This window comes from Notolabrus celidotus, chromosome 22 (genome assembly GCF_009762535.1).
Source record: "Notolabrus celidotus isolate fNotCel1 chromosome 22, fNotCel1.pri, whole genome shotgun sequence".
NCBI lineage: Eukaryota > Metazoa > Chordata > Actinopteri > Labriformes > Labridae > Notolabrus > Notolabrus celidotus.
In genome coordinates, this window is record NC_048293.1 from 8424572 (window position 1) to 8707810 (window position 283239).

The following is a 283239-nucleotide window of genomic DNA, read 5'->3' on the forward strand; positions in this document are numbered from 1 at the left end:
TTCAGTAATGAAGCTGTGTACTTTGTCCACCACTGCACATCATGCTGTGGCTGGATTTGGTGTTTGAGTACAATGGAGTACTGTAACATCCAAAGACGTGAAGATACAGCAAGTACACCATTTTGATTTGTTTGATGTTAAGTTAAGATTTATTTACAGAGTTCATATGTAAAAAAACAAAAAACAAACCTGCAGTACTTTCCACCATGTGCCCACCTAATTCAAATCTATAATGCCCTAATTATGCAAATCTATGCATAACCTTTAGCCTTGTTATAATCAAAACAATCAAATTCAGTCCCATTACAGTGTGCATGAAATTGGATATTAAGACCATAACTACTTTGTACCAGGCTGTAAACATTAGCAGTAATGGGTGTAAATGGGGATTCTTTGACTTTTGGCTCCAGCCTCTAGTGGACACTACAGGAACTGCACTTCATTGGTAACCTCATTTTTTAGAAGTTGGTGTAAAGCCGTGACCAGAGACAAAAATGTAAGAGAGATGGATTTACATATTTTGTTGGTGATAGATATTTTCAAGTAACTTGAGATTTTAGAAACTTACAGTATGAAACAGGTTGGATTATTTTTATTTCCTTTCATTCATCAATTAACCTCAGTTTTTTATTTCTCTTTGTTGCAAGAAAGAAATCCCATGGCACTTTATTGTGGTGCTTTCATTTTTATTTAACACATTTAATACAGTTCAATAACATTCTAAGAGGATCTAGTCCTTGTCCTGGCACGAGCAACAAAACCTGCGATTCTCCTGAAGATTCTGTAAATCCACTTCGGCCTCTTCTTTTTGCCACCAGAGGGAGCTGTGGTCTCAGCGGGGGAGTCTGTTAGTGCAACTTCATCACCTGGTTTCTCGCTGTTTGAGCAGAGAGGGGAGGTAGACCTCCATCAGAGTTCTAGGTAGCTGCATCCCTGTGAAAGGAGGTTTGTTCTCCGTCAGAGGACCAGTAGTCTTCATAATCCCAGAGGTGAGAGCGTATTTCTCCCTCTGAAAGCAGAGACTCTGTGTCCCCGTCACTGGAGAGAGAGGTCACCTCCGAGCCGTCTACAGCCCAGAGAGGAGGTGGATCTCCACCCGAATGCCAGGAGTCTGGATCTTTATCACAGGGGTCAGTGGCTGCTGCTGGTGTCATCGCCTCCATAAAATGACCCGAGGTTTGGAGCTGTACCTCTGGATTCAATAGGCATGTCTGCACCATAGGACCCAGGATCTTGGCAGATACTCATCATGACTTGTGAGTCTCTCAGGCTAGATGGAGTACAACAATGAACAATCAATCAATCAATCAATCAATCAATCAATCAATCAATCAATCAATCAATCAATCAATCAATCAATCAATCAATCAATCAATCAATCAATCATCAATCAATCATCAATCAATCAAACAATCAATCAAACAATCAAACAATCAAACAATCAGGCTCTCCAGCATCTTGTGTTATCTACCATACCTCATGGAAACTCTCCTGAATCTAAACAGGCGAGGTGCAGGTGTGGGCAGCATGCTCCTGAAGTTAACCGGGCCTGAGTGACCCTAAATGATCTGAGTGCAAGTGTGATAGTGGATTCTCAGTCACTTACTAGTCTGGGTGCTGGGTCAGGTGGGTCATTGTGATGAATTGATGCTGCAGAGCTTGATAGGGTGTGACTCTTTGGGACCTGTTGAGGTGCAGCAGACCTTTCATGAGGTCCAAAAAAGCCCTCCTATCCTCAGATTCTGCAGGGCCTTCATCTGGATAAAACTGGATTTGGGAACAGATTCAGTTGAGTTAGACTTCACAGAGACAGATCATGCTGATTCAGTTGGCACTCAGTGAGCACAGAGAGTACCTACATTCACCAGAGCATCCAGAGAGCTCAGCAGATCAATGCAGCTGTAACGATCTTGTGCTTCAATTCCGCTCACAGCTGTGTATTCCTCATGAGTCTAAATAAAGAAAATACATGAGAGAACTATTCTTAAGAGTTCAACTGAAGTCTTTAACGAACTTGAACAAAGAAGAGCGTGGTTACTCTACCAGAAGTCTCCATTTTGGACCACCAGCAGCCTCCTCCTCAGTGAAAAATAAATGAGTGTACCTGCCAGCACGGAGCTGATTGTCCTCTGGCTGACCCAAAACCTCCACCATGCACCTCATCTGCAGTCGGAACCTACACAGTCACATCACCTGACATCCTGCGCAAGACTCTGAGTTGTTTAAGGAAGCCTACATACCATTTGATTGTCACAATTAACTGGGAAGAGGTTCTCAGCAAGAAAGAGGAAGGCTAGGATGCAGCCTACTCCCCAAACATCTATCGCCTTTGTGATCGGCAGGCCGAGGGCAACCTCTGGAGCCCTGAAGAGGAGGACAAGAACCACAACACGTCATTTAATGGAAAGTCTTTCAGAAACAAGAAGCCAATCAGGATGTTTACATGAAAGACTAAACCTAGCTGTATCCAAGCGGTTGGATTGCCATCCCAGGCTGGACTTTGGAGGCTGGGATGGCCTCGCCAAAGTGTACCAGTTTGATCCTTAAGGCCTGGTCCAGCTCGTTGATAACCACAATGTTATCTGGTTATATATCAGTATGCAAGATGCCAAGACTCTTCAGTGCATCCAAGGCAACAAAGTGCTGCAGAGACCACACAGAAAGGTTCAGTTTTATATTCTGGGCTGTGTACCGTCTGAGTTGATCTGTGGTAGATATATACAGCAGATGATTGGTAGCGTAAAAAAATGTTAACTACCTGCTTTGCAATTGGTCTGATCTCATGGATCAAACCAGGATCCTTTTTCCGGATCTTGAAGGTGACGGCCTCTTTGATTTTGAGGTTCTGGCACCTGGCCACCTTACCAAAGCACCCCTTTAGAACTTTAGAACTTACAGCAGTAAAAAAAAGAATCCGCAGCAGAAACATGTTTTTATTCAAACTGTCTCCTGACTTTAAAACGTTTTTACAGATTATTCAATCTGTGTCCAAAATTACCTGCTAATATAAAGAGGGTTTGCCTTAGTGCTGTCTGAATTACATGTTCATCTCCATAAGTGTGCAACATATGGTCACTAGCCCAAACAATAAATACCCAAATCAAATGTGATTTTCTAGAGTCAAAGAAAGAGAAAAGTGAATATTTGATGACATTTTTACCAAATGTAAAGCTCCTGTGAGGAACTTTTATCTGCTTGTGAAATTTACTGACATTTAAGGGTAACTCTCACTCCCCTTAGTCTCTCTGACTCCTCTGATAAATCAATGAAGAAAGTTTTAATGAGGAAATATCGCCATCTATTGTTCTGTTTGAACCGCCGCAGGGTAATATGTGGCAGGCTAACTAGCTTGTGGGCTAATGAAATGAACACTTGGATTTTAACTTCAGAACCGAATCAGCTGGCATCCACAGGAAGCGGATCAGCGGTGTCAGTAGCCAGTGAACCGGGTACATGATTGGTGTGCTAGGTCACCCGCTATGTACGTCCACTAAGCTTTTATCAGAGCGACGCTGAGAGGCTTGCAATGTAAAATACGGTCAAGTAAGGTTACACATAGTAAAGTTAGCATTAGTTTCAGATGAATAAACAACTTAACATATGCAGGCAGAACTGTTCTTCATTATTTGTAGGGAGGAGAAATTATGTATGTATAAGAATGAGACCAAGTTATTCCATCGCTGATTATTTGTTGTTGTTTTAACGTTGTCCTTAAACAACCTTAATAGATAAATGTATGTGCTTGTATTAAGGTATCTGATGTATTTTCCAAAGACCACTCTAAGTGTGACAATCCTGGAAGCCCTTTACCTTTGGTAAACTAATTAAGTTGCATTATTCACTTTATCTCACCCTTCTCTCTCTGAGTGTAAATGTTCCACAATAGACCAATAGCTTCACTTGAAGTTATTAATCAGGACTAAATACTATAAAATACATTTTTTGAATTAACTGTGTAGTGTTGTGAGTTTTAATTAGCCTGTTAGTGACTAACCAAGCTAAGCTAAGAAGCTAACAAATTTACTGATAGCTGTTAGCCGATAATGCTTTCTCCAACTCCTCTGTAGAAGTCAGCTAGACCTCTAAATTGCACCAGTTGGCAAACACTACAAGAACAGTCACTGCATCACCAAGCCTCTACATGGAAGATTTCAAGAGAAATACTGATAAATTCTGCCGTGTTAACAGACATTACCTCAAAAAACGTGAACTAGCATAAACCAGGGCATGTGTGGGATAGTAGAATAAAAGCCTTTCATAATGACAACTAATGTTTGACCTGAAAACATGTAGCCTGTAGTACAACATTTCTTAAATCATCTTTTACTCAAAGTTCAGGATCCAACCACTGGATAACAAAGCAGACTTCTGCCTAAAGGATAAAGAGGTGTCTTTTTTCCTCTCTAAATGTCCAGCAGGAGAAATCTATGTACAAATCAAAGCCTAGATGAGTTGAACTACAACAGGAGGCCAGCATGCTCTATTGCTGCTGACACCGGGGGTAATTGCCCTGCTCCACTGCTGAAATGTCACGGCTGCTCTTATCCCAGGTGGGCTATTCCATCAACTAATAAATGCCACTGCCTGTCTCTGGGCACCAAAGACCATAGCATAAACGGCACCAAAACTCATGAAAATCAGTGACTGACACCTGACCACAGATGTAATTAGCAGCACTTATCTATAGATCTAAATTGCCTGCCACTAATATGGGGACTACTTTGTTATGTGACTGGTGTTCACGTTTTTTGTGTAATAAGATAACTTTAAAGGGATTAACAGGAGTATTGATAAGGTACTTGCACCATTTTAATCTTTTCATATGCATTTTAAAGCATGTGTTATTGCTCTGGGGTGTCAGGGAATCCCCATTTTTGTTCAGAAATTTCTTGCAATACACAGAAATTCAACCAATTTTAATGCCATCATCCCTTCAAAGAGTAAATTCCCCCCTGTGGAATCTAAGAAAGAAGTATAATAGTCTTCCTAATTCAATAATAAATTCATTCAAAACATGCAAGTCAATCTACTGTAAAACATCACAATTTTCCTTCCACATGTAGTCTAACTGTCTCCAACTCATATTACCATTTGGCTTTAATTCCAGCCAGCAATTACAACAGACCTTATCTCATTTATATGGTAATAACACCTCGGATGTCAGCCCTGGCAGAGCAGATCGCAAGCTAAGCACGGATGGCCTTTTGTGTCCAGGGCTCGTTTACCTCATTCTCCTGCCTGACTGCTCTGACCAGAAAAGACGGGTCAGTGTCTAAGGGGATCAAGCAGCTACTCAAGCCTGTGTGCTGGGGGAAATTTAATTTACTGTGACATATTGTTGGTAGCACTTACAGAGGTTATATGTAGTCTTTTGTTTGGAGAAACAGACACAAGGGTTACCTTGACCTTCAGTTGTGTTTATTAGCAGCAGGGATTTTGTTCATCATGATGTATAAGTTTACCCCTCAACAATAAGACTGTATTTGACATGTTTTGTCATCTGTGTGTCACAAATTCAATCTAGCTTGGCTGCTTGCAAAATCCTTCCCAAACAGCTATTGTAAGTGAACTGTCTTGTAGCACTAAAGGCATAGCCTAACCAACTTGATTTGCTGTAGAAATGGGATAGCAAAAAGGGAATCTTAGTATAAGTTAAGAAATAACATAGCTTTATACTTAATGTAGCCCTGTACAAAATCATTTCGGTTATAGTACATAAAATAAAATGTTAAAAGTATAATAAATAGTTGTATTAAAAGTTCATAATATGTTCAAGAGAAGATTCATAAGATTTAAAACTGTTTAAAATAAGTGTTGTAAAAAGGGAATAAATATAATACTTTCAGTTTAATACATTTGACTATTTACAGTTAAAAGATAAAGTATTTACAAAGGTCTTAAGTTCATTTAAAACATTTGTGATTAGGAAAGAAGGAGAGATGAAGAAGCAGTTTAGTTTCTGTGTGTAATCTAACTTGATACCTGTCTTATGTCAATCATTCCATTCTTGTGTTGTGTTTGGTTGTTATCAACCTCACGAGCCAATCAGAGTACACCATTTACGTAAGGGGCGGGACTAGTGGTGCAGGTTAGTGTGGGGTGAAGGTGAACATGCAGCAGGAGAGACGCAGACGCTATCGATCAGAGAGCTGAGACGGAGATATTCTGAGTGGGGAGCAGTTAAGTTTTATCGTGAAGGTCGACTACTCGTGGTCCTGATTTAAACTTCTGTGACCTGCAAGAGGTGAATATAATGTGTATGCCTGTATTTCGTGTTATATCTAACTGTTAGTGTTAATGAGACTGAATGTGTAACGTGGTTAGCGACATGCTAATTAGCAGTAGCATACAGTGTTAATGTGCCTGTGTATCGTAGCCTTAGCATTTAAGATGCATAAAGCGAGCTAATGCTAAGTCAACAAGAGATAGTGTTTGATACTGTGGCTTAACTGAATGATATGTTTAAAGGACGGACGTTGGAGAGAGAGGTCGAGACGGGTTTTCCAACAGACGGCCCTGCTGTTTTTCTACGTCTTCTTTGAACTTCGCCATTGTGCGCCATTGCCCTCGTGAGACTGCATTGTTTGTCCCCGCCTATCCATACTAATCCAACTGGGAGTTTGTGAGTACTAACTGAACATTGTGCACGTGCTTTTTATTTTAAGCTCAGTTGAGTGAAGCGGCCATCACCGTTTTAGGCCACACCGCACCCAAGCTACATTCAACAGGCCTGCAACGGGTTAAGGTTTTGAATACCAGGTTGTTTTAATGTTGTGTGTTTCATGTGAGTGTGTGTGGGCCCACAGGTAAATGTTTATTGATGTATTAGTGTTTGGAAAGTAACAGAGAACTGTTGAATATAACCCAAGTATTCTATATATTTGTTATTGTTGTTTTTTTACCTTTTATTTCATTTTGTATAAATAAATACCTCTGAAGGTTTTGCATTTAAAGTACAGTTGTGGTGGTCCTTATTAAAGTTACAAACCTTATTAAAGTTACAAATCCTTATTAAAGTTACAAACCTTATTACAGTTGTATTTTTCTAAAAGAACTCAGGCCCTGTCCCATAGTATTAACACTCTAGTTTTAAATTTAATTACATGGGACCTGGGTTACATAAATGGAGGCACCGCTGGGATTTTTATTGACATAAAGTAAATGAGACAATCAAAAGTAACTGGACCCCACAACTTTAGAGCTTTAATGTAAAAGTAACACGTGTGACAGTAATTAAAAGTAACTTAAACCAAGTACAATAATGGAAGTTCAAGCAAGCAGTCCAACACAAATAGAGCTAATTAACTGGTGCAAAGGAGAATCAGTAGATTTAAAGCATGCACTTCTGTTATATGGAGTGCCTGAAGGAGTTCCTACAGAAGACATTGAAGAAACAGCAGGGACTATCAAATCCCTGGGGAGAGTTGCAGTTAGGGGCAAAATGTTTCACCCTCAACAACAATCGCTGATGGTGTTATGCGAGTGTCGTGAAGAGATCCACCCCTCCAGAATTCCCCCAGAGATAATGCCTATAAGTGGCGGAAGTGGTTGGAAAGCTGTTTACTACACTGAGCCTCAACATGATGTGTTTGAAGAGAAATTACTCACCTTTCTGCAGGGCGAAGGGAAAACCTTAGAGGACATCCAAGGTTTAAGTATCCCTTCCAAAGAAGGTAACAGTAACCCAGCAGACATCATCCGTGCGGTCGGTGATGTTATGCAAAGAACCAACAAACAGCCTGACAGCCACACATATCGACGTCTACGGACATTTTCCGGAACCGGTCCCACCCCTGCTGGAGAAGAGTCCTTAGACAACTGGCTTGAGCAAGCCACACTCTTAGTAGATGAAGGTGAATGCTCAGACCAAGAGAAACGACGCCGGATACTGGAAAGTCTCAAAGGGCCCGCCTTTGAAATCATTCAAGCTGTGCGTCTGACTCAACCTGATGCTAGCCCGCGTGAGTACATAGAGGCTATAGAGAGCATTTTTGGTACAGTAGAGTCTGCAGAAGAACTATACCTGTCATTCAGAGCCTTCCACCAGCAGCCTGGTGAACGTTTGTCTGAGTTCCTGCGAAGATTAGAGAGATCCCTTGTCAAAGTAGTACAAGGAGGTGGTTTATCTGTCGGCGCAGCTAACGGTGCTCGTATAGAGCAGCTCATTAGAGGATCCACCTCTGAGCTCACGTTGCTTCAGTTGAAAATTAGGGAGCGGAGAAATGATCCCCCTACATTCCTGAACCTGTTAAGAGAAGTGATGGAAGAGGAAGGCCGTCAATCAGCCAGACTAAGCCAAGTGGCACCCCCGCGTCACCAGCGTGTACGCACCATCCAGGCAGAAAAAGAGAAAGAACCTGACTCAGCTTCTCGGAGTGAGTTACAAGCGCAGATTCAAGAACTGAGAGCGCAGTTGGAAGAGAGAAACAACTCGCCACCTCAATCACTACCTGATGATTCCTTCAAAGGCTTTAAAGAGAAGCAAAACCAGAAGAATGGATCACAGAGCGAACTACTTTCTCTGAAAAAACAAGTGAAGGCGTTGGAAAATAAACTGAGTGTAATGACAGTGAAATACACCCCAGAACCCCAACGAGAACACAAAATGCAGCCCCACCGACACAAAGGAGCTCCAGGTCACAAGCCCACTCCTTCCAAAGTATTCAAAGACGATGAATGTTTTTGTTATCGGTGTGGGGAAAATGGTCACATAGCCACTAGATGTACTGCCCCGGAGAACCCCCGGAAAGTCATTAGCAAGCTCATACGCTTGGTGCGAAGCTCCTCTGACCCTAACAAAGAAAACCCAAAGCCCACGGCTGAAGAGCAGTGTGTAGCTAGAACCAACAAGATTGAAGTCCCAGAGAATAACACGGACTTGCCTGAGGGTCTTGTAGGTCCATCATTTATTCATACCATCAAAGTCAATGATGTGGTCTGCGATGCTCTCATCGACAGTGGGTCCAACGTGACTATTATCTTTGAAAGCTGGTACAACGAACACTTGTCAGATGTCCCAATAAAGCCCCTCTCTTGCCTTGGACTCTGGGGCCTGGCTGACACAGAGTATCCGTACAAAGGGTATGTTGTCGTAGAGATGGAGTTTACTGAGGAGATCACTGGTGTATCAGGGCGTGTAGAAGTGCTCGCCTTGATTTGTCCTGAGCCAAGAAACCAGCAACAAACCCCTGTGCTGGTTGGAACCAATACATCTCTGTTCCGCCGCCTGTGGGAGCTGGTGAAGACAAAGGGAGACCAGAATGCTGTTCACTCCATGAGAATTCAGTCAGTGTACGCCCCAGCTAAAGCACAAGAGCAGTTAACTAAGGATGACGTTTTGGGACAGATTAAGTGGAAAGGCCCCAATCCACTCTCTATTGCTCCAGGTGCAAAGTATTATGCAACCTGCTCAGTAGACAGAAAGAGTGCCCCATCCAAAGATCTTGTGATGATTGATGCACCCACTGCCCAGTGTCTCCCCGCTGGTGTGCTGGTACAGCCAGGTGTGCTCCTAGACACTGATATAGACAGTAACGGTTTCACTGTGCTCATTCAAAATGAGTCCAAAAAAACGACCTCCATACCGGTGGGGGCCGTCATTGCTGAGCTGTATGCTGTGGACACAGTTACCCCAATCCAGCCATCCGACCTCTCATCAGAAACCCTTGATCCAAGTCTCTTCAATTTCGGAGATTCCCCTATCCCTGAAGAGTGGAAGAGTCGACTTCAGCAGAAGTTGGCAGAGAGGCAGAATGTTTTCTCATTGCATGAGTGGGATGTTGGTGTGGCCAAAGGGGTTGAACATAACATTCGCCTGCATGATCCCAGACCTTTCAGAGAGAGATCAAGGAGAATTGCCCCTGCAGACATTGATGATGTGAGGCGACACATACAACAGTTGCTGGCCAATGGGATTATCACAGAGTCCCGCAGTCCCTATGCCTCACCGATCGTTGTAGTCCGCAAAAAGAATGGGACAATAAGAATCTGTATCGACTACAGAACACTCAACAACCGCACCACACCAGACCAGTACACAATGCCACGCATTGACGACGCATTGGACTCTTTGTCAGGCAGCCAATGGTTCTCGGTCCTAGATCTGCGTAGTGGCTACTACCAGATAGAGATGGCACCAGAGGACAAAGAAAAGACAGCATTCATTTGCCCCCTTGGTTTCTACCAATTTGAGCGCATGCCACAGGGAATCACAGGAGCGCCTGCAACGTTCCAGCGTCTAATGGAGAAGGCAGTCGGAGATATGCACCTTCTGGAAGCCATTGTGTACCTAGACGATATTATTATTTTTGGCAAAACACTTGAAGAACACGAGCAACGTCTTCTCAAAGTGCTGGACAGACTAGAGGAGGTCGGACTGAAGGTTTCCATTGACAAATGCCAGTTTTGTCAACCTCAAGTCAAGTATGTGGGTCACCTCATTTCTGTGGATGGAATAGCTTCTGATCCAGACAAGGTGGAAGTAGTAAAACACTGGAAAGTACCCACTCACCTGAAGACTCTCAAGTCTTTCCTCGGATTCTGCAGTTATTATCGGAGATTTATTGCAAATTACTCTGCCATTGTCCGCCCCCTCTCCGAGCTCACCAAGGGTTATGCCCCCACCTGGCAAGATCCCAAGTCCAAAAAGAGTGGTGGCCAAAGCAAAGCCTATTTCAAGCAATCCGAGCCCTTTGGAGAACGGTGGACTCAAGCCTGCCAGGAAGCTTTTGAGCAAATCCGTGCCTGCCTCATCAATGCCCCAGTGTTGGCATTCGCCGACCCAACCAAAAGGTACATATTACATGTAGATGCCAGTATGAATGGGTTAGGCGCTGTCCTGAACCAGGAATACCCTGAGGGCCTCAGACCCGTAGCTTTTGCAAGTCGGAAGCTTAAAGACTCTGAGCACAACTATCCAGTCCACCAATTGGAATTCCTTGCATTAAAATGGGCTGTCGTGGACAAATTTCACGACTACTTGTATGGTGCCAAGTTTACTGTCAGAACGGACAATAACCCATTAACGTATGTGTTGACCTCTGCCAAACTCAGCGCAGTCGGACATCGCTGGTTAGCTGCCCTTGCCACCTATGATTTCACCATCCAGTATCGTCCTGGGAGGCAAAATATCGATGCTGACTTGCTGTCTCGACAGTATGCTCCAGAGGAGGTTAAAGAGTGGATCAGTGTCCCGCCTGCTGGCATCAAAGCCCTCTGCAAACAAGCCTGCAGCAGTGAAGAGGCAGATGTGCCTGACAGATTTGTGGATCAGCTGGGAGCTCCTGCCACATCAGTACCAGAAGCCTACATGTTCCCAGTGAACTTTAGCATCAACACCCTTGACCAGTTGAGCCCGAAAGATATCCAGGTATCACAGGATATAGACCCGGCAATTGGGCCATTAAAGAAAGCCATGGAGAACAACAAAGGGTTCACTCGCTCAAAAAATGACTCACCTGAGATGGTGTTGTTGTTACGAGAAAGCCGCAAGTTGGAACTAAAGGATGGATTGCTCCACAGAGTAAAAGAAAAATTGTCTGGAAAACAGATCAAACAACTTGTCTTGCCAGCGAGATACCGCCCTATGGTGTTAAAATCTCTTCATGATGAGTGTGGACACATGGGAGTGGAACGCACTACCGAACTGATCAAAGACAGATTTTATTGGCCGCGGATGACAGCTGAGGTCGAGCAGTACATTCAAACCTGTGGAAGATGTATCTCCAGGAAGACACTCCCTCAGCATGCCTCGCCATTAAACCAAATAACAAGTAATGGGCCCCTAGATTTGGTTTGTGTTGATTTTTTACAGATAGAGCCCGATTCAAAAGGTGTTGCTAATGTGTTAGTAGTGACAGATCATTATACACGTTATGCACAAGCCTTTGTTACCAAAGATCAAAAGGCAATCACTGTGGCAAAAGTGTTGTGGGATAAGTATTTTGTGCACTACGGATTACCGGCCCGGATACACTCAGATCAAGGTCGAGATTTTGAGAGTCGCCTGATCAAAGAGCTCTTGTCCATGCTTGGCGTCCGGAAGTCAAGAACTTCCCCCTACCACCCTCAAGGGGATGCACAACCAGAAAGATTCAATCGAACGCTCCTCGCGATGCTTGGTACCTTGGACACTGTACAGAAACAATGTTGGAGCCAGCACATCACCTACCTGGTACACGCGTACAACTGTACCAAAAATGATGCTACTGGATACTCACCTTATTATCTCATGTTTGGAAGAGAGGCAAGGCTACCCATTGACATTTGTTTTGGAATCTCACCAAACGGTGAAAGTGAGTCCTCTCACCAACAGTACGTCGCCAGAATGCGGAAGGAGTTGCAAAAAGCCTATCAGTTGGCATCTGATGCTGCTACAAAGAGTCATCTGAAAAACAAAGCACACTATGACCGTCGTGTGAGAGACTTACCGTTGGAGGTTGGTGACAGAATCCTCATTCACAATGTGGGTCTAAAAGGCAAGCATAAACTCAAAGATCGATGGAAATCAACACCGTATGTTGTTGTGGAGAAGTTGCCAAATCTGCCAGTTTACAAGGTCAAACCAGAACATGGCCCAGGTGCAGTCAAAACTCTCCATCGAAACCACCTGTTACCCATCGGATATATGGTCAGGATGTCTAATCCGTCTGAAGATAAAGAACCTGTTCGGAGACCTGTTACGAGAGCTCAACTTACCCGGCAACGTCAACCAAAAGCTGAGTATACAGACCTAGCAAAGGAAAGTGACACAGAGTCATCAGACTCAGAGTTTGAAACTGTCCATAATCAACCTGATTTTGATGTGGATGAAGTCCAAAGACAGTTGGCAGTTGAACATCAAAGCTCTGAAGAGAACGAGAAGTCTGAAGAGGATCAAAGCTCTGAAGAGGACGGGAAGTCTGAAGAGGATGAAAACTGTGAAGTTTCAGAAAGTCCAGAACTTACAGAAGCAGAGTATGAGGGATCGTCTGACGGCGTTGCACCTCCTTTGTCAGACTCTGATGTTCAAGAGACAAATAACGATTCTGTGGAAGAACAAGATTTAGAGGGAGCAAGCTCACTCACGTCCAACAGACCCAGAAATGTCAAAGCTTCTAAAAGTGCAAGACATGACAGTGACAAATCTTCCACAATCCGGAAATCACTGAGGAAAACAAAACCAGCTGTGAGATTAACTTATGAGAAACCTGGTTACCCATCCTGTGAGCCAGTTACCATCATGCACCATGGTATGGTCATTCAACTCAAGTTAAACCCTCCAGACCAGGACAAACGAACCAAAAACAAGGTGCAAAACGTCCAGAAGGTTCGCAGAGGAGGAGACAATGTATCATCCTTCCGAGTTAAAGAGAGACATAAGGTGTGATGAGGACATCTACACGGTCAGAAGGGGGAGGGTGTAGCCCTGTACAAAATCATTTCGGTTATAGTACATAAAATAAAATGTTAAAAGTATAATAAATAGTTGTATTAAAAGTTCATAATATGTTCAAGAGAAGATTCATAAGATTTAAAACTGTTTAAAATAAGTGTTGTAAAAAGGGAATAAATATAATACTTTCAGTTTAATACATTTGACTATTTACAGTTAAAAGATAAAGTATTTACAAAGGTCTTAAGTTCATTTAAAACATTTGTGATTAGGAAAGAAGGAGAGATGAAGAAGCAGTTTAGTTTCTGTGTGTAATCTAACTTGATACCTGTCTTATGTCAATCATTCCATTCTTGTGTTGTGTTTGGTTGTTATCAACCTCACGAGCCAATCAGAGTACACCATTTACGTAAGGGGCGGGACTAGTGGTGCAGGTTAGTGTGGGGTGAAGGTGAACATGCAGCAGGAGAGACGCAGACGCTATCGATCAGAGAGCTGAGACGGAGATATTCTGAGTGGGGAGCAGTTAAGTTTTATCGTGAAGGTCGACTACTCGTGGTCCTGATTTAAACTTCTGTGACCTGCAAGAGGTGAATATAATGTGTATGCCTGTATTTCGTGTTATATCTAACTGTTAGTGTTAATGAGACTGAATGTGTAACGTGGTTAGCGACATGCTAATTAGCAGTAGCATACAGTGTTAATGTGCCTGTGTATCGTAGCCTTAGCATTTAAGATGCATAAAGCGAGCTAATGCTAAGTCAACAAGAGATAGTGTTTGATACTGTGGCTTAACTGAATGATATGTTTAAAGGACGGACGTTGGAGAGAGAGGTCGAGACGGGTTTTCCAACAGACGGCCCTGCTGTTTTTCTACGTCTTCTTTGAACTTCGCCATTGTGCGCCATTGCCCTCGTGAGACTGCATTGTTTGTCCCCGCCTATCCATACTAATCCAACTGGGAGTTTGTGAGTACTAACTGAACATTGTGCACGTGCTTTTTATTTTAAGCTCAGTTGAGTGAAGCGGCCATCACCGTTTTTAGGCCACACCGCACCCAAGCTACATTCAACAGGCCTGCAACGGGTTAAGGTTTTGAATACCAGGTTGTTTTAATGTTGTGTGTTTCATGTGAGTGTGTGTGGGCCCACAGGTAAATGTTTATTGATGTATTAGTGTTTGGAAAGTAACAGAGAACTGTTGAATATAACCCAAGTATTCTATATATTTGTTATTGTTGTTTTTTTACCTTTTATTTCATTTTGTATAAATAAATACCTCTGAAGGTTTTGCATTTAAAGTACAGTTGTGGTGGTCCTTATTAAAGTTACAAACCTTATTAAAGTTACAAATCCTTATTAAAGTTACAAACCTTATTACAGTTGTATTTTTCTAAAAGAACTCAGGCCCTGTCCCATAGTATTAACACTCTAGTTTTAAATTTAATTACATGGGACCTGGGTTACACTTAAGAAGACATTGCGGTGCTTAACTATGGTGTGTTGAAAGGGACAAAGTAGTACACAATTAAAGAAATAATGAGTACATTTTGCGGTTAATGCTTTAACACTGACAGCCGTACAAAAAGTAATTGGTATTCCAAAAGCCGAATACGCTCTAAGTCAGGCAGGAGAGGATACTGGTTACACAGAGACACATGGTTGCTCATTTTTTACTTCTAATCAGTATTCCATTGCAAGATCCAGCAAGTGTTTAATGAAATAGAGTGGGTTCTTTTGGGGAACTGGGGGAAGAATTGTTTTATTTTAGCCCAGTTTGGATTAACAGAAACTTGGCAGGAGAGGCCCCTACGAAAAGCCATATCTTGGATGTGACTGGAATATTCACCTGAAGTTGTGAAATGAATGTCAGACTGCTGTGGCTGTTCAAACGGGACATCAGCCATAGGTCAAAAGAAGATGGGAAAAGTGCGCTGAAAATTAGAAGGGTCATTAGGTTGCCAAAATATCACGTGCTCAGATTTTTAGTCTGGAAATTTAACCCAAGTGAGGAGAAACTCAATGAAAGTTTTAAACAATTCTCCAAACTGTCATGGTTCTATACTACGACGGCGTATTAGGGCCACTATGAAAAAAAAAAAAAAAAGTACATTTTCGAGTTTATAAAGTCGCAAATCTATGAGAAATGAAAGTCGAAATTTTCGAGTTTTTAAAGTCGTAAATTTTCGAGAAAAAACTTGAAATTTTCGAGTTTATAAAGTCATAGATTTTCGAGAAAAAACTTAAAAATTTCGAGTTTATAAAGTCCCAAATCTGTGAGAAATCAAACTCAAGCAGCCCTTTGACCATTTCGCTGCATCATGGACCTACTTGACAGCCTCATCAAATTGTACTTCCTACTTGGACTCAGCAATAAGGAAATACTACTGATTCTAGCCCAGAATCATCACATTATTATAAGCGTCCGGACTTTGAAGAGACATTGCCGTATATTGGGGCTTTTCAGAAGAAAGCAGCACACTGATCTGGAGGAGGTGTTTGCTTTTATCCAACAAGAAATTCACCTCAGCGGGCAGATGCAAGGATATAGATGGTTACATCTCCGGGCTATTCAGATGGGGTATGTGGTACAACAAGACACGATACGTCGAATCATCAATTTAATTGATCCTCAAGGTGTGGCGATTCGAAGAGCACAACGCCTCAGGCGCAGGCAGTACAACAATAAAGGGCCAAATGCTCTTTGGCACATGGACTCATATGACAAACTAAAGCCGTACGGCATAGCAATCAACGGATGCATCGATGGATTCAGTCGTTTTGTTGTATGGATGGAAGCATACACAACAAATAGCGACCCCAGGGTCATAGCAGAGTATTTCATTCAGTGCATCACGCCCATGGGTGGGTGTCCAGAGAGAATCCGCGCAGACCATGGGACTGAAAATGGACATGTTGCCAATATGCAGATGTTTCTCAGGAGAAACCACACGGATGTCTTCGCCGGGGACAAAAGTTTCCTATATGGGCGCAGTACGGGCAATCAGCGCATTGAATCCTGGTGGGGAATACTACGAAAGCAATGCGTTCAGTTTTGGATGAACTTATTTAAAGACCTCCAGGAGAATGGCCACTTCTCTGGAGACTTTTTGGATAAAAATCTCATTCAGTTTTGCTTTCTTGACCTGGTTCAGGTACGGTCATACATTTAAGTATACAAACATCTATAATGATTTTTTAATTAATGAACGACTCATGATTATTTTTTTATTAATGCATGTAGGATATGTACTATTGTTCAACGTTAATTAATGATAGAGTCACTGAGTGTGCTTACAAGGACTTTAGTGTGATCAAAACCGGGATACTGCTCATAACAGGGATAAATCCATATAAACACGTCAGTACTTTATTCAATGTGTTCACCTATAATAGATTGCCAGTTATAGTGCCCTAATCCACGGTTACTTAATAGCATACTTGTCTGTTTTTGGCCATAGGTTTACAATAATATGTTTGATATGAGCATACTGGGATTATTATTATTACTTCATCGGTGAAATTGAGTAATTAACACTTCTTCTTGTCTATTACCTTCTGCAATTCCAGTTTAAATTAGAATTTTGAATACCTGCCAGATAAATGTTGTTGTAGTTTACTTTACTCTATGCTGCTATAACATTAACCCAATAACAATGCTAAACTAATTTCTGTGTAACCAATTGTATACATAAAATGCAGCTCAATGTTTTTTACTGTAAGGATATTACAGTCTAATTATAGCAATATTAAATATTAAAGATATAATGAAAATTTAAACAAAAAAGTAAATAACTGAAAAATGGAATAGGCCTCAAGTTAAAATAACTCCTCGCTTTATCAGTAATTAAAGATTTAACAAAATATACCCTCCAGAATAGAGGTTGAGCAAACACATGGTCCAAAAAATACTTGTCTAGAATTACCTATTAAACGACAACTCATACATCCTTAATTCATGAATACATATTTGTGTCATGCAGTAATAAAGCTTAATTAGCCTACTTGTAAAATGTTTTACCCTTATTGTAAAGTGTTATTCATTGTACGAGTAAAAAAACATTAAATTACTAAACTACATGTATGAGAAAGTATCATTAAGAGATTTGAATTGAATCTTACTTGTAGCTGTTTTTTGTGATGGATATTGTTGCAGGAAGAACTGAATGAAGTGGTGCGAACATGGAATACCCACAAGATCAGACCAAGGCCAGGCCAAGATGTGCACGGAGGACGCCCGGTCCTCATGTACACAGTTCCACAGGCGTACAGTGCTGAAGACAAGCTTAAAACTGTGGAGCTTGAGGAGGTAGCTGTGTGTAAGGAAGAGTGCACACCGAAGAGTCAGTTCCCCTGTGATGAGACTGTTTTTGAACTTTGTCTCTTGTTAATGCAGGAGAATGGATGGGAAATCCCTTCAGATGCGTTTGATGCTGCAGAACTGTACATCTCACTAAGAACAATTATACTGCAAAATATCTAAATGTCAGATGCATCTGTTCCCATTCATCAGCTCAGCTGTTGCATTTGTATTATTAGAATAGGTTACTTGTGACATCACAATTCATACAGGCCTATCTATGAAACTAAAGTCTGCTCACCACAGTCCCTTTTTATTACACTATGTTCTGATAGATTACACTATGTTCTGATAGATTACACTAATGCTCTGATAGATTCACAGACAATAAACTATCATTGGTTTGAAATCATTACATTGTTTTCAATTTCTGGCATAAGATTAGAGATTTAAAAGTTTGATATAAGTCAGTGTTTGGGAGTAGTTCACTAATTATTGTTTTATTATGTTTAACATACATTTTGCAATAGTGGGGTCATTGTTTGAATACATGAAAATGCAACGATGAAGGACCAAAGTTATTTAAGTGTTATTAGCAACACAGATGTACCAAGTAAAAATTCTAAAAGGAAATATAAATGTTCCGTCAAGACAGAATTCTCCACACAAATTGTTAATGCAAATTGAGTAACTCATCAATAAAAAATTAACTGGGTCTATGAGTTAACTTTGTGTATGAACTTATATTCCAGCATCATCCAAATTCCTAGAACTTTTTCAGTTGTCAACAACATATATATTGTAACCTAGTTAGTTAAAACGTATTAATTTAGAAATGTAGCATTTTTTGGGTTCCCCCCTCAACAACTGCTATGTCTTCTCCTTAAAATATTACAAGTAAATCTGATTGAGGTCATATCATGTATTAAAATCAAACAATTTAGATAATAATATATCTCAATGTCATTTATTTCCTTATTCTAACATTTTTTAATATTCAATTAGTTAATTAGTTGAACTGTTTACTCAGTGCACATTTATTTTGACTATGTATGGCTTTTCAAGGAAGTGTGATGCAGTTCATTTGGAAAGAAATGCATTTATTACATATGATCATTTTAGAACATACAGCAAACACAGATCATAAATGTAGAAAAACAGTAAACGATGTGCTGTAAATTGTGCTGTTTGGCCTGCTCTTCAGCAACAAATGTACACATCTACAAAAAAAGGCATACTGTTAACAGTGAACCGACTAACAGTCTTGTTTACAGTACTAAACTGTGCTCAGACCACATTTATACATTCATTACAAAACAAGGTGGTATGAACATCTAACTTCATCTTGGATAACACACACACACACACACGCGCACACACACACACACACACACACACACACACACACACACACACACACACACACATAAACAAACATATGCTTTGAAACGACTTTTGAATATCAATTTACTGGGTAACAAAGTATAACTTTAAACACTGAAGTTCCAGTTTCAACAAGACACAAATCATACTTGGAGAGAGACATTCCTATTAAAGGTTTCTTTTTAATGTTTTGTGCCTTGAGCACTACAAAACAAAACTCATTGGATTAAAGCAAACTAGACTAAAATGTTTTTTTTTGTTAAACTGCTCATTTCAAGAATACATAAAACCTTAACAACAACATTTAAAGGTAGTAAATACAATACAATTCCTTGAGTACAGAAAACAAAGTACCTCAAAGTGCATAGGGAACCTAATGTTTCAAAAACGCTTGAGAAATAACAAGACAGACAGTTTAGTTGTAAAAGAAAGGCCGGCTCTTTGACCCCTACCCCACTTAATGCACACAGACAGAATAAATCCCTTACATAACCTTTTTTTGACTCTAGGATATCTTAAACCTGGTTTGGACCCCTTTTGAAAAAATACTGTTAGATATCTTGTCCTAAAATGAAATCTTCCTGTGAATGTGAATGGGCCAAACATAGCTCAGCAAGAGCTACACAATATCCATGATCCAGATGTTACTGTCAAACACAGCATTAAATTCGGACCGGAAATCAGGGAAATTTTCATAGCACTCAGCAAGCTCTAAAACCCTTCCACATGTATGCCCTATGGGCCTTCTTGTGAATGTTGACATGTTAGTGAACAAAATCTCAATTCTGTTACATGTGATCACATCACTTCCTGTAGTGAATCGTAGAAACTTGCAAAGTTTTTCGTCATCCAACTCCCTGATGTACCTCTTTAGATGGTTCTCTACCTCCCTTTGCTTTGCGGTCATCATCACAGGGAAGTGAAGGAGTCCCTGCACTTTCTTAGGTGTTGGTCTGAGGCTGTTATACATCTTAACAAGCTCAATATGGTCAAGGGTGATATTTGGCTGTATCACATCTTTCCAGCAGTCTATCACATACATTGGCTTTTGCACAAGCTCTTTATGTGCAATCTCCATCAGTATATCCCTGAGTGTCTCAGCAGTGACTCTTTTGCGACATTCATAGTTCTCAAGAACATCCATAAGTTCATCAGTATCAACTGAGCAAAAATCAGTAAGAGCCTTTGAGAGGATGTTGTGATCTTGTAAACTCACAAAGTACTTAAAGGTTTCAAGTAGGTCACTGCACACTGCTCCGTACAAGATCTCCTCCACAAAAGGGAGAGCCAACTTAATTGGAAGGTACTGGCATGTTTGATAACCTTTAAGAAGAATTCTTCCAACTGCCTTCCAGGTGTCACTGTGGAAATCATGCCTTATAAAAGGAACTTTCACTGTTGTTCCTACTGTACAACGATCATAAAATTCATTCCAAAAGGAACTATAAACATCTTTCACAACACCTGAACCAGTGCCGTTTTCCTCTGTATTATCAGGAAGAAGTCGTTTGAAGATCAGTGGTTGTGTCAGCACTGCTGGATCCAAGAATCCACTGATCATGTCATCCAGGCAGCTGCCATGGTGTATCGTTACAACCTTTGGCTGTAGCTGTTGTGGGCCTTCTTCACTGGGTGCACACAACACTGTAGGTGGCTGTTGTTGGGACTCATCAACAGAAAAGGGTGAAGTGGTCGGTGGCGGGTGCTGATGCAGGATTTCAAAATCATATGGCTCTGTGTCATTTAGATCAGTATCATGTTCATGACCTGAGCCAAATGCAACCTCAAAGTCTGTATCATCTGATGTGAAGTCAGTGCTTTGAAAAACATGTGGGGCTTTAGCTGCCAGTGTATGAAGGCCACCAGCAACAAGGTGGGCACCTGTGATACCATGGGAATCAGTGACTGATATCAACTGAGTGTGCTGTGAACTGCCCTCCATCCCAGTGCTCAAAGAGTCATCATCTTGCAAAAATATCACATCTTCCTCAAAATCATCAGGACCCTCATGATGATGACGATCATCATCATCACTCACTTCTACATTTGCATAAGCATCCAGCTTCCGTTTATCGCTAACATTATTTTTCACCATAATTTCTTCAACATCATCATCTGGTTTGTCAGTGATGCTGTCCTTTTGTAACTCTTCATTTGAGCAAGTAGCAACATAGAATCGTAATCTGGCCATGCCAAGGGTATCATACACAAAACCAACGGTCACATCTTCATGGACTGGGTGGTGTTTGTAATCCCACACTTCAAACTTAAAGTCAGATTCATTGCCTTTGGTTGAGGTTCCTTTTGGGAAGAAGAAATTCTTTCCTTTTTCTAGGACAGTATCCATGCCACAGTCTACTCCAATAACTACTGTCCTTGTGCCCCCTCCTTGTTTTGCTCGAATTTGTTTTACTACACCACCCTCAGAGTGCAGCCATCCTATTTCAATCTTTCGATGACTTGCTTTCCCTCTTTTTTTTGCAGGGATTTGAGATTCAGTGTTTGGCCCTTGACCTGTAGTTGTAGAAGTTGGACTTGAAGCAGTTTTTTTTTTCATCTGGAGCTTTGAACGGAGCTTTTCAAAAAGACCCATCTTCCTCTTCTGAAGTGGTGTTTGGTTTCTGCAGAAGTTGACCAATGCTAGTCGATCCCCAAATGATGGAACGAATTTGGCCAGATGCCCATCTTCCATAAGAGGGATGACATCTTTGTCAATCTGTTGAATGAGTACAAGTTTAATACACACTTTGTCCTTCTTCTTATAGTTATCAAAGTTAACTCAGAAACATCGTCTATAGAAAAGATATCATCTATTAGTAGCAGAGCACTGACTGGAGGAGAAGGAGATGGAAAATTATCACAGCCTAAATAGACAGATACACTGGATAGCAAAAGTCTACACACCCCTGTTAATAGGCCAGGTTTTGTAATGTAAAAAAATGAGACCAAGATATATCATGTCAGAACTTTTTCCACCTTTAATGTGACCTATAACATGAACAATTCAACTGAAAAAAAATATCTTAGGGGGGAGAATAAAAAATATAAAAATAAAATAATGTGGTTGCTTAAGTGTACACAACCTTTAATTAACTTATAATTGTTTGAAGCACCTTTTGATTTTATTACAGCACTCTGTTTCTTTTTGTAGGAGTCTATTAGCATGGAACATCTTGATTTGGCAATATTTGCCCATTCTTCTTTACTAAAAGGCTCCAAATCCATCAGATAGTGACACAGCCCTCTTCAGACTACCCCACAGATATTCAACTGGATTCAGGTCTGGACTCTGGCTGGGCCATTCCAAAACTTGAATCTTCTTCTGGTGAAGCCATGTTTTTGTTGATTTAGATGTATGCTTTGGTTTGTTGTCGTATTGAAAGGTGAAATTCCTCTTCATCTTTCTAACGGAGGCCTGGAGGTTTTGTGCCAAAACTGACTGGTGTTTGTAAATGTTCATACTTCCCTCCACCTTGACTAAGGCCCTGGTTCCAGCTGAAGAAAAACAGCCCCACAGCATGATGCTGCCCCCACCATGCTTCTCTGTGGGTCTGGTGTTCTTTATGTGATGTGCAGTGTTGTTTTTATGACAAACATACCTTTTGGAGTTATGGACAAAAAGTTCAACCTTGGTTTCATCAGAACATAAAACATTTGATGTTTTTGGGAGACTTCATGTATGTTTTTGAAACATGTTGCCGGGCTTGGGTGTTTTTCTTCATAAGAAAAGGCTTCCGTCTTGCCACCTTACCCATAGCCAAAATATATGAAGAGTAGGAGAGATGTTGTCACATGAAGTACACAGTCAGTACTAGTCAGAAATCCCTGCAGCTCCTTTAATGTTGCTGAAGGCCTCTTGGAAGCCTCCCTGACCAGTTTTCTTCTGGTCTTTTCATCAGTTTTGGAGGGATGTCCAGTTCTTGGTAATGTCATTATTGTTCCATATTTTCTCCACTTGATGATGACAGTCTTCACTGTGGTCCATGGTATATCTAATGCCTTGGAACATGTTTGTACCCTTCTCCTGACTGATACCTTTCAACAATGAGATCCCTCTGCTGCTTTGGAAGCTCTCTGTGGACCATGGCTTTTGCTGTAAGATGTAACTGAGGAAATGTCAGGAAAATCCTCCTAGAACAGCTGATCTTTATTTGGATTAATCAAAGTCACTTTTAATTATGACAGGTGTATACTGACTACTATTTGTCATGAGTTTGAATGTGATTGTTTATTCTGAACACAGCCACATCCCCAGTTATAAGAGGGTGTGTACACTTATGCAACCACATTATTTTATGTTTTTATTTTCTATTCTTCCCCCTTAAAGATTAAAAAAATAATTCAGTTGAATTGTTCATGTCATAGGTCACATTAAAAGGTGGAAAAAGTTCTGACATGATTTATCTTGGTCTCATTTTTTTACATCACAAAACCTGGCATATTAACAGGGGTGTGTAGACTTTTGCTATCCAGTGTATCTGTCTATTTAGGCTGTGATAATTTTCCATCTCCTTCTCCTCCAGTCAGTGCTCTGCTACCCTGCAATTAGTATTGTGCCTTTTCTTCCAGCAGCATCCACCTTCAGATTCCAGTAATGGCTTGGTCAAGATCTTTATAATCACCTTCTAGTATATCTGTACAACTGCAGGGAGAGACAAGGCCAGGGCCTAGACACCCCTCCAACAATACATTTTTCAAACATGAATCGTCTGACTGAGCTACATGTTGAATATGTGGCCAATGTAGACAATGGTCCTATGAGTGTAGAGAAAAATCAGGGGATAAAACCTGAGCCTACTACTTGGGGAAAGGGCGGTGGGAAGTAATTCCGGAGCAAGACTACAACTTTCACCTGTTCTGCAAAACAGATGAGGCTTCACACTGTTTTACCCTACACTTGGCTTTCACATAGTACCTTTTCCTCCTCCAGGTAGCTGATAGCTTCTTCAGGAACATTTCGATCCCGCAGAAAATCAGAGACTGTGATGATTCTTCCTGTGGACAGTGCTGTGAAGAACACATAACACAATGACTTGTTACTAACTTTTTAAGCAGGTTCTTTGTGCTAAATTTTGCAAAATATCTTGTGGTCTGATTAATTTTCTTGTTGCTGCTAGTATTAACTGGTTCCTTTGAAACAAATAACATCTGGCTCTATTGAGTATAATGAATTCAAAATTAAGTATTGAATGGCAGGATGCTGATTACTTGCAAAGGCTATGATTTCATGTACTACTTTTAAGCTGAGAAACTGTACACTGTGCTATGCACACAGCTCCTCTGGTATTACTTCACGTACTGTCATAAAAATGGCTGCACTATTCAATAAAAGGTACATGACCCTAAATAGGACATTAAAAAGATGAGACTTTAAAATATCAAAGTGTCCCTGTACCTACAAGAGGTGAATTGAAATTTTTTGTCGACTCCCACCTTGTAACATGGATTGCATGGGAACCAATAAGAATGTTGGGGAATAATTAATTCTGAAAGTTTTCACAGTCTAAACTCTGTAATTATGTGTGAATATTGATCAAATATTGATTTATTTTCCGGGCAGCTGTTTTATTTAAGCAATTTACATGAGGGATGTGCTGCATGATTTACACCACAAGGTGGTGCCTGTGAGTATGACGTAGGGTAACTCAAGAGAGTTTCATTGAATAACTTCGTTGTTAATAACACGTCGTTGGCAAAAAGAAGAAGAAAAAGTGGTGATATTTTATATGCAGCAGCCAGGGGAAAGCTAACTGGCAGTGGTTTGAGAAGGTGCCGATTTATCTTGTTAAACACACCCATGTGAAATGTCAAGCCAGCATCCTTCTGCGTAACTGTCATGAACACCTACTAAAAAACCTGACCCAAGTCAATAACATTCGGCCTGGTCAAGCAACCAGCAACATAATGCCCAGGTATAGGCTACTCTTAACCTAGCTGCCACGTTGGTAGTCAAACTGGAATGTTAACGTCGTCTGTTAGCTTCAAACACTCAAAACAGTTGTTAACTGAAGCACGGAGGCTATGGTAAATACGTTAGCAAATGCAAGCAACCAAGGGAGCTGGTTCTATTAACGTATACCAGCCTTACCTTATAAATATCATTAAATGTAAACTTACACGACATAGCCATTTTAACGCCTCTGCATCTCTCAAGCGTGGCGGCCCCTGTGCATCATCATCGTAGCATCCGGGAGATTAGTCGGGCCAACCCCGTTCTATGGTTTCTCTTTTGACTTATTTTTATTTTATTTTTGTCATTTTACGTGTTATTAAACTCGTAAATTTACGACTTGTCAAACTCAAAAATTTCAAGTTTTTTCTCGAAAATTTACGACTTTAAAAACTCGAAAATTTCGACTTTGATTTCTCATAGATTTGCGACTTTATAAACTCGAAAATGTACTTTTTTTTTTTTTTTTCATAGTGGCCCTAATACGCCGTCGTACTATACATATTGTTTAATTGCATGTATTAGTACATGTACAATACAAGAACCCTCTGACATTCAAATGTCTTCACAGACCTCTTATCCTGACACAGACCTGGTCTCTCTTTCATTCAGAGTTTCCTACATGTTGGAAATTCAGATCTGTCTTCTACACAGCAGTATAAGGACATTAATGAGGAGCACTGTATTGATTTTCTATGAAACCACTACACTGCTTTGTTGCATTTCCTTAACCTTGGCTTTTCTGAACCCGAGACTGCCCAATTCAATTTTTGTTTGTTTGTTTTTCATCTCTCTCAAGGGGAAATTTCATTAACTCCTTACTTCAGTGCTTGGCATCTGTTGTTCCACCAATATAGTTCAGCTGAAAAAAAAAGGAAAACATTGGAAAAGTCAACCTTCACTTGGAGGAGAAGATAAATTATGTACATTTAGAAAAAGGTTATGTTCCAAAACACTGATTGTGCGTGACGGATCTGTAGTGTCACCTCTCAACAACCCTTGAATTTGGAGCTTGTGGCGAGCAGACTCCCACACACAGATGGGTGACGACAGCCTGTGTTTCATGCTGCGTTTTAAGCTCATTTGGGCTCACCAACCTTGGCAGGTCAAAGGAGAGCTATGAGCACCATCAGGCCTGTCAATGAGAGCTGAGCTTTTCAAATGTTGGTGGTCTGTTTAACAAGCGTAACATCTCGACTTGTCATCCCAGTCGGTGGTTGAACTAACACTGTGCCTCTGGATGGATCTCAAAGTTAAGTCCTGAAACCTCCGGTCCTGTTTCACCTCTAGGCTTGAGCTGCTGTGAATGTGTGTTGTTGTTTTTTAAATCTACAAATATTTTTTTTTTTTTAGGTAGCCACGGTTTGGTGCAGATATGACACATTCAATTCAATTTAATAATACATTTTGACTTAAGTTTCCAAGCTGTCAAAGGCTGATCTTGTGCACAAAGGATCTGTATCCTGGTGAGGGTTGATAGCTATAAGGCTGCCAGTCTCCAGCCCCCTGCCCAACCTGTAAACTCCTGTTGTAAACTAGGTCGATGCAAACAGAGAGTGAGGAAGAGAGAGAGGTGCTGCTGGGAGCAGTGAATTATTCAGCCCAGTCCGTTGAGCTCTGATAACACAAACATAACATAAGCAGCATAGAGCTCTGTGCAAGACAGGCGGAAAGCTGAATCACTTTGTATGAGCCAGAGTTAGCTTTACAGATTTTTTAGATCAGAAATATGAGAAGAGAAAATGTCTTGAATAGTTAAGGATTTCAAGAGGCAGCATCAGTCTGTCAGGCTCTGACAGACTCTTCTGCTTCAAAAATTTAACTTTTTTGTTATGCAGATTCTTGTAAAATCATACACACATCTTTACTTGTATCCCCATTTCATGATGCTAACAGCATTGTGAGAGAGTCTAAGCTTTCCTCCAGATATTCTAATAAAATGTCATAAAGTAAAGAACTGCTGATATCTAAATTCCTTCCTGCTTGCCCCTCATCTAAACCCCAATGTAAGCCTTTGATCAGCTTAACCTGCCGTATGTCAGAGTATGTTTCCCACTTTCCTTCAATATGCAGAGGTTGTTAACTTTTACAACCTCTTTTGAGTGATGGGGGAAGTGCGGACGTCTTCACAAAAAATCTGTCGAGGAAATCTCCCTTTTTTTCTCTTCATCATGGACATTCTGCCATGTCTGCCAGATCCAAGTGAATTAGATGCAGATGCAGACGTGCTCATAAATCTAACAAACACTGAGGCAACGTGTTTTAGACTTGCTTACCAGGTGTAATTTGTCAAGAATGGGTAACTGTATTCCACACAGCTCGGCCCTCTGCTTCGGTACAGCAGTTAAAAGGTTTGGTGTTCAGTGTGGCAGCACTAAATCAACGCAATGGCAGAGTCGTTAAGTTAGATCGAGACATGACAATGTAGGGTAGCTTCCTCAGAAGCAATATTGCAAAACTAGCTCAGCTTACAGGTGTTGTGTTATAATAATGTGTGAAATATTTACAAATTTAAATCCAATTCCTTATCCTTGACTGTCTTTTCCAAAATGTATACGTAACTGTTATTCATATTACTTTTATAGTAGTTTAATGAAAAAAATATATATTCAGGTACTTGCACTTATCCTACATATTACGATTTTTGCTCCACTCAGAGCTCAATAATAATTAGGGGACACTTTTAGCCAATATTGTATATATGATCACACTAGAGTAGATTCCCCTCCAGAGTCTGTTCTGTAAGTATGGCACGCTGCAGAGGAAACAGAGGATACGTAACTGTAAACAAGGAATTACCTCTATATATCCACATGCTGCTACCTGATAGTAAAGGTTTATGTGTGATGTTACCGTGTCATAAAACTGTGTGGAGATTGCCCTTGTCTTTTTTGTAACAGAGTAGTAATCAAAAGGGTAAATGGGGTTCTCTCTCTGACATCCTTGTTAAAACCATGATAAAGGAAAGGAAATAAGAAGGTAGAAAGTTAGATCTCTCCCATGTTGAAGGGTATTTTCCATTAGTATTTAATAATTGAAACACAAACATTATTTACTGACTGCTTAGTTTCCGATCAATACACTTTTAAGGCCATCAATTAAGACAAAACATGTTGACTTTTGGGGTGATGTAAGAAAAAACTCCATGAAATTTAATAATAGTATTAGTAGTAATAAATGTAATAGTTTAGGCTTATACCAGTTTTAGCTTGCTGGCTAGCTGATTAAAGTGAAACATGTGAGACTATTTACTCCATCTCCAACTTGCATACCTTTTAATGTTTCCTCCTCTTTCATGTAAATAAGATCCATGTCAATGATGTCAATTATATTTTATAATATTATGATAACAGATTGAATGAGCTTGTCTCTTGGCAAAAACTAGCTAACATTTGCTAGTTGAAAAAACTGTGTCCTGAGTTTTTAAGGCTTAACACTTTGAAAATAAAACCTTTTCAAAGGATGGATATTTGTACTTGAAAGATTTATAAATAATATGTCACCTAAATTAAAGTTTACTATGATGTAGAAGGACATGGGTTTTACTGGAAAAAGAAGCAAGCAGCTCTGTAAATAAAGATTGAATGCTTTTCGAATGTTAATGATTGTTTACTATAGAAGCATGCTTGAAAGCAACGTACGTTAGCTTTTTTCTCCTTTTTTAAAGGTAATATGTAAATAATAAACAATTGATCTGATATCATATCTCACATCTTCTTTAAAAGCTAAAAAATGCCACAGCCGACATGCCTGGTTCGGTTTGCTTTTCTTCAATCTGGCAGTCGTTTGGACAAGCAAACAATGAAGAGCTAAACTGTCAAAAATATCAGCTAATCCGCTTCAGGAAGACAGTGTAGCTGTCTCTTATTTATAAGTAGAAGACAGGCTGGGCAAAATGAACAAAAATAATCACAAAAGCATCAAATTTAGCTTCAAGTGTGACTCAATTAGGATTTTGTACAGAAAGAGATGGCAACATTTTATGCCAATGGATCCAACCCACAACAAAACTTTCACCTCAGTTGACAGTACTTTTAATGTGCCTTATACTTTATTGGAATAATACCTTTAAGGGTTATAAAATTAAATGGCAAAAGGTTGTTTATATAACATTACATTTTGTTGCAGAAGACAAACCACAGTTTGAATAAATATGCTGCAGACAAGTAAACCTGTCTTATCAGGTGACCCCTGCAGGGTTATGTAAAATGTACCTGTTAATAGAGCTGAGTTTCCTCCACACCTCTCTCAAGCTCAACACACACAGACTCTCTCTCCCTCTCTCTCTCTCTCACACACACACACACACACACCTACACACACACGCACACACACAGTCTGGTTCTCTCCGTCTCCCCGCCCTCTCTGTCACATTGGCTCTGGACTGTCAAAGAAACAGCTTGTGATCCAAACCCCTCTCCTGTTCTCCTCAGTTAGATAAATGCCACATACTGTTGGAGTCCTGGAGCATATTTTTAGACTGCCATAGACAGGGTCGATAATGATGCCACCTATCAACAGTACCATTATATGACACTTAGAAGGAGGTATGCACATGCTTTGGTACTTTTTCCAACAGCACGCTATATACTTTTTTACCGTACCTGTCAGGCTTGCTTGAGGCCAGTAACAAGTTTTCACATTCACAGAAAACACTGAGTTGTATTTATATGTTGTGTCGTGCATTTGTTCTTGATTTTGTAGAGGGAAAAACACACAGATAAAAAATGATCTTACTACAACCCACCACAGCCTGTGTTGTCTGGCAACTCTGCAACAAACCAAATGTGTGTTATTTGCAGTTCAGTCTCCTGTGAAGGTTGTTTTGTAACAGATAAAAAAAAAGGTTATGTCGCACAAAAACGCTGTGTCGCTGCTGCAGAGGGTTTTTAAGTTTGTCAGTCGTGTAATTGACATCAGTTTCAAAGGATTTTCATTTAGACACTAGATATCTGACATACCTGTTGACTCCGAATTACATTGTCAGGTTTTTAGTGCAACTTTCTACTAACGGCAATCTGTGTCCTGTCAGCACCATGGACAGCATCAAACTGCTTCCTTTTCCCAACCCACTTCTTTCATTTTTCAAAACAGAATTTGGCCAGGAAGGAATCAAATCAAGTGCTACATCCTCTGTGCTGTTTGGTTATAGAGTGAAAAAGAGAGAGTGAGAAATGGCATACAGAAAGTCTGAATTGCTGTTCAGCAGCTGTTTTTGTATTGTGTATTTGTATTCACCTGTGCTCTACAACTTATGCAGCCTCTTTCATGACCAAATATCGTGAAATACCTGCATTCTATTAATTAATTAAACTTAAAGGGCAACTTAGAGTTGAAATTATCCATTTTAGCCATTGTTTACTGTTGTAATAAGCTTGTTTTTAATCGCAAGGCGCCATGCTACCCACTTAGAAAATTCTTCTAAAGTTAGAATATAACTGGTTTTGATATGAGATAAATGTTCAGCAAATTCAAACAGAGTTACCACTCTAGCACAAGAGTCAGCATGAGTAGCACACATACAGAGTCTGAACAGTGTGACACAAAATGAAGATTCAACACATAATATTTATTGCCTGACGAGAAGGATCTTTGAAGAGGAAAGGGGTGTCTTCAGTAGCTGAATGGTTGAGTTCACTTCTGTCCGTTCCTTTCACTCCCTCCCTCCCTAATTATTTGCAGCCATAATTGCAGATGAAATATCAAAGTAATAAAAGTTCAGTGAGTCAAGGTAGCGCAAGCATAACACATCATGCTTATATTGGTATTTTTCCATTACACACAGCATATTTCATTTCTATCCTAAATTAAATTTCCACCACAGACTAGCTGTTAATATATTTCACGGTAAGAATTCAACTCTGCTTACAAGGTGAGCAAAAGCCTTAAAATCATTAATAACAGGTCATGGTGATGTTTTGATGCTTTACTTCTTCATGTCCATCATTTAAGGCTTCATTTCCCAAACAACCAATAAGCCAGGACTTAAATGAGCAAATGTTTCACAGTAACTTTATCCAACTAGTGTGCTGTCTTAAGGGGTTTCTTTATAACCAAGGTAAAACTATAAAAAGAACAGAACTAAAGAAAGGAGAGACATATTAACCCTTATGATCAGAGGGTAGAGCCAGATTAGCACTATCCTGGAGGTGAAGGCGAAGTAAGATTATAAAGATCAAAATCAGAAATCATGATATACTTTCTGTTCACAAGTGTAAAGTGGATTAACAGATTAACAGATCCATTTAGGTAAAGCAGGAGTTGATTAAATAGGATTGAGCTGAACAGGCCGGACACTTCTTATCTGACACATTAGGGTGCTGACAAACAGGCCAAGTATAATGCAAAGATTGATTGCTTTGAGTTCCTCTCCAAATGAAGCTTCTTACCTAGTAGGTAATTAGGAAGTGAGCAGATGCTGGTATTGAGTGCTTTGAGCTCCTGAGAGAGACAGTAATTATTTTCTGGTGATTGCATGGCCTTTTGACAGGAAAATGGGTCACTGCAGTAGTGACCACAGACTGGTTTGAGAAGACCTCCCAGTGAACACTGTCACAGCAAACAGAATCATAGATTGATGTGGGGATATTGTTGGTGGTCCTACCAAAATACCCTGAAATATTTATTAACATTCTATTGACTGTGGCTGTGTCTCAAAACAGAAGGTGTGTTTGTGATGAAAAGGCTTTTTCAGTGATCTCAGCCATAATGCACATTGTGTAGCAAGATCAAGCTCACTCTTCAGCTTTCAAGCCTGCAAATGTACTGTTTTTATCGACCCTAACTTACTTCTCATTGTATAATATTTGGATGAAGCAGGCAAGTCTCTAAAACTACAGAAATGATAGCAACAAGTTAAGTGAGGTGACCAACAATAACAGGGCTAAAAGAAAGATAATATTGGACACACATTCATTTAATTAACAGAAAAACTCCAAGGGCCTGTGTCCATTGGCACTGTTTTTTTTTGTTAGCAAAGACTATTTTCTAAACAAAACCAATGCACTTCAGTGTTTCCAGCATGTATCCTTGGAAGGGCAAAATGCATCACAGCACTCGAAGTTGCAGATTGTTCAACTTTTGGAACATTGCTGAACTTGTCAATGTCACTTCTCAGTTACCGGCCAATCAAAATCAAGTATGGAGGAGAAACTAACCAAACTTTTTTTAAAGGTATTTTTAAGGTAATGTTGAGGTTTAGAGCTGCTGCTGATGCTACTACACAATTTCCATTAATTGTATTTAAGATTTCTTTGAAAAGAATAATTTAATAAAATAACTTTTTAAGCAATGTGAGCAAATGAATACAAATCATTACTAAGAGAAACACAAGTGCCATGGGACATCTTTGTAGGTAAGCTACAGTACACCCCATAGAGAAGCGCTCTGAAATAGTAAATGTTCTGCTGCCAGTGCAAAAAAAAACAAAAAAAACAGTGTCAATGGACACAGGCCCTAATGCTCAATAACTGCAGTATGTTTAACGATAACATATCAATGATCTGTTCATAACTGCTTTCTGCAGCCCATAATAAGTTAAAACAAAAAAAAATGTGATAGCAGATCAAGATTGAAGCTTAAAGGAGACACGTTTCAATAGACACAACTTAGTCACATCACTGACTCTATGATTCTCTACTGTATGACACTTTTAGCAGTAGTGTCTGCCATTCAGAGAAAGTAAAAAGTGCTTAGTCTTTGGTTGCTATTGACATATTTGCTCTTTGTCATGATTCATGATTGCCTGTCCTTTCTGGCTTTGAATGGTTATATTGTGCTTCTGTGAAACTAGGAACATCGTTTTTGTTGTTTTAAATATCCCAGTGAACTACACAGATTCAGCTTTAGGTGTGAAACCTAGACAGTATAGTTAGTGTTGAAGACGCAGAGCAAGCAGCTGCCTTCTCAATGACCCTTCAGTAACTTCCCTGGTGGGACTTAATAGAGGAGATGCTGTTTGGTTTTGTTGATTGCTGGCTCCATCTGCTGGCCATATCCTTAACACCATGTGCTCATCTACTGCAGCAAAATCAACTAAAGTCATCAATTTCTTATCTTTCACTGTGAGCTGTCAGAGAGAAATACGCCAGGTGTGTCAGGTTTGCAGTGAGCAGTGAAAAGGTTTCCCACAAATCTCATCCAGATGTCAAGAGTTCATCTTTGTGACGCACGTTTAACGTCACTCAATAGTAGAGGATTTAATTTACATTTAGTGATCCAACAGATTAAGAGGGATAGCTCAAAGGTAAACATGGCTGCTCCTCGTTCTTTTGACTCCAGTTCAGCTCCTCTGGGCGGCATTGTCTGTCACCATGACAACCTTATGTCACCAAGTCAGAGTTACAATCTCCCTGTGTCTCAGCTTTGCTCATCTCTGCAGTTCATTACGTCGCTGCTATGTCTCAGTGGGTCTCCTGCTGGACTACAAAGAGGGATGCTTGTGTTTCCTTTATAATGCAAAACCTCTTGTACAGTTTTATGTACATGAAAATAGTTTAATGTGCTAGCATAAAAGCTGTAAAGAAAGACATAATTTGGCTTAAAGATGGCTTTTGAGGGAAACTAGGATCTATAAAGGAATACTTTTTTGTTTTAAATTCGGGATGTGAGGGAAGCCTAATGATGTACTAATGAATGCTGACCACCAATGAAGCCTGATTATAACAGTAAAACAGGATTTGGTGTGTACACAAGTCGGTGTGTAGCTCTTCTTCTCCCTGTTATGGTCATGTTTGTGTACCGTACAGGGTAAGAGGCCCCAAAAGTTTTACTGGAATGCCTACCAGCGGGCAGCTGGCTTGTTAAACACTCTCTAGAGTTTGTGTTGTGCCAGACATATGGCACACGTTTCTTTGACACAAACTGGACAACAATAGTTTGTTTGTTGCCCTCCAAATGGAGAAACTGAGTCATGATTATTTAAATTTCTCACACATGCTCTCCTGCTGTTGGGAAGGAACAAAGGTCTTTTGAGTCCAGAGGCAGCTCTCAAAAAGTCAAATCATTTTCCTGACATCATTTCCGTCCACATACTTTCAGACTGTTTGATGCATAAAAACTTGACCAAATGAAGAAGAAGAGTTTCACAGAGACTTCTTCCCAGTCTTGCAAAGTCAGTCCCAGCAAGGAGGAATACTGTTGAATCTGGGAGAAGTCAGAGAAGCCACAGCTATGCAGTGAGCTGGGCCTTGGCCTCCGTCTTGCGGCGGATCCTCCCCCCTCGTCTGGAAGCTGTTGAGTTTTTCTCCAGATGTGGCCGCCTGATCTTTTTAATGATACGCTGCTGCAGGCAGGAGAGAAGCAGAAACTGGGGTTTGACAAGAAACAACACTATCACAACTGAATAAGAAGCAGCGTGCTTGTGTACTTTTTCCTTTGGGTACAACCTAAAACTAGAACTATTTAGAATAAAGATGACTTTAGCGAGGTATTGAACTTTTGTAGATGAAAGAGCTATAGTATATAACTGTTACACAATCAGGAGGATGTTCCAGACTTACTCTGATGCTTTTCCCATAAAAGGCAATCCCTGAGTAAACGTGTTTAGAGAGGAAAGACGGTCACTTCTTCAAACATAGAGACTGATAAGTTAGAGTTATTGAAGTAGTTAAAATAAGGATGCATTACACATTTCATGGTAAAAGCACGTTACTTCTTCACTTCAAGTGAGAGAACAATAGTGTTTACTTTCCACAACACCTCACCCATGTTCTCTAAAACCTAAAAAGTTTAAGGAATTTCCTCCTAGAGACATCTTGTACTTGAGGGCTGACTTTTTTTTCTCTCCTGGAGTCCTGTCACGTTCACAGTTTGGAAAATGCCAGTTGGCTTAAACAGCAGGTGTCTTTGACTTGGTCCTCATCCAGAAAGAGAGCAGGTTGCACAGCTGTCTGGCGCACACACATATGAGTACACACTGAAGAAAGAAAAAAAAGAGATAGACAAGGTTCTTAATGAAAGATAGCAAACAACTTCTTTGCTCGGGTGAACTCAGGGTTCTTGTTAGACAGCGCTGGCAGGGAGATGCTCCTGCTGTGTCTTTTGTATGTGCAAGTGGACCAAACAAAAGCTTAGCGAGGAATCTCTGGGAAGCCCAAGCTGTCGGAAAGGAATGCCCCCTCTCTCTCTCCTCTGGCCCAGAGCTGAGACTTAATCAGTCACTAGGGGGGCCTGCCGAGCCGAGGGCCTCCAGGACCCACCAGGCAGACAGAGAGTCACTCACTCCTGACCTCACTTGCCTCAATAAAATCTATTAGAGGAGTAAAAGGCTGCTAATGTGATCAGATAAATCAAAGTAACTGTCTCCTGCTAGCCTTTCACTGTCCAAGTCCTTATGTAATCATTTGGTCATTCAGGAAAAAGTAAATTAGTAAGTTTATCTTGTTTTTATTAAAGAGTGTTTAAAGTATGTGGAAAAGAAAGTAAAAAGCCTAACTAGAGGTAAAAGTACTAGGAAATAAGTAACAGAATGGGTGTGCTTTCTTTTATAAGAAGGCGGGGTTTTCTCCCGGGGGTCCTGAGCCAAAACTGGTGTTATGTAACGGATATGCTGCTCCTCATCCTGATGTGGAGTCAACCGAAAGTTTACAAGCAGTGAGTCTGACTCAAGTCCAGTCTGTGGTCATAGAATATAGGCTGCGCACATTTTAGCAGTTCGACTGCAGAAGAGAAGCAAGTTGCCCGTGGAGTTGTTTTCTAGTCAAGGAACTGTCCTACATGCGTAAAACTAATTTAAAAGTGACCTTAAAGATTGCCAAGGATAAAGTCTTTGTTGGTTAATGTTCAACTTTGGAAGAATCTCGGGAGGCTGGAGAGGAACTTTGGAAATGGGACTTAACATTTAGACTTTGAAAGCAGTCGGAGAGGATAGACATGGGCAGCGGGACAAGCAGAGGGAAGAGAGTAGCACCTGCGGATGTCAGCGAGGTGAACGTGGCCAAGAAAGCCGCCACTTCACCCAAACAGGACAGCCGTGCGTTTAAGCCGCTAAAAATCCATGCAATTTTACGCAACGCGCGCAACCGTGCGCAACCGGACAGCCACAGTGAAGGACATGACTCTGACTTCTCCAGGGAGGATGAGGATATCGATGCAGAGCTGGACACATTGCTAGCAGAATATGAGGAGCGAGAGAGGGCATCCATGAAGAAAAATCCCCCTAAGAGGACTGTCATCAAGTCCAAAACATACGGACTGTGTCACTTTGGTCAAGAGGATGAAGAGGAGTTCGGCTCAGCTCCTGTCGAGTCAGACGCGGAGACACGTGGCTCACACGGCGGATCAAGAGACATAAACAAGAGGAACAATGATGCTTTTACACACTTTAAAAAACGCACATCTGCGTCCCACAGCCAGAAAAATGTAAGCGCATTAACAGTTTTACACAAGATAATCTGCTTTAATATTCAGGCAGCATGATGATTCTAATAATGAAGGCTGTTCAGCCCTGACATGATAACATATGATGTCCTTTCCTTCCTCTCTGGTTTGTCTGTCCTCCTCACAGGGCTTTCTGACGAGAGGGGCTTTGTTGGAAGCTGTTCCCACACCAGGACAACAATTGTAAGTAGACAACACTCATGAATAATTGATTTTAAAGCTCAGTGAAGTAGTAAAACCCCGAGGAGGGCCAGATCAAATTCTCTTTTAAGATATCGAAATACCAGCCCTTTGTGTTTGGGGCAGATCAGATTAGTCAGACGCCTGCAAGAGGGACAGAAACAAACAAGTGAGTGTTGTTTCTGCCTTGTAGGAGAAGAGCGTGGAAACTGGAAACACAACTTAGAGCATTGAATGGATCTGCATAAAATTTCCTAAGAAAAGCATGACAGAATATATTTCGTGCCACTTATTCCTTAGCCAGGATGACCATCTTTCATTTTCATATGTTTTTTTAAATAGTGAATCGTTAAATGTGGTCAACATTTTCTTTAATTCTTGTCTTGTATTACCATATTCCTCCTCTCCCCAGGACGCTTGGCAGCTGCCACAGCTCCTCTCTCACCATGCCAGTCATCCTGTACGATGGATCAGAAGAAGAGCTGATGGACACTATTGAGAGAGAGTTTAGTTGACCCCCAGCTGGGAATGCTGCAGGAAACTGATGTGCTCTCAAACTATCTTTTATGTGACACAGCAGCTTGCAGAAAACACTTTAAAGTAAAAAGGTAACCAGGGTTTCTTTTGACAATTTCCTGCTTTTAAGGGAGGCTACATTAACTGTATTTAAGCAGGTTTTCCTGGATACATTTTACATTGTTTTACCTCTTGGCCTTTGCATGTATCCAAGTCTTATTTAACAACATGCAGCAGTGTAATTGCAGAGTTATAACAGCAGCTTGAACAGATGCCAGGAGCTTCTCCTTTACAGGGCAGCTCTGTGAACAGACAGAAGCCTCCTTGGCTTGTTATCTGTAGTGGTAAGGTGTCACTGTCACCCCCTCAGTGCTGCCAGGCCTCCCACTAAGCACACAACTACTTATTGGTCAGCTATTACTTATTTTACTTTAACCTGTCTGTAAAAAGGTAAAGGAGGGAACACAGATATTTCTATGGTTGCTCCAACCAGGCGAGGCACATTCTTGAGGCTATAACATATGCAAAGAAAACATTTTCCACCAGCAGTTCTGTGTGTGTAGGTATTTTTAAAGAGGTAACCATGCAAGGTATGAGCTGGGATGTTTATTTAAGGTTTCCTTCCTGACCACAGTGCCTGCATGTACTTCTCCACCCTTATGAAGAAGGAATGTGTGGTAACAGAGACTCCCAGCCAGCTTGACCCAGCAGCTGTTTTAGCCGCATTTAAACTTTGTGGTATGCTGCCACTTAGTGGAGGAACATTGAAGTTGTGCATATGAGCAGAAGCTGGAACATTTATGTAAATATTGTTTGTGTTAATGAGCTGCTCTTGTTACAGTTCAACACAAGAAGATTTTTAACCAGCAAACAGAAGAAGGGTTTTGTTAATAAGTTTTGTATTACAAATAAAATAGTTCCATTGCTTTATGACTCTTAGTCATGTGTGAATTTTTCATAAGAATATGTTTTCGTGGGTGTTTATTTTTTGCCTTATTATAGCATGGCTTGGTTGACTAATGCCCAAAGTGCCTCACTAGTCTGATAACTCACACCACTCAAAAGACTTCAATGTGCCGTTTAATCCTCACAGTCATCAAACGACATTTTTTTTAGCATTTCAGCAGGCAAATAATAAAAATAAAACTTGCATTTCTAAAACCATAAAATAACAGCATTCAATACTTTGTATAATATATTTCAAAACAATAATAATAATAATAATAATACCACAGTGCAGCTGAGATGTTCACACTCAAGGGATTACAGTACTTGAATAAAAAGACAGTCATTTGTTTTTTGGCAATGGAAGAGTTCTTCTCACTAATATTTTTGCTTCTTTGAAGGCCTGTAGAAACACATCCTCCTCTGCACTGTGGTCTGGAGTTTGGGCGGCAGCAAAGGCAGCTGATTTCTGAGCGCGTCAGAGTTCCTCACATTCTTTGCAATGTAATCCACACAGATCCTATCAGAACAAAAAGTCCATGATTATTTTTCATTTCTATTTTTGGGGGGAATGATTACATAATGGAAGTCAATACATGACCTACAAAGAGACGTTTATAAAAGCAGATATTTTTACTCAACAGGAGGAATACAGAGGAAATTCAAATCATTGGGATCTGAATCAGACCATCTTAAAGTCTTCAAGCCATCGTTTATTGAATTTAGTAAAGTTGAAGTATGCAACTGAGCAGCGGTATCAAACAAAAGGTCTCTGCCATTTTTTAGCTTGAGCAGAGTGTGAATGATTGGATGGCTTGCCCCTTTGTAAGCCAGCAATGCAATCATTCACTCAACTTAAATGATGAAGTGAAAAATACAAAATTTGTCACAACATTGCATGTACTGATGGCTTTTCTGTGTATTTTTGACTTGCATTTGAATGTCATGTGTTCACTAATCGGTCATGTAAAAGGTTAAAGACCTTACTTTGTTCTTTTGTAAACATCTTTTGATTACTTACCTAAATAAGGGATATGGCTGCGTCTGGAAAACAAGAGCATCATTGCAGTGACCCTGAAAGAAAATGCAAAGTAAAGATTAATTTTGTTGTCAAGAGTTTCACCAAGTTTATATCAAGTTAATATAATTATTTAACTCCAAAATGTGCATCACTTATTCCCTCATGGCTATGTTTTTGGATTTAAGTGTCACCTGTAGTGGACAAACTGTAGGATGGAGTTTTGAATGCACAATACTTTTTATTTTATTAAAGAGTTATCTTTGAGGACATTGAGATGCTGTCAACATCACAGAGGCTTTTCTCTGAGGTGTTGTGAAGTACACTAAAGTGCAGGAAAGGAAAACTTCACAGCCTCTGAATAAACCATTTTTACTGAGCTGAACATTTTTACTGGTGTCTTCGGAGACAGTTTCAGAGACTGTCTGACTAATGGGAATTCAGGAACCTTTCACTTCTTTATGGGATTTGATCTGCCATGACTGATCTGTAAAAGTTTCACAAATTCACATCTCTATTTTTAGTTTCCTGAGTGTCTCAATGATACTTACAGTGTCGACAAGAAGGATATAGTCACAGCTTCCACCAAACACAATCACATCAGAGTCTTTGCCTGGACACGCCGTGTGCCACAACCTAAAAGAGGGGAAAACTGCTTTTTAAATCTGGCACATATCATAATATGGTAGCATGATGTACAAATATTTATAGGTTCTTACCTTGGCTTAGTCTTAAAAGGATGCTCGAGTTCTCTCCATTTCTTTGTTTCCACATCAAACAACCATCCATCACCTGATTACGAAAAGTATGTTTTTGATAAGAAGACAATAAAAGGATGTGAAATGATCCAAGCTGCAAGCAAATAAAAGAAATAAGAACATTTTTTACTCATTGGTTTGCAGTCTACGCTGAGACCTCCAAACAGGAACAAGCTGCTGTCTGATAATGCTGTGAGTGTGTGCCATGACCTGCCCACCGGAGTGCTGGACACTGGGACTCTGGAAAATGTTTTAAACAATACTGTCACTTTGATTATGCACAGAAGAAGAAGAAGAGGACAAAAGAGAATATTTTCAAGAGATTTTAAGGTTTTGGTTTTCACGTACATTTCTGACCAAGTCCACGATTCCAGGTCAAGACAGTGAATGTCATTTGTCCTGGTTTCCTGCAGTCAAAAGAATTCAAGGACAAGACTTTGATATCTGTTTCTTTCTCAGCTTCTGTTTTCCTGTTGTCTATCTATAAATTCTGTTATTTAAAAAGTACAGAAACGCATGTAGGGTTCTAACCATGACTCGGCCTCCAAAGATGTATCCTCTGCGTCCTAATGTGGCGCTGGCGTGGGCGGCCCTTGGGGCGGGAGCACGGCCCTGCACAAAGAAACCGTCACTATTCGATCATTTGTGGTTTTAAATAAAGTATATTGAAGTTTGAATCGTATTACTACGGACTCACATGAGTCTGTGGTTGACTCCAACTGGAATGTATGGGGTCAAATATATGAACCTCGTTGTTCCATCCCCAGAAGATCCCCTCTACCTGATAATGACAAAACAGCTTAACAGTGGCAACAAAGGAATTTCAGCTTGATTTGAGACACAGATTGTCCTCGTTTATATGGAGGCATTTCAAAGGTCTGTATCAACCATTTACCAGATACACAAACTGGCATAACTTAAAACCAATTATCTTGTAAAAAATGCACCCTGAACTTTAAGTGACCTTCATTTTTCAATAAGTCTCTTTGCGAAATGTTTGAGACCTGAGGCAGGTTTACGGTCATTAAAATTCAATACCGATGATGCCTCATCCACAATGAAGCTTCTGTTCCTGCTATCCACATCAGTCAGTAGTTTGTGACCATATCCTCCAAAGTAGATGAGCCTGAATATCAAACAAAGATTATTATAATAATCATCACAGAGGTTGCAGATGTTTTTTTGTTTTTTTTAAGAATGATCAAACTCCTAAAAAAATCAGCATTTGTGAATGCCTTGGTATTAAAGTGTCAACTAGTAAAAGAACAAAGCAAAGACTGTCATCATTAGGATGAAATAAAAGTATCTGTTGCCAAAATAACATATTTAATGAAGCCATGTTTAGCAGTGTGCATATTAAACTCCCGCTGAGTACAGGTGTCGAATAAGAAACATCATAAAGGGAAAGGAGAAGCTGACTGGAAACTAAATTCTGAAGCGCCAAAGTTTTTACTCGTGAAACTTTTCAACCTGGGAGAGGTTAATTTGGTCTCTACTTTTTCTGTATCTACATAAGACCGAATATGAAAAATATTAATATATATATATATGATAATATAAAAAATGTATTCAAATTAAGAAAAGGAAGAAGAAGGAATAAAATAATCAAATTCGTAGCATGCATAAGTTTCACCCATAAAATCAGTGTCCCCTCTTTTCAATGTGTTCTGATCTGTAATAATGAAGTCGTACTTCATAAAGTTAAAACTTCAACCTGCAGTAACAACGTGCTGGACAAAAAATGCTAGTCAAAAATCTAACTTTCACTCACCTCCCTTTGTAAACCCAGTAGGACAGTTTGTCTCGAGGTGATGGAGCTGAGCCAGTCTCATGTATGATCTTCCTCCATGTGTATTTGCCGTCCGTCAGGTTGACACAATAGATCTGTTGGAGGTCAAACACTGATCAGTGCTTCATGTCAACTTAACTGAACTTTAACTGTGACCTGGGTGTGTTTGCACTGATCCATCATGTCCATCTTTTTTATTTTCTTAGGCTTCTTTTAATGAGGAATGTCCATCTTTGTACCTCGTAGTGTAATTGAGAAGGGGTGGAATGGCTTTGCAACTTGTAAAAATTTGACAGGATTTTTAGCTTCTTGTTACTTTTGTCACAATTCATCCTGCTCTAAAATCTGTTTACACAATATTTTCAAAACAAATCAAGGCCAAAAAGAAAATGAACTCCCCAGAAGTCATCAGCTGTGGATAAGTGAGCCCACACCCTTGCATAAGATTATGCATTTTCTAGTGTAGTAAGGCATATAAAAGTCGATTACAAATGAGCAATTTGTGCATACTCAGCCATAACTAAGTTGTCGTAAACTGTATTGAGTGCTAGTTATTAACTTCACCTGATTGGTCTGCCCATAGTCATCACAACCTCCAAATATGTACATGTGGCCATCCAGGGAGCATCCGCAGGTCCCCGACATCGGGGGAGGAACTTCCCCTGGCATGTGAAACACTTTCCTTTAAAAAAATGTTAAAACATGTGAGCACACAACTCACATTCATTTCTAAGATAATTATTACAAGCCTTAATTAACCATTCAATATAACATGACTAAACTGTGAAAACAATTGTTTAAATCACTGGGAAGCAGGAGTTAATTCAAGATAGAACTGGCATAAAGTAACAGAAAAACATGCAAAGAAGCAAAGAAGCATAAATAAAATGTAGTTTATTTTCTTACCATGAACCTTGTTCCAGGTCATAGACCCAGATTTCATCACTGGGAAGGAAAACTTCGTCATCACCAACTGACTAGAAAAATATGACATGTCAATTACTTTGAACAAATGTGTGTTATGGAAATCATGCGAGTAAATGCCTGAAAGATTTTCTTAGGGCAAAATCTTTCCAATTATACTTCATCTTCTTTTCCCTTTTTTTCAGGCATTGTTTTTAAAACAACAAAATGCATATTTCCCTTGGTGTTTCCTGGGAGACAAGGTGCGATGATACTTAGAGTAAAGTAAAGTAAATAAAGCAGAACAACAAAAGAGGAAAGTTGACAGGATGTGTTACAGAAAAGGCTCAACAAATTAGAAACAACAAAAATCAATTACAGAGCATGATGATTATCTATCCCAAATTTTCACATCTCTAAGTGTCCATAAATCAATTGTACCTTATCTACATGAGCCATTCAAACTGAGCTAAATAGTTATTGACTCAATGTTTTTACTATAAGAGAGACGGTGAAACAGAGGGATTGGTTTGCTTTCATTGATAATGGAAATATAAAACAGTTGATGAATAGATGAGTGATCAAGCTCCTGAACAAAGTACCATTTTTTATTAAACTACTTAATTATTGGAATGTGTTTAATAGTTTGTTAAAAACTTTAAAAATATTCTGTAAAAGTTAAAGTTCAGTACTTAAAACACCACGGCAAGAATAAAAACACTGAAGTAGTGGAGGATTATACTCATAATATCAAGTGTAACAGTTCTTATGGCACCACAGTATTTATTTTTAAGTGATGTAATGATAAACATGATATAATCTATGGCTAATTGAGATGTATTTACTTTTAGAATTTTTCTAATTTAATGTTGTTTTATATGCAACAGTGGATACATTTTAAAACTGATTACATCTTGAGTACCAGAGAACATTTGATTGGAAAATAAAAATCTTAATATGTAGTGAATTTAAAAAATGTGTTAAATCCCTCAAGGGTAGGGCAAGTACCTAATGCACCATACTTGTGTAATTACTGGTTTTCCAACCACCTACGGATGCTGGCACTATTGTTCCGTAAACTGCTCATACGCTGAATAACTCGTTTTCCTCACTGTTTGTTTTCCTCACCATATATCCACCCCACACATACAGGAGGTTGTCCTCCACCACAGCCGTGTGTCCGCTCCTCTCTCGGGCCACCAGCTCCGAGCGGTGCTTCTCAAACGCAGAATCCATGACTGGCTGCTAAAAATAGAAAAAGGAAGTCATGCCTTTGAGCCTAAAATTACACAAATGTGTCTAAATATGTCACCTACCTTCTCTACTACAGGCAGGCGTGTGTTAAGTCATAACTGCCAGTAATGCTGGCACAAAACGGCCTTGTATTTTGATTATACTGTTGTCATAGGCTTAAGATATTAGTGAAATATCTATATTCAACAAAATTGCTTGTTTACGCGACGTTTCTCAATGACGGGTGACGTTACGTAGTAGTCGTCATCGAGTTAACAATTCAAAATCGGTGTCACCAATGACGAAACACGGTAGACAAATGTATTCACAAAACAATTTTAGAAAATACTCACATGCTACAGCGCACTTTTGGATGTTGTACAGTTTTTTCGCATGTTTCGAACCTCAAAACAAATGTCTCGTCCCCATGTCAGTCACCATCCCCGCAACATCAGTTACAAAATAAAATGCAACTTCCGGTCCCTTTCCTGTCAAAATAAAACAGCGCATTGGCGATGAGGGTACTTTTAAAAAAATAAATTAAACAATAATTGATAATAAAAAGGACTATTGGATACATAAAAATAGAATATGAGGTAACTCTTAACATACGTGTTAATACATTGGCCCACTTCGTGTGTTATTATACTACTAGTACCCTAAATATATATTTGTATTCTTATTCTAACAAAAACTGTTTATCCCAGTTTATTCGTGTTGTCTTGACTAACAGACTAAGAGGATGCGATAAAAAAAGTGGCATGAAGAAAGAGCATATATATATCTTGAAAAGGTGAGGATGTAGTTAAACAAAGTTTTTTTTATTTGTTTATTTTATATGTGTGCTTTATGTTCAAATCCTGAATTACAATGACTTGTAGCCTACTAATCTTAATTAGTTAGTTCACAGTTGTTAAGTGTATACACCTTCAAAACGACTCCTACAGAGTGCAGGCACCTACTTGTTCCCAATGACAGACTTACACAACCCTGTTGTGCAAAGCACCAAGGCACATCTAAGAATGTGGCAATGTCACTTTCAGGATTTGAACATTGTACAAACTGTTTTGTAGATAATTACCTGTTTACATTGTCCGCTCTGATACTGCTTTACAAACACATTTTCTCAAGTTGAATTTTAAAAACAACAATTTGGTGCATGCACACATCTGTACCCAACTGTGAAATATTGTTTGTGTTGAAAGTCTTTAGAAGGACTCGATGTATTCCAGAGAAAAAATCAAACAAATAATTGTAATGACAGCACATTAAGTATTATCATAATATTGTAAAAAAGTGTTTCGGGACTAATAATGATGTGTTTGTTTTTGCCACTGAATTATTATTTACAAGATTGATATAGTTACTTTTTAAAATCATAACCAGACAATATCTTTGGCTCTATTCATAGTTTTAAAAAAGTGACATGAGATCAAAAATTATTAAAAAACTGTTGCTTTTCCCTTTGCTATTGTCAAATATTCGAGCGCGTGAATCGTCAGCGGAAGTGATGTATTACATGCGGAAGTTACTATTTAGCGCCAAGTCTTGAGTTGGAAACAAATGACAGCCATGGATATCTCTCGCAAAATAAAGACAAAAGTTTCGTCCGGCTTCAAAATGCGGGGACTTATCCCACGACCGTATGTATTGTATTAATGTTTTTATGTTGGTGGAGTGCGTTTTGACTATATTGTATCGCTACTGCAATCCCTGCATCGTGTTTTTACAATGTGTGTTCTTCACTGACGAGAGGAAGTTCCCTTTGGCAGAAACTCTAACTTTTTACTGTGTGTGAAACTCCGCTCTGTGTTAAACTCCACTGTCTGCTCGGCTGAAATGCTTGAAGTTGGTCAATTTTATACACCAAAAGAAAGTTTTGCACGTTAACATGAAACTGAACCCATGCAGCCACATTATGTCCTGTTAATGCTTGTTTATTTGTGTTAAAGTTCAGACGGTTTTTGTACTTCAATTGACAACCCTAGTATTCAAATATTAGTACAACAGGTACTAGCATTTTTCTGATATTTTGACATTTTGAAAAGGGGAAATCGTCCTGTTTACATTTGATCTTTGTGTTGTGCTGTTGTTTTTTTGCCCCAGTGAAGCCTGTAAATACCTGGTTGAGGTGCTTGAGTCTGTCAATGCCTCTGAACTGGATGACATCATTGAAAGGGTCCTGGATGCAGTGGAGAAGCAACCATGTAAGTACAGTACTATCTGTCCCTCTAGACTACAGGCTGTGTAATCTGCAATGTAATACATGTGTGTCTTGTGTCAGCAGCTTGTGACTAGAGTGTTTTTTTTACAGTGACCTCCAGCATGATAGAGCTGTCTGTGGTGGAAAGTGCTGTGCAGGATTGCACCCAGTCTTGTGATGAGACCATGTAAGTATTTCTTTTAAAACCCCTATTCCATGAGAGTTGGGATGCTGTGTAACAGAACAGAATTGGATGGTTTGCCAAACACATTTTTAAACAGTTGGGACAGGGCCATGAATCATGACAGCTATGATGTTGCATTACCTCTTCTTTTAACAATACTATGTAAACGTTAGGGAACCCAGGAGACCAGTCTCTGGAGTTTTGAAAATGAAAAGTTTTCCCATTCTTGCCTGATATAAGATTTCAGCTCCTCAACAGTTCAATGTCTCTTTTTTCATATTTTTTGTGTCATGATATGCCAAATGTTTCCAATAGGTGACAGTTGGGACTGCAGGCAGGCCAGTTTAGCACCCAAACTCTTCTGTTGAGGAGCCATGCTACTATAATATGTCAAACAATTTAGCTTGGCACCTTCTTGCTGTGATATGCAAGATATTTCTTGAAAAATGAAGTCTGGATGGCAGTATGTGTTGCTCCAAAATCTGTATATATCATTCAGCATTAATGGAAACTTCCCAGATGTGTAAACTAGCCATGCCATGGGCACTTATGCATCCCTATACCATCAGGATATTTGGCTTTTGAAATGTGCGTTGATAACAAGCCAGGTGGACCCTCTATTCTTTGGAGCTGAGGATGTGGCATCCATGATTTCAAAAAAGAATGTCAAATTTGATTTGTCCGACCACAGGGAAATTTTCCTCCTCACCTCAGTCCATCTTAAATTGGCTTGACCCAGAGAAGCTGCCATCATTTGTGGATGCAGGGACAAACCGTGTTCAATGGTTTTTGGATGTGTTTTGGAGCCCATGCAGTGATTGCCACTGCAGAATCATGTCTCTTTTTAATGTAGTGCAACCTGGGGGCTTGAAGATCATGGCCATCCAGTATCAGTTTTTTGCCTTGTCCCTTTTGTACAGAGATTTCTGCATCTGTATCTTTTCATCACATCATGCACTGTAGTCGATGAAATCCTCAATTTTACGCTGAGGAACATTGTGTTGGAATCGCTGAACTATTTCCTTTAACCTATCATCTCTATAGTTTTAATTAAACATCTTACATATAAAATGTGTTTGTCTCTCTTCAAGGGATAATGTTTTCAACATCATTGGAGCCTATGATGTACCTCGATACATTTACAGTGTGGAGCGGAAGAAATTTGTACCGTGAGTAAAGAGACAGAATCTTTCCTTCTTTCTATTTAAAATTTACTCTTAATTATACCTCAGATTGCATCAGTTGACAGTAATATTTCCTTTTTGTGACTGGCATTATATCAACTTAATGTTCTACTGTATTGCTGACTTATAGTAGAGTTTTAAACATGTTTGTATTGGTACTTTCTTTCAGTATTAGTATGACAAACCATCCAGCCTCCAGCCTGTGTGGTTTAGCCAGAGACAAAGCTGAATTCTTCAGGGAGCGCTACACCATCTTACAACAGGTCAGTGCAATGTTTTCATGGTTGAGTTTTCATGCTGGGGAATTAACCCACTTTATGTGATTATTTACAGCCCTGTAGCTGTCCTGTTGTATTTAATCAGTTGCGTCTTTTGTAGCGCACACATCGTCATGAGCTCTTTACACCACCTGCGATAGGAGCTGCTGTTGATGAGGGTCAGAACAAATTTCAGGTATCAAATCTTAATCCACTACAATTTATATCTGTGCACAGCTGTTAAATTGTTGGAGATTAACTTCAACATTGTTTCCTTTTTTTCTAGCTTAAAACAATCGAAGCACTACTGGGGAGCACTGCCAAACTGGGAGAGGTGATTGTATTGGGGATGGTCACACAAATGAAAGAGGTGAGCTCAAGTGATGAAAGATCTGTTTGGTTTTCAAGTATATTTTCATTCAGTGTCTGAACATATCTTGTATTTTTCAAGGGTAAATATTACCTGGAGGACCCGAGTGGAACAGTACAGCTGGATATGTCCAAAGCAATATCCTTTCATGTGTTTGTTGAAACCAAGCTGCAACCTCCAGTCTCAAAATATGAATCCCATGCAGAAGTGTTATAAACTGCAATTCATCAAGCATCCGCTTGAGGCTGGCTGCAGAAACACCGGAAACCGCTTACACACCAATTAAAAAAAGACGATCTTTGCAGCAATAATAAACATGTTTACACCCTGGTTCAAAAAACGGCTTGGCCCTACGTGGCTAATCTCTCTATCGGCACACACTGTACAGGGGGTGAACTTTTTTTCTAACGCAACAGTTCAGAAGAAATTATAATAGTGTTTGCCTATTTAAGGACATGACTGACCTGACTGACAGGAACACTAGATGTTGGCTAGGAGGCTCAAAGTCGCCTCTTTACCTCACACTAAGTTAGGTTGAGTTTATTTTATTTATTTATTTATTTTATTGTTTATTTTTACAGGGACAGCGCACAATTAAAAGAAATTGCACCAGAGTTAGCTAGCAGCTAATTTACATCTGTTGTCCCTGGGCAGGTAGACAAAAAATAAACAACCACAAAACACCAAATACACTACATAACACAATACAGTACATAAAAGTCCATCATTTTGAGATATTAGCTAAAATTAGTACAATAAATACAACAAATACTAACAGTAACGCAATAAATAATAGCATTACGATAAATGCAATAAATACAAGGCAATCATTGGTGATGGCAGTTTTGAGCTGACTTTAGCCAAAGCTTGAGGCTGGTTTTAAATATTGCAAAGCTCCCTGAGTCTCGAATATTTGTGGGTATAGAATTCCACTTTCCCACAGCTTTAACCGTGAAAGCAGATTGACCAAAGGAAGTCTTTCTGAACGGTGGTACCCAGTCACCTCTAGAGGAGGCTCTGGTCCTCCTGACACTGCCACTGCCAGGAGAGACCAGACATCCTCTAAGAGGAGGGGGTGCGAGATTGTGAATAATTTTAAACATCAGGCATGCATCAGAGTAAAATAAGAAGTTGTCAAAATTGAGAAAATTATATTTTAGCAAAATATTACAGTGATGATGGTCCCTTGGCTTTTTATCCAGTACTTTTACCAATATGGCTCTCGCTGACGATTGGCTTCAGAACAGCACTCAGGAACAGATGGGTGCCGTCAGGGATACTACGTCCATTCTTTATAAAGTCTATGGTTGAAAGTTCTAATAAAAAGAAAAAAAGCTAAAAATTTTGATACTTTTTCAAAACATGGCATGTTCCTTATCTGGGTTCTCACCAGTTTCACAATGGCCTGTATACAGAATCCTGCTTCGTACTGGCAGAGGGTAAGAAAACAATCTTTACTTCAATTACATGAAAAAGAAAAACAGACTCATATAAAATATAATTGGAACAAAAATGTATTGTATCATTCATTACTATATTACATATTGTTCCTCTGCAGGTTGGTACGAGGACTCAGTTTTCCATGTCAACGGCTTTGGATTTCCACCAACAGAACCATCATCTGGCACAAGGTGGGTGGGTTGAAAGTAAATTGTTCAGTGAATTATTGAGGTGTCATTATAACTACAATAAATACAGGTGAAGTCTGTTGCATTTCCACGTTGAATTTACAGAAAAGGCAAAGGAGGATATAGCTTCGTGTCTGGACAGTCTTTTTACCTTGTTTTTTTGTCATTCCCATTTATTCTTTCCCTAATTTATTTTACCTCTCACCCATAACCATGTGATCTCCACTCCTTTGCCAGGGCTTACTATGGCGATATCAATTTTTTTGGTGGTCCATCCACAACGTCAGTTAAAGCCTCAGCCAAGCTGAAGCAGTTGGAGGAGGAGAATGAAGACGCCATGTTTATTATTGTTTCTGATGTATGGCTGGACAACGTTGATGTGATGGACAAGCTGAACCTCATGTTCTCAGGTCTGGTATATCATCATAATATTTGTCTTTGCTGATCAAGAAAATGCACTAATGACACTAATCACATTTATTTCACATCGTTTTACTTTCATAGGCTATGCTTCAATGCCTCCCACATGTTTCATTTTCTGTGGTAACTTCTCCTCTGCCCCCTATGGAAAAGCACAAATCAAATCCCTCAAAGGTGAGACTTCTGGGTCCTCATCTCTTGTAACATGCTGGAGATAAATACAGTATGTATAACAGAAACAAACAGGTAGCATTTAAGAATATTTTTATTTTCTTTAGAGTCGTTGAAGGCTCTTGCTGATGCAATATGTGCATACCCAAGCATTCACAGCAGGTAAAATCTGATTGCATTCTTATTGTCAACTCTATTATGAACTTTTAGAGTTTCAATGTGTTTTATTAAAACATGTTCATCCCACACATGCAGTAGTCGCTTTGTGTTTGTTCCTGGCCCTGAAGACCCTGGTCCAGGCACCATCCTACCACGGTAAGCCTTTAAATACCACAATTTAACAGCATTATGTGAGTTGTTTTCAGTGGTTCAGATGTGGACCGATTTTTCCAACAGGCCTCCCTTGGCTGATCACATCACAGAGGAGTTCAGACAGAGGGTCCCGTTTTCTGTGTTCACTACCAACCCATGCAGGTAAAAATGGGGACGTTATACCAGCTAGAAATGCTTGTTATGTAAGGTTGAAAGCCTTTAGGAATTGTTACCTGGTCCTGGCAGTTTGTTGTATTTTGTTATTGGACTTTACTTAAAATGATCCAACAATTTTTCCTGTCAGGATCCAGTACTGCAGCCAGGAGATCATCATTATCAGGGAAGACCTCGTCAACAAGATGTGCAGAAACTGTGTTAGGTTACCCAATAACAATCTCGACATTCCAAACCATGTGAGTTTTATATTCTGTGGGGAAAACACATCCACCATACAAACCGAAGTGTTAGTTTCAGGGTTTTTTCTGATATAAAACAGATGTAAATGCATTGTTTTCCTTGTAAATACATGATACAGTTCTTTGGTGCCTCTTCTCCCCAGTTTGTGAAGACCATCCTGTCTCAGGGTCACCTGACGCCACTGCCTCTCTACGTCAGTCCTGTGTTCTGGGCATACGACTACTCCATGCGTGTCTACCCGGTCCCCGATGTCATTGTCTTTGCGGACAAATATGACCCATTCAGCATCACAAACACAGACTGCCTTTGTGTCAACCCGGTAAGAAATAGAAGAAACCAAAGCAAGTGCTCGTAAAATTACTGACAGAAAATAACAGAATAAGTTTAACAAGTTTTTGTGATTTAAAAAATGTATCATTGACATATCCCTGAGAGGATGGACATATGTATTAATTGTCATTAATTACACCCTACAGGGCTCATTCCCCAAAAGTGGCTTCACATTTAAGGTGTACTACCCATCCAACAGAACAGTTGAGGACAGGTGGGATGAGTTTTTGGTGTTTTTCTTATCTCCACGTCCATCACAACAGATACGTGGAGCTTAAAATATGTTTATGTTCATACTAATCCGTTTCATTCTTTTGTGTTAACAGCAAACTTCAAGGACTCTAAAAGAAATCATGGATGAAGAATGACTAAGTTTTGCCTTTGTATGATAGTGTATACATGAAAAAGGATTTGTAAACCAACAATGCTGAAGTGTTTTATTTTGTATATGTTTTTATCTAAGTTCTGTCTTGAGTAATAAAGTTTTTAATCTTTACATTGAGTATCATGGCATCTTTTTGTGTGAACAATGATAGAGTAGAGTATAACTTTATTTTCCCAGAGGGGCAATTTACTTTGCAGACAGTAGTCCACACAATGCAAAACAAAACAATTCACCATACACAACACCGCACAAGATCCACACATTATCAACACATAGATCACAGTGGTTACAGATCGTTCAAGAAACTAACAGCCGACGGAATAAAGGACAGTTTACATCTGTTGGTGCTGCACCTGAGAAGACTGAACCTTCTCCCTGACGGCTTCATGTGTGTCTTTAAAAGCAAGGAGGCATGCTAAATAACTGTTGATCGGTCAGCTATACATATGATTCTGATCTGCCCTACTTTGACTCTGATTGGCTTCTGTGAGAGGCAAATAATGAACGAGAGACGATTAGAAACGAACACAGTGGTCAGTTATGTTTTGAAATTTAAGGTGGCTTAACTGATACACAATGTGAACTCCTGAAAGACGTGAAAGAAAATACTCCACCTTTAAATATCAGAAACCTGCCAAACAGTGACCATAGGCTGTAAGATAGCAATACAATGAATTTGCTTTAGTCTAACTCAAGCGGCAACCTCTGGTCTCAAAATATGAATCCCATGTGGAAGTTTTATAAACTGCAGTTCATTGTGCATCCACTTGAGGCTGGCTGCAGAAACACCAGAAACCACATACACATCAAATTCAAAAAAGACGATCTTTGAATAAACATGTTTACCGCCTGGTTCAAAAAACGGCTTTGGTCTGAAGAGCTAATTTCTCTATCAGCACACACTGTATGGGGTTGAATTTTTTTTTTAAACGATGGATCAGAAGATATTAAGGTTACGAGCTTTGTCCAAATAAGGACATGACTGACTTGACTGACAGGCTTAGGGTTAGGAGTTGGGGTTAGGGACCTCTGTGTTAGGGTTAGGGTAAGGGATTAGGGTTATGATTAGGGTTAGGGTTATGATTAGGGTTATGAATAGGGTTAGGGTTATGGTTAGGGTTAGGGTTACAATTAGGGTTAGGGTTACAATTAGGGTAAGGGTTAAGTTTTTGATTAGGGCTAGTTAAGGTTATGATCAGGGTTAGGGTTATGATTAGGGTTAGGGTTATGAATAGGGTTGGGGTTACTGTTAGGGTTAGGGTTATGGTTAGGGTTAAAGTTACTGTTAGGGTTATGGTTATGGTTATGGTTAAAGTTACGATTAGGGTTAGGGTTATGAATAGGGTTACTGTTAGGGTTAGGGTTATGGTTAAAGTTATGATTAGGGTTATGAATAGGGTTAAAGTTATGATTAGGGTTATGCTTGTGGTTAAAGTTAGGATTAAGATTAGGGTTATGAATAGGGTTAAAGTTATGATTAGGGTTATGAATAGGGTCAGGGTTAAGGTTATGATAAGGGTTCCTGTTAGGCTTATGAATAGGGTTAGGGTTACTGTTAGGGTTATGGTTAAAGTTATGATAAGGGTTAGGGTTAAAGTTATGATTAGGGTTAGGGTTATGAATAGGGCTAGGGTTAAAGTTATGATTAGGGTTAGGAATAGGGTTATGGTTAGGGCAATGTTTAGGGTTAGGGTTATGATTAGGGTTAGGGTTAGGGCAATGTTTAGGGTTTCTGTTAGGGTTAGGGTTAAGGTAATGATTAGGGTTAGGGTTATAATTAGGGTTAGGGTTATGAATAACCTATGACACACCTTCAAGGGACCAAAATTAGAGAAAATGTATCAACTTTTTCTCATGAGTTCCTCATTTGAAGAGCCAAGCCGTTTTTTGAATCAGGATGTTTATTAATGTTGCAAAAATCGCCTTTTTTGAATTGGTGTGTATGTTGTTTCTGGGGTCTCTGCAGCCAGCCTCAAGCGGATTTGTGATGAATTGCAGTTTATAACACTTTCGCATGGGCTTCATACTTTGAGACCGGAGGTTGCCGCTTGATGCGCACGTGGGCTGTAAAGGGCTCTTCTTCTTCTTTTTCTTTTTCTTCTTCTTGTCTCGAATGTAAAGGGCTCGGCTGTTTCCAAAACCGCCTGCTACATATTACTTATTAATGTAGTAGGCTGTACTAATGTAGTAGGCAGTAGGTACAGCCTACTACATACTGCGTTTGAATTTAGTATGTAGTATGACTGCTCTGTTCGATCTGTCATGCAGTATGCTGGGCCTGACGTCACTAGATTTCCGGTTTCAAACAGCGGAAGTAAACAACGGCAAAGCCGATAGAGAAACTGCTTATTTAGCATTTACTAATGATTCAAAAAGTTGAGAAGTTGTTTGTATGGAATTCTATAACTTTCACATTACCCCAAAACGGATTTCCCCCCGTCAGAAAAGAAGGAAAAAGGAAAAGAGGAACGAGCGCTGTGCATTATGGGAAACAGTATGCGAGGCAGACTGGTCCGATGCATACTGAGAAATTTCCCCGAATCAATACGACATCCGGGGAGTTTTTGCATACTGCAGATTTTGCTCTTTTTCACTTACTACTTACTACATACTGAATTTTGGCCAAATCAGTACGTACTGCCAGTATAGTAGGCGGTTTCGGAAACAGTCGGAGGGCTGTTGCATTCTGACCTTACCAAGATGGCGACTTGAAGAAGTCGACAACTTCCGGTCGTGCCCCCGAATGCTTTGTTGACCTTCCATGCATGGCGTGCTTCTTTAGAAATTTGCAGAAAAACAAACAAAGTAACAAAGGTAAGGTATCGGTAGAGGCAAGTGCGTTTCTTGGGCGCATCACGTGTGAGAGAAACCTACACCAAAGTGGTCCTTATTGTTCTAGAACAGTCAGTCGAACGGTGTTTAACGTTAGCCAGCGGCCATAGGAACACCAACTGACGAACAGCTGGTTGGGGTTCGCTAGCTTGGTGAGGGATTTAATGACCTGCCAAGTAGTTTGGGCTTTTTTAATCAATGCACAAGTAAACACCGTTTATGTCTCATGTTTCTTAGATAGACTTTAAGCCATAACAACGTTTAGTCAGTAATGTAAATAGTTTATCAATTAATGTAGGTCAACAGTAATCGTGCGCCATGCTAACTGATCAGTTTCTCTGAATTATTGCTTTCACTATTCTCGCCTTTGCAGTGATGCATTTAAACTAACTAGCGTTTTGTAGTTGCATCTCTGTATTTTGCCTAATCTCATGTTACTTTCTGGAAAAGCTCATTCAATTTCCTGACATCCGGTGTTTTGATTGTGAGTTGTTTTCCTGTCTATTTTTAGATAATTGGGAAAACAAATCAGTTAACAGACTAATCCAATCAGCTCTAACTCAGTCAGATAATTTCTCTTTCTCTCTCATTGCCTTCACAGAGGACAAGAGGATCGGATAAGGCAGATATGGAGGAAGACATGGGGGATATGCCAGCCAGAGAAGATGACAATGACTCAGATGGAGATGAAGATGACAGACTGTTTGCATGGGTGATACATGACGATATGGATGAGGATGAAGATGATGAAGAGATAGAGGAGGAGGAGGTGGAAGATGAACAGCCTTTGGATACTGAAGCATCAGAGTCGTTTGAGTTGGATTCTCCAGCTGAGCGCAGCGGTCACATAGCAGTTATTGACAGAAATGTCATGTATGTGTGGGGTGGATACAAGGTGATGAGTTTATCAGATGTATCTTAAAAACTTCAAATTGTATTGTATTTTTTTAAAATCTGAAGCCTGCATTTAACTGAATTTACATGTTATCCCCCTGCTGCACAAGAATGCTCAAAACCACGGATTCTTTGACTTGTATCTGCCACGCAATGAGATCTGGACATACAACATGGAGTCAGGAGCATGGTAATAACTGTTGCACACTGTTACAATTTTCAGTACTACCATATTTATGTCTTCTCAAAAAGCAGAACTTAAAAAAAACCTGATTGTTCACAGGACAAAGCATGTTGCTGGAGGAAACCTGCACACATCCATGTCAGGCAGCTGTGGGGTGTGTGTTGATGGAGTCCTCTATCTATTTGGAGGCCACCATGCAAGGGGAAACACAAACAGGGTACAGTTTGTGTTAAATCAAGCCTCACACCTTGTGTGGGTTTTTTTTTTTTTTAAATGATTGCATTATGTTTAGTAATGAGATATTGAGGTGGGTCGGGCAGCTGTTTGCTTTTGATCATTTCTCAGGCCTCTCTTATTCTGTGCTGTGCTCTGCAGATCTACCGCCTGCCTCTGAGAGCTCCCAGCCTTGTTTGGGAGGAGATGAGGGATCTTAAAGGATTGCCTCCATCCTGCAAGGACAAGCTAGGGTGCTGGGTTCAGAAAAACAGGTGAGGGATGACTGCCTTCTTTTTTACCTTGATTAATATTTTAAGTTTGTATATTTATATAATATAAGGTTGTATTATATAAACTCAGGTTAATTTCAGTGCTTTAGAAAGTGGTATTGATTTACTCCCCTCGATCCCCATGATCTGCATGAAGCTTCAAGACTGCAATTCAAAAATCTGTTTTTCAGTGTGATTGCATGGCTAATTGTGACTTCAGTGGCAATAATCTTCTCAAAGGACATATTGATTTAAATTAAATGTATTGTAAGACATACAAATTATGAAATCTCCCTGAAGGTCCTTTAAAACTTTCAGCCACAAGAAAATATATAATATTATCATAAAATGTGCCATGAAGGGTAATTAATGTTGATGGGTTTCTTATGTTGAATGACATTTAATAGTAATCATATCGGAACCCTTTTAATGTGGGATTGATAAAATTAGTTTTAGCCATGTGATCATGCAAATATAATTTTGCTGGTAAAGAAATCCTAAACCCAAAAGAGCACATTATAATCTTAAGTAGGCTATTTTTACTGAGCTGTCTCTGATTCTGTTTCCACAGGCTCATATTCTTTGGAGGCTATGGCTACGCTGCACAGGGTCTTCATCGAGGGACTTTTGAATACGATGAATCATCCTCACTTGTGGTCTGTAAACAAAATTACTCCCAAGGTTTAAAAAAAAAGAAACAATGACATCATGTATTGTAGTTTTATTGTACTATTTAATGTGCTGTTTTAATTAGTTTCATGAACTTCCCTGCCTATAAATAAATGATTTGTTTTCTTTTCCTGCCACTGCAGTGGGACAGCCCTGGGCGAGGCTGGAACAACCACATCCATGTCCTGGACCTTGAAACATCTACATGGAGCCAGCCAATCACAACGGTAAACAAGTGCACAGACAATCACTCATAACCTCACATATATAGTCCACAAAAACACACACACACACTCACAGAAATCTGATGTGCTTTACCAAACAAACAGCTCCTCTCTTTTCTCCTTCCGCTAATTGTCCATTATGCTTTGTTGTGTCTTACACAGGGGAACACACCATCGCCTAGAGCAGCTCATGCCTGTGCCACAGTTGGTAACAGGGGATACGTGTTTGGAGGACGATACAAGGTAAGAAAATACAACTTCAAGATGTGGAGGTGTGATTTCCTGTCAAAAGGTTGATATTCTGCCCTATTTTAAAAGTTTTGTTATAAACTACTACCAATGCAAGAATGCAGCAAACAACTTTTTCACCTCTTCTGTTATGTAATAACTTCTCCCACATCCATATCCATGGGTTCACAGAACTACAGACTTAATGACCTGTACTACATCGACCTGGACACATGGGAGTGGCATGAAATGTAAGTGTTATTTTAATGAAATAAAAAGCCATATAAAATGATTATTTGCTAAAAACTGTAATATTAAATCACTCTTTGTAGTAAGTGAATGAATATGAATATTTGCTATTTGTTAAAGATTCTCTATCAGTCCGTTTATTGGAATATTTCCCCCGATGGGCAATTTCCCTGATGTGTATTTCTTGCTCTATTGATCCCCTCTTACTTATATTTCCTTCTCCTAGGAGCGTTCCTCAGCATGGTCCTGTGGGCCGCTCTTGGCACTCCTTCACCCCTGTGTCACCAGACCACATCTACTTATTCGGAGGTTTCACCACAGAAAGAGAGACACTGAGTAAGTCTGATCCTCGTTCAAGTAATCTTCTCCATCTCAAAAATGATTGCTGTTCTCAAGGAGCTGATTTCTGACTTTTTTTTATTTCAGGTGATGCTTGGCTGTACTATGTGAGCAAAAATGAATGGAAGCCATTCAAACACAGTCACATAGAGAGACCAAGGTTAATGTTTGTTTTTTGGTGTATACACTTAAGTTTGTGTGCCTGTGTTAAGCTTCAGCTGTGAGACTTGACACCTTTCTGTGTATTTCAGGCTGTGGCACACAGCATGCTCCGGTCCTGACGGGGAGGTGTTTGTGTTTGGAGGATGTGCCAACAACCTGTTGTCTCATCAAAGAGCTGTAAGTTACAAATCACATCTTAATACAACACTTCTTCTTAAATGTTCAAAGTTTTCTAATGATTTGACTCCTGGTTCGACTCCACAGGCTCACAGCAATGAGCTACTGGTGTTCAACGTTCAGCCAAAATCACTAGTGAGGTGAGTGTGTTCAGAAGCCTATGCTCTACAGTACAGGTTGAGTTCATGATGTTTTACATTGCCTGTCTGTGCCTTCTAGGTTCTGCATTGAGGCCGTTCTGCAGCACAGGGACCGTTTGTCAGGTTACTGGGACTGCTTACCTAAACACCTTCTGCACAGCCTCAAACAGAGGATGTCACGTGTCAACACACTGGGCTCATAGGCATTAATGAAGGTAAACAATAGAGCGTGTATGTATGGAAGAGATGAATGCCACGTCAAGCAGGTAGTCCATTTAAAGCATTAGCTTTATGTGTGTAGATACTTGCATACATGAAAAAAAAATTTAAGCAATATTGAACGGCAGTGAAACTGCATTAAAGGGTCCTGACTGGCACAGTGAGGACTACAGGTGTCCTTAAAGCTGTTTACTGTTTGTTTTCTGTGTTTATTTTCTTGTACATTACTACTTGCAAAGCCAGTAGGCCCTTTTTAGTGTGGTGGCAGTACAGGTGTCGTACCCATATGAGAGAAATCTCAAGCAACTTCTAGATTCTTATTTATTCCACTCATCAGCCAGATAATGAAGAGAAAAGCCCAGCTTCATATTTCAGGATTAGCACCAAAAGAAATCTTCTGAGAGAAAGCATATTTGTGGGTGTAAAATTAGGGTTTGGTAAGGGGGCAGGACTTAAGTTTCTTTTCCTTTCCTCCTGCTGGCTTATTGAAAACATCTCGTAGGTCACCCCGCTGGTCCAAAATTTGACCAACTTAAAAAGTGTCTTAACACTAAATGCAAAGCTTTTATTTTTTTGCTTTGATAGTGAATATTTTTTTATTTTGGGGAGTCTGTTGCTTTTTGGATTTCCTTCAGCTATTTGGCACATCTAGGAGGGTTTAAATTCTCAGACCTAAAACTAGTGCTTTATCACATAAGACTATCTACTCTGAAGCCACAGAAATGTTGATTTTTACTTTTATTTATGTGTAGTAATTTATATATTTGTGAGGAAATGTGACTGTGTTCCAAAAAAGGCATTCAGAGCCGGAAAAATTCTCATGGGTTGCTCCTGTAGCATTTGAATTTAATTTAATAAATAACTTACAATGCGAGTGTGTTGGATGTTGAGCCACACTGCACTGAAATGCTTAACGTCAGTGGGGCTTTGTTTGTATTTGCCTGGTTTGCACAATGTTCCCTTGGTGTTTTTTATTGTGGAATACAATGTGTGATGTTACTTTGTACTCAAAGAATAAACGCATACAATAAGTGATGGTCTGTTCATCTTTGTTAATTTACATGTGTTCATTTGAAACAAAGTGTTGGTCAACAAATACAATCAATTATTTAGAATAAAATTATCTAGAATCACACAGGGTGACGAATGGGTCTTAATCTGTACTGTCTGAATGTAGATGAGGTCAGGTGAGCTCCACAGCTGCAATGCGCTGTTGATAACAGAGTGAGTCAACACGTCAGCTCTGTGTTCTTAAGTCTCTCATTTCTTCTTGGCAGCCAGAAGGTTTGGAGCGGACACTTTGACTTTGCCCGGCATGTTTCTGGATAGATCAGTGTCCTGCAACATTAGAGGGCACAGATAGAATTTTAACATCAAGACAGCAAACTTGTAAATATTAGAGACGATACTATAGATAAGTCAATCAATCAGTTATTTTTCCTTAAAGTCCTTAAAGTGCCAGAAAGTAGTGACAAATGTCAATATACTTAATACTCAATTTATTTCCTGTATAAAACAGAAGTCAGCATGTCTTCATTTTTGATGGATTAATAACAGTGTCAGAAAACTATTCTTATATGAATTACAAAAGTCAATATATTAATCATAATCAATACTGAAAACAAGTTTAATTATTACAATTTTATACTATAATCACTTAGTACTGAATTAAAAACACTCATTTGAATTAGAAGTGTTTACCTTGACGCTGCGGAACAGGTCTTTTTCTCTGGTTGACGTGTCTTTGGTTTTCATAAAGCTCAGAACTGCAGTGCGAGCAGCTTGTAGGGCAAAATAATCACATCAGAATACAGATTTATTTTTTTACATTAAAAGCATCAAGAAAAAGAAGTAATGATTTAACTCGACTTACCTTTGCCTTTCTTCTGAGCACCAGGTGTCAGCTTCACCTTATGTCTGCAAAACACAAATGATTGTGTTTACAATTTAGCCTGTGAAAGCCAAGCTCTGTCTTTTCTCACAAGCAAGGGTTACGTGTACATACTTGTAGTTGGTGAGGGCGGTGTATGGAGCACAGACAGGGACAGCAAACAGAAGCACATCTTCAGCATGAGGCTGGCCTGTCAGAGAGGTGAGCAGGTTCTCTGCTTCCTGAAAACAGCACACAGGAAACTTAGACTGATGCATCAGTAAACCCCAACAGAAAAGTATTTGAATAATTTATTTTAAAAGGAGCATGTGTCCATATTTCCACATGTAGAACTTACCTCTGCTCCAGGGTTGTCCTGGTCTACTTCATCTTCCTGAAAAAAGTGAAATGCATTGATGATAAACACACAAAACTAATAACTAGTATCATTGTCCTGAAGAAGATGGTCGTGTACCTTGTCCTCCTGTTCGGCAGGTTCTCCCTCCTCAGGTTGTTTCTGCTCTCCACCCTCCCCTCCTTCCGTCTGCTCCGATTTCTTCACCAAGGTCTCCACAGTGCGAGGTTTCGGTGGTTGTTTCTGAGGGGCTGGTTTCCTGAATTGTTCCTCTTTACCTTTTCCCTTCTTCCCTTTCTTCCCTTTATCCTTCTCTTCCTTTTTGGAACCGGCCGACTGAAAAAAGAAAGCGGTTATGTAATTTGCTGTTGCAGTTTGAAAGAGTGTGCACATGATAACTGTGTAAAACTGAACTGCAGTAACTGTACAACGTCATGTCTTACCCCGAGCAGCTGCATCATCAGCTCTCTGTCCTCTTCATCCTGGTCCTTGTACTTTTCTTTGATCTTCTTAATCTTGTTCTATAAAGACAAGACACATATACAACACTGATTGACTTATCAAATTGGACATGTAACACGATACATGTTGTTCACTGGAACTCTACACTTTATCTGTAATGTTATTTATAAGGTGTTTATTCCCCATTATAATTCCAGTGTTTCCCCTCCAATCACTTGCTGTTTGCAATTCTTTCTAGCTTCTTTTCATCATTTATTTCATTCTTACCCTTTAATAACCCTTGAAAAATTATTTTCATTGGTTTAATAGAATGACAGAAAGTGATACATACAAGCCGAACACTGGACAGGTCTAAGAGAAGCAGGGATTTGATTTGGATGTATGTATTTGTAGATGTATGTGAAAGTAAAGCAGCACTGAGAGTAGAACATGTTATCTTCAAACTCCTACCTTTTGACCTCTCTTCAGAGGTGGCTGGGAGGGGCCTCCGCCACCTTTGGATCCCTGATCGACTGCTGATCCTCCTGCTGATCCTCCTGCTGGAGGCTCAGTCTTCTCCTCAATGTCCATGCCTTCCTGCTTCTGCTTCTTCTTCTTATCTTCTCTGGTGGAAACAGACAAGAAGGTCTGAGAGTTAAATCAGATTCATAGTCTAAGTCTTTCCTCGTCAAATTCAAGAATGAGTTCCTCCAGTTTTGTCTCAAAAATGTATGGCCGAAGCTTGAGTATTCACTCACCTCCTCTGCTTAGCAGTCATGTGTTTCCTCCCCTGTGAATCTGCCTCAACCTGAGCAGAAAAACATAACTTAACATCAATATGAACTGCGACAATTTCATGATTTTTATTAAAACGACAAACAAGATGGTAATTCAATTACCTGCGCAGTCACTTCCTGTTTGAAACCAGGAGTCTGAGCGCTTCTAGAAATAAGCAGAAAGGGTTTCACTGAGCACTATGTATTGAAAATCGTTTGTTATAGTCAAATGAGTTTGTCGCAGCTGGTTACCTGCTAGGTTGTAAATGCGAAAGGGAGATGGTCGTGTCTGGAAAGCTGAATTCTTCGCTTTCCTCTTTCTTTATCTCCTCTTCCTCCTCACTTTCGTCCTCTGCTTCAGCTTCCATGTCTCCATCCTCAGGAACAGCGGCCAGATCTCCACTTCCACCATCATCCGATTTTTCATTCTTCTGGTGCTTCTCTGTGTCTCCTGAGGTTCTCTCCTCACTCTGATCTTCATTACTGCTGTCATCACCTGCAACGGCAACAGAATCAATTGAATGTGATAAAAATGACATTATGTTCAGATTCAGATTTATTGTCATTCACCGTGTTAAAAACACGACCGAATGAAAACTGTTTCTCAGGTTCAGCATTAACTAGATAATAAAAAGATAACAAATAACCTAAAAACCAATTTTAAAAAATTCAAAATCATAAAATATAATACATTCATAAATACAAATACATTTGTATCAATGTCTGCTACCTGTCAGCTCCTCTCCCTCTGCTAGCAGCTCAGCAGTAGTGGACGTCACATCCTCCATGTCTTCCTCCACCGTCTTCACCTTCCTCTCCCCTCTGTGCCTGACCACGCTTTCATCATCAACCTGCACAGGAAACAGCATGAACTTTAATGTTTCCTGAAGATGACAAAGAGTTAGACATGTGCTCACAATGGTATTTACCTTGAAGAGGAATCCAAAGCCCATGATCAGGTAAGAAGGTGGCAGAAAGTTTTTCTTTCCTGAAGACAAATGTTCTCATCAACACTTCTCACACTGTCTGTGCCTCGTTATGTGAATAACTTTTATTTGCATGTGTCGTACCTCTGATCATGAAACTTCCAGTAGTCAAGTACTCTCCAGTCGGAGCTGTCTTAGACACCTGGCAAAAAATAACAGATCAATTAATCAATCAATTAATCAATCAATCAATCAATCAATCAATCAATCAATCAATCAATCAATCAATCAATCACCATCAATCATCACCACCATGAGCATTGCACCTAGCAGTATTCAGCTAGTTACGGCGGAGAAGAAAAAAAACTCCTTTTAACAGGCAGAAACCCCGAGCAGAACCAGACTCATGTCAGAGAGAGAGAGAGAGAGAGAGAGAGAGAGAGAGAGAGAGAGAGAGAGAGAGAGAGAGAGAGAGAGAGAGAGAGAGAGAGAGAGAGAGAGAGAGAGAGAGAGAGAGAGAGAGAGAAACGTCACTTTGAAGTCCAGTGTTTTGGAAGTTCTTCTGAAACTTGCTTTGGATTCAGAAAACTTTAAAAATGTGGTTTTCCAATTTGCATGTTGGCAGAAAATGTTACCTTTTGAGTAAATCATTAATTATTGCTAGTATGTGTTCTGAAAAATACATCAGTCCCTTTGTTTTGCTCCATAATATGAACAAAAATGGGAATAACAAGTACTCACAGAATGATTTCTTAATATGGGACAGATACAAAATGTGCATACAAATATTTAATCATGATAAGCTTTGATGTTGATATCTCACCTGATGATGATGAACCCACCAAGCACTGGTGATGATCTTGGCATCCCAAGCAGCACTGTAGCACACAGACATGGTGCCAGCCTCTGTCAGGGTACGAGGAGGGATGGGAACACCTGAAGCAGGAAGACGGAGATGCAGGGGGAGAGCAACATGGCACAAACTGATGAAATGAAGTCAGATAGGTGAGAGAGAAAAAAAAGACACAGGGAAGCCACTTGCTTTACCTGAGGGGTTTTTGATGACACAGCTAGTTGCTCCATGGAGGTCAGCATGGACATAGACATCACCTGACAAAACAAAGGTACACGTGAGAGGACTGATGAGTTCAGTGTTGTTATTTTAATTTGTGTGTGGAAGTTTAGTCCTTACCTGCCCGGAGGTAACGTTTCACAATCATCTCGTTCTGCTGCTGATCTCTTCCAGCGATGATGAGATAATTCTCTGAACTGATGAACCATAAGAACTTCTCAAACCTGCCGAAAGAGGATAAAGGAAAGACTTATCACGAGCGTATTCAAGTGTTGCATAAGATCCGGTACATCATATAATGATTGTCTCACCAGTAGACTTTCCTGGCCTTCTGGATGGTGGTCACAGTCTGGACCTCTTTTAATGTTTTTTGTGTTTTTTTCTCTGCAGACTTCATAGCCTTGAAAATAATGAAAAATTGGAAATATTCAACGTTGGGTTAGCTGAGCTGTTCTTTTTTAATAAGTTGAAACTGGAAGTGCCGAATAAAGCTCATACCTTATCTGCAGCTTCCATTGTTTTGTGTTCTTTCTTTTCAGCGCTGCGTTTGAAGTCATAGTATCTAAAAAGCACAATAAAGATGTCCTTCAATTAAAAAAAAAAACAGTTTGGACTGACTTTCTCGACAGTTGCATGTTTCTTCTCTTGTACCTACTTTTTGGCATTTGCATAAGCCGAGAGAGCTAGGTCCACATCCACCAACATGGGCTTGTTCTTTTGCAACTTCTTGCTCTGTCCTTTGTCTTTATTCTTGTTCTTCTTCCCCTTCTCCTCTACCACCTCTGTTTTCTCTTCCTCTTCCTGGTCTTCCTCAGTGATGTATGGATTCCTTTAAGGGGAAAGGACACACAACCATAAGCTGGGGTGATCTTTAGTGCTTACGTCCCTGTGTCAGTAGAGATGCTCTCACTTTAAAAGCATGGTGATGTGGTTGGTCTGCAGCTTCAGCTCCTTGATGGCGCAGGCCACTGGGTCCCCGGCAGCTTGAGCTTCTTTGACCAGGATGCCGATCTCAGTCCAGTCCACCTGATTGGCCAGTGCACTGCGCACCACCTGCAGCGCCCTCTCAACCACAGGCAGGTTCATCTCCACCAGCTCGCCTTTTATCCTGTCTACCTCCTGCAACATACGAAACAAGACTTATATAGACTTCAGCAGTGTCAAGATGTGTTAGGTTTTAGATTAATCTAAAGTAAAGGAAAGTAGGAGAAGCTACAGCAAACTGAGCAAAAAGTTTTAAGTGATGTGAACCTGTGCTTGGTGCAAGGCCTCCAGTCTCTGCACGTGGTCCCTCTTGACATTTTCCAGCTTCTTCATGGCTTGTTTCTCCTGCTGCAGGGCCTTCATGTCAATCTTCTGACTCTCCATCTTAGAAAAGAACTCATCCACAGCCTGGTTGAGGAGATATATTAGATTCCCATCACAAAAGGAACATTAGTCTTTGCTAGATCATCCAGGAATAAAAGCGGCATGCTAATATTTACCTTGTCAAAAGTATCAAACTCCAGATAAGGGCTCTTAGCATGCTGGGCAAAGAGAAACGGGTGGAATTCATCGTATCTGCAAAGACATCATTGCCTCCCATTAATTAACTTACATTTTTATACTCCACATCCTCATGCATGTTGATTTGTGTATTTTACAGAACAGCATACGTGAGCAGTTCTTCACTGGGTTTGCCAGGAGTTAAGCTTGGTTTCTTCTCACTCTTTTGAATGATGAAGCCCTTGAATTAAAAAGCAAAGTGTGTGAATATATTAGATCTCTTGCAGATATTCAAACAGATTACCAGCAGTACAAGGAGTGCTCATGAAAGACCCCTTACTTTGCCACTGAAGTTCTCAGTTTTTTCCATGTATGTTTCTGCAATCTGCATGGCTTCCAGGATTTTAGGTGCAACTGAAAAATCAACAGTATGAAAACTGTATTTGATAAATTACAAAATATAAACCAAAATATAAATGATTTAAACTCTTAATGCTCTACTTTACCTTGTGCAGCCTCAACTTGGCTGTCGAGTTTGACAGAGCCTGGCAGGCCGGCCTCAATCAAACTGTGTTCTATCAGCACGGCTCCATAAGCTGGAGAGGTGTTTAAAAATTACACAAATATGTTAATCACAAGAATATTTCAGATTTCAGATTTAAGCAGTTACAATTTAAAACTTCAGAATTGGCTGCCTGGATACTTACGAAGGTGAGGATTCAGCACTCGCTTTATCTGATCTCCATTTTGCGCTTTGCTCAGGATTTCAGTGAGTCTACAGGAATAAAGCAATAAAAGGTTGTACATTATAACTTATGTAGGACAATACATGTTAACTGCATTCTGATTGTTGTCCTCTAATTCATGTAAAGATGTGGTTACCGCTCTAAACTGATGAGCGGTTCAGGGGGTCGGGCACTCTCCACAGGGTACCGTTCTCTTACAGCGATTTTAACATCTTCTTCCTCTGCTGTGCGAAACCGCAGCAGGTTGAGGATGGTGTACTCGTGGTCTGCCAGGATGATGTTACCCTGAAGGTGGATACGGACAAACCAACAAATACACACAGAGTTAAGCATGAGAATCATCGTTGGATCAGGGGCTGAGCAGCACAGGCATGACAAATGATCTCACAGTGCTTTCTCACCCGGTCATAGAGTTCAATAATCAAGTGGTAGGCAGCCTCGTCTGACCCGAACTGGATGTCAACAATCCTGTCAATCCCAAGCTGCTTAACCTGGGTTAACCGCCGTGTCTTCAGGTGTTTGCGACACTATGAAAGAACATGGTTTAAACAATGAGTTCATCACAACAAAGACAAATAGAAATACAGACATGATGTAGGATTGTGAAGGACAGGCTAAAGACACAGCTAACAGAAGGCCTTAAAGCTCCAGTCAGGGACTTTTGGTTTTGGTTTAGAACAAAATCAATCTTCTTTAACCAGATTAAAATCTTTCCCAAGTAATCTGTTTGATTGAACAAAAAGTTATTAATAGAAAAAATAGCTTCATTAATGACATTACATTAAAAAAAATAACATTCTTACTTTCATAGCAAAGCCTGAAGGCATCATGTTCTTCGGCCATTCAAAGTCTGTGGAGTGTATCCGAGTTCCAGACTCAACCAGCAGAATAGCTTTACTGTCAGGCCTGAAACAAAAGTATGATAATTAAATACACACAAACTGATCAGGCTGGAATTTAATGTATACAGTAATTGTTAATGAGACCTGTAAAAAAGAAGAGGGTTTGTAATGATTTGTTACATTTTTTCTAGGTCAGAGCCACACTTCACTACAACACCAGCCAATTCCTTCTTATGTGGTATCAGGCTGTTCCTATATGTATAAAATATATTTTTAACAGACTGGACACACATCTGCACAAGACAGTCATACAAAAAACATTTTTTTTTTCTTTTACAACATATGTGTATGTGACTCTTCCTTGATGTTAGCCTATTTTAGAATTGTCCTACAGGTGTGTATGAACACACTGTTAACCTCAATGCTAAATCAGCTTATCTTTTGACCTCTTACTCAATATATTATCTGCACTCAGGGATTTTGACTATATATATATATATATATTTTTTTTTATTCCACAGATATCTAATGGTGTTAAAGTATGACTTTTGCCAAACTTTTCTACACTAATTTTCCCCATATTTGTTTTTCTAAACATTGAAACTCGAATATAAGTTGTTTCCTGATTGTTTATCACCTTAACTCAACGGTTAATCACACCTGCCATCAAAATGCTACTCTGCCCCTATGGCGAGCAAAGTGTAAACATGTTGGTGCAACCTTTTAACAATTATACACAAGATCTAAACAGGTTCACAATGTATTGGTTGTTTTTTGTGGTATGGAGTAAACATTAGGAATTATAGATCTGATTTCCCTCACATCAAAAACTCAATGCAGGTGTGGATATATTTGAACAAAATAACCCAAAGAGATACAAACTATAAGTCAAAGACAAGTTGGAGCAACTGTAAAAAAAATACCAAATATTACCTTGTGTAACATTTCAACACTGACAGAGCAAGACTGCTACATAATGCCTACTTTTCCTTATGATACTTACATTATTTTATTACTAATTCATCCTAACTTCTAGCTTCTTCATGGGAGAATAAATGAAAGGAAAACTCTTATCTGCAACCTTTGTTTTCTCAGAGATAGATCGTCCTGCCATAAAAAAAACCCTTGAAATCTAACAACAGTTAAACTTGAGGGCCAAGTTTCCAAAATGTTCTCACTTTTGTAGCCGGATAAGGTACGTCTTATTGTCGATGTCATACACGTTGTTGACTCTCATGCCAAGGTAGCTGCAAAAGAATAAGACAAAATAAATGAATGGTTGATCCACATCTGCAGATGTCCAAAATTACGAAGGTTAGCATAGCAACGAAACTTAAGGCTGTAGCATTTATCACCTACTTGGCATTTATCTCGGCAATAACTGCCCTGATATCCACAGTGGTAAACCTTGTCTTCATGGTAGCCGCACAGCTGACAACAATCCAAAATAAGAAAAGTAAACACTAGGGCAAAATGTTCACATTGCTAGTGTAACATCAGCAAGCAAAACATGCACTGAAATACTGCACATGCGCACAACTGACAGGCTAGTACGGAAGCCGATGGGGAGCAAAAATGATCAGGTCCACGCCTTTCGACCACACGAGACGTTGTGAACGATTGCATTGATTGTGTATGGGATGCACTTGTGCCTGGAAACCCTCTATGACATGAACGCCGTGGACCGCTGTGCTCTTATAGGGACTGTATGTAGATAGAAGTAAGCACATGGTAGGTTTTGGGGGATTAATTGTGCACTAATGATGCACTATTCAAGCTGGCTTATTGGCGTGAAAAACAGGGCAAGCCTTCGAAATGCATGCAAAACACCCCCTAACATCGACTGGAACAATAGGGGAAATGTTGTGGACATGCAGAATAATAACCCGGTGCCGAATGAAAAGACATCCGAGCAGAATATCGCGCAGCACCTCTGGAAAAAAGGTAACGGATAATTATTCAACTGTAAAGTCATAGTCCCGTTTAATATCTGGGCCTGCAGCCAGCAATTCTGATTGTTTTGTATTTTTTCCAGCATAGCAGGGTGTTTTGATGTGCATTTGTGCCACTTACTGTGAATATCTTCTGCGAAGCGGCCGGAGAGTGTCAAACATCCAGCCGGAGTTTTCAGCTTCCTCCTCGGGTCAGAGTGGAGGGCGAAGGCGTGCTCCGTTACCAAGGCGACGGTCAGCTAACAGGGCATGCTAGCGGGGCTAAGCTAGCACCCGTGATAGGACCTTTGTGTCTTTTTAACATCTCGATGCGCGGAAAAAGATCATATTTGAAACCTTATATTGATATGTTTCGTAAGGTGACGTATGTTATAGACAATCGACTTGCATGCGGCAGCTGAGACTCGGAGGGATGCATTGTAAGTTCATAGTTGACGGCTGAACAGAGGAATGACAGGTCTGCTGTGCGGTCATATATCGCCCTCCTAAGATTTATTTCCGATGTTTGCGAGCTGTTTCAAATTTTTAAAAGTTGTCTTTGTGTAATATAGTTGTCATTGTGACCAGTTGCAAGAATGATAATGTTCTTTCTTTATTTCTTTTTAAGGTAATTCACTGTTTTTCTGGGGGCACTGTCTAACAGTTCTGTGTTTGTTGTTATTTTTGGGAAATTGTGATAGTTTGACCTTACTTTGATTAGATGAACCAGCTGCTCTTGCACTTATACATACATTTATTATAGTGCCTCTGAAGTGTAGATACTTTTAGATGGCCACCTTCTTAAAGTGTTTTGTTAGAATAAGTCTTATGAATATAAAGCTGACAGTATTAATTGACAAATCTTTTAGTCAAACAGGAAATTAAAGTATGTTCATTTAAAATGAAAAATACACTTGCTCAGAGACTGGCTCTGAAACCTGAACTGGATTTTTTTTATTATTTTTGGACATTTTGTTAGGTTATTTGTGTGCTATTAAAGGTGGCCGTTTTTCATTTCATTCTCTCATTTAAAAAACTAGTTTTGGCCGATTAGTTGCTCATGAAAAAAAAACTGATTGCACCCCTTCTAGCTATGAATAAAAAAATCCTAATTCCCAATCCTAATGAAAGTATCATGGGCATTAATGTCCAGTGGGGCTGTTCCAGTTTCCTCTTTCAATGGAACACATAACTTTCTTTTTTCTGATGTTTGGCTACATTTTTATTTGAACTCATTTTCAAAAGTAAATTGAAAGAAATGTATCAGCTCAAAGTGAGCCCTTTTTGATGACTCTTTTTTGATTGTTGTGCAGGCTACAAAGTAATAAAAAAAATCGGAGAGGGCACGTTTTCAGAGGTGGTGAAAACTCAGAGCCTGAAAGATGGAAAGTTCTATGCATGTAAAACCATGAAGCAAACGATAAACAGGTATGTGTTCTACAATGAAATCACAATTAGATGTGCATTTTTATCATACCCAGTGTGAGCAGACCCTTGAAACTTGAGTCAGGAGCTTAACACCCCGTTTGCCTTAAGTGCCTTATTAGATGTCAGGCACTTTGAGATTGTAGTGATGAGGTAACAACAGATCACGGCTTGAAATGTTGTAACAGAACTGTTTCATTTTTAATCTGCGCAGTCATTTCCATATATGATACATAATACATAATACTTTTGTCATATAAGCTGTCATATGTGTTAAACAGCTCTTAAAATTAATTTGCATTTCTTTCAATCTCCTTTTCATCAAGTCTGGAGCAGGCCAACAACCTGCGTGAAGTCCAGGCTATGAAAAGACTAAGTCCACATACAAATATCATCCAGCTTCATGAACTGATTTTGTGAGTACTGGAGTTCAGTCTATTTGAAAATTATTATATTGCTTCAGGCTAGTTTCATGTTGGATGTCATATTAACCTAACAATATTTCAGTGACAAGGAAACTGGAACAGTGTCTCTGATTTGTGAGCTGATGGAGATGAACATCTATGAATTCATACAAGGTAATTCATCAAGTGTTATCAGTGTGAACGTAAACTTAATGCCATAGAGAGTCTTACTGCAACATTGGTTATGGGCTGATGTTAGTTCTTCATTCTTGCAGGAAGAGAAACACCACTGCCTGACTATACAGTAAAGAACTACATGTACCAGCTTTGCAAGTCTCTTGAACATATGCACAGGTATTTATGAAGGTGCCTCAGTTCATATGAAATGATAACATTAAAAAAACATACAAAAAACTTTTTTTTTCTATTTCTTACAGCTGTGGGATCTTTCACAGAGATGTAAAGCCAGAAAACATCCTCATCAAAGTGAGATGAAACATTATCATACATCCCTGCACTGGTGATAATCTGCTTTTGGGTCACATGTATTTTTAAATATTTTGTGCAATCTGCAGCAAAGTGGTCTGAAGCTTGGTGACTTCGGCTCGTGTCGGAGTGTGTACTCAAAGCCACCACACACTGAGTACATCTCCACACGCTGGTACAGGGCCCCTGAGTGCCTCCTCACCGACGGCTACTACAGCTTAAAGATGGACATGTGGAGCGCTGGATGTGTCTTCTTTGAGATCATGAGGTAGCTTAAAAGTTTGAAGGTGCATTGTTATTTATGTGTGCCACAGCACGCATGTGTCAAACAAATGTCATGTAAATAGCTTTGTTGTGGTGGTCAGATTGTTGTGTTCCTGTGTTTCAGTTTGAATCCTCTTTTCCCTGGAACTAATGAGTTGGACCAAGTTGCCAAGATTCATGATGTGTTGGGGACACCAGATCAAAGTGTTCTCAAAAAATTCAAGCAGTAGGTGTTGTTCCTAAGAAATGTTTTTTGAAGAGTATGTGCCTTTGTGCATACAAGTTTTCTCACTGTTTTCTTGAATTCTTTCAGGTCTAGAGCGATGCACTTTAATTTCCCTTATAAAAAAGGCTCTGGTATCTCACGGTTAATTCCTAACTGCCCTGCTCCAGCTCTGTCGCTGCTTTATCAGATGCTCGCCTATGACCCAGATGAGCGCATCAGTGCAGAAACAGCCTTGCGGCATACTTACTTTAGGGAAATCAGGTGAGCAATGCAAATACAAAACAATGCATGTAACTTTTTGATCAATTTTGCATTCTTGGTTTGTTTGTTGGACAAACTGAATAATCATATCCTGTCTTTTGTTATCAAAGTCTTACCTGCTCCTGCTTTTTTCTCCCAGGCTGGCAGAGAAAAAAACAGAAACCCTTCACAGGATTTCTGAGACTATGGATAGAGTAGAAAGTAGTGGGATGCACAACTCCTTAGACCACATCTGGCGCCCCGGCAAACTTGGCAAACAGCTGAGGGGAAGACACACGAGGCAAACACCTTTAATGAGTGTAAGTCTGATCGACTCAATCCTCAAGCTAACAGAAGTATGTATACAGCTGATACTATCTGATCATTTCTCCCTCCACAGCACAACATGAAGCATGTAGCAGAACCCCTCATCAGAAGGAACATCCCCCATTATCCCACAGAGCTGCCAAAGCTCAACATGGTTGTTCCAGGACCGCAGATCTCTTTCCCTGTCTCCACGATGCCTGCATTCACTGTCACCCACCGGGGCACACTGCCAACCATCACATCAAAAAAGTGCCAGTCAAGGTTGACAAAGGTAACACCAAAGGAGAGCTACATAGACATTTAACACTTTAGAAATCTGTCAGTCATTAAGGGCTAGTCAGAGCTGCATTTGAAAAGATGAAATACAACACATATGACATGTTATTTTCTGTTTTGCTCACTATTTTTATGTAAAAACAAACAAAAAAAACCCATCATATTAATAGAAGATAACAAGTGTCTCTGTAGTGTTTACTTAAGGGCTTATTTGGCATTCAGCTTGCGTTTCCTCTCTCCACAGCCCCGGGATGAGTCACACCGTGCAGCTTTTAAGACCTTCTGCATGCCACCACTGGATAGGAAACATGGAGGCTACTAAGAGCCAAAAACAGGTTTTGGTTCAAATTTGCCTTTCTGTAAAAAACAGGAAAGACCAGATAAACAGAATGCTGAGAGGACAATGTCTGGACAGGTCTGGTGCTATACTCTGTAAAGGAACACAAGTATGTTTGAGAAAAAAAAAAGAAGGTATTCCTCATATAATTAAGACCGCCAAGCCTGTTGTGTTTAACTGTTGAACTGTCTCTGTAATGATCTCTGCTCAAACAATAAGTCTGTTATATTATGTTGGATTGGGAGTGTGTAGTTCCATTTTGACCTCAGTTTTGCTTGACCCAGTCAGGTGTTACATGTTTACAGCCATTTAGAAAAATACTTCAGGCTGAGCCGATTACACATGCTAGCAATAAGATGTTTGCCGAGTGATGAGCCGTTTACCTGAGCTGAATTTGACGGTGTCCCTTCTTTGATGAGAAATTCAGTCAGATTCTTGAAAAGCAGTTGAAAAGTGGTCTTTTTCTGTTTGTATTAGTGTTTCTTAGACTGTCAGACAAAAAAATAAATAATATAGACTCTAAGAACTGATCAGAAGCAAGTCAAAATTTAGAATATCTTGCCCTTCTCTGTACATACATTAAATATCAGCAGTATTTGTAAGTTAGCATAATGCCAATACCTGAATGTAATAGTGACAAACAGGGTAACTGGGAAAACACAGCAGCAGGTGAGTTTATGTCCTAGTCAAAATTGTATCATAAACAAATATTCCAACACATTTCCGGTAGGACGATTGAAGGTCATTCATTTTTATAATATAATGGGGTATGTAAATGTCAGGAAAAGGCAAAGTCAGTTGCTAGACTTTGCATGGCTGCTAAAGCAATCTTGACTTGTCACAAAGAAGGCAGAGACACACTCTTGAATGATCTAAAATCACACACAGGAGCTTTAATTAAGCTGGAAATTACAATGGTAGAGTGAGTTTTGAGTGGGTTTGATTTCCTTAGAGAAGCACTGTGTATCTTTTTAATAGCTGTGAAAGGATTCCTCAGGACAAACTGGTCTGAAGGGCAGCGGTCTTGTAGTACAAAAAGGAAACCGACAATTTCAGTGGAGTGAATTGAAAATTATAAGCCACAACAGTCATAGGAAGAATCATTTCAAGGCACATGGTTCATCTAATCTACCAGACTTTACCCCCCTCCACTTGCGTAAGACTACCTTGTATATGACAACTGTTGGTCAAAACTTGCAGACTGGGCCTGAGAATCATTTGTTTGGTATGTTGCTTGGCCAGTACCCTCTCGTCACTACCTTGTACTGTGGCTTTAAAAAAAACACAGTTTCATTTAGAGCTGAGAGCTCTTCAAAGTGGACAGTGACTCAGTCTGAAGACAAAAATAAAGAAATGTTGACAGACACCTAACTTTGATGTTATTGAACCTTCAAAGTAAAAACCTGAATCTCCTCAACCGTGTATGTTTAATGCCCTGACACACAAATGTTAGATCAAATTAATGAGAATTCCTGATGTTTTTTGATGAATAATAAAGGGGAAAATGTAATCTGTTTAAATATGTGCTTCACCAACTAATGTATGGGTCACTGGACTATTTGATGTTTGGTAATCAAACACGAATAAATACATGAATACTGCAGTCAACAGACAAAGACTCTTTTCTTCTCATTCTGTGGGATTTTCTCAAAATATTCTCACAAGACAATTAGAAGATATAAATTCAATGTATATAATTCCAATGTTTTCTTGAAACCATGACATTAAGAGAGTTCGTATTAGTGTTACTACCTTTTTTTTTGCTTGAACTGAGGTAGTTTTATTTTAAAATGTCAGCAATTCTTATGCCCAAGGCTTCACAGCTTTGTTGTGTCAATACAGAACATAAGGGTGAACACAAAAGAAGAGGAGAAAACAGTGTATTCAAGATTATTTTAATATTATTAATATGTATACTTTAGGCTTTAGAAATATAACTATCAATGACAAAACTTCCACTGGAGTAATGGTAGTTTGCTTAGGCCCCCATTAAATCAATTAATTACAATATACACATTATGATACAGAGCAGATTTGAATCTGAAATAATATTAAAATAAATGCTCAATAGATAAAGGTTTTAATAGTTTTTATCATTTTCTTCACCTACTGTATTAGCAATCTGTGAGTTCTGAGCACACCCAAAAATGTAAAGCCATTTTCTTCTAATAAACTAATTTAAGTGCAAACTTTTTTTTTTTCCTTTAAAAGACTATGATTGCAGCATCCAGCTTTATAGATTCAGATTTCAAGACTGAGGATGTCAAAGCCGAGCGCAACAAGGCAGTCCTCAACCCATTTTTTTTGTTCCATTAGAGAGGTTATAAAAACAAACAACATAGTAGCTAACAAAATCAGTGCAAAGTCATTGAGATGGGGAGAGTATACTCAAGAAAAGACAGAGGCGGTGGGTTAATGTGGATGGATGCAAACATTTTCAGATGCTAACGCACTTGGTTATAAAGGGATAGTTCACCCAAAATTCTAATTTTTTTCAGTAACCCTTAGCCACCAACTGGACTACAAATGGATTACGAAAATTGGATGAGCTATCCATTCAATCTCAAGCCACAATTGTCTGGTTTGCATCTAACAAAGCCAAGCTTAATTTCCAGAGGGGACAACAGTCTGATGAGATCTGACATGAAAGATTTTTAAAAAATCTAAAAATGTGTTAAAACTCCAGAGAACATAATAGCACATTAGTCCACAATTGCACCACACCTTTTCTTGCTTCATTCCTCCTCTAGGTCAAGTGAGTGATAAAACGAAAACAGAAAAGCCATCAACAAAAATCCGGGGGGGGGGGGGGGGGGGGGGTGTAAAAGAAAAGGAAAACTTGCAATGCTTGCAGGGTGAAGAGCAGCATCAGACTCTGGGTTGCAGGGTTCTTTAGCAGCAGAAATATTGTGGCTATACTACTGTTCCACTGGGAGAGCTGGCTTGGTTTTGGGATGACAATAAACCCTGGAAAAAGGAAAACAAGGAGATTTGCATTGGGAAAGTTCACAAACTGTGGCAAAAAAAAAATCAGGCAACAAATAGCTCATTAAGAATTAGCCTCTTCTTTCCATGTCGCGGTCCCCTGCATTTAATTAAAAACCTGTCAAAGTGGATGACAAGTGTACAGAGTTTCACTAGTGGCGTCTGTGAGAGGGTTGCTGGATCAAGGCACTGGTAAAGTACATGGCCAAACTGGTTTTCACATAATCTTTGTTAACTGACTTTCTAGGAAATCTTTTCCAAGTAAAACCTTGCAAAGCTGAGCATCACATCAATATAGCACTTAAGCTAAACACTCAATTCCTAACCATACAAGATAAGGTTAGCTTGGAATTATTTTCTTTACTGAATACTAATTGCACGTTTGAGAAGGGTGTCAACCCCAGCATCTTTAAGTGTGTGTTAAGCCATTTGTATTATTATTAAGAATTTATACTCGCTTTCTACAATTTACAGTTTTTCTCATCAACAAGACACAAGTGTGCTGCTAAGTACTGTGGCACTGTTTGGGTGTTTTCTTCCCCACCAAGGAGATAACTGCTGAAAACATAAAGGCTAGTTTTGCTTGTAGAACTGTGAAAGTCCAACCCTGGCAGCACGAAACACTGACTGCCTGCATGTTGAAAGAGTAGACTATCATGTGCCTCATTCTGGGAAAATCTCTCAAAACACACACAGAAGGGAAGTAGACAAGGGTGGATTCACATATTAGGCTGTAAGCACGTGAGACACTGCAGACATTCTTCGGGCAGACAGAGCCATTTTGCATAAAAGCTGAAATATGAGTGTATGCAGATGACTTCTTGGCTGGGCTGCTATGCATTGTGGAATGATAACGATGAACCAGTGAACACACGTCATATGGATTACCGTCTTCTTTCCCCTCACAGGTCTACAAAGGAAATACTCCTTATCAGAAATTATTATTTAACCAGACTGTAATATGTTCATTGCTTATATTTGAAACTTAAGTATTATAGGCATTTTATTGGAAAGCAGGTGTACATAAAACAAAGTCTGATATGTTCCTTGCCTGCAGTGAGTGACAACCTCAACTACAAAATCTAAAAATGCTTTCCCAAGTATCCAGTTTATTTTAGGTTTAAGAATATATCTTTGTTTTTAGTTACACCGCACCAGCTGATTTAAGGACAGCTAAAAAAAATTAGCCGGCGTCATGTTATCACTTTAATTCTCCTCACATTTCCTACATTAAAAAGAACTTACCACTTTGCCTGGCCTCGCCCATGTGCAAATAAATCCCTCCTGACAAGCAGTCACTAAACAGTCCTCTAAAAATATGAGTACAGTCAGTCTCTCGTGTGCTATCTTTTTACAGATGAGGGGCTCAAGGAGGGGCACATCCTCCATGCGAGGGCACAGCAGAGTGCCCAGAGTCTTAGCAGGGTCTGTTTTGGTTTTTGTCAGCAGGTTGAGCTTGTCGCTGCTCTTGCTGCTGATGTGCCCCATGCTGTGGTTGCGTTTGTGGTCCTTCTCGTGGTGGCGCTCCTTCCGGTCATGGAGTGACAGTGTGGCAAACTTACTCACACCTGTAGCGATGGCACTGTCCATAATACCACTGCCAATGCCGCCACCACTGCTAGCCTTATTGGTGTTGTTTGCTGTTGCCGTGGTGGCGGCCGAATGGGGTAGGCTGTTGGAGCGTGGTAATGTGGTAGAGAGGGAGTTTAGGCCGGGAGTATTGGCACCGCTGTTGTTTCCATTAGTAGTGTTACTAGAGGTGTTAGTGATTATTGTAGCACCCGCAGGGGGGCTGGTTGCATTCATCACGTTAGTATGTGTTCGTGTCCGTGAAAGAGGGAGATGGGGGAAAAGGATGTCCTCAGTGAGGTCCCATAGGCACAGCTGAGTGTCCTGACCGACTGAGCCGAACCGGTATGTGACGCTAACAGGTCGGCTGTCTGTGGAGTTGCGCTTGGAAAGTCGAGACTGCGTACTGTTGGCCCGGTCTCGTCCGAAGTGAATCATCTGATCCTGGAAGTCCTCATCGCTGCCGCTGAACTCCATTGGGTCGCTTTCCTCCACGCTGGTGGTGTAGTGGTCGAATGCCACCACACTCACCCACGACTTGTGCCCGTGACCTCGAGCAATGACTCTGCAGTCCAAGAACGACCAAACAGTCACTAGATCGTCCTCTCCGCCTGCAACTATGTACTTTCCATCAGGGCTCCAGCAGACACACAACAAGCCACCAAAGTAGCTCTTCATGGTGCCATGAAGCTCAACCGCGTCAAAGTTGAAGACTCGTAGGAATCCATCTTGGCTAACACAGGCTAGGAACTTTCCATCAGGAGAGAAGGCAAACTCATTCAAAGCACCCTCACCCACTGTCCATTTAAGGAGAGGGTTCCTCGTGGATTTACTCTTACAGGTGTGAACAGAGTAGTTCTCTCCCTGTTTAAGCAGTTGGTAGTGAGGTGCTGTGGTGCCACAAGTATGCTCCACGTTGTACAGGTACATATTGCCACTGGCATGAGAGACCAGAAACAGGCTCTCAGAGCCTGGTACCCACTTTACGCATGTCACTCTGGACTTGTCTATTAGTCTCTGCCAGAAGGATGGGTTGTTGAGGTTTGAGGGGCAGATGGGGTCAGGGGAGGAGGGAGGAAGAGAAGAGGAGAGAAAAAATATGTCAGCAGTTTCATCAGAGAACAAATATTCTGAACATTTTGAAAGTCTCACAATTTAGAGTCTAAAAACTTTTGACATCATTTGTTCATGGTTATTCAAATTCCTCTACACAAGACATTGGTAGAGTTTCCTTCACAGTCACGTCCAAAAAAGAAATTACAGACAAGGAGATTGTTTTTGAAACAGTACTTGAAGCCTCATAAAGTGGGTAACTTGTTTAAATGTTTAGCTGTAGATGAATAATGGTACACATTTGGTTAATCCGGGGAGATGTCATACCTGAAACAAAACTTGGCATAAACAACATTTTTGACATTTTAGTCCTACCTCCTCATTGAAGAGCTTGCTCGTCTCCTTCTTGATTGGGTCAATGAGCTGTACTTGTCCTGCTGAAAAACCCACTAGCAGGGACACACTCTCTGCTGTGGCTGTGAGGTGGTTGAAGTCATGACAGGTCGGCTGCGTTCCCTTGTAGATGCGCTTGTCTATAGGCTTGCTCAGGTCCGCAGCCTTAAAAGAGAAGCCAAGAACAAATATGAAGAGAATGCAGACCAGAACCAAAAATGATATATGTTTTTGTTTGTTTGTTTGCTGCATAAGGCTACTGATGGCCAAACTGTCAGGCATAAACAATCAAAGGAATATTATCTGATTCCACTGATTAGGAACACATTATTGGTCAAGTGTACAAGAAATGAAATTTGACTTCAAGACAGTTCTTTGTGACCTTACATAACTAGAAATAGCCGACATTCCCCAGGTGAAAATGAGGAAGAACACAAGCATAGAGGTATGCCTTTTCCCTACAGATAGATGCTAGCCTTTACATTGTCTGTTATGAAGTGGGACTATTTGGGACTGAAATACATTTTGTTTTTAATGTGAAGGAAACTTTTCTTGTTTTGCTATGACATAGACAAAGGACACCTGGGGCATATACTGCAGATAACCAGCACAACAAGATATCCATTTGTTACTGATTTACAGTTTACACAACTTGTAGAATGGAAAATTCACTGAGTACAAGATGATGACTCAGTTGTTCCTTTGCTACCGTCAGATGCGACATTGAGTGTTTCCATCACACCACAAAGAGACTAAATATCAAACCAGGTCTTAAAAGTAGTCCTACATAAGAATCATGTCATAAACATAGATTTAATGCCATGTATGGTAACAGACTGTACAGTTGTGATTGACATAAGAAGCAATAATGTCACACAAGCATGTTTCTGCATGGAGACATAAAAATAATTGTGTTTGAGAGTGGAAGTTACAAAAAGAAAAAAGTGTTTCTCCCAAGCTGCTGGATTTATTAACTGTTCGTTTAAATATAAAGGACTATCTTTTCTTTCATCAGATATCCATGTATCTGCTGTCAGTTAACACAATAGCAGAGTTATAATAGCCAATTTCTATCAGATGTTACTTACTAAGGTTGAACTTTTGTAAATAGTCTCTTATAGTGTGACTTATCTAAATTAGCTAAAATAACTTGTCATTTCATGTTTTTGGCCCAAATCAAATTGTGAGCTTGACAAGACTAAAATTATTATAAAACACTCTTTGCATTTTTTTTTTTGTTCTATAGATTATGTACTACAATCTGTGGACCTTTGTGTTAACTGTTGTTTCAGCCTATGTTGAGTGATTTGTATTAGAATGATGACATGAATGACAAGCACATGACTGTGTGTAAAGGATAGAAGTCATCTGATTGCTGCTTATCTGTGTTATAATGGCAGCTGTCAGTTGAATCAGCTGTATGTCGCCACACCACTATGTTGACAACATATCGCGATAAAGCCGGATATAGAATCAATCGTTCTCAAAGTTGTGTAGTTGTAATTACACTCTTTACCTGAATAATGTGAACAATTTTTCTTCATGGAGAACAGGTTGGCGTACTTTGATCAGTCATCAATTCTGTTTTGACAAATCCATAGCTAAAACTTGAGTGTTTGCATGAAGAGGGGATATGAGTAGCTAGCTTGTTAGAGGAATAAGTGTCTGTCCGAGTAAGTTGTCATTAACTGAGAATGTTAACAGCTGTCAGTCAAACGCATCGACAGGTGTTATGGTCAGTAGCGTCGGACTGTCACTACCATCACAAACAACAACTATCATTGCAGCAGCAATGTCAACCCTGACATCATAAATTAAATCAAAAGGTCAACAAAACCCCAGAGGTCGTTTTCCAAACCAACGAAGCCTCCCATCGAGAAGAACTTCAGCAGAGTGACGGACTGGAGACGGACTCTCCTGGCCCCGGAGTGGCTACTAGTTTGCTAACATTAGCCACTTTCGTTTGCTAGCGAACTGGTAGGCTACCTTCAACACAGCTCCCAGCTAACTAGCTGTCAGCTAAATTCAAAGTCAAGCACCTTTAACACAGCGAATACAAGCCTGCAGTTTATCAACAGCTCACAGAGCAGTAATGTTCTGTATCTTGCAGTATCACGGATTTCCGTTGACATTAGCCACGTTAGCACGCTACCTTTCTAACGCCTTTGTAGATGTAGAAGTAGAGCTCACGGCCCACATTGAAGCAGATCCTGTCTCCGTTGCCCGACTGGTCGTTGACGTTCACGAAGGAGACCTTGACGGGGTTGGAGCCCTGCGAGTTGAAAGGCACCCTGTTAGGACGGCTGTATTCGGAGTGAGTGAGGAGTTTGTAGACGCCTTCCCGAGTGGTGAACTGAGTTTTAATTTCGTTCATCTCCTTCCCTCCTCCCTCCGCCGCCATCTTTGAAATTAACATTCATCCCTTTCCCCAGGCCGGATCTTACGCACAGAAGGGAGAGGGCCACGGAACGGCCACCCCGACTCTCCCGTTCCCCCCATCGGTTCACCGGGGAACTGGTGGAGGGAGGTACCGCTTGTAGCAGTTTAAGAAGAGCTAATTTGTCACAACTTTGCATCTCTTGTAAATGTTTAAGTATTACACATTTTGTTTGAATGCAATTTACACCATTATATTTAGAATTAGATGAATCCCGTTTGCCTAGTAAATCCAGTTTTGTAAGATGTTACCCAACTTTGGTTATATTCATGTATACTTAAAAGTTATTTTCAGCATCCTTATTAGTCTGCATTGGTTTGAAACACTTCAATAACGCATTCCTAAATATACATTTAAGAAAAGTAAAGCGTGTAAGAGTCTCAGATTGACATTCTAGGCTGTTCATAGAACAAGAAATTAACAAGATCATACATATTGATACCGAAGGTGGACCATTGTCATTACTTCTAGGTAAACCTAATGTTACTGTTACTGATAAATATAAGAGGACACTTTATAAGATGTTAACTTTCTGTGCCAGAAAGTGTATTCTTTTAAACTAGTTTACAGACAGGGTCCCTTCCAAGGTACAATGGCAGAGAGTTATACTTGAATATGTCCCACTGGACTACCTAACATGTAAACTACATTCCAGAGACGATGGTTTCCGTAGAACATGGGAACCCTTCCTGGTATATATTGGGCTAAATGTCTCCACTATACTTACAAGAGGCTTTGTGCTATAGACACAACTTTTAACATCATCACTATTATTATTATTATTATTTTTAATTATTTTCCCCTCTATCTTTGCACCTCTGCAATGTACATTATACATTAGGATATTTTTTGTATGTTTTGCACATTAAGTAGATTGTTCTGTCTGAAGTCTATCTTGTAATTTTGTATCGACCTAACATCTCACTGGCTGCAAACAAGTTTACCTACGGGTACAAATAAAGTAACCTGAACCTGTACATTGTGAATCCTGTGCCTGACGCCTGTATTAACTTAACCTGAATGCTAACCGTGATTTATATATATATATGTGAGCCAAGTGTATATGTTTTGTTTGTTAAAAAAAAATCAAATAAATATATTTATTAAAAAAAAAAAAAAAAAAAATATTTTCAGCATCCCTATAGTCTGCATTGGTTTGAAACACTTAAGCAACGCATTCCTAAATATACATTTTAGAAAAGTAAAGCGTGTAAGAGTCTCAGATTGACATTCTAGGCTGTTGTGCAGAATTGGCCAGGTGACAATGGGTTTTATTTTGAAAAAAAAAAAAAAACACTTTACCGGACGTATTATTTTGTAAAAACCATGAAGGTATCTGGTTTCTGAACTCTCAAAGATGCTGCGTAGTGTGTTTAGTAGAGTGTCACATGCGTCAGCACATGGCTGCCTGATATCAGGAGCACCTGGTGCTCTCCTGATTAATTAATCCACCATCTACTTTCCAACGCGACAACGACATTTTGTAAGTATTACAATGTATCGAGGGGAAAAAGGTAATGACGCTACGCACTAAATATTATGGACAATAGAGGAAGACGACAACTCACACACCCAGGTACTCAATTTGCATTTCAGATTTGACACTTTTTAAAGATGACCCTTCTAATGCTATACTTTGTAAAATGGACGGAAAGGTACTGATTTGATATTTTTCTTGAGCATGCTACCATTGTATTGCTGCCTTTTTAGATTTGAAGTGGCACTTTTACTGTTTGTGTTTTTTATTTGTATTAATTAAATTATTCTTTATCTATTTATGTAATCATGTTTCTTAAATCAGAGCTAAGGAAGAGACATGCACCGAACAACATGGACCAGCTTGCTTTCAAATGCATGGTGAGATTAATGGGTCACGTGGTCAAGATATTGGGGGGAGTTCACTTAGCTCTCTATCAGATTAAAACAATTAAATTCCTTCCATTTACCTGCTTTGCATTATATGAAGACTAGAGTATCCCCTGTTTTCTGTCAGTAGATGTGTAAAATGGAGTCCAGCACTGATTCTGAATCCGAGATCAGTCCAAGATGGTCAGACACCAGCACTATGGTATTGCTTTTCTTCTGAATGTGACCTCTACACACACACACACACACACACACACACACACACACACACACACACACACACACACACACACACACACACACACACACACACACACACACACCAAGCACAAGTGACGTAGACATTAGGTATACATACATTTAAAATTGAGTTTCTTTTCCAGCAATGAACTCATTGTGCCCATTAATTTGGTACCATCCATGAATACTGCACAACTTCCTGCAACCACAGTCTTGTCTGTTCTGGTGTGGGTGACATTGTTTGCTGGTGCACACTTTGATGAGCTCCAGCACTGGTTAAACCTTTTAGTTAAAATGAATTGCTGTCTTACTTGTGTACTTATAATTGGACCCTTCACTGGGCAGGGATGTGCAAGCAGTGCACCGGAGAGTCAGGCTTCTCGGAGAACACTGCCATTAACCCACAAGCCTGCATTAAAGCATGGCTGCTATTCTTTGGTAAGCACTCTTTTTTTTTTTCTCAATCATTTTTGCTACATAAGTACCCTGCAGTGCTGTGCTGTGTTTTCATGAATGAAAACATCTGTGCTTATGGTCATAGTTTTTGGATCCATACGATGGGAGCTCTGAAGATTCTGACGAGTCAAACGCCAATGGGGGTGTCTCTGGCAGGCGAACAAGACAGCAGGGACGAGGTGGAGGAGGTAGTGGAAGTCGCTTTTTGTGCAGGAGCAAGAGGTTCATCCTTCACCACCCTGCCTCTTCTGCCCTCAGAGAAGTAGTGAAGACAAGAATGAGAAATCCTCTGACCGAGCCGCAACATCTTTTGGATGTCCCGATGAAATGTGGGAGTGACTCAGAGCTGTGGTTTTGTGAGCTTGACATAGATGGGGATGAATGCAGAGATCTCAAAGATCCACTATCCAGTGATTCATTAATGCACAACCAAGCTATGGATATAGGGCTTTGTTGTCAATTGTATGATTCAAGTTTACACACTACAAGACCCTGCACGCCTCAAACACTTGGACCTGTAACACCAGTGGGCATGATTTCATCCCATATCCCTGAGAGCTCCTCAGAAAGATCTCCAAGCCCCTGCAACCTCCAATCATTGAACAAGAGAAAGCTGGGATTCCCTGGAGGTGAGGTGGTGGAGCTGGGGCAAAGAAAGAAGCAATGCGTTTACAACATGGAGGACTCTGCATCTGAACCATGTTAGAACCAAATAACCAATAACACTCTGAGATACTTTACTACTTTAAGCAATAATGCCTTTATATCAATGTAGAATTTAATTCTACAGTTACTTAAAATGCACCTTTTCAAATGTTTGGAGAAACTAATGAAGCAACCTGGGTCTAACAGCCAAAGAAAAACCTACTGTTTGCCCATTTTCCTGTTTACAAATATAATAAAAAAATCTTTATTGAAGAAAATTAATGATTTATTTCTGTATATGTCCACTAGTGTATGGGATGGGAAAGTCCAAATCAATCCTGATTGTTAAACCGAATTTGGATGGGTGGGGATTCTGTCTGGGAAATGCATGTTCAAGTTACAGAGAGGAAGTGTGTAACTGATACAGTTTTTAGGACATTATATAAATGCAGCCTAATCTTAAAACTAAATACAGTAAGCTGGTTGTGGGTTTCAAATGTTTGCAACAGGCAAGAATCAAAGCTGTTTCTATCTGTGTGCATATAAGTAGAGTAACAGCTTGAAATGTATCAAATTTCACCTCTTCCTCCAGTGTTGTACTCATACTGTAAGCCAAGTCATACTTTATTCATACAGATCAGCAGGTGGCAGTGATACACAGGAATTTTAACTATTTACATATTTTAACAAACCCTCACTATCTTGTCAGAAAGACATTGAGAAACCAGGAGTGTTAAGTATTTCAGGTCAAACCAAAACAGGTTGTCAGTCTACTGATACATGAGCCAGCCATATTTATTTATTTGTGTTAAATTTCAGTTTTATCTTCCTGTTTCGTAGATTCAATCCATTTTTAATCAACCTTGAGATTTGTATTAAGAAGTCCTGACTACATGGCAATGGAATTTAAGAAATTACCTAGACACCATCAAGGCTAAAAAATGAGTACACAAAGGGCATCCTGAAGTTATTAATGCAGTTTTATTCATCCCAGGTTTTAATCAGTCTAAAAACATACAAGTTCCTACTTAAAATCGTTCAACTTCCTCTTTCCTTCACATTTAATCCTCTCTTAATTTACCATCTGACAACTTTCTCTTGACCTTCCAACACTTTCCAAAATCATTACGAATGGTTACGTTTGTTACTGCTTCACAACGGTTTCTATGTTTAATATATGAACACAACAGGCTACACACTACTTTTAAATGTTGGCTAATAAGCATTGAATAAGTGTAGTTTTATAATGAAGACTGTCTTCATGTTGAGAGTGACTTTTTATCATCTACTCGGTGCACAGGATAGCAACTCCACGCTCGTAGAAGCTGTGTGGGTCTTCCTTGGTGGCGATGTCAAAATCGACAGTGAAGATAAGGTCAGACCTGGTGAAGTTCAGGTACACAGGAAGAGTCACCTGCAACGAGAGGGAAAGTTCAATGTGATGAGTGGGTTCTTAAAATTGAAAACGGAGGCAAAAGCTGAATTTAATAGCAAGATTAGATATTTATCTAAGCTGAGGGTAGATCATTTGACAGAGAAATTAGTTGTTTTGATCATACCATGTGTCTATTCTCGGTGCTGCTCTGCTTGACCCAGCGGAGCTGAGTGAGAGGCAGTTCAGTGGAGATGGCGGTGGACAGAGACAGCTTGTTGTTAGCACAGGTGGCCCCTTGCAGTTTCAGACCTGAGTAACAGAGACAAGACATAAATACATTTGTCACTAATTTTAACAAGTTGATAATACACATTTGCAAGCAAGACTAATTCATGTAATAAAAAAAGGCATCTCAACTAACAGGAGTGTGTATGCACTATTTTTTTTTTATGGCTGAAAAGTTAAAGAAGGTCAAAACAAGCTTCTACTTAAACCCTGATATTCTGTATATCTGGAGGTATATCCTTACTTCAACATTTGTCCCTTGTGTTGTGCCACAATTTATCATACTTGTCTCAATAATTCTCCTGACTAAAGCAGAAGACCTGCTGCCTGTCTGACCTTTAATGCCGAAGCTGCAGGCATCCAGCGCAGCACCCTGGGCGGTGGTGACATTGACCTCCAGGAGCAGCTCCTCCAGAGACCAGCTGTTGGCCTGGGCCACATACTGGCGGGTGGCAGTAATGTAAGCCTCCGGCACAAACAGGCTGCCGAGACACACGTGGATGTTCTGTAGGAAAAGAGAAAATAACAGTAATGTGAGAGGCTCTGTCGGGTTTTACAGCTGTCTTATACAATGGTACTTTACATGATTATTAAATCAACCTGTACCTTGAGTTCCTTTGCACCTCCACTGGCGGCTCCCTGGGAGATCTGCTGCAGCTGTTTGATTCGCTCACTGAAGTCTGCCACCCACTGGATCACAGTCATCGCAGCAGGAACGGTGTAACGACACCAGCTGCGTGGGAGGATGCCTGGGAAGAAGAACAGGTGTGTCTCACTTATTTCCTCCAAGTAAAATCTGTTCAAGGTTGTTTTGTCCAGCTTTAAAAACAGAAAGCTTAACCTTAAAACACACAAGTTAGGGGAAAAACTAAGACCTTACCTTTAACCAGGTCGCTGATGAGTGTGCGCAGGTAGTTAGTCTGCTTCTTCTTGCCCTCACAGACTTGAACAACATCAGACAGATCCTGACGAACCTCCTGCAGCATCTTGCCTCCCATTTTCACCTCACGCTCGAAGAAACGGAAGAGTGGGTCCTGGTGTTTGTGGGTTTGGATAAAGAAAACATTTAGAAAATGTAAAAGTTTGGTGGATGCACCAATGACAGGTAAGTACAGATTCATCAGAATTCAGACCTTTGCTTTTATTTCTCTTCTTTTTTTTTTTACCTTGCTACCTCTTAATGAGCCAAGCACAAGAATGAAAAACACAACCTAAAAACTTAACTGAAGAATGTTGTACAGATTTCTTTAGACAAAGAAAGTCAAGCATGATAAGTCTGTCGCTTGAAGACTGCTCGTCAACCACCTTCCCACCCATCTCTGCCTTTACCTTGATGTTCTCCACTGTGCGTTTGAGTGGATTGACCATTTGTGGCATGAGCTGCAGCCAGTTGCAGGCTGTGGTGTGGAGGGTCCTCATCCAGGCTGGCTGGGTGTCAGATGTCGACGAAGTGCGCTCCTTCTTCTCAGTCTCATAGGCAAGGTCATCCTCATCCTCCAACATCTGCATTTTCAGCATCTTACCCATCATGTCAGTGCCTGTGCAGCCCAGCGGAGGGGAGTGAGCAGGGGGAGGGAGGATGAAGACAAGGCCAATGGTGGGGGATAAGGGGGAGAAGAAATTAACAGTGGAACAAAGAAACGAACAGCTTACCTCGAGGATGTGTTAATAATATATGGTTTGTTTAACCATGAAAAGAAGAGTTGTGCCAGAAAGTGAAACAATAAGGACAACATTGGGTAGAAGGGACGACATAGAAGGCTTCAGGCAACATCTCAATCAAATATAACATTAAACACAGCTCTCAAGTAGAGAAATTAACCGTATTCTTGACTGGATCTGTAAAAGAAATGAGGATAACAAATGTAGGATAACAGAATTGAGGGAGAGGCTAAGAGTTGGGAGTGAGGATGAAGGAGAGGGGAGTGTGGTTGGAGGTCCATGGGGATGGATGCTTTGGCAGCTAGCAATGAGGGACTTAAGAGGAGGTGTGGAAATCATGAACAAAATAGGGAGGTAGGGAAGATGTGATGGGAGGGAATGTGGGATGTGGATAGCTGATTGAGTCCTAATGTAAAGGGTAAGGGTGGTATCTTAGCAAAGCGACATGATGGCTGTGAAATACAGCTGCTGGAGGGTGAGGCCACCCTCACCCATCCTTTGGGCAGAGCACCTTAAAAGCATGATGGCTACAACTACAGTTTAACTAAACTACAACTACACAGCACATATGTAGAACTATGATATACAAGACTACAACTAGGAGCTAGAGTGATATCACAGACGACTAACAAGTGATGTGAACCGATGAGAAGATGAAGATTAGTACAGAGAGCAGAGATAATATTTGCCACCACGCACACTCAGTAGTCTGCCCAAAGCAGACACCAAACTATTCGCCCTGTGGAAATGAAAGTAAAAACACTAGGAAAAGAGAGAGATGGTTAATGATCTGTGCTGTGAAGACATTGAATCTTGTTTAGGAAGACAACTTAGGATGAGTTGAGGCCCAGTTACTGTGACAGAACACCAGAGTGGCATATGATGAAGAGTACAGGTTAAAGCATACCCTGAGTGGTGAGCAAGACCTTCTCAGCATTGCTGGGCAACCCGAGCCAAGATGGAGTCTGAGTGTCGGGGAGCATCTCTACCCAGTGCATGAACTCCTCACGTCTGTAACAAATCAAAATCACAAAATCATTTTGTTTCCACAGGCTGAGGAAATCAGAGATACATTATTTTCATAATAAAACATTGAAGAGTTGGATTGCACTGAATTACTGACCGAATGCCATCTGGCATCTTGATGTCCTTGTGTCCGTCAACTTTGAGAGCCAGTTTGAACTCGCTATCGAAGCTTCTCTTGGTGAAGATTCGGTCGAGGAAGGTGTTGAGCAGACGCTGATCAAACTCATTGTCAATGCGACCACCATAAATGGAGAGAGCCATCAGGGTTTTCAGAGCTGCCCAGGGGATCTTGTCTGGGGCAATGTTTTGACGTCCCTGTTTGTGTAGAAAAATAGTCTCAATAAAACATAATGTCAAACCCATAGACTGTATAAATAATTGACATAGTATCAGTGACGTCACCCATCTGTTCCTGAGCGCTGTTTGGAAGCCAATCGGCGGCCAAACCAAACATAGTGTGAGGTAAAGAGGCGGGCTTTGAGCCTCCTAGCCAAGAGTTACAGTGTTCCTGCCTGTCAATCAAGTCAGTCATGCCCTTAAATGGGCAAAACTCGTAATCTTAATATCTTCTGAACGGTCGTGTTAGAAAAAAATTCAGCCCCGTTCAGTATGTGCAGATAGAGACATGAGCTATGTAGAGCCAAGCTGTTTTTTGAACCCGGCTGTAAACATGTTTATTAATGCTGCAAATATCGTCTTTTTTGAATTGGTGTGTATGTGGTTTCCGGTGTTTCGGCAGCCAGCCTCAAGAGGATGCTCGATGAATTGCAGTTTATAACACTTCTGCATGGGCATCATATCTTGAGACTGGAGGTTGCCGCTCGGTCAAACCACGAAGAATACAGTAATGTCCCTGATGAACTTAGTTTTATCATTTCAGAACTGCATAGATTCATGGGTTGTTTATAGAGGTTGCTATTTGGAACAATTCCAATGCTAACACATTTTCATGATATCTGAAATAATCTCAAACCTTAGCGGTGTCATCCAGCCAGGTGTCAACTGTGTCGCATGCAGAGCGAAGGTCAGACTCTCCAAACTCGTATTTCTTGGACCAGCCCAGTGGTGCATATCGCAGGCGCTCCTGAATGACTGCATGGAACCAAGCCAGCAGGAAGTAGAGACGAGCACGCTCGTTAGGAGCCTGTAAAAGCAAACACAAAAAAAAAGCATCCAAAAAAGTCACGTTGGATGGCATTGATGGTGACAATTAACATTTTGGTTAAAAAGTGGGAGTGATGTAAAGTCAAGTCTAAGTTACCTTGCACATGCGAGCAACAGGGATGCTGCTGAATGTCCTAAGCATGTTGGCCTTGACACCAGGAGGAGGCTCGAACACAAAGATACGACCAGCACGAAGCAGATTCACTGGCACCTGATAGTCAAACGGAACAGTTAGACTTTGAGGAATCAACAAGGAACTTTGGGACTAAAGGATAAAACACTTAATTCCTTGATATATAATATTCTGGACATGTTGTTATACGTAATGCCATTTACCTTGGGGTTGATCTCCATAGTCAGGAAAAGCCTGAAGCTGGCATGAGGCTGCATGGAGTGGAGTTTCTTTTCCAGCTGCATCAGCCAGCCAGGGGCAAGGTGGACATTCTCCAACATCACCCACCTGCAACATGAAGATGGTCAGTATACGGATACAGCCAATGAAGTCTACTTGCTAGGAAATGACACTGTCAATAAAATGACCTACCTTCCAGACTTGACAGCAGTGTTGATGTCTCTGTCTGCCTTGTTGAAGCCCTCAGCTGAACCTGTGGACAGAGTGAAAACAGAATAATTCATCAGTCTTCCGTCTTGAGGGACTTATTTTTGTTTCCTTCAGTAGAAGCTTGGCTTCTCCTTACCAATAGAGATGGAGGTGATTTGTTTGTTCTGCTCAGCAGCCAGATCTCTGACAAGCCCGCTAGCATCATAACCTGGTACAGAGCACATCAGGACTGGAGTGCTTGGCTTCACCTACAGAGATCAGAGCAGAATGTCAGCTGATTCAACAACACTGACGACAGGACAAAACATCACGAGAGAGAAAATAAATAAAGAAATAAACATTGGTTAATACCTCCATATCCACAATGTTCGCCAAGTCAAGAGGTTGCTCGATAATGTTCATGAAGGACTCTCCGAGCACCTTTGAGACAAAGATGTGCGACATGGCAAGTACACGGTCCGGGCGGAAGGCCTGGATCAGCAACAGCTGGTGCACAGCCTGGCCGATGGAAGCTAAACAGGGAGGACACAGAATACAAACAATGTTGAAAGTAATATTTGTACCAATATCTGTTTTGCTTTAATAATCATGCCTGATTTGCAAAATTTGACACATTTTTAGACTCACTAGACTGCTTCTCCTCTGACCACAGATAGGGAACAGCCAACTCTGGAGTGTTGCTCTCAATCCACATGAAGAATTGCTGAGGTGACAAAAAAACACAGATAATCCTCACTGATACAGCTCAAATAAAGTGCTTTACCAAGAAGAGTTCTTAGAAAGTAAACAGTGCTCATATACAACCCTTTACTCATTATAGCAGTACAGTTATACCTGATGAACAGCACCAGTCATTACTCACCTCATCAGCTTCCACATTGGACACCAAGTCACCGAATGCTGGCAGGCGACTGAGCCGAACCATGGCTTCACTTTGCTCAGTGGTCAGACCTTTTACTTTGGGCAGCGACATGCCAGTCAGTACAATTTCTTTCCCACGTAGGTAGTGCTGGAACTCTGTATCATACGAGGGCTCACTGGAAAACAGATTTGGCAACATCAGAAAACATAAGTCATAATCATTCCCATAGAGACCTTTGATTTTCTTGTTATACTACAAAAGGTGTATCAGAGTCATTCTGGCATCTTACCTGGTCATGCCCTTGAGGCTGATCTTAGCCAGCAGCATGCAAAAAGTGATGTGATCCAGGTGCAGCATACCTCTGGCTGCTCTGTTGAAAGCCACCTACATCCAAATTAAGGAGAAAATGAGTGTTTCCTACAGTCAAACAACCAAAGAAAGGGAGTTATCTGAAATGAAAGAAGTGTAGTTCAAACCTGGAAGAGGTCTTTGGTGATGACAGCGAGTCTCTGTGTATGATCAGTGATGCCCTTGAGGTTGGGGTTCTCATAAAGGACAGTGTGGTAGGTATCCAGGAAAAAGTGAAGTGAGTACTGGTACAGGAAGTGCATCTGGAAACCAAAACATAATTGCTCATCACATATTTATTTGGCAGGTTTATACTGGTCAGTAAAATGTAGAGTTATTTGCATAGTATTTTTTTTGTTTGATTAAGCAAGAAGGAGTAGGTAAGATGTTTCCAGACCTGGTTGAGAGCCTCCATGGTGAAGTAGATGCTGCTGCAGGCAGAAGACAGGGACAGGTATTGCTGCGACACTGCCTCCACTTCTGCCATGACAATATCAGTCTCTTCCACCTTCCTGGTCACTTCAGCTGCCTCCTTCTTCAGGTTCTCCAGCGTGGTGATAATGGTGTCATCGTCAAGGATGCGACCTTTGACCTCATTGAGAGCCTGCAGCAGAGACTTTTCCAGCTGACGCAAGCGCAGTTGGAACTCACCTAAAAAAAGAAAAAGAAAGACAGGAGGACATTGTGGAAAAAGAGTTGAGTGAAATTAAAAAGTTAATTCAGTGCTAATCATCCTCATCATCATCATCATCATCATCATCATCATCAACATCGTTCTTTTCTGTCCTACCCTGTAGTTTGAGGAGATCAGAGCGTTTCTCGTCCACATCGGGCCTCTCAGCCTTGAGGACCTCGTTGAGACACTGGCTCTGGAGGCTGCTGCGCGTCACAGTGAAGTTCACGAATGTGACACGAGAGCACAAGTCTGGTGGGAACTCGACCTGCATACAGAAAAAGATATAAAAGATTTACTTTTCATACAAAAATTCTACTTGGTGAAATGCAACATGATCAGGCGTAAGCTCTTTTAAAGATTAGTTAAATAACGTCAAATACTCTTACATCATCTACAGATAACATCTTAGTGACAGTCTACTCACCGTTGGGTCTCGAGTAGAGAGGAAGATGACAAATGATGGTGACAGATCGATGTCCTGGTCTCCAAGGGTGATGAGGACACGTCCTCCAGTTCTGCGGACCTCTCTGTTCAGCACCGGGTTTAGGATGGGATCGTAACTTTCTACATCCTTGAGGGCAAAAAAATGATACATCACTATAAATGAATCCTTGCAGCATACTAAAAACAGAATGTAAGGAGAAAGTTCATATTATAAAGTTCAGTGTGAAGTTGTTTTTTTTTACCTGAACCAACAGTGGGTTTCCAAAACGCAGAGCACTCTCCAGGTTCTTCCTGAAAGCATCATCTAGGAAACTAGTTCTGGTGATCTTGCGTTCCTTGTACTCATTCATTATGAACTCTGTGGCTTGGCCAGATGGATCAATGATAAGCGGGTACCTAGAAAGGACAATGGAATGGATGCTTAGTAAAGTCAACACAATAATTAAATCGAAGCTCATTTCAATTCCTATAACAGTGGGATACTGACCTGTTGAACCTCTTGAGCATGATGGCGTTCTCAGTGCAGAGGTCATCTGCTGGGAGGGAGTTGGCTTGCCAGCGCAGCCTCTCATCAGCGTTAGACAGGTACTCAGTTCTTGCAATATCTGTACGGAACTGAAGGTGGAAAGAATGACAATGGGAGTTTAGAATAAAACATGTCTAACAGTGGTGAGCTCAGAAAACATTTGTTTGATATTTTTGTGCCACTATTTTTTTAATTTTTTTTTTACAATTGTCTAATCCATATTTGACGAACACCACCTCCAAATGAACTATAAAGACTGTCAACACTAGTCATCAGCTATTGAAATATTGCATATTGTCTTTAACCTACCTGAATATTGGCCTGCTGCAGGTGGTGAGACCAAGTGGTGAACAGGTTCTGTCTCATCTGCTGTTCAAAGTAGCCGGCGTAGGTAATGAAGGCTGCAGAGAGTAGACAGTCCCCAGCGATGGTAGACATCTGGTTCTTGAAGGTCTCACTGGTCTTCTCCCAGCGGTCTCTTTCAGCTGACAAACTCTTCAGCAGGGCTGTGCTGCGATTCACCTGTAAGAAGTAAGTAAGAGTTTAGAAAAATGCTGCAAGATGCTGGATGGATCAAAGGCAACAGATCCAGATGAAAATGAAAACGGGTACCTTAGCCTCAACAGCGGCCAGATCGGCCTTGATGGCCTGGGCCTCTGAGATGAGGACGGCGTACTCTTCCTTGTAGCGAGCGATGCTGGCCTCCAGGTCTCTGATCATCTGCTCCACCTCCTCTGCCTTTGTCTTGTTGTCAGTGGCATCATCCTCGAGTTTCTGCAGTTCATTACGCAGAGGCTCCACGCGCTTCAGCATGTCAGCATAATTGAGCTAAGGGGAAGATAGCACATGGGTTAAATTAGGGTATTCACTTACCCTAATCCTATCTTTTGTTTTTTAACTTTGTTTAGGCTTCTTTACCTGAGCAATAGCCCATTTCACCATAGGTCCACAGGCCAGAGATGCCCTGTTGACTTGGTCATAGTTGTAGCTTGGGTTGGACATATAGTTCTTCTTCATCTTCTCACGGATGGAGTCGCTGGATTAAGTAAAATTGTCAAAAAAATTAGAGAATTGAAAAAGTGAAATACTGTGAATGATCATTTAGATTTGGTTTGGGGTGGGGGAGAGGGGGGGGGCAAGTATTTTTTATATATTGACACTGTTAAAAATCCAAAGTAATTACGAACAAGGATCATTGTTACAATCAGCTCAATTTCTGATTCAGTGGAATCAACTTATTGGAGAAAAATTATTCTGATCACAAGAGTCACTTGATCAATACTCTGATTGACGGATATCATTGGCTTCCATCAAGGACTAGACGGACATTGTAACGCTGGTACCTCATTTCCTCTGAGGAAAAGTTGACTATGCTGGTGATGAAATTGTCCCTGATAATAACTTGTCTGATTTTTTTCCAGTCATTGGTCTCCTCGCCAAGCAAAAGGCAGATAGACTCCAGGGCCAGCTTGACTGCAGCTGGGGGATTGGTCATTGCCCGTACTTCTACTAGATGATGTCGCTTTATAGAGCTCACAGCTAGTTTAGGTGAAAGGGGGAATGAGTTTGAAGAAAGAAGTAGCAAGATGAGAGAGAGAAACAGAACAAAAGAAGGCAGAGAGAGAGAGAGAAAGAGAGAGAGAGCTTTACTTTACAGGTGCACAACAATTCTTTTTTATTTCACCTGATCTCTTCAGCAGAGAAGTTTACAATAGTGGGGATGAAGTTCTCTCTCATGATGATGGAGCGGATCTGCTTCCAGTCAGTGGTGCTCTCTCCCAGGAGCAAGCAGATGGACTCGAGGGCCAGCTTCACAGCTGCAGGTGGATTGGCCATGGATCGCACCTCCACCAAGTGCTGCTTCTTAATGGACTTAACAGCTATCAACATCAGGTGGACAAGGATGTAGATTATGACACGGACGGGGCAGTGATGAAGGGAGGGTGCAGATACAAATCAAGCTGTTAATCAGAGGCTACCTCACCTCAAGTAACAATGTGATAAAAATGATAAATGTTGGAGTAAAGTAGGTACAAAGATAAACAATTACTAAGACCTGTTATGTAAACAGGACTGCAACAGTGTTGTATCTTTCATAGAAATAAAAAGGTATTGTTGTATTATAATGATTGACGTTAAAAGATATATTACTGTACCATTCTGAGCTTCAATAACAGCAGGCTCCACTTGGTCCAAGTCCTCTTTGACACTCAGCTGTTTGTCCTTGATCTTCTCCTGCTGCTTGTACACAGATTCCTGGATTTCCTGGCTCATAACCTGGAATTACAAAATATAAAATCATATAATAATAATAATAAATAACAGTTGCATTCATCACTTCATCTAAACTGATTTTTTTTTTAAGTCTCCAAAGTGTTACAATTATCCCTGTGCATACCTTTTTCTTCTCAGCCTCCTGTTGGTCTTTAACCATCTTCTTCAGCTTGTCATTGGCAGCAGCGTTCTTTGCCTCCAACTCCTGGCTCTTGATCCTCAGGTCCCGACGAAGCTCCTCCACCTAAATAAGAAGACATTAGTACAAACAAGCACTGAAAAAATGACATGTCTTGGTTGAGGAAGAAGTCAGCATTAATATTAATGTTGCACCCTTTCTATGCCTACAAGTTATAGTGAGTTAAATACAATCTGATTTTACCTGATCCACAGTCTCCTTGATCTTGCGGAGACCAACGTTGAGGTGCATCTGCTGCTCCTCTAACTCGCTGCGTTTCTCATTGAACAAGTTGGCATACTGGTTGATGAAGTCCAAGTAATGACGAGGGGTGATAGCCATTGTGTGACCACCTCGCTTGGCTAGACGGTTGTTAGCCTGAGCAGAAATCATAATCCAACAAAGAAGAGTACATCTTAGCAAACAGTTTAATGTAATGAGCTACCTCACATGACTTCCAACTGTCCAGTTTCTGTTATAGCGACACCCACTATCACCCCATTAACCCAGACTGTGAAGTGGAGACAACTATACCTGGTGGAGTGTCTGGTGTACAAACACACAGCCATTGACGATGGCTTCACGGTGGGATGGTGGCTGGGGCAGCTTATCGTAGACAATGGGCATGTAGTCTGGCACCTTGTAGTTTGGTTTTTCCAGATCCATCTTGCAGGTGAACTCCTTGCCCACCTGGTAAAGGGCCTCTGTGGACCAGTCTCCAAACCAGTTCAGCACACACCTAACACAAAGAGTTTAAAGTTACCACCATCTTGCATTTTTCATATATTGCACGTATCAAAGTGTCCTCAGTGTGTCTCTGTACCTGTTGAATAGGGCAGGTGAGGTAGCAGCCCTGTCTTTCAGGCCCTCTGATGATGGGTTCATGGTGAAAACCACGTGGAGGTTCCTGATAACCTGGCTGGTGAACCACTTGTACAGCTCCTCATGTGTGTCAAGCATCAGGCCCTCTTTCTGGGCACCCTCCTTACACTGAGTCATCAGGGTGGCATACTCGTCACCCTCAAACAGGCCAGGAACCTAAAAAAGGACAGGATACATCAACATATGTGGGACCAGAAAAATGAAGTGTGCTCACTCCAAATAGACAGAACTCTGAAACTTAAGGCATCATGTCTGCATTGAGTTACACTGACATACGACAGAATGTGATGGAACCGACTTACCTCTCCGTTGGCCAAAAGTGTGTTCATTCTCTCAAGGAAACCAGAATCCAGCACATTGGACTCATCCATGATGAAGGCAATCTTCTCATTCTTACAACCCGAGCGACGCAGCACTGTACGCAGGTCCTCATCAAAGTCCTCTCCAGTGTATTTTCTGTGTACCTGGAAACACACACACACACAAATAGATAAATACATACATATAATGGTGGTGGTATGGCTCTTAAAGTGTTGGATCCTTAATGACTTGTACACACCTTGATCTGGTAAACACTGAGTCCATTCATCCATGCTACGAAGCGAGACAGAGTCGTCTTTCCTGCTCCACTCACACCGATCAACAGGAGATGGCCCTGAGGTTGACGGAAGATTCTGGAGGAGAATATGACTAAACATTAACACCAATTCTATGAATACTACCGGGAAATCTCAAGACTTAAACTAAAAATTCAAACAACAGCCACAAGCTGAAGAAGCCATTACTCACCGGTCAATCCTGAGGACGTGGTCCAGCACCTCATTGAAGAGCACCAATGGGACGTCCAGCTCCTCTTCATAGAAGACCTTCAGGCGGGCCTTCACATAGTCCCTGAGCTCCTCCTGTTCCACTGGGATGTAGTCCTGCATCCACAAGCAATATACTCAGTGAGATCAAACTGTTGGAGACTTGATGTCAACACTCAATAACTTAACTTCACTAATGCAGGACAAGCTGAGTATAGTTTGTTGTAGTTTACCTTAGAGAGCCAGTTGCTGTAGAGGATTGGCCTGTTGAGTGCCTTGTCCTTATCAATGTTGGGGAAGTGTTTGAGAGCGACCATGTCAATGTTTTCATCGGTCCACCTCCTCTCTTCATCACCAACCAGCCTGGAAAAAGGGTGTACGAGTAGCATTACCACCAAATTGCATTGCATTTCATGATTGTCACTATATAAGAATCAAAGACCTAACATTAGTTGCAGGTGTGAGAGTACCATAAAGGATTATCAAAGCACATAAAAATAGTGGCACTCACCTGTCCTGGAAGAGACGGAGAGCCTCATGGGCCCAGATACGGATGAGCCCCTCCACAGGTAGAGTCTCTAGAGGGCGCAAGGCCTCAAAGATGCCCCTAACCCAACGGGTCATCTCTCTGGGAGAGTAGATGTAGTGAGGTTGGGTGTCCTGTGTGAATCGCTCCTAAAAGGGAAAGGGGGATTAATATGTAGATGTAATCAGTAGATAACAGTGAATGACAGGATCAATAAATGAAACAAACTTCTCTTGCTTGTGCACAAACTCATTCAAACACTACAAAGTCAACTTTGTGTGATGCATACCTGAGACATGGTGTAGAACTCCACCATAGCAGCAGTGAGAGGCTCAGCGTAGGTACGCAGAGTGGGGATGAGGCGCAGCATGGCACGATTGAAGGTTCCATAAATCTGAGTCAGGGAGGCTGGACCTGGATAGTCCACGTAGACCACAGGAACATGACGCAGGAACCTGGAAACAGTAAACCACAACATGATCAATGTGAGGCCTTTGTCATCTGCAACGTTTTTTTTTATTTGCATTGTTGACATCAATTATATTTCTTCTCTAATCAGGTGTGAAGTCTGGGTCCCGTACCTGTGTGTGAGAGGCTTTCTGCCGGGGTCAGTGGGAGGATTACAAGCTCCAACAAACTGGATCCTCTCCAGTTTAACCCAAGTCTGGTCTGAGGTGCGGTAGAAACCTCCATGTTCCACCATCTGCGAGGAAAACACAAAAGAGGAGTTTACATGCAATAGTGGTACAACTTTTATGCCACAATATTTACAGTATGAGGATTTCAATGTCTTATTAAATGTTAGAATTTAAAACAATATGTTATACCTGTCTGAGGAATGAGATGACTCTCTGTGTGCCGTACTTGTCCATGTCCGGCAGATTGATTTCATCACAGAACAACACCAGCCACTTGCCCAGCTGGACAGGGGCAAGAACCACACCGTTTGGAGTACGGCGGTATTCACAGTAATGGTCAAAGGTCTTCAGAAGCAGCTCTGGTGTGGTGGCACTGGAGAAGTTCAGGCCCACAACCTGGTGGAAAGTAGGTGCAAAATGTGGAAATGATGAATCTATTCCACTCATTTCCATTCAGCATTCAAGAATATTTAGGATTTCTTAGTCTCTTACCTCCATGTCAGGCAGGGCTCGGAGGGCACTGAACAGAGTCATGGTCTTTCCAGAGCCAGGAGGTCCACACAGCACTAGGGGTTTGTGCTCTGCCAGCCAGGTGTAAAGCAAAGCTTCATGGCGAACGGTATCCAGGGTGGGAACCACAACATCAGGGGATGCCACCTTGTGGGTCTCGACCTCAATCTGGGGTACCTTACCCTGCCAGGACTGCCACTCACCACTGATGCACACCTACATGGCACAAAGATAAAGAGAATGATTATTCTGACATTACTTGATAGCTGTAGTTTCTTTTTGATTTGAAATAAATAAAAAAGTTATCAAGAATCACAATTTGCTGTTTTAACACTTAATTCTGTACCTCATAGTCAATGATGGGGACATTGGGAGCAGCTGGAAGAGGTACAGTAGTGATGCGACGGATGTACTCTCCAAGCTCAGCTCTCATCTTCAGCCGTCCATCACCAGAGAAGGACCACAGCACAGCGTAGATCAGATATTTCTGTGAGGAGATATTTTTGCCCGGATTAGGTTCTAAGTAGATATAATAAGAAGGCATGTATGTTTTTTTTCCACTTATATGGAGAGCAGGACCTTACCTGCATGTATTTCTCCAGCTGATCAATTGGCATAGGGAAGTCAGGGTGGTTGTTATTGTAGAGTGCCACATTTCTGCAGGCTTGGTGCAGCATTGAAAAGAGAGAACCCAAGCAGCGCAGACGGGTGAAGTCCATGATGTGCTCCATCTTAGAGGCGTGCTCTAAGGCTTTGATCACTAGGCCTGTGGAGGTGAAGTAGGGTTGCAGGATAGCTGCACTATCACGCTGGATCTAATGAAAAAAAAAACAGGACATTAGGAAAGAAGAGCAAAACACACTTCTCAGAAAAACAGGGCCACTTAAGAGAAGACATGCACTATAACATTTTCAATAGTGTATTTTCTTTCTTTCGCATACCTGAAGCATTGGTGAGGCAGTCTCATCCTCATCATCTGTGCCCTTCCTCATGCGCTGAGCTTCATCCTCTCCCTCGTCCAATGGGATGCTGCGTATGCGAGCCAGGAAGTGGTTGAAGATCATGTCTGTGCTGAGGACGTCCTCGCTGAACCAGACCATGCCACAACGAGACACAGTGGCCAGGGTGGCGTATTTCAGGTCCTGTACTTCAAACATCACGCGCACCTAAAGAGGAGGAGGAGGGTGAATCCTCATCAACATACAAAGCAACAACCACTACAGACTTATAAGATACAGTCTTTTAGATACTATACTATAAAATAAAAACAGACATGTGTATGAAGTGCTTTGCTCTTACGTTTGGTGGCAAGCTGAGACGCTCTCCATTGGGCAGGGTTAGAAGCTTGTTGTCATCCAGGACTGAGTTGAGATTCTCAACCCACTCAGGGTCAACGTCACCATCAAAGATGATCCACTGACGCTTCTGCAGTTCACCTCGGACATTGTCAATGATCCTGAAATTGGAAAAAAAGTATTTAACAACACAGCTCCAGAGAAGAAGAATTCCTGTAATGAAGGCATGTGTAAGACAACTCACTTCCTGAGGATGTGTGTGAACAAGCCATCGGTCCATTCACGGGTGTTGGGATCCAGGGTTCCGTACAGGTGGTCCTTGCTGATGGCCTTGGGGTCAATGATGTGGGCCACACCTTCAATACCCTCCAGCCTCTCCAGGGCTTTGAGAAGCACCCTCCATGCCAATGTCTTTCCACTGCCTGAGGGTCCCACCATCATCAAACCGTGGTTGATCTGTGTGATCTGGTACAGCTGGAGCACCTGCAAGGGAATACATGACAATGTGCCATTAAATCAGCGTAAAGACACTCTATGCAGCAACTTGAATATGGACTTTTGTGTGTCCCTAAAAGTTTGCAAGGTTGTGTAACTCTATGTCCTGGGTTACTAGTTAGGATATATAGATGCAATCTGTTCACATACCTTCTCCACCCACATGCTGCCCACATCATCACCGTCTCCGTAGGTCAGGTACATCTCTGCGCAGACCTTCTTCAGCTCCTCCCTCAGAGCATTCATCTCTCCACGCATGTACTGGACTCCAGGGAAGACGTCCGACAGCAGGCTGAACAGCAGAGGGATGTCCTCAGCCACCAGTTTTGGGACCATGGTCTCGCACACACTCTGGATCAGGATCTAAAAGGAAAAACATGCATGTGCAATGAGATTTAAGCTTCAAAAGAAACTTTGCCAGAGCTATAACTAAAACCTCTCCAGTAAAAACTTCATCAAAGTCTCATTTTCATTACCTCCTGTTCGGGGAGGTTTTCAGCAATGTCATTTTCATCAACGACCTCACCCCGCTCCAACTTCTCCCTCTTGATCCTCTGGATGCGCTCACGCTTGACATTACCGGCACTGATCAGCACGCTCTTGAGAGCTCGGAGGCCAAAGTCGTAGTGACTCTGGGATGACAGCTGCTCATCACACAGCCTGAAAAAAAGGTTGAGAGTTTAAGTTGGAGAAATAACACCCATCAAAACTATCTTTACATTTTTTTAACCAGCACTTACTTGAAGAAGGGAACAATCTTCTTGGCAAGGATTTCAGCTGTGCGGAAGCCTTGAGAGTAAAGCATGACCTGGGCGATGAGTTGTCGGTCAGGCTTGGTCATGGCCAAGCTGCGGAACAGCTTCTTCAGGTTATCGGGCAGGTTGGAGCGACCAGCGTAGCCAGGGTTCATGGTGATGAAGATGGCCATGTCTGGGCTCACCTTCACCTGCTTGTTGAGGAGCTCTGTGGTGACTGGCACACCTAAGGAAGTGATATTTATACATTTACCAGACCTGTTTGTCAAGTCATTGTTGATTCATCTGTCTCAGCAGTTGTACAAAAATTCAGATATGATTTTGAACCTGCAGAAATAATACATACTCCTGTCTCTGTTGGGGTTGCTGTGCTCCCTCAAAGCCACCTGGATGTACTGGACCTGCTGGGAGACAGCAGAAAGCATCCTCTCCTCCAGACGGTTAAACTCGTCGAAGCAGCCCCATGCTCCCACCTGGCACAGACCAACGAAGATGCGACCCATAGCCTACGAAATGAAAAGTTGTATTGGTTAGTAACATGGTCAATAAAAGAAAAGACTACACCCTTTGAGAACTATTTTTTCCACATGATGTTTATGTATGTTATGGATCACATGCAGTGTGTAAGAATTCAAATGCAGTGCCGTACCTGGAAGTCAAATGTTTCATCACAGTTAAAGACCAAGACAAAGCGTCCAAGCTGGTGACCAAGAGCTTTCACAGACTCAGTCTTCCCTGTGCCGGCGGGACCTTGATTGAAAAAAAATTTGTTAGTCAATATGTAAACCTGTTTTTTTTTTCTTTCATACCATATCTCTTTCTTATGTGCACAAACTTTACATACCGAATGGTGATCCTCCAAGGCGGGCCTCCAAAGCCTGAGTCATGGTGAGATAGCAACGGTCTGTCAGAGGGGTCTGGACCAGCTTGTCTTGGACACCCAAGTACTCAAAGCCGTAGTTGAACTTGGCGTTGGCCATCTGAATGGACAGCTGCTGCAGGACGTCTGTCTGCTTGGGGTCGAAGTAGAAGCGCATCTGGCTGAGCCACTCAAAGGACTTGGGGTGGTCGATCTTGTTCTTCATCAGGGTCCTGGTCACATCACGCTGGTGCACCAGCTCGGTGATCTAAGATGAACACGAGGGCTTTGAGAATCACATTTCATCGTACATAATGTCTACTAAAGTGTTTTCCTAAAAGTCTCTCTAACCAGGTGCTCCAGTTTCCTCCTGCGGAGTGGAGGCTGTTCCATCAGCACTGTGTCAGCCAGCACGTTGAGGGTGGCCTCCACATTTGAGAGCACTCCGTGCATGGGTGACATGTCCCCACCACCAGAGATGACAGTCAGGGCGGACTCGATGTTCTCAGACCAGGCGATCTGCGTTGACAGGACCACCAGCTGAGCCTGTAAAGAGAGAAGAAAGATAATGGAAAATTAAAACAACTCTCTCACTGAAAATATTTGTGTTCAATTGGGTCAAACTTGCACACAACACTAACCTGATACCGATCTATCCAGTCAATGTACTGACTCAGGTCCACGGCTGTGCCCTTGTTGAAGCCTGTGACCTCAGTGACGGACTCAGCCAGCAGCTTGGCCAGCGTCACCCTCATCTCCTTCTCCACCAGTGTCAGCCACTCATTGATCTTTGGGTGCTGTGTGATTGAGACAGGTGTCTTGTATTGAATCTCTTCACCCTCACGGGAGGAGATTCCTAGCACTACTGTGCTGTCCTCGTTGAGCAGAATGCTGGAAACGCCGGCAAACATCTTCTTGAAGTGCTTCTGCAGTTTGGCAACATTCTTGCTGTTTCCAATGATTTCAAGCAGGTCCTCATCTCCCACAAAGTAGAACCTAGAAACAAAAAAGAGATGATCAGAGAGTAAATAATTTTGCGAATCAGTGGAAATTAGACATCTTATCCTTAGAAACAAAAACAGTCTCTGTATTCTCTGTCACCCTCTTACCTGGGGAATGAGGATCTTTCTCTCTCAAGGTATTCTCCAAGAGCTTTCTGGATTTTACCCAGAAGGTCAGCCAGCCTCTCCAGAGACCTCTGCACCCCCTGTATGTTCAGCACATCCATCACCAGTGGAGACTTTGACACCTTCTTCATCAGTGCCAAGAACTCTGTGCTGATACTGCAGAATAAAGACAGAGACACTAAGTAAAGTAGGATCTTATAGAAACAGCTGTTACAGAAGCTATATCTTGTTTTGTCACAAAAAAGGTAATACAATAAGCCTCCTTCATTTACCTCTGGAATCGCTGGGTTTCCACAGGCAGCAGATGCTTGATGTCAGCACTGCCGGTGAAGATGCCTTCCAGATAGACCCATCGACGCTGGACATCAATCCAAACATCAAACAGAGCCATGATGCGGTTCAGCTTGTCCTCCCAGCTCAGGGCGTCTTCCTCGAACACCTTGGGGGCGAGAACAAGAAAAACATGGTTGTATGAAATTCAGACAACTTTTCCAGCTTTGGACAGTTCTTAAACTCTTTCATATCAATACAATATGTTTTCTGTTTACCTTGTAGTATGGAGACAACTTCATGGCAGACACGCTGTTTATGTGTTCCTTGACTTTGTTGAAGAGGTCGTCCCAGCCTCTGATCAGGCGACACTTGTTCTGGTAGTTCACCAGGTCCAGCTCATACGAGTTCCACACTTCACGGATCTGAGGATCACAAACACTTATTTAAAAAAAAGGTAATGGCCTGACCTAAACCAGAATAACTTTTAGCAGTCGCAGATTCAAAGAATGCCAGCCCTTCTCCTTCACCTGTTTGAGGAACTCCTCAAGAGCCATCTCTCCCTGGGCCACCAGAAGTACATCCTTCACCACCATCTCATTCTTCTGCAAATCCACATCCCAGATCTGTCCCAGGGTCAGCTCAGACGGGACCCAGTCTACACGCAAACGCTTCATCAGCTGCTTCCAGTGGCGTTCCTTAAGAGCTTCTGATTTCAGCTCGATCACCAGCATGTTCACCTGGTTAGAAGAAGTCAAAAAGATCATTTAATAAGCTAGTTTAGAGTTTTCCTTTGGGTCAAAAGTTTTCCTCAATGGGGAAAAAAATAGTGAACTTACCTTAAGGTATCCTTTGAGCAGTCTCTGGACAAACTCATAGGATGCATACTGTCTCAGTCTTGCTTGGAAGTTCTTCAGCTGGTTCAATAGAGCATCCAGGCTCTGACGAAGCTACAAATACACAACACAGGAACATTTATAAGCTAAGAATTCACAAGTAAGCCATAAAGATTGATGATATGAACAATTATCGTCATGGATTAGTTACCTTACGAGGCTGCACAGACACCCATGGCTGCTCTTTCATCTGGTCGATCTGCTCCCAGACCTTCGACAGCTCAGACCAAACCTCCTTCAGGTCATGCAGCTCCTCCAATGCCACCTACAGGTTGTTACAGAAATAAAACAGTCATTCTAAACACATTTTTAAGCATTGCTGTGGTTTTGTAAGAGCTGCATAATGGTTTAAATATATATAGAAATGTGTTATTATAAGTGATTTTCTGAGTATTTCCTTGCATTACCTGCACCCTCTCTTCACTTCCACTGAGCAGGCCGGTGTCAGTGAGTTCCAAGGCTTCTTTGGCTCTGGCACACTTTTCTCTTTCATCCTTAAGGCGGCCAAAGTTGCCCTCATAGATGGTCAGAGACTGAAGAGCCTCCTCTGGGCGCAGATTACCCTATTGAGAGAAATAATTAGTGATTTACAGTGTTAACAGCAAATCCTTCATTTTGCTCTTCATTTGTTCTGTGGAAAATTTCTCTTACAGCAACTGGTTTGGTCTTCTCCCACTCATTGAGCAGGTCAGTGGTGCGGTTCTCCACAGCTTTGTCCTCCTGGACGATCTTCATCTGCAGGTTGGCCACCTGCTGCTGGATAGCAGTGTCCTTACGCTTCATTATGTCACTGAAGGCGCCCCATTCACCTTCAATGTTGTCGATGTAGAGCCAAGATGGAGGGAACTGGAATCTCTGCTTCTCAAGCAAGCGCTGTCCATTGCGGAACAACTAAAAGTAAAAATGAGAGAGATTGATTAGAGGACTGAATTATCTCTCTGAAAGCACTGAACGGTACACAAGAATGAAAGAAAGAATACTGATGATTTCAGAGTACTTACGTCCACATTTTTCTCAAACTGTTTGATCTTGCGTTTAAGAGTCTGGACATATGTGATAAAGTTGACAGCATCTGAGGTGCTGGCCGTGTCCACAGAATGTTGCTCTAGTTCTTGACGTGACTGTGGAAAAGAAATAGAGAGATCAGAAAAAAGCCAGTTCATAAATGTATCCTCTGCGGAGTGTTTTATAGAATTCAATGTTACAGATGATTAAAAAAAATAGTAATCTTTTTAGTATTATGTGTCACCTTGGAGATTTGGGCATGGAAGTCCTGCATGTTCTGTCCAAGCATCTGGCCAAACTTGCTGAGCACTTCTTTGTGCCAGGAGTCGTACTTCAGGTTCACCTTGGACTGGACCTGTAATCAAAATTAAACAAACATTTAAAAAATCTCTTAAAAATACTTGAAGATATTCATAACAAGATGAAGAAGCAAGACATACTGCATTCAAAGTTGAAATCAAAATTAAATACATTTTCACGATCTGTTTCATGATCTAGATTCAATTTCTTTTCAAGAGAATGCCTTGTTACATACTTTTTTACACAGCACCTTAAATTGACAGTGGTTATTACCTTGCCATAGTCAATGACAACCGGTCCAAATTCTTTGCGTGTCTCTGCATTGTCAAAGGTTCCACGTGCTTTGCGGATCTGAACCAGCAGGGCCTGCCACTTAGTGAGGTCTTCGCCCAGACGGTTGTAGATGTTCTCAGCTTGCATGTCCCACAAGCACTGGTACTGCAGCCAGACCTGGACAAGAACGAGAAAGATGACAGTTACCACAAAATCATAGAGTGGGTTATGTGAGAGAAATATACCCAAGTGTTTTTTGTGTTGTTTAAACATGAGGACTCATACCTTGACGTATTGCTCCACCTCGTTGACAATGTCCTCCACTGCATTGTAGGCCTCCTCTAAGGCTGCAGGCCCATCTGGCATCCTGGTCAGAGCATTTCTGTAGAACTTCTCCTCCTCTGACAGCTCGTAGTGGACTCCCACCTGGTGAGGAACCATAGATTATCATTGACAAAAAGAACACAAGGAGACAAAATCCATGTCTATCCAGAGATCATATCTGAGCTGAAATAAAATAACACTTAAATATGGTTGGTGGCTTATACTGTCATATAAATAAAGTGTTCAAATGTGGATTTTAATCATGGGTCCTGGAGTTAGTGCACCTTGCCAACCTCTTCAGACATGCCTACCTGGTATCTCTGGCTCTGGATCCTAGGAAGAGAGAGGATGACCATCTTCCAGGAGAACATCTCCTGGTAGAGCTTGTAGCGACAATCTTCAATTGGTGGGTTAAGGTAGATGACCTGGTTGGTGATCCTCAGCTCATGGATCACATTCTGGGAAAAGAGAGTAACATCAAAATATAATTAAAATCGTGTAAGTCAGCTGTGGGCACGAGGAAACAAAATGTCACTCAGTCACAATGGCTACCTTGATCTTGGGCTCTCCTCCAGGTTTGTGGCTCACTTGTGGAGCCTCTGTGTCCATGTCCACATCAGCTTTGTCTTCTACCTGACCGCGGAGCACCTGGGTCCAGGCCTTAAGACCAGCCTGAAGTCGCACTCCAAGAATTCGTTCAATCTATGAAAACAAACCAAGAATCAATCAAATCAGAAAACCATTCTGACTCAAAGCAGTCACAGACTAACAGATGCGGTGTTGTTGTGCCTACCTCAATGTCCAGCTTGTTGACCCAGATGGGCAGGTTGGAGTAGGAGTGGAGATTGAGGTCGTCCACTGCCTTCTGCACTCTGTTGAGGATGTCAGAGAAGGTCTTATTGTCGAACATGCAGGTTTCCAGAGAGCGAACCTCGAGATCAATCTTTTCCTCGATCAGCAAGAGATCGTCCACCTGGCAGCAACAAACAGCAGAAATTAACACAAGATTTCGTGAGCAAGACAAAACAATTAACACTTTCTTTAATGCATGGTTACAAATTCTCTCCACACTGACCTTCTCCTGGAAGTTGAAAACAGTCTCAGCTAGCCTCTGAACATAAGGATCCAGCTTGTAGGACTCCCAGACCAGAGTGATTCCCTCAGTGACGAGAGCCTGAACCTCTTTCTTCAGACCAGCCACCAGCAGGGAGATGGAGGACCTCTCTTCCACCTTCTCACATGTGCGCTCGTAGGTGCGCACGCTCTCAATCAAAGAGATGGCGAACGGGTACAGTTGGTTAGCTTGGTGGGCTTTGTTGACGATCGCCAGAGGAACACGGAAACTCAACCACTTGAGGTTGCGGACCTCTTTGGACAAGGTGATGATCTCTGGAAGGAAGTTGACTTTCAGCTTGAGCATGTTTCCGGTGCGTCCACGGGCCCGAGTGCTCTCAATTGTGAAGATGCGGCCAGACACACCGAGGTTACGCTGCTGCACCTGGTTAAAAAAGAAAACAAGAGTGAATGTTAAAACAGAAAAATAACTTTAAAAAGTGTTGTTAGAGAGGCAACACTGATCAGCTCCATACCTTGCGAGCCCAGTCGTCAAATATCTCCTGGGTATTGAGCTTCGCCCTGAAGCTATCTCCATCCTGCTTCAGCTTCAGCCCCTCCACATGGTTCTCCCAGCCTTTCCCCAGAACATCCTCCACCCTCTTCATGTAGGCTGTCAGCTGACGATCAATCTGCTTGGCCCAGATGATGGAGCCGGACACTGGAGGCAGGTCTCTGACGTGGCTCATCTTGCAGGCCTGGCTCTGAGGATACTGCACCTTGAACTTGTCATGCAGCGACTCGATGTCGTCTTTCACTCGCTGGATGAGCTGCGTCTGGTACTCCCTGATGGCGCCGCGGATGTGAGGACGCACAAAGAGGGCATTGAAGCGGGAGAAAATGCGGAACATTTCGTTGGCATTCTTGGCGGTTCCCAGCTGATCGCGCAGGCGGGCGGTGATACGGGTCTCCACGCGGTCAATGCGTTCATCATAGCGCTTCATGGCTGCTTCCCAGGCTTCTGTGCCTTCCTTTGACACATCCAGACCATCAACCTCTTTGACATTCTCATACGCCAGGTTGACCTCCTCGATGGCGTTGGCATCAGCAGCATCAAAGAGAACTCCAGCCACCTTCATGTCCTGAGGCTCGACTGTCTCTCCGGGGGCATGTTGTGGCACAGCAGACACCTGGAGTCAAAAAATAAGAAGCAATTCTTAATCTCGAGTGTATGAACCCAGAAATGATTTGTCAACATCTGTAGGAAATTACCTTACAATTATTATGAAATAAGTAAACATTTGCAAGGCATGCAGTTAAGAAATGAACAGAACTTTACCTGGGGCCTCAGCACACGAACAATTACAGCCCTCAGCTGTTCATGCTGCCTCCTAAAACGTCTCATGTGATCCAGACGTGATTGAAGCTTCCTGTGTGCAGGGCTCAAACGCCACACCATCTTCAGGTTCTCTTCTCTCTTCCTCTTCACAATGTCCCTCAGAAGCACCTGGAGTTTCTCGTATTCATCCTCCCAGGTCTGGAAAACCTCGAAGCATGCCACCATCACCTGCACACAGAGATTTAAAAAGACATTTAGAAGGATGTTTTAATGTAATAGTTTACTTTTGGAGGAAATAATGCCACAAAAATTATGCCAGAGACCAACATCACCAACCTTTTCAAATTCCTCATATGCAACATGCATGAGCTTCCTGGTGCCCAACACCTTGAGGAGCTGGGAGCTCAAGTCCCTGGAGATGGCCTCGACAAGACGCAGGGCTCTCTGGATTGGATACTTTGTGTTCCTTATCTTTTTCAGGTGAGTGAAGATGGCCATCAGAGCTTGACGAATTTTATCGAGCTCTGAGGCAGAGAGCAGGTCATTGAGGGGGAAGTCCTTCATCAGGGGATTGTAGTCATTGACAGTTTCCACAGCCTGTTTCAGACCTGTGAGAAGTAGAGAAAAGATACATAGTCATGTATGCATTCTAAATACTGCAGCAGGAGTTAAACAAGCCATGGAAAAATTGCTCACCGGTGTCTGTGTCAAAGCTGACGGTGGCATGGAAACGTTTGCCATGTTTGAGGATGTCCAATGTAAGCAGAACCTCGGGACTCTCTCTCTTCTCCTGGATCCTGTTCAAGGCTCTCTCCAGATTCAGCCAGAAACTGATCTCTTGAAGGGCTGTGCCTGAAGCAGGGTCACGATCCAGCTTTGTTACCTGGTAGTAGAGAAGGTAGGACAAACAATCCAGTGAGTACATGAGAGAAAATATTTGACTGTATGCCTGTGATTTCGTGACATATTACACAGATTAGTTTAGATTGTACCTTTTGGATCTCCCTGATCCAGCGGTTGACTCCAGATTGCAGCTGGTTAAGAAAGGTCGGGTCCTCCACTTTGTCACCAAAGTCAGTGACTTTGGGCTTCTCTGCACGCTCATAGCACTGCTTTGCAATGTTGGTGATGATGGGATGGATGAGCAGGCTGATCTCAGGAATCTCGATGTTCTGCTGCAAGTGAAGGAGGCCCATCTCCAGCTCAGCAATCTTTTTCTCCACAGAGGGAGCCATCTTATCCCCATCCCTACAGGCAGATTATAAATCAGATGAATTATCCAGCAATATCTATATATTGTTTATATAAAGCTATTTATGGTAAATGTGAGATTACAATACAAGACCCATTTTTAGAATTACCTGTCTGCTTTGCCGGACTCACGGATGTAGGACTTGAAGAAAGGAGCAACGGCATTGCTGATGAATGAGTGGAGCGTCTCGTAGGGAGAATCCTCACTCAAAGTAAGAACTCTGACTTGGGTTGATATGGGCTTGTCTGCATCAATGACGCCTGTCCTCTTGATCAAAGCCAAGCTACAATGAGGGATAAGTTGAAAATGTGTGGTTAAAAATAAAAAAAGCTTACACTGAAAGCTAAGTGATGAGCATTCAATTCTGGGTATTATAAAACAGTGCAGTGGATGCATCATTTACCTGTTGGACTTGATCCCATAATGTATGTCAATGCTGACGTTGTAAGTGATGCACTCCTTCTCCTCCTCGCCTTCATCTCCAACATCCTCTGTGTGATTAGTAAATGCAAGATGAGTTTGTGCTGGACAAACAATATTCAGAGCAGGCACTATAATGCCATATCAGATCATTGTACATTTAATTGTCACCATATCATCTTGTTGCATACTAGAAACAGACAGTCTCCGCTGTTACTCAGCCTATGTGCTGAGGATTTTATCATCACATTAGTTCCCATTATAATACTCATACCAAGTGAAGTTAAAAATAATTTGAATGCCAGAAAGCAGATGAGGTAATCTCAATAAAATAAGCCTTGCAAAAGGAAGGGAGTGCAATCTGCCTCTTCTTCTATTCCCATCCAGCTATATATTCTCAACATGTGAGGTCATTGCTTATGGGAAGAGCTAGCCATCTTCAGAGACTGCATTCACTGCATTGCAGCATTAACATATTTAGGGCAGAAAGAAAGGAACAGGCTGAAGCAGGGAATTTAAAGCCTGCAGGCTCAGACTCAGTGGCTGGTCATGTGCAAAATCAAGGGATCAAGATTTAACACTCACTACACATAAGTGAGGGCATGTGGCTCAGATTTATTCCCCTGGAGAGAAATGAAGATAAAGTGTTCTTTTAGACAAGCTGGTTCACATGATAAAAGCACATGAAGGTGAACACAAAAATACTTACTCATTACAGAGGATTCATTGTCTTTAACTCACCATGGTTTAGCTTAAAGTTTGATTTCAATCATGGCTTATCCTTTCGTTATCACTATCTGCTCTTACTGTTGCATCTATTTTGATAACTGTCCATGTGTTAAACGAGCTTAAATTGACTGAAATTGGGAATTAAAGTTTTAGCAGTAATAATGTAATCAAAAATGTTATGTAGCTGTAAATACTTCTTAGTAATTCACCTGAAAACAATGGCTAAAACTGCATCGCACTTGGACTACATTGGGTTGTCATAAGCTCTGTTCCCTTCCCCACCCTGTGTGGCGCAGTGTGCTTTCAATTTAGCAGTGTCATGTATGGAAACAGCATGCTAGGCTAATATTGTTATACAGCCGGCTGTAAAATAATAACTATATTGCCTATTGACTCATACATACATGAAGTCATTGTGCAAATAGAACATTTTGGTATCGGTTACCGGCATGTTGCGTATATTTGAGCACTGGCCAGATAGTCCTGATACCAAAATCAGATATTTGAACGTTTCTTGCTTGATGTACCTTTGAGTGCACTCCTCTCGACTAGAACAGTGTGTATTTGTGGATCGGCCAGAAATTTCTTCATCTGCTCCACGGCGCTCTTCTCCTCCAGGGCGGCTTCCAGTGAATTAGGGGCCTCGCCGCCATCTTCCAGGAGCAGCGGTACCAATTTCCTGATGTGCTTCTGCAGCACCGAGGTATCGGCGACCGTCTGCACGGCCGACACCTCCATGGTACCGGAGTTTTCCTCCGTCCCCCCGCCGTCAGACATCCTTGAAAGCCGTCAGAGACGAGCTGTGAGAGTTTGAAAGCGAACAAAGAAACAGGGCTGACGTTGTCTGTGTTATAGTCTCCACCGAGCTGGTCAGAGGATGACTACCGCTGTCAAAACGCCGCAACCGTTCCCGTCAGATTTATTAACGCAATGGATTATGGTACTTGTCGTTCCACGGGTTGCTGTTTCCCAGAGGCTACATCAACAGAAGACTACAACACCCAAGATACAGTTGCATACAACTTTTTTCTTTACTTTTTTTGTTCCCGTGTTTGACAGATAGGGGGAGGAAGGGAGTTGTCTCCAATGATGTTAAAAAATACTACATTGTCATCGTTCAGCTTCCACGCATTAACACAAAGATATAGTGTAATTCGTAACACATAAAGATATAGTGTTACGAATTACAATTGCATTAAACCTTCTCTTTAAAATGTCTCACAACTTCACAAGTATAAGTACAACTACAATTTTGCAGACGTGTGATATCAAGAACCTTTAATATGTGTATGTTATTGTTTGATGATATCAACCTGGACATCCAGATCCATCACGAATTTAACAATACTTGAAACTGTAATCACTGTGACAGGCAGACTTATAGAGACCAGAATTATTAACCTGTAGTATAGTCTATGATATATAGGCCTATAGCTCCAGTCATGAACAGCAAGGACTCCATGTAAAAATGATAAAGGATATTGCCCTTGATCTGTTACTTTTTGAAAAAACCCTCTGCAGTCTAAAATTAACTGAGTTGAGTACTTGCTGATGGATAATGAAAAGCCCTGCTATACAAAAGCCCTGAATAAACTGTTAAAATAAAGAAAACATTGCATGGCATAGTCCCTGTGCAATTAAAAACATTAATGAAACAGAAAGGAATGGTAAAGCTATGGCTTAACATTTTTTATTCAATAAATAAACATCAGATAAAACCTCAGAAAATATAACAGTCCAACCTGTTCAATGTGCATAAAATACAATAAGCCCACCTGTACATCATCAGATCCCTGAGTTTGACAAGAAAATATTTAAAGATTTACAGCATTGTTTCCAAACTATGCTACATATGCAACACATTTTTTGTCCAGCATTAAATGGCATCTCACATCACTCATGGCTTTGGTTCTCTTATTAACCTTAAATGAAGAGGTGGCTCATTTCATTGTAGTGACAGCATATATAGAAAAAAGTCTTATAAGCCTGAAGATAAAACACCATTATATTGAGTATTTTAAAATAATATAATGCACAAACTGAATAAACAAGAGCACACTTAATCTCCATGTATTGCTAAGTCTTCCAGATATAAGCCTGAGTACAGCCTTTATCATTGTAACATTAACGAAGTATGGGTTTATATTTACTTCAGAAAAACAGTATCACTAGCATGGCTCTGTACTTGGCATAACAGAGAGGAAACTAACTGAATGATCACTCAGATTTGTGGTTCCAATAAGAGATATCTTTCCAAGGTATTGTGTTTGTTGAGCACTCCGTAGAGCCTAACTTCATAAAGGTGCTAACATATGACCACATGAACCCATATAATAACTCAAATCAGAAAGTCCTCAAGCCCAGTTACTCTGCAGTCAAACAGGAAAATCAACAATCTTCCGAATTGAAACCAGGTTTCTCCTGTTCAACTTCGTAAGTACTGCCCTTACCTATAATGTACATGGCTCTTATAATCCCACTGATTAAAAAAGAAAATATGGCTGTAGGGTTGACAAGCTCTTCACAGTTCATGACCAGTAACTCAATCGTCCTCAGGGAACTTGAATTTAGCATAGACGATGAGCATGACAATGGACATGAGGATACACAATGAACCAATCACGAGGTACGCAATGCCAAGGAACTCATTCTTTCCCCCCATCCAGGACACGTTGCTGAACACCACCTTCTTTCTTCCATCAAAGCTCAGGACAGGATAGTCTGAGAGACAGAATGTCAAGGATACACAGCAAAAATGGAAACAAACACATAATAAAAGTAGACAGAACTTTCACTGAAGTACTCAAAATGTAAAACTGCATTAACATACTTCTTTAAACAAAAAGGATATTTGTGATTTTGGAAAAAAAAAAATCTTTTCAGGCGCTATATTTAGGTTCTAAATACAATTATGAATTAGATAGACTTAAAACTAAGCTGATTGGCACAATCCATATGAATGACTCAGCAGCTCAGATTCAGATCAATCGGTTTTAAACTACTTGATAATGTAGCACAGAGAATTACAAACTTTATTTCCACTGCAATGGTTTCGACAACTGGGCTGTCTGCATAATAGATTAGAAAGTTGTTCAGAAACAAACAACATGCACAAAATACCTGAAACAGTAGAAATCCTAACAAACATGAATAATCACATGTTGACTCATTGAAAATGGGGAGAACTGTGGTCTCCTATTTTGAGGAAGTGTGTTTGAGGTAGTTACAAAGGCCCTGAAAAACTTCAAGAACATGTCATGTTATCCTGTGGATAACTATTTGCCTAGCTTATTTACTTAAACCAGAAATTTGCCTGTTTTATTCTCCATCTCAAGGAACTCCTGAGTCACTGTTCCCTTGTCAAAACAGAACCACACCCAGCCGGTTAAACAAGCTAGACTGAGCCGCTGTTGTTGTAACATGACGCAAAACATGAATACAATTCAATGGCTGACCCCTGTACGCAGAGCTGAAGCTTTATGTGTGAATTTATGCATGAAAAACTCCTGCAAGCAGTGAAATATTCTTGTTCAAAGTATACCTCCCAATGATCAGGCTCATTATCAAGACTTCCTGTGTATACTGCTGCCAAACACTACATATGGCATGTGAAACACCTCATTAAATACCTGTTACGATCTACATGCTATCGCAAAACATACAGAAAACAGAATAATGTATAGAACTATGAATAAATGTAATTTAATAGTAGGTATGCATCTTGGCTTTGACTCAATTATACCAGTCAAGAAACACATGACCAATGAGAAACTGCCCATACCTCCTAATCACCTTCCTGTAAATCACCACAGACATATGTAAAAGGATACTGTAGGCAATTTCAAGGGAGTAGTTTCCAGCTGGCAGACCCTCTTGATAATCGCCCCCTGCGATTCTTCGATACAGCTTCCTGAAATCTGGCAGAGCAGCGCTCCTCATCCAAACCAGGAAATCTTGATTGATGAAGCCGTTGTTAGCAGGGTCTGTGGTGTCCAACTCGTAAGCAGGCCTAGGCCAAGACGGGGGTTTCACGGTACCTGAAAGTCAAACTTTGAGGATAAGTTTTCAAACTTCTTAACTGAGTGACCCCCCGTAGTCCTGTATTTGTTTACTGCAGACTCTGAAACCCTCACCACAAAAGGTTACTATAAATTCAGCAAAAGATGCTACCGTTAAATGCATTCCTCAGAGGTGAGATGGAGGGGTTCCTGTACTTGACGTTGTAATCTGACCACCAAGCAATCCCTTTCCCATCGAATGGCACCAGCTTCTTTACACCCTTGACAATCTGATACAGCTTGAATGTATCTTTAAAAAAATACACAAAAAAATCAATATCAATATAATTTTAGCACAGAAAAAATTAATAAATTGTGATGCCCATTTTAAACGTCTTTGCATACCATTGAACATGCTGTTTGGTGCTGCTCCACATGGAACGATTGGTTTGTTGTTGCTGTCGTAGTCGTAGGGAGAACAGGTGTCACTGGGAGCCTGCAAGAAAGACAAAAAAAAGGACATACATTGTCTGAATAAATGATGTAAATATTTGGAATATATTGAAAAACCTTTTTATTATGACTGAGTAAATATGGATTTAGTTTTTCCCAAGCTGTCACTGTGTTTTTAATCTCAAACGTTTCTTGTGTTTTGACTCACCTTAAAGTAATCCAGGTCTCCGGTCAGCTGGTTATCATCTTTGGATACACCATATTTCCTCTGGTTCTGGTAGTAGTTTGTCAAGCCATAATAAAAGAACACAGGTCCCTGCGGGGAAAAATATAGAAATATATCCAATGGTCAGAGGCAGGAGTTCAACCTAGCAGAAAATGTTGTTTCTGTGTGAATGTGAAAAAATTCAATGCAACCTTAAATAGACTGTCGATTTCGAAGGGCTGGTCACATTTACAGTCCGTGACATCTTCGTCCGTGCAACGGAAGCAGCGTGAGCTGTCTTCGACGCCAGTGTAGTCAAACTGTGTTGGAAAAAAAGCAAAGGTTATTATCAATTATTGATGGCTACAACAACTCCACTGAGGGTTACTGACACCTTACCTTTACAAATTAAGAGGAGGATATCACTAACAAGGAGTCTATGAGTGGATAGAAGAGGGATTCATTTCAACAGCATGCTGGTTTCTTTCAGCACAAAGATTGTCTACATATATGTGTGAGGTTTTTAGACGCCCCCCCTGTATTTTCAACGATTTTGTTTCCCTTTTTTCTTATACAGGTGACACTTGATCCCCAGAATGACCTAACTTTTTAGTGTGTCCAGTGGTCACGGTCATACCTCCAACACCTGGATGCTCTGAGAAGTGACAAAGAGAGCCACGCCGATGCCAATAAATGCCAGCCCAATGAGGACAAATCCTGGGATGATGATACCAGCAGAAAGCATCGGCTGCCATGCTGGAAGCCTCTGCTGTGTGTAGGCAGTGTTGTCAGGCCGGTTGGCTAACTCCTTCTCTTCCTTCACCATTTTCTTGGTTCTGTTGAACACATTGTTGACCAGCTAATCAGTTTGCAATTGTTTTCAGCTTGTCCTTTACATTTCCCCCAGGTTTACTCTGTAGTAACCATTGCAAACGAATACAAAGTATTGCTATCTTTATGAAGGATCCTTTATTTCCCTAGCTCTGATTCAATTCCCACTGTATTGATTTTAACATCTCTATCATTCTGAGTGAATCAGAGTCAGGACGTTGTTTCAGCTTTAAGACTTAATAAACCCCACATTGTACTATATCCTGACCCAAAGCCCATTTTTCATACCAGAAATCATCTTCAAACTGTACTGCCTGCAGCAGTTACCCAACACCAAAGTGATTGATTTTAAGCTAATTTAAGTAAAAAAGGAAACCCCTAACGGAGGCAAAAACACTCATATATGAATGAAGTCTGAGTTTAAAGCGTTACTTACACACAGCCGCCTCAAAATGGAGAAACAAAGGAGTCAACCGAACATCGGTATGCTTCCTTGAGTTAGGTGTGACGGCGAGGCTCACCTTTACCTGTCCCCCACCCCCTCGTAGGCTGACGTCACTTTGATAGAAGGGTAAGGGCTAATTGTGTCGTTCCTTCGCAGTATATGAACGGGTGATAAAAAAGAGACTACATGCCAAATTCTGTCAAATTTGAATTCTCGGTAAATCACGGACATGTGCTTCAATAGCACCGTGAAAACCAACATTTAAAACTATAACAGTAAATACATGCTGCAGGACAATAAGTCCCAGAATTTTATACAGTCTACGGTCTGTATAAAATAACCCAACCTCCTTTTGGAGTGACAGTTAATTTGACCAATCGTTTCACTGAGCAGAATTGGGTAACACATTCAATCCACCAATCACAAAGAAGCTCATTGAAAGGAGACCTGCAACTGTGCCGTCTTTGTGTTGACATCTTCGGAGGTTTAAGAGGTAACATTAATATTTTCGATATTATATACCTGTTAATGTTTGATTAAACAGTGCTGTCTGTAAGGGGAATTGTTCCCATAATTCGACACACAACTGGTTAATTAAGATCTAATGCCATGTGAAGCTGGCGCTGTCTTTTCACTCGCACCTGCTACTGTGTCACTGCTGCTGATAGCTAGTTCTCATTGTTAGCGTAGTTAGCTAACATAGCATGGTTTCTCTCTCTTTTTTTCAGGGAAATGCATTGAAAAGCAATTCAAATCCCTGTCTTCAGTGTAACATATGTTGCAGCTATGTCACTGAGACATTATATTTCTTCACATGTGCTTTGGGTGGGCCACAGTTATCGCGAGCTAACGCAAGCTAACGGTTATAGCCCAAGCAGTTAACATGCTAGCTAACGTTGGTCCATTTGGTCAGAATCAAGGGACGAGAGCAACACGAAGCTTTCAGACTTAACGCTGTTTTTCTCAAAATATTGAATCAAACACCATCTTTTTTTACTGATTAATATGAACCATTTAAGAGTGTATCGAGTGGGAGTCCTCTCGGCTTGCTTTGTAACGTGCAAGCCTTTTAAACAAGGGAGCTAACGGTACATCGAAATACAACGATATCGATGATCTTTGTTATTCAGAATTCGCATTTGTATTTAAATGTAATGTTTGTGAATGTAATATGAAAGGCCAACTCAGTTGCTTTTCCCGTAACCTTATTTCTGGTTCTTTCTTCATCTCTTAGTGTTTGAATGGATATTACCAGGTGCACGGAGAAATGGGTAAAACAAGACAAGCTTACTGTAACCATGGAGCTCTCATTTCACAAATCATGACATTCATGCACAGTTAACGTTTTACTGAAATCATCCAGTTATACAAATTAAACATTTTAGGGTGAAGCATCTTCCGAATCTCAAGATCATATGGTGGTTGTTAGCCTTTTGTAGCAGGTGCATTCACCGACCCCACAAGCAAAGTGAGCAGTCTCTTGAGCAGGACAGGAATTTGCAAATCACCAGTCGGCTCGATATTTTTTATGCTTAATATTAATCTGTGTAAGTTATTTTTCATCCAGAGTTCTGTGAAATTCTTGTTTGCAAATCCCTTAAAGTGGACACCGCTTTTATTTGTAATTTTTTTGTGTGTGTGTGTCTGTTTGCTTTCAGTGCACACAACCCACACTTCATCGTTTTCATCTTTCTTATAGGAATATTTTGTATTTTTTTGCATTGATTACATTGTTTTGAACATTAAGTATCAGTCATTTCACTTAGAAAACTGGCCTATCTCAGGCTTTCACGCTTAAATTTGATCCGCTTTCTGTCCCCCCTTCGTTCAGGAGAGGCCTCCAACATCCTCCATGATGCTGTCGAGCAAGAAGTCCGATGCTGGCTCCTCTTCCTCCTCCTCCTCATCTTCTGCAGGAGCAACAGGAGGTGATAGGGCCCCAGTTGCTGATGCCCAGACTGGTCCCTCAGCACCAGCTCCTGGCCCTATGGATGTGAAGAAAAAGGAGAGGTCATCCCCTAGTGGGGAGCCTGGTGGGGCTCCTTTGCCCCACCAAGGAGGCCCTGGGGGGGCAGACCAAGACTCTGCTGAAGTTCGCAGAACAAGTCGCCGCAAGCGAGCAAAAGTAAATATTTAAGGGTGCTCAGGGAGGAAAAGGAGGAAAAGGAGTTGTCCTAGCTGCGATTTTCAGAAGTGTGTCGTCCTCCCAGACATGTTGTGAACTGTTGTGGGAACACAACAGCCAGTCATCGTGGGTTACGCTGGTTTTAATGTTGCTTTTATTGTGCCTACCGTTGCAGGTGGAGTACCGCGAGATGGACGAAAGTCTCGCCAATCTATCGGAGGATGAATACTACTCGGAGGAGGAGAGGAACGCCAAGGCGGAGAAAGAGAGGAAGCAGGTGATTCCTCCTCCTCCTCCACCAGTGGAGGAGGAGAATGACAGTGAGCCAGAGGAACCATCTGGTGAGTCTAAAAGTCAGTTCATCAAAGCAATGAAAGGGAACTTTTTTTGCCCTTTTCTCTTACATTTTAGCCTCTGTGTGACTTCAGTTCAGAGCACCTGTGCAGTATTGAATATGTGTCAATTTTAGGTGTAGAGGGAGCTGCTTTTCAGAGCCGCCTTCCTCATGACCGCATGACATCCCAGGAGGCTGCTTGCTTTCCTGACATCATTAGTGGACCCCAGCAGACTCAGAAGGTTTTCCTTTACATCCGCAACCGTACAGTAAGTGCCTTTTTAAACACGTTACTATTTTCTTCCTAAATTTAAAACGGTTGTGTGATTTTTTACTTTGTTTATGTTTCACTAAATGTTGATTTATATTAACCTTACTCAGCTCCAACTGTGGCTGGACAACCCTAAGATCCAGCTGACATTTGAAGCCACAGCACAGCAGCTTGAAGCTCCATACAACAGTAAGATAACATTTCTTCTTCTAGTTTTCTACAGTTTGATATTTTCCACAGCTGCACTGTTGAGAGATTTTACATGTCTGTGTTATCTCTCCAGGTGATGCTGTGCTGGTCCACAGGATACACAGTTACTTAGAAAGGCACGGCCTCATTAACTTTGGTATTTACAAGAGGGTCAAGCCTTTGCCAAGTGAGTTCACACAACTTAAATATTGATACAATATAAATGCATGATAAAAGACACCTTTGATCTGACTGTCAGTGTAACTATGATCAACTTTTTTTCCAATACAGCAAAGAAGACTGGTAAGGTTATAGTGATTGGTGGAGGTGTGTCTGGTCTAGCTGCAGCCAGGCAGCTGCAGAGCTTCGGGATGGATGTTACTGTATTGGAGGCAAGGGTAAGCCACCAAAGCATATTTGTATTTTCACAATTTCTCAATCAGCTGTCAAGAGAAACATGTGAGATACTGTGTTTGACAATGAATCACAATGTGACATTGGTGCCATCCTGCTCCTGCACTTCATGCAATTTGGTTAACAAATGTTCTCTAGGGTTTTTGTTAGTAACTAATCAAGGCCCAAAACCTTCCCTGATTTGTTGTTTTTATAAGTGCAACATGTTTGCCATGCAAATGAATAATGCGTAGATTTAATTTCTTCATGCAGGATCGAGTTGGAGGCAGGGTGGCCACATTCAGGAAGGGCAACTACGTTGCTGATCTGGGAGCCATGGTGGTGACGGGGCTAGGTACAGATTTTCTGTGGAAACTTGTCAGCTATAACACTTGATCTTTACCTCCTAATTATCTGGAGTGTGTAATCATGCTCTTGCAGAATGAAATTTGTTACAATAAAATGTGTGTCATCTAGTACTTAATTATGCATGATGTAAGTCTAAACCTAGTTAGGTTATTGTTTTGTTGAAAGTGGAGCAGTTACAAAGATCTACCTGTGGAGGGTGTTGTTGTCTATGTTGTTTTGTAACCTGTGTGTGTGTGTGTGTGTGTGTGTGTGTGTTTTTTTTTCAGGAGGGAATCCCATGGCAGTGATCAGTAAGCAGGTTAACATGGAGCTTGCCAAAATCAAACAGAAGTGTCCGCTGTATGAAGCCAATGGCCAAGCTGTGAGTACAATTAAACATTTTTCATCTGTAAACTAAGTTTTTCTTTGTCATTGTCTTGCAGTCCCCAAACTCTGGAGAGTTGTCTCACATTAACAAGTAGACTCTTTAGTAATCTTTTGAGTGATTCATATTAAATGGTTCTATTTTTTGTTGGTTGGAATAATCCTTGCTTTCCTCATCAAGCTTTTTTACTACACAGCTTCATTGATGGCAGGAGGCTAATGCACGCTTGACTCATACTGACTTATTTTAGCCATGGTTAGATCAAGCTCACAAACAAACACATAACCTCAACAGAAACCATCCATCACAGCAGTGTAGCTGCAGCTGCATTAGATATGTGTCCAAATTACATTTTAGAAAACCAAGACCTTGTGTTGTTTACTTCCTTTAATAGTAGATGTTTATGGATGCACAACAGTTCTGTCTTGGCACAGAAGTGCTCCGAGTCCGGGTTTATAGCTGTTCTTAAAGTCTGTTGTTGTCCTGAAGCAGTAATCTGGCTTTCCATGAGCCACAAAAACACAATGATCGGTGGATTCATTTAACTGCTTACCCTTGCGTGTCATCAACAACAGCTCCGGTTCCTTCTGAGAACAGACCGTAACAGAAAGCAGATATAACCCTAATTTAATTAAAATTTTAAATAAACAGTGTTTTTTTTTGCTCCATCAAGTGGCAGCAACAGTAGTAGGATGTTTAGGTTCATGTTCAGGGCACCTCCACGGAATTAGAGACTCTGCAGCAGGGCCCTGAAAGCATCCACATCATGTGTTAATGGTTTCCTCTGCTGCAGGAAAAGACAAATTAGGTGTAATATGTTTCACTTTTGTGCAAACCTGCATGAGGTTGAAGTTGTGATTACTTAATTTGTTCTCTCTCTCCCCTCCTGTCTTCTCAACGCCTTCCATTTTCTGTTTCTGGTGAACCTCTGAAGGGTGAACGGTGCACAAGTGTAAGTATCATTTATCCCTCTTCTGTATTAGTCTGTCAGTGGCTTTATAAAGTTTGTCTATGATTTAATAACAATAAAAAATACAAGAGTTTCAGTTAAATGTGACTGATGGTCCATTGTCCTTGTTGTGTACTTGTGTGTGTCCAGGTGCCAAAAGAAAAGGACGAGATGGTGGAGCAAGAGTTCAACAGACTGCTGGAGGCCACCTCCTACCTCAGCCACCAGCTGGACTTCAACTTCCTCAACAATAAACCTGTTTCTCTGGGACAGGCCCTTGAGGTGGTCATACAGTGAGTATGGTGCACACTATCTGCTTTCAATCGCAGGAACACATTTATTCTGATGTATACGCATGAGAAGTAACCCTCTAATCCTAACCTTGTGTCGGTGTGCGTGCAGGCTGCAGGAGAAGCATGTTAAAGATGAGCAGATAGAACACTGGAAGAAGATTGTGAAGACTCAAGAAGATCTCAGGGACCTTCTCAACAAGGTGGGCAAAATATTTGCAGTATGCATCATCCAAAATTGCAGATTCAAGAGTTGCCACATCACTACAGTTGAGCTCACTGACATGCAAATTGTACTGGCAACAGTGTCTAAAAATGCTAACTAAACTAATACTTTGGAGAAACCTATTGAAGGGGCAAAATGTTCCTTATTTTTGGTGTTAGTAGAAGGAAATTGAGGCAGGGAGCAAAGACACAAATGAGCTACTGATCCCTGATTGGTTTAAAGGGCCAATCAGAAGCTTTCGTTTCAGTCTTTTACACCACACTAATCAATGTTCTTCCTTCTCTGACAATAATCTACGAGCTCCCTCTCTTTTCATTCATTCTCTGTAGATGGTGACCACTAAGGAACGGGTTAAGGAGCTCCACCAGCAGTACAAAGAGGCCAGTGAAGTCAAACCACCCAGAGACATTACGGCCGAGTTCCTGGTGAAGAGCAAGCACCGTGATCTCACCTCACTCTGCAAAGTGAGCAGTTTTCTCAATGTTTTAAAAAAGACAAATATCATCAAAAGGTTGAAAACTGACCGAAAAGATCAAAAGAAGAGCACTCTCACATCTCCAAGCTGCAGGAGGTCATCAGTACTGGTTGTTGCGCTGAACAGATTGCACCGTGACCTTTTTATGACTTTCTTGAATATTTGCACACACAAAAAAAAGCTTGCAGGACTTTAAGTCTGTTCAGATCGGTTCAGTATAAATGCTAAAAAGTTCCAACTGTGTTTGGGGTTTTGCGGCTGTAGACTAGTGTCTGATTTCAGTTGCTGTAGCTCCAACTCCTTTGATGCAAAATTAGATTTCCTGACCTGATCAGTCATTGAACCCACAGGTCAGAAGGCTGGGACCACCAGAAGTGCAAGACAGACACTGTATTTTGTTCTGCAGATCAAGATGAAATAACCTGAGATGTAAATGTTCATAGTTAAAGACTACTAGGTCAGGTTTGATGCCTCACAGAGCTTACTGCTTGTAATCCAAGTAAACCAGACAGGCTGTGTTTAAGTGGTTTAATGCCTCCGTGGGATGTATTATTAGAGTGAATGCTCTGTTTTATTTTGGGTGCAGATAAATCACCTCCACTGCTGCGGCGTGTGTATTTTAGAAGGAGGCTTCAGTTGGTTTAAACACAGCTGGTGTCTGAACTGGATTTGTCTGCTACCCATCCGCTTACTTGGAAACCACTTCAAGGCCCTGAATCACGGTCTGATTGTCTTTATGTCTGCGGATGTTCACACACACTTTCAACAAGGCAGACTGAGCATCTAAAGAGCTTGTGTGTTTGTGTGTGTGTGTGTGTGTGTGTGTGTGTGTGTGTGTGTGTGTGTGTGTGTGTGTGTGTGTGTGTGTGTGTGTGTGTGTGTGTGTGTGTGTGTGTGTGTGTGTGTGTGTGTGTGTGTGTGTGTGTGTGTGTGTGTGTGTGTGTGTGTGTGTGTGTGTGTGTGCTCATGGCATGCATGACTACACCATGTAACAGGATTTTAAGGCCAGTAAAGGGATGGAAAGAAAAATTGCTGGGATGTTTCCTCGCACTCTTTCTCTTTTTTTAGGGTTTTCCCACATCAGATGGCGAGCTTGAAGGCATCATTAGGATGTAGAATTTTGACTCAGTGAAGCTGTGTGTCCTGAGGTTGTACACAGTAGGTGGTATTACCAGACTCTGTGCTGCTGTCGTTGTTGGTTCTATTGCGGTGAAGTGATGAACAGGTTGAGTCAGCCCTTTCTGTCAAGACGGCTTGTCCTTTCCACATGACCTGCTGAAACCCTCTGGGTGTGTACCTTAAACACACGCACACACACAGTGGCATACATATGCATACAGCAGAAGCTCAAATTGAAACTTGTTGATGTAGCAGAAAGACATCAACAGCTCAAAGTCTGACACTCATTCAGATTGGTGTGCAGTATTATGCGGTTATTAAAACACAGAGGACTCTCCTAACATTAGTTTCAGTGATAGTATTTAATATTAGATGCTAATGTTTGTAGTGATACAGTAAAATGAAGGTGTGTAATAATCTCTCTACTGTCTGATCGTCTCTGTGCAGGAGTATGACGAGCTGGTGGAGATGCAGGTCAAGCTGGAGGAGAAGCTGCAGGAGCTGGAGGCCAATCCACCCAGGTAACAACTAGACCAGTGTTAATTTTGGCGGCTATTTTAGATTTAGTCTTAGTTTTAGTATTTAGACGAAAATGCCTGTTAGTTTTAGTCACATTTTAGTCTTTTCAGCCCTTTATAGTTTAGTCTGCGGAAACTCAAAACATTTTAGTCTTTGTTTTTTGCCGAAACATTTTCACTCTTTTGGTATAACCCTGATACCGATATCTGATCGACTACATTTAATTATCTAGTGTTACAATAGTCAACATTTCACTCTTGTAACACTTTTGCTTGTGTAATATCTTAAGTTAAATAATTCAGCCTGTCCTGTACCTGCAGTCAGTGATAGGCGCACTGGACAGACATGTGATGACTAGGAGTTGATCAAAACTTAGTAAATGTGTTTGATGTATCACCAAGCTGGATTAAATCAAACTCTAGACGGGAGCTTTTTACGGTTATAGCGGCAAAAATGGCAAACATCAAATATTAAACGGGGGGTCGTGAGATGTCTTCCAGAATGTTTTTTTAAGTTATCTAAAAATAGTACATTTTACCCATTATAGTAAAAAAAAAATAGTAGCTAAACTTGAAATAAAACCTTGAAAATAGAAAATGTAATGAGTTTTCTGCCTTTTTCTTTTTGCCAGATGACTCCTAAGTTTAGGATTAGTGAGCAGTTAGTTATCAAAAGCATCAGTAGCAGCAGGTTAATTCATAACAGCCCAGGAAACACACCCACATGCTCATCTCGGTAGGCATGCTCGTCTCGGTAGAGACAGTCGGGGTTGCGAGTCTTTGGCACCTATATTTTGGGGGTCGCGGGCTGAAAAGTTTGGGAACCCCTGCTTTAGAGCAAGACACAAACATCCCATAATGTGTGGAATAGTTACGTGCAACCAGTGATTTAATTCATAAGCCATGGCCAACAAATATAAAAGAGGAAGCAGGTTGTTTTTCTGTTTGAGTCAGTACAAACGCCTGTGATGTCAGCACAGAGCTCTCTTTATTGTTTTGATCAGGAGCTGTCAAGGCAAAGTCTCACCTCAGCTTACCTGAGTGTATCCTGTGGCAGTGTTCCTTTTTTTTACCTTTTGATTTTACGGGTTCACATGAATACATTTGCACCGGCACATCTAAAGTCTCTCCAGTCTTTGCATGAGTAAACCTGTCCCTCCTCTGTTTAAATGTCTGTCGGTTAACATCACCGTCTCTGCTTCCTCCCTTTCTTTCCCACAGCGATGTTTACTTGTCATCCAGGGATCGGCAGATCCTCGACTGGCACTTTGCCAACTTGGAGTTTGCCAATGCTACACCTCTCTCCACCCTTTCTCTCAAGCATTGGGATCAGGTATATACATGTACCCGTCTAAATTGTATAGTCCCAACAGTAATCTTTAATTCCAAAGACCCCGAGGCATCTCACATTCCCATGTACTACATCTGTCTCAGGGAGCTCACTGTGCTGCTGGAATGACTGTTGTGAATTTTTCCACAGGACGATGACTTTGAGTTCACCGGGAGCCACCTCACAGTGAGGAACGGTTACTCTTGTGTTCCTGTGGCCCTGGCAGAAGGCTTGGACATCAAACTGAACACAGCAGTGCGACAGGTTCGATACACAGCTTCAGGTACGTGCAGAGAACTCAGTGTGAAGTCAAAAGATTTCATAATTGCAGTTTTACAACAACAACTTTACAGATGCATGTACAATTAATTTTTTTCAGGTTGTGAGGTGATTGCCGTTAACACTCGCTCCACGACTCAGACCTTCATATACAAGTGTGATGCTGTGCTGTGCACCCTACCTCTTGGCGTGTTGAAGCAGCAGCCCCCTGCAGTGCAGTTTGTCCCACCGCTGCCCGAGTGGAAGACATCTGCAATACAGAGGATGGGCTTCGGCAACCTTAACAAGGTTATACATTGAAATACACATACACTGCTTCCTTCCTTCAATCATGTTGTCTTAAACCGTTTCTCCAAACTACAGCAGTTCATAAAGGTTTCCCTGATTCTAGTTGTAGAACCTTTGCATGTTTTGAAACAGACAAGATGGCTTGAGTAGTCTGACTTCAAGAGGGTAGGGATTCTAATTCTGAACAGCAGATCAGAGCAGATTCCCCCTTTTGAAACGAGCCGCCATGTTCAAATCAGACTCCAGGTCAGCTCTTAAATCATGCATTGTATTTTCAGCAGGACTGAGAATTCAGCTCTTTGGGGATCCTTCCTGCTGCAGTGTCCTTATGCTGAAAATGTGACCTTGAGTTATCAAGAGCTGAACAAATAGAATTCAGTATTCCCTTCAGGTTCATATAATTTCGACATCAGCAGCATCCAGTGTGAACACATCACCTCCCTCAGATTTTTGATGTATTGAAATTGTGACATGAGCGATGGGTCTGCAGAGAACAGAAGGGGAGAGGCTGTCCTGGCCTGTTTGTGTGCAGATGAATGATGCTCATTGCTAGTGTGTTTGTAATCCGATCAGAAAGCTCATCCTGCGTCACTCCCGACCCGACAGTTCTTGCATCCTCCCTGTTTTGCTGGGGATCATCTGCAGCAGAGTACTTTATCTTGTAATTCTGCTGCAGCACAGAGTAGAGTACTGCATTATTATGCAATCTGAGCTGCTACTACCTCTGTGCAACCAGCAGAGGGTGCTGTACCTTTCACACAGTCATAACAGTGAGGGGATGGATGGCAGTAATTGTGCTGAAGCTCAACTTCACAGACAGCTGAGCTCTTCATAAAGATAAGCACTGTCATTGTTTGATCGTGTGTTCCTCTCTGTCTGCAGGTGGTGTTGTGTTTCGACCGTGTGTTCTGGGATCCTAGTGTCAACCTGTTTGGTCATGTTGGCTCCACCACAGCGAGTAGGGGTGAACTCTTCCTTTTCTGGAACCTCTACAAAGGTGAAAAGAAATCTCTTTTCGTTTCATGCTGTTGTTGTGGAAAATGAAGTGCAGAATAATGTGATTTTTTTTTCACCCCTTTTTTTTTTTGCTTCTCTTGAAACCCTACAAAGTGTCTGTGTTACAAATTATGACTCTGGTCTTTTCAGCCCCGATTTTACTCGCTCTGATGGCCGGGGAGGCGGCTGGCATCATGGAGAACATCAGCGATGATGTGATTGTCGGACGCTGCCTGGCCATTCTTAAAGGCATTTTTGGAAGCAGTGCTGTGCCACAGGTACGCAACTCTCACATCTGTGTATTTTCCATACATCAGTGTTAAATATAACAGTTGTGTTTATCAATCAATCAAATAATCAATCTTTATTTATATTGCGCCAAATCATAACAAACGTTATCTCAAGATGCTTTTTCAAACAGCAAGTCTAGACCCTTCTCTGTGTTAAATTATTAACAAAGACACAACATCAAGACAGGATAAGACTCGGTCTTACCTCATCTTAATCCACAATGAGCATTGCACCTCGCAGTATTTAGCAAGTTACAGCGGCAAGGAAAAACTTCCTTTTAACAGGTAGAAACCTCGAGCAGAACCAGACTCATGTTAGACAGCCATCTGCCTCAACCAGGTTGGGTTTGAAAGAGGGATAGAGGAGAATAAGAGAGAGAGCGATGATAGTGATGAGACTAATAGTAATAGTACTTTACACTAACCATTGATTACTTCTCAATAGGGATGTAAATTTGAAGTATTTTCCATGATTGATCTTTCTAAATGTTAACGATCAATTATCTATTAATCATTAAAAAAAAACGTAAACGTTTTCTATGTCAAAAAAGTTTGACAAAAGTTTTCTAGCCAAATGTGTTTTTTTTCCTGAATCAAATTTTCCTTTACAACACAATGTATACAACTGACAGTATTGAATAGCTATGTATCATATTGAGGTGTTCAAGACGTTAAAAACACTGAATATCAACATGTGGAGCAGGCTCATAATCTCAGCGGACACACAGTAATGTATCTGTTCAGTTCCCTTGTTAAAGTCTGAGCCTTCACTTTTATATTTCAGACTCAGTGTCCAGTTTTCTGTCTACTCGTTCTTATTGAGAAAAATGAGCATTTGTATGTGGTCATGTTTCAGACGTGAGTGCAGCCGAGTCATAATCAGTCTGGCAGTGGAGAAAAAAGCACACATGAAGACCTGTCACTAAGCAGCAGCCCCCAGCTGAGCGTCTCCGCTATGCGCAACACCTTCAGTCAGCTGATTCACATCAAAACATGCTTTAAACTTAGAACACCTCCCTGATAGCTGAACAGAATATAAGACCACATGATGTTTGTTCCAAGTGATAGAAAATCGAAACAAAAAAATGTTTTCGGGTAAGTTCTTGACAATCGTGACATCCCTACTTCTCAACAAACCAAACTCTCCTTAAACATGATGTCCAGTTTTAGCAGGCAGATTTGTCTAAACACATCTTCATTTGTTTGTTGTGTACAGAAAAGTACTTGTGGCTTCTGTTTTTGAAGCTCCATCATTAGTTTTTTTTCTCTGGTTTTTCCACTACTTTATGTGGAATGTCAAATTCGTTCCTGAATTGACCCCCATAACCAGCACGACTTAACACAGCGAGCACATGTGAAAGGCACTCGCAACTCTCTTCAGATCCAAACCACCCGTCACCGTAAATCACTCTCCTCTGGTTTCAAATGGGACAAAATCACATGCGTGGAGGCCAGCATATAGAACCGTTTGCCGTCCAGCTGTTTACAGGTCCCTCAAATGTCACCATGGAATTTCCTAAAAGTTTGTGTTGTTGTTTGTTGTCATGGCAGCCGAAGGAAACTGTGGTCACCCGTTGGCGTGCAGACCCTTGGGCGAGGGGATCCTACTCGTACGTCGCCGCAGGTTCTTCGGGTAACGACTATGACCTGATGGCACAGCCCATCACTCCTGGCCCTGCTATACCCGGAGCCTCTCAGGTAAACAGAGCAACACTTTGAGAGATGTAGTTTGTGTTATTTGTGTTTATATGTGTGTGAGAAAGTGAGGGAGAGAGGGCATGCTAGCCTGACCACAAAATGTAACCAAACCAAAGCAGAGCACTTTATTCTGTACACAGATGTTTTTTTCTTGGCTGTTTTGATGTTGGCACGCTGATTGATGTGAACAAATCATAATTACGCACTGACTGATGAGTTCTGGCCATTTACAGCCTTTTTTTTTTTCTCTGGCAGCATTTCTTGTTCCTTTTTTTTTTTTATTCCATACCCCATCAGAGCAGTCAAACATTCTTGTCCTCTTCCTTTCAGCCCGTCCCTCGTCTTTTCTTCTCCGGGGAGCACACCATCCGAAATTACCCCGCCACAGTCCACGGCGCCCTCCTCAGCGGGCTCCGCGAGGCCGGACGTATCGCTGATCAGTTCCTGGGTGCCATGTACACACTCCCCCGACAGGCCACACCCACAGCCGCCAGCAACCCTCCTCAGGCTCAACCTACCCCTGCAAACGTGTGAAAACAACTCCTGCAAACTCTGGACTGTCAGACCAATCACAGCATTGTTGAGAAGTTTACCCATAAACTATTATTTCAATGTGGGAAATCTTGGAAGTCTCGCATACCGTAGCATTGATGCCTTTACTAAAAACAGTGACATGTGGGGGTTTTGAGTATTCTGGGAAGGTGACTTTCCTCAATTTAGCTCCTTAGACTCTAACTTTTGAATGATAGTCACTGATGTTACGCGGCTTTGCTATGTGAAGAATAAATCCCAGTTTTGTTCCATCATAATGTGACGACTTATCTAAGACTTTATAAAAGTAATCCCCCCACGTGTTAACAGAACACAAACAGCATTTCAGTTGGTACCAGGAGTGATTCGGTGTTTTGTAGTTCGTGTAGTTTGCTTGCAAAACTGATCATCTATTTATGTGCCCGTGTTTAGAGACTTCATCTATACATGATCTAGATTCCACATCAGAAAGACGACGTCTCAACCCACTAACACTGATGTGCTTATCTAAGCTAAAGACATTTCCCTCTGGTGTCTTTCAGAGGCCTTTGTTGTGTTTGTCTTAAGGTTTCAAATCATCGCTATGTACTGTAGCTGTTTGGAATTTTCTTTCTTTCATTTAGGTTGCAGAGTGTAGTAAAAAAAAAAAAAAAGTGTATGTATTAAAAGTAACAAAATACAGCTATGTTGAAAGAATTGTGAATGTTTTTGTTGCAATAGCAGTTTTAAGTATTTTATTATGGTTGTCATGGCATACTTTTTTATATTGAAAGTTTTTGTTATTAAAAGAAGACAGAAATAATGTCTTGAAGTGGTGCGTCTGTTCTTTAACCCTCTTATGTTCATTTCTCTGGAACAGCAATAATGTTCCTGGGTCAATTTGACCCAGGAACATAGGGCTTATATTCAATTATCCAAAAGTGTCAGAACCCCAAAAAATCCCAATACACATTTTTCAAAATCAAAATTTTAACTCCATTACTAACCATTTAAATCAAGATTTAGTCCATTGGTGTTCTTTAATTCTCACAGATCATGGTTCAATGAGGATAACTCACTTGTTTTTGATGAAAAATTAATGTTAAAACTTTTTTAATGTACATTGGAAAGCCCTAAATATAAATACAACAGTTTTACATGACAGATTTTTTTTTAATCTTACAACTCAATTTTTTTTTTTTATGAAGTGATGTTGATAAATTAACACGACACCTCTTCTGTCAAATGCTGCCCAGATTTTGATGCTGCATTTAGTTGGTCTGGAAGGCATATGTTGCCTAATATAGACTTTAATTTTATCCACAACATAATAGGAGGGTTAAAGCTGCTGTGAGGAACTTTTGGTTTGTATCGATTCTGGCGCCCCCTTGTGGACAACATGATACCTCTTATCTCTTATTCTGTACATGCAAAATTTGTATCTTCAGACAATAACCTCATCCTGTTGTGTTTAACATACAAATGTATCACACGGTGTGATTATTTGCTATGAAAATAGACATAACGGGGTGTTTCTAAAGCAAGATGTCAATCATCTGATCTGACACCTACCCCCTCAGAGCGGTGTCAGGCATTAAAAATGACAACAGAGAAGCTGTCAGTGTTGTTGTGGATGGTCTTGTTTACTTTTGAAGGTCATAAAGAGGCATCAGTATCAGTTTCAGTCTGTTTCTCAACCACTTAAAAACTCCTCATAGTGCCTTTAAAGTAAAATGTCTGAAAATTGTGTCCATACCAAATCTGTCAACATAGAACAAAGTATTCCCCGTCCTGCTATCACCTGTAGATGTGTCGATTTTATACATGCTTGTATGAAAGTAACATGACTGCCTGTCCCATGACCCTCCAGTGACCCACCCCTATTGAAAGTTTTGGCTGCTTCCCAGAGTCTGCAGTTCTGCTTGTGTGTGTGTGATAGAGAGACGAGGGTCCCTGGCAGCAGCTCCACATAGTGGGGGACCTGATGAATGAGGAGGGGGGGTTAAGATGGTCAACCATGAGCTGCGAGCCTTTCTGTGTGGTTGTATTTCAGGGCCCAGTGCCACTCTGTTTCACTGCACTGTTCAGTGTCACAGGCCTTGTTTTCCCCCAGAGATGTGGTTATTATTATCCTGACCAGAGGAGATGTTTGATGTAACAACAGTAATTTGAGCAGGGGTTTTGGACAGCAGTGCTTGGGTATTTTCACCTCCCAGGGAAAACCAGAGGCTCAGAGCTGTGTGTGACTGTTGACTGGCGATGTTGGTTTCATAATAGCTGTAGTCCCACATCCACTGATCACTTGATGGAGGGACATAAAAAAGTGTGGTGGGGAGTTAAAGCTCTTTGGATGAGAGACCTTAGCATGCCTGAGCACATCTAATGTGATTCATAGGTGTGGGGTGGAATGTACACTCACACAGGTACAAACACCTCCCATATGCTGTTATGTTTGTTTTGGACATCATCCATAATTATCAGGTACGTGATGAATCTGAAAATTATATAACTAAAACTGATCACCAGTTGTTAAGCTTATATAAGTACAAAGAAATTGGTTTTCTTGAACTTTAATGTCAATCCAAGACACTTTGTCAAGTAGTTTGGATTTTTTGGAAACCTTGGGGGGAAGCATCTGTTTTTTATTGTGTTGAAACTTTCAGGATTCTTTTCCAGAATTTTATATTATTCGAAAATATAATGGGATATTTCCAGAAACGTTCAGGATTATTCAGTGATGTTAAATGGAAATAATAATAAAAAAATCAGAGAAGTTCTAAATAATTTTGATAGAATCTTAAAGTTTTTTTTTTAATTCAAGTTTTGGGGGGTTTTCTAGAAATTTCAATTAACATTTTATGGAATTTTCCAACAAAGCTTTCAGACATTTTCTCCATAAACTTTCTGGAAATTAACCTGCAGAATTTCAGAGATTGGTGTCCCCCCTGACACTTTTGTGAATGTTTCATGAAAACTTTCCAAAATGTTCTTAAAACCTTCAGTAACTGCAATAAAAACAATAGTGAACTTCCCAACATACTTCAAAATGTTCAAGGAATTCTCAGAAACTTAAAAAAGAAATTCTTAAAAATTAAAATTATCCCAAAAGAAATTTCAGGTCAGGTATTTAAACAAAAAAAAGATTCCTTTTTTGGAATTTACAAATAAACTTAAAGGAATAATCCTGGAATCGTTCAGAACCTTGAGGCAAAAGAATAAGATTTCTTTTGGAAATTCTTCAAAAATGTTTACTGAAAATATTTAGCAGTTTTCACTGAAACATCCACAAGGATTATCAATGAACCTTTTCTGATTTTTCTTTAAATTCCTCAAGAATTTTGCTAGAAACATTTGGGGATTTTGTGTGCAATCTTCCCAGAGACCTCCAGAATTTACATAGAAAATTTCAGGATTTTTTTCCTGAAACTTTTCAAAAATATACTTAAAACTTTCTGGAATATTCTTGGGGAATCTCAGAAACTTTTGGAAAATTATAGGAAACTTGGTCAATTTCCAGAGGCCATAAACGTACCGATACTTGAGGGAATCTGTCAGAATTCGAAAAAACGTTTAGGAAATCACTTCAGAAACATTCCAGAGTTTTCCAGGAATCCTCAGAAGTTTTTAGAATTTCCCCTGAAACTTGGGGACTGCTCTTGGAAACTCTGCGGAAAATTCACCTGAAATTGTCAGTAAAACACTTCAGAAAACAGTCATCTCTCAGCCTCATTAAGTACCAACCTTGGAGAGGTACAGAGGAGCAAAAACCTTTAAGAAGCACAATTTTAGATGCAAAAAAAGTATGAATGCTGGTGTACAGGAAAGAACAAAAGTAAAAGTAAAAACAAGAGTAACAGTTATTGGCAGAACATTTCAACTGTGTCAAAGGTTGCTCTGTATGAGGCATTCACCTCCTATTTGTTTGAATACTTCATTTTAAAAATGGTGAACAACTATGTCAAATCTTTGAGATTCTGTTTAAAAGAATCACCTCTAGTTTTCAAATTCAACAGCAGGTTACTACAAAAAGTCACTTGTTTTCATCCAGAGCATTAAGATCGTCTGCTTTATCGCTCTCTCCACTTTCACAAAAAAAAGCATACAGGTGAATTCAACCATCTCAACATGTTCAGGCCTGTTCTCTGGAGGTGCACTAAATGGTTCTGGGAAATGTTGGAAAGCACCACACAGGTTGACCTTAAGTGTTTAAAAGTAAATCCAAAAATTCTACCAAGCATAAGTATCAGATAATAAAAAGAGGATCAGACAGAGGTTGCTGATTCTTAAAGAATAAGTCCAGAATGTCAATTGTGTGATTATGTACACTACACTGCAGGAATAGAAGTGCTGGCTTTCGTAAACTTTAACAGCGTAGATGCAGAGTTGGATGTGCTGACTTTGCATTCCACAACAGCCTGTGTTTATTCTCTGTACAGTATACCTGACCAATTTGCCTCATTTGTCTTCCTGTTTATTGTGCATACCATCAGCTGCTCCTCTCCTGCTCAAACCAGTGGACACACACACGCACACACGCACACAGGGTGTACTCCTAAGAAATCAAAAACTGGCTAAGCTAGTTTGGCAAAAAAGCATGAGTGAGAATTAACACACATTGGTGTCAAACACACACACACATACACACACACACACATACACTGACACAGGATCCAACATGGAGGCGTGTTACAAACAGGTTGGTTTTATTTTTATTGGAATACATATGGTTTGGCTGTACAGTTGGCAGCTTCAAGAGACCTACATGCAGAGTGCGCCAGCCACAGAAAGGTTAAAACATGCACAATGAATTAAGTCTAAAACAGAAGAAGAAAAAAAACCTCCCCACACAGTTCTCGCCGACACACTGAGAAGCAAAAAAAAAACCATAAACCCTTTTGATCTGATTTCCTTACAGTTTGTGTTGACACCTCTATCCGTCTCTTTCCTCTGCACACAAAAGAAACACTCAGCAATACAAAAAAGTGAATGGGCCTGAATGTCTTGCATCTGTGCGTGTATGTGTGTAAGATAGATGAGATCCAGTTATTCGTCAATGCCTGCTAGATTATTTCTATAAGATTATTTGTGTGCGTTTATAAATAGATATGTATATACACTTATATTTCTGGGGCCTGCAAACTTCTTTCTTTGGCAGTACTTACAAACACACAGCACAGAAGATGTACAAACCCTGAATTTATGAGCGAGGAAGAACAGAGCAGCGACAAGGCCGGAGCACCGAGCAGTCCCCCCACCCCCCCCCACCACCCCGATAAAAACCGACCACCACATGTTAAACCGCTCAGCGCTCCAGACCTGCTCACTTCGCTTAAAACGCACATAGCTCTCATTCTTCAGTGACTATGACACAACCCTTCTCTCTGATCCGTTGTGTGCAATCGTGTCTCCAGGTCGTGAGAATTGTCTTGCATTAAAAGAAAACACATAAAATACAGGAAGAAGTACTCTCCAGGAGTGTAAGAACAACGAGGAAGATACATTATCTGGCAACAAAAAATGTCATTCTTAAAATCAAGATGGACAAATACTTAATATATTTCAATAATAAGGCCCACTTTACAAAATTACAAGATTTTTCTTAAATAAAATCTATTCGATATAGCTTCCAAAATAAGACATCTTTTGTTTAACAAAGAAATTAGAACATATATAAGCAGTAAACAAAAAAAGAGAGAGAAAGCCTATTTTTTATTTCCCTCTGATTTCATTACAGACAGGGAATCCATCTGTGGAAACACTAGTGGCGTCTCCGACTGTAAACTGGAAATACTGTGGAATGATTTTGGCACAGTGTTAGAAGGCTGAGACGCAGGTACAACAGGATGCCATACCTTGAAAATACACTCAAACATGAGCCATTGGCCAATTTCTTTAAAAGAAGTTCATGAGATGATTGTTCAATACTCTAATTTGGCTGGTGGACGAATACTTAACATACGTGACTGTGGGACATTCAGCAAACAGCTACTGAAGCAGAGACAAAGTACAACTCCAGGACAAAGGAAAGGAAACTTTCTGACAAAAGGGGACCAGGGCGGCATTAGTTGTTTGAGGTCTTAAAGTTAAGTGCTAGTTAAGTGCAGATTACAGCCTCTGACACCCAATGACACCATGACCCCGGCCTTACAATGGAGGCCTTTCAGAATAAGGGCCTATTGCCCGAGAACCTTGCCACTCCAATCTCCACTAAGCACGTTCTAGCTCTACTTTACAATAAGGACAAAAACAATGAGTCAGAAATGAAGGATGTTTTTGCATTCACCAGATTTGTGTTCCCTCTTTAGTTAGCAGGAAAACTGATGGTCTTTCTTCACTTTCTCCAGTTTTCAACACGTTCTTGTCCTGGTGGGAACTTTCTACATTTATAGCAGCAGACGTTCACTTGATTCTCTGATGCAGACCAATAATTTAGGGAGAAGCGGAGCCAATGAAAACTCTGAAATAAATCTTTAAAGCCTCACAAAAGTCCTGAAACCTGTAAAGTCTTCACTTAGGTCCCAGATGCCCCCTTACAAAATTCCTCCATATCATACAGCCCCTCACAACTGAAAATAATAACCAATAAAACCAATATCACGAGTAGCCTCAAACATGACTGGGGCTTCAACTTGTGGCTCAGTCTAGTAAGGTTTGGATGAACAGAATGGACATGCGGGCGGGTGTTCGTGTACTTTGGGGCCTTGTAAGGAAAAAAAGCGGCATGCTAAGCCGAGGATAGAGTGTAATCTTTGCCCTTTAAAGAAGCCCTGTTCTTTGAAGCCGGTCTCCAGGAGGGAAATCCTCAGACGCGTCATAAACCTACAGTTTTCCGACAGCTGGGACCCCCAAACCCAAGCACTCCCTACAGGGTGAGGGAAGGGTGAGATTGAAAGAAGAGTAGAGACATCGGGGGAGGGATTTGTTGCTGTGAGGATGGGTAGGCGAAACAGGAGGACTGTCAACGTGGTAGACTTTCATTTCTTTCTGGTAAGGGGGAACAGGTGGTAAAAGGAGGCAGCGAGGGAATGGTTGCAGTGGGCGTTCGTGTTAGCACTTGCATCACCAAGTAGCTAAATACAGAAACGCATACCCACAGTGATGTCACCCTCGGATATATTTGAGCTATGCATGCCAACTCTGACAAACACACACATGCTCATTTGTCATTCGGCGCCCTCTCACTCTGGGATCTGCAGCAGCTTATGACACCTTAATTATCATCTGAGCTTTAAATCGAGCGCCCCCGCTGACATATTGATAACACCACACACACATACCGACGGACGACCACACCACGTGTGTCTCTGGCAGCATGAGCGCAAGCAGAGCTGGACATCTGATACGCCCTCGTCCGTTTTAATTATCCCTAAAGTGGACATCACTGCCAAGCTGTCTGTAGAAGCCCTGAGTCGAGATGTAGGACAGGATTAGATGCAGCCCTGACCTCTGGCCTTTCAGCTTCCTAGGGAGCTGCCCATCACTTTCTGGTGACAGGCCCCTGGTCTCCAATAAAACAAAAACTTCTGAACCAACAACATGTATCACCGCTGTTAAGGAGACTGCTTTTCCTTTAGGATATCCCAGGAAGACACAGAGACACACATTTTAAAAAAGGAGGTAAGAGAAAGGACGGGAGACTTCTTCGAAGGACTAAAAGGAAAATTGGAATCTGTAGAAAGAATGACAGGCTGAAGGGAAGATGGCATTCCCTCTTGGTAAATAACAAGAGTGGCAGTAGAAACAATAATAGAGAAAGCACAGAAAGTCTTGGCGTGAGCACTGAGTGCTCTCAACAGTGCGTCTGGTCTGTTTTTGCTCAATCATAAAGCCAGCAGCGGCCGTGAAGAGGCCACATGGCAATCCTTTCTGCTCTGCTGACAGACAAATCCAAAGGACATTGCTTTTTGGGCGGTGTGGCCTATATTTCTTAAAAGGCTGCTTTGAAGTCCGAAACAATCTCAGGGAGCCTTGTTTTGACATCCCTTCCTTTTTTAACGCGTCAACCAAAATACTTTTACAACGCTCCACTCAACAATCCTGCAAGTGTCAGAAATATAAAAAAGTGAGCCTCACAGCTGGTGCTGAATGTTTATCTGCACAGCAAAGAATACAACGTGACGAGGGACGATGTACTTCTACAGCATCCCAAGGCACAGAAATAACTTACTGAGGATGTTTCTAAAACATGTAATGAAAACATAATGAAGATGTGTGACGTTTGGACACATTATTACAGTGATCACTTCAGATCGGCATGTGAAGCAGGATGGCGGACATTGTTACAGACGTTTCATGGAGGGACAGATTATTGATTGCATATAATCTCCTGCTTGCATAAAAATAGAAGAGACAAATCAGCACCTGCCAGCTGACAGACCCTTTCACAATAAAAGACCCAGGACATAAAATTGAGATGGATAAATATTACAGCAAACTGAGAAATGTACTTATTAAACTGATCCGTCATTCCCACTTGAAACAACATTTGAACTCTATAACAGCAGGGAAACCAGGGTGAGACGGTGCCTTAAAGTTTGTTCTCAGTTATGGCTACAGTCTTGTTAGACAGACAGAACGCAGTCATGTTGAGTTGGTGCATCAAGCTATCAAGCAATTGGTCATTATCAGCTGCATTTAAAAGACACATTCATTAATTTGTCATGGGAAGTTTACATTGCCTGTCGTACTGCAGTAAAACTCGCTTGTCAGATCTATAATCCAGCAGGAGCCCGTCGAAGGACTCAAATGTTACAGAAAAGTTTGACATATATGAGGTTTCTTTCACAGATATGCACCATTTACCCCCTTATTTTATTACTGGCCACCACTCAATCAGTTTCTACGGCACCCCCTTTGTTGCAGTAGGCCCTGCCAATGACAGTTTGCTCTGAAATACCAACAAGTCGATACGATGTAACAAAATAATACACCTCTATAGAAATAACAAATGAAGATAAAATGAGACGATTCGCACGGCGAACCCAGTCACACACTGGCTGGACTGTCAGTTCCTTGTGGTTTGAAGTCTTGTGTTTTCCAATGACTGGCTGGCGTGAACGCAGCGTTTACAGCAGCACTGAAGACACGTCCTCCTGCCAGGCCAGGTTTGCTGGTAATATGAAGTCCAATGTTCGCTTAGAACTGAGACTCCACTTTGCTATGGCTCTCTAAAAAACGCACAAGTGAGGACGACTGCAGTAGCTGTAACACAAAGCACCATGAAAACTGTAGCATGATTCAACGTTATGGACAACACTCTTCTCCCAATCCCAGAATTACTCTTTTCCTAAAGTGTATTGCATTTCATTGCGTGGAAACTACGACTCATATTAGTCCTGATACAGATGAGCAGAGAGGGAAGGGGTAATGCAGAACAGGAAGCGAATTACAAAGAGTAAAAATAAATCATGAAAATGTCAAAAATGATGAGTGATGTCTGTCAATTATGATGCAGTATCAGCTCCTTAAATGCAAACTTTGAGCAAACTTCATGCTGAGTCACAGTCTTTCAAGTGCTCTTCATTCATCGCTTTAAAACATGCAAATGTTTGCTCAACGTCGTAGACACCTAATCGGATCCAGTTTGAGGCTGCATGCCAGAGAGCGGGGATAACAATTAGCAATGTTAAATGTTGCATGTTTCTTTTGTTTGTTTGTTTTGTCATGAGTTTGTATGGTTTTGTGTAAATATTTGAAAGCACATCAGAAAAACGGACCATCAAAGCAAATAAGTGCTGGGTAAATGAAGAGATGGTTAATGTTGTCAAATGACGGTAATTCGCTTCCTGTTTTTGGTCACATTGAAGGTAAAGATCCTTTAGTTCATGGAGGATTCTGCATGAAGATCTAGCCCTGTGAGAGGAGGAGGAGGAGGCTTTTTACTGCTGTTGGTTGTTTTTTTCCCACGATGTATGAATATTGATACACTGAAACTCTGAGATCCAGCTCCGCTGAGGTCACTGTAATGGTCCTCTGAGAAAGACTTTCTCAACACTTGAGTCCTCCTTCCTTGTACTCTTATTAAAACCCTTCCTGGCATGCAGGAAAACCTGCGACCATCCCTCTACGTGCCAGCCTCTCCCTTGTCAAGTTTTCGGGATTACACTATAATACATCCAACACAAGAAGCAGAAGAGGATACACGGGCTGGTGAGGTGACCTCCAAAAACACTGTACAGGCACTGTCTTTCCATTAATGCCTCTTTGGGGACAGAGAAAGTTCCGGATAGGAAGAGCTGTTCGCATCTCTGCATACGCTCAGGGTCAGAGTCAGGATGTCTGTGGTTTGTTGTTGTTCTATATGGCTGCGATTTTTCTTTTCTTTGCTTGTTTTAAAAGCAGTAGATGTTGACTTTTGGAGACGGTGGAGCCACTAGCTGATGGGAGGCGGATGTTTGGCCCTCTTTGTGCAATAGAGAGCTGAATGGAGTGCTGTGAAGAGAAAATGAAGAGAAAGAACACACTTAATACTTTTAATTTGACACAACTATTCATCTCCTTATGAAGCATCATTAGTCTGTTATTTTCAAAGTATCTTTTAGAAAGTCAGCCAGGAGGAAAAGGGCAATTTAGTGCTTATTACCATGGACATATATAAACAGTGTAGACCTGGAACACATCCAATCACAATTTAAACACTGATTCCCAACAATACTCGTGAAAAAATCTGACATTAGTCAGTGTTCAACTGAACATTTGACATTCTCAATAATAACTGAACATGAATCAATATTTACTTGGATTTAAACTGAGATGATTTGTGTTAAATTACAGTTATTTCCAGGAGGCTGATGAAGAAACATGATAACATTTAGAATTTTGGCATGCACATTGTTTTTTTTCATAGCTGGCTTGCAGGTTTAGAACAGTCCAGTTAGCCTGAAATCACCTCGTCTGTAGGTGGATGCAGTGGACCTATAGTGTAGCACTGGGGGTAACTGCTATCATGATGGATGTGCTACACCCTGTGCTGTTAAAAAAGGCTAGAGCAGCATCAGGTCAGCATAATACTTCACCACTGCAGGGATCTGAACCTCCCTCTAGAGAGAGGACATCGTTGCTCTGGGGTAATTACCACTGGTTCCTGTAATTAAAGAAACCCAGGAGTGTTAAGAGCTTCCTACCTGATATTTTGCTGTCAAAGTCCCGCTCAGATCCAGTCTGACTAATGGTGCTCAGCCTGGCGATGGTTCCACAGTCTGCTCCCCGCTCCACTCCTCCCCTCGGTTCTGGCCCCTGACCCTTGACCCCGACTGGACCACAAATCCCCTCTGGAGGAAGCCCCTGTCGTCTTGGTCGTCCTGTCATAAGAGCTCCCCAGGTGGTGAGAGTCGCTGCTGGGAATCTGTCGCCTCCAGGAGGCCGGGCTGTGGCCCGGGTTAGGACTGGGCTCTGCACTATCAGAAGCCTGAAAAGGACAGAAGTTTAGATAAAGGAAATGTTTATTTCCAGTCTCAATTGCCTTTTGTTGAATAACAGGGTTGTGTTTTTTCAGAAACGCATTCATAAGAATACAATTAAGTTCACTGCTGTAAAGCAACTCGGAGGCACTTTGTTTGGATGATTTGGGGCTTTGTTTGGACTTTTCTTATTATGTGGGCATTAAATACATGCTGTTTATGTTAACTGGTGTGTGACGAGGAAACTCTGCCATGTGGACTCCTGCCAAGGGAAAAATCCCCGACCAAAAACCCCAAACATACCCCAAGCTGAGAGATTTATAATTTGGTGGGCCGACTAGAAAACAAACCCCAAGTTACTAGTCTGTGGCGGCTATAACGGCACGTCCCCTCATAACCTCAGGAGCCCTGTTCTAAGAAAGAGAGAGTTAGATGACGATGCAGTTCCTAAAGCACACAGAAAAACGGCACCCTGCTCCTGTAATTTCAGCTTTTTTAAAAGCACCATAATTAGTGACATTTGGTGGGTTGGAGTTGGCTTCTGATGCAGTTTTAGAATGCATTCTTGCTAATTGGCTTTAATGGAGCCCTGCTGGACTGCCTTTTCTCAGTCTCCAGGGGTAACAGACAGGAAATCAGTCACCAGCAAAACCTGCCAAGTGGGCGTGTTCAGTGTGGTCACTTCCTGCTTCAGCTGCAGTGGGGAGGAAACGTCGGAGTGGCATATTCTCCTTCTATGGTAAGCCACTGCTGCAAGACCGTGGGCTTTCACAAGGTTGCCATGTAATGCACTTCTATTGTTCTACCTACGCTCAATGGGAGGCTTGGACATTGCAAAATGGCACAAGCTAATAAAAATACACATGGTTATAAAGATTCAGCATGTATTAAATCAATGATAAAATGCCTGCAGCTTCAGTTGAAGGTTATTTAGCAACCTCTGTGTGCCACTGAGAGTTTTCCCCATGAGGCTGAAAGTTAATTTAAGAAAATATCTGGGCGAGGATAACAACAGCCTGTAATAAATGTTAAGTAAGACAATGTGCTACACCAGTGGGAATCTACTGGGAACAACAAGTGCTGCTGTCAACACAAAACTGCCCATTGTGGAACACATTGAGCAGCGAGAACCTTCATTCATCTGCTGTTATGATCATAAACACCAAATTATGTCTGTTAGCTCAGCTTGATGATTGATCAAATGTACAAAAGAATAGTTAATTTCACACATCAGCATTTTTAAACTGACACTGTCAAAGATATTACATCTAAAGGAGTAGTTTTACTTGTTGGGAAACACAATTAGATAAGATCAAACGACTTCCATTTCAGAATGGTTAACATGAGAAGCAGTTTAGCTTAGCTTAGCATTAGCCTAGCACAAAGACTAGAAACCAACGTGCACACAGACATGTTTTATCCAAGTGACATGTACCAGATCATGCCAGGACCAGAAATCGATCCTAAGACCGGTGCGATGTGGACAGTAGCCTCTGTGCATGCCACGTCACCTGCTCCACCCACATAGCTTAACTGCCGTCCTGACTGAGTAATGAAAAAATAAAGCCCAGTACTGTATGTATGAACAGAAAAATACACTTAACAGACCAAACATTTTTTTTTTATACCAACCTACAAACATGTTTATTTGTCCTGTAAAATTAGACATTTTAACATAGGTGTTAGTGTGGGGTCTTCTTAGATTTTGATGCCAGCCTCTAGTGGACTCTCAATGAACTGCAGGTTTTTGCACTTAAGCATTGGCTTTATATTCTCAGGACTGGAGGTTGGTGCTTGCTTAAAACATTAAGAAAAAGCTAGCCTGATTCTGTCCAAGACTAACAGAGTACTTAACAGTGCCTCTTAAGTTCACAAACCAAGTAGCTGGACTATTTCCTGGTCAGTCTTAGTGCCAAGTTTCACTAACTGGCTACTGACTGCAGCTCAATAATAACTTTATAGAAATAGAAATGGTACCAATCCTTTTTTATCTGACTTCCAAAATGATAGCACATGTGCATGTTTACATCATGATGTCAAACTGTGCCTCCAGCATGATGATTAAGGCTTTATGTAAACATGTGTTATAGGCTTCACTCTGAAAACACTGTGAGTAGACTCTTCTTCTTAATACCAAATGAAAGCCTGTAGCATTAAGAAAAAAATATGAGCAGCGTGTCAGAGCGTCTGCTGAACAAATTATATCCATGCTTTAAATCTGTCTGCTCTTGGTATCTTGCCCGATTCTACAGAATGGTGTTGTCTTGCCAATCTAAGCCCTTAAATCACTTCACAAGCAAGACCGTCCTCTCGACATATCAGGTTAAATGTTTCGGAAAAGCTGTATTTGTGTTTGATTTGCGAAGGTGACGACCTGTTTATTGGTGATGATTTATAAAAGCCATTCTTTTATTGCTTTTCATGGATCATTTGCACAAAGTCTGTTGTCTACTGTTGAACCACTGAGAACGTTGAGAGTGTTCCAGAGACCGCTTTTTATACTCAGGCCACTCCAAGCAAATGGTAAATACTAGAGCAGCCCTGATCCAACACTTTATCTTGCCTCCACTGGTTTTATGATCTAACAAAGGATGTTTTGGTATCTCTCATCGGCTGTAACAACCCCGCTGTCCTCAGCCAAACATAAGTTCATGGCTCATTCATGTCCAGGCTGAGCAGGAAGATTTTATGCTGTTCTGTTCAGTGCTATGAAGTGTGGCTTGACTTATACTGAAAGCAAGATTGATAATTTTAACCCTTACCTTTTGAGTTTATTCATATTCATCCTGTATATTTTTTGTGTGCTGCCACAATCTTTGAGCCTAACCAACAGATATTGTCACATTTCACTGGGCAAGTTAAAAATTCTGCCTCTTGGATCCATCATGGATATCTACTGTCACCATTACTACTAATTTGGACAAACAGAGGCAGTCATGGTTAAATGGCAGTCATGGATTTAGACCATAATTATATAGCCTTGTGTGATGAAATGTGTCACTCTCCTGTGGATAAATGACTAACAAATAATTTATAGATGAGCTTTATCAAGAAAAGTTTATCAATAAGCCATCCATTTCCTCTGGGTGCTCCAGGGAACTTGAGGGAAGTAGGAGTGTTGTATCCTCCTTAAATAACTATTGATCAATAGATCGCTGATTTTCACTGTGCTCTACTCCGAAAAAAAAGGTTGACTAGAAAGGTAAAAAAAAAGTCATTTAGACCTTCTTAATATCATATGTAAACATTTGTTTTTATCATAAAAAAAGTACTATATTGTAAAAAGAAATCATGACAGATATAAACACGTCCTGTTTCTGTGCGAAATGCCATGACAAAAATAAAAGATCAATGGGACATCAGGTAAAAATGACAAGCTGCAATTCTCTCCCATCAAACCCTTAGTCTCCATCTACAAACCTCTTTTATCAACCTTTGACACTGCAATCACAAACTAATCCCAACCTCCCGCTGTCCTAACTACTGCTGTATTTATCCAAACCTCTTGGGAATGGACGCTGTTCAGACCACTTAAACGTTCTCAAGATCCAAACCAAAGACGATCGGCTGAGCTCCAAGACGTGCTTCAAAGACCAATTATGAATTGAAGGATGTTTTTTTTTCTTCCCCTGAAGCAATTTTTGTTCATAATTGCCATCCAAATGGAGTGACCGGTTCATGAATAAGATATCAGGATGAACACGGTTTTACTGCACCGCAGAGATAACTGAATGGCTGAGGGGAAATTCCCATAAAGGAGAACTCTAGTGACAAAAAACCTGAAAGCCTTATAACAAGACAGAGTGAGTGATGTTGGACAGGGTCAGATAAAGGTGAGAAGGAGCTTTATTAACTGTATTGAGCGGAGAACAGGAGATCGCCATAGCAGAAATTGAAGACAGGGTCAAGGCCATGTGATATGGGCATTGACCCCAAAACACTATGTCTAATACGTGACATGAAGCCACTTTGTTGATGTCAGAGCCAGGATGACAAAGGAGTGAGAAGAGTCAGAGACAAAACATGGAGGTGACTCCATGATGCTTTTTCTATCACTACACTTCAGAGCTACAGGAGGCATTAAGAGTTTAAACTTTGTGCTTATGGAAGCCAATGAGAAGTACGTTCCCTGTATGCATTTACAGCTCCATGTTAGCTGCTATATTTGTACAATGGCTTTTCTGGCTGAGGATTAGCCATCCTTGTCAAACATTAAGGATCTGTTAAATGTTTTTTTTTACTGTGCATGGGGATACTGATGTGATTTGGCCTTTGCTCATATGTTACAATGTTACAATGTCATTTAGCTTTATCCAAAGCGACGTCCATACGAGAACAAGAACAACACAAGCAAAGATCTAGACAAGAGGAAACAAGATCAGTACGAGTAACAAAGTGCTTCAAGTCCATTTGGATGCAGGTACTGCCAAGCAGTGTAAAGTAACATCTACAATGAAGCAACCAAACAATTTAAGACCTTCCATTATCATCATCAACAATTAACTTGTCATCATTACCATAATGACCAAAGTACCAAGTGCTGGGTCACTCCAGAGCTGAACACAGATTCTCAGAGTAGAGCAGGACAGTGCGAGTCAACTGTAGCTGGAAGACATGATCTGCCACTGGGGACAACAGTGGAGAGCAGTCTAGATAAGTGCATAGTGCTTCCTAAAGAGCTGGGTCTTTAGCTGTCTTTTGAAAGTAGAGAGGGACTCTGCAGATCAAATGGAGTTGGACAATTCATTCCACCATTTAGGGACAACAGAAGAGAAGAGTTGAGCTAGTGATTTTGAGGCCTTATGTGCTGGAAGCACTAGGCGCTTTTCAGAGGCTGAGCATAGCAGGCGAAGAAGGGGTGAAGACCTGGATGAGGGGTTCCAGGTAAACTGGAGCAGTTTTGGTTACTGCTTTGTAAGTGATGATTTGAGTTTTGTATCTGATGCGAGCTGCGACTGGAAGCCAGTGTAGCTGTTTTGTACATGTTAGGGAGAAGCACTGTCACAACTTGATTGGTGGTGATTTAAGTGAGTGCAGGTGGTGCAAAGCTAATATCACTGATTTAAGTTACTAATGCCTATGTGGTACCTAAGTTCTGATACCAATACAATACTTTTCTTAACACCTTACCATTGGGAAATTGTGACATGCTATGCTATATAAGATACATAGCTCATATCACACCAGTGATAGAACAGTGATAACTTTTTTTAAGTACTATGTCATTGTGATTCAAAATCTGAGTGCAGCCTTTTGGCACTTGATTAATATTTAACACATTGGTCTACTCTCTACCAAATTGAACCAAATACTCTGGTTTTGTGAAAGAATACACACACAACTGAAAACTGGCAATAGTAATTAACCCCAAGCAGCTATGAAAAATTGGTACAATGACCTCTTGACCCTCCACAGTCCTGATCTTGGCCTCGTCAATACAGTTGAATCTATAATTTGTAAAGAAGACACTTACTCAATTGTCAACAAGTATTAGAGTGATCTTCTACGAAACATCTCTGTGTGCAGTACAAATGCGAGACAATAAACAACTTGAGGACTTTATTGCTTTCCAAAATGTGCCCGAGGATGATGGATGAGACAGCGGACACTTTTGCATGTGTGTGTTGGTCTCCTTGGCAACATCTAGTTTATTTATTGGGGGGTAACAGATCTTATCCAAAAGGCTCTGGTCCAGCATAGTTTTATCAAACTGACAGACTGACATGTTATTGTAACCATGGAGCCCACTGTGTAAGCAGCTCTGCCTATATGTTACATACTAATAGACAAGTGAGTTATTATCAGAGCCCATTTGGAGTTTTCACCACATCTTCCTGTGACCTGTCTGAATTTTCCCACTCCATTTATTAGTTGTACAGTGTATAAAGAAGCTTGCATGTTAATCCAAAGGCAAACGTGTGATCAGGCTCTTGTGAAGAAAATACAGCAGAGCTCAGTCTCAAGAAGCTAACAAATGTGACAGTTTAAACATGGATGATGTTAAATGGAACGGACACATCTAAAAATAATTTGTTTCATGTGATCATTTAAAATGAAAGTAAAAAAAGAGGCATTAATGTGGACAGTTCCTAAGCACTTGTTCATTTTTAACATTTATTGGAAGTAAGTAGTAGAGCTGTTGCCGTCCTTAATGTTTGTGTAGCAAACCGTTGCATCCTGGCAGGGTTACAGACTAATGTGGCTGCAGATTTAAATACAAGAAAGCTATTTCTTCTCTTTGAGGTTTTTCTAACCCTCTTTTTCCCTGTCTAGGTCTTTTTCATTTCCATCCTCCTTTTTTTGTCCCACCCTTTTCCCTTTGTGCTTACAGAGGCAGCAGGACTTAGGTTTCGAGAACTGCTGTGCTAAGCTTGAAGTTGCACAGCCTGGCTCAGGGAAAAATACAAGCTGAGCTCTCATGCAAAGTGGACACACCAGGAGCTCAGCCCTGTGGTTGAACTTTCTGGACTTTTATTTTGAAGACCAAAGCTATATGTGGAAGTGCTGCAGATAATATCACATGCACAGCAATGCAGAATATCTCAGAACCAACATTACTCAGTGATATTTGAACCAAATGTTGTATTAACCGTGTTAAATTACAGGCCAATTGTAGCACAGTTACTTTCTTTGCACCGGTTTTATTTGAAAGGTGTATAAAGCTAAAGCTGTCTTTCCTACCTGTGGTTGCGGTGTGTATGATCGGCCCCAGGACTGAGAGGTAACAGGTGCATGTGGGATGATCCTTCCAGTGTTTCCTACTTCCACACTGGGAGACTGCGAGCGTTTGCCACGGCGTATTCCTGGTTCCTCAACTTCTTTATTGTTAATCCGACGCATGTACACCTAGAACAGAGGGCAACACAAAGAGTTTAATTATGTTTCTGACTTCCCCCCCCCCCCCCCCTTTCTATTTTACTTTTGTTTCCTGTAGGATTTTACTGATAACATTTTTTACAATTTCTTCATCATCTCACCTCTGCAGGGGACGGCTTGGCTCCTTTCTGCACCTCTGTATTCCCACCAGCCACTGATGGGCTGTTTATTGTTTCTTCTGCATCAAAGGTGGTTGCCCGGTAAGCCCTCCATGTTGTTGTGGCTTCTGCTTCATCTTCTGACCCACCATCGGTCATTGTCCTCGTGCCTCCTCGTCCCCGGTTGGCTTCATCCAATGAGGCTGCTCCCTTGTTCTTCCAGGTGCTCCTCACGGTCACATTCTTCATGTCTGGTAAACTGTCCTCTTGGGGCTGCTGGTTTTGTCTTTGGCGTCTCCAGCTGGAGACCGTGGTGGTGCTACTGCTGCTGCTGCTTTCAAAGCCAGATTCGGTGTCGTATAAGTCGGCAGAGGTGGTGTCCGAGGACTGGAGGCTGAAGTTGCTGCGGCACAGGTGGCTGGTGGTGGTATCCAATCTGGAGGTGTTGTGGAGTTTAGACCTTGATGAGGGTTCACTTGGTCATCCAGCCCACAGTCCTGATCCTGGCTTGATCGCCGGGTGATCTCGCTCTTGGGGATGGAGATCTCATATGGGACGGAGATGCTGCCATGGTGCTCACTGCTGGGACCTGACAAAAGATACAAATATAAAGATTTTTTTGGGTAAAACTTCCGATAGATAAGAATTAATCCATAATAAGCATAGATGAGCTGTACATATGTAAACAAGCTTGTACTGCAATGTTCGCAACAATATACATACTTTGTTTTTAAATCTATGCTGGCTCTATTCATTACTGTCTCTGTCATTGTCAAGCACTGGAGATTATAAACCTGCTAAATTATTGTTATTGTAGATTCTGTATTAACTGGAACACATTGAAGCATTCCTACAGATTATTTGTGTAAAAAGGCTACACTTTGTAAAACCAGTTTGTAAAAAACGTACCTATAAGGATGTTACTGGTGGAGGTGTGGCGGTTCTCTGATTGGTATGTGTTCACTGGACACACTGCTGCTGCGACTGCTGGTCCTGGAGAGCTTGGGTCGTTGGGGTAGATGGTTATACTACTGGTCATTTTACTGGTGCTGGTCACCATTGGTTTGGTGGAGATTTTGGGTTTGCCGTTTGAAGCCAAAGGTTCTGACATCATCATCTCCTTCCTGTCAATCTCGACAATGGCGGGCTTGATGACAGCTTTCGACCTCAGCGCCTCGCGCGGGCTGCAGACTCGTTGAATCTCGATCCCCGATGCTGTGAGCGTTGGCCCCTGGTGGCCCCCCTCAGCTAAAGGTGTTCTGCTGTGGAGCTCTTCATCAAACGAGCTCCTGGATGATGACCCTCTGAGTGGGATTCATGGACATGGGAGTATCTGGGGAATCTGGAGGCTGCAGTCCTGTTACTTACAGTTGAAGTAGTTGTTTCAGTTATGGGCTCTGGTTCAGAGGGCCTTGAACCTGTTGATTCTGTTTCAGAGGCAGATGAATGGCCCTCTGATCCATGGTCGCTGGGCAGTAGTGGAGTAAACTGGGGATCTGTAGGCTGTGTAGGATCCATTGGCTTTGGACAGGATGGGTGCGACAGATACAGATTCTTGAACAGGGTCTGTTGATTCCTGATCTGAAGCAGATGCTGTGTCTTTCTCTAAAAGCAGAAATACTATTTATGTTAGTAGAACTTTCAGGCACTACATCAGAGTTGTTTGATTCGCTGTCACTGCCAACATACAATTTTGAAAACTTTTGTAATTGCTCTTTTTAGGCTCCCCGTCAGTCTGTTTGTGAGCCGTCCTCAGGGGCTTCTGGTCATTCGCTGCTGGAGGGTAGCGACTGAGAACAGATGCTTTTTAGTATCACTAGATGTATTATAGAGGAGAGAGGGGCTCCTCTTGTCTTTTCCTCAGCTCCTCGTCCTGTATTTCTCAGTCCATTATCAGGTGAACTCACAGCAGCTGGGGTTTTCGGTGTCCTCCTAACCTTGTGAGCAGGACTGAGGGCCCTCCTTACAGACTTAGGAGAGCTCTCCTCTGAGTGGCTCAGGTCTTTATTTCTCAGCTTGGTCTCTCTCTTATGCTGAGGAGAGAGCTCTCTGTTCCTGTGTTTGGGGGAACTTGGTTCTGAGGCAGTTGCAGGGCTCCTGTATTTGGGCTTCTCTTGCCTGAAACCTGCTTTTACAGGAATCTCTTCATTCTCAGCTTTACCATTCTCCAGGAACTCAGCAGGGTGTTGGGGCAAACATTTGTGCTCCCATTGCCAAGTTTATCCACATTACTGGTTCCATTTTCTTCCAATGCCGCCCTTTCCACAGAGCTGTGTCCTTAGCTGTTCCACTTGCTCATTTAGTTGCGAGTCCGATTTCGTTCCATTTGGAACTTCTCATGAAGTTCCCCATTTTTGGACTCTGAGTTCTTTAGATTCCTCTTCCACTATCTCAAGCTGCTTCAGGCGGTTCTCAACCTCTCTACTTCCTGGGTCAGCTCCTTTACTTTATTGTCTTCCTCCTGCGAACCTTCAAGACCGCTGTTCTTCTCATTCTCTGATTTGTTCACAAGAACCTATGTGTCGCCGGGGCGTCTTCAAGTAGTCAAGGCTCTTCTTTCGACCTACCAGTTTACTCGTGAGGATCCCTGTGGATGACAGCTCATCCTCAATTCGTGACCTAATGAAATCTGGACGACCAGGGTCTGCTGACAGGCCGAGGCGATTCTTCTGGTGCTCCAATTTTTCAGTCAACTTCAGAATGGTCCTTCTCGTCTTCCTCTCTGCTTTTCAAGAAGCCTCTTACGCTCGTTCACAAAAGTCAAGGTAAATCCTTTGAGCTTCTCAAACTCCAGAGCCAAGCCTGCTCTGCTTTGTCCAGCTTTGACTCAGACCCTTCAACCTCCTTCAGACGTGCTCTGAGACGCCTCCAGCTCCGATGAGAGCTTCTTCGTCAGTTCTTCTCCTCGTTGAGGCTCAGGCAGAGCTGGCTGCAGTCAGACTTGCTTTTCCCCAAAAGCTTCTTCCAGTTTTTTCCAGTTCATCACCATCCTCCGTTGTAGACGTTCAATCTCAGCTTGAGGTCCTGCGTAAGGGTTTCTTCCTCTTCCAGTTCTCCCTGACTGTGCGGCAGAGGTCCTCAGCTTTCCGTACCTCCTCATCTTTACCCTGATCTTTAGGAGACATTTCCTTAAGACTTCCACATCACCGAGAAGGGATAGTTGCTTCCTTCTGCCTGGATGACTTTGTCCTGTAGAGAGGAAAGAGAGTTTCAACCAGACATTAATCTTTTCAAAGGATTGACTTCTCTTCAACTCATTGCATCTGACATGAATACTAACAAACAAACTATGAGAAGTGAATCGATCTTTACCTGCAGGTCAAGTAGCTCATCCTCAGCTTTCTGCAGCTTGTTGGTTGCTTCTTCCAGTTCATCCAGTCTTCTGCCGAGACTCTGCAGCTTGTGCCGCAGGTGGCGATTTGTCATGTCTTTATGGTCCGACATGGCGAGGAAATTCTGTTGATCTGTTGAGTTTGTGTTGTTGCTAGGATTATTTGATCACAAAGTTTGGGGTCCACATTTGTTTGTTGGTAGCATCAAATTCCTTCCGGTCCTTTCAGAGTTTCTCTTTAGTCCTTGTTGTTGTGACTTGTCCCTTTAAGTCTGTGAAGCTCCCTCAAGAGTGATGTTTAGCAGAGGAATCTGTCATCTGTGGGAGGGAGAGAGGAAATAACACTTAGTCATCTCTAATTTGTCAATGACAGTCATTTACATTCTCAAAAGGTAGCTCAGTAAGCAAGGAAGAGGAATGCCTGTCACACAAACCGTGGCAAGAGACCAAATGAGGCCAAATCCTTTCCTTTTTATAAAATACACACAACTGATGGGAAGATTTATTATCCATGTTCATGAAGCAGACATAATACACTGTGTGCCTGTCTTCCTTTTGTCACTGAACCACCACAGAAAAAACCAACATGCCTGCACAGGCTGGCATACCAAGACACACAAAGACATAAACACATGCACACAATTTGTCTTCTTCCTGTTACAAAGTTGTAACCATCATTGAGTTTTGCTCGCCTGCCTACTTCTGCTTACATCAGCATATCTCAATAACACTGTCTGCCTTCACATGCCCTCATCTGCACATATGCATTACCATCACCGTGGCAACTACTTCATCAAAAGGCCCTGTCACAACACTACACAATTCATGGTAACATGGAGATGACTTGATAAAAAGGTGGTTTGTTTGGCTATTGATCAAATGTATGTTTCTACAGCCCGTCTCATGTGCAACTTGCAAACTGTGGGCTTCTTATAATGTGATGAGAACAGAGGCGTATTGATATCCGTGTTGGCATGTCCTCCATAAACCTACTGTCTGTCTCATGCATGATTCAGGGAGCAGCCTTTTCTATCCCTCTAAATCCTATTACTCCCCCTCCCCCACCCCCCCCTCATTCTGCTGAGCTTCCCCTCAATGACCGCAGGGGAATATCGACCTAAGGGTAGGACACAACATCTGCACACATCATCACTTATCGACCCCCCCTCCCGGCTCCTTGCCTCCTCTTTCCCCATGTCTGCAGCACCATGTTCAAAGATCGCCTGTCTGCTAAAACCCACTACACACTGGGACGACAGTCATATTCTTCAACAGTAAATAACTTTTACTGCGTTAACCCATGCAGTAAAATACCTCAATCGTTTTATCTACAAGAACTCTGGTGTAATATACAACAAGGTATAACTTGCTATTATGGTTTGCTCCAGCTAAGCTTCATAATTGTTCATGTCGTTTGATTTGGTGTGAAAAGTACAAACCACGCTCCCACAATTCATTAAATGGCTTCTTAAACATAAAGCAAAGCAATAAGCCTTGAAAGTCAATATGGCAGCAGTTACTTAATGAAAAAGCACAATGTGATATCAAAGCGTTTAGCTGTAACATTTTAATTATTCTTTTCTTTCATGAGGTCTAGTGGTTTGGTAATCCTCTCAGTGGAGAGCCAGACTTAAAGGAAATGCCGTGAGTAGCATGGATTGAGGACAGAGAAGGGAACAAGACAAATGGAGAGGAATTTTGGAGAAAAAACTACTAGCGTTGCTGTCCACTTGCGTGCCAAAACACCTTACTCAATAAAGTTGCTTTGTTTTGCGTCAGCTTTGCCCAGCTGTGGCTTTGTTAAGCGAGTTGTAGAGCGATTTTTCTTCCCGTGTCAGAGAGGTGAGGTGGTAGCTTCGATCCAAACCTATCCTGACTGATGCTGCTCCCAGTGGATGAAAAATACAGTGAGAATAATACCGCCACAACATTTTTAAAATAACAACAGTCTGTTCTTCATGACAGCTCCTCACACTGCACTATGCAACAAAGAGAAACAGTAACCACTGTCAGTGTGTCCAGAGAGAAAAGTGGATTCCTTGGAAACCAAAACTAGAAGTAATTTCCAATTTGGGTGGCCCTGACTCTAACCCTGTTCAAATGAAAAGCCCTTCAAATCCTGTCTCATTATATTGCTATTACCGATATTACTGGTTATCTTTGGGTAGTTTTGCTTCCTCTTAGGTTTCTGAACTTTAAAAACTCGGATTGCAGCTTTGGCGTATCCCCGTCTTGGTTAAAATCGGTGTATCCCTAGGTCCAGCTACTCCTGTCTTGGCAAGTTGCCTACCCTTCCTTTCATTCTTCCTTTATTTCTTTGCAGCTCTTACCTCCCTCCCTCATCTCTCCTCTCCATCTCTCACAGACACGCACACCAACAAGGCCAAGTGGGCACTTTTAAGGGGCGGCGGTGCGTGCAAAGCGACTCTGGCAAGGCCCGCCTCTGCCAAACCAATCAACATACCTGACTCGCCTTATCACAGGGCTGAGATCTCATTAGTTTCATTCAGGGCCAAGATAGGAGGAGTTAGAGGGACAGTGGGTGAGATGGAGAGGAGGAGAGAAAAAATTAAAATGATGGAGGATTGGAGGATAACAGAAATTAGTCTAAGATCATGAATTTACATGTGAGTGTTCATAAACACTTGTTCTCCTTTTATTTTCTTTGACTTTCAACAACTTTTTTAAGACTTTGGCAGGAGAAGTTATAGGTGTCGAGCTGTTTGTCTGAGAACGGGTCTTCAAAATGTGGAGAAGGAAGGGAAGGAAGAATGGCAGGAGGAGAGATGCAGAGGTATTCAAAATAAGCTGGAGTTAAACCACGTTTTAAATCCCTGTTCTGTGCACTGTTAAACAAAAACCTGGAGGGGGGTAGGAGCTGTGAGACAGGGAAACTGAACCCCTTTTATGCAGACGCATTCCTACTGATGGACTACAAGGGCACTGCAGTCCCTCCCTCTGCCTCGTGTGCTCACAACCAGGGCACAGACAAGCTCTCCCATGCCTTCGCTATGACAGGCAGGACAAAATATCAGTACAGCTGAAAATCATCATCCTGACTTGTGCGATACAATAATACTATCACTGGCACCAGTATCAATATTTTGACTTGCAATCATACAGCACTCATTTCCCCTTCCAGATTTGACTCCTTGTGTCACTACTTCATCAGTCCTTGAGGTGGTGGTTATGAAATTAACTCTTGGTTGTTATCACAAGAAAGTATTGTATCTTATGACATCGAGTCATATCACATTGCATCGTATCACATCATCGCATCGTATCGTTTCGTATCACATAATATTGTATTTTGTCATATCGCATAATATCGTAGCAAATTTTATTTGTATCACATCATATTGTATCACATTGTCATGTTTCACATCGTAAAGTATGACATTGTTTGTATTGTTTCGTATCATATCGCATCTGATTGTATCTTATCAATCCCATCATCCCTATTCCTATTCTCTTTGCAGAAGCCAATACGCTTGTTCAGGGTATCGTCTAAGTTTCTGGCCAATGCCCAAAGAATTATATTGAAACAGTTATTGCATTGTGGTTTGTTTCCAGTCTGCCATAAAGATTTGAATGGCCAAGGACAATTTGAAGCCAATATTTCTTAACAGATACTTGTCATGTCTTTGCAAAAGGTAAACTACCCCAGATGCGTGACATACGTGAGTGAACACTGGAACTATCTGACCCAAGTCTGTAGAAGAGTATCATCTTGGTTTTTATAACTTTTTAAAAAAAAATCCACAACCCCATACGAACTCAAAACAGCTACAAACAGAACCCTGAATATCAACTTGGTTTGATTCTGGGATCTTTTGGAAAGCTATAGGATATGAAAGTATATGACATATCAGCACCTAGACTGTTGATTGGCAGTGAGAGTGAAGGCTTCCATAATACACTTAGCTTTACACAACCTCTACCTGAATCTCTATGAGCCTCTGTGGTTATTACCACGATGCAAGGCTGGATTGTCACCCAATCAGAGCTGGGATTTGCCCTTGGGCCTTAGACTCTTGGGTGGACCAATCCACTATGTGGTTATTTAACTAGTGTAACATTTTCAAGCTGCACCACAAAAATGTTAAAATTAAATTAACACAGTCCTTCAGGCATTGCCTTCATTAATACACATTCATTAAAATGCATTATTACAATGTAATATTACTTACTTAGTGCATTTAGTCTCACACATTTTGGCATACATACAACACAAAGATATAAGAGGCAATGAGGCTTTATTAGAATTTGCTTTGAGGCCCATTTTGGGTTACTACCACCCTAATGACTAAAAACCATAACTGTTAAATCTGAGCCTCCTCTCAGCAAATTAATAATAGTAAAAGCAGTTTGTGTCTAGAAAATATTGATGACAATGTGTGTGTCATCAAACAAAGGTGTTTCACAGCTTATGTGGTGTTCATACACGCCAGATTGAGAGGGAGCAACATGTAGCTGATTATTTGATGCTGCAAATTACAAATGTATTATCAATGTGAGCATATTTTGTTAGATACTTAAAGGAGAGGAGGATATAGGAGTTTATTACCCGGCTTTCTGACTAATCTGACAAGGGTCTTGTCTCATCCTGTCGGGATTCTATTTCCCTTAACTACCTACTAACTATACATTATCCCTTATCTTAAATATTGAAGATATTTAAGTGGAAGTGCAAGTGTTAAAACTGCATCTGTTATTACTGTTGTTGTGTTTACTGCAGAAACAAATATAGAGATGTTTAAATCAGCAGCTCTGAAAAGGTTCTGCCATTGCTTTCCATTGCTGTAGGTGGTGTAGATTGGTGTTAAACTGGTCACACAACAACTGGATAAAAATGATTTAAACTTCTATAAGTTCATTTTTGAAGTAGTGAGGGACTTAGATGCATAGGTGTTTTATATTCAAAGAGGGAAAGTTTGTATTCAGTAACAGATGACGATGCAATGACCAAGGTGGACAACGATGCAGATGAGGAGGTGAGGGTCAAAGCATTAAAAAAACAGAGGGGTCTCATTTTGTCCTCCGCCAAAAGCGCCAACCTGACTTGGAAGTAAAACTTTGTTGAAGCCACTCTGCTCGCTCTCCCTCTCAAACACACACTCACACACATATTCACACAACCAAGGTTACAATCATACACCATATCATTAGGGCTTTAGCCACTCTCTTCCTGCCTGCCTGTTGCCTTAAGTACATTCTGTTCTCTCCATGAAAGCGAGAAGGAAAGAAAGAAAAAATTCCCCCTCTCTCTTGCACTTGACGTTTGGTTGGATTTTCTTGGTTTGAAGCTCTTCTGCCTCATAAACGGTAGTTAATAAAGGGCCCAAGTCCAATCAAAATGCCTCAACCGCATCTTCATGCAGGGGGTTACTGCCAGTATGTGTATATGAATGTGTAACAAATTCCTTGTGTATGTTTGAGTGTGTGTTTGTGTGAGGACGGACGGCTGCAGTGGATGGATGCTGGCGCAGCAGTGGAAGCCACAAGATGGTGGAGACCTGATGCTTGGCCTGTATTTTTCCGTTTTTCCAAGAAAGAGAAAACCGGCATCCCATAATGTTCGGTTTGTCGTTTCCTGTGCTGTCATGTTACTTTTTTCGCTGCTCTTTTTCACCCTTTCAGCTTTGCACCACTCCTGGAAAAATGGTAAAGAGCTGAAGGGCAGTGTTGCATTTCAGTAGATAAAACAGATACGGAGCTAAAGGTCATGAAGTCGGTCCATTTGAACACGCTGAAACAGAATAGGGATTCCTCCTCTCCTTGGATATTTCCTAAACATAAAGGCTGAAATAACCACACACAGATTAAGCATTGAAATGTGGTGGTAAATTGTGGGTAAACAAATGTCATCTCTGGTAGAAAAATAGGTTTGTTTATTGGAAAAGACATGCAAGTTAACCACATATCATTAAAACAACAAAGCAGGTCCTGTCTGCTTTTAAGAGCAACATTATCCAATGTCCTTCGGGACATTATTTCCTCCTCATTTTCTTCTCTTTCAAGGCAGGATGAAAACAAAATAAAACGTGAGTAATTGATCCGGTTTTGTCCTATTTATCTTGAGGGTCTTCCCGTCACGACTGGCTGCCTATGATTGGAAATACTCACACTTCACTTTGGATTTCCTGTTATTTGTTAACAGTCTGAACATATTATACAAGTCTGCCTTTGTCTGGTTTAGCCAATCATGTCAAAGTAAGAACTCTTCTCCCAGCATGGTGTTTATCCCATCAGGACAATCTGCAAGCCTAATCTCAATCACAATATCTCATTTTGTTTCTCCAATAAAGAAGTGGGATAACCCTGACTCCCTCAGGCCACAGAGGTCAAAGGTGAAGGGTGTATAGATGATCCATACAACAAAGATTTGTGCCAACATCATTGTTAATGTGAGTTCCAGAGCTGGACTGGTTAATAAGGTCCTCTCCTCATCTTAGCCCAGTAACCCACAGCCTTTTCTAGGTCTCTCCCCTCCCCTTTCTGCCTAGATCAAGAGTCTTGTTGCTGGGGCTTAAAACCTGCCCTCGGCTTATGCAAGGGGGCATGATAAGAAGATGAGAGAGAGAAAAAATACAGGGAGGGGGTAGAGAGTGCAGTGGATATAGAAGGACTTATAGCGGCCTACTGTGCACCAGTGTAATGCTTCCAGATATGCACTACATTTTTGGCGGGTTTGTTTATGACCCCATTTGCAGATGTAACTTTGGAGATGTTGAATCAAACTCAAAGCCCCAAGAGCTTTATAGCCTGGCTCCTGATCTTGGTGGCATAACAGAAAAGTGGAGCGTGTTCTCGATCAGAAATCAGCTCTAAACACAGGATTACATCAAACAGCAACTGTTGCTGTAGACCGGGAAGCAGAGCAGGGGAAGGGGTATTAGATGTGCTACTTATAACAGCGGCTACCAAAATACAAGCTAGTCAGTTGCTAGGTAGCCCTCGGGCAGAGCTGCAGCCAAGGAGATTAAGAGCAACTACAATGAAATGAGTTCTGATGGAAGCGCGGTTTAACTCACTGTGGAGGCGGAGAGGGATTCAGAGGCCTGGTTGGATGGGTGCTCGCTGATACAGGATGGAGGATGAAACACTTTAGTATAACATTGTGGCTCTTTGTTTGAACTCTGGCCCATGATGACGTCAACACTGTTCACACCATCTACACCAATCGATACCTCACATATTCAGTCTAAAAATGTTGTGTAGTTTTCTGTTGTATTAATGCTGGTCTAAGCCGATGTGTCCATGAGGGCTAATGAAATTGATTGTCTGCATTGAGTGCTGATTCAGTTAATTATTGGTTAATTATCCATCAACCTCTGCAAAATGTTGCCCCAATTTCTCAGAGTGCTTCCTCTTTTAAATCTTCAGTCCAAAAAACCTGAAGCAAGGATTTAATAAAGGTTCTACTGATTGAAACATTAACCTCTTCGTAAAAAAGTCTCAGCTTAATATCAAGATAATTAACTGATTGATTATTTCAGCACAAGTGCCAATATGTCTACTTCCTGAGAGGATCCAATCAGCTCTGACCACACATTCAGATTATACACAAAAATGCAGACTGTCTTAGGCATTATAAGAAGCCATAGTTTATACTATCCTATATGAATTTAAATACTCTGAATATGTATTTGGCTCACATGCACAAGAGCTTCCAAATCACAAAAGTTGTGCAATATTCTTGGTATTGATGTAAATACAGATTTACGTCCTGTCTGACTTGCCTTCATGAAATATTTCCAAACTCTACCCCAGCATGTCCTCAGCCCACTGCCCTCTGTGCTTGGGGTCAGAGGTCACTGACACTGTAAACATATAAAACAGGGCGCACAAGACACAGGGGCAAACAGGAGTGAGGCCCTGATTAGGGCAGCAGTTGTTTTTTAACTGCAACTTAGCTGAACTGGGTCTGAGCTGAGCAGCATCTGTCAGACTTAAATATGAGAAAAGATGGACTTTTGATGTCATAGTACGCAATGGAGACACTACAATGTAATGACCAGTAATTTTAAGACAGAGTTTCAGGCTGTAAAGGCCAATAAACGCTGTTGACTTCATTGTGTTTGTGTGGAGGTTATTTCCTATCCTATGGATTGAATAATCAGAGAGTAGAGTGAGAGCTCAGAGTTCATGATGGAAACGACAGAAATACATATCCTGAATAATGTGCGTGAATAATGTGAGCTGACTTAAAAACCTGTTAGATGATTGATATAGTGCATTATAATGAAATTCAAAGATGGTAGGCATAAAATATGAAATGAAGGCACTGTTATAAGATAAAAACTACAGCTGATGAAAGAGGGGAAGGGATCTTCTCAAAAGAACTTCTCTACAAATTAAAAATAATCATGCAATCTCAGAGTGGGAATTAAAAAGTTTGTCTCATAATGCCCTGAAAAGTCTGTAGAACAACTTTATAAGTCCCACTTTGAATAAAACCTTAGTCAAATTTTGAACGCAAGAAATATATTGGGAAATATGCTGATTTTACACATTGAGTCTCTTCTGACCTCTGGAGCTACTCAGGCATGAAATTTTTTTTTTTTTAAAAGCCTGCTTTAGCTCAGGGGAAGCTTTGCAAAGTCTTATACAGTAAATTGCCTTTGGTGATGTCATTTGAGGAAGTGTCTGGGGGAGCTGAGGAGTACAATTAAAAAAACAAAACTTGGTGGTTAGGTGTATAAAGAAGTCTAATGCTTTAGACTAGCAGAATCAAGGCTACATATATGCTATTACCATAAAAAATTAAAGTTAAAGTCTGACTGTTTAACCTGACAATAAAGAAAACTACCGAAAGAGATTCTTACTGTTCTTACTTTCAGAAGAAATGGAGAGGTTAATATTTAAATTACAAGACAAACCAACCAACCTGTCCCTCAAGCTCTTGATAGAGATCTAATACCACAATCCAAAGCTCCAGATCTTCAATGGACTTCATTTGGACAACTCAACTAAAGACAAACTCATTGGCCTCCCATTAAACCAGCATTTTCTGTCAGGACCAACACAAGCCACCTATTTAAAGATATGTTGAACAGCTGTTCAGGCACTCTCAGGTATCAGCAGACGTCAGCACACACTGTATACGCCTGAATGAGTGCGTGCAGATATGTGCTGTTGTGTGAGACGATGAACTGCTTGAAAAGGAATGTGTGTGTGTCATCGTTTCACACTGATAAGAGGACATAAAAACAACAAAACATGATGACACTTGTTTGAGTTAACACAGGGCATTTACAGTCTGTGAATAAGTATGAGTCAGGCAGAATGAGGCGGGGCAGACAGGCAAAAGTTAGAGGAGAGGTGATAAGGACAGAAATTACAGAGGTAGTTTAGCCTTGTACTCATTTACCTTTATCCTGTAATGTTTGTCTCAAACCTGTAAAATAGTCCATGAACTCTGATGAAAAGTTGGGCCAAAGAATCAAAGTATAAGGGTTTGTTCTTCTTGGGACTTATTCCTTAGTGAGGACACAAAATAAGTGCTTGAAAGAGTGAACCTGACTTTGAAGCATGTGCAGAAGAGTTTGAACCAACAAGTCTGCAGACACTGACAATGTGACAAATTTAACTACACACCAGGTGCTACTGAGCGCACAAATGCATTAACAAGCTATCAGAGCAGTGGGGTGAGATTTATGGGGAAATACAAACGTACATCCGTTCTTTACTCATCCCATATGAACGGTTTACAGAATGACCTTAATCTGAAGTCTGCAGGGGCCAAGAGGAACAGTGTACCAGAGAGAAATCATATAGTACAATCTCAGCTGCCTATGATAATGTTATTTAAATGTAATGATGGTGTTGTATTTGTCTGTTTCTTTATTAAGCCATGCCCAAAATACACAGGAGGAACTTCAGTTTTGATCCACAACTTCAGCGATTAGGTTTTTTCTTTAAAGGGCGGCCCCAAAAAGTCAGTGATTTGTAACATCATCAGAGAAGAAAAAGAGTCGATACTCATTGTTGTGAGTTTTTTACAGGTTGCCGATACAGTTGGAGTCTCCTCTTCCAAAAAATATCTGGCAAAAGCACTAATTAAAGCAGTTTCATGTTAAAGTAAGTGTTTCTCCAACAATAACTGACGGCAAGAGGACTGGCTGTGAGATAAGCTGCAGCTAGCCTACTGCAGGGTCTCAGATTGTTAACAAGTCGACAAATTTGTTGGAAATTTCAACAGTGACCTCCTCCAAAAATCTAGTTCTCATTCGAGAAAAAACACTGATAAAGCAGTTTCAAAATCAGTGTTCATTCAGCAACCTTCTGCTGAGCATCTGGGGCCTGTGAGCTGACTGAGCTGGCGCTTATTTTAGCTGACAAATGATCCATTCTTCATACAGATATGTGTATGTTTTAAAGGTAAATGCAACAAGTCTTTGCACATTTTTCACCGCATCCCTGGTTTTATAAAGATTTGCAAATTTACTTATTTAGTTATGTATACACGTTCGTAAGATATGCTTATTTTACATCTTTAATTCTAATTGCTAATAACCTTTTAAGAATTCCTATTTATAGGCTCTTGTTTACTTTATATTGTTTTGCACTGTCTACTTTGCTACTGTAACACTTTAAATTTCCCCGTTGTGGGACGAATAAAGGAATATCTTATCTTAAATCATGAGCCTTAAGGTGCCTAATATGTAAGTTTGGTGTGCCCAAGAAAATGTGCACAGCTCTACTTTTGACCTTGAGTAAAGGTCAAGAACAACACTGCACATTCTGTATATCATGAATATACTTCATCAGTCCCCTTCCTTGTCATCCCTCCTTCATGTCACCTTTACCTTTAAATTTCGCCCCAACCCCCCATTTCTGCTGCAGCATTCTTCTATTTCCTTCCCCTGCCCTTCATCTTCGCTCTCCTGCCTTCCTGCTACACTTACATGTCCTTTCCACTGTGCCCGAGAGAGGAGCGATGACAGCCGATCATCAAAACCCTCCGCTGGTGATGGATTGAGCATTTTAGCTCCCCTGATGGCTGACGACAACTGCCTACATACACAGACGATTCATAGATGCGCCAGGAGCTCTCAACGTACAGCCTTTAAACCTTCAGCCTGGCTGCTTGACATCCTGCTCATTCACTGCTTTCGCATACTAAAACAGAGCACACACACACACACACACACACACACACAGCCTGGTTGGCAGAGCTTGGCAGTGCTTCATCAGCCTGGGCTTTGGCATCAGCAGCCTGCTGCGGCTGAATGGAGACTTCAGTGGCTCTCAGATGAGGAAGAAACAGAAAATAGAGTAATAGAAAGGCGAGAGAAAGGGACAGAGACAGAGAGGCAGAAAAGCTATGACTAGACTAAGTGTTGAGAAATATGTGTATGATGTGAGGTAAGCAAAGAGAGATAGAGAGAGGGAGGAGAGAGAGAAAGAGAGTAAAAAAAGTGGGGAGTGAGTCCACAGAATGCAGAGCAGGTAGCTGGCAGAGTGGATTACTGCAGCAGGAATGCAGCACTGGCTGCAGGATGGAGGGAGGGAGGAGGAGATGAAACAGCAGGGGAGGTAGCAGGAGGTAAAATGATGAAGCTGTACCAGAAAAGACATGTAGTGAATAATACAGTTATTAGACAATGTCCTACTACTCTATGTAACACAAAACAGTTAAAGTATGTACGTCAAGGAAACAGCTGATCAGCTGAGCTGCTTATTACCTCATGCATACAGCGGCTCACAAGCATGTTAATATTTGAACAGGTAGCAGGATACCTAACAGGAATTTAAACACCAGCATGTATTCTGGTATGAGTCAAGATCCTTTGTAACAACCTTTAGAGCGCAGGAGTTCAAACACTATTTCTGAATCAGAGGGAATAAGCAGAAGTATGCAGCGTTCCAACAGAAAGAAGTGAATCATTATATAATGTCAGCAATGTTTTAAAAATAACTGGGGTTCTTGTACAGTTGAACTGTTGCCTCATACCCTGCCAAATGTGCAAAAACTACAAAATTGAACAAAAGATGTTTGGATGAAAAACGGTCCGCTGTTTCCCACAAGCCAAGCTGAGATAAGCTAGGCTATGCTAAGCTAGATGAAACAAACACTCTTGATCATTGGCATACTGGCATTTTTTTCCTATCTTGTTAGATTGATGCGTCTTTGTCAGAGCAACAGCCCAAAACCCAAGGAAAGAAAGAAAATCCTGACATTAGAAAGTCACATGCACAGAAGAAATAGAATTTAATTTAATATTTGAATTGCGACTGACTAGTCTAAGGCATTAAAACACTCAGAAGACACAATCTATTCAACATAGCTAAACACCGGATCAGAGTCTGTGAGTAAACAATGTCACATTGGTCCCATTTTCACAGTGCCAAGTGTGGCTAAAGTTAGCAGAGCTAGCACCACCAGCCTTCTGCTCTCTTTATTGGTTATCGTCAACATGCCTATGCTGGTTACTCATTGCTCCAGTTGAGTGGTTTTATGCCAGTTAAACCAAACAATGTCCATTTCCTGAATCTAAATAGGCGTACTGCCAAACCAACCTGAGCTACAAGATGTCATCCATCACCTGTGCTTATTTACATCTGGGTAGTAGAGCATTATTGCACTTTTGTAGAACCAGAGCTACAGCTCAGTTAATGGCAGGTGGCTGCGCTACAGCTTACGAACATATAACCCGCATTTCAGGCCTATAGTAACAAAATAGAAACAACTTGTTTAACTGACGAGTAATTCTGCTGCAGACCAGTGATGTTCAGTCAACTTAAGTCAACTAAATGTGAACATATCTACAAAAGATTAGGGTTGCAAAGGGGTGGAAAGTTTCTGATAAATGTCCATGGGAAGTTAAACTGGGGAATTTTGGAAATATTCCAAATTGGAAATTATGGGAATTAATGGGAATTAACTGGGAATTGAGGGTAATTTAATGGTAAGGTATCATATCCAAGCATAAATGTTTATTTTGTTATAAGGAGACATCCATCCAAAATAATACAATTAAGTAGAACTTTATCAAGTGTTACATTTTTTATTGAACAATCAATTCTTTCATTGAAGAACAAAAACATGAATGTTGAGTTAAATATTACTCATCCCCCGACCCAACCCATTCAAAAATGAACAAAAATTAAATCCCAAAAAAGTCTGATTCAACATGCAAATAAAAAGTGTATGTAGGGGGCGTGGTCTCAATAGCCCTGCAGTAAGCAGTGTGCTATGTGAATGTAATTGAGGAATAGCACAGATATTCAACTGTAATTGCATGAAATCTGGTTGTTTTAGTCAGGATTATGCTAAACTATATTTAAGTTCCCTTATTAAGAGCCAACCTTCAATTTAGTAATTCCTGGTTTATTCCCGTTTATTCCCATGGAAAGTTTCCAAATTTGAAAATTCCCGGAATTTTGCAAACCTACAAAAGATCCCTTGTTTACTAGAACTATCATAAATAACTTCACAAAAAAACCCCAGCAAATCCTAACACTCATTCCTTTTAAAATCAAGAAGAGGGATGCTTTTTCCTGTTTTAACGTCGGTTTTCAAGGACATCAGTCGTTGCGGAGTATTTTGGATTATTTCAGCTCCAGCAGGATGTAAGCTAGCATCAGGAACTATACACACATGTAAATGAAGCTCAGTGAAGACACACTGAACACGCCTTGACCACATATTGACCTTAATCTGCAGACAGCCGAGTACATGTGATAAAACAGTGACACATATTCTGTCTCTGCTGACTAACCTGTCCTGACAATACACACAGGCACACACACACCAGCTGCTGACCCTTCAGAGCAGCATGAATGTTTATGCATTTGAGTGCATTGAACCATATGTTACAGCATATACAGTACTGCATGTATGTATGTGTGCCACTCCTGTGTGACTTCAGGCTACAGGGAAGGAACTGCGGCGCCGTCGTTTGTGCCCAACAGGAAACAGGCTCACAAAGAGAAGAGGAGGGGCTGAAGAAGCAAGGGGGTGGGGGTGGGTGGGGGGTCATGGAGGAGGATGAGGAGGAGACGAAGAGTAAAAGAGGTTTAGAAATAAAAAGAAGGGAAAAGTGACAGGGAGTTTTAACAGTATCGATGCTGTAAACATTTCTTTTTCTACCTAATTTCACAAGATCTACATCGCTGTCATGTCTGCGTATTCAGAACACAGCTGGAGCACAGAGGCAACTAGCTTAGCTTAGCATATCCCTGCTGTTAGGTAGAGTGAGGAAACAGCTGGCCTAGTAAAAAATAAAGGTTAAAGGGGGATTTTCATGCAGTGATGTCTTAGAGACAAACAGAAGGAGCATGACTTCCTAGAGTCTTGTCGTCATTTCAAAGGAACAAGAAAGGCAGCTCTCCAGCTGGAGAAGCTCTTCACAGAATCAAATGAAAGATGGGGCAACCTTTAGAATAATTCATTTCTAAATGCACAAATAGTACGTTTCCAATTTGTTTTTTGAACATGTGGTGCTGGAAAAATGCTTTTTTTATAGTTTGGTAAACATTAGGCTATGCTAAGCTAACCATTTTTATCAAAGTATTCATAGAACAATAAATTGGATTATTTCTTAATTGCATAAACATTTGATCTCAAATGGTTAATCCTGTGAGATAATTAAAAAAAACAATATTTTCAAATAAAATAAACGTAAAATAGATGGACATTTTTTGGGCGCAGATCTAGCCTAATGGTTAAAGCTGCTGTTGGTAGTTGTGATATAAACATCAATTTGGAGAGAGATTTCAAATGTCAACACTATCCCACCCCACCAGAATTCCCCTACTACTTGTGCTTGTTCTATGACGAAATAGTGCCGACTTCCTAATCATTCATGAGAACCTAGTAGGGGCAATCACTCGACCAATCAGGACAGAGGATCGAAGAGTAGCTCTGATTGGTTCGTGATAACGTGAACGAAGGGGAACAATAACATTGCTTGATACAAAGGCATTGAAAAACACAGAGATTTGACCATAATCTCAAATTACTTCAATTACTGATTTGTACCGTTGGGTATTATGACTTTTTTTCCAAACCCAGCAGAACCCTAACCCAGAAAAGATTTTTTTTTTACCCCATTCCTACCAACTGCACCTTTAAGCTGCGCGTCCATATAGAGGGCGTCCGGGTTCGATTCCAGCCTGCGGCCCTTTGCCCTATGTCATTCCCCCACTCTCTCCCAGTTTCCTACGCTATCCACTTTCACCTCCTCTGTCAATAAAGGTGTAAAAAGCATTAAAAAAAATTCTTGATACTGGATTTAAAACATTATGGTTTAAAGGTATTATATTTCATTCCAACTAAATTCTGAAGACACACTGAATGTATGCAGATAAGATACATGCTGAAATAAATCAGCTTTAAACAAACTTTAAACACACAAAAGTTGAACTTACATTCTCAATGCATCTTTTTGTCCCCCCAAACGTTATGCTTTTCTTCCAAAATTCTCCATCCTGTGGTTCAAAACACACAAACAGGGCACAAGGTTAGTGCAAAATGACTCCCTCTGGTCATCATATTATCAAGACACACACACACTCATGCCATCTTGCGCCACAGTTATGCTTGGCAGTTGGCAAATCCCTGAGGCCTGCGGCCGGGCTGACAATGCAGTCACTGTAGAGGAAATCGTTCACAGTCAAGCTACAGGCTAAGAATGAGCTAACTGCTCAGATATGGGACGCATTGCGAGGCTTTGCAATAGACTCATGCATGAGCAGACAAGCAGTGTTTGGCCACGGCAACAGAAGGACCTATTCAGTTCTCTGGGGAGGCACTGGTACACACACACACACATGCACACGCACACACACACACACACACACACACACACACACACCATTATCATAATCATCATCATCCTTGGAGCTCTCATCTGCTGCAAAACATGTGCATGGTGACACACACACACACACACACACACACACACACACACACACACACACACACACACACACACACACACACACACACACACACACACACACACACACACACACACACACACACACACACACACACACACAGAGTCCAGACTTGGAGCATTCCATTACAGTAGCATTCCATATGTTTGGTTAAGCACAGAGAATCCAGATTTAAGACTGCAGTCTGGACCAAATTTAAAGGATGAGAGAGGGAAGTTGGAGGGAGGGGGTGATGGAAGGGGGTGAGGACAAAGAGAACATTCCTGTAAGCAGCAGCGAGACACACTGGTACAGAGACATACCTTGAGAACAAGCACATTTACTAAATGGTGATACACGGAGCTGTGTTTGAAATGAGGAAGAACTTATTCAGAACTGAGCTGACTGAATCTGATGATGTGAGATGTTTGCGCATCAGAACGAGAGAGTTGACAGTGAGTTCATTTTTTTTCTTCTGATGTGATTCAGGACTTTTACATTAACTCCAAAAAGAGGAAATGGAACAGCTACAAAAGGTTACTTGTGTGAGTTTGTGCTGAAGAGCAATAGTTCATTAGTTTCAAATATTAGAAAGTGGTACTAAGGTCAAAATGTAGATACGATAACGATGACCTTTCGTAGAATTGACAACACAGCACTCTCAGTGTCAGTTTCATATGATTGTTTTGTGACCTTATTCATAGGTGGAACCATCTCAGTCCAACCTGACCATCTGTAGACCAAAAGATCAATCATCAAGTCAGATGAAAGATGCAAGAAATGAAGTTCTTTGATGACAAACTGGACCGAAGGGTTTTGGGTTATAACATGGCTTGAATAGAGACTGATGATACATTTTCTGGCAATTGACAAATCATTCCAGCTCTAAAAAGTGTATGCTTCATAGTCATCTGTAAATCCTTCAGTCAGGGTTTTCCTCTTGACTCACATTCTTTTATCTGAGAAAGTAGACCCGACGCACTCAGAGACGCTTTGATCATGTAAGTACCTTCTGATCGACAGAAAGCAGAAGTCTTTAAGCTGCTCCTGCCACTCTCAGCTCCTCTCCGAGTCACCCTGTCTGTTTCATCCTGCACATCTCTTTTTCCAAAAGAGGAGACAGCCCTGCTGCTCTGCTTTCAGCTCCTTTATATTAAATTTATAAACACTGTGGCATGACACCAGCTCAGGTTTTCTGCTGAATCATCTGACATTCTCACGCTACACAACAACTCTTCAACCCCGCACTGAACCAAACGTGTAATTCTGCTGTGTGCCGTGTGATCAATGATCACTCCTTTAAATTAAAATATATGATTCTACAAATGAGATTGGACACATTCTTCACCATTCAGAGGAAGCCAAATACCCCAGTGACCAGAGACCACATGTTTGTCTGTGTTTGTATGTGTAGTGTAGGACTGTTTGGTGTGTGTGTCTGTGTGTGTACGGGGGGTCAGAGCTATTCATTCAGACAGTAAGCCAACCCATAACCAAACAAAACTAAAAACAGCTGCCTCCTTCTCATCCCTCGCTCCCACTCTCTCCTCCTCACGCACACAACATGTCAGGCCGGGCAGGATTTAGGACGTTACACAGCAGAATAAAGTGAAACGGTGTGAGGAAGCACCTCCTCCAGGGTCTGTATCATGTCTCTGAGAAAAACTTAATTCACCTGTGTCATGTGAGATAAAACTACAAAAATCATGCGAAAAGGAAAATGATTATTATGATAATCTACTTTGACACACTCATTGGTCCTATCTGTTCAGTTAAATAGCACCAATTTCAAAGTGTGGATAAAGCTGCAGAGTCCTGGACCTCAGTGACATCAAAGCTGGTCACAGCCTTCAAGACAGAAACAAGGCGCAGATTGAAACCAGATCATAAGCATATCATATCATGAGCACAGTGTTGTCTGTTGTGCAGCTAACATCTTAGCGTACTTTGAAGTACATGCATGGATAGCATGGCATGGATACTTGGAAATTTAAAGCAACCACATTTTGTTCCAATAGTTTCTGACATATACCCATAAATCAATCAATTGTTACTTGTACTGCGCCAAATTACAACAAACACTATCTCAAGACGCTTCTACAAACATAGAAGCACTAGATCAGGGCTATTCAATTAAATATTTGGTCGGGCCGGATTTTCATACTAAGGACATGAGGTGGCCCGGACATTTTTAGCAGACAGTGAGCAAAGTTAACCATTTAAAAGAAAAACAAATAGATAAGATAACAAACACACTGGATATTTACTAACGTATTGCCACATCCAAAAAGGCATAAACACAATAAAAGAGCAGCACTTGTCAGTGTTAGTAAAAGATGTTTTTCTTGCCGGACCCAAGTCACAATCACTCAGCAGTTGCTTTCGGGCCACTCAAGGGTTGCTTTCGGGCTGCGGGCCGCTAATTGAATAGGGCTGGTCTAGACCTCACTCTTAGTTAAATTATTAACAAAGACCCAACACCAAGACAGGGTAAGACTCAGTCTTATCTCATCTTAATCCACCTAGTTACAGCGGCGAAAGAAGTCCTTTTAACAGGCAGAAACCTCCAGCAGAACCAGACTCATGTTAGACAGCCATCTGCCTCGACCGAGAGGGGGTTGGAAAGAGGGATACAGGAGAATAAGAGAGAGAGAGCGATGATAGGGATGAGACGATTAGTAGTAGCTGTTGCCACTAGAGTCCAGCATGTCCATAGCAGCTGGAGTCTGGAAGGTCCACTGCAGGAGGACATCTACGCAAGCTACTCAGAGGAACCTGAGACACTGGAGCTCAATGGAGGTGACCCTTGCTCAATAAAGCAAGGGTCACGGGTCTTCAGGTTGGTAAATACAGAGTTCTGGATAAATCCAGAAGAATCAAATCCCTGATTATAAAATCACATAAGGATTCCAGTGCTAATAAAAACTGATGGTGTATCCACGCTGACCCTTATATCTTGACTTTGTGCCTTTTTATGCTATATGTAAACTTTGGTGTAAACATCTCTCTATATTATGTGAAATATGTGATAGTGTCCCAATATAAATATTGGTGTTCTGTACATTTTTGGTTCTTGACCAAATTTGATCAGGGTTATGCTTCCGTGACCCTCTGATTTTAACTGAATTGCACTGACCACCATCCGGAGTTCAAGAAAGAGTGTGCTATGACATTTAAATAACAGTGTTGTAGTGACAGTTCTGTTTTGTCACTCACCACACAAACCACTTATAAACCCTGTGTTGTACTTGAGGAAGGAACTTGCTGTTCCTGTGTGTTCTGGGTCAATATTTTATGATTACCAAGAAACTGTTCTGTATTTTTGTTGAGTAAGGCAGTTTTAACACTCAACAATACTAGTTCAGTAACTGCTTCTATTACGTGCCCACCTGTAAACTCTGATCTTGAATATCCCTTCCTATCGGATGTTAACATTTCACCATGTCAAGTGTATGTTTGTATAAAGCTTTATCAAATACAGCAGGTTGTTGATGATAAGCTATCAGTGAATATGTTTAAGCTCTTCAACAAGACACTTCCCAAACACTTAGAGTACCTCTGAGGCTAACACACCCACATACACATGCAGGCTTAGAGTTCAATATAGTAGGGGCTTTCCATGACCTTGTTTAACACAACATAGATAATAAAAAAATTTGGATGGTCAAGAGAGGTGTGACAAGGATTTTTTACCTGTCACTCTTACAGCTTGATTCAAAGGAGAAGAATCTCTGAGCAGCAGTTGGTTTGAATAGAGATGTTTCACAGCAAAGGATGCATTCAAATGCACAGTGGAAAAAGAGTGTCAAAAGACAGGACAGAGGAACCATGTCAAGTAAAACATGAGAGGAAACAAGGGAGAATGAAAGAAGGGGAAAAGAGAGCTCATGTTCAATTTCCTCCTCTGGAGAACATTTCAAGGCCTGAAACTCCATCCTGGGCTCCTCTGGCCAGGCAGGCCTCGTTTGCATGGGAGCCCATTTCCTGTGTGTGATTAGCAGAAGGGAGAGAATGTGTGTGTGTATGTGTGTGCTCGCCCACTGGGGGTTGCAACTCAGAGAGGTCTGGGGTTGTTTTGTCTGCTCGAGGAGGAAAGGAATGCCCAAATCAAACACAGTGAACAGGATGCCTAGACGAAGAAGGACAAGGGGAAAAAGAGAGTGAGGCAGGGAGAGTAAGCAGACACACACACACACGGAGGAGAACAGACAGGAAGCAGAGATCCAGAAAGTAGCAGACAGAAGTAGCTAACAAAAGAAAAGAGGAGGAGGGAACACCAGGGAAGAATAGAGCACGAGGTAGATTTTTCATTCGCTGCCAGTGAAGACTGTGAACAGCATTCCTCCTGCTGCCATTTGCATTCCAGCTGAGCAGCAAGGCGGAGTAACAATTTAGTCTACAAGCTGAAGCGCTGTCATAAGAAAAACCATCCACCTCTATAACTTTGCATGAACCTGCAGAACCTGTCTTAATATCTAATGTTTTACAGCCCTCCCTGTTCCACAAACAGCTGAGGCTTTTACACACAGAGACACACACAGCACTGCTGACTACACAGGTTAGTGTTGACTATTTGTCATTTATACAGCAACTGTAATGTGACAGCTAGCAATGTAACAGATCAGCTTTGATGGCTGTTTAGACAGAATATGAGTCTGTAAAAAATCTATTTCAAGTGTGCTCGGAATACAATTAATTTTTTTCTATCTTGATGTTTTAATAGTTTTTTTAATAAACTTTGAGGGCTGAAATTAACATTCTTATTTTCATTTTCTTCCAATCTCTTTAAAAAATACATGCTTTTTGTTTTTAAAACTTCTATAAAAAACTGTCTCAGAAGTTACCAAAAAAAGTGACCCCCATGTACCTGTCTCAAAAATGAGTATACAAGTGACCACAGCTGATGTGTCTTAAGATTGAAAATCAAAAAAGTGACCATTACAGACCAAACCCCCCCCCCCCCAAAAAGCGACTTACATGGACCTTTCTGAAAAATGACAGAAGAGCAACCACAGCAGGCCCGTCTCAAACATCCCCCCAAAATCAACCACAAAAATGAGCATAATGGCCGCCACAGTCATCTCTAAAATACTGAATTTGGGATTTATTCAGGACATTTCTGCAAGGGTTTTAAGAGGGGGGTAACAAGTAAAGCTCACTCTTGTTGACAGTAATGTTGGCTAATTTCTTTGTCTTTTTAACTGATCTACATCTGGCAAATAAAAAAAGTGACTCAGTGTTTTCTAACCAGAATATAATTTCTCATAGTGCAGATATCTATCTGAATACACACCAAAACATTTTTTTCCTACGCTTCCATAGTGAAGCTCCGACATTTGTTGGGTTGTTTTGTGGTGAATAAGCTTAAAGATCCTTGAGTTCTTGATAAACCCAACTCGGTCGAGGCAGATGTGTGTCTAACATGAGTCTGGTTCTGCTGGAGGTTTCTGCCTGTTACAAGGAAGTTGTTTCTTGCCTCTGTAACTTGCTAAATGCTGCAAAGTGCTCTGCTCATGGTGGATTAAGATGAGATCAGACTGAGTCCTGCCTGTAAGATGGGACTGGATCTTATCCTGTCTTGATGTTTGGTCTTTATTAATAATTTAACATAAAGTATGGTCTAGGCCAGCTGTTTTTGTACAGCATCTTGTGATAACATTTGTTGTGATTTGGTTCTTTATAATTAAAGATTGATTGATTGATTAATACCCTATTGTATGATCCTTTAGAGGCAGTAAACTACGTATAAAACACAGAAAAGAACCTGGGTGCACTGTGGCTTTCTCCGTTTGCCAAGCCCTTTCAAAGTTCAGTCTCCAAACACTTCCTGATGCTGTGTGTGCCGGCTGTACCCTGCCCATGCCAGAGTGAACCATTCCTTGACTGACAGAGCAGAATTGATAGGCTGCTATTGTTTCCTTTTAAGGTCAATTGTCTTGAATGCTTGGCATGGCCGTGAGTGCAGATGCAGCTGGCTGGCTGGCAGGAGAGATAAAACACTAATTTAACCACATTCTTCTGTTCAGCCCACACCTAGAGAGAGGGAGAGAGAGAGTGGAAGGGAGGTGGAGAAGGATATGGAGTTAAGAAGAGGGTGATAGATTTTTGAGGCAAGTAAAGGGATGAAAGAAGCAGCTTGAGGTTGATGTGGGATAGGTTTGAAAGAGGGAAGAAAATGTATGACTCCAGGGTGAAAACAAGGAGGTAAAAAAGTGGGCAAGACAGACTCAGTCATTTCCACAGGCAGTGACCTCACACCAAAACACACCAATCTATGTAGCCAAAGCAGAACACTACAGCGTACATTACTTTGAGTGAAGTCATCAGATAAATGTCTACAATGCAATCTTGTACTGTTCTGCTGGTGAAGGAAGGAGAGAGGAGGAGAGGAGGAGGTCTAGACATCCTGGCCGGCTTAGCTTCACAAATAAACCCCGACTCTGCTGGGAGAAAGTGAGGGAGCCGGTTGAAGGTTGGAATCATAAAATATGCCTGGTATTCCACAATATTCCACCGGGCACAAATGAGCCACTCACATACTCAGGAGTGTTTAGGGGATTCCTGTGAGGCTCCTGTGTTTGAATGTACATGCTCATGAATACACCCACAAAAACACACACACACAGCTGAGTCAGACATTCAATCCAACACTGGTTAGAAGTGTTACTCAATGAAAAGTGCACCCTCTAGATAAAATAATCAGAGTGGAATAAATAAGTAAAATGTTTCTAATAAATATCCAGATATTTAAATGTCAACTGTCTTTGAGCCCTTAAGCATTTGGCAGTAGCACAAAGAGGAAAAGAAGAACAGGGCAGATGAGGGGACCACCAGAGATGAGCTGATGACTCGCTCATAGTCTGTTTGTTCTCTTTGTCGCTCGAAGGAAATGGGTGAGTACAGAATTTGTGTTATCACTGTGGGTGATCCATGTATTTAGACTAAAACAGTGGTGCTCCAGTGACTCAGAATATGTCAAACTAAGCTTAAATTCATTAGTCAGATATCCACTAAGGCAAATTAGATTTATTTTGTAAAAGGTTGTTTTCCTGCCGATTCACATTTTTAAAAGTTTTGAAGATTTGGAACATCTTTTGGACAAAAGAGGTCATTGGAGGCTGGGATAAATATATTCACAATTGTTTCAAAAAGTTACCTCTGATGTTGAAGAATGAAGCCAACGCAGAAGTCCAAAAAACTGCAGTTCCCCTTGTGTCCACTTGATGCTGGCTCCAAAAGCCAAGGGACCCCCATTTACATTCATATTAAAGCTCATTTCTTTATTTGTACACACTGTACAGGGAATTCATCTGGTTATGACTCATCTATGTTGATCATATTAAGGCTTGAATTATGCATATATTTGCATGATCAGGATGTGACTGGTTTGATTGGCAGGCAAGTGTGTCGTAGCTGTGTGTCCAACCCTTTCACTTCTTCTAAGCTGACTGAAATTTAGGTTTCATAAAGTTTAGGCTTGTTTTTTTTAGGTTTTATGAAACAGCAAAAAGTTGATTATTTAGCATATATCGTGGATGGAAAAAAATGTTTTGAAGTCACAACTCGGTCACCTGGAAGTATTTTTCCACTATTTTCTGATGTGTTTTTTTTTTATGAATTTGAAAGAAAATGAAATAATACATCTAAGCAACATAAGTTGGGCAACCTGGTAGTCACTGTTGCACAACAAAATTCCCTCTCTCCCCTCTCATTTCCCATGGTCTCATTAGTATTAGATGTCAAAGCAAGAGTAAAAGAAATACTAAATACAGCTCTACTCAGTCACTCTTCTTCTATTATTACTACTGAAGTCCTGAGAAGGTTTCAAGCATGTCGCTTAAAGTAGAAAGCTGCACTTTAGCCCATCTATTTTTATGGCTTCACAGTAGCGGCTTCACTGCCCTGAGTTGAGACAGAAGAACTGAGAAAGAACTCCAAAAGAAATGTTGGCATGGAGAGGAAAACCAGCCGACCCAGCCCTCAGCTGCCCTTTACAAAAGTGCGTAGATCTCCTACAAAATAACACGAAAACAGCGGAGGAGGGAGTAAGGGGTACAGAAGACGGGAAAAAAGAGACAGAAAATAGCCTAGCAGTCGGGGTCTGCATGCATCAGCACCACAATGACGAAAGCTCCTGAAACCAGACGTTCTCAAACATGGATGGATGGATAGAAGGAGGAATGTCTGTCTGAAAGAGGAAAACTTGCTGATTTTAAATGAAGATAGGAGAAAACCAGGACACAACAAGAAATGGGTTTGGATGAAAGTAGAAAAACAGTTGGTCAATTTAACAAACTTACACAAGAACAGAGCAAATAAGAAAAAGTTCAAGAAAACCAGAGTCGAGCAAAAACAGGAGCGCAGAAGACAAAACAGCCGAGGACGGGAGAAACATAAGAGGGGGAAGTGAGCAATCGCCAGGTCGCCATTGCGTCTGAACATTCCTCTCTGAGAACATGTATATTTTCTGATCACAAGAAAAATAATCTGCAGGAGGAATTTTATTTTGAGAGCCGCCCTGTAGATCCGAGGGATTAGAACAGGTCAGACAGGAGAAGTGTGTGTAAGTGAGATTGTGTTTCCATCATACAGTCAAAGTTAAGGCATAGGATCCAGACAGATCATCGGGAAGAGCACGTGAGGATCTGAACCTGGGATCTTCTAAGTCACGTGATCAAATGAACAAATATTGAAAGCATACTGCTGTACACACTGTAGATCTCTGCAGAGCCACTTTGGAAGATGGCGACAGGTTTCACTCATCCAAAGTCCATTTTTCTTATTCTTGTAAAACTCTGCATTCAGCCTTTTTTGCTTTATCTGTACAAAAATAAGGGTGTAAGAAAGTTCTCTGTACTGGGGGGTCCTGTGAGACTTTTCTAGGTCAGGAGCCGCAGCGTCCTAGAGTCTGTACTGGTTGCCAGGCAACTGGTTGAGGCCAGGAAAGAGAGAAAAGTTTCATGCAACACTTGGGGAAGATAATACTATTATTTCTTTATAGAGGTGTACAAATACATACATTTGAATTGATATATTTGAAGTGATCAATGAGTCAACATCAGTATTTGCAGATGATACAACTTTATGAACGTTGCTGCGGGGAAAACTCTTGCATTTTCAGCCAGAAGCTGCCAGGAGCAAATGAAAGTGAGAGAACGAGCAGTGGTGATCAGTCAGCATTGAAATAAGGTCAGAGTGAGAAACTTAGAAGTGATGTTGAACGCAATTAAACTCGTAAGTATGCCCACATCATAAACTTGTAGGAAGGTGTTGGATTGGACTTGCTTTCAGCTGAAGTAACTCTTCTGCTTCCTGTGTGTCTCTGCTGTGCTCTCTGTCACAAACCACTACACCGCTAACTCACCCCATTCACAAATCTGCATATAGATATTTGTTAGGTCATTTTAGCGTGTAACAGGGACACACATGTTACGTATATCTATTGCAGACAGACAGAGAGCAGGGGAGGGATGTCCCTGTATGTTTTCTATTTAGTCCCGACCTGCAGACTGTTGGCAGTGAGCTCCTCTTCACTGCATGAAGACTGACAACCATAAAATGACTGAATTAGTAAGAACATTTGAAAAGACAGACAGAGGGCACACTCTGCAGATTCACACATCCCCACACACCTACTCTGGGTAATGAATGATGATTCAGAGTAGCATCTAATTTTGGTTTTACATTATTTTCTAGGAAAATCTTGTATATTTGACCTCACATTTAATATTAACAGTAATTAATTTAACAAAATTATCAAATTTCAGGGCCCAGGAGATCATGTTTGGTTGCCATGGTAAGGTAACGGGTATCAATATCTTTTGATTTGACAGAGCTAACTGGTATGGTATCAATATTAGAAATTCTGCAATCCTAACAGCCTCGATAGGAAATTAATTTTGAAAAAAATAAACTGATGGATTCAAATAAAACTGGCATTAAATGTAAGCAAATTTAAATGAATACAATATTTAGGGAAGTCCATCCAACTCAAGCAAGAGGCTCACAATAAATGAGGTAGATATTGAGAAAGAAATAACATTTCTTGAAGTAATAATGGACAACAAACTATGCTGCAAAACATAAATAGATGAACCATCTAAAATCAACAATCACTGCACTTTTTACTGCTCCTTCATACTCTCACACATCGACTACTGTGTGGAGGTGTGGAGACGTAGGGTAATACATACTGAACAAACATGGGTACAATCTTTGTTACAAATGAGTCGTAAGAATGATGAATAACACACTCACAGAGAAACACAAACTCACTCTCCATCAAACTGAACAAGTAAAAATAAAGGACCAGGTAAACCTCAAAACCAATCACATTATGTACAGAGTAAACGTTTATAATTACCTTATGGTATCCTAAGCCATCTCTATGCTTTTATAAACAGAGCAGGTCTAGACCGTATGTTAAATTATTAACAAAGACCCAACATCCAGACAGGATAAGATCCAGTCCCCTCTTACTGACAGGACTCTATCTTATCTCATCTTAATCCACCATGAGCATTGCACCAATATTTAGCTAGTTACAGCGACAAGGAAAAGCTTCCTTTTAACAGGCAGAAACCTCGAGCATAACCAGACTCATGTTAGACAGCTAACTGCCTCGACTGAGTTGGGTAGTTGGAGTATGTCAAGACAAAGGGGGTTAGTCTAAGGTATGTGTGATGAAGAAATGAAAGTGTGAACAAAATTCTTCAAGCTTACTCAAATCTGTCAATCTACATAAATATATTAAGGTAGAAAGTGACATGAGACCCAGCTGGAGTACAAACAGGTGGCAAATTAAAGGAAAAGGTTAACACCTTTAACAGGTCAATGTAGTCGATAGCTGGGTACATAAACAATGGTCTGACATGTCCCACAGACCACAGGTGTTCTTTCAGGTGGGACTTCAAACCATCCATGCTGCATTTTTTGCACAAGTTTTCCTCTTGATTTGTCATTTGAGGTAGTTCCCTTTTATTTATCTTTTCAACAAAGATGTAAAACACCAGAAACATCAGACACATCAGAGCACATGAAAGGTGGCAGGCACATTTGATTTTGTCTCTCTGAGCCTGACCAGGAAAAACAGCAGTTTTTAGAGGCCTTTTGATTTTAGGCACAGATGTAATGATAATAAAAGACATGATAGCATGAACATGACTGACCACTTTCAGAGATTAAAGCTAATAGCTTTGAGAGTGTCAGGTCACATCTGTACACTCTACCCCAACTAGTCCGACAACACAGGCTCGAGACCTTGCAATGAACCCGACCTCTGCTGAGCTCTTGACTGGTACCACCATAGGGAACTCCTGCCAACCGTGCCAACCGCTGTCACGTCAGACAGAGGCCATCTGACTGCAAATAACAGGCTCAAACATCATAAATTCTAGGGGGGAGACACAGCAACTAAAATGCCACAGAAGAGAGGTTGAAAGAGACATAATACTGCTTTCAACAGATAAACACTCATTAAATTGTAGTGATGGTACCCAAGACACACAAACTCTGCTGCTGCCTGAAGGACTTTGGTTCAACATGAAGCCTTTTATGGATATGAATGAGGTTTTGGACTTTGTGGGTGGAGACGTTGTGTCAGTTTGTAGGTGGCATGAGGTGGTGTTTCTGTGTATTATTTCCACCTGCGTTGGCAGCTTTTTGCACCATCTTCCACCACCAGCATCATGAGACTGACAGGAACTGGAGCGTGATGTTCACCTTTTTTCTCCTCCCCCCCGATCTCTGTCCGTCTGGCCACTCAGCCACATCTCTAGGAAGAAGAATGCATCTTGAACCAGACTGGAATGGCTCCTGAAATATGCCAAATATGCCCCTGAACCCCCTCCTTTCCTGAGGACGTAGGCCTGCCTGCCTGCTAGCCCACCCTCCTTCCCTTCTAGCCCTCCAACCCACAGCATTCCTGCGCTGTACACAGCACTGAATGCATGCATACTTACAATCACAGATGACCCGCTCACAAAAAAAATGTTAGGGACATTAATAACACAAGTTTCCACGCAGCTGACCCAGACATACCTTTTAAGGGTAAGCGGTTCAGATTTCTCTTTTCATTAACTTCCAAAAATACTCCTGGAGCAGGCGCGAGAAGGGGGAGTTACAGGAAAAGGGGGTGAGTTGGGGGAGGTCACCTCCATAGCGAAGTAGAAAGAGAGGGAGAGTGTGAGCGAGACAAGATAACAATCGGAAGGAGAGAGAGGAAATATCGGCCTGTTGAGAAGGAGAACACCTAAAAAAATGAAAGTGGGGCTGAGGAATTTACAAGAAACGTCTTAACTTTAGCTTTCCCCTGTTAAAGTCCCTCACTCCCCCGCCTCACTCTTGCCTCGCTGTGCCTCCCACATGCTTTGAAGTCTGTTTCTTTTCTCCAAGGTAGCCATTTTTGAGGAGCCTGTACAGTAGGGTATAACAGGTGTACAGGGGAGCCTCTGTAAAACAACTTAAAGAGAGATAACTTAATCCCATATAGGAACCAGTTGGAAAAATCAAAAACCCCAAACTGTCAGGAAACGTGTGTTTCATGTCAAAATGAAAGCATGTAAAACAGAAACACAGTAACAGAGTGACCCATATTTGATGTCAATGTGGTCCAAACTCCAGCCATGTAGGCTGGCTTTGGCATGGACACTGATTAAACATTAGAGGACTTATCACCTGAAGCTATCAGAGTATACTCAACAGCCACAAGCACATTCTTGGCAGCAGTGTTTTGCCAACTAAACTGACACCTAGCATGCAGTGCAGGGCTGGTGAGAGAAAGAGATAGCTTGATAATATAAAAAAAAAAGGCGCCACAGCTCCAAACCATAAAACCTGATATCTATAGAGATAGATTATCAACAGGGTTTTATGATGTAGTAAGCTTTTGTAAAGTTGCATATAGAGCTGAGCGTTATTGAAAATGATTCTATCATGATAAAATATTTCATAACAGTCGATATCAATAATTATCATGATATATATCAAATTATTACTTTGTTTCAATTTAAAGGCAGATGGTCCTTCGTGAAAGTTGAAGAAACCAGACAGTTTGTTAGCTTGTATCTGGATTTTTTTTTCTAATAAGTTTCTTGAATCCACAAAACAATTAAGACGGTGCAAACAGGAAGCAGGTCTTTTGTGTGAGATGAGATTTTAGTGAGGTTTTAATTTGTAGATTCTTATTTTCTCAGGCTGAGGTTATTTGATTTAAATTTCCAATACAGATATATCAAATTGTGTACTGTGTATCAGTTTAGTAGAGATTGTTTTGAGTAGTGCACTCCCCTTTAAGATTACTAAGTGTTACGGGCAGAGTGATGTTGTCTCCCACAGTGCAGTGAATGCATCATGGTTATTCACGATGGTCGCGGTGGACATTAAACATGTTCCCAGCAGTGTGTACTAAGTGTATTAAGTTCATAGTTAATGCTGAGTCAGCACAGTGTCTGTTATGAGTTTTCTTCAGTGTCGCTGTCGCTCATTTCAGCTGTGTTTACATTCTGCTCCAAACATCTTTAAGCCCTGCCTACTTCTCCCCCTGCAACATGATTGGCTGTTCAATCTCGTCTTCTTCTGTCTAATGTTGGGTGGCAACTAGTGTTTAAGGCACATTAGCACCACCCTTCCTTTCCAGTGGGTGGGGGTGTAATTACAGGTTTATTTATATCACATTTTTATTGGACATTTGTTATATTTATCTATATTGAGAAAAATAATATCACGATAATTATCGTTATCGAATTATCGCCCAGCCCTAGTTGCATGTACAATCAGTGATGTTCAGACTAATGAATGACTCACACTCTTTGTATTACATTCTAAGTCAAATCTGAAGAACTGAAAACAGCTGAAAAGAAAGTAATCCATCGATAGTATCACAAATAATAAATGACTGCCTGGTTTAGCATCTAAAATGAAAATAGCAACATCAAGCCTCTGTGTGATAAAGAAAGAGAGCAAGGGTCTGAAGCCAAAATGAAGAACAGATGATTGTTCCCCCTGCTCAGTAACCATAACTTTTGAACCATCACATGGTCAACAGCAGGGCGGCTGCCTTGTTTTGGGGGCTGCAGGGGTTAAAGGGTGTTCATAAAATTAAAATCTCTGAAATATTGCGCTAGGAGGCTGTTACATCTGGTACATCAGCATTACAACCAAAGGGTAATATGTACCAGAAATTTGTTGGAACATCATACAGTGAATTTTTTTTTTTTTTAAGATTGTTATAATGACTGGTTCAAACAAACATTCTTCTTCACCAACCAGCCATGTTAGCCAGTTACTATAATTAACTGACCCAAAGGTGAATTCAACTGAAAGGTCATATTTGTCCTGTCATACAATCCTCTTTGAAGCTACACATGGATTTAAAACATAATTTGGTATGTGTAATAATAGCTCCCCAGTGAGACTCATAATCCCTAAAGGAAATGTGTTGTCCGGTTAAAAAAAATTGCAAAGGTTAATGGATATCCGCTGTGTCACATATAAAAGAATACAAGGAAAGGGAAATGTGTCATTCAGAGTATCCTGCAGTTCTTAGGGAGTAGTGATCAGAGTTTAGTTTCAGTGAATGATTCAATGACAAAGTTTTTCCTCAAAATTGATGACTCATTATTGTCAGCTTATCATGTCAGAGTTTCAACACAAACCATATATGGACTTCAAGTTTTGGCTCTGACCAAAAGCTTTGATTCGCCAAAGTAAAGTCATCTGCCTCCCTTCTCCGGTCATCTATCTCTCTTCTCCTCAGCTGACGAAAGTGAAGCAGTATGTATGTGTCGAGCTGCTTATTCAAAACTGTAATCAAAATCAAAGCAAAAATTGAACTTATAGTGTGGTCTTCCATGTTATAACCGAAAATGAAAGAAGCAGGAACTGGAGTCTGTTTTCTTCTAGTAAACGTAAATACGTCACGCCCGCCCCTGTCCAATCAGAACCCTTCCTAACCCCTAGACTTTAAGTGGAATTGAATAAAGACGATTAAACGTGTTTTCCATGTAAACCTCAATTCGGAATGACTATTTCCATGTAAACCCGAAGGAGAAAACTTTAACTCTGAATTATTTAATTCTGAATTAAAAAACATCATGTAACCGTGGCCAGTGTTTTGCTGATGTAATTTTGTTTTATAAAATGTAAAAATGTTTTCCAATATGTAAATTTTTCTCCAACTTTGTTAAAGTGTTTCATCTTTTGTAAATTTGCTTTGGCCTTCAGGGCCACCGTAGTTTTGACCTGCTGGGGACTATGGATGAAAATTAGCCTTATGGATAACTCTGGCATATTTACATGGACGCTGAAATGTTCATTAATATGCAAAAAATGTAATTCAAAGCACTGTTCTTCCCTACCGGCCCAGACACTTCACGTTGCTACCAGTTTCCCTCCATTACGCCTCTGAATCTTTATCTTTTCTTAAAATGTCCTTTGTGAACATGTTCTTGAACACTTTGGAAGCACAGCTGATCACTTTTGTCAAAAACTGGACCACCGATAAATCACAATTATATACCTGATGGTAATTTGAAACACATCCATTATTTCTGCTAATTAATGTCATTTTCTACCAGGTTTGATGGAATAAATTAATGCATTTAGAGACAAAATGTTGTGTTTTCATTGCTATCTGCTGCTCTGGACAGGACACAACAAAGTCACGTGCACCTGCATCCTTCATTAGAGCAGATCTCCGTGATTAAGCAGGTTGGTCCACAGTCACCTGCAGCCCAGAAGAGTGGTGAGGCCCCAGCGAGTGGCTGTGCCACCACAGCACATAAGACCCACCGGTGCGTCTGGTAATGAGGAGGCTGTTTGGCACGCTTTGCAGGACTAACGAGGGGGACTCATTCACACTCACACACACGCAGAACAAATCGTATGAACACAGAAGCCATTCTTGTGTTGACATGAAATTCTCAGAGTGAGAGCACATGTCTGCTGCTCTGTTTGTCAGCGTGTGTGTTAATGAGAGCCTGAGTGAGGCCTGTGAATACTTCTTGCAGGGGAGATGTACTTCTGGCTCCTACACTCACAGAGTGATTGACACTCAGCCTAGAGTATCCGATGACAGATCGACATGGCTGGGAACAGCATCGAGGAAAAGTGCTTTGGCTTGCAGACATACATGAGCACACACACACACACATAACACACACTCACACAAAGTTCAAGTAGTTTGAACTCCAGCTGAAATCACAGAGCCCTGCCCTGTCACTCGCCCTCCACTGATAAAGAAAGCTGGCAGGGGGAGCAGCCAGGAAGAGGGGAGCTAAGAAGGAAAAGGAGGAAGAAGAGATTATTAATATCAGTAGAGGAAATTTCATCAAAGACGTATTCAAGTGTGAAATGTAGAGTTGCACTTATGCTTAAGCCAGCATCAATATGACAAATAATGTGTGATATTTTTGCTATTTTTTAGGAATTTTTGTTTATAAACTTTCTGCTTATTTCATACCACACTTCATCCAGACCAGGACCAATGTTTGAATTGATTGATTTGTACAAAAAAAAAGCAGCCAAAAGCCTGACATGTTCAGTTTACAATTTTAAAAGCACAAAAAGTAAGATAAATACAAAATCTTCACTATTCAAAACCTACAAAGTGTTACCAGTTTAATATTCACAAAAATACTCAGAGGTGGATTTTCTATTGATTGATTTATCAGTTCAATCAGCTTAACATTGCCGCTCCTCCTACCTCCAACAAGCACACACTCCAGAGTTTCAGTACATCCAACAGACAGACAGTACCTCCAGCTGGCCTGCGTACTGTCAACAGCAGCCTCTGTCCCGGATACAGAGCCCATTATTGCATTATGACAAAACACAAACACACACACACACACACACACACACACACACACACACACACAAGGATACACTCACAGGCTGTGTGTGGGCTTTAATACGAGCCTGTAAGAGATCATGATTCATCTGGGCTATTTCAAGGAGGCCAGTGTCTCACACTAATAATAACCAACACCAACACCATCCGGTCCAGATTCTATCAGCACTATTCATTACAGGTTGTGAGGATGTAAAGGTTACCCTGCAAAGGGCACAGGATCACTGGAAGGGATGCTGATTTTACTTTTACCAGCTATTCTTTTCATGAATAAAAAAGCAACTCTGACTTGTTCTGTCATCTAAATTCAACAATGAGTCAATAAATCAACAGGAAACTGATCAATAGTTTGTCTTTCTTCCTTAATCCGTCTGCAGGGTTGTCTCTATCCTTTTCGGTTGAGGCAGATGGCTGTCTAGCATGAGTCTGGTTCTGCTCTGGGTTTCTGCCTGTTAAAAGGAAGTTTTTCCTCGCTGCTGTAACTAGCTAAACATTGGGATGTGCAATGCTCATGGAGGATTAAGATGAGATAAGATTGAGTCCTGTCAGTAAGAGGGGACTGGATCTTATCCATCTTGACGTTGGGTCTTTGTTAATAATTTAACAGAGTATGGTCTAGACCTGATGTTTTTGTAATTTTTGGAAAAATCTTCTTGAGTCAACATTTGTTGTGATTGGGCACTACACAAATAAAGATTGATTGATTGAATTCTCTCCTTCTATCCCACTTTCTTAGCCCACCCTGTAGTGGAAGATGGCAGTTCACCAATGAGTCTGGTCCTGCTCAAGGCTTCTTCCTGTTAAAAGGAAGTTTCCACTTTCCACTGCTGTCAAGTGCATTTTCATTGGTTTATGAATGCTGGGTCTCCATATATATTACATTACAAGAGTACGGTCTAGACGTGCTTCTTCACATTACGTTCTTTGCTATTTGGCACTTAATAAACAAAGATTGATGATTGATTTATTCTAGAAGAAATCGTAAACACTCTTGGCTTAAACCGTCTGTAATGTTTTTACAGTGAGAATTGCCATTTAAATTAAGTGGTGTCTTACTTTCCAAACAATTTCCCAATATGCATTTCTGCCCAACTAAGCAATAACATTTACTCTGATTCGCATGCACTTGCAACACACAACTTCAGTATCAATGTCCTGTAATTCCACACTGATGTGACGGTGCTAAACTAACAGCAGGGGCTCTGCACATAAACCTTGATATGCCAAGTGGCAGTAACACTACCACTGACAGGCTGGGTTCAACATAGCTGGGCGGTTTCATTCTTCCCAGGCAGAAAACCTCTATATTTTAATTTAATCCCCAGAACAGCCATTTAGCCACTTTGTAATCCCCAGGTCCAGCGCTTAGTCTGATAATTACCCTTATTGGACACCCATAATGATTAGTTTTTGGTTTCACCCAAAGCAGTGCAGGCAGTTTCATGGGGCAGTCGAGGCATTCTGTGGAGTGGAAAACCAATCATGCGAGGTATTGCTGTGTCGTAAAACATGAGAGATGGGTAAGATTATTGGTCTTCATGGCAGTTTAACTCTGGACAGGACACAGTGCAAACTCTGACTTTGTGTAACTTTCACTTGTTAGCGTCATGATCACTCAATCTTCAAACAAGTGCTGGTTGCGGAGGTGGCACTCCTACAGTATCAACAAGAACTACTATCATCTGAGTGAGCAATAATGTTCAGCTACTGAGATAAAAGTCATTGGAGGCATCCGCTGGGAATTATCCGCCCTGAGAGCCAATGCAACCAAGACTATAAAAGCATGGATCAACAGCAATCAGGGAAAATTCAGACATCTAACTCCTCATTCTGCTGCTACTCTCATTTAATTTTCCCTTCTCTGCATTTCCAAACTGACAGCATCAAATACAGTCATTCCCTCCACATGCGGTGTCATAATCCCCCCAAAAATACCATAGGAAACCATTTTCACACATTACCATCATGACAAGCTGCCATGCAAGTGCCTGTGCACTGAGACCAGGAGGGGGAGTGGGTTCACGGTAGCGAAAGCTGGTAGCTCAGCTCAGGCTGGTGTGATCTACAGCTGGCTGGGAGGGTGAGCCTTACTGGAAAGACATCAGTGATTTTTTTTTGTCTCCTTCAAGTCTGAAACAGGTCAAGGCAGGTCCCCTCCATCTCTCTTTACCTCTCTGTGCTCTGCACTCTGCACTCTTTACGAGCCCCACCTGGCAGATTAGTGTTCCACCACGACAACTACCTTTCTCTGCTGTTGACACATGCACACACTCCTCTATTACTGTTGGGGTGAGGCAGCACAGGGCACCTACTGTTCAGGCTCTGCCACCTTCAATTTGAACATGTATGTGCAGCCTATGCAGTGAAACACAGTGCACCCAATGAAACGAAACACAAACACACATTAAAAAAGAAAAAAGGTGCCTTGTTAAACTTTTTATTTTCATAATGGTAGGTCTGCAACATCTGGCTATTTTGGTGTTTAACATGTCAACTTAATTTCATTTAGTGGAACTGATGAGATACTGATGGCCATATTATTAGCAGCCTGAAGTATTGCCTATGATACAACACCTTTATTCGTAAGCCTCCCCCAAAAAACAACTGCCTTTTAGTTCGAGCTCCTGTGAGAAACTTTCAGTATGTGTCAACTCTGGTGCCCCCAATGGACAAAGTGGAATATCTAACCTGTTTGCTAATATTATGTGGTACATGTTCTCTGTCAAAACATGTCATCCTAACTGCCTCATGCATCACTCGATGTCAATATTTGCTGTCTAAATGTAAAAAACAGGCTGTTTCTGCAATGTATTGTAAATCATGAAGTCTGACACATTAAAAATTACAACACAAAAAAACTAAATGTCATTGCAGTGGAAAAACTCCTTGGAGTGGCTTTAATAATTTATGTGACGATGACTAAAACAGTGCAGCGCTTGGAGAGATTGCAATTTTAGTCAGAGGCAGCAAGAAGTATGTAATCAGTGTTTTGTACTTTAAAATCTTTCTGATTCCTCCCATTATTGAATGGGTACTTGGTATCAGCTTATACTGATGTCTAGATATCAGAATTAATATGAACAGGGGAAATATTCAATGAGTGTTTGTTTTATCCCATCAACACTCCAAAATCCCAAATCTCATATTTATTCCTAAACACATTATAATTCAACATTTTTATCTCTTAATGTAAAAGCTGAAACAAGAAAATATTCAACATTTTTCCTCTACAAGTCCATAAACTATTGATTATTTGATGGAAGTGCTCTTTTGCTGTTACACTGAGGCTGCCAACCATCAAAATACAGAACCCTTCACACAGGAACATGTGCACAACTGCTTCATCACCACTAGTTCACCATGTCTCCCAGCTGCTTTCAAAATGGGTTAACCAACAGTGGACTCATTTAGCGGATTAAAGACCTAAATACAGGCGATGTTCAGTGTTCCCTCCTGATGTTAAATCACGGCAAAATCCTTTCCCCTGGCTGGTGTCCTTCACCAGACTGCTGGTATTCCCCTGAAAGTGCAAGTCCTTATGGTAACTTTTAGTACTTGTGATTCTAAAAAGCCAAAAGTGTGAATAAGCCAGCTATTAAATGTATTTGGGAACCTCCAACAGGAGGGCACTATGTCATAAACACCATATACCAGCACTATCAGACAGTTGTAATCTCCTTTGTTATTCTTGAATGAGGGGAAACAATCAGTTATTCACGATTCTCTGTCAGTTTGGTACAAAGTGTTGCTTGCTCATGTGACAGATACTGCATGTCAGTAAAGAAACTGAAACATTTTGACTTCATGAGAATAAAATACCATTCAATTCCACAACAGCTTAAGAAACAGGGGAATTACAGCTGGATAAAACACGTTACATGTTGAAACAACGCACTATTCAGTACAGTGGCCTAACATTGCAGGTACCATTACGTGTAACCTTTGACAAGAACACATACAAGCACAAACATAATGGTATTGAAATATCTATATCACCTTCATGTCCTGAAACATAGCTTGTTGTGCAGTAGCCTATATGAGGACGACTGGCATTTATTAAGTGCGTAGATACAAGTCTCAAACATCAAAGAATAGTGCCGCCAAATACACAAAACAATGTTAAACCTCCATGTATTCTCTTTGAATGTATGTTTATTCAATACAATGCTACAGTTGAACCACCTGAGGTTTTCTCTGCTGTCCTGGATGCTTCATTTTGGCTATAAAACGAGCAGAGGAGGAGGAGGACAGCGAGGAGGAGGAGGGTTGAAAAACTTGCCGCAGTTTGGACTTCTGCAGTCCCGACTGATTGGGTCTAACTCAGGAAGCCGCTGTCTGAGCCCCAAAACTCATGTTCTCTCGTCAATTCAACACACACTCACCCACTGAGACTCAAACTTTACCTTATCTGGTCCACCGCCGGGTCAGGAAAACGCGACGGTAAATCCACAACTCCACACGGTTTGAGTTCATGTGGACGGTCGGACTCGCTGCTGCCGACACGGCGAGGACAAGTTCATCCACATATTCTCTCATACAAGCAGAGAGTTGGAGACGACAGAGGGGGGACACGATTTTTGGTTCCCCCCGCTTCCGAAAACACTTTCGTCGGTCCTTTCCTCTCGGATATTCCCCTCCCTGGCCCGCTGGAGATCAAACCATCACATTCCACCGCGTCTTTAACAATGAAAAAAGGTGGGTTTTCCTTCTCTGCTGCCGGAGGACCCACCCCTCGGGATGACTCTGCCCGGTCTGACCGCAAAGAGAACGCCCTTCCCGGCTGCGAGGTCCCGCCTCTCTCCCCCATAAAACATTATCCGCAAGTCTGTCCGGTGGGGAGGAATGGATCCAAGCTGATGCGTCTCTCTCTCAACACAGCACACAAGTTGGCCTAAATCATTGTAATTCAACAGCACAAACTCAGATTTTCACATACATTATCGACAACACAGATATAAAGGTTTCTCCTCTACCTTCTTACTTTGATTTTATTTTACTCAATTTTATCTTTGTTTACTAACTAGCCTTTTGGCTAACTCTGGCATATTTACAGAGATGTTAATTAATATGCATGGTCCTTTTAAATAATAAATAAATAAAATACCATGAACAAACTTGTGTATCATTGATTATGTTTCTGTTGCAACAATTGATAGAAGTATTGGTACAAAAATAACATAACTAAAGAAGTATCAGATAGTTGCTCTAACCTTATATCCTATGCTTATAACACTTGTAGCATTGTTACAGTGGAAATAAAAATGAACAAAACAGAGTTTTAAGTTTCTGTAAATAATTTCCATCACAGAAATTCATATTGTGTTGTTGTGATGCTTTTGTGTTTGTTTGTTTGTGTGCACATTAATGGCCATGAAAAATAAACAAGTAACAGCAAGCCGACCACCACAAAAATGCTCAATATTGTGTAACGATTATAAACACATACCACAAGTACAACATTATCCAAATATATTCCTTTATATTGACTAGATGTGATAAAAAAAAAAAGGTGGTAAAACTTCTGCCAAACATTTAACACACACTCTCTCTCTCTATGATAAGTTTGTCCATTTGTGTATGAAGACAATCAGGTTTGTGGTTTCCACAGATTAGCAGAAGGCCTCTGTTTTAAGGCCGGGGGTCCCAAACTTTTCTGCACGTGACCCCCCAGACATAGGTGCCCAAGACTTGTGACCCCCACTGTCCCTCAAAGTGGTTGAATGTTGCTTCATTTACTCTTCATAATTCAAAATTAGCTTACCCTCATGCTCATGTGGCTGTTTCCTGTGATGATGTGAATTAACCTGCTACTACTGATCCTTTTGTTAATGAACTTTTAGCTCGCCCTAACCCTAACTTTAGGAGTCATCTGGCAACAAAGAAAGGCAGAAAACAAATTAAATGTACTTATTTGCAGGGTTTTATTTCAAATGTCTCTACTATTTTTGTCTATATTTGTACAATATTGAGTAAAATAAGCAAATTTAGATTACTAAAAAAATAAATCTGGAAGACATCTCGCAACCCTCCATTGGTGTCTCGCGACCCCTCAGGGGGTACCGACTGACACTTTGGGAACCTCTGTTTTAAGGCCCTGTTTTATTGGAATAAACCACCTTTTCACATCCTGTTTTGGATTATTCAAGTACGGCATTTTTTTTTCTTATATGAGCGCTATACTGTTGTTTCTAATGCTTACTCACTGAATATGAAGCAAAGTTATAATAACAATTTTGATACTTTATTGATTCACCATCTGTTGCTGTTCCTTTCCTGCACTTTTTTCGCATACTACTACAGTTTTAAAATCCTTTTAAAGACCCTTAATTATTCTCTGACAGCACATTAACAAAGTGTGTTACATAGTACAAAAGCATGATGGACGGGGCAACAAATATACACAAATTTCATCCTATCAACCATGTTGTAGACTTACTGAGTCTTGAACCAGGACACATTATATGATTTTCTTTCACTGGGTTTAAACCAGGTGTAGAACAGACTGACCTTCAAGACAGACAGAGATCAATCTGAGCTGTCACTCAGGGCCTCTCGGCTATCACTGTACTTATGAAAAACTGTTCTTGAATTAAGTTATGCAGCATAGTTAACTTAATTCAAGAACACTGCAGCCATTCAATGTGATAACTGTAACAGAGGTGTATTGTTTGCATGATTATGGTGTAGCTGTAAAGTGTTAATTGTGAGTTTATTGTCCGTCCATTTGTGACTCTGTAAATGGTTTCAGTTGTATAATAAAAAGCCCACTCACACTTTTGTATGTGATAGGCAGTAAGCCAACCAACCAGATAGAGTCCAGCCCACGTGGGAACTCTTACACAGTGAGGTGTTTGTATCTATAGAGCAGTTTATACTGATTGTTGCGTAACTCTGCTTTATTCAGTAGCACAGGAGGTCATACTCCTACAAACAGTGCCGTCAATTTATAACACTTATCGAAACAAAATCCAGTTGACCTGTCAGCATGTTGCTACTCTTTAGGCTTAAAAGCCTCACATTTTTCATTTACCTCGACTGTGTCTTGTGTTACTTGAATGGGCATATAATTACAACAGAGATGACCTCGGTGAAGCCTTTGTTTCCCCCTCATTACACATCCCTCTATTTTATAAAAAGGCCATACCGCTCAAATCATATTATCTGATATCATAGGCTGGCTGAGGTATACATAACGTTACAGTGTTGCTCTCTCCAGGTGGGGAAGAGGCCAAAGATATGGTGCAATCAAAGAGAAATTGAACTCTGTCTGGGGCCGCTGGAAGGTAAAGGCATTACCAGGCATGCCCAGGCACCTGAACACTACAGCAAGGAGGCAAACGCAGACATGTGCATACAAATTTCTTCAAAACATAATTTATACGTCTGCCTTTATTTCTTTTGTGAATATGTCATATAAGATGAAGGCACAGTGTGCAACAGGATTATATTGTTTTTGGAGCCACTGGTCTGCTTTAGACATTAAAAAATCAGATCTATGAAGGGCATAGCATGAAAAGAAAATCCCATCAGGGCTTTAGAAACAGTAAGATGACACATATGTAAAGACAGGCATGGAAAATGCCTCTGTTTTATGAGGATTTGTATCATACGTCTTGTGTGGCTTGGCTCCTGCAATGACAAGTTTCTGCCATTTGGGGAATTTTCCCGAATATGTCAAATTAAATAAATGCAAATGCATAATACAGACTGCAATTTCATGCATAAACACAGGGTTGCAGGGAATTTAATCTCCTGCAGCACACACTGCAGCACACACAGGCAAGCTGATTCAGGAAGAGAAGTGTTCAAGCCAACATCCTTCCTAATCGCAAACATCCTTCACCACCCAGCAACATCAACTTGTTTGTTCCAATAAGAATTTGTTGCATGAACAGCACGAAATGTAATGAAATTTCCACGCTGATTCAAAAGGGAGCCAATGTGATTTAGCTGTTTGTACTCCACATTTTTAGGTATTTTATCTTATCTGAGCGACTTGCAGCAGACTAATCTCTAATAATCCTGCGTAGATTACAAAATTCAGGCAGCCAATGGCACAGGGTGCAAAGATCAGGTCACTAGTCACCTGATGATATTCTTTGAGGACAAAATGAGCATGTAAAAATTAAATTTAGAGCAGAGTGGTAGGATTTAATTCCACAATATGGCTTATACCGGAGCTTTCCTACTTTATGTCCTTTTTACAGCAAGGATAAGGATTAATGTGCTTAATTCGTTGCCCTTTCAGAATGGGTTATAGCCAGTGTTCAAACAGATGTAACCCTGATGGATACAAATGTGGGGCAGCTCATCATGGAGGAAAACATGTACTTATCCTGAGCCATCAAGCACTGATCAAATTGTGTAACACTGAGCAAACTCAAAAATAGTGCCTCACATTAACAATGTAGTCATGTGAATCCAAATTTCTTAATCCAGCACCTCTCACTGAGCTCTGATACTTGAGGCTTTCATGTCTTTATTTGGAGATACTCTAAATGTCCCATGAGAAGGAGAGCTCCAAATCCTTGATAGTTATAAAAAAAAAATCTTGTCTTACTGTCAGGTCCTATATTATGTTGAAGTACAGATGTCTCAGCCTGTCTTGCTCACCCTCCCCTGGCCCTCTCTTTCTCACTGCAGGAGGACATTCCTCAAACCTCAGCCTCTGGCATGCAGTAAATCTGCCTGAGAGAGACCGACACTTTTTGCTCTGCCAGGAACCCTCTGCCAGGCAAGACGTGCAACTAAACACAAACCATTTATCAGTTCTGGGCCTCCTGCTTCCTCCCTGTACTTTATAAGTGACCTGAGTGTACAGCCACAGCCTTACAAGTGTTTTAAATAAATATAATACTGGTGCTGTGGATCAAGGTGAGGTGAAGGAACAACTGTGAAAAGGTGTTAATGGGACAAGAAAAGCTCCACACAGGCAGCTCCCTCCCTTCCTGCCTCCCAGAGGAATGCATGACTCGGACTTTTGACTATACAGCTCTTCCAGGGTGTTAGCTAGCTATATCCCATAAAAAAAGCTACTGAGACCCTGTCAGTGTTCCCTATCCATTTCTCTGCACACCTGCACTGAAAGAACAACCCCTCATTGGGAGGAGGACTGACCTATGCAGCAGTGCAGAACATCAAGGATCACCTGCACGAGTCTGTATCTGATTATTTCCCTTTTTTCTCTGCTTTGTTCTTTGGAGGCAGCACAGAGGAGAGTATTTGAAGAGAAAGATTAAGTGGCAAGGTAAAGGCAGGTGTGCTGCCTATGGAAGATTTTATGAAGCATATCACAACTACTGGTGCAACATGGTATGACTATATTGAGTCAAACTACACTGTAAAGCACAGCCAGCTGGTTTCTCTCAACAATAGAGGTCTCCTTTAAAAATGCTGTCTCAAAAATCCAATAATGGCTAACTTAGCTTATTAAAATAAATAAATAGTTTTCTGCATGCAACTTTAATGTCCTGGTTAACTCTGAACACCAGTGCTCTCAAGGGCATTGTTTTTAGTCACATGCAGACAGCTGTTTTCAGCACAAAGTTCCAAAAACAAATGGCACGCTTCCTTCCCAGCAACAAACAACAGACAGACAGACACAGTTAGCGGTGAGCTGGTGAACATAATGAAACATTTAGCAGCTAAAATGCCAGATCTCTCCCCGAAGAGCAAGTAGGGAAAAAACAGGAATAAATGAACGTGGTTTCATGATTCCAAGAGAATGATAATGTTGCCTTATATCTGCTGGATAATAACTGTTTGCATACGAGTCAAGTATAATGACAACAAATTGGAATAATAAGTCAGTTTTATGTTTATAGCATTTTCTGCTGCCCCCAAGTTGGCAAAATTTCAGCTGCAGCAGATTTAATTTTGACCAAACAAAAAGAGTTTCTGTAAATTTTGCCTATGGTCAAAATGATTTCCCTGTTCAAAGAATAAGTTCCTTCTTAGTCACATGACCATTAGCTACCTATGGCCCTCCAAAAGCCAGTTTTAACCAGGTTGCAACAAATGGCTGCCACAGAAAATACCCTGAAGTAGATTATAATCTTTTTCATGGTTCACATTGTAATTCTTATTATACGAAATAACCATGACAGCGGTTTGAGAGAAAAACTACAATGACAACAGTTTTGTTAGCTATTGATATCCATGATAGCAGTGTCCTTTGTTTTTGCTTCATCCAAGAGTGGTATCAAACCCCATCTAATTGTTGCAAGAAAATAATTAAATTTACTCTATAAATTGTCAAAGTATTACTTTATAAGTCTTAAAAGACACAGCTAGTCTCCATGTTAATCATATTTTCCTGAACCACAAGAAAGAATTCTCAATGGAGAGTCTAAACCTCAAACAAAGCATGCTGGGAAGAATGCTGAAACACATTCATCAAATCATTTAAAGTCACGTGACTTACAGTCAGAGTAGTTTGTGTTTATGAGTTTGAGATGTGTCTTAAGCTGTAATTTCAGATTCAATCTTACATTACATTTTTTGTTGAATTACGCCAAATCAGTTGTCTATCTATTTTTGAAAACAATTACACGTATCTAATGCCATTCTTTGAACCAAACCACTTCTCACATTAGCTGCTTTCCATTTCATGACCAAGACAAATCTATCCCACTTGCTGTGGAATCTTTTGAATCCACACCCAAACCACGAGCAACAAGATGTATCGTGAAAAGATTTTTTTTTTTTTTTTTTTTTTTTACAGTGTAAGCCTGTATACCCAGCAATGGCACAGCACGCCTGGCAGTCATGCAGGGCACAACCACCAAAAAGCTCTGCTCTCTTGTTCCAGTGCCAAGCCATAATAACAGCAATAAGGTTGGGGCGGCTCGTTAACCTTAATCTAGGAATTACACTGTGGCACCAGGGAGAGGAGACCGTGTTGTGTGCTTGTACATTTGAGCTGGAATTAAATGTTTTCCACAGAGGGGGGCAGCTGCTGCTTTGAGCTACACAAAAACTGAGAGTAGTGGTTCATGCAGTTCACTCATTGATGTTTGGAGCCTTACTTGGGCTACAGTCACTTCACAACTAGACACTGTTTGTAAAGTACTTCCTTCGTCATTATGCTAGCCTCTTCCTCCCCCTTGTGGACAGAATGTATTATTGCATACCCACCTCAGCTGTTAATGAGCAAGAATTAAAGCTGGGGTTGGTAGTCAGATTTAGATACACTTTTTGTTATACTGGTCAAAATGATCTTTATGTCCCGATGACAATCAATACATAATGTGTTCAAATAAAGAGCGCAAAAAGCCGTTATCTACAGCCGGAGTCAACCTGAGAAAACACTAACCAATCCCTGCCATTAGGGTCCAATTTATGAAACCAATCAAATCCTGTCCTGCCGTTCTGCCCGCCTCCTGCGCGTACATTTCATGTTTGTTTGTTTTTTTAACTTTCACTATGATAATGTTTTGTTTTTTTCTTATCACTGAGTGAGACATGAGTTGATGTATTGTTAAAGTGTGTAACAACTCCATGTCTTTTGTTGAGGGTTGAAGTATTCTTGTGAATGCCTTTACAACTAATCACATATTTTCTTAATTTGTTTTTTATTTTATTTGGAAAGGGTAACATCACAAAATTTTACAACCCTTAGATCTTTGTAATTATCCTTTTCCAGTCTTTATATGCGTATGCATAGAAATAAGTAGTATGTCCTGATAGCCACTAAGTCCTGAAATGTTTCTGTCCTCCATCATCTTTCCAGGAGAATGCATCCATTTATACTCTTGACATTTAAACACATACTGTACATATACATTCATCTTCATCTTCATCTCTTCCGTCAGTAATCAACACTCATTATCCTTCATACATCCCTTATACAAACCATCAGATATATAACTATTTACATAAGAACTAGGGGAGCTTACATTTATGTTTTATTCTCTAAGGAGGGGGGAGGATTAATAACTTGTTGGTGGGGTCATACAAACTCTGCTCACACTGGGGTTATAAATTGAATCCACTTATTCCAAATTTGATCAAATTTGTCCTTTTGGATCCTCAGAGAGTAAGTCAATTTCTCCATTTGAAATATTTCCAAAATTATTCCAAACCAGCCATCCGCTTTGGGTGCTGCTGGTTTAAGCCATCTTCTGGTGATTGCTTTTTTACTGGCTGCTAAAAGCACTTGCAGCAGCTTTGTATCACTCCTCTTTTTCAGACACAGAACATGAGCCAAGTACAGAGCCCTAAATGTCATGTGTACATGAGTCTCAAACACCTTGCCTAGTATTTTGTGGAAACTAAACACATTCTATGTAGTAAATTCAACTTCCTGTCAAGGAAGGGGGCCTAAACAGCCATTGATTTGGTCATTGTTCTTACAAAAAACAATGCAGGGCTCAAAGCAAAGCTGTAATTGCCCAGGGGAGTTAGTGTTTCATTTTGACTATAAGCCTGATCAAGGCTCACTGAGGAGAGATAAACTTGTGTGTTTAGGACATTAGTTCAATATACAAAGAAGAAACCAAAAGCAAGGAAAAATGACAATGGTGCTTTGAATTAGATTCACTTTCATTTTCAGTTTGAAACATATTTCATCAGGTGTTGGAAAACTTACAGTTAAAAACAAGCAAAGTTGAGATGAAGTGTTTTCACTTCAAAACTTGTACCAACTGTGTTTTTTTCCATTCATTTAAGGATCAAAGTTTCACTTTTTAAATACCTGTGATGATTATATCCTATTTTCAAGAATAGGACATCACACATATTTGGCCTCACCGTAAGTCATATCAGAAGGTATTTCCGTAAACAGGAAGACATTCTCTTAAACTCGAATCTACCTTACTCCTCCTGAGGCATGTTTCATCATGTCAAGTTTTCCTGTAAGACAACACCTTTTTACAGTGAAGCATCTACACTCAGAAATATATGCACACCCACTCTGATAGTTTAACTGAACTGAAAGCAACTGATACATCGACGGTGTTCCCACACTGAAGGTTTCAGAGCAGAGGAAGAAGTCTGGTGAGTAGAAAGCTGTAATTTTGTCTTTTAAAGTGGTAAAATTATGACATATCAATGCAGGCAGATTTAATTTAGACATTTTGAAACTATGAAGCTGTTCACAAAATAAGACCCACATATCAACTTATAAAGGGGTTGAATGCACCAACTTGAATGCAGCAGTCAGAAACAGAGGCCACTAAGGAGAAAGACGTACGTTTCAATGTGAGTTATGGTGCTTTAAAGACAAGCTCTCAGACTGTTGTTTTTCTCAGATGTATTGTTTTGTCTCCCACCGACAGAAATGCAGACATCAACGGGAACATCTTTTTTGGATTCTCCAGCAGATAACTGCTCAATCTTCCTGGACTCTGATTTTCGCTATGTCCTTTTCTCAGTCGTCTATAGTATCATCTTCATCCTGGGCCTCTTTGCTAACATCTACGTGCTGTTTGTCCTTCGTGGCCTACGTGATGCAGACTCCTTCGGAGAAATTCGAATCTACATGACAAACCTGACAGTCGCTGACCTCCTTTTTGTGTGTGCCCTTCCTCCTTGGATTGCATATTATGTTCGCCTTGGGAACTGGGTGTACACAGACTTCATGTGCCGGCTGACCGGCTCGTTGTTCTTCATCAACACCTACTGCTCTGTCCTCTTTCTTGGAGCCATCAGCGTCAACAGATACTGGGCAGTGACCCGGCCTCTGGATGCAGCCTCGTCAGACTACAGACGCCGTGGGATCATTGTGTCTGTTGTCATCTGGGTGACGACCACATCAATGGCTATACCATCTTTGGCCTCTTCAGGGATCCACACTGACTCAAACATCACTCGCTGTTTTGAAGGATACCAAAACCAAACTGATTTTGAGAAGAAAACAGTGGCTGCCACTCATTTTGCCATAATTGCAGTATTCATTGTGGTCTTTTTTCTTGTGGTGGTGTGTAACTTCCTGATTGCACGGGTACTTCTGTCTAGAAACCCTCTGTCAGAGTTCAGGTCTGCAACATTGGCATCTAGGAAGTCCAATGGTGTGTTGCCTTCATTTAAAAGGCCAAAAGGGGTAAAACGGAGAGCTCTGCAGATGTTGCTGGCTGTGGTTGGAGTGTTTGTTCTGTGTTTCCTGCCTCACCATGTCATTCAAGGCCCCTGGACACTGGCAGTGCTGCAGATCACAGAGGGCTGGGGCCAGGTGGAGTGGGACCAGCAGACTCGTCAGGGGCTCAACGACACACATCAGGTCACTTTGATTCTTATGAACCTCAACTGCATTCTGGATCCTGTGGTTTATTATTTTGTCACAAAGAAGTTTAGAAGGCTCATAAAGGCTCACATAAAAAAGTTGAAACAGATAGGTGGGTGCTTAAAGACTTCACAGCTCTCTATGGACAACAGGAATCAGAGCCAGGAGTTCAGAGCCGACACTAAAAGCCAGAATTGAATATATTTTAACATATTTGTATAAAAATGTGGTATGTTGTTACTTATGTTTAAAATTGCACTTTTTATGTTGCCTGTAAGATTATGACCTATGTTTTGTAAGCATTTTGAGACTTAAATATACCGGTGTTTTAGCCTTTTAGTGATAATGAGATATATTACTCCTTCATGAGATGTCACATTGTTTCAGCTTGGACAAGTTTTATCCTGTCCTAACAAACAATGTTTAACACAGTGCTATGCTGCAAGTATTACATAAACATTGTGAGCTTGAATAATGTTGCAAAACCTTTTTTAAAGCCTTTTTTTGTTCAGTTTGTGCAAAATAAAGTCATGCATAGTTCTGACTTCAGAGGCTGCACTTTAACAAATCAGCTTTCAGCGGCAACCTTTGACATCATGTTTTTGTTCTCAGCATCTATTGAGATTAGCAGAATGTATCTGTGTGGCTTGGGACCTCACTCTGACAAAGGTTCAAATCACAGCCTTCTGACACTCTTCATATTCATCATCTGAATGATGGTTTGATTCTTCTCCAGGACTTGCATTTGTCTTTGAAGTGTCGTCATTTGTGTTCTTTTCAAGTCTTTTCAAAGCGCTGCTCACAATCTCTCTCGGGCACACCCGCCACTGCTAGACCCCAGAGGCGGATTGTTTCCCATAATTCCAATGCAACACCCAGTTTGTAATACCAAAGAATACTGCAGTTACTATAGAAATCAATAGATGACTGAGGACTTAATCACCATTGTAGTACTCACTAGTATTTTTATGTAGCTCAGCACGAACAGATGACTTTTGCTGCTCCGTTGTGTTTATGTGAGACTTTTGTTGCCGTTCTCTCAAAGCAAGAAAAGGAGAGTTTTGCAACAGCTCAGTAATGGGGGGTCTTGTGCTGAAGCGCAGCAGGTACGAGAGGGTTTTGTTTCAGCTTAGCAGGAATGTGAGACATCTGGTGCAGCTAAGCAGGACCAAGAGACTTCTTCTCCACCACAGCAGGGATGGGAGAGTTCTGTTGCAGGTCAGCAGGAAAGGTTGTCTTTTGCTGCAGATCAGCAGAAAGTGAGCCTTTTTTGTTGCAGCTTCGCAGGAAAGGCAGACTTTTGCTTGAGAGGGGGTATTTTGCTGCAGCTCAGCTGGAAGGAGAAGTTGCAGCAGCTTAGCTGGAACAGGTGTCAGTTGGGCTATGGACAGGGGAGCTAGCTACATATAGGTTGAAAGAGCCAGCTAGGTTTCAGGAAGGGAATTGGAAGCGGCGACTGTCTGGGGTCAGGAGGATTAGGCTGTAAGTGAGCAGTGATGGCTGACATGGAATCAGAAATGTCAGGCCTTATAGTTGCAGGAATGGTGTTGGATAGCCAGGGGGTCCAACGGGGGAGCAGGAACAGGTGTCAGTCAGGTGCGGGTGACTGAGTGAGAGCCAGGCTATAGTTTCAGCTCTGCAGTGCTGGGCAGTGTACTCCTTATATGATTTGAATGGTGTAATGTTAAGACTTAGAGACTGGGGAGCTGGCTTAAATGAAGGCGAGTTGACTAGAATACAAGCTAAAGCTAGCAGGCCCAATTTTAGCTTAATAGTTGCATACAGTATTTCTGGGTATGCAACCAAACTCGTACCTCATGATGAAATGTCTAACTCAAGCAGGTGCAAGAACGTTTAACGATCCTTTTAGGAAAAAGATATTAAAATCATCTGCAGAAGATAAGCTTCCTCCTGTACATATGGAACCCCTCAGAAAATGCTTGATGGTGCCCTTTAGCTTCAGCTGCAGAGCTGAGGATGATCAATGCATGGACAAAGCCTCATGTCCACAGCATAGTACAGCTTCCTGGAGCATACCCAACTCGACTGAAACCAATCCTGTTTCATTTTCAATTGGCATACTTTCTGTAAAATGTTCTGTCAGAGTTTTGAGCAAACTGGGCAAATAGCAAAGTTGTTGTGTCAGAAAAACAGAACTGCAGGTGAAAGACTGGAGTTGTACTTTGAGTGTCAAGGCAAAAAGACAAATACTGTGTATGAAAAGACAAAAGATGCATTTAATACGTCAAACATTCTTAGCCTACTGGAGAATCATCCTAACTGTGCATATGTTTTTGTAAAGAAATGCAAAAAAGTTGCTGAAGACAATTAATAAACAGTGTCACCAATGCATTGTTGTTAGATGGCCCAAACAGGTCTAAATGTGTACTAATTTTTACTGGTTTTAGTCACTATCTTGACCCAACAAATTAAAACCAGTGCAACCTGATTCTTAGTCTACTCAAAGAAGTCATAAACACTGTAAAAATGACATATCATAAAATAAATCAAACCATTTCAAATAGTGACCTCATTAGTGAACAATTCCTTTGCATACATCCGGCATATACCGCATTACTTCCCACCTTTTTCTATCACCACCAATCCCTGAGGCCAAGTCTGTTAATGACTCCTTTACCAGTCATCATTTAAGTAGTTATTACTGCAGAAGCAAGGGGCTTCCTTTCCTCCTTTAAACATGTCTCTGCCACCCCCGTGTGGTTAAATTATGTTCCTTCACACAAGCCTCAGCATCTGATGAGTTAACATTCTTCTGAACTGCTCTCACGCTAACACAAAGTTCCTGAAAACTTCTTGAGAACCAGCTGAGCTTTTCGACCCCTCTTTACGAGGAATATTTTGTACCGGCCCCCTGGTGTAATTTTGGGGTAAAGTTAGGGTGTGCATGTGTGAGAATGCAATCTTCATGGAAATTCCCTGTGAGCCAGCAGGTGGGGGTTGATGATGTTTGTATCATGCAGCCAGTGTTCTGTCTAGTTTTGCTGCTTGCTTGAAAAATGCTACTGTCATGCAAATCGATACCAGAAGCCCCCAGCCTGCGCTATTTATTAACGTTTTTAAATCATAAATGAGTAAATTTACTGTAAGAATAAGGAAAGCATGTTTTAGTACTCAAAGGATCAGCTGATCTAATCTTGGATGACTTTGGAAAACATTACACAGTGACTGCTGCAGCATCTATTTGACAACACATCTGATCTCCTGAGACACCCCCCGCCCTACACACACCCATCCACCCCCGTCTGACAGGGACCACTCGAGGGGACATGTGTGAACATTCAACAAGGGGAAAATTTCAGGGTCAGAGCTGCTCCTGGAATTTCGTGGAAATTTTCCAGAGTGCACGTCAGAAAATAACTCAAGTTTGATCAAACTCCTTTTTTGGGAAGCCCAAAAATTTGGATTTAAGCTAACAGAGAAAGTTACTTTGAACTTCCTTACTACAGCACACAAGCTTTGATAAACATCACAGGTGTATTTCTTGTATTAGCAGTCCGGTTTTGTGGCCCTGTGGCATCCTCTGCAATTATATACAACTTTTCTGGAGACACCCTCAACACAGGCAGAGATAACTTGAGATGGCCAGCTATAAGACGAATCATCAATGAAAAATCTGACCGAGTTTTGAAATAATTCAATCAGTGATCCAAACATTTTGTCAAAGTTGTAAGTAGTTTTGAATTGTGATGACAGGAAAAAATAAAGGTAGAGAAAATGTGTGTTGCAACATTCTGGGGTTTCCTCAAAAAACTGACGAATGCTCACACCTCCTTCATGTTGACCTTTCAAGCGCACTTCTACTTTAAGACTTTGAAACACGCCCATTGAGTCACTTAAAGGGAACTTTATAGCTGCTGAGGCACTCATCGCCTTCACATCCTGAGAGATATTACGTCTGGTAAGTTGACAGCCTGTACTTAAAAATGATTTACTTTAAAACAAATCAGAAAAAGGCAGATCAAATCAAGCTTCTTTTAAACAATTACACTGTATTTGTGTGTGAAGGTTCTCAGTCATCCAGGTCATGGTAAATGGAAGCTTGATCCGAAAAGGCAACTGGACTTTTCTAACAAGTCCAGTTGTCATTTTGGATCAAGCTTTAATTAAGCTGAATTAAAAAGCAGCAGTACTTTGTTATGAATTTGGTTTCAATAAATTCACTGCTGAGCTATGAAGAAGAAAGACGAAACATACTTTATTAATCCCCAGGGGGGAAATTAAATTTTTCCACTCATGTTATTATTATTTTTTGGTCATGCTACACGCACAGTTTGGTGTATATACATACAAGTTTATGCACAAACATGCACTGAACATGCACTTTGGGAGAGATGTCAGAGTGAGGATGCTGCCATCAACCAGCGCACCCCGAGCAGTTGACCTGTACAGTGATTTAATTTGATTATGCATAAGTTGGGTGATTTCAGAAACTAAGGTCATGTTGAAGCTTTTGTAAGGAACTACAGTTTTATCAACCTGCGTCAGTGGTCTGGTCTTACACCTACTCAGTCACAGTGGTAACAGACATGAAAATTAGTGTCTAATAATAGACATTCTTGTTGCCGATTGTTTTATTTGCTTTGTGATAATGCTTTGTGTCATAAAGAAGTTTCGTTGTTTGTTTTGTTTTTTTTTTGGGGGGGGGGGGGGGGGGGCATTTTTTGCCTTTTTTTAACGGATAGGACAGCTGAAGATAGACAGGAAATGTTGGGAGCAGAGAGTGGGGGAGGGTATACAGTAAATGGTCGAGGCCGGAATAAAACTTGCATCCTCTGCAACGAGGGCTACAGCCTCTGCATATGGGGCGCGCGCTTAATAATAATAATAATATTAATTTCATTTGTAGAGCACCTTTCAAAACCAGGTTACAAAGTGCTTTACATGGGCAGCAAAATAAAACAGGCAGATCATAAAAACACAAAAGTCAAGATAAAGAAATAAAACATATTTTAATAGACATAAAATTACCTTAAAAGAACTCTAAAGGAATAAAACTCTTTCAAAATATATTTCTTAAGATGGTTAAAATAAAAAAAGTCAAATAAAATTAAGATAAAATCCAGGAAGGCTCTGCGCTAAAAGTATGTTTTAAGAAAGGATTTAAAAGAGCTCACTGACTCAGCAGACCTGATCTCCTCGTGCAGAAGGTTCCAGAGTGTCGGACCCCTTACTGCAAAAGCTCTGTCCTCTTCAGTTTTCATTTAAGTGTTTGGAATGCACAGTAAACGTCTGCCCGAGGATCTCAATGTACGTGTCGGCTCATAGGGTGTTAAAAGGTCTGCTATATAGCTCGGAGCGAGACCATGCAGGGCTTTAAAAGTAATCAGTAAAATCTTAAAATCAATTCAAAAACATACAGGGAGCCAGTGCAAGGAAGCTAAAACCGGAGAGATGTGGTCGAATTTTCTGGTTCTGGTCAAAACCAGACTGCTAGGTCAACGGCACCCCGGAGAGGTTTCACTGTTAATGTCAGTCTGTTTAAAGACCAGCAAAAAACTCCTCACAGGAGTTTTAGGTTTCATGAAAAAATACAGCATTATGTAGAATGATGGAGGGCAGTACAGTGTGATAACACTAAAAGCTGCAGTGTCCAAAATGGCAGCTAAACTAACAAATCACTGTTTTTTTTAATAATTTGTCAATCATAGACAGAGATGCCGGCAACTACTACACATCAGATCCCTGTTACAGGAACCTCTGGTCTGGATTCAACAGCAGATAACAGCTCAACCTTTTTGGACTCTGAGTTTCGCTATGTCCTCTTCCCAGTCGTCTATAGTATCATCTTCACCCTGGGCCTCTTTGCTAACATCTATGTGCTGTTTGTCCTTCGCTGCCTACGTGATGCCAAGGCCATGGGGGAAATTCGAATCTACATGACAAACCTGACAATCGCTGACCTCCTTTTTGTGTGTGCCCTTCCTCCTTGGATTGGATATTATGTTCGCCACGGTAACTGGGTGTACACAGACTTCATGTGCCGGCTGACCGGCTCGTTGTTCTTCATCAACACCTACTGCTCTGTCCTCTTTCTTGGAGCCATCAGCGTCAACAGATACTGGGCAGTGACCCGGCCTCTGGATGCAGCCTCTTCAGACCACAGACGCCGTGGGATCATTGTGTCTGTTGTCATCTGGGTGACGACCACGTCAATGGCTATACCATCTCTGGCCTCTTCAGGGACCAACACCGACTTAAACATCACTCACTGTTTTGAAGGATACCAAAACCAAACTGATTTTGAGAAGAAAACAGTGGCTGCCACTCATTTTGCCATAATTGCAATATTCATTGTGGTCTTTTTTCTTGTGGTGGTGTGTAACTTCCTGATTGCACGGGTACTTCTTTCTCAAAACCTTTCTCCGTCAGAGTTCAGATCTGCAACAATGGCATCTAAGAGGTCCAATGGTGTGTCTTCTTCATTTAGAAAGCCTAGAGGGGTAAAACGGAGAGCTCTGCAGATGTTGCTGGCTGTGGTTGGAGTGTTTGTTCTGTGTTTCCTGCCTCACCATGTCATTCAAGGCCCCTGGACACTGGCAGTGCTGCAGATCACAGAGGGCTGGGGCCACGTGGAGTGGGACCAGAAGACTCGTCAGGGGCTCAATGACGCACATCAGATTACCTTGTTTCTTATGGGCCTCAACTGCATTCTGGATCCTGTGGTTTATTGTTTTGCCACTAGGAAGTTTAGAAGGTTCATAATGGCTCATTTTAAGAGGATAGGAAAGGGAGAGGGGTGTTCACACACAGCCGCCTCACAGCTCTCTTTGGACAGCAGGAATCAGAGCCAGAGACTCCCGAATGAGCTACAACAGCCTGAAACGTAACAAAGATGATACAACATAAAAACATTCATTGTTAGAGGCTCCACGCCCTTTGTCTCTTTTTATGAAAGTCAAGTGTTTTCTCACTGTATTGAAATTTGATATGATTGTACTGCGGGACCTGTGGTTGGAATTGCGCCACTCCTTCTGCTCTTCCTGTGTAAAACTTGAGCTGAAAAGCAGAAGTTTTGCAAGCAGAAGTACATTTACAAAGGTAATGAAATCAGTAGGAGGACACTCTATAGGTCACTGTAATGACCTCATGAGAAACAACACACATCATCTTAATCCTCCCAAAGGTGCTCTTCTGCACAAAGCAGGGCAGTGCAGAATCCAGAAGTGATTCACACACCCTCACACAAAGCTGGGACATTTCTTTTAGGTTGTTTGGAGTGGAGCTTTTCAGTAGATCATACACTCAGTGGGCAAACTCACAGTGTCTGACAGTACATCAGTAAAATGTGTGATAATGAGACTGCCTCCCATCAGATAAGTCACATGTGTTTTTTTTCTTTTTCAACTTCTGCATAGACAAGTTATATCCGGTGTTGTGAAACCGGGGAATAGATGTAATAAAGTTTGAGCTACGTTCTCGCACTGGCATCCAATACTGTGACACATATCTGGTAGAAACATACATGATTAATTTCAACAAAGAAAAACCAACACCGTTATTATTCAGCTCTGTTGAGCGTGTATACTGAACAGTATTTTTCCTACACTTTAACACACAAATTTCACAAGATTTATGTTGTTTTTATTCTCAATGAAACATTTTGTCAGTTTTATCTTTTATTTTATATTATGAGTTGTTTGTTTTGATTAAAGTAAAATATATTTTTTAAACAAGCAGAGAGAGGCATGTTTGTATTCAGTGTTCTGAGATAAAAAAAAAAAAGAGAGAGAACAGTTATTATAAAAAAATTGTATTAAAGGGTTTAAGAGCAACATTTTTACACAGGCAGAGTACATCTGTGGGTTGTACCATATTCAAACCATGTGAGTTAAGTTGTACAAAATCAGGTTCAATCAGTGGACATATAACAAAATAACTTCATACATCAGGTTAAATGGAATGCTGAGCTCTACAGAGATATTACCTATCTTGAAATATATTTCACTTCCTGTTAGTCATTAGTCCTCTTGTTATTGCACATCTCCACCTTACCCCCCAACATTTATGACAGGCTTGAGTACACATTGTCATCAGTCATACTGGCAGGGTCCAGATCACTGTAGGCTTGGTTGGTGTTTGTGTAATTCATGTATACTTCTCCTTCAGTGTCAGTCTGTTGCAAACCTCCCCTAGTGAGTAGAAAAATGTCATAATACATGTCATATATATTACCGTCTGACACAGCTGGCTTATGGTAAACAGATTTCAGACGAGACTTCCCCCCCCTCCCCTGTATAGACTTACTTTGGAGGCTTTTCGTGTCCAGCACCCACTTTATGAAAACAAAGAAAATGAAATTATTCACAGAAAACTGGCTTACAATTTGATGAGACAAAAAATGATCTATGATGATGTTTACCTTTAGCTTCAGTCATAGTGGTGTTCATTTTGTCACCAAACTTTTTCCAGCCCATCCAAGAAAGAACAGTGAGGTTGATCATCAAGACCAGGAGTACAAGAGCGAAGGCAGCGATCCCTAAATTCTCACCAACTATGGTAGGTCAGTTAAAAAAAATACAAAGAATTACAGGGAACAGTCTCACGGTAATCAGCTGCTTGTTTACAAATACAGAGCTACGAACATAGCTTATCAATGGTGCTTATTAGCCATATCAGCTAGCCCTCTGAACATTTCCACAGATGGTAAAGTGAATCAGTGCTGCAGCTGACTGACTTTTTCTCCCTCGTCACTGCTCATTTCTTTTCTTTTTTCCCCAGATATTAATATATCTTTCAAGCGACATTATAGCTGTCAGGGAACAAGTTGTCCTGATGTGTGAAGCCTATTTGAACATCGAGCAGATACAGAAACATTAGCGTGAGCCATGTCTCAGGCTGACTGACGTAAAATCTTGTAGAAAGGTTTTGAAAGCTTCACTGCACACTGAAAGCGGTTGTACAAAAGGAACAGTGGATTGAACCAAAACCAGAAGTTGTGGCAGATAATAAGTGAACTGAAAGACATAATAAAAATATGTGTATCTAAGGGGAAGAACAGGCTTGGCTAAAGTTGCCCTTTTGTTTTAGTGGTCATCAAATTAAACTGAGTGTAAAGTTACAGTTGTGTAAAATGCAACCAGTTCCTATGTGGTAATTTTCCTTCTGCTTCCACTTTCATCTTGACATCTCAAAACAAATCTCATTATTTTGATCACTTATTTGTCAATTTAACACACTAAAGGTGCACTGAAAAATTGTTGTGTTGAATCTGGGTGTGGTTTCTCTTGTCCAGTTGTTGCATGAAATACATTTCTCTCTAAATCCAGATATATTTATTAAGTTAATTAACTTAATAAATATATCTGGATTTAGAAAAATGTATTTCATGCAACAACTTGACTTAATCAAATTTTGTAGATTCAACACAACATTTTTTTCAGCGTGAAAGTGCTTTACAGTGCTCTTAAAATTGACATGATTTTTTTTCTAAACATGAATCAACTCATCTTGGGCCACAAACCTGTTGGCTGTATGGCGATGATAAAGACTGTATGGTTTAAACTCTTCTTCCATGAAGATGAGTAGCTCTTGGCACGGCAGCGATACAGTCCACTCTGTTCTGGCTTGCTGAGTGTCAGGTCCCTTTTGTTGCCCACGTCCTTCCAGGTTTGATTTTTCAGACTCTGCCAGGACCAAATGACTAACTTTGGTGTTGAAGAAGCACTACAGTGAAGGTGGACTGCTTGACCTGCTGAAACTGGGTGGTCTGGTGTGGCCACCAGCTGCAGAGAAGACAGCTTTGCTGAAAAGGATAAAACAGTAACAGACGAGATGTAAGCTGCTTGGTTCTAGGGATCGCAATATCTGGAGGTGAATCCAGATGGAAGTATGTTAGCAGCAAGAGAACAGATTAGGATTACATTTGGTACAGGTTTTCATGGTGTCAAGAGAAAGAAAGCTGGTACCTTTGAGATCTACATTTCCTGTTGCCCTACTAGCAGGTCAAAGTTTCAGTTAGCTAGTGAAATGGGGTCCTGAATGAATGTTTACTAGTGAGCAAATATTAGCATGCTCACAATGTAAAGTCAGATCCACTGAAAACACATCAGTGTATCACTTTATACAGACATTCATGGTTTCCAGAGGATAAGTCCTAAAGACTTTGGTGACTTTCCCACAAACAGGCTGTCATTGAAGGAATGAGTAAATTTGACCATAACTGTTGGAAGGGTTATGATGAAATTCATATCTACAGACATTGCAATGTGATGCAAACCACTGGCTTTTCTGTGACTTGGACTATGAGAAACTCCCCTGTTAAATCAGCCACAAATATTTTGAACTCCTGTAGAAAGGATACAGTCCTAAATGAAAGCTGCAGATATGTGCCCATGACTCTGAAAGTTCTTTCAATCCATAACATCCAACCACACATCTTTAAGTTAAATATCTTGTGCTGTAACACTTGATTAAAGCTTAATAATACTGATTCAAAATAAAAAAACATTGCAGCTTTTCAATTAAATTCTGAATGGAACTAGACATCAATGTGTTAGCATTTTTGCTGTAAGAATGTCAACATGCTAATATTAGCATTTAGCTTAACATCCCAAAACAGTTCCCAGCAGGGCAGTGGACTCGCAGTCTTTGATTGAAACACTTAAAAACTGATGTGAATTACCATCTGTGGTCAGAGGGGGCCAAGTATTTCCTGTAGGTACTAGGGCAGTAAAATACCCATCTGTTATCAGGCATTCCACTGTAGGAACAAAAAGCATGAATGAGTCTTAACAGTATCTTTGAAACCTTTACTCTGGATACTGTGAGAACATTTATCAGTAAAAAAAAGTCCTTACCTGTGTCTGCACACAAAAAGAGAAAGAGAAAGAAGCCACACAGCATCTTGTATTGAGACAAACAAATAACAAGTGCTACACTGACTTCAGTCAAACAGGTATGAGAGTGATACAGGTTTTTAGATAAGCACAGGTGTAAATGGAGGAAGTGTGACACTGGGAAACTGAAAGGCAGGGAAGTTTCAAGTTCCTTTTATTAGATATTCACACCAAGCCGAAAACAGGAATGTCATTCTCTGATGTCTTATTCAAGGCAAGCAGCTGAACTTGGCTACCTTATTCAGTTAAGACATTGGATGGTGGGGGCAGAAAACAGTTGTGTAATGGGAAAAGGAAAAACTACAGTTGAATAAAACTATGTCCCGGCAAAAAGATACCAAATGGTGTTTAAAAGTAACCTCGTGCCACTCATAAAACCCTTTAGTTTCTAATGTTTAAAATCAATACTTATCTGACCTGAAGGAAACTCTGTTAACCAGACTCCACTCAACTTTTAATGATTTTTCACATTTCAAACCCAGGAGGTGAGTCTATCAGACTCTTCCCACGCTTGGTTTCAAATATTTCATAACTTCAACTGTGGCAACCTTTAGGCTTCAGCTGTGATATTGCCCAAGAGTGTTTCTGTTTGACAGTTTGACACCAGACCTCTCACCTCAGGCAAACACACTCGACTGTGTGACAGAGAGTCAGGGGCAGAGTGGTTTTCTGGGGGTTCTGAGAAAAAGCACAGAAATTGAAAAGCAACACAACAGATGGTGGCAAAAAAGCGTAAACCTGTTTATAATTGTTATTGTTATTACATCATACAACATGATAGAATAATATTAATAATCATTGTATCATACAATGAAACTATTGAAACTATTTGGAATGTCATAATCTATGTTGTTAAGATGTTTGAGAGAGGTTAATAATAAGGATTGTGTGGTCATTTTCAAGTTCCTGTTTCCCAAGAACACGATTCATAGCTTTGTTGTCACATATTTTAATGGTTTTCAGTTGTCCTGTATATATGTAGGGATGGATTGATTGAGGTAATCAGCTCTGACACCAACTTTGAAGTTAAAGATAATAATTTAGCCGTCCAATCCCTATTCAGATGTTTTTTTCAACCAATCATTGCTGCTCATTTTATTTTTGTGGCTAATAATTCCTCTATTTTGGCCACAGACCACAGTATATCTCCATTATGTACACTAGTGAACACTCATCAAGTCATTCGGCCTTCATTACACTATCTTTGCTTGAGCACAAACTCAGACGAACAAATTTACCAAACAACCTTCAATCCAACTTTCCTTCACATCAAATGATTCATTTATGAAAAACAAAAGGGGGCTTGAAAAGCTTAATGTGCTGCTGCAACAACAACCACACACTCAGTATGACTCAGTTTTCAGTACTTACACAGCCAGACATAACCCTCATTTTGAAAACATGATATGCATTACTGTCATATTACGACTACATCTTTTTCCCCAAACTGTCAGAAAAGCAGTTAAATACAGATATATGAAAAATAATGAGCCTTTACAAACATAAACAAGGGCTGTCATTCAGCTCTTAGGTGTTTTCTTTTATGCAAAATACTTCCAAAAATGAAAGAAACTCAGAGTGGGCTAAAACATGGTTAAACAAACAGATTTACATCAGCAACTGCAACTGGTGATTTTTGGTGATATTTGCTGATGGTAAATATCTGTCAACATGGCAGATATTATCCGCTGATACTTGGTCAATATATTGGTGCATTTATTTATTTTAATGTATTGACCCTTTGTGCAAGAGCAGGAATTACAAAATCCTCTCTTATTGTCTAAAATAATTCAAATTCACCATAACTAATTTTAATACACTGACCCATTCAAAGTACTAATATGTATGTGATGCTAACCACTATCAACTAGTATACACATATTCTGACATCACATTAGAGGTTGATCACAATGTCTCTCTGTTAAAAACTTTTGTCCACACATTGTGGGGGAGGATAGGACAACATGTTTTGTTGTTGTGTCCTACTTTCTGAATCCATGTCAACCATCCCTTATGTCTCTATATCTTCCTCAACATTCCCATGAAGAAACCAAGAAAAGACAGCTGTCTGCCATCACTCTGCCAACCTCACTCAAATACCAGCCATGTGTTTACAAGCTTTGTTTTGGCTCGTGTTAGACCACTTGTGTCCCTGAAATCTAGGAAGTGGTTTCTCTTGCATTATGAAAATGTTGCTTGAACAAACAACTTCTTTTTTCACACTACATACCAAACCATTGTATATGGCCTTGAGCAGTTCTATAGCATAAAGCAGTGAAAGACAGATTTAAAGCGGTTACTATAGAAAATGTAGCATTAGCAACTTTAAATGAGTGTGGCCAGCTCTATAGTTCTGTTTGTTGCCCAAGTGTGCTGTTTTCAAGCAGTAATTCTTTTTTGTTGTCTTCAGTCGCCATGCACAAATACAAAAAACATAGAAACATCTGCCATTTAGTTTCATTTCTCCATGGTTAATGTGGTGTTTAAAAACAGACGAGATGAGTAATCTTGGAAAGTTCCCTGAAACAAGTCAAGTTGTTGCTTTAATACCGTAACGCTTTACAAGCAACATCAAATGCGACAAGGGTTGTTTTTGATATTTTTAAGCATGCTATTAACACCAACAACTCTTTTAGCTCTCACGTTGCCCGTAATATATCTCTTGGTTTAGTTTGCAGTCACAGAAACAGTGTGAGATCATGTTCCTCAACACACCCCGCATACATGTGTGACTTCCTCTTAATGAAGTTATGTACACCAAAGGGGACAGAGGAACCTCTCTATCTGAGAGGAAGATAGACGGCAATATTAAATAATTATCTATGTGTGTGTGTGTGTGTGTGTATGCATGTGTGTGTCTTTCCCCCCTAGTCATTATTCTTCATTATGCTTCTGTTATTCATTACTCATTCATTATTCTGCCTGTACCGCTGGCTACAGTCATGCCTGTTGATTTGCACCGTAGACACTGCTGTGGCCCTCCTGCCAATACACGACAGAAGAATAATGGGAGGAAGTTCATGAGATGTGTGCATTCGCAAATAACACATCTTACTGTCACTCATGATTTTTTAAAAGACTTTAACAATTAAAATATTACAGGCTTTATTTTATTGACTTCCTCTATTAAGAGTGACTGAATTGATCTTTGAGGGGCAGCATTCGTTTTGTCACTCCAGTGGGTGATATGTGGCCAGATAATGAAAAGTGTGAGCCAATGGAGGGTTTAGAAGTGAAGGGAAGAAGACAGAGAAAGAGGAAAGTTTTTTTCAAGAAAAACTCCAACTTTCAATGTCATTAGATCAGATTAGATTAGATAACATTTACCTTTATTGTCACTGTACAAGTAAAACCAAAGAACAACGCAATACAGTTCAGCATCTTATGAGGCATGCAAAGTTGCAGTTAGTTGTTTGTTGGGGACATGTTATATGAAGCAATTTGGGTGGTGTCATCTGAGTTGACAATGCTCAAAGAGATTGGTAGATGGTAGATAAACAGTGATTTAATAAAAATAAGAGTGGTTTTGGGCGCAAGTTAAACTCACTGGTTAAATAGAGGCCCAATGTACAGGGGCTGTTGTCCTCCAAGCTGGTGGCCCGGGTTCCAACCCCAATCAATCTCCCTTCACTACATGTCTTTCTCTACTCTTTCTGCCCCATCTTGTCATCTGAATAAATAAATAAAAATGAATGACTGTGGAGTGATGGATAATTCCTGCCAACTTCTGGCACTAGAATATATCAGCTCAGTTGGGTTTACATTCAGGTAGAAATTCAACAGTTGCAGTATTAGGAACTTATATATCATGGTTTGAAAACACTGCTTCCTTCAGACAGTTGCTGTAGTTCCACCATCAGGATTATTGACCCACACAGCCAGTTGAAGAAGTTTGTAATGGAATTAAATGCAAACTTTGTCCTGGACACAGATTTTATCAGAGGCAGCTGGTTCTCATAATGGGCAGGTGGGCTAAAAATACATTAGTTGTTACACAGAGTTACAGCACAACACTAAAACACTACAGAGACGTTGTTGATACCAGGAACTGTCTTTACCTGTCCTTCTCTTGCTGTGTCTCTGTATAGAGATGGGTTGGCCCTCATAAAGTGGTCAAGAGATGTTAACTTTGCCCAGCACAGATAGCTTTACGTAATTTCCCTTGTGAGCTGTGCTGCTTTCAAGCTTTCTAATCTTGTTCCTTTTTTCTATTTGCCTCCAAAATGTGTCTCCTCCAAACAGCAAGAACGAGAAACAGAACAGTGCACACAAGAAGACTTGCTATCAGCCAACCCTGTCGGCAAACCAGGAAGCACGTAACTTCAGACTCTTTTTCTAAACTTTTGCACTGTTTGAACATCATCTGGACAATAGGTCCTCAGCCGTCCCTGAATTTCATAAGAGGTTTCAGGGAGGATTTATTGTCCTTTTTTGTAAGGGGACAGTGTGTTAAAGTACTGTGTGCTACATTGACAGGCTTTTTATTAGTAAGATGAGGACAGAGTGTTCTTTCTTCCATTAAAAGTCTTGATTTAATTCCTCAAGTTTAGGTTTACATCTGCTGTTTGGGGAAAGCTGACACAATTTGCTGGCATAACACTGACATATCACATTTAAAGGTTATATGGTGAACTTGTTAACTGAAAGTTTCATTCCCCTTGGGAAAGTGTTAAGGGCAACTTGATGAATGCAAGTGCAATATTAAGGTTTTTTCATTATCTTCTTTTACTTCTGAATTTCCTGAGGGAAATGTCAGATGCAAGCTGATGATAATCTCTTGACTTTTCCCTGTGTGTTATTTAGTGCTGGGCAGGAAGTATAGTATAACATTTTTAGAGCTTTCAACTGAGAGCAGCACTATGAGAGAGACACGATAAAAATGGAGGCTGTATAACAATAGAATGTTTGGAAAAAAAACAACAACTCACTATTAGCTTTGTAGCGCTGGGGGTAGATCGATTGTATGCAACTAGAAGAATGTTCAGTCTGTGTTCATTTAGGTGCCCCCTGTGAACAAAGTGGTACCTGGGATCCCTTAGCTTATTGTGTCCAGTACAAGTTAAGTTGCAATTCTCACCCTGCCTTATTTTAACACTGAAATATTTCTCCCATTGGTAACCTCTGCTATGGAAAGGGTAAAAACCAAGAGGTAACTTCTGGTGTTAAATATAAAATCAATGTGGAAGTGGTAAAAACCTGCAGTTCCTTGAGTGTCCACTGGAGGCTTGCTCCAAAAAGAGGACCCCATCAGAAAGTCAAAGTGCCCATTTATGCTTCCAGCTTAGTACAACAATGGTTTTGGTCTACACAGCAAATTTCTCTATTTGTACACACTGTGGGAGGTTATCTTTATATAACTCATAAAAATATATGCAGGCCACAAGTTTTGCATAATTATGCATGATTAGTAACTGCCAGGTGGGCACATTGTAGCAGTTAGCCAGGAGGCTTAAGTCCACTTCTTTGCTTCTTGAAAGGTGGACCAAAAATATGGCACTCCTCCTTGGGAACCAATGGGTGACATCACAGAGACTATCACCATGTTTTATACAGTCTATAGTAAAAACAGGCCGTTTCCATATCATGCAGGTAATTAAATGGACCCACACCTACTCTCTGCCAGCAGTTTTAGACATCAATAATAACAATATATATAATATATTTATTCAATCTTGGTGCTGCTGGTCTTGTTTGCTTTTGAAGGTCTTCAATATTATTTTCAGTCTTATTTGTAAGCAGAATGAAAAAAATCCCCACAGGAGCTTAAGATAAATATGTATTGTATCTGCTTTAAATGTGAAATTGAATATTTTGGACAGGCAGACACTCAATGAGGTATTTTCAATTTTCCTGCACAGCTACAGACTTACATCTGTGTTTCTACTTAGTAACAGCTTTAAATGAACACATACAGTTATCGACCACTGGGTGGTGCTCAGATCTCACAATTCCAGGCCTCTCTATTTGCTCATGATGCAAAGCCTCTTCAGACTTTTTCGTCTTGGCTCCCCAATCATCAGTCTGGAAATTTACTTGCTTGATATGAATGACTACAGGTCATGTTCCTGCAGGTGAATCACAGCAAACCTAATGACAAATTCATCAATTATTTTCCACTGAATCGGAAAGCTTGAAAATGTCCCTGGATAAATATTGAGTGTATTTATATATGCATGGCACCTCACACATAACCCCAGTCTTTGGTGAAGTTTAAGTGTAAGAATCTTGGAGTATCAGGAGACTATTTTCTGGTTTATAGGTTAATATTTTCCTTTCAATGAATTCTTGCTTTTGTCTACAGCACAACCAGCCCTCAGCATGTTTGGCTCTTCGGTGTTTTCACACTTGAGTTGCTGTCTCCCTTCACTTGTGCTCTTAGTTTGTGTATGTGTTCTGAACATCACTCCTATGGGGGGAGGGGTACAGTCACTTTGGGGAAAACACGTTATCATGATGCTGAGAGGGGGAAACATGAGATACAGTGAGAGATTTCCTCTTTGAGACAGTTCTTTTTGATGACTTAAATGAAATATGAAGGCTTTGTGTGTGTGTATGTGTGTATGTGTGTTAGAGAGAAAAAAGATGAAGGAGTGCACTCATCCTTGCATCATTTTTTGATGGATACGTTTCCTCCCTCCTCTCGTCACGCGCTGCTTGTCATGGTGATGACGAGTGGCTTCCTTCTGCTTTTCTGGCGGGCGGTGGGATGTGACAGTCGTACGGGCAGCTGCCAGCATGCTTCTCACTGCTCTTCCTCCTACAGCCCCCCCCCACACTCACACACAAAAAAACACTCACACACTTATTGTCCATTTTATCAAGTCCTCTCCTCTACAAACCAAACAGCACCTTAAACTATGAACCTCATATTTGTCTCTCCCTCAGCTGACCTGTTTGCTGCTGCAGAAATAAAACAGCACTGAGCAGAAAACAGCAGTGACAAGAGCTATTACAACACATCAGCAGAGGACAGACAGCACTCAACTCCAGATGGGCGCTTCCTGTGCCAGGCAGGAAATGGCACTGAGCTCCCTTGCCATCATATTTCATTTTAGCAGCGAGCGGAGATGATCATCACTTCATCTTCGGCACATCCGTCCCCCAACAGGCGAGCTGTAAATTCATTTCAGTCTTTTTTGTTCTCTGTCTCTGTGTGGATCCCACTTGGATTGTTGTCATCATTGGCGAGAAATACTGGCTATTCAAACCCAGAGCCCCCCCCTCGCGTGCTGTGGCGTCTCTCTGGGTGGAAAAAAAGATGAATTCTTTGCGGATGACCACACACAGATGGGTACGATTGTGTGATATTTGTGCTCATATCCACACCAGCACACTTACTTAAACACGCATGTTCATCAACATAGAAGCTCTGCTACCATCCAAATGAACAAACTTTACTACGTGATATAAATTGTTGTGGAAACAGTTGTGTAAGGACTTCTGGAGCTCCTTACAGTGTATAATAATATCCCAGATGACTCCTTCAGGAGTCTTTTCAGTTCAGATTGGGCCTGTTTAAATGCTGAAAAGAAGCCCATTTTAAACCAAAAGCAGAAGTTTTAATGGATGCAGGTATTTACAAATAGATGGGGTCTTAGCAATGTTACCAGTGAGTTATATAACGGGAATATGGGTTCCTTTCCTCTTTGAAATCAGACGTCTTTTAGGTGTATGTTTAACCAATATTGGTCAACATAGCATCAGTACAATAGTTTAACTTGACTGAGTTCAAAACAGGTTGTCTTGACCATAGACTGTATAAATAATGGCCGTAGCATCAGTGACGTCACCCATCTGTTTTTGAAGCGCTGTTTTGAAGCCAATCGTCGGCGGGAACTTATTGGAAATGCTGAACTCAACCTAACTGCTGTGGAGCTATCCATCTTCCTCCGCTTATCTGGTCGGGGTCGAGGGGGCAGCAGTCTCAGAACATGTTTACTGACTGCTTCAAATATTGGTGTCAGGATGTGGTTCATCTATTTACTTGTACATACTGTGCAGGGTAGTGATTTTTTTTAACAACACACCTTTTAAGATAATATGGAGGCTGAACCTTAAACATCAATTTGCATAATGCTCTGCTCCACCTCTTAATTTTGTCTTGGTTTGTTGAAAGCCAGGTTGAGGTAACTGCCATAAGTGGGCTTCCAAACATCTCTTCAGGTGACATCCCAGTGACTATGTCCATGCTGCATTGCGGTTTGTCTTCGGGTTCCCACGCAAATCATTATGTCTTCTATGTGATTGGAATATTGGTACATCTTCCTTAACAAGGCAATGTTATACGTCCAACGTTCTCAACGCCGCCATAGCCAGACTCCAGACAGACCACCAGAGTGCCCTCTTCTTGATCTCCGGGGACTTCAACCATGTATTTATTTTCTACATAGCTTATTATTGTATTTGTATAACTTATTGTGTATAGAGCAACTGTAATGACTGAATTTTCCCCCCTGGGATAAATAAAGGATCTCTGATTCTAATTCTGATTGATGAACTGCCTCCTTCTCTGTGTTCACAACTGGCTCCTGAAACTGTCAGAGGCTGTCGCCATGTGGCCTCCAACTTGTGATGTCTTTGGTAAAAGTGCTTTAACGTATTTGCATGGTCATCTCCTTCTGAGCTAAAGAGTCACCTTAAACTGCATTTATTTATTAGCTTGGGTGATTTTAAAACCAGGATTATGCAACATCTGATCAAATTAGGCTTATTTTTGGATGCTAAATGATGCTTATTTGTTCATTTGTGTGATTACTGCATGTTGAAGTCTGTGATAATTCTTTGTATGAAGCTTTGTGTGCTGCTGTCTCAGCCAGGACTCCATAGTATAAGACATTTTAATATATCATCCTGGTCAAACAAACACAATTTTTTTTAAATGCCTTGAAGTCAAACTTATTGGAAAATACAAACATACTGTAGATTATCAAATAAAACCATAATGCTCATGCCAATAATAATCCAAAATCTTTCATTGAACCATATTTCTTGTCCCTAAATATTAAAAAAATGTGACTGGTTCACTAAATTTAACATACTATTTTGTGTTTGTCCACAAGTTATCACTGGTACTTCCTGACAGTGATGCATATATGTCATTTTAGGAGTTACTGACAATTGACCTATTATGTTTTTTGAGTTTAGGTTTTGATGCCCTCTTGGGGTTGCTTTCTTTGAAACCTTCTATTGACAGACGTTACTTGCTAAAAAGTGTTACTGATCTGCACAGATTATTGAGTTTGGTTTGAATAGGGAAAAAACTTTGCCAGTATGAACAAACTTTAGATATGGATCGCAATGAGAAAGGAAGCAAAATCATTGAAATCATGAAAAACTGGAAGCAAGCACTTGAATGTGTGTGTGTGTGTGTGTGTGTGTGTGGTGTGTGTGTGTGTGTGTGTGTGTCCCTGTGCGTGCGTGTGTGCGTGTGTGTGTGTGTGAGAGAGAGAGATGCATATACATATGTGTGTCCTCGTGTGCGTGTGAGCAAGAGACTGCATCATCCCTCTGCTGCTCGGTGCACATGATGCGCTCAGCTCTGCTGTGTAGGCCCTGTGTTGAACAGATGTCGCGGACGCTGATACTGTCCCTGCGCTGAGCGGGAACAAATTACAGACCCATACATACACAACAACAACAACACACACATACACACTCAAATACACACCCATGCTAGAAATATAACCTTCAGATTACAGATGGCCCCTATCAGAGGCTGCCGGCTGGATTTGCAAGATGTAAATACTGAGGGGGTAATCCAGAGCGGGGCAGAGGGGGTATAACACGGGGCAGAACGGGCAGATGGCAGATGTGTGTGCATATGTGTGTGCGTGTGTGTGTGTGTGTGTGTGTGTGTGTGAGGGGTAATGTTGAGCATGCAGAGCCACTGACATTTGGATTATGGTAGTCTATTTTGATGTGCTGCATATGGACCTGTAGTGGTTTGTTCCCGACATAGGCCTTAACATGAAACAACCCTGATTTTTTTTCACCTGCTTTTGCTCATGATGTGTCATGGGAAAAGGATGCAAACTTTCATTATTTGTTAAAGGAGGCCTGCCTTGAAATCAAATTTGAGTAGCATGTTACTATATTAAGTCAAGTAAGAGAATGTAAGCGCTTGCTTTTGACTTTCAACTTCACATTCCTGGCGATGTGTGCAGAGTGATATCAATGAGAAGACGGAAAAAAAGCTCAAACTCAGAAAGAATGAAAAAGGGCAAACTGTGTTGTCATATGAATGAGGCCTCGTTTAATTCTCCCACTGGCAGAGGTCACAAGCCAATCGCTCTGGCACTCTATGATACTGTGTGTGTGCCATCCTGGGGAATGTTTTTTTTCTCCTGCACATCCTTTGTCATTCACCTCCTCCTCTACCCCTCCTTCCTCCCGTCCCTTACACCCTTTTCGTCCTTGCCATAATTTCATCTCTTTGCACGTCATTAGCAAGCTGGCGCCTAATGAATTTCTTATCTCTCTGAATTCAGTGGCTGTTGTGATAACGTTTATTGTGTTAGGTTTTACTATTTCCCCACGTCGGAGGCAGGGGCGTGCATGTGTGAAAGAGAGTGAGGGGAAAACAGAAATGGTGAGAAAGGCAAATATTTGGAGAGAAAGATGGGAAGAAACAAAGAAAGCTCTTACACATACTGGGATTGTTTTACTTTATACCGATATTTAAGTTTAAATGAAAGTATTACAAAGTGAAAGTGTGCCCCGGCCGTAGTGGCTGAACCATTTTGGAAAGAGACCTCAGAGGCAAAGAAAAGAAATAAATCCACTGATTGGAAACTGATACACTGAGGAATAGGAGGAAAAGAAGCTTAGACATGATTAAACAAGGAGAGAAAAAAAGAGTAAAAGGACGTTTCTGTGGCAGATGGAGGAGTTCTGGTCTGCTACTAATGTTCCTCGGAAGACTTAAAGTCCTGGAAAGAGGTTAGTACGCACACACTGGCCAATCACACACACACATGCACACTGTTAGCTCAGTAAAGGTGTTAGAGGGGACTCCTGTAAACATCACCAACCCCCTACTGGCTTTCCCTCAGCAGTAGTTAGTGACTTAGTGACCCGTGCACCCCCCTTACACACCGACACCAGCCCTTGTATTAGCGCATGGTCGATCCAAAGTGTCACCTCACTAACTATGGACACACACACACACACACACACACACACACACACACACACACACACACTCACACTCACACTCACACACACACACACACACACACACACACACACACACACACTCACTTACTCGCTGCAAGTGTTAAGCACATTCTTCTGACACCTTTCCTGATAACAGAAAGCGTGCCGGGTGTGATGTGAGGGGGGAGAGGGAGAGAGGGGATGAGTGAGGAGAGGGAGATTGGATGAAGAGCTAATAGCAGTCGTGTCACACTGTCAGCATTAGCGTAATGTGGTGTCAAAACAGGGCTTCATTGAGCACTTGAGCTGTATTATAATGTTCAATAGTATCGTAGACTGGTTTTGCTTGAGGATATGATTTTACGCTGGATAACATTAGGTTGATTAGTCTCTTAAGGAATAAATAACCCAACAGCATATATTATTTGAAAAATACAAACAAAGTGCGTTACATTAAAGGTTTGAAATTGTCAGGTGAACAAATAAAAATATCACAGTGAATTTATTTACAAGGAAAGTCATAAAAGTAATTTCAGAAAGCCATGATCATGTTCAAACTTTGTTTCAATCATAATAACTTTTCTTGCCCGTCTCACATAGATTGTTTTGAAGCCAAAAGTTGGTGGGTGCCACATTGGAAATGCTGAACTCGACCTAACTTCTGTAGAGCTATTGGGAGGTAAAGAGGCGGGCTTTGAGCCTCCTAGCCAACAGCTAATGTTCCCACCTGTCAATCAGTTCAGCTATGCTTCTCATAATGGAATGTTATGAAAAAATTCACCCCCCATACAGTGTGTCTTCCGATCGAGATATGAGCTGTCCAGACTACACTCGTTTTTTGTAAGAAGTGGCATAAAAGTAAGGCACCAGATTCCAGGTATTCGGGGCCACATCCAACTCCAAAATGAGATACCTTCTGTTCACTACCACCTGCTGCAGCTTCACTTTCTCACTGCGCAGTTTTGATGGAGGGATCTGGAGCCTTTTCTCTCCATTTTTTTTTATAGTTATATTTTTTTTCTGGCATTTTGGCCTTTAATGGATAGGGCGGCTGAAGAGTGACAGGGAACGCAGGGAGCCGAGAGTGGGGGAAGACATGCAGCAAATGGTTGAGGCCGGGAGTTGAACATGGGAACACTGCAACAAGCATAGCCTTTGTATATGGGCTGTGTGCTTAGACTGCGAGACCAATGACACCCCTCCCTACATTTTTTAAAAAGAGCACTCAGTCTCCTTCTGAAATTAAGTCAAAAAGCAATTTGAATATGTAATAATAATTACAGTGTATCAGTTTACGTGAAATATAAGGGGTTGTTCTGGACAAGTGACAATACTACAGTGTTCAGGTTCTTTTCTTAGCTGTGTCACTTTAATGCCATCATTGCTAACTTTCAGCCTTAACTTGTTTCTTTCTGGCTATGACATTCCAGCAAAAGTGCATTTACTGATCTATATTCCTACAATCCTCCTGACAGAAGTTATTCAAACCCCAAAATGCGGGAGAAAATATTTAAAATTTTGGATGTTGAAGGTAAATAATACAAATAATAAAAGAGTAAACTGTTCAAGAGTGTTAAACTTGGAGACCCTTTGGTAAAGGAAACAAATGGTAAAATAGAATAATTGTGAAATGGTATTTATTCTGTCTTTAACGTGTTTTTGGTCTAAGAAAAAGTTCTGCCATTTGGAAAGCTGTGTCTGGGAGGAACAGCCTCACACTGCACACAGGGGCGTATCTAAAATATACAGATGTGGTCATAAACAACAGCTGGGAGAGTCAAAGCCAGCGGTAGGGACACTTACAATTGAGTTAAAAGTAAAAGTTGTCCGTTCAAGGGTTGGGGTAAATGAGTGTTGAGTCGGATTATGTGTTTTTTCTTGTGTTTGATTGGCAACAGTGCTGCTGACACCTTGGCGTTGCAAGGTGTTGTTAAAGTTGTTTGCTGAGATGTTGTGAAATTTAGGTGAGTATACCAGAGGCCAGCCAAGTAGACCAGGTATGGTTTTTGCTGGCTAAAATGGTGTCCCCCTTTGTTTTTAAATGTGTTTTGTTGGGAAGATGTGAATGGAGTATTTTGGTACCATAAAGGTTGAGGAGTGACCAACCGAACATCAACTCATTGCTGATAATAATGCATGAAAAACATAAAATGTATGTGTACTGCTTGCTCTGAGTCAGTGGGACAGCTTTACTTCAACACTCATAAGGTATATTTACATGAAAGTCTTTATGGCTTCTGGTGTCACAGTCATGTCTTTATTAATACTGTTCCAGTTACAGTGTCTGTAGCGTCTGATCTTTGAAGTCACCAGTACCCATCAAATAAATCAGATAAGTCTCTAAAAAATAACTTGAAGACAGTGTGATGTCAGACACTAAATTACCCTCTGCTGTTTCAGGGGTCAGGGGATATATTAGCAGTGCTTTTCAGTGTCAAACAAATTAGGCTTGTGTGCTCTGACCTCTTTGAAGGCAGGAAAGAAAGAACACGTTATTCTCCAATCGATATGTTGAAGGACAGCATGCAATGACTGTGAGGAGAAGTGACACATGCACACATGGGCGTAAATCTCTCCTGAAATAAAGGTCAGAAGGAGGTAAGCTGTGTGTTACTTCAACCCAAGTTGAGGTTGTGAAGAGGGGACGACGTCTCCGGAGAGGCTAACACTAGCTTTTATGCTTTTTTTCCAAAGTAAAATTCCACTTTGAAGCAGTTTTACATCTAGTGGCTGAGGAAAGGATTAATTTGAAGATGCAGTAAGGGCCAGTTTAAAGCAAGTTAAAGGCCTCAAATGAGCAATTTTTGGTTCTCTTTCATTTAAAATATAGAGAGCGTGTATTTATGAGCACATGGACACAGGCCATGCCAATCCTCATTTGAGAAATCTTTATATGCACAGATCTCCTAATAAATCTCATGATCTTTTATCCTTCTGCAAAAGAAGCACTCACACCTCTCATTCAGTTCTGCACCAGCAGCTCAGACAGCTATTGTACACGGAGTAGCGAGCCTATACAAGGACCCAGAAGCTTCATTACACTCATGGTCTCATCGCACTTACACCCAGCCAGAAAGCAGCCACCGTGTTGTTCTGCACCTCTCTGCTTGCCAACTTGTCCACATGTCCTGGGCAGGGCTGGAGTGGGCGCAGCCTGCGGAGAGACGCTTAACTGCCTCAGCAGGAGCATCAGGAGCGCAATTCTGCTAGCTGTCCCCGCACATATGGCCCTGTTTTTCATTTTTGGGTGTAAACAGAGGAAAGGAAATGAGTAAGCAGGGACCTAGGGCTGAGGAATGAATGAGGAGAAGGTGACAAGAAGACAGGAGGACAGGAGGACAGGATAAAATGGAGAGGTTCAGACAAAGAGACTGAGAAGGAGGTGGAGAAACTAGAATTGCAAGAAATGAGTAATTGAGGGAGATAGAGAGAAAAGGGTTGAGTGAGTGTGAAATGTGAGAAGAGAGTTTAATTTGTTTTTCGGTGGTGTCGTGCCGTCACACAAATGTGTTTACCAGCCCCTACTTTGCCATTAGTGACACTCGGGTGCTCCTGTAGAAGAAACCAAATAGGTTCATAACTGCCTCATGTATTCTCCAAATGTCCCCATAGCTCCCCGTCTGTTGGACTGTGTCTGTCCGTATGTCTCCTCTCCTCACTTCATCCATCCTCTGTCTCTGTCTCGCTCGATCTCTCGTCTTTTTCTGCTTTTTTATTTCGTCTCTCGTTGTCTGTTCCCTCCTTGTGTTCAGTCCTTCTCTAAGTTTGAACCGCGGCCTGCTGTGGTGATAGAAGGCTGACCCAGAAGTGCCACGATGCAATGAGTGGTCGTCGGGTGGACAGCATGCAAATGAGAGCGAGCAGGATGGATACAGAGTCTGTCCCACTTAGGGATGGATTCCTTTGATGGATGTGGCCTCCCAAGTTGCCTTTGTGTGGTGCCTCTTCGGATGAGACAGTCTACAGAGGGCAAATGTTAGCATCATTACCCTTTGACAGTACTCAAAACAAGCCCATATCAGCCAGGAAAATAAGAACTGCTCTTGTTACCAATGGGAGGTAGAACTGAAAGGCAAAGACAGGAGGTACAGTTCTATTTTTGAGGCTCTACCTTTGCACAGCTGTCCTTAGATCTAACAGCTAACATCAGATTATAAATACGCCAATAATTATACTGCTGCCATGGTCACCAAAGACAAAGTAGATACTTTGGGTGCCATAAACATATGGGGTTAGATTTCCTGGCAGTTGTCAATAGCTGTCGAAATATTTCACTCTGGTCCAAGGTAGGGAACCACAATGACTCACATACTGACATTGCTAACACGATAGCCACACTGCTAGCCTGGCAGAAACATGGCCACAAATTCATACCCAACTAACTTGAAAATATAGCATATAGTGTGCAATATTTATCCACGTATCCAGCTGTAATTGTCTCTAAATTGTGGGTAAATGGTTGTAAAAGCTCTCACAGAGTGAGATGTCAATGTGTGTAGCTGTCAGTAGCTTTTTCAATGGTGCACATTATCTGACAAATTTTAGCGTGACACACAGACATCTAAATTATGTTGTGCCAAGTCACTAAATGGTCATTTGTTTCCCCTGCTAACTAAACATCTTCTTGAGTCCTTACACCAAATCTGATGTTGAAAAATATCCTCCCAGCTTGAAAGATTTACAGTAATTTGTGGCTTGTCGCTCTACATCTTTTATGTCATACGTTTTCCTTTAAATACTGAAGCACTGCAGCCTGTCCGTCCTCTGACACTGTCACTCACCTTCATACAGTATTACCTCTGACTTTAGAACACTTTTGTCTCTCAACCTGGCTGCCTTCATCTCCTTTGTCTTTGTCATAATAGCCTCAGATCCATCTTGCTGCTGTCCTCCGCAGACCTGCATTATGTCCTTTAGAAGCCTGCAAAGGCCACTGTGTCTCTGCCAGCACAGTGGCTCGCTCTCTCTTAACCTACCCCAGCTCTCATACACACTGCTTTCACTCCCATTGGCCTCTCCATCTTCACTTCCTCAAGGCTGGGACTGACATTATGTGAGGACTGTACAGTAAATCCAAATAAGATGAACTGTAAGTCAAAAGTAAGTGCCAGGGATGACTTGTGAAAAATGACATGGAGATAAGAACAGTGAAAGTAACTTGACTGATAAGGGTTGCCGGTTCTGTGGAAGAAATTTTCAATATGCTTTTGATAATGATTGATGAATTTAATAAGGTATTTTTCACCATACAAATATCCAAGAAGACATGCAAATTATCAACAGTCTTTTTGAAGGAGGAGAATTTTGCATTACTCTCTTAGTCTCTTGCATATTGACAAGGGTTCCAAAATTATAACTCTAGAGATAATTTGCTCAAATAAGCACAAAATCTGTTCAGGATTCAGATGTTCTTGACTTCCTTGAATGAACTAAAATTGAGTGATCCTATCTTCATTGAGCAAACAATCATTTAAAAAGTGTTCTTGTCTTACTGCAAAACTTTGAACCGTTAATTCCAAATAAATCATTAGAAAATCTCTTTCTGGTTCAGGTTCGTACGGCTGTCATAAGCCACAGTGCAGCCTCCATTTGACTTACTATTCACAGTGAAACTGAGACTCACTGATTAACAGGCACTCCTCAGATTCCTCAAACAGATCGTTGGTTTCCGTCAGAGAAATGTCCTCTGGGCCAAGTCATGAATGTGCTCTCACGTCGACATATGGGAGGGGCTAATATTCACTTAGCTTTTGGCCTGAATTCGCACTCAATAGTCAACAAGTGACACAATGTAAATATTGTCTTCATTTATTTTGTCACTTGAAGCAACCTTGAGGCGAAAAATCTGTCTACACCATTTCTCGCTGTGGCTGCTGTCCAGGATTTATAGATACTAACAGACATCTTCTAATTTTTGTAAAAAGTGCTGAAGAGTGAGCAGAAAGTACTCTCTATTATGTTTCAGCAGCTTAAGCAGCTTGATATCAGACGGAATGACACAAACAGGGAAGGTGGATTGAATCCAATGGTCAACACAGAGAGAGTAGGAGCAAAGAGCGACAGTCAGAGGTCTTTTTGAGTCAACAACCGGCTTTGCTTCGTTGACTTAAAGTGTTGACTTAAAGGACGAACATGGAATAAAAGAAGATGGAAAAAGGCAAAGGAGGGAGTGAAATATGGTGGGAAATATCAAATGAAAAAAAATCTGTTCTGTGGGTGCGTGTTGCCATCTGTATTTCTGCATGTATGTGTTTCCTGTGCAAGAACCTGAAGCTGTGTCCTTGGATGTATGAGTGAAAGTGTCTGCATTGGTGTGTGTCAGCCTCGGTGAATGTATGTGTGTTTGTGCATGTCTGCGGTGGTGGTGGGAGAGAGGGGGGGTAGGTTGTGTGTGCCTTGGGAGCAGCTTGTGAATGGAGGGATTTAGGAGGGAAAAGTTGGAGCAGAAAGCTGCTGGAGGTAATCTTGTGGCCTACAGCTGATAACAGCTTTCCACCTGGAGCCTCTTAACAAACTGCTGGACCACCATCAATCAACCACATGTCCTTCACACACACACAGAGAGAGAGAGAGAGAGAGAGAGAGAGAGAGAGAGAGAGAGAGAGAGAGAGAGAGAGAGAGAGAGAGAAGGGGGGGAGCACATGGAGAGGGAAGTGGTTGAACTTTTGAGCACAGTTATGACGTTACACAATGATCAGACCATTTTACCACAGTTATCCCAAAAGCACATGCATACTTCAAACATTTTGCTTACATAAACACTACCAGTTCATACTCAAAGGGGACACACAAACAATTACCAATGCAAATTTAAATGACTTGTAACATAAAGTACTCCACAGCTTGTGAAAACGGCTCTGTAAGGTTTTTTTGTCGCCCTCGAGGGAGCCGGAAAATATTTCTTCAAGTGACATCCCTGGAGTATCTCAGCCTGGGCTTGAAAATTAGTCTTTTGACACAGAGCCTGTGTCACAAATTGGCTGTGTAAGGGCAAAAAATGAGGGGTTATCTTGGGCTTTGCTGCTTTGATTTGACCATTTTGTAGAAGTCTGCTGCTCATAAAAGCATGAATATGCACTAAATTAAATGTGTGATACATCATATTGCCGTGCCTAAAAACTCTATGTTGTCAGTATCTAGGGGCCTGTAGTTTGAATAACTTGTGTGTTTATAGAGATAAAACAGTCTGAATTTAAAGACGACTCTGAAGTCTTGTATAAAAGATATAACATTTAACATTTCCTTTAAATATCAAAAACAGACTTGACATATGTGGACTCAAATTGTATTTTTTGAGTTGTGTGCTCGTTATTTTAAATGTTTCCAATAATTTGCAAACCCCTCAAAAATCAATGATCTTATTCATACAAATTTGAACAGTGAAGATGGAAGCGGCAAACTGTTTAAAGGCTGGCCCACACTAAAATATTTAAAAATCTGAACAGATGTTGAAAGCGTAAGAGACCCCACACGATAGAAAAATTAATAGTTTTGCCCCTATAGTGTGTGGATGGCCACAATATGACCAACAGTACACCACACGCAAACAGATTCTGAACAACAACACTCAGATCCAAACATGGTGAACTTCAGGAAGCTACAATGCACAAACTGTTCTGATTTTCTTGTAGTGTGTACCCTGCTTAAGTTAGCTTTTGTTAATTGCTGCTTCAACTGTTTGGATTTTTTTAATTTTGGGGTGTTTATGCCTTTTTTAGAGAGGATATGACAGTGGATTAAGTAGGAAAATGGGAAACAGGGTGGGAATTGACATACTGGAAAGGGGCCGCAGGTTGAAATCGAACCCAGGCTGCCTGTGTGAGGATTACAGCCTCTGTGCACGGGGCTTGTGATCCAGCCACTACGACAAACAGGTTCCCAAACTGCTGCTTTATCTTAAGAAAGACATTATGACTTGAATAAAAATTGCAGATTGTAACTTCAATGTATGTCTGAAATATAACATTGTCTGCAAACATAGTTTAATTTGTGTTGAAAGTTGTGTAACAATTAAGACAACAACTCTCATGATCCAGCAGTACTTCACAACATCATAAAGCAGATGTTTAGTTTTGACTGAGTGACCTCTAAAAGCAGAAATAACATACTGTGCCTTTAAATCACAATTCCAGTGTGAGTGTAAATTACTAGAGATGGAATTCACTCAAATGTAATGCCTGAGATGCATGCAGAGAAATATCATCCCTAGAGTTAATTTGGATGCATGTGTTAGTACAACACAACTTGGTGTGTGTGTGTGTGTGTGTGTGTGTGCTCTCACATTTCTCGCTTGGTGGGGCCATACCACCGGTAGCCCACCAACGGTATGAGGCCATGAATCCTTGTGGGGCCAAAATGCTGGACCCCAAACCGTTTATTGATTTAAAATAGCTTAGGAGCCTTCCCTGATACTCCTCATGCTTTTTTTTTACTTGGCCCACAAGGTGACAAAAAGTGGAAATGTGGGTGTGAAGTGTGTGTGCTTTCTGAACCCCTAGAGGATTGTTCATGCCACTGCAGCATGACACACACTTCCTGAAGTGTGTGTCATATTAGCCAATGAGACGCCTTTAACATCAAGCGTCATAGTCTCGCGGGATTTTACAGGATTTTGATTGTGAGCTGAAGCACTTGTCATAACAACACAGAGCGATGCGCTGTACTGACTGAAGAACTTTGCACATAAGGTAAGTTTATTTTGAGTTTCCTTTTTTTAAAATTCATTTTTTTTGACTGTGTAGACTTTTGTGCGACTACAAGAAACGATTCTCCTTAAAAATATATAAAAAGTACCATTCTATATAGATTGCTAATTTTAGCTGCTAAAATTAGCAGCTAGATCACTGAATGCTAATTGCTAGCTACAGGTTGCTAGTTTTTATTTTATTTTACATAAACTTCATTAATATTTTAAAATGTATTACATAAAACAGAAGAATATGGGAGTACTGATAGCATTGTTCCCTGAAATACAACTATGTCAGACTGTTTGCTTGCTTCTGTTAGCTAAAGCTAGTTAGCTGCTAACCAATAGCTTTGGAGACTGTCTGTGCTTTCACTTGCATACAGCCTGCCATTTTAATTTATGACAATGCAGTGAACCCTACATTGAAATTTGGTCATAATTCAATATAAATGGTGTTTTGATTTAATTAGGGTATATATATATGGTCCAGTTGGTACATGGATTAAAACATGAATGATAGTTGGATGGATATTGTCACCTGAAATACAACTATGTCAGACTGTTTGCTTGCGTCTGTTAGCTGAAGCTAGTTAGCTGCTAACCAATAGCTTTGGAGACTGTCTGTGCTTTCACTTGCATACAGCCTGCCATTTTAATTTATGACAATGCAGTGAACCCTACATTGAAATTTGATCATAATTTAATATAAATGTTGTTTTGATGTAATTAGGGTATATATATGTTCCAGTTGGTACATGGATTACAACATGAATGATAGTTGGATGGATATTGTCACCTTGGGCATAAATTACATTGTCATCATTTCATATTGAACTCCTCGATGGGATACATTTAGTTATTTTGAGAGCTATTACATTTAAAAACATATAAATAAGATGGACCTACTTTCTGTGTTTCACTTCTCTACATGCTCAGGGCATGTGGATGCTCTGAGCATGTAGAGAAGTGATGTGGATGCTCTGAGCGGGCCCCGTGTGTCATGCGCGCAGCCGAGCACATGGCTAATTAAGCCCGTGAATATTCATGAGATACCCGAGGGGAAGACGGTGGAATAGTCTATCGTGATACCTAAAGTGCGGAGTTTCAACGTGGTGTCTAACGTTAAAAGACGTCAGGTGAGCTATTAGATCAATGTGTTGTTGCCGTTTTCTGAGGGGATACTCGCGTCGTACTTTACTATGAAAGTGTTGATTTATGGTAGAAACTGTTGTGCTAAGCTACGAGCTAACGTACAGGTGATTTACAACTAAGTGCTGATAGTGTTCAACGCAGGCTTGTATTTTGCAACTGACTGCGTTTGAAGGGGCCATCCGACCACACGTAACGTAATGTTTGAGTGGTACAAAGGTTCACATATTGCCAGACAAAGCATTGTAACACAAACTCTGTGCTTCGGTATATGCTAAATGCTCCACGGCAGGCTCGGGCCTAGTCAGGTAAACAACCTGTGGTCCGAGCCAACCTTTAAAGTGTAACACGAGTTATGAAATAATCAACCGATGTAATTATTCAGGGGTGATGATCTATGTGGAGGAGTCACAGTAGTTGAAGCATGTATACAAAATAGCGATACTCGTACCACATGTTATGTTCTCATAATTGAGAAAATAAATAAATAAAATACGGTGCGAAGCTACTCTGATAACTTTGCAACGAATATCACAAACCTTCGAACATAAATATGTCTCATTGAAATCACTAAGTTAGTTAATGACCATCTGTTTTCTCATATAGCACAGCTGTGTAATGATATAAAAATATTTTCACAGAGCCATGATGTCCAAAAGGAAGTCCAGGATAAAGCCTGTCGAAGATGCAATGTCGTACATTCTGTCTTCCAGAGACAAGCCATGGTTTGCAGAAAGATTTATCAACAATATCAAAGGTATGACCTCAAGCCCTTTTGGTAGCTGCAAATTACAGCAGTGCATTTCTAAATACTATTCATTAACACACACATTTAGAATGAAGAAATATTTAAGCTACTTGTCAGAAGATATCTTACAGAAAAAACTGTCTTCAATCTGCTGTTTTGTTAAAATCCAATGCATTCAGGTATAGGCATGTCTAAATAAGCTTGACTTCCATCAGAGAAGTTTCAAGTACACACTGGTGAAATCAAATATAGCCGGTTTGAGTTATTATTTTTATTTCTGCTGTATTTATAGTGTCCAGCACATTCAAATACCATTAAGGTAGGTGCTAGACCAATAGAAGACAGTAATGAAAATGTAAAAAGGACTGAACACTGCAACTGTCAGGCATATTCAGAGGTTACATTTTAAGTTAATGCGCAGAATTAGTTAAGCAAACAGAGAGCCTAAATACAGACTCGTGGGTCACATGGTTAACACATGATGGTCATGCATTCAATTTGGCTAATAACTAGATAAAGTCATCTCTTTATTTAAGATGGTATGTTTCCAGAGCATTTAGGAAACGAAATACAGCTCACAGATCTTCCCAAAGGAGGGGGACGACATATTAATCTGGGGTCAGCTCAAGGGAGCTACAGAGTACAGACTTTTTTTCATGCTGTATGGGAAAGGTTAAGGCAACTTGGTATGTCTTTCACTGAAGTTTATTTAATTCTGTGTCCTTGTAGGAAGAGGAGTGTTTGCTACCGAACCAATTGAGCAAGGCTCTTTTGTGTTGGAGTACAGTGGTGAATTCATATCAGTGGAAGAATGCCGATCAAGGCACTACTCAGAGACACAGAGTACATTCCTGTATGAATTTGATTGGCAGAAACGCCAGTGGTGGTAAGTATATGAGATGTATTTTTAGTAGCAATTAGGGTTTTCTTGTTTAGACCTGAAACATATTTAAATATGTATAAATTAACGAGTAAAATGTTAGACTTAATGTGCTTTAAATCTTAAGTGGCTCTTCAAATAAAACTGTGAAGATACACTTTATAAAAGTTGATATTTGAGTAGCACTTAGTTTGATGTATTGTTTTTGTTTATCTTTTAGTATTGATGCATCCAAAGAAGATGGGTCCCTTGGAAGATTAGTGAATGACAACCACACATCTCCAAACTGCATCATGAAAAAAGTTATAGTAAACAACAAGCCACATTTGTGTCTGTTTGCTGTGAAGAACATAGAAATAGGAAGTGAACTTGATTACAACTATGGTGATTCAAAATGGCCATGGCGTAACAAGGTGAGCTTGTTAGATCATGCATTGGTCACACTATATGATTTTTAAAGATGTTAAGTTCACTTCACACAACTTAGGTCTTGTAATTGAGAATCTTTGAGTCATAGTAAGACCAGTGTCCAAAGTGTATTTTTCTAAGAAGAAATAGTGACATGGGAAGTTCCTGAAACTGGTTAATGGCTGTATTTGAAGACCAGTAGTTCTTGTAATACATTTGTGGGCTGTCTACATTGAACATATCAGGTATACAGACCATTCCTAAAGCAACTGCTGCATCGTGCTTCATTCTAATTAATGAAACTGTCTACACAAGGCTGAAACCAGCACTTAAAAAGTGGTGTGTTGGTGCTAAAGAGATCTGCGTTACAAACATAAAAATAGTCAAGTCTTCTATTTCCATTTTTACATGAGATTTTACATAGAGATGGATCATAAAGTCATGTCTCTTTTATATTATAGATTAAAAAGTAGTGACATGCTGTTTCAAAGACAGTTTTATGTGAGCAAACTTTTGTGACCTATAAATATGTCCAGACTCATGATTCCTGTCAGAGCTCACTGTCATCTTGTTCTATATCTAAACACCAGGTGACATACAAGCAGGCTCCTGCAGCAGAAGAAGAAGAAGAGATGGCTGTGCTTCCTGTTAATCTATCTTCCCGTGATGATGATGATGATGATGATGATGATGCTAGCCCAAAGGTAATGGAAAGAATGAATGTGTTTGAGTTCAGTACAGGGTACACTATTAACTTGACAGACTAGTTTCTATTTGAATGCCATTTGGTCACACACACGTTTCAGTTCATGTCCTCATGGGGCCCTGTATGTTACTCTTCATGCAAAGGATTTTTCCAACTTTTCTCTTCCACACACACACAAGTTTCAGTTCATGTCCTCATGGGGTCCTCCGTATGAACTGCTTTTTTAGTGATTGTGAACCTACAGGAAAACACTTCTCATCATCAAAACTTAAGTATTTACACTACAAATAATGCACTTTCTGAGCCGCTGCATACTGAAGAAAATATATTGAAGTGAGATCCCATTTTAGGCCTCTTTTGTGATGTCATGATAGGGAGACCTCTAAGAATGACCCTCATGGGGTCCTCCGTATGAACTGCTTTTTTAGTGATTGTGAACCTACAGGAAAACACTTCTCACCATCAGAACTTAAGTATTTACACTACAAATAATGCACTTTCTGAGCTGCTGCATACTGAAGAAAATATTTTGAAGTGAGATCCCATTTTGGGCCTCTTTTGTGATGTCATGATAGGGAGACCTCTAAGAATAACCTTCATGGGGCCCTCACATCTTGTTCTATATCTAAACACCAGGTGACATACAAGCAGGCTCCTGCAGCAGCAGAAGAAGAGATGGCTGTGCTTCCTGTTAATCTATCTTCCCACGATGATGATGATGATGCTAGCCCAAAGGTAATGGAAAGAATGAATGTGTTTGAGTTCTGTACAGGGTACACTATTAACTTGACAGACTAGTTTCTATTTGAATGCCATTTGGTCACACACATGTTTCAGTTCATGTCCTCATGGGGCCCTGTATGTTACTCTTCATGCAAAGGATTTTTCCAACTTTTCTCTTCCACACACACACAAGTTTCAGTTCATGTCCTCATGGGGCCCTCCGTATGAACTGCTTTTTTAGTGATTGTGAACCTACAGGAAAACACTTCTCACCATCAAAACTTAAGTATTTACACTACAAATAATGCACTTTCTGAGCTGCTGCATACTGAAGAAAATATTTTGAAGTGAGATCCCATTTTAGGCCTCTTTTGTGATGTCATGATAGGGAGACCTCTAAGAATGACCCTCATGGGGCCCTAACATCTTGTCCTATATCTAAACACCAGGTGACATACAAGCAGGCTCCTGCAGCAGCAGAAGAAGAGATGGCTGTGCTTCCTGTTAATCTATCTTCCCACGATGATGATGATGATGCTAGCCCAAAGGTAATGGAAAGAATGAATGTGTTTGAGTTCAGTACAGGGTACACTATTAACTTGACAGACTAGTTTCTATTTGACTGCCATTTGGTCACACACACACACAAGTTTCAGTTCATGTCCTCATGGGGTCCTCCGTATGAACTGCTTTTTTAGTGATTGTGAACCTACAGGAAAACACTTCTCACCATCAAAACTTAAGTATTTACACTACAAGTAATGCACTTTCTGAGCTGCTGCATACTGAAGAAAATATATTGAAGTGAGATCCCATTTTGGGCCTCTTTTGTGATGTCATGATAGGGAGACCTCTAAGAATGACCCTCATGGGGCCCATTATGTGGATCTCTCTTTCTGTAATTATTTCTCAATGGGTGACACCTCTCACTATTAAAGTTACCATAATTATTCCCTGTTCTTATTTTACACTTTCTAAACTGCTGCATGATGAAGAAAACTTTTTGGAATAAGAACTGTGCAGCCTCTTTTCTGATGTTGTGAGAGTTTATGAGACTCCTAGAAAAATAATTCTGTATGGCTAAAAGTTTTATGCTTATTAGAAAAATCTCATCACATACGCAAAACTTTCTAACTCTTGAATATTTTTACGTCCAGGAATATATCTTTTAGCTTTTTGTCGATACTGAGGGACTGTTGTACTAAAGGATTGGGCAACTTTTGCACTTTTTGAAAAAACAGGCTTTTTCATAATTACCTGTGCCTCATTACAAATAACAGCTAAATCACAAACACTGGTGCTAACAGCCCAGCACAGTTGGAGTGAAATATGTATAGTCTGCTTGTGGTAACTGCACCGCAGTGTTTATAAGAGATGTTATGCTCAACCCACCTGATTATTTTGTCTTTTATGATGTTTAGGAATTTACTGTCGGAGGATCATCCCTGGTGGATTATTCCGACAGTGATGAAAGCAATGAGAATTGTTTAAATGACCAGCCATTGGGTCCACACTGTGATGAAGTTGTTCCAAAGTTGAGAAGGACAAAAAGCATTCTGGTATGCCCTTGACACTTAAAATACCAATAATTTATTGATCAGTCATTTACCCTTTTAATCTTTTCCCTGTAATTGATTTTGATAAATGCAAACAAAAATGTATAACCGCACCATAATATCACTCTGCAGATGAAAACAGTTCCAGATTTTTCTGATGATCTCTACGATTCAAGTGATGACGGTACAGAGGGCCCTTCAACTCAGTCCAAGTCTGAGATGGCTTCACAAAGGGTGAGTGGAGGCTGTTGCTGTCTTGAAAGACTCTTTGTTATTGCTCTGTATTATCACTTAAAGGTTAAAACCTTCCAAACTGAATACCTCTTTTACTAACTGCACTGTCAGACATACATATAATTGGTCAGATAGTCATAATTGCACGTCTGTTGCTCTAGTTGGTGAGCTTGGTGTTGTTTTTTTGTAGGTGCTGCCCTTTTAGTCGTAAATATTCATTCCATTCATATTTTCTCAAACATTTCAGTACATTTCTGCAAACAGTGTGCCTTTTTAATTCTTACCTCCACATTTGACAACATATTGGGATAAATTTACTAAATTTTTCTGACATAACTAGAGTATTTCCTTCTAACATTTAGGTTTGTATCACTAAACAAAAAGAGATAACCTTCACCCAACACAACTCTCATTTGTAGATGGAGACATTACAAGATTTTTTGTCAACCTCTTAGTGATTCAAATGAGAGTATTGTGGAAGAAACCGATGATGCGGATTCCATAAAGGACCATTCCGATGTGCAATCAGACATTGAAGTTGTTCCAAAGCTGAGAAGGACAAAAAGCATTCAGGTATGGCTCTGACACTTTAACTGCCAATAACTAGGACATGGGGGCCTAGTGGGTGTTGGGTATGTGTTTTCTTCTGCAATTCATGAGGTATTCCTGTAAGTCTCTTGTGGATGCTGCTGAGAAGCTCCTGTCCCTGTCTGATGATCTTGTTACTTGTCCTCACAATCTTGTTCAAGGGGTTCAGTTCAGCACTTATTGAACCAAACCACACTGGGTTGTTAAAGGGTTGATAAAGGTTCCACAAAGCATCCATAGAAAGCTCAGAATACTTTTGGCTGGCCAAGAAACTCTAGAATAACAGTTTACTGCTGCTCTTCAGAATAAGCTTGTCGTTGATGGGGTTGACAAGATATCTACACCCTTAAACATGCTTAGTTTTACTGCCCTTTACCTCCAATGTCAGTTATAGTCGAGCTCCGAACAGGCATCTGCTTATATTGTCAGGAACAGGGGCTTTATTCACATGTATTCTCTTGAGCACCCCCTCAATATCCCTTGGGTGAAAACTCTACATATATCAGTGTAAGCAGGCACGTTGTACACAAGGTTGGTACTCAGTTCCTCCCACTCCAGTTTGAAGCTGTGCATAGTTTGGACTTCAGTGTTTGGAAGGCCAGCAAATGTCTTAACACCTTTCCAGAGATCCCTGGTTTTGGCCTCTCGGAAAACCTTTGTCTGATAATTCCTGTACTATTTCATTATTTAGCCTGCCTTGAATAAGTTCAGCCTCAGTCCTGTTGCCTGAAGCAAAAGCTGATTTCTTTTTTGTGTCTTTCAAATTGTTAGTGGTCCTGGATTCTTATCATTATCACTTTTAATACAATAACTATGTGTTCACAAAGATAATATAATTTGTGAGAACATCAATAGCTTCTGCCATACTTGTCTGGGAGATGAGCATTTCCCAGTCAGTGCACTCATTGTCTTGCAAGGTCTCAGTGGCCTCCTCATTGCACGATTGCTTTTTAAAAATGGCCTCTCTTTGTACACAGTTGCTAGCATTACAGAGGCACAGGAGTCAGAAGATGAGGACAGTATGATGTCACTGCCAGCCAGCACCTCTGCAGCGTCTGCCCAAAACCAGAGAAGTTCTGCAAAAACTAGAGGTGAGCTGAGAAGAATAAGGCAGGTTAATGGACGAATTCTGTCCATTTATCTGTAAAAGACACAGTCACCATGTAATAATTATATAATTCTATAAAATCTTTACTGTCTATCACTACAATTTCATAGTTGTCACAATGACAAAACAAGGTATGCAAAGACCAAAATGCAGCCAGCTTACTGAGAGCTACTTTATATTCATATTTTAGTCAATAGCTGTCTTGTTTATTTGTTTAAACTATTTTCTGTTATCAGAAGCCAGGATGGCAGAAGCCCAGGAATCAGAAGATGAGGCAAGCACCGCATCACTGCAAAAAAGCATCCCTACAGCGTCTGCCCAAAACCATAGGAGGAAGTTTGCAAAAAAGAGAAGTAAGTTAAGAAGAACAAGGCAGGTTATTTGACTGTGTGACATTTAATATGCAACTTTAAGGCCTAGTGTGTAGTAAGCTAGATAGATGGAGAACACAAAAAAACCAAAAAACTTCTAGCAGACCAAGTTAGCCTGTAACTATCTGTTGCAATCAGAGGTGCAGGAACTAAATCCACTAAATTTAATTCTCAACAAAATTTGTTCTTGTTTTTTCATAACTCTGACTTGTTTCCTTTATGAAATGGTTGGTCATACTTTTCTTTTCACTGCAAAAGTCATTAAATTCATCAAAATAGTGAATGAACAGATATGCAATCCCACAAACTGTGGGTTGCTAAGTCAAAGGAATAGACACATTTAAGTTTCATGTAGTTGTGGATTGTGAATGTGTATTGTGATTTATAGACAAGCTTGAAGCTCTGGTATCTGCATCATGGTATCACATAGGCTACACGGATTTCTATTATATGATAAAGTTTTAAGGCTGTGAAAACCACAGGTGAGGGAGGGAGATAGCCCTAAATATGCATGTATTTAAAGCTAGGAGAACTGTGGTGAGTTGTGGGATTAAACAGATTTGTTAATTATCTGTAAAATCCTCCATGTTGAAAAGCTTCAACATTTTGTTCCCAAGTTTTTTAACTGATATTAAGATATCTTTGAATCAAGGAAAAAATACAAGCTCACTAAATGGCTGAAATAAGTTCACCAAAACAATTGAAAAGTGAGATTTGAACCAAGAAAGACTTGGGTCGCCATCTTGGACATGCCTAGTGTAATAAAATGTGGTCAGACATGTTAAACCTATTGGATTTACAGTTATCTTTACCTTATGCAGTAGAAAGAATAGCTTCACTTCAGAAAATATATAAAGTAAATTCACCTAATGACTGCCATTGATATACAGTATAAGCTCTACACGCTTTGGGGAAACACTCTCCTTTGAGTCCCTGTTAGTATTCAGCAGTCTCATCTTTGTTGTGCTTTAAGTAACTAGAGCACAATGTCTATGAGTTGAATTAAAAAGCCAATTACAGCAGTTTAAAACCAGAAATCCCTCAGCTGAATTCTAACTTGGAGCCATAGATCTGGAAACATGTTTATAATTACTTTAACTTGGACTACATCATTTTATCAGTTTATTTTCTCTTAATACTTGACACAGCATAGCTTACTTAAACTACTCAGTTTACTTGCCTCACCTGCGCTGAATTCTGTAATGCATGTGTGGGGGACCAGGGTAAGGCTGTCTGGGTAAGTCACAAAAGTCGTGGGTTATGTTTTGCGTGTGGCAGTGGAAACACTGCACACCCAGTAGGTAGGACAGTGACATGGGATTAACTTGATTCCTTTTAAGATGTTTTGTCTATTTGGTGAATTATTTCATGGATGAATTCAGTGACTAAAAGGGAAATGAAGGACATCATTTTAATAAAGGGGACATGTCAGAAGTTCTGAACACAGGTAGGAGTACAACAAAAACTGAAGCCTTTTTGATTTTTTTTTCTGCATGTGGATGAACAACACTTTGCATTTGTGAACATTCATTAGCACATAGTAGGGTCTACAGCCAGAAGCTCAGCATGAAGAGTATAGACCACCTCCTTCACAGGGTCATCATTGGTATGGCACTACTGTCAGCCTGGGAACTAAAATGACTGCATAATATTTTAAATCTGGGGTTGACTAAACCATGGATAAGCTAACTTAAAAGACCTCCATCACCTTGGGTTTATTAGGTTTTAGTTCTGTGACACCTAGTGGGTTGTGTGTAAAAGAGCTATAAGGCACCCATTTAGTTAATGGTTGGTAAAACTATGTATATTTTTCTGACTGTGGGAGAGTCCTGTATGGTCTCTCAACCAAGTCAGTACTTCATTGGATGACCAATGGAATCAATCTGATATTGTTTCAGTTCTAGTTATGATTTAAAATTCTCAAAACTCTGTAACTTGTCCTTTTTATGCCCATTTAGGTAAACAAACTGCTGTTAAAAGAAACTGGACACCAGAAGAATGTGCTGCAGTACGACGACATTTAAAGAAATTCATTGTGATGGCGCAAGTCCCAGGGAAGGAGGACTGTCAGCGCTGCATCACTGCAGAACCTCAAGCTCTGAAGAGCCGAGACTGGAGGGCAGTGAAATACTTTATTAAAAATCGAATTTCTTCTCTGCGAAGAAAAATAGAGTGAAAGTGTTTCACTGAACAGGGTAAAAGATAGGCTAGTAGGAGGAAGTTCTATAATATTTGACATAGCCCTACTGGAAGCAAAACAAAGCTCAACAATGTTTTTATATTCTCTGAAGTCTCACACATATAAAATAGATTCTTGCATTATGACATAAACTGAGCTCAGGTGCACCAATGTCCCACTCAGTCTGGCTGTATTTATTCCTGAAATGATTTAGGGAATGTGTTACAGTAGTCATAAATTTAACCACTTTATGTTAAAATATGTTTATATCATAATCTACTTCATATAGCTGAGACTTAAGAGGATCTGAAAACATGTTTGTGCTCTGTTTTACCTCCGGTAAGGACGTCTCAAATACTAAAGCACGTCAAAGTCTCCAATGTTATCATGTTTTTATGTTATTATGTTGTGTTTTTATCAACACAAGGAGCTGTCAGACTGTTTTCCTGTTATCAAAGCTCATTGAAATACTCAGCACTTGATTTGCAGCATTAACAGTTATCTGCATACATGTTATCAGTTATTACATTATGAGAAAATTATAACATAAACTAAGCATGCAGCAATTTTTTTTGTACTTTTTTCTCAAAATAACAAAACTCTGGCTTACTTTATATTATAACTTTTTAATAATGTAGCTTATTTCATCAGGCACATTACGCTGTTGTAATGTAATGTGTTTATTGTTTTGTAGTATGTTCAGATTATAACATAATGAGCTTTTATTACACTAAAGTAATTGCATTATGTGTAGTTAATTACATTTTTTAAGTTAAATACACAATGTGTAGTTGTTGTTTTAGCCATTGCCTCCAGTCATCATAAGTTGGTTTAGACAGAGCTGTTTTTGTTGTTAACTTTACTCAGACCTTAGTTTGTATTATTAACATTTAAAATGCAAATATTGTCTGACAGTCACTCTGTCTTTATCCACAAACAACACATGCTCACTGAAGACAAAATGTGTTGCAGAGTTCATTTTAGGGAATGTTTTCTGTAAAAAAAATGACCGATGGTAGTTCCAGAATGAAAAATGTTAACCTTAAATAAGATAAAGGGGTTCGTTTGTCAAGAAAAGTCACCATACTTTAGAGAGTTTTCAGCGGGTGATTGTTTTTTAATCATCACTTCACTGCCGTGTCTACCTAATGTGAGGAGAGGAGATGCAGGATGTAAATCTGAATGTAAACCTCTGATGCAGCCCTGCACTTGGTTTGGTAATAAAAAACAAACTAAAGAAACAACTGATATCTCCATTTAGTTAATGGTCCCTGCTAAGATATAAAGGCTAGAAATATTTGTGTGTGTGTGGAAGTGGATCCCACAAGTGACGAATGCTAGAAACGGGGTCCCATAAGTAGCCAAAAAACTAGCACAGAGAAAAAAGTTTAGAATTTGGATTAACTGAAGTCACTGAAAATTTTGTTAATTTTTTTTAAGCTTGCCTGATTTTTTACAGCAGTCTGGGACCACTGGAAAGGGTGGGTCCCACAATTGGGTAAAAAACTTGGGGCCCCGCAAAGTGGCAAATACGAGTATGTGTGTGTGTGTGTGTGTGTGTATGTGTGTGTGTGTGTGTGTGTGTGTGTGTGTGTGTGTGTGTGTGTGTGTGTGTGTGTGTGTCAGTGTGCACATCTGTCTGTTTCTGGCCTAATGGGCCTTCAGCCCTTGCATTGCTGACAGAAAATCAATGACCTCCTCTGTAGGCCCGATACTGCTACCTCTGTGAATGGGGCGAGCCAGAGAGAGAGAGAGAGAGAGAAAGAGAGAGAGAGAGAGGAGATGAGGGCTGGTGGACAGCTGACCCACTGAAACGCTATGGATTCATGTCTGTGGCTTATGACAGAGCTGTCACACATCTTCTTTCACTGAATCTTGATTTCCATTGTGCAGCTTTAATCTTCTGGGGTTCTGGTGCTTGCACACAAGCTTGTGGACTCTGACAACACACAGATTAGTACAACAGATGCACAGTGCCATTTGCATTTCTGAAAAATATTAAGCAAAAGATTTCCAGTATGATGTCACACAATGGGGTCAGGTGAAGCAGATTACTCATAACTTTGGATAGTCATCAGAGGAGGACAGAAGAGGGAAAAAAACAGAGGGGAAATGAAAAGGAGAGATCAACTGAATTAAAAAGTACAAGTGCAGACTGCATACAGTCTCATGGTGCATTCTGGCAGTCAAATGTGTTTTTTTTCTTGAATCTGATACAAGGAGTGTGGGAGCTGTGTGAAATTTGCAGGAAAGGTGTGAGGACTCAAAGTTAAATTTGAATTTTAAGATGAGAAAAAAAATGAAACTTTAATGATCCCTGTAGGGGAATTAGCTAGGTGCAGCAGCAGAAGTAATATGATTCAACAGCAGAAAATGGCTATATAGGACATATTAAATAAGCAATAATGTAGAAGAGAAAATAGAAATGAAAACGCACTGAAATATAATACAGGCTAAGTATGGAACATGAGTCTACTGAGCTTTTCTTATTGCATTTACTCACAGTCTCACAGCGAGGGAGTTCAATGTAAAATTGATTGTGACATCAGAAATATGTGTTTTATACAACATGTGTATGTGAGGTGAAATGTAATTACTGAAGTTCAGGGTTAAGAAAACAGTCACGCCACAAATAGAGCTGCCAATTTGGGATATGTCAGTCATATCAGATGATCCTGATGAATAAAATAATCAAAATACCTTGAAATCTACACAAACTCCAGAAACCATGCCAAAAACGTCAAATTGAGTTAAGACTTGCTTCTGACTCTGTTTTCTTTTTTATTGTACAGACATGAGAATGGAATCAGTTTATCGACTAACTCATCACAGAAGTGAAAATGCACACTTCTGAGAAACAGCATGATCTGTAAGAGGAAACTCTAGTTCTTGATTAATGGACCAAAAGGGAACAGAGGAGAAGAGAAGAGGAGAGAAATGTCTTCAAATGAAAAAAAGGAACTGAGCTCAATGACACTGGACAGACTTTAGGGGATGGAAGGCAGAAGAACAAACTGAAAGAAAGGAAAACAGAACAAAAAGTCATTAAAAAAAGGAAAGAGAACAGATCGAAATACAGTGGAATGGATTAAAACAGGACTCAATGGAACCGCTGGGATACAAAGAAGAAAAATAAATCAACACAACTACCAAAGCTGTGCAGAAGTAAACTGAAACAGCAGTATGAGGTCAGAGTACTCACTCCGCAAGCTCTGCCTCTCACTACTGCTGTGGATATCCCTGAAAAATGCTGGATCACATGGTAATCTCGGTTTAATACACAAATCCCCAACCCCAATCCAATCAAACCCAACACCCCCCTGGGCCAGGCCAGGCAGAACCCACCTTCCCTTCATTCCCCACAGTCAACACCCGCTATCACCCCACATTTCTAAGAGCTCACATATTCTTTTTGACTGCTCAAAGGGTATCTAGATATGTATTTGGATGTGTTTGTACTAGAGGATGGATAAAAATCAAAAAACCTTTGTGGAAATGACTCACTCTAGAAAATTACCTCTTTTTATTGAAGGGTTTTGGCTGAAGTGGGTGTGAACATTCAATTCTACAACACCCAGATCAAACGATAAATCCAGCGCCTGAATGTATTCATGCAAATGTGGACACACAAGACTTAGCAAAAGAAATCATGTAATCTCTTAAAACACACACAGAAAGGAAGTCAAATACACATACACAAGAGAGATATATAGTATTGTGAGTGTCATGTGTGTGTTTGTGTGTGTGCGTGTAATGCCCAGCCGGCGGTGTTTAATGCTGTCCCAGAGGGTTTTAATCCAGATTATCAGTATAAAGTCACTGAGTCTCCCTCTCAGCTCAGGCTAGCCTGACGCTTACAAACACACACACACACACACACACACACACACACACACACACACACGCACACGCACACAAACACAAACACAAGCTCTGTCTTTCAATCCTCTGCACACACACATGCACACACAAAGGGAGTCCCTATTTTGGATCGTCCTCTGGGGGGTGCTGTGTATCCAGACAGGCAGCTGTATTTGGTTGGTGTGTGTATTTTAGAAGCAGACACAAAGTCGCCTCACGGATGCAGCTCACCCTGCTGCGAAAAGACCTCAGATCAACTGCACTCCGCTTGACCTATTTCAACATATTCACAGCGTTATTGTTGCCTCATTTGACATTTACTTGAAGCCCTAAACAGAGATACTCTTCTTTAGTCTTTCACGGCATTAGAATCTGATTCTATGACACAGAAATCAGTGCAGACGTCTTTATCCCTCTGCTTTATCAACAGCTGCTTTGGACAAAACAGCACGGCTAGGTTTCCATCCACCTCTGAGACAGCTGCTGCATCATTTACACACAGTGGTGTCATCTGCATATCGCCCATTTGGTCAGGATTAATTTCAGATCTGATTAATCTGATGCTGGAGATTGATGCTTGCGGCAGGGAAGGCTGGTCTGTATGCATTTCCTCATATTGGCTCGCTCACTCATGTTTCCACAAGACAGGCCGTCTGATTGGATCACAACTTGTCATTTTCCACTCAAACAGACAACAAATAAAATGTATCTGCTGCAAGCAGGGTTTTTGTCTAGTCTGGGAGGATCTGTAGCACACATTTTTTCTTACCCCCTCTTTCTCCGTGTCCCTGCATGTTTCCTGGTGCTCTGTAAATTAGGATGAAAACAAAAGATTAACCTCTGGAGATGAATAGCTACCTTAATGCTCCCCCCCTCCCCTGTTCTGTTTTAAGTAAATCCCTGCATTATGGTATTATCTAATGGGAGCCACTAGACTAATTGGAATCAGCTGGGGAGCTAGAAGGCTGGGTGTCCGAAACTTTTCACAAGGGGTTGAGATCAAACATGAAGCCTAAGACTTTGGTATGGAAGTTATTTTATGTGAAAGTATGGTTGTTTCTTTGTCTACATTAAGACAACTTGGGCTCCTATTGAATAAGGAATGAATGCATCTTTTTTGGGGGGCTGGCATATATCATCTCGCAATTATCTGGGCTGGCTGCATGTGTGAACACAAACAGCCACAATTTTCACCCAGACATTACCTCAAATGTGCCTGGTCATCCTAACAGAGCGGCTAGCATGTCTGTTTGAAAAATTCCATTCATAGACTGTATATTTAAATGGACACCATAAGTGTTCATTGACTGTGAAGCCAAAATATTTAGAGCACCCCCTACTGACCAGCTGCAGTAAAGGTCACAAACCCTGCCTCCTCTACATTAACAGATGGTTTCTGTCACTGTAATTAATTTTTATCATGCTGATTTATGTTGTGTTCATTTTTCAGAGAAGTTAAGTTTCAATTAGTTCATTGATTTTAAAAAGATGACTGATGGACAGCTCTTTGACAAATGTGGGCTCCTGCAGAGTAAAGGTGGAACAGCAGTTTCTTCTTTAAGTACAATTTTGGTTGAGTTTTGGTAAGTGAAAGGGTGTGACATCAGTCCTGACCAGCCAGGTTGCGTCTTGCATTCACCAGCCCAATATCTCAGTGCCAATCAAGGCTCCACATATCACAATGGACAGAAATTAAGATACCTTGTCCATTCTATATACAGTCAATGATTCCACGACATGTTGCCATTTGCACTAGAAAGCCAGTAGAGAGTGGAAACCAACTTCTGACATCACAATTTCTTGCCATCTTCATCAGAACCCTTCAACTGTTATTTGAGTAGTGACAACCAACTTTTGGGGGCTTCTGATTTAGCCAGTGGTTAGCGATAAAGAACTTCCTTTTAGTGTGCTTCATTGTTTACAGTTCAATTAACAACTTGAGAAGCAAGTTTGGAGTTGGAGTTGAAGGATGACACCTTGGAGCACATTGTTAGCTGGACCAGCAAGTAGTTATCTATTCATAGATATCAATATAAGATGCATCATTGTCAGAGGACAGCCCAGTACCCACACTGCATTACTACCTACAGTATTTTGGACTCCACACTTCTCTGCATTTGACCAAAGCCTGCTCAAATGCTGGTGCTACTCAGACTAACAGAACACCTCCATCACTAAATATACTGCCAGCTGAAGTTATAAAGAATCGCTAAATAGAGGTAACTACTGTCCAATAGGGATGTTCAAAATGTTGTTGATTCTAAACTGGGGTAGACCAAGTGCTTGTGAATTGTTCTCACGACTTACAAGATCATACATACTGGTAGCGCTGAAACACAATTATTTTTGGTTTGGGTATTAATGGGGTAGATACTATGAAAGCAGGGCAGGTATTCCTCATGATCTGTAGAAGCAGCCCTTGTGTTAACAACACACAAACACCAACACACTAACACCTACGCTTGCACGCACAAATACATACACTGCTCTCAGGTTATTACGGGCTGTCATTGTTTAATTCTTGCTCATTAAATGCTCCAGACAATGACAAAGCGCCTCAGTCTCTGACAGCCTCTTTGTTAACCCTCTCCCTCTTATCTCTTTCCGCCTCCCATTCTCGCCCCTCTCCGCGCCGCTTTGTGTCTATTGTACGACACTCAAGGACGATTTGACGGCGTCCCGAGCCGCCACTTAAACATCCCTATTCATCTCAAACTAAAACCTGCAAGAGAAAGTGAGAGAGAAAGAGTGAGGGAAAAATACCAACTTGAACTGTCGAGAGAACAATTTGCAAAAGCCTTGGAATGTCAGATACCACTCGCCACTTACTGGTAACATAAAACTAGCACCGTTGGAGACAACGCTGATGGCGCTGGCAGCCGCTACAGCTGTGATATAAGATGTCATAACCTTGCGTCCTTGGCCGAGCTTTTAAGAACCATCAATCTGTTTGACCTTTATCCAGGAATCAGGCCTGTCACACACTGACACTTTCTCGCCATTTCTTTTCACTCTCATCAGACCTGCCCTGACAATAATTGTTATAAAGAGTGTTGGGAGTCTAAGTGTGTGTGTGTGTGTGTGTGTGTGTGTGTGTGTGTGTGTGTGTGTGTGTGTGTGTGTGTGTGTGTGTGTGTGTGTGTGTGTGTGTGAAAGAGACTGAAGAAGATGGAGAGACAGACAGAGAGAGAGAGAGAGAGAGAGAGAGAGAGAGAGAGAGAGAGAGAGAGAGAGAGAGAGAGAGAGAGAGAGGGAGAGACAGACAGAGAGAGAGAGAGAGAGAGAGAGAGAGAGAGAGAGAGAGAGAGAGAGAGAGGCTGCCCCTGAGTGCATTCAAGTAAGAACCGAGGCCACCTGAGAGCGACGGAGCACAGAATAGTGAAGATGAGAGAAAATGAAGAGACAAAAGCACTTCCCTGGTGTAATTATGCTTTCATTTCATGGCCAAGTATCCACATGATGTGCCCTGCATGTGGAGACACTCATTAGGGTTATTGCTCACCAGAAATGTAACCAACATCTGCCTGTAGAGAGCGTGAGTGCATGTAAAGTGAGGGTAAAGTGGCAAAAAGTAACATTAGCTTGATGTGGATGTTTGAACTGAAAGAAATCATTTTTAGTGCTTTAGATGAGCTGTGAAGTTTGGCATCCCTGAGGCCGGAAATGGAGAGGTTTTGCTTTGGTAGCATGTCACTCCAAAAACAACAAACATTGAAAACACATTTTTGAACAAATGAAGTGCTTGTAAGTACATTTTTGGTATTTCAGCAGTTTCGTGCCTTAGTCTCTCATGCCAGCAATTTTTTTTGTTCCCTGTTTTTGTTCTTTTCTAGCATTTATATCCCACTTTCGGATCAGAAAAGTCTCCCAGGTGAAAAACCTGCAGCAAACACAAAACCCCCACTCAAAGCATTACCACAAATACAAACAAAGCTCAAAGTAAATCCGTTGAACTTCGAGTACTTGACTGCAAAACTCCCCTTGCATCCCCTCTGCTAGTAAAGCAGCAGCATCCTGATGCTCGGATCAATGTTGCAACAAATAACAGTAATGTGCCTGACTGTGAGCGCTGTCGTGCCCTACCTGATGCACTGTCGAGGAGGAATGGGATGCTAATGTAGTTAAATCTGCACGCTCATTACTGCAGCGGGGACTCACTTCATTAACAGCCCCCTGCTAATGTGCCACTCCAGTTTCTGTGCTTTTCTGCAAGTGTGTGTTTGCCAGTTTTTGTGTCAGACATGGAGAGACAACACCAGAGACAGAGCGATGATTTCTTTGAGTGAGTGGGTATGCAAGTTTCTCTTTTGTGCAGCTGTTTTAGAGATTAATATATGAAATATAAAAAGTAGAAAAGTTTCCAGAAGATCCCGAACTTTGAAGTCTTGGAAAACTCCTCTCCTGCTCTTAATCCTGATCCTCCTCTGTGACAGCATAAAGAGATTTATGGCATGATAAATAGTGAGTTATAATGACTTTTATCTAGATTAACATCATCATCGTACTTTAAAGAAATAATGAATACCACTATTATTTTCATATGTTTTGTCAGTGTAATATAAGTTATTTCTTTTCCTAAGATTTTGTCCCTTAGTATGCAGCCACCACTGGCAAACTTCACCCACCCACACACACACACACACGCATACCTCTCTCACCAGTGTCTAGGATTCCAGCAATTAATGGGGCGGTAAATGAGATTGTTACTGATGTGTGGTAGCGAGGTGAGCGAAGGTGTGGAGGTGATGGAGGGAGACAGGAGGAAGACAGAAGAGAGCCAGGGGGGAGGCAAACACTGAGACGATGTTGTGATGCAAATTAGAAACTTTTGCTTGATTTAAATGTAGGCAAAGTTCGGAGAATAGACTTTTAGGCATTTTTATGGCTGCAAAATAGGCGTGGAGCTGAGACATCTACAATTGCATTGGTCCTAAATGAGGTGTAATGAACATGTATACATTTGAAGCACACAAAGTGTTAATACTGAAGTTTTTACTTCTTTCACAAAGCTGCTGAACTGTTGTTGATGTATTTTTTTCCCGAATGTTTCCTGAAATGCCTTTTTTTTTTAAAAAGAGGTAAACTTTTGCCCTTTGCATGCTAATGGAAAAAAAACGATTGTGTATGATAAGAACAAGAATAGGAGCTTTCTAGAAATTTTCAGGATGGTCTACCCTGTAATTTTCCAAGGTGTTTATTCACACATGTCCAGCAAAGTGTGAAGATTTCCCTGTTGGATGCTAAAAAAAGATGCTGCTGTAGTCACACTGTAATGTCTACAAGTAATCCAATATGGTGAGTGAAGCAAAGTGCAAAGCCATGTAGACAGTCATTGCCTTATTAATGCTGTGTGTAAATGGACATATTCAGTATTAATGAAAGAGCAGAAAATAACAGACTGGCAAGTAGAAAAATATGAAGTGGCTTCATTAATGCAATACTTTTTAAACACACTTATTGGCACCAAAAAGCTGCCAGTAAAAGTATATTTGACAGTGTGAAGAAGTTAACTCTCCTACGCACTTGTCTTATAAAAAAGATGTGCCAAGTGTTTTTCTACGATTAAAAGTACCAACAAAACACAATGTGCTGCATACAAATGCTAATAAACCTACTAGCAGCATGTTACAACACAGTCTAAATTAATATTAATACAAGTCCTGCCCTGACAAGGCAAGAAGCCAATTTAGGATTTGGGGTGGCCAATCAGATTTCCTGGGGGGCCCATACCTCCCCAGGCCCACTTTATTTTTAATACACCCCTGACTATGGACCATTATCCAGGGAGATATTGGGGGGGGGGGGGGGGTTGGCAGTTGTCTTCAAGTTTGAGTTCAAGTAAGAAGAGCTGCAGGACTTACACTCATAAAAGCTCTAATTTATTGGTGATGTTTGATTGCTTCAGTTTTTGCCACTGAGTTCATGTATATGAATCTCTTTCCATGATGTAACCACGTTTACAGTAAAATACACTTCATAGTTTGGGATGAGTGTTTTTTTTTCTTTTTTTTTTTCTCAAGCATTAAAAAGGCTGATTTTGCTTTAAGATCATGTTATGTTACTCCGGCTCTTTGTTACTAAGTTCTGCCTTTTTCCCTCCTGGTGTCCTTCCACACAGATGCATACTATGACCCACATCCTCTGACTGATCTGAATTGCTGATGAACTCTGCTTTGCCATTTGTCTCCTCTTCCTCATTGCTGATCCCGAACAACTGCAACGGCAGCCTTGGAATATTATTCCCTCCAGAGGGAGTGGGTGAATGTTGGGGGGCAATAAGGATGAGCTGGCCCCTTACGACGACGATCTCCCATGGGAGTCTTTTCTCTGCAGGTGAACGGTGCAAAAGCTTCCATTTATATCACTTAATCCAGAGGACACAGCATTAGAGCTCCAGACAGGGAAGGAAAACGCACATAGACGTGCCTGTCCTCTTACACACACACATACACACACACACACACATAAATGCAGATCAAAGACAGTAAAACACTTGCACATACACACATAATGAGACAACTAGCCTCAGACACATGCATACGCATACTAACATTAGCTCATGTGTACACCAATCTGTCACGGACAGCACTTGGCACACTTATGGCAGTCTTTCTAATGCATGTGTGTGCATGAATGTGAATATGTGTGTATGCTAATGCAGTATGAACATGTAATTTTCATGTTATTAGTCAAGGTACAGATTTACATAATCTGCCATGGCTCTATCCCATATCACACCTTCAAAAAGTTATTACATTATATACCCTGATCTTGTAATTTTATCATTTCATTTCTTCAACAATTTTTAGAACCAATTTTTTTATCTTTGTAATTTGTCTTTGTGCCATTTCTTTGCTGCATGCTGCTGTATTAACACATTTAACTGTAAGTAACATATGCGAGCGTGAAGCTAAGTGAGTAAAGTGTGAGTAAAATCTATTGACTGTGAACAATTCATACAATGAGTCTGAAACATGTGCTTTTCCGCAGGAGGTATTTAATGTTTCTGACTTTGCAGCAGGAGTCCCCCCCTCCTCCACCCTCGCCAGTCATTTCTGGACGTATGACTGGCAGAGCTGGTCTCTTTTTTGACACAGTGTCTCTCGGTAATCTTTGGGATTGCATGCAACAAATGTCTTCAATCTGCTTTCTAATCACGGCTCAAACCAGGAGAACAATAACATGCAGACATCACACTGCAGATTATGGTGAGTCTGCTCTGCTCTCTAAGGGCTCTGCCGATCTGTTCCACCACAACCACATTCCTCATATTTGATTGAATAGAATAAAACAAAAATACAGATTCTTCTGTATCAATTGCTAGCAGATTTCTTTATAAACTTCTCACTTTTTTCTTCAAGTTCACGTTCTGAAATGCACAACTCATCAGCAAAAATGAATCCCCCTAACTTTGAGAAACTGAAGCCTCATATTTTACAAATGGCAATTATAACAAGTTGGATTTCAAGCTCTGTAATTTAGGATGAAAAACAGCCATAAAACAGAGGCTCAGAATAATTTCACCCGCTGGTTTTGTCATTATTCCCAGAGGGATGGCAGTGCTAGTTTGACGTTCCATTTACAATGTGGCTGCAAATACACTTCATTTACGAGGACTTATCAGACTCCAAAATGCACAAAATGAATGAGAACTTTCCATGCATAATACATTTAATTTTTAAAATGAGTAGAACATATTTTATCTACATGACCACGCCTTTGGCATATAACAACCTTTCCAATCTCATGCCCTGCAGAATCCAGCTGTCACTCAAACTAATATTATGGCCGGCTTCCTGCAGAAATATCAAGCTGGGAAGGGAATCAGTTAGATATGGTGCAAGTTGTAATGATATTATCAATATGTTCCGTGTTTTAGATATGGCATTTAATCAAACTAATGACCATTCTTTAAAGTGAGGGAGTGAAGCATCATGACACATTTCAAATGCTACACTTGTCCTCTCATTCTGGTTCAGGCCTGTGCCGAGAATTGGATCTCTTCACTGAACAAATTGACTGCATGCAGCGAGCGAGCGAGGCAGCGCCGTGACCTTTTCCCAAACAGTTCCACAGTACAGCCCAGCTCCAGTTTGATATCTACTATGTACAATTGAAAAAGATACCGGTTGAATAGGCAGCCCATTCCTCTGACTCGACCACGAAATAATCTATATGTCCTCTCCTCCTGCCCCTCTCATACCTTCCTGAATCCACGAGCCAGGAGACCCCAACCAATAAAAACCTGATCTTTATACGTCTGGAAGGGGGGGAGGCAGGGAAGTTTGGGGAAATTGCTGAATGGAAAAGGCAATATACGGCTGAAAGATAAGACAGAGCGGTGGGAATAGCTGCTTATGGCTCTGATTTTCACTTGGGATACAGAGACAGGAGTGAACCGCAAAGCTAACTGCCTGGTAGCTGCTGATATTTTGGTGTAGTTGAACATTTTCATGCTGTAATGACATATTGGTAAGGACAACAATGTTTGAGGGGCAGATTTTGCTTAAAATTATTTAAAAATGAAATGGCAACACACTCTGGAGTGAGATTGTAACTGGCAGACAAGGCCTAAAGGCACCTTTTTTTGTACGTCAGCTTTTTTTGTTTCTAGGTAGCTCCTCTTCCAATCTGTCCCCAAAGATGGAGCTGAATTGAATCGCCGCAAACTTCCCGTAATGATCAAATGATCAGAAGTGAGGAGAAACATGTTTTTGTAACCTGGTCGCGAGCCTCAACGCCACCCGATTTCAAGACAGGTCTGATTTGGTGGGGTGTCACGCTCACTCCTACAGCCCTCAACCTTTTCTTAACATTTCCCACTGTCTCTCTCTCTCTCTCTCTCTGCTCTATATTGGATAATAGATGACATCCCATCAGCATATTTCCACATCCACATGATGCATGCATGTGTGTGTTCTCTTTATGTGTGTAAATATATAGGCAGCAAAGTTGATTGATGGATGAATGAGGACAGAGCTGTCATGCAAGAGTTGTCATATTTGTCTACCGGGAAAATGATGCATGCCTCAAAAGACCTCCCTGCTCACACACACCAGAGAATATACACGTAACACATGCACACATAAACACACAAGCACAGTCTTGTGGCTGTTGTGGTGTGCTGGGTGATGTGTTAGCACTGTTAGCTCCCACTGACTGACAGGACTCTTCCATAAGGCAGGAGACTTCGGCCCCGAGGAAAGAACTGATAAAAGAGCAAAGGGAGGCAGGGAGGGAACAGAGGCAAGTGACAGGTTAAAAAGAGAGGAAAGGAAAATGGAAGATGCATCAGTTATGGAACAACAAGCATTTAGAATTTTGAAAAACAGAGTACTAGTGCTAGTAAGAATAAACTTGAAACTTTGGCGTTCTGAGACTAAAGGAGTTAGACGTAATGGTGGGAGTAATGTTCCTTGTTGTGAGTTGAACAGGTACAACACACACCAGATGTACCAAGTTTTGATTCTGTATTTCAACATTTTTTGTTGTTTACAATCAAGTTGAGGTTGGAGATCAACAGTATCCAACTGCAACCCAACAGAATTTAACGAGGTAAGAAGGGAGGACCCACAATGTCAGGCCCAAAATAATAAATGTGTGGAAATCCATCTCAACATGACACCACATCAAGGTTCCTACACTAGAAGGGCATCCTTGATTGAACTTTGTCCCATTTCCCTACAATTGTGGCCAGTGTTGTGGGCATCATAAGCTAGTACACTATGAGCCAATTAGGAGCCAGGACATGTAGTATGAGCCAATCACAAGCACAGTTAACCGAAACCCAAGTTCAAATCTTTCTGGTTTAACATAAAAGGCTTATTTTCTAGGGACTGAAATTGACAGGACAGCTCAGCACTAGCACATCTTTACATCAAATTTTTTGTCAAGTTTAAAATGTGGCTGATGCAAAGCAAGTGGCAACCTCCTGGCTTGAAATATGAGGCCAATATGAGATTGCCAAGAACTGCGGTGAGTGGCGACTGAGGTAGCTTCCAGAAGCATCTGCAGCCACATGAAAAGCTGGTCTTGACAGCAAAAATAAACATGTTTACAGCCTCGAACAAATGATGACTTTTATCTGAATAGCTGATTTCTCTATCTGCACACACTGTTCTCATTATTTTTTTTTACGATATTAAGGTTACAAGTTTCGCATGATATGGGACATGGCTAACATGACTGTTAGGCAGGCACTCTGCAACTTTTAGTGAGGAGGCTGACGGACCACCTCCACTCCACCTCTTTGCCATATTTTAGGTCAACTGAAAGTTAGGTTGCACTTCCAATATGGCGACTGCCAATGATAGGCTTCAAAACTCGGCATCAGAAACCAATGGGTGATGTCATGGACACTCTGTCCATGTTATATACAGTCTATGATATAAAGTTCCCGTGAGGAACCTTTGATTTGGGATTTTGGCACCCTCTCTGGACATAGAGATACCATGTCTTTGATTTGATCCTGTCTTGTACAAGAGAAAGCAATGTTTGTTAACTATACATTTCTCCCTCTTTGGGGATTTTAACATTTAAAAATGTAAACAGAGGCTGGTCTCTCTGCCCCATGGTAGCAGTTAAAGGCATCCAAAACTACAATTTATAGAATGTATACAATAATGATCAGTCTTGTTACTTACGGTCAGGTTTGCTAGCTAAGAAGCTAAAATCTCATCATAGGAGCCTTAAAGGTGACATATCATGCAAAATTGAGTTTTTAATGGTTCTCTACCTGAAATATGTGTCCCTGGCATGTCTACAAACCCCCCGAGAATGAAAAAAATCCATTCTGCCCCTGTTTTGATTTCTACACCTTTCTGTAAATGTTTGTGAAACGAGCCGTTTCAGACTTCCGTGTTTTTGTTACATAACAACAATATCCGGTCTGTCACGGAGTCAGAGCTCGGAGCTTGTTCAGCCCATAGACTGTATAAACTAATACTGAATCCTCCCCCGTTTTTCATTACCTGCACAAATGTGTGCTAACAAGGAGCTTAGGAGGGAGGCATGCTAGTTGTAGGCTGTCTTAATAAACACAAAGGTCGGTTTTACTCCCCACGTCTGCAGATTTGAAGATCTAGTGGATGATTTTTATTTATCATGGATAAGTGCTAGCGCTAATTGGCATAGCCACATAGCTACATGTTCATAGCTGTAGCTGTAGCTGTAGCTGTAGCTGTGTACCAAGACATACGTCGACATACTGACAAATAAAACAACAAGAAACACTAAATCTGTGACCAATCCTTCATAAAAGGTCCTGCTGCCTTTCTGGCAGAGGTCGGTTTTACTCCCCACGTCTGCAGATTTGAAGATCTAGTGGATGATTTTTATTTATCATTGATAAGTGCTAGCGCTAGTTAGCATAGCCACATAGCTACATGTTCGTAGCTGTGTACCAAGACACACGTCTACATACTGATAAATAAAACAACAAGAAACACTAAATCTATGACCAATCGTTCAGAAAGGTCCTGCTACAGGCGCCTCTCCGTCAGGATCAGATTCAGAGGGTTGAAGTAACGCGATCTCTGAGCAGCCGTGTATATTCAGCCAACATGTAAACATTAGATCAATGTGCTGGAGAGCCGAGGCACATCCACTTCCGGAGGGGGCGTGGTCAGAGGGAAAACAGAGTGTTCTGATGAGGAATGAAGAAGAGGACTTTTCAGGCATGCCAAAATCTGATTTCAAAGTGTTTTTTTTGAGCATAACCTTTAAAGACATGTTTTGGGGACCTCTTAGACCAATATATATTGATGAAAAAAGCGTGATATGTCCCCTTTAAAGTTTCTCAACATTATTTGACCTCTTACAGCCCCGGAGCACCAAAAGACTTGGTTTCGAGGCGCGAAAGGATAATCCTTTACGAGATCACGATATTAACTTTTTTACTGAAAAAAAAGAAGAAGTGATAATGGCTGGTTTACAATAATTAGTATCTTTTATATGAGAAGGAACAAAGTTATCTAATTCTTACTATGCTTACTTTTACTCAACACTGCAGATGTGATGTCTCTGTTTTATCTAAGTGTCGCTCTGAAGCAGACAGAAAAGGAGTGGTAGAAATCGATGCAGCAGAGGCTGAGATAACCTCACTTTTATTCATTGGTCTAGGACAGGATCCTGGGATTCCACACATTCCCATAATTCATCACTAAAGTGATTTTTGTCAGAACATACAGACCTCAAGTCATCAGTGCCCATATCTCTCAAACTCCACTCTTGAAACACAGACATTTTGTTAAAAATATGGGGACTCTAACACAAAGCAAAATGACCCCTTGTTGTAGACTTTGGAGAGCTCCCTCAAGAGCAGAGAAAAATACATTATACAACGGTTTCCACTTAGACAGAGTGGTACTCCTGTTATGGAAACTGCATCATAATGCAAAACATGGTCTAGTACACCTTTAAAAAAAGGAAATATGGGGGAGATATGCTCATGGTTTTGTGTACCGTCTATGTACAGTATAATCTGCACATGCTCCTATCATGCAGGGCCATATTGGGGAGGGAAGTTCTAAAAAATTCTAAAGGCCAATGACTGACAAGGGCCCTTAAAATGTGAGAACATTTACATTAGTTTTGCTGCTTTTTTTTTTTATCATGGCAGCATCCTGCAGAAGAAGAGTAGGGTGAGATGGAGGACTCACTCAGGGTTCCCACGTGTCCTGGAAAACCTGGAAAACAGTTGACCAGTTTTCCAGTACTGGAAAACACCTGGAAAATGGGAGAAAAAGTGAAATGTCCTGGAAAATCACATATAGTCCTGGAAAATTATTCCAACATGGCTGCGTGCGACCTGACCTGATTAACAAAACACATACCCATTCATTGAAAGTTGAGTGCACGCTGTGCTGGAAAAGACAGCGACACTGCACAACTTTTTTCGCATCTTTTCTCCTTCACTTCATAATCATGCATTCACAGAAAACGGGGGTATATTGTTTATGTTTTATGGTACATGAACCTTGTAGAGTGCTCTTTTGATTCAAAGAGTCTTATATTTAAGTTATAGTGTGACCAGCGTAGTTGGGCAGAGAGCTTGGGGGTCTGTGCCTCACAACTTTCTCTGCAGGCTGAGAGCTCAATTACCGTACTCCAGCTCAGTTGTTCTCAAAGTGGGGTCCTGGGACCCCTGGGGGTCCGCGAACTATAGCATGGGGGTCCGTGAAATAATTTGAATACATTTCTAATAAATTATAAAATTGTGCTGTGTCATTACAAAACAGCATACACCATTGTTATGATACCATTTGGTGGCTCGAAGGGATATGTGAGTCTTGCTACTGTTCATTTTCTGAAAGCGTTTAAGATCAATTACTTGAAAAGTATAAATGCTGTCATGTTGAGTCCACAAGGAATGAAATGACCCTCTGTTTTAAAGTATACAAGTGGTATTTACTTGATTCAAATTGAAGTGTTATCTGTTTATCACTATGGTACAGGTCTGAAGTATTTACATTGATACGTTTTACAATAAAAATAGTTCCAAGGGCATCTAAGAGTGCAAATGGTAGTAAGCATGTCCTTTAGTGATGGGAAGTTCGGCTCTTTTCAGAGAGCCGACTCTTTTGACTCGGCTCCCAAAGAAGAGCCGGCTTTTTCGACTCCCGAACAGCTCTTAATTTAGGCTCTTATGTAGCCGTATATTTTACCTTAACTTTGAAAAAACTAATGGTTTGTGTTGAAAACCCTTTTACGTACAGTGATTTTATGAGAAGACTTATAATTTTGTGCAATTATTCAGTTACAAAGCCATTCTCACCCTGATCCTAGGGTTAGGGCTAGGGTTGTGATTAGGGTTAAGGTTATGGTTAGGGTTAGGATTACGGTTAGGGTTATGATTAGGGTTAGGGTTGTGCTGAGGGTTAGGGTTAGGGTTAGGGTTAAATTAGGATTAGGGTTAGGGTTATGAGTAGGGTTAGGATTAGGATTAGGGTTAAATTAGGATTAGGGTTAGGGTTATGATTAGGGTTAGGGTTAAGGTAGGATTAGGGTAAGGGTTGTGATTAGGGTTATGGTTAGGGTTAAATTAGGGTTAGGGTTAATGTTATGATTAGGGTTAGGGTTATGATTAGGGTTAGGGTTAAGTTAGGATTAGGGTTAGGGTTAGGGTTGTGATTATGATTAGGGTTAAGGTTGTGCTTAGGGTTAGGGTTAGGATTAGGATTAGGGTTAAATTAGGGTTAGGGTTAGGGTTATCAGTAGGGTTAGGGTTAGGGTTAATGTTATGATTAGGGTTAGGGTTAAGGTAGGATTAGGGTTAGGGCTGTGATAAGGGTTAGGGTAAGGGTTGTGATTAGGTTTATGGTTAGGGTTAGGATCAGGGTTAAGGTTATGATTATGATTAGAGTTAGGGCTGTGTTTAGGATTAGGGTTAAATTAGGATTAGGGTTAGGGTTTGTATTATGATTAGGGTTAGGGTTGTGTTTAGAGTTAGGGTTAAATTAGGATTAGAGTTAGGGTTATGATTAATATTAGGGTTAAATTAGGATTAGGGTTAGGGTTGTGCTTAGAGTTAGGGTTAAATTAGGATTAGGGTTAGGATTAGGGTTAGGGTTAGAGTTAGGGTTTGGGATAGGATTAGGGTTAGGATAAGGATAAGGGTTAGGGTTAGGGTTATGATTATTGTTAGGATTACAGAAAGGATTAGGGTTAGGGTTAGAACCAGAACTAAACTTAAGCAAACAGAACCAGAACCAAACTCATGCACACAGAACCAGAACCAAACTCAAACAGTACCAGAACCAAACTCAAGCAAACCCAACCAGAACCGAACCAGACCAGAACAGAACCGAACCAGAACCAAACCAGAACCGAACCAGAACCATACCAGAACCGAACAAGAACTGTACCAGTTCCGAACCAGAACAGAACCAGAACAGAACCGAACTAGAAACGAAACCAGAACCGTACCAGAACGGAACCAAACCGTAACCGAACTCAAGCAAACAGAACAGGAGCCCTAACCAAACCAGAATCGTACCAGAACAGAACCAGAACAGAACCAGAAAAGAACCAGAACCATACCAGAACCATACCAGAACCATACCAGAACCGAACCGTACCAGAACCGAACCAGAACCATATCAGAACCGTACAAGTACCGAACCGAACCAGAACCGTACCAGAACCGAACCAGAACCGTACCAGAACCGAACCAAAACAGAACCGAACCAGAACCACATCAGAACCGTACCAGTGCCGAACCAGAACAGAACCAGAACAGAACCGAACCAGAACCGTACCAGAACCGAACCAAACCAGAACCGAACCAGAACCACATCAGAACCGTACCAGTGCCGAACCAGAACCGTACCAGAACCGAACCAGAACCGTACCAGAACCGAACCAAACCATAACCGAACCAGAACCACATCAGAACCGTACCAGTGCCGAACCAGAACCGAACCAGAACAAAACCGAACCAGAACTGTACCAGAATCGTACCAGAGCCGTACCAGAACCAAACCAAACCATAACCGAACTCAAGCAAACAGAACCGGAACCATAACCAAACTTAAGCAAACAGAACCAGAACTAACTCAAGCAAACAGAACCAGAACCAAACTGTAGCAAACAGAACCAGCACCAACTCAAGTAAACAGAAACAGAACCAACTCAAGCAAACAGAACCAACTCAAGCAAACAGAACCAGAACTTGAGCAAACAGAACCAGAACCAGAACCAGAACCAAACTCAAGCAAACATTATTAATGTCCTCAGGTTGGCATTGAGAAAAATCTGATGCCTCAGCTTGGATGGGCTGATCCGATTTCTCCTCTCAGTGAGTATTTACCCTGTCTTCAAGAAGACTCTCTCTGAAGGAACAGATGTGGCCAGATAAACCTCTGAGAGATCTTCAAATACAGAGTGCGTCTTTACACCGGTGCGATTTTTTCAGAGTTTACGGTAACTCAAATAAAAAAATGTGACATTTGCTTTGTTTTATATCGACCACTTAGCAGGATGAATATCATGATGAAGCAGGTATATTTTGAGTTTGAGTTAAGATGAGAAACATTTGTGGCCATTTTTGTCATTCAGTTCTATTTATGTCATTAAAGCACTGATCCTCTGATCATTATTATTATTTAATTATTTCAGTAAGGCAGCTTCCTGATTCCTACCATCATTGTTACTTGGTTGCACTAATACAGTAAAGTGCTGTACATCTGTGGTTGCATTATTCTATTATCAATTTGTCATAATTTATAAGCATTTAAGAGATGATTTCATTGATAGCCATAGACTACATGTCTTTCAATGTAGACTTCCACTGAGAGGAACATATTAGACTATTTAGGAACTAAATTAGGAACTAAATTTCGACTGTAATACCAGCTTGATCATCAATGAAAATGTCCTGGAAATGTCCTGGAATATGATCTCTGGAAAAGAGTGGGAACCCTGCTCACTGACCCTCATGTACAAGGAGTAATAGCAGTCTCGGCAAGAGGTTATAAAAGCATTGATAACTTTTGGACAGCAGAAGTAAACAAAGCAAGAAAGAAAAAGTCTTCTGTCCTCTTTCTCCAACCAGCAGGGAAACATAGCAGCCAATCACAGCTCTACTGACCACAATCACATCAATGAGAAGCAATCTGGATCGGTTTGAATTGGTCAGGTGGCACACATGTTAAAGCACCCTGCTCAGAGAACTGTTAGCTCTCCGCTGCGAATCTCTGAAAACACATCAGCATCTGAGACACCTCATTACAGTGATCCCCCTCTCTCTCTTTTATTTATCCCTTCTCTGTCTCGCTCTCCCAATTGTCGGCTCTCCATCTCTCTCCTCCTGCTGCTCCAACAAAGAGACACACATACAAATACCCATTACAGGCATCCTCATTGTCCAGGAAGTGGAAGTGATAGGTTTTTTCTAGTTAGTTCCATCACCCCTCTGCTTTGGTGGCTCCTGGTCTCCTCTAAGATAATACCCATTTATCCCACAGGGTGTTTACGCAAGCCATCCAGGTTAAGTGACTCGCTGAGGGGAATGACAGACAGCAGCTTTCCTTTTACCCAAGGAAGATTGGATTCATCAACCACTGCTTAATGGTTGCATTCAAGCTCTTGATTACATTCCATCTAACACATTAGTAGGTGTTTTTGGTGTTTTTATCGGTGTGCTTGCTCACACGTGTGCCTGAACAAACGCCCTGACCTCATGATAAAAATAAAACCAGCTCTTGCAGAATATTCTATTGGTTTTGCTATTAGTGCTCAAAAACCATAAAACCGGATCCTTTAAATCTTTGTGCCTAGTAAAAATCACTCTCAGGGTTCCCCATCATAAACTCAGCAATAAACAGCTCTGTATCCACGATGCTAATATGGAGCCTTTTTTACATCAGGTTTACTTGAATGTTTTACTGGAAAACAGCAGATCCTGAGGTCATTTAAAAGGCTGTTTCAATTTAGCTGCTCTGTTAGTCTGAGACATAAAAAAGCAGTCCTTGGTTAAAGCGTTGAAAAAAATCACTTCAATTAATCAACTGTCTGGCTTTCATGGTGTTGAAAAGACACTTAATATATCTCTATCTGAAATTTCCAATTATTTCCTCAGAGTACCCTGTTATCCAAAAGAGCCTATTGTTATGGTTTTTAATACACCCAGGTGTACATGAATACATTTTAAATGTAGGATTAACATGGTAAGAGTAGTGACAGTGAAACATTCACAATGACAAGGCTAAAAGGAGCCAAAGGCACAGGCAGCTTTATGAATTCAGCAGCACAAGTGAAACTTTCACACAAAACAAAGTCATTAAGTCCTGTGTTTAATATAAATAACAGCTTTATGGAGCTGAAGGGTGTATCCAAAAATATAAGAATGTTGTGAAAATGTTCAATATTTCTCAACAATTGAGAAAGTAAAACTGCAATATATTATACACTTTATACATCATACATTATACACTAATGTTATAATTATTTTCTATTTTAATTTTGATAATTATAGCCCAAAGTTTGAAAAATTAAAAAGGAAACATGTCTCAAAAATATTATCATATTTCAATTTTAGGTTCTTTGCTAATTTTAAGTAGTTTGAAGAAAAATTTGCTTTCTTACAAAGTTCACAATGCACTGATAACAACAACAATTTTTTATTGTACACAAGCTTTCAGATGCTGTGACATAAAAGTAGTTACATTAAAAATACACAATTTCCTCTCTGGGTTGTAAACATTATGTGGCTTTAAATGTTTTCCCCATTTATAATTAATGAAGTGTACTATTGATGAATTGTGAATCAAAGAGCTCTAGCTATGTGCGTCAAAGTCTTGTCCTTGTGGTGATGGAAGAACACAACACCCAGTTGGCCTTGTGAACAGGTGTAAGCAGCCTTCTGTATGGCAGTGACTCATTGTCTCTCCATGATACTACTGTACAACGCCCAAGCTTCTTAGAGCTAATCTACGTCTGAAGGAAATCTTGAGTTACAGGTAAAATGAGGTCACTTCATGCACTAACTTCCAAATACTATCATGTCCCAACTGTAGAGAATAGGTGGACATTTAATCCTATTTGGCTGAATAAAATGTCTTGTTAATAAAAGCCAAAGGTTCTGATGGATTATTTGGTTTCTGGGACTATGTACACTAGGAACATAATACTCCACAGCATCTTACTCTGCTCTTGTACAGATGATTAAATTATTTCAGATGGAATAAAAGTGTATCTATAGAAAAATATAACAAGACAAACCACAATTTCAACTATGCCCCTCGTATATTCTCTTACTGGTCAACCTTTTTAATGAATCTTGTTGCTCCATTTCATTCTTGGTTGTTTCACTGGCCCTTCTCATTGTAATTAGTTTCTGCGGGACAACAAACCATCAGAAGACTGTGCCTTGTTCCTGATTTATGAAGCATTTAAAAGGTTGCAAGGGGAGAAAAAAAAGACAAAGGGCTCCAGACTAAATAAAGCCGGCCTCAGCTGAGCTCTCAAAGCCAGTGTCAGAGTAAGAGAGAGAGAGAAGAGGAAGAAGTGAGAGAGGTTTCATGATTAACTTTCATTTCCTATGCCTTATTATTCCTGCCCCAAATGAAATTTCAGAGGAGGAGATAAATCTTCCAGCACTGGCCGTGCACCTAACGTCCAGGAATAGCTACGGCTCGCCACTGCTCGGCTTATCGCTTTAAATTCACAGCAAACTAGCTGTCGAGCTTTTCCCTCGCAAAATAAAAGTCAGCGTTACTCGTGTACGAGAGTGTGTGTGTGTGTGCGTGTATGTGTGTAAGAGGATATAAGGTCGTCAGTCAGTCTACCTCAGGTTGATATTTATAGATATGGATGGGATGGTGGATCTCTTAGTCTGTGTGTGTGTGTGTGTGTGTGTGTGTGTGTGTGTGTGTGTGTGTGTGTGTGTGTGTGTGTGTGTGTGTGTGTGTGTGCTGTTTCTGTGTGTGTTTTCACATGTGAGTCTGAGGCTGCAGTAATGGTTTGTATAGGGGATCAATAAAATTGAAAGCATGAATCACACAGCCTTTTAATCACATTCCTCTCAGCCGATTTCAAGATGGACACATAGATAAGTAGATATCGATGTCATGGCTCAACCATCCATCCTGCTCATAATTCTATTGTAGTAGAAGGGCCGACTGTCCATCGACTCCTGTAACTATCGGCTCTCCAACAGGTAACGACTACTTTCCATTTTCTCATTTACTCAGACTAAACAGTCAGACTTATTCTAACACACGGACACCAGCTCTGAGACTCATTAATGCTTTTCCATTAAATTTGAAATTAGCACATTAAATATATAATATATGATATTACTAAATAGGTTTTAGACATTCAATTTTAATGTCTCCAAGGGAAAGTTTTTCTTGTAAGGAAGTGAAACAGAGAACACTCACAGACTTAAACAAAATAGGTGACAATATACAAAAAGTATGGGATTTAATTATGCAAATTGTTTGACAAGCACCAATAACAACAACAAGCTAATGTTGGTAGCAACGTTATCTCTTTTTTTTAAGTTCCTATGAAGAGTTTTTAGGTGCTAATGAAATATGCTGAAATGAATTCTGATGACTCGACATGACCAACAAAAGAAAATGCAACAATCGACAACAATATTGATCATTTCTATGACATAATTGTTAATGCCTGTCTCCACTGGCACCTTGTAGGTATTGAGTTACAGCAAGCTGCCGAAACAGTCTTTGTTAACATTTTCCACAGCTAGGCTGAGCAATACGATGGATATATAAAAGGCAACATGATGAGATTTTCACCAAACACTTTTAATGCCTGTACAGGCTGAAAACAGCAAAGTTATAAGAGAGCGCCAGAGTTAATGCAAACCAAAAAATCCTCACAGGAGCTTCATGTCTGAAAGACTTTGGTGTTTGCCAAGGAGTGGGTAATCCAAATGCGAAGAGAATTGGATACCATGCTCTTTTAATGCTTACTTGCTTGAAAAACAAAAATCTTTCTTTTTTGTCAATGTTTCTTTCCTAACAGCATATAACAAGGGTGACGCTTTTGGTCGCAGTACCATTGTTTGCCACATAGGCAGATTACAGAAAGGGCTGACTCCAAAAGTCCACAGCAAAACTGAACATGTTTACAGCCTGGTTCTAAATACAGTTTTGGTCTGAAAAATTCTTCCCTCACTGCACAGGGGTGAATTTATTCTAAAACTCTTCTGTTTGAAGATGTTAGGGCTGAGAATGATACGTTTGGATAATTAGGGGCAAAGCTGATTTGACGAACAGGCTGAAACAATGTTGCTGTTTGCAAGGAGGTCAAAGCACATCTCATCTCCACTTTTTTTGCCTGAATTAATCTAGGGTGACTGAAAGCTAGGTGGACTCTGCATTTCCAGTATGGCAACCACCATAACATACGGAACGAATGGGTGATGTTACGAAGACTTTGTCCATGGTTTATACAGTGTATGGACCGACCTGTCTGAATGCATCTTTACATCAGAAAATGAGACATTACTAAATTGCATGAGAGGATCTGTTTTCAGAGGTTGACCCATCCTATTTATCCTTACATTGGTAACTTGCAGTAATATAGTTAATAAACATGAGTGTTACATGCATTTTAGTGATTACATTGCATGTATTTTTTAATCTGGCACTTCCAAGTTCCCTTTATTCATGTAGGAAGAATATTGAAATACTGGAGAGCCTCATCAGACATTATTAAACATCAATAAATCATTGTCAAATAAATTGTGATTTATTAAGTAAAAGTATTGAAAAATGAGCCCACAGAAAAGATGATTGATAGCCTTGATTTGGCAGTAAAACTTGCATAAAACATTCTCATCCCAACTGTCAGTTCTTATGGCAAGGTTTCGTCGGTCTGAAAATGATAAACATGCTCGAGCATGGGAGTGAGTTTTTCATCAGCCTTTCACTTATTCGACCATCTGCTACAACAAGAAACTCTCTAAGCTTTGGCTCAGATTTGGAAGAACAGCGACCAGCTTTCTGCTCTGTGCTGGTACAAGAACTTGCAGATTTCTGGCAAAAACATAAAGAAATACCCAAAGCAGTGCAAATCATGCTGCCACTCTTGTTAGCAATGGTTGTCAGCAATGATTGCATTAGTGCAATTAATGCTCTAATGATTTGCCTATCCAAACAGGCTAACATGATGAACCACACTTAGTAATCAACTGATTTCTTTTCTTTGACATTGTGCTGCTTTATACTTTGACTATTTTCAGTATTTTATACTTTTCCTTCAAATTAATACCATACTTTAATTCACACCGACAAATTCATTATTTGAAATTAGGTCTCAACAGTCTTCACAGAAACTCACATTTAATTAGAACTCTATTGTAAACATTGTGAAAACATAATCAAGGCTCAATGGAGAATTAAACACAACAGTCATTATGAGCCCTGGGAAATTCTGCCGTCCAGTTTAGAGCTTGGAATTGCCGGGGAAGTGTTAGCCCAGTCCCTGTTTCCTCAGTATGGCCATATTCCTTGTCTTTCATTGATATTCATGATTCCTGAGACTGAGCCATTTGCTCACTTGCTGCGCCAACTATGATCCACCCACCAGTTATGAAAATTTATAGGCTTGTTTGGAGACCATGGAGACCAGCAAACCAAGCGTGTGTCCTCTCCTAGTGCCTTTGAATTATCTGCCTTGCTCTGGCCCGGCCTGCACATACAATACACAATTTGTTCATACTGTACTGTAGCTCTGCAGTGGGAGGACAGCTCACACATAGAGGAGCTTCAATCAAATGTGTGGTTGGACACTCTGTACAGCATTGCTGTAATTGCAGGTGTGGAGCAAAGATGTGACGCAGGTGGTAATTATTCCTCATATATATGGCTTAGAGTGATTGACAGGCATCGATGAACATGTAAAAAAAAAAATAGCCCATCTCGCAGTTAATTGTTAATTTGCATTATGTGGCTGTACCTAATGTGCAGATGTAATGATAGTCTGGTAATTATCTCAGGTTCATCTCAGTATACGGTTTTCTGTCTTACATCTTTTAAAGTAACTGGTTTCTGTACATTATTATAAGGTAAAACACACACACAGACACACAGACACACACACAGACACACAAACACACGCACACACACACACACACACACACACACACACACACACACACACACACACACACACACACACACACACACACACACACACACACACACACACACACACACACACACACACACAACGAGTCATCCTCTGGGATTCATGTTTAAAAAATATAACTTTATTATCAGATGTGTATTGTTCAGTCTATACGGGCTCGACCCCGGCGTGCTGCAGTGCATAACTACAAGGCTGTTTGTTTCTCCCCCTGTGTGCATATATAATTTGTGTGTGGGTGTGTTGTGCATATGGGCCCCTGTCAGACTGTGGGCAGCACAAACAGGGTCCCTGTGGCATGTGTATGTGTGAGAGTGTGTGAAGATGCTGTGTTACTGTGTGTCCCTGCACCATGATGCTGATTTTTGCAGCTGTAATGCTTTTTGCAAATTCTGGCAAATTCACATTCAGTTTTTTCCTCTTTTTGACTTGCTTTGTCTTGACTGTAAAATCATACACACACACATAAATAGGTGTGTGTGCAAAGCGATTCTTTTATGAGTGTGCAGGCAGCGTCTGTGTTAGTGTGTAATTGTTGTCAGACTGGGATCAAACAAATCCGTACATTCTGGGAAGACTGAACCGACTGCAGTGTGTGCCGGCTGCAGCAACTCATCTTAGTGTGGATTTGAAACGCTGCCTAAACTGGGAGAAGTGATGAGCGGAGCAGAGAAAAAAAAGGCCTTCAAGGGATGTATCACATTCTCGGGCTATTAGCCTTTAGTCTAGGTTCTTTGTCTACTGCTTCTTGGTTCCTGTTGGTGGCACGGTCAATAGTTAATTACAGGCTGCCACATGAGAAGAGCCCTCAACATACTGCTAGAGAGAGGAATAGGTCCACTCTGATTTACCTCACTGAATCTCACACCTTTATCCTTCTCTTCTCTTCTAAATTGAAACATATTTCTTGTTTATAGTAATTTTACCATCTAGCAGGGCTAGATTCCTGTGGTTATCCTCCCGTATCTGACATTTTGGCATGTCACAATTTATATTAAGTGCCAACGATCAGTATTAATGTCCTTTATGTAGCCAGATAGACCTAGAATGTGGAAGTTCTAGAGGTGGATGGTCATGAAACATGTCTGACTATTATGCAAAAGACAAACATTTGCATGCACATTACTCAAATCTAAATTTCCCACCTACATTGACCATGATATAGTTACCATGCACAGATTTGGATAGCTTGAATTTTACAGTATAGCTGAAACTATATGTAAAACAAATTTGAACAATTTAAAATGCATGTCTTCTGTTTTTTTCTAACCCACACATACATTCTTGTCTAGCAACAGTATTCTCTTTTACACTGCATGATATCCCGCCACTGATCTGGTGTTAGCAGTATTAACAGAAGTAGGAGGGGGAACAGAGGCAAACTGTCTAGTCAAATTTATAGTTAATATGATGTGCCAACCGTGCTCCCCAAACAAAGTATAATACAATGTAATCATCACACTGGAGCACCAGTATTGTTCCATTGCAACCTCATTATAATGGCCCTTTTCCACCGGCCCGTCTTAGCCCTATTCTAATCGACTTGACTCGACTCTACTCGGTTTGTGTTGTGTTTCCACGGGCGTGGTACCTCGTGTCAGATGCCAGTTTTTCATACCTGCTCTGCTCTGCTCTGGTTCTAAGAGAGCTGGGCTGTTACTAAAAGGTGACATCGACGGACTGCCGGCCACTGATTGGTCAGAGAATGTTGTCACTGAAGAGTCATGAGTGCGATGCCCAACACAGGTATCAAACCCGCCATTTTCATTTTTAAAAAACCACATCAGTACTGTACAATGTCTGCACGCAAAGTTTCTCTGTGGTCCGTTGACGAGGTCCAGACTTATATTGGGTCTAGTGGCCGACGAACGGATCCAACGGGAGTTGGACGGAGCTACCAGAAATGAAAAGGTGTATTTTGTCCTGTTTGTGTCGCATTCAAAACGACGTGAGCACAGTTTCGTGCAGCTGTGTTATGACGACCCTGCCCACCGTGAGTCGGTACTCGGGCTGGTGGAAAAAGTACTCAAACCGAGTAGAGTCGAGTCGAGTCGAGCTGAGTCGAGTCGAGTAGGGCTGGAACTGTGTAGTGGAAAAGGACCATAAGTGTACAAAGACATAGTAGCAGAACAGCTTTGTCACAAATCCCAATGTGAAAAGGCAGAGTGTCGAGTTGACTACCGAGTCTATCAAGAATATCAAAATACAAAATACAAACACAACATGAGTCTCTTAGAGAAGATACATTGCACTGTCATGTTTAAAAACTCCCTGTATTATAGAAAAATGTATCTGGAAGAGAGAGTATGGCAACATACAAAAAATGTTCCAGTCAATTATTTGTTAATGTCCATCCTTCTTTTCAGACTGACATTGTGGGAACAGGTTTAAAGGAGCAGTGCACAAATATAGTCTTGAAGTATAAAATGGTGATTAAAAACTGTTCATAAAAACTACATTTGAGTTTTCAGTTCTAAATGAATAAAAATTTGATTTTTTGGCATTGCATAATCCTTAAGTTACCAGTTCATAAATACGGTGTCATAACCAAGTAGGAAAAAAAAAAGAGTTAAATGCAGAAGCGATAAAAATTGCAGGACTGTCAGGAACTAGGTTAAAGATTGTCAGGAGGTACAGAACGACTGTCAGGAACTAGACTAACGACCCCACTATGGACCCTTTGTGACTCCTGGACACACCCACGACTGTTAGTGGCTTATATCTTCAAGCTCTTCCCCAGTCTGGTCAGAACTGAAGAAGCCTTTTGGAGGAGAGGTGAAACGCCTTCAAGAATTTCTACCAGTCCAGTTGCCTTACGGATCAAGCTTTGGATTACCATGACCTGGATGACTGAGAACCTTCACAGACATAAAATTTGCAGTTCCTTGAGATTCTACTAGAGACCTTTTTTCCGTTTGCTAGGTCAACAGAAAGTTAGGTTGAGTTGGCATTTCAATATGGCGACCGCCATCATTGGGCCTTATAACCCCCCTTCAGAAACCAATGTTTGACGTCACTGAGACAATGTCCATGTTTTAATAAAGTCTAAGGTTATAACCCGTCAAAACAATAGCCAAACATGGAGCGCCACCTGCAAGCTAGTTCAGGCAGACAACTTGAGCTGAACTGATTCATACTGACACATCATCCTCTCTATCAGCTGATCTCATCATCCTCTCATTTGGCATTTTATTTAAGCTGCAAGTCTTCTTGTCTCTGCCTCCGCCTCTGCCTTGCCAGTGCTACTGCCACCCTGCTCCAGTGCTGTGTGCAAACTTTCAACCCCACCTCCTGCAGCATCCACCTGCTCTGAGGAGGGTTAGTCCTATCTAATTACTCCTCAATTTCTGCATATAAGTTAATCTGCGAGCAGTAGTGAGGTTCAGAGCCTAGACCCCAAACACAAATACATGTGAATATGGTATAAATAAACTCTATCTTAAAATAACTTGAGTTGTCTGACTTAAGCCAGAAACCTTGGTGTAGTCATAGACTCAGACCTTAATTTCAGCAGCCACATTAAGACAATTACAAAGTCTGCCTATTATCACCTTAAGAATATATCGAGGGTTAAAGGACTTATGTCTCAGCAGGATGCAGAAAAACTGGTCCATGCATTTATCTTCAGCAGACTAGACTACTGTAACGGTGTCTTTACAGGACTCCCTAAAAAGTCCATCAGACGACTGCAGCTCATACAGAATGCTGCTGCTCGAGTCCTAACAAGGACCAAAAAAGTAGACCACATTACTCCAGTTCTTAGATCTCTACACTGGCTTCCTGTCTGTCAGAGAATAGACTTTAAAATCCTGCTGATGGTTTATAAAGCACTGAATGGTTTAGGCCCAAAATACATTGCTGATCTGCTACTACTTTATGAACCACCTCGACCTCTGAGGTCATCAGGTACTGGTCTGCTTTCAGTTCCTAGAGTCAGAACGAAACATGGTGAAGCAGCGTTTAGTCATTATGCACCATATATCTGGAACACACTCCCTGAAAGCTGTAGGTCTGCTCCAACTCTCACCTCTTTTAAATCAAAGACTAAGACTTTTTTATTTGCCTCTGCCTTCCTATCTTAGATTATTTTAACCCACTTTAAATTAAAATTTTAATGTAATTTTTAATATATTTCTAATTTTCCTTTTCTTTTCTGTTTTATCATATTTGTCATTTTAATTGTGTTATTTTATGCCTGTCTGAATGTCTCCAATGCTTTTAATGTTTTAATGTAAAGCACTTTGAGTTGCCCTCGTGTATGAAATGCGCTATACAAATAAAGCTGCCTTGCCTTGCCTTAACTCCAAATCAAAACCCAAATTCTAAAAAGCTGAATATTTTCTATGAAGGAATAGGTTACATTTGGCAATAGATATAAATACAGAGAAATCAAGCCGTAACATCACTAAATAGTTATTTTTCAGAGCAGACATTTAGACCTCTTACAGGACAGGTACAACTAATAACCTTATTAGATTCCATTTCAGAATAAACTGTGCCTATGAGCAAGCTAAATAGCATTACACCGGTGCACAATAACAAATATGAGCCTTCATTATTGATGTTAATTTTTACATCTGTGCCTCCTTTAATATTATTAAAAATATATCTGCCTTAAAAAGACCCATTAAATATATTTCCCTTCATCCTGGTAAGTGCTCTGTGTGTTTTTTTCTGTACACATACCCCCTCTCTGCTGAGTTTATTTGTCTACACAAGAAGGGAAGACCTCCCGGAAAATAACAGCAATTAGACCTCTGGCTGTCGGATCCTTTGATATTTACTTTTGATGATCTGCCCTCTATATGTGCTTTGTTTGATCAGCCGGCTGGTTGCTGCCGGGAATCAAACTGTTGTTTGCCTTTTTAAAAAAAATCGACAGGAAAAACAGTGATGGCATTTACGTGCTAGTTTATCCTCCGTCGGCCTCGCTCCTGATGAATATCTTAGCAGTTGCTGACCACAGAGCAATGCTGGATGCCCTTTTGTTTGCCTGTCCACACAGCCAGCTCCTCTACAACAGGGAGCAAACATCTTTCAACTAATGATCTACTTTACATTTGTTTTAATTAGGTGTATTTAAATAGCTCTGAGCGATAATTAACTAGCCAGAGCATCCAAGTGGGAGTAAGCGGGTAAGAGTAAGGCTCTTCTGTTGTGGGGTGTTGTTGTTTTGCTTCTGCAGCTAGCTCCATCAGCTAGGGCACTGTGCCAAATCTGCATTAAACAGGAGCTTGTTCGCTCTTCCCTTCTTCTGCCTCTGCTCTTTGGATCTCCAGAGGGAAGCAGGGTCTGCGTGTGACAACAAAAAATCCACTGTCGGACAGGTGCATAATGAAAAAGCGGGGGTGAAAATCCACAAACATGATTGCGGGAGGGGGAATCAGAAGGAATGGCGGAGGGAAATCGTGACAGGATGGGAGGGAGAGCGAGGAAGAGGAGGGGTGAAGGTGGGCGGATGCTTCCAGGGGCACAGCTCAAGATGGTGTTTGAAGTGCTCCGGGGGTCTCTTCCCTTTATTGTCTCTTAATGAGCTTTTTATGTTCTTGTGTATTTTTACGCAGCATGTGATGGTCGATGAACGCCTCCTTCGTGGGCCTCCTGATGGATCTGTTCTTCTTTATCCGGCTATTCACTGCTGCATGTAAATTTAATTATAAGCATCTGGTTAGTGAATAGGACTAATTAGCAGATAGGGGCTGGAACAGCAGGTCAGAGGCTCTCGATTTCCTTCCAGCCCCCATGTCCTCACACTCTCCCTTCTTTACCTCAGGCGCAGCTTAGACCTCTCTTTTCAGGCTGGTGTCTTGCTTCTCTTTGCTCTTTTGTTTTGTTTTAAGTTTGGGGACAACTTACTGCAGGACCAGTCTGTGTGAGGCCAAAACAACGAAAGTCCTGAACAATCGAAAAGTATTTCAAAACAAAGCTAACAAGCTGACAGGAAGACACGACAAAAACAATTTGGATTCAAACACACAGCCGGGCCTATGGATAAACAAGCAGTTTATAATTAGACGAGAAAGGTGGATTGTGTTAGGGGTGAGCACATAACCAGCTAACAGAGTTCTGTAGAAGAGAGAGGCTTTGGAAACTCCAAAGCAATACTAACGTCTGCTTTCAAAGATTCTCTGTGATTTCAAACACTGTACCCTCAGAGCCAGGAGCTGCTTTCCAGGGCATGTTTTCCACCAAAATATCGCCTGTAATGATGCAGCCTGCAGGGTGCTGAGGTATCCCTGTAGACTTTAAAATTAGGTCCTTTTTTCTGCACTCACAGTACTCTGAAAACTTAAAAGAACCCCCCTTAAGTAGGATGATTCTCTTAATTTAGCCTGTAGATCTTGGGTCCAGCAACATTTTTTTTTTTACATTTTGTTTTGAGATCCGGGCCAGAGTTATTTATCTTTCCCATATTGGCAAACACAGCTTAAGTGAGAAAATAAAAGATTGACTATTCATTTATTAGTGAAGAAGAAACAAACAATATTTTAATGGTCCAATGATCTGACAGCTGATGTTTAATGCTAACGCTCTTACTTGCTCATTGTCATGTCATGGAGAGCTTGTTCCATTTCCACTTACCATAGTAAACAGCAGCAGGTTATAACTTATTGTTTATTAATGTATCGCTACAAGCAAGAATGTGGGATTTTTCTGAACTTCTGACCTCATTTTTATCAAAATAAACCAGCAATTAGCGGCTAAAAAAGACATTAGCCCCTGTCTGTCCTGGTAATAGCCTTAGTCGCGTAAAAAACAACATGCTGTAATATGTCAGCGTAGACTTGGCTAAGTGGTTGTGATGTTTTAATGAGGAACAACGGGATAGTGTAGAAAAAGGGAGGCGGGGGAACACTTGTACGAAAAAGAAAGGGGAAGAGTCAAGTGCTGTCTTACCTTGGAGGAAGACATGGGTCGTTTAATTGTGTTGTAATGGAGGTCAGTGTGTACATGGTCTCCTGGCAGGTCTGTGGTTCCCAACCAGCCCCACAGTCTCCATGATTGACTGTCTGATGTGTGTTAAGGAGATAGAGTGATGGAGGAAGAGGATGAAAAGGAAGACAACATGGAGGACCTCTAAGGCCTTGTTTCATTTAGTCCTCCGGTCACAGGGGGGGAGTGGTGACTGACAGTAGAGGTGACTTGCCTGTCTGCTCGGCTGATTGCAGCTCTGACTGACTCTTTCTCTTTCTAACCGCCTCTCTTACACTCAGACTTTTTTTCTCTCATCTCTTTCTTTACCTCCCCTCCTTCACCTCGCTCTCACTCTCCTGAGGATTTCTGTCATCAAAAAAAAAGAAGGTTTAGTTTTAGAACAAACATGATAATGGGGTTGGGATAAAGAAACAAGGGAATGTCAGACAAGTTACAAAAGGAGATACTGTGTCTTGTATTTTTTTTATTCTTTGACAGTGGTAGGTCAGACACTGACTCTGCAATCTCATTTCTTAGCACGCATGCTGCCAGCAGATCAGGTCAGCTGTATTTTGGCAGTGGGGCAGCTCAACAGAGATAGTCATTCCTGGGGCAACCCTGTGTGTGTTTTGGCTTGAAGAGAAGTCTGATTTATTTTTTTTCTTGTTTGAAACTGAACCAAATGTTGGAGGGGATGTATCGGTACAGTTTCAAAGATGTTCATTGATGTATGTGTTCTGTCATTTGTCTAGGTGTTGCCCTCGCTGCCAGTTACTTGCACTAGTTACTACAAAAAAACGAACAAATTCAGAAAAAAAACTCAAACTTTTCTAAGATAAAAAAAATCGTAAACTTGAAAGGAGAAACGCGAAAACTCTGACGTTATGGACACAAAGCCATCGTTTCTTGGCGCCTTTTAAATCAACATCTGCTCTGTTAAATGTGGACCTAGTCTCCACCAATCGGTTTTCTGGGGTGTTATTCTGAAGTCCAACAACGGTGGTTGCCATATTGGAAAGGCTTACTCAACCTTATTGTTGGTCAACCTAGACACAGTCAAAGAGTTGGAACTAAGGCGGCATGATTTTACTAGAAGTGTTCAGTGATACTACATGGGCCAATCAAACATTTTAGAGCACTAACAGAACTTGAAAAAAAGAACATAGTCTTTTCTCTTAACATTCATCTACAATGCTGCCCTTGAAACTCATGAATCTGTTATCAATCTCAATCAATCAATCGCCAAATCAAAACAATTGTTACCTCAAGACTCTTCACAAACAGAGCAGGTCTAGACCATACTAATGTTAAATTATTAACAAAGACCAAACATCAAGACAAGATAATAACCATTCCCATCTTACAGGCAGGACTCAGGCTGATCTTATCTTAATCCACCATGAGCAGGGTACTTTGAAACTTTGAAGCATTTAGCAAGCTACAGCAGCAAGGACAAACTTCCTTTTAACAGGTAGAAACCTCCAGCAGAACCAGGCTCATGTTAGAAAGCCATCTGCCTTAACCAGGTTGGGGTTGGATAGAGGAGATGAAGAGAGAGCGATGATAGTGATGAGAAGGATAGTAGTAGTTGTAGCAACTGAAACAAGACCTGAAACAGCTCCCACCACAGACTGTATGAAAAGACTGGCAATACCAAACATTTAGACTACTGACTGGCTGCAGAAAGGGTTGTTCATATGATATTGCTTTTTTACTGCCACATTGGTATCTCATTGTTATTTATTGTATCATTGGTATTGTTGTGTCATTGGTATGCCTCAGTGACATGGTTTCTTATCTTGACAGTGGGCATGTTATTGTATGTTGGTATGTTGAATGAATGTATTGTTTGTGAGCAGCACTGCACTTATATCCACAACAAATTTCCCCCCGGGGACAATAAAGTTTATCTTATATTATCTTATCTTAAGTCATAAAGTTATCCTTCCCCGTGTTAGCAGATTGGATGTGGATCAAGCTATAGATTTGGAGTACAAATCAAACATGTATTTCTTAAACATGTTTTCCTTCAATATAATTAGTATTTGTGTTGCTGTGAGTACTGGATTATAAGAGTAGAGGAGGAAAGGCGAAAGGGAACATAACACACAAGAGTCATTATAATGTCCAAAATCCTGATTGTCTGCTTCAAACAGACACAAATAGGTGCTGTAGATTGCCCTAACCCGAGGGATCTTTGTGTTTCATCAAAAAGTTAAATGTGTTTTGGTTAGCAGAAGAGGCAGGACATCAATACTACTGTTCCAATTCCACTAGATCCAAATATATTATGTGTGTATTACATGGGTTGGCTTCCTGTTAGTACAAGTGGAGCAGGTGGAGACATGTTGTCTATCTCTATGTAAAGCCACAAACACAACCTCTTGCATTTTTGTTTCTAACCTTCCAATGTATGATGTGGATCTGAACCTTTAACTGGCACAAGTTATTGAACACTTCAACACTTGTTGTGTTTAATATTACAACACAATCTTCAATTGGAAAATGTTTAGTTTGACACCAGAGGTGCACTCTTCCCACATATTTGTATCCCAAAGTGACAGAATCCAGGGTATATCTGTACATGGACAACACTGTTAGTCACAATCGATAACAAACAGCAAACATTCATTTCCACTTTGATGCTGTTAAGGGCCACAGCTGTGGTCTGTGCCCCAGAAAGAGAAAAATTAACAACACGTCCCCTTGGAATAGAAAGGGTTGAAGAACAGAGTTCAACAAGAAAGACTTGTTATGTTTTTAAAAGGTCTGTTCAGGTAAAAATGACACAAAAACAAAAAATCTGATGTTTTATGTCATAGGGTGCTACACTGGTAATGCTATGGAACTTTTTCATGTAATCAAAAAAGCCTACCATCACTGGCAGTCTAGCTTCCAAATGGCTGAGAAAAAGAGTGCTACAAAGCTTAATGTTGTATTTGGTTTATTGAGAAGGAATCATGTGGCATTAAGACTTTTATTCTTGTAAACACAACACAAGCAAAGGCCTAAAAAAAGAGTAGGCAACAGGGCAGAATGAGAAAAGAAAGGGAGGAGGGGATAAACAAGTCGGGTCTGGCTGAGTGAGCAAGCTAATTAACTCGAAAAACTATAAAAATGTAAATTGCAATTTGCTACCGTGGGCATCTAATTAAAGCCACTGAAATGTTAAAGACCAAATTGAATTTGCTAAAGAAGAGGAAAAATATATGATTTTGCAACATTGTCAGGTATCGATCGCCTACAGTGGCCTTCGTCGCAGCCAGGAGAGACAGAAAAACAGAGCGAGCATGTGGAGGCGGGACGTGAAAAGGGAGCAGAGATGAGCACGAGGAAGGTTTGTAAGGAGAAAACTACAAAAGACAACTGGTGATCTAAGTGTTCTTGCAAAAACAAAACAGTTTGGCAGAGACAACAAAACACAATCCCCGCCAGAGATGGAGAATCTAATCAGAGCCAAACGGCCCTCCTAATACTCCACAGGTGCACAACACAGACGGTTACATGATACTTGGAAGAATTATTTGAAATGAGGATTGACTGGAACTCGCTACAAATCCTCATAAGGTTCACCAAGCCTCTAAGATCCTCCACGGCCCTGGAGTTAATTGCGTTAGCTTAATTGGTGCAGAGTATGTATGATACTCTGCTGTAATTATTGTGCATGCAAAATTGTGGTGGTTTATCTCGTTATGTCATGTCCTCAGGGCATGTGATTAGTTTGTACTTGCATAGTTTTGTGGGTGTGTGCGTGTATGTGCGTGGATCAGACTTTTTAAAGAGTATCAGTGTGCAGATGCATTTAAGTGAATAAAAAATTATCCTTCCAATCATCATTGTTGAAGAGCCAAGCTGCCTTTTGTTAATGTCAGTCCATTTCTCAATCCAAAACTGGAGGTGTATAAAACAAAAAATAAACCCGGGGGGAGCTAGCCAGCTACTGCACACACTTTATTTTTTACTCATTCTGTTTTTATTTTACAGCTGCACAGCTCAGAATATTTAAGTTGTCATTATACCAGATGGGCACAGGAAGGCTGAGGATTGTATGGCTTTTATTGAAGTAATAAACAATAATCACCAGCTCCCCGAACAAACAGAGCGGGCCAACTCAATACTCTGGCTCTCTTCCCCATAATGTTAAATTCTAAAAGCTAATGAGAGAGATTCTGGTGCAACAGAAAGGTGAGTTTTTGTGGCTTTGCATAAATTCACATCTCTAAAGCCTTTCCTCTGTTACTTCTCATTCATTCCTCCTCATTCTCGCCTGTGTGTGAAACACGATCCATCCACTAATGAAATGTGTTTAGCAGCTGGCAAAACAACATTTCTTTTATTTTCTCCCTCTCTTGAAATAAAACGTCTTTTCATTTTAAGTAGAACGTACTGTGTGTGAAGGGTAGAATTGATTTCATTTGGAGTGCAGTCTAGACAGCTCATTGTGAGGCCAATAGAGCAAATGTAGCTGATAAGAATGAAAGCTCTGATGGACAAATTTACAAGCAGACATAAATCCCTTCTTTTCTTCCTTCCCCAGCCCCCTCCTTCTCCAAACTTCCCGGCCTTCCAGCAGACGGTTGCAGTTTGTCAGCCCAGTAAAAGTTTTATACGTGCAGAAGAGAGGAATGGTCTGTCTGTTGCTGGAATGAGTTACCGGCTGCAGTAAACAAACTTGAAAAAAGCGGTAAATAGACTGAATCAGGATGACAGCTCCAATAACGCATTAACAAGAGCTGCTCGGCTGCTCAAGACATGCTACTGTGGATGTACTGTATCAGTGTTCTGTATCTGCCAGAGCAGACCCCTTTCACTGGATGCACATTGTCAGCGTAAGCAGCTTATTATGACCTATTGTTATGTTTAGAGTTCGGATATGACCTCAAGTGTCTGTATGAAGAGAGCAAAGGAGGACAGTACAGTATAGTAAGACGGAGTAAAGATGGAGCAGGGTTCAAACTAAGACAAAACATTCACCCAGGACACCAGGGTTTAAATCATCTTTGGGTCTTTACCGTAATGTATACATGGAAAGATAAAGCATGAACATCCCATAGCTAACGCCACATAATCCACAATCTTTCCCCGAAACACACCATGTGGTTTTGGATTGGTACCAATATAAAACTATGAGACTTTCCCAACAAATTTGACCTATCCTAGATTGTAGCTGTACTGATGTAGGTATGTGCTAATCTGAGACACAGTATTGGTATTGGTCCAACACTGGCCAAAACGTCTGGATGGGATATAAAAAAAACAAGTATAACCTGTCTGGTCTGACCCTTTAGTCTCAACTACTTTGCACAATAGAGGCAGGCACATGTCAAGCTTGATGCTTGATTCCATCTCCACATTTATGGATGCATCATGGGAAAGAATATGCAGACTTTTACTGGCAACGTGTGCCAAAAACAAAAGAGCATAAAGTATAATACAGCCAATTCAATCAAGCCTCCCAAGAACTATCATGCCAAAGAATACAACGGGTTCAACCAATCAAAACCAGTAGCCAAACCAATGCTGTTATGTTGTTAGCTGTATTGTTAGGGCGTGTGAAACTTCCCAGTGGGGGTTTGTGTGGAAAAATAACAGAGAAGGTTCTTGGAATTCATTGTTCTGGATGAGAAACGTCTGCCTGAACTCTACAAGAATGTGTGCAAACACTCAACAACATGATGTTACAGCAATGAGATTCACCACAGATATCTGGAGCTCTAACGTTTGCCTGTAGTCACTCTTTAGTCGGACATCGCACTGGTTGGACACATAGATCTCGACCAGTGACTCGATTTCGACTGCCATCAAGGAAATGCTTGACCAGCATTTTCCATTGAATAAAGTTCATGTCAGTTTGTTTGCACTATTTGATTACATAATAGTGATTTAATGTTTACATTTTCTGGTCTCATTTGATTAATACTGGTATTGGATCGGATCATGATCAGTATGAGCTGATAACAAAGCCCAGGTACCAGGTCCTACCAGGGAAAAGATGAACATGTGCATCCCTGTACTGTTGTGGTTATGGGCATCGACATTTCTTGGTGTTTGTTGACCTAGACTTGATCTGGTCCGTAGATACACTCTGTTCCGTTGGCGTTAATCATTATGTCGTCTGAATCAATAAATTCATTTCTCTCTCTCTCTCTCTCTCTCTGTTACAGCTTTTAGCAGTATTTTTTTTCTTTTGAAGTGGGTTTGGGTCGTTGTTGTATTCTTTTGGACTTACCCATGTGTTTATGATATTGCATCATTTTTGCATTTACAGCATATTTCTCCCACTGGACCTTGTTTGGGATGTTGCAGATCTGCTGCCCCTATCATCTACTGCACATTTTTAATGCCTGAAACGTTTCCACAGCAAATAGTAACCATAAGTGTTACTTTTTTTTGCTTTTTTAAAGAAAGCAGCTTTAGATTATTTCGTCAGCAAACACACTATCGGCAAATACATAAGACGTACAGCTTTGTCAACAAGGGGCTGCAGAAATGACACAAACTGAAAGTTCCTTACAGAAACATTAGAAAAGTTTCCTTATGGTAATTTTTAACTGATTTAATTTTTTTTTTACAGATGTGAGAGGCAGCCTAGACCAAGGCTATCCCAAAAAAAACCCAACCCTTCCACCAGAAAAATCTAAACAAGGGATATTTCGCTGGTTACAACATTTTGTCTAACGTTATTATTATTTTCACTGCCTCCTATATGTATGATCTTAAAACAGCTGCCACAGAACTTGCAGGCTCCACTGTCTTGATGCTTTGTGTCAACTTGTATTGCATTAAAGAGGAACTCCATTGATTGTGCACATTTAAAATCTGTTTACAGGTTGTGTAGAGTACTGCTGCATGTTACAGCGTAGAGCTGTTTGTGCTTCAAGAGGGCAGCTCTCCCTCCTTATTCTTGCACACACAAACATTTACACAAAGTAGGAAGTGACAGGGCCGTATTGACTGCATGACACATTCACTAAGCAGTGTGTAATTTATTTTGGTATTTACTCAATGTCATTAAGAATGCATTGTGTCAGTAACGTCTATAATAAAAGACAGACGTTACTGACACACATGCGCACACATAAAGATCGATCCAAACAAAAAAAGATGAAGTGAGAGAATAGACAGAGAACGTTATTGAAGGTATGAGTTGTATAGAACGACAGTAAATGATTACCTTAGCGTTGTTTTTATAATGAAATAAATAGATATTCATGTTTTTCCTCTCCACTGGTTATAGCACTCGGGGCCATGTTTTTCCACCAATTGCATTCCAACTTTCCATATTTATTGCCTTAAGAACAAAATAATTTATTACAACAAACAACCTATTAATAAGAAATCAATATGGAGAGTCCCAGAAGTGTTTTTGCGCAAAACGTTAATGAATCTTTAAAAACCTCTTAGGTGAAACAAATTGAAAAAAGTCAAGCAAGAAGATGCAGGATTTCACATACAATGAGGGTTGTGATATGGAACAGAAAAAAATATGCTAAGATGAGATTTTTGTATGCATAGTGCTTCAGTGATGAAATGTGTGTGTGAAGGTAAGAAAATGTGTGAAAGCGGAAATAGAACCACTGAGCCTTCTGCAGAGAGGAAATCATTAAACAGTGTTTATTGCTCCCCATATATCATTTTAATTTATGTTTATGGGGTCGTTGATATCTGTTAAACATGTATTGATGCATTGTGAGTTTAAGTTTCATATTGCCTGCCTCATTTACTTTTATTTGACCTCCATGTGCCTTCTGGATGCTCACAATTGTGATATCTACCATCCTATAATCTTTAGTGGCAACATTTTCAGACAGTAAATATGAACAAATATGTACAAATCCAGCTGATATTAGCAATGATATTGATTATATTTTTTGAAAATGTAATTTCTCTCTTTTGATTGTACTATCATAATATCCCCCATCAAATCTTCTATTCATGCTGACTAAGCCATTTAATCTTTATGCGTGCCTGTGTGTCATACTTTTCTTCATATGTCCTTTTTTAATGAGGACATAAACAAGAAAACACTGTGCTGCTAAGAATTGTTCAGTTGTGTGTATTTTCTCGTTTGGAGCAGCTGGTTTTTAATGCTCAACAAAGGCACATTTTGGCCAATTTTATGGTCAAACCATCAACATGAGCAAACATGCAAACAACCACTTGAAGGTACGACACACACAAATACACACACATAAAATGGCAGACTGTGAATCAGGTGCTACACCCTCTGTTAAAGCTTTTTGTTTGTACTGCAGGGCATGAGGCTTCATGCAACCCTGCTGTGTGTGTATGTGTCATGTGTGTCTTATTGTAGCATCAGTCCCTCTCTCCCGCTTTCTCTGTGTGTGCTCGCAGGAAGACCTTACAGGGACTTGGTACAGAAGGACACAATGAGGTGGCAGCTCCGCTTGGCTGGTCAGGCATAGCTGGAACAGGAAGAGAGATTACCTCCCAGAGGGTCTCTGTCGGTGCGTGTTTGTGTGTGCATGTGTGTGTAACATCCTTTTCCAATTAGGAACACAGTCACCTCTTTGCCATTGGGGTCATTGGTGCATTGTCTTTCTTTTGGAAAACACAGCCCAGTCTCTGCATGGTTTCTAAATGTTGGACCAAGCTGTTTGATTTTTCCATCCAATCACGTATTAACTTTCCACGCTTCTCATGGGGGGGGTCTCTATTATTCCTCAGCATGCATTGGCCAATAGGGAGGTTATGCATTAAATAGCATGCCATTATGCAGTGCAATTTACATGCAAAAAAAATAATCATAATATGAAACTCAGAACAGCTAAGAATTAACAAAGAATTGACGGCGCAATCTCCCAAATTAACTGTTACAGAAGCAGTGTTAAACACACGTACTGTGAGTCAGTGACATAAACAGTACAGATATCAGTCTTGTTCCAGCTGTGTACCTGTCAATTTGCCAGCCTGTTCACAGTTCCTTTTTGTAGTTAAAGGTTCATATATACACTAAACAATTCATTGGTACATGCGGATAAACAGTTCTTCTGACTATAAACCAAGCAAAAAAATAGTCCTATCCCCAGTATGTGCAAAATACCCTCATTCCCCACTCAACAACTATGACAGCTTGGTGGGTGGCTTCAGAGTCGGCACTTCTTTCAGTTAAAGCTTTACATTTTCAGGGCTTTGTGGTAAAATGAGCAAGAATAAAGATGCAATGTACAGTTAGACTTTTGTTAAATAAGCAGTGAAGTAGCAATTAAAAGTCAAACCTGGATGGATTTTCAGACAGACTGCTTTTGAACTTGACTGCTAAAACCACACAAGGT

At 40.8% G+C, this 283239-nt stretch overlaps 19 protein-coding genes across 45 annotated transcripts; 10 read left to right on the top strand and 9 right to left on the bottom strand.

Moving 5' to 3' along the window:
- Positions 1 to 745: 745 nt before the first annotated feature.
- On the bottom strand, positions 746 to 3455 carry LOC117806475 (homeodomain-interacting protein kinase 1-like). Its single transcript, XM_034675427.1, has 6 exons — positions 3385 to 3455; positions 2241 to 2364; positions 2044 to 2163; positions 1860 to 1952; positions 1607 to 1767; positions 746 to 1270 (listed from the first exon to the last, which is right to left on the bottom strand). The coding sequence occupies exons 1-6, from the start codon at positions 3453 to 3455 to the stop codon at positions 1132 to 1134; spliced, it is 708 nt and encodes a 235-aa protein (XP_034531318.1). The 3' UTR covers positions 746 to 1131.
- Positions 3456 to 15964: 12509 nt separating this feature from the next.
- Positions 15965 to 18386, top strand: LOC117805873. The gene is made up of 2 exons (XM_034674466.1): positions 15965 to 16526; positions 17528 to 18386. Exons 1-2 carry the CDS (start codon positions 16083 to 16085, stop codon positions 17852 to 17854), a joined length of 771 nt encoding a protein of 256 aa, XP_034530357.1. The 5' UTR covers positions 15965 to 16082; the 3' UTR covers positions 17855 to 18386.
- Positions 18387 to 18750: 364 nt separating this feature from the next.
- LOC117805870 lies at positions 18751 to 25219 on the bottom strand. Its single transcript, XM_034674459.1, has 3 exons — positions 25172 to 25219; positions 23970 to 24061; positions 18751 to 21770 (listed from the first exon to the last, which is right to left on the bottom strand). The coding sequence occupies exons 1-3, from the start codon at positions 25182 to 25184 to the stop codon at positions 19674 to 19676; spliced, it is 2202 nt and encodes a 733-aa protein (XP_034530350.1). The 5' UTR covers positions 25185 to 25219; the 3' UTR covers positions 18751 to 19673.
- Positions 25220 to 35568: 10349 nt separating this feature from the next.
- Positions 35569 to 38012, top strand: LOC117805874. The gene is made up of 3 exons (XM_034674467.1): positions 35569 to 36365; positions 36511 to 36566; positions 36976 to 38012. Exons 1-3 carry the CDS (start codon positions 35877 to 35879, stop codon positions 37076 to 37078), a joined length of 648 nt encoding a protein of 215 aa, XP_034530358.1. The 5' UTR covers positions 35569 to 35876; the 3' UTR covers positions 37079 to 38012.
- A 134-nt stretch (positions 38013 to 38146) lies between these two features.
- LOC117805872 (kelch domain-containing protein 1-like) lies at positions 38147 to 44205 on the bottom strand. Of its 4 annotated transcripts, none has more exons than XM_034674462.1 (14): positions 44079 to 44205; positions 43621 to 43737; positions 42496 to 42566; positions 42154 to 42271; positions 41572 to 41684; positions 40839 to 40926; positions 40498 to 40581; positions 40332 to 40412; positions 40149 to 40207; positions 39931 to 40040; positions 39762 to 39834; positions 39594 to 39678; positions 39046 to 39098; positions 38147 to 38544 (listed from the first exon to the last, which is right to left on the bottom strand). In XM_034674462.1, the coding sequence occupies exons 2-14, from the start codon at positions 43726 to 43728 to the stop codon at positions 38403 to 38405; spliced, it is 1185 nt and encodes a 394-aa protein (XP_034530353.1). In that variant the 5' UTR covers positions 43729 to 43737; positions 44079 to 44205; the 3' UTR covers positions 38147 to 38402. The 4 variants fall into 4 exon arrangements, with proteins under 4 accessions (XP_034530353.1, XP_034530355.1, XP_034530354.1 ...); XM_034674464.1 differs by having other exon boundaries at positions 43621 to 43734; positions 44079 to 44192; XM_034674463.1 differs by lacking the exon at positions 44079 to 44205 and adding an exon at positions 43809 to 43957.
- A 1030-nt stretch (positions 44206 to 45235) lies between these two features.
- Positions 45236 to 51699, top strand: pole2 (polymerase (DNA directed), epsilon 2). The gene is made up of 19 exons (XM_034674461.1): positions 45236 to 45368; positions 45832 to 45932; positions 46040 to 46115; positions 47204 to 47281; positions 47466 to 47559; positions 47675 to 47749; positions 47840 to 47923; positions 48005 to 48061; positions 49314 to 49362; positions 49482 to 49554; positions 49789 to 49961; positions 50056 to 50145; positions 50250 to 50304; positions 50398 to 50457; positions 50539 to 50616; positions 50759 to 50867; positions 51014 to 51190; positions 51348 to 51415; positions 51528 to 51699. Exons 1-19 carry the CDS (start codon positions 45289 to 45291, stop codon positions 51544 to 51546), a joined length of 1596 nt encoding a protein of 531 aa, XP_034530352.1. The 5' UTR covers positions 45236 to 45288; the 3' UTR covers positions 51547 to 51699.
- Positions 51700 to 54070: 2371 nt separating this feature from the next.
- Positions 54071 to 59423, top strand: klhdc2 (kelch domain containing 2). Of its 5 annotated transcripts, none has more exons than XM_034674902.1 (15): positions 54432 to 54570; positions 54869 to 54902; positions 55020 to 55313; positions 55423 to 55502; positions 55596 to 55713; positions 55872 to 55984; positions 56553 to 56637; positions 56794 to 56877; positions 57037 to 57117; positions 57295 to 57353; positions 57578 to 57687; positions 57778 to 57850; positions 57942 to 58029; positions 58117 to 58169; positions 58249 to 59423. In XM_034674902.1, the coding sequence occupies exons 3-15, from the start codon at positions 55047 to 55049 to the stop codon at positions 58370 to 58372; spliced, it is 1335 nt and encodes a 444-aa protein (XP_034530793.1). In that variant the 5' UTR covers positions 54432 to 54570; positions 54869 to 54902; positions 55020 to 55046; the 3' UTR covers positions 58373 to 59423. The 5 variants fall into 5 exon arrangements, with proteins under 5 accessions (XP_034530791.1, XP_034530792.1, XP_034530790.1 ...); XM_034674898.1 differs by lacking the exon at positions 54432 to 54570 and adding an exon at positions 54602 to 54624; XM_034674900.1 differs by lacking the exons at positions 54432 to 54570; positions 54869 to 54902 and adding an exon at positions 54071 to 54400.
- On the bottom strand, positions 59421 to 69335 carry LOC117806158 (nuclear export mediator factor Nemf-like). 2 transcript variants are annotated; one of them, XM_034674889.1, is made up of 33 exons: positions 68975 to 69335; positions 68261 to 68332; positions 68080 to 68148; positions 66863 to 66965; positions 66461 to 66586; positions 66196 to 66344; positions 66021 to 66088; positions 65820 to 65909; positions 65654 to 65727; positions 65484 to 65554; positions 65313 to 65388; positions 65080 to 65220; positions 64739 to 64947; positions 64484 to 64657; positions 64327 to 64390; positions 64140 to 64228; positions 63949 to 64052; positions 63804 to 63866; positions 63580 to 63692; positions 62901 to 62958; positions 62760 to 62818; positions 62561 to 62681; positions 62083 to 62326; positions 61954 to 61996; positions 61813 to 61862; positions 61526 to 61679; positions 61057 to 61134; positions 60734 to 60949; positions 60617 to 60652; positions 60394 to 60500; positions 60262 to 60305; positions 60090 to 60169; positions 59421 to 59726 (listed from the first exon to the last, which is right to left on the bottom strand). In XM_034674889.1, the coding sequence occupies exons 1-33, from the start codon at positions 69013 to 69015 to the stop codon at positions 59649 to 59651; spliced, it is 3264 nt and encodes a 1087-aa protein (XP_034530780.1). In that variant the 5' UTR covers positions 69016 to 69335; the 3' UTR covers positions 59421 to 59648. The 2 variants fall into 2 exon arrangements, with proteins under 2 accessions (XP_034530780.1, XP_034530781.1); XM_034674890.1 differs by having other exon boundaries at positions 61954 to 61993; positions 68975 to 69099.
- Positions 68472 to 74427, top strand: LOC117806160 (MAPK/MAK/MRK overlapping kinase-like). Of its 5 annotated transcripts, none has more exons than XM_034674893.1 (12): positions 68472 to 68845; positions 70146 to 70260; positions 70584 to 70673; positions 70765 to 70835; positions 70937 to 71015; positions 71099 to 71147; positions 71237 to 71415; positions 71536 to 71637; positions 71725 to 71898; positions 72038 to 72197; positions 72278 to 72475; positions 72725 to 74427. In XM_034674893.1, exons 1-12 carry the CDS (start codon positions 68662 to 68664, stop codon positions 72800 to 72802), a joined length of 1479 nt encoding a protein of 492 aa, XP_034530784.1. In that variant the 5' UTR covers positions 68472 to 68661; the 3' UTR covers positions 72803 to 74427. The 5 variants fall into 5 exon arrangements, with proteins under 5 accessions (XP_034530784.1, XP_034530787.1, XP_034530788.1 ...); XM_034674896.1 differs by having other exon boundaries at positions 68475 to 68632; XM_034674897.1 differs by having other exon boundaries at positions 68475 to 68621.
- Positions 73691 to 81314, bottom strand: wdr20a (WD repeat domain 20a). Its single transcript, XM_034674892.1, has 4 exons — positions 80970 to 81314; positions 78800 to 78982; positions 77048 to 78388; positions 73691 to 75784 (listed from the first exon to the last, which is right to left on the bottom strand). The coding sequence occupies exons 1-4, from the start codon at positions 81231 to 81233 to the stop codon at positions 75731 to 75733; spliced, it is 1842 nt and encodes a 613-aa protein (XP_034530783.1). The 5' UTR covers positions 81234 to 81314; the 3' UTR covers positions 73691 to 75730.
- A 1288-nt stretch (positions 81315 to 82602) lies between these two features.
- On the top strand, positions 82603 to 84743 carry LOC117806163. Of its 3 annotated transcripts, none has more exons than XM_034674904.1 (5): positions 82603 to 82737; positions 83056 to 83111; positions 83251 to 83322; positions 83706 to 83798; positions 83902 to 84743. In XM_034674904.1, the coding sequence occupies exons 2-5, from the start codon at positions 83085 to 83087 to the stop codon at positions 84520 to 84522; spliced, it is 813 nt and encodes a 270-aa protein (XP_034530795.1). In that variant the 5' UTR covers positions 82603 to 82737; positions 83056 to 83084; the 3' UTR covers positions 84523 to 84743. The 3 variants fall into 3 exon arrangements, with proteins under 3 accessions (XP_034530795.1, XP_034530794.1, XP_034530797.1); XM_034674903.1 differs by having other exon boundaries at positions 82615 to 82830; XM_034674906.1 differs by lacking the exon at positions 82603 to 82737 and adding an exon at positions 82885 to 82909.
- A 680-nt stretch (positions 84744 to 85423) lies between these two features.
- On the bottom strand, positions 85424 to 112504 carry dync1h1 (dynein, cytoplasmic 1, heavy chain 1). The gene is made up of 78 exons (XM_034674888.1): positions 112125 to 112504; positions 110852 to 110939; positions 110558 to 110731; positions 110189 to 110444; positions 109893 to 110079; positions 109533 to 109804; positions 109197 to 109424; positions 108394 to 109047; positions 107880 to 108302; positions 107598 to 107777; positions 107357 to 107506; positions 107116 to 107262; positions 106766 to 106906; positions 106481 to 106657; positions 106152 to 106262; positions 105904 to 106023; positions 105554 to 105793; positions 105310 to 105465; positions 105054 to 105167; positions 104846 to 104956; positions 104537 to 104746; positions 104285 to 104431; positions 104009 to 104175; positions 103719 to 103892; positions 103251 to 103605; positions 102961 to 103155; positions 102595 to 102877; positions 102400 to 102500; positions 102097 to 102256; positions 101736 to 101976; positions 101472 to 101655; positions 101146 to 101358; positions 100745 to 100983; positions 100505 to 100661; positions 100147 to 100371; positions 99790 to 100020; positions 99552 to 99692; positions 99188 to 99421; positions 98885 to 99091; positions 98639 to 98760; positions 98347 to 98512; positions 98043 to 98206; positions 97765 to 97894; positions 97515 to 97648; positions 97285 to 97399; positions 97028 to 97189; positions 96667 to 96881; positions 96378 to 96582; positions 96048 to 96221; positions 95790 to 95909; positions 95548 to 95668; positions 95076 to 95271; positions 94310 to 94427; positions 94004 to 94219; positions 93701 to 93913; positions 93353 to 93480; positions 93108 to 93261; positions 92846 to 92992; positions 92536 to 92686; positions 92143 to 92396; positions 91874 to 92008; positions 91687 to 91781; positions 91398 to 91572; positions 91163 to 91238; positions 90887 to 91047; positions 90672 to 90783; positions 90518 to 90578; positions 90310 to 90433; positions 90071 to 90184; positions 89783 to 89953; positions 88907 to 89124; positions 88691 to 88794; positions 87451 to 87659; positions 87002 to 87155; positions 86728 to 86870; positions 86458 to 86626; positions 86021 to 86145; positions 85424 to 85875 (listed from the first exon to the last, which is right to left on the bottom strand). The coding sequence occupies exons 1-78, from the start codon at positions 112372 to 112374 to the stop codon at positions 85747 to 85749; spliced, it is 13923 nt and encodes a 4640-aa protein (XP_034530779.1). The 5' UTR covers positions 112375 to 112504; the 3' UTR covers positions 85424 to 85746.
- Positions 112505 to 113265: 761 nt separating this feature from the next.
- On the bottom strand, positions 113266 to 117663 carry tmem30b (transmembrane protein 30B). The gene is made up of 8 exons (XM_034674913.1): positions 117521 to 117663; positions 116891 to 117089; positions 116466 to 116573; positions 116257 to 116364; positions 116001 to 116091; positions 115768 to 115905; positions 115428 to 115634; positions 113266 to 114318 (listed from the first exon to the last, which is right to left on the bottom strand). Exons 2-8 carry the CDS (start codon positions 117077 to 117079, stop codon positions 114140 to 114142), a joined length of 1020 nt encoding a protein of 339 aa, XP_034530804.1. The 5' UTR covers positions 117080 to 117089; positions 117521 to 117663; the 3' UTR covers positions 113266 to 114139.
- A 119-nt stretch (positions 117664 to 117782) lies between these two features.
- Positions 117783 to 131232, top strand: kdm1a (lysine (K)-specific demethylase 1a). 6 transcript variants are annotated; one of them, XM_034674908.1, is made up of 22 exons: positions 117783 to 118022; positions 118764 to 118800; positions 119361 to 119654; positions 119830 to 120007; positions 120124 to 120257; positions 120370 to 120448; positions 120543 to 120635; positions 120740 to 120846; positions 121115 to 121196; positions 121477 to 121571; positions 122509 to 122526; positions 122674 to 122816; positions 122926 to 123016; positions 123369 to 123503; positions 125081 to 125154; positions 126373 to 126484; positions 126632 to 126764; positions 126861 to 127048; positions 127931 to 128045; positions 128195 to 128322; positions 129886 to 130032; positions 130363 to 131232. In XM_034674908.1, exons 2-22 carry the CDS (start codon positions 118771 to 118773, stop codon positions 130564 to 130566), a joined length of 2580 nt encoding a protein of 859 aa, XP_034530799.1. In that variant the 5' UTR covers positions 117783 to 118022; positions 118764 to 118770; the 3' UTR covers positions 130567 to 131232. The 6 variants fall into 6 exon arrangements, with proteins under 6 accessions (XP_034530799.1, XP_034530798.1, XP_034530802.1 ...); XM_034674907.1 differs by having other exon boundaries at positions 117786 to 118022; positions 119827 to 120007; XM_034674910.1 differs by having other exon boundaries at positions 117788 to 118022; positions 119830 to 119995.
- Positions 131233 to 135223: 3991 nt separating this feature from the next.
- Positions 135224 to 189780, bottom strand: luzp1 (leucine zipper protein 1). Its single transcript, XM_034675762.1, is given in 26 exon segments — positions 135224 to 140973; positions 141666 to 141949; positions 148623 to 148787; positions 148919 to 149394; positions 149397 to 149504; positions 149825 to 149855; positions 149857 to 149915; positions 149918 to 150214; positions 150217 to 150406; positions 150408 to 150524; positions 150526 to 150626; positions 150629 to 150723; positions 150725 to 151100; positions 151103 to 151157; positions 151159 to 151223; positions 151226 to 151427; positions 151429 to 151635; positions 151638 to 151717; positions 151720 to 151867; positions 151869 to 151930; positions 151933 to 151968; positions 151971 to 152027; positions 152030 to 152074; positions 152077 to 152104; positions 152228 to 152564; positions 189387 to 189780. Coding segments are annotated over 24 exon segments (3375 nt in total). The 5' UTR covers positions 152360 to 152564; positions 189387 to 189780; the 3' UTR covers positions 135224 to 140973; positions 141666 to 141706.
- An 8086-nt stretch (positions 189781 to 197866) lies between these two features.
- LOC117806630 (platelet-activating factor receptor-like) lies at positions 197867 to 199575 on the top strand. The gene is made up of 2 exons (XM_034675610.1): positions 197867 to 197979; positions 198261 to 199575. The coding sequence occupies exon 2, from the start codon at positions 198263 to 198265 to the stop codon at positions 199400 to 199402; it is 1140 nt and encodes a 379-aa protein (XP_034531501.1). The 5' UTR covers positions 197867 to 197979; positions 198261 to 198262; the 3' UTR covers positions 199403 to 199575.
- A 3442-nt stretch (positions 199576 to 203017) lies between these two features.
- On the top strand, positions 203018 to 206657 carry LOC117805734 (platelet-activating factor receptor-like). The gene is made up of 2 exons (XM_034674262.1): positions 203018 to 203123; positions 204874 to 206657. Exon 2 carries the CDS (start codon positions 204880 to 204882, stop codon positions 206050 to 206052), a length of 1173 nt encoding a protein of 390 aa, XP_034530153.1. The 5' UTR covers positions 203018 to 203123; positions 204874 to 204879; the 3' UTR covers positions 206053 to 206657.
- A 277-nt stretch (positions 206658 to 206934) lies between these two features.
- Positions 206935 to 210131, bottom strand: LOC117805735. Of its 2 annotated transcripts, XM_034674263.1 has the most exons (6): positions 210022 to 210131; positions 209847 to 209924; positions 208686 to 208967; positions 207585 to 207716; positions 207470 to 207497; positions 206935 to 207354 (listed from the first exon to the last, which is right to left on the bottom strand). In XM_034674263.1, the coding sequence occupies exons 1-6, from the start codon at positions 210065 to 210067 to the stop codon at positions 207228 to 207230; spliced, it is 693 nt and encodes a 230-aa protein (XP_034530154.1). In that variant the 5' UTR covers positions 210068 to 210131; the 3' UTR covers positions 206935 to 207227. The 2 variants fall into 2 exon arrangements, 1 of the variants encoding a protein (XP_034530154.1); XR_004629505.1 differs by lacking the exons at positions 209847 to 209924; positions 210022 to 210131 and adding an exon at positions 209131 to 209405.
- Positions 210132 to 229502: 19371 nt separating this feature from the next.
- Positions 229503 to 241794, top strand: LOC117805743 (histone-lysine N-methyltransferase, H3 lysine-36 specific-like). Of its 7 annotated transcripts, none has more exons than XM_034674271.1 (12): positions 229503 to 229901; positions 231691 to 231806; positions 232527 to 232683; positions 232898 to 233090; positions 233676 to 233789; positions 234428 to 234526; positions 234964 to 235062; positions 235936 to 236073; positions 236203 to 236304; positions 237870 to 237983; positions 238237 to 238353; positions 240330 to 241794. In XM_034674271.1, the coding sequence occupies exons 2-10, from the start codon at positions 231695 to 231697 to the stop codon at positions 237915 to 237917; spliced, it is 1062 nt and encodes a 353-aa protein (XP_034530162.1). In that variant the 5' UTR covers positions 229503 to 229901; positions 231691 to 231694; the 3' UTR covers positions 237918 to 237983; positions 238237 to 238353; positions 240330 to 241794. The 7 variants fall into 7 exon arrangements, with proteins under 7 accessions (XP_034530162.1, XP_034530161.1, XP_034530165.1 ...); XM_034674270.1 differs by lacking the exon at positions 229503 to 229901 and adding an exon at positions 230663 to 231036; XM_034674274.1 differs by lacking the exons at positions 229503 to 229901; positions 234964 to 235062 and adding an exon at positions 230663 to 231036.
- The last annotated feature ends 41445 nt before the right edge of the window (positions 241795 to 283239 follow it).

Coding starts and splice junctions, on each gene's coding strand:
- LOC117806475 (XM_034675427.1), bottom strand. CDS start 3,455: ATGTACCCGGTTCACTGGCTACTGACACCGCTGATCCGCTTCCTGTGG. Junction 2,365..3,384: donor CCAGCTGATTCGGTTCTGAA/GTTAAAATCCAA, acceptor CCTCCTCTTCAG/GGCTCCAGAGGTTGCCCTCG. Junction 1,953..2,043: donor GTCCAAAATGGAGACTTCTG/GTAGAGTAACCA, acceptor TTCTTTATTTAG/ACTCATGAGGAATACACAGC.
- dync1h1 (XM_034674888.1), bottom strand. CDS start 112,374: ATGTCTGACGGCGGGGGGACGGAGGAAAACTCCGGTACCATGGAGGTG. Junction 104,432..104,536: donor TTGAGGAGTTCCTCAAACAG/GTGAAGGAGAAG, acceptor TGTGATCCTCAG/ATCCGTGAAGTGTGGAACTC. Junction 94,220..94,309: donor TGAAATGGGCTATTGCTCAG/GTAAAGAAGCCT, acceptor TCTTCCCCTTAG/CTCAATTATGCTGACATGCT.
- pole2 (XM_034674461.1), top strand. CDS start 45,289: ATGACAGCCATGGATATCTCTCGCAAAATAAAGACAAAAGTTTCGTCC. Junction 46,116..47,203: donor CAGTCTTGTGATGAGACCAT/GTAAGTATTTCT, acceptor TCTCTCTTCAAG/GGATAATGTTTTCAACATCA. Junction 49,962..50,055: donor GCTGAACCTCATGTTCTCAG/GTCTGGTATATC, acceptor TTACTTTCATAG/GCTATGCTTCAATGCCTCCC.
- tmem30b (XM_034674913.1), bottom strand. CDS start 117,079: ATGGTGAAGGAAGAGAAGGAGTTAGCCAACCGGCCTGACAACACTGCC. Junction 116,574..116,890: donor AGAGCATCCAGGTGTTGGAG/GTATGACCGTGA, acceptor TTTCCAACACAG/TTTGACTACACTGGCGTCGA. Junction 114,319..115,427: donor CTCCCTTGAAATTGCCTACA/GTATCCTTTTAC, acceptor TCTGTCTCTCAG/ACTATCCTGTCCTGAGCTTT.
- LOC117805734 (XM_034674262.1), top strand. CDS start 204,880: ATGCCGGCAACTACTACACATCAGATCCCTGTTACAGGAACCTCTGGT.
- LOC117805874 (XM_034674467.1), top strand. CDS start 35,877: ATGGGCAGCGGGACAAGCAGAGGGAAGAGAGTAGCACCTGCGGATGTC. Junction 36,366..36,510: donor CGTCCCACAGCCAGAAAAAT/GTAAGCGCATTA, acceptor TCCTCCTCACAG/GGCTTTCTGACGAGAGGGGC. Junction 36,567..36,975: donor CCCACACCAGGACAACAATT/GTAAGTAGACAA, acceptor TCCTCTCCCCAG/GACGCTTGGCAGCTGCCACA.
- LOC117805870 (XM_034674459.1), bottom strand. Junction 21,771..23,969: donor GCTACCTGGAGGAGGAAAAG/GTACTATGTGAA, acceptor CTCATTCAACAG/ATTGACAAAGATGTCATCCC.
- wdr20a (XM_034674892.1), bottom strand. CDS start 81,233: ATGTTAATTTCAAAGATGGCGGCGGAGGGAGGAGGGAAGGAGATGAAC. Junction 78,983..80,969: donor TCTACAAAGGCGTTAGAAAG/GTAGCGTGCTAA, acceptor TTCTCTTTTAAG/GCTGCGGACCTGAGCAAGCC. Junction 75,785..77,047: donor GGGCGAGGCCAGGCAAAGTG/GTAAGTTCTTTT, acceptor TCCTTTTTCCAG/GGTTTATTGTCATCCCAAAA.
- LOC117806630 (XM_034675610.1), top strand. CDS start 198,263: ATGCAGACATCAACGGGAACATCTTTTTTGGATTCTCCAGCAGATAAC.
- LOC117805873 (XM_034674466.1), top strand. CDS start 16,083: ATGGACTCATATGACAAACTAAAGCCGTACGGCATAGCAATCAACGGA. Junction 16,527..17,527: donor GCTTTCTTGACCTGGTTCAG/GTACGGTCATAC, acceptor ATATTGTTGCAG/GAAGAACTGAATGAAGTGGT.
- LOC117805743 (XM_034674271.1), top strand. CDS start 231,695: ATGATGTCCAAAAGGAAGTCCAGGATAAAGCCTGTCGAAGATGCAATG. Junction 235,063..235,935: donor ATGATGATGCTAGCCCAAAG/GTAATGGAAAGA, acceptor TATGATGTTTAG/GAATTTACTGTCGGAGGATC. Junction 236,305..237,869: donor CTGAGATGGCTTCACAAAGG/GTGAGTGGAGGC, acceptor CTTTGTACACAG/TTGCTAGCATTACAGAGGCA.
- LOC117805735 (XM_034674263.1), bottom strand. CDS start 210,067: ATGCTGTGTGGCTTCTTTCTCTTTCTCTTTTTGTGTGCAGACACAG. Junction 208,968..209,846: donor GCCCCCTCTGACCACAGATG/GTAATTCACATC, acceptor TATCCTTTTCAG/CAAAGCTGTCTTCTCTGCAG. Junction 207,717..208,685: donor CATCGCCATACAGCCAACAG/GTTTGTGGCCCA, acceptor GACCTACCATAG/TTGGTGAGAATTTAGGGATC.
- klhdc2 (XM_034674899.1), top strand. CDS start 54,583: ATGACCTGCCAAGTAGTTTGGGCTTTTTTAATCAATGCACAA. Junction 54,625..55,019: donor CTTTTTTAATCAATGCACAA/GTAAACACCGTT, acceptor TTGCCTTCACAG/AGGACAAGAGGATCGGATAA. Junction 58,170..58,248: donor CAGCCAAAATCACTAGTGAG/GTGAGTGTGTTC, acceptor TGTGCCTTCTAG/GTTCTGCATTGAGGCCGTTC.
- LOC117806160 (XM_034674893.1), top strand. CDS start 68,662: ATGATGCACTATTCAAGCTGGCTTATTGGCGTGAAAAACAGGGCAAGC. Junction 71,016..71,098: donor TCTCTTGAACATATGCACAG/GTATTTATGAAG, acceptor TATTTCTTACAG/CTGTGGGATCTTTCACAGAG. Junction 71,148..71,236: donor CAGAAAACATCCTCATCAAA/GTGAGATGAAAC, acceptor TGCAATCTGCAG/CAAAGTGGTCTGAAGCTTGG.
- kdm1a (XM_034674907.1), top strand. CDS start 118,771: ATGGATATTACCAGGTGCACGGAGAAATGG. Junction 120,847..121,114: donor TTACTGTATTGGAGGCAAGG/GTAAGCCACCAA, acceptor TTCTTCATGCAG/GATCGAGTTGGAGGCAGGGT. Junction 122,817..122,925: donor GCCCTTGAGGTGGTCATACA/GTGAGTATGGTG, acceptor GTGTGCGTGCAG/GCTGCAGGAGAAGCATGTTA.
- LOC117806163 (XM_034674903.1), top strand. CDS start 82,794: ATGGACAATAGAGGAAGACGACAACTCACACACCCAG. Junction 82,831..83,055: donor ACGACAACTCACACACCCAG/GTACTCAATTTG, acceptor TTCTTAAATCAG/AGCTAAGGAAGAGACATGCA. Junction 83,112..83,250: donor AGCTTGCTTTCAAATGCATG/GTGAGATTAATG, acceptor TTCTGTCAGTAG/ATGTGTAAAATGGAGTCCAG.
- LOC117806158 (XM_034674889.1), bottom strand. CDS start 69,015: ATGTTTGACACTCTCCGGCCGCTTCGCAGAAGATATTCACA. Junction 63,867..63,948: donor GAAACGTTACCTCCGGGCAG/GTAAGGACTAAA, acceptor TTGTTTTGTCAG/GTGATGTCTATGTCCATGCT. Junction 60,501..60,616: donor AGGACAACCCTGGAGCAGAG/GTAAGTTCTACA, acceptor TGCTGTTTTCAG/GAAGCAGAGAACCTGCTCAC.
- LOC117805872 (XM_034674462.1), bottom strand. CDS start 43,728: ATGGATTCTGCGTTTGAGAAGCACCGCTCGGAGCTGGTGGCCCGAGAG. Junction 40,582..40,838: donor TTGTGGATGAGGCATCATCG/GTATTGAATTTT, acceptor TGTCATTATCAG/GTAGAGGGGATCTTCTGGGG. Junction 40,041..40,148: donor TCGTGGACTTGGTCAGAAAT/GTACGTGAAAAC, acceptor AACATTTTCCAG/AGTCCCAGTGTCCAGCACTC.